The sequence below is a fragment of the Coturnix japonica genome, chromosome 4 (assembly GCF_001577835.2).
Source record: "Coturnix japonica isolate 7356 chromosome 4, Coturnix japonica 2.1, whole genome shotgun sequence".
NCBI classification, from domain to species: Eukaryota; Metazoa; Chordata; class Aves; order Galliformes; family Phasianidae; genus Coturnix; species Coturnix japonica.
Genome location: NC_029519.1, coordinates 34,125,749 through 34,364,876, shown reverse-complemented (window position 1 = coordinate 34,364,876; position 239,128 = coordinate 34,125,749). Strand labels below are relative to the sequence as shown.

General features: G+C 39.9%; 6 protein-coding genes and 3 long non-coding RNA genes across 17 annotated transcripts in view; 4 read left to right on the top strand and 5 right to left on the bottom strand.

Moving 5' to 3' along the window:
- The window catches only part of TET2 (tet methylcytosine dioxygenase 2), a 69,661-nt gene extending 62,154 nt beyond the window's left edge, over positions 1-7,507 (top strand). For both annotated transcript variants that reach the window (XM_015861428.2, XM_032444017.1), the window contains exons 9-10: positions 1,015-1,375; positions 2,622-7,507. In XM_015861428.2, the coding sequence (XP_015716914.1) occupies positions 1,015-1,375; positions 2,622-4,030 (1,770 nt within the window). In that variant the 3' untranslated portion in view covers positions 4,031-7,507. The remainder of the gene's footprint in view (positions 1-1,014; positions 1,376-2,621) is intronic.
- Positions 7,508-30,537: 23,030 nt separating this feature from the next.
- On the bottom strand, positions 30,538-63,695 carry PPA2 (inorganic pyrophosphatase 2). Its single transcript, XM_015861451.1, has 12 exons — positions 63,251-63,695; positions 61,028-61,092; positions 59,470-59,514; positions 51,820-51,873; positions 49,230-49,349; positions 47,801-47,887; positions 46,403-46,529; positions 39,130-39,257; positions 37,262-37,347; positions 35,729-35,798; positions 31,690-31,729; positions 30,538-30,713 (listed from the first exon to the last, which is right to left on the bottom strand). The coding sequence occupies exons 1-12, from the start codon at positions 63,663-63,665 to the stop codon at positions 30,679-30,681; spliced, it is 1,272 nt and encodes a 423-aa protein (XP_015716937.1). The 5' UTR covers positions 63,666-63,695; the 3' UTR covers positions 30,538-30,678.
- A 4,450-nt stretch (positions 63,696-68,145) lies between these two features.
- Positions 68,146-100,340, bottom strand: LOC107313296. 6 transcript variants are annotated; one of them, XR_004306936.1, is made up of 8 exons: positions 99,689-100,340; positions 99,238-99,308; positions 98,449-98,574; positions 96,672-96,817; positions 90,492-90,634; positions 89,061-89,179; positions 74,601-86,228; positions 68,146-73,419 (listed from the first exon to the last, which is right to left on the bottom strand). It is a non-coding gene; the product is annotated as an uncharacterized LOC107313296 (long non-coding RNA). The 6 variants fall into 6 exon arrangements; XR_004306935.1 differs by having other exon boundaries at positions 68,146-78,714; positions 78,851-86,228; XR_001554908.2 differs by having other exon boundaries at positions 68,146-79,544.
- ARHGEF38 (Rho guanine nucleotide exchange factor 38) lies at positions 72,043-105,607 on the top strand. Its single transcript, XM_015861422.1, has 14 exons — positions 72,043-72,299; positions 80,229-80,416; positions 82,871-82,994; positions 86,734-86,881; positions 89,892-89,909; positions 93,326-93,525; positions 94,040-94,173; positions 95,847-95,951; positions 97,020-97,142; positions 97,346-97,666; positions 99,252-99,392; positions 100,339-100,537; positions 100,685-100,941; positions 101,735-105,607. The coding sequence occupies exons 1-14, from the start codon at positions 72,116-72,118 to the stop codon at positions 101,918-101,920; spliced, it is 2,328 nt and encodes a 775-aa protein (XP_015716908.1). The 5' UTR covers positions 72,043-72,115; the 3' UTR covers positions 101,921-105,607.
- A 2,019-nt stretch (positions 105,608-107,626) lies between these two features.
- On the bottom strand, positions 107,627-119,796 carry INTS12 (integrator complex subunit 12). 3 transcript variants are annotated; one of them, XM_015861425.2, is made up of 7 exons: positions 119,585-119,796; positions 114,775-114,938; positions 113,595-113,747; positions 112,953-113,140; positions 110,437-110,596; positions 109,989-110,141; positions 107,627-108,569 (listed from the first exon to the last, which is right to left on the bottom strand). In XM_015861425.2, the coding sequence occupies exons 1-7, from the start codon at positions 119,709-119,711 to the stop codon at positions 107,985-107,987; spliced, it is 1,530 nt and encodes a 509-aa protein (XP_015716911.1). In that variant the 5' UTR covers positions 119,712-119,796; the 3' UTR covers positions 107,627-107,984. The 3 variants fall into 3 exon arrangements, with proteins under 3 accessions (XP_015716911.1, XP_015716912.1, XP_032300063.1); XM_015861426.2 differs by lacking the exon at positions 119,585-119,796 and adding an exon at positions 118,171-118,287; XM_032444172.1 differs by lacking the exon at positions 119,585-119,796 and adding an exon at positions 117,069-117,173.
- Positions 119,703-167,740, top strand: GSTCD (glutathione S-transferase C-terminal domain containing). Its single transcript, XM_015861427.2, has 12 exons — positions 119,703-119,774; positions 123,711-124,142; positions 125,925-126,386; positions 127,604-127,858; positions 128,563-128,656; positions 153,636-153,751; positions 153,953-153,997; positions 155,716-155,844; positions 159,226-159,359; positions 159,953-159,983; positions 162,940-163,009; positions 166,651-167,740. Exons 2-12 carry the CDS (start codon positions 123,732-123,734, stop codon positions 166,785-166,787), a joined length of 1,884 nt encoding a protein of 627 aa, XP_015716913.1. The 5' UTR covers positions 119,703-119,774; positions 123,711-123,731; the 3' UTR covers positions 166,788-167,740.
- An 11,765-nt stretch (positions 167,741-179,505) lies between these two features.
- On the top strand, positions 179,506-218,365 carry NPNT (nephronectin). The gene is given in 13 exon segments (XM_015861424.2): positions 179,506-179,612; positions 180,523-180,623; positions 187,747-187,797; positions 193,355-193,447; positions 199,117-199,239; positions 200,096-200,215; positions 203,257-203,391; positions 204,296-204,418; positions 206,290-206,652; positions 211,722-211,817; positions 212,189-212,287; positions 214,754-215,010; positions 216,442-218,365. Coding segments are annotated over 13 exon segments (1,728 nt in total). The 5' UTR covers positions 179,506-179,541; the 3' UTR covers positions 216,538-218,365.
- LOC116653338 lies at positions 199,434-204,298 on the bottom strand. Its single transcript, XR_004306939.1, has 2 exons — positions 204,115-204,298; positions 199,434-203,071 (listed from the first exon to the last, which is right to left on the bottom strand). It is a non-coding gene; the product is annotated as an uncharacterized LOC116653338 (long non-coding RNA).
- A 105-nt stretch (positions 218,366-218,470) lies between the features above and the next one.
- LOC107313297 lies at positions 218,471-226,576 on the bottom strand. The gene is made up of 3 exons (XR_004306938.1): positions 222,075-226,576; positions 220,186-220,329; positions 218,471-219,762 (listed from the first exon to the last, which is right to left on the bottom strand). It is a non-coding gene; the product is annotated as an uncharacterized LOC107313297 (long non-coding RNA).
- Positions 226,577-239,128: the final 12,552 nt, after the last annotated feature.

Genomic DNA, 239,128 nt, shown 5'->3' with positions numbered 1-239,128 from the left:
TTTTTTTTTTTTTTTTTTTTTTTTAGTAACTACTTTGGTTTATATCACTTACTACATTAAAATGAAAAAAAAAAAAAAAATAGTGTGGCCAGCAGGTTGAGGAAGGTGATCAGTGCATTTTCAGTGCATAGTGGGTGATTTCCGTTCCCTGCATACTCTTGCTGTGACCATACAGCCAGAGTAAACATGAGGAAAAAACGAACGTCAGGTCTGAATAGTCTTCACTGTTGTGATTTGAAGTAATTCACAGTGCAGCTCCTATTACCAAAGAGATTATCTGCTTTCTTTAAATGCCAACTAAATTCACCCTGTTTCCAGGGTCTGACTTAATTGAAAAGTCAACCACCAACAACAAAACATGTATTTTTAGCTGAGCTTTCTTCCTAAGATTGGCTGGTTCTGTTATTTTACTGCAGAGTACGTCTGTATCAGCATCTTTTTCTCCACTGAGATATTCCCAATACCCATTTTAGTTGGAGCTAACACAATAAGCATCCTGCAACACACACAGTGCTAACTTCCCCAGATCTTTATGCAGCAGTAGCATGACTTGCTGCTTTGCAAATCATCCTGAGGAGTCATGAAACACAATGGCAGCATGTTATATGCCCCACTACCTCTAATTAGGTACCTCGTTAACCTACTGCAGTCAAAAAATCTTCATCTGAGCACAGAGTTTTCACTGGTTTAACTCCCTGCCCACGTTGTTATGGACCACTCTGCTTGTTTCAGTTTAGGTTATACACCTCTATAACTGCTCCTCTCAGCACTGGTACAAGAAACATTGATATTTACACTTTGTGTTTCTATTTATGCTGTCCAATAGAGCAATGGAAAAAATGAAATTGCCGACCTCTTGTAATAATGTGTAAATTGCACAAAAAGAAAGCTTACAAGTAATTTGCCAGATGCTGATGCTGACAGTACCAGGGCAAGGTAAAACACACAGACTGGTATTTCAGGCAACTTCCAAGACTGGTTTGAGAGGGTTACTCTAACACTCCTGTCTGACAGGTTTGCACACTAACTAGAGAAGACAATCGTGAAATTGGCCAAACACCTGAAGATGAGCAGCTCCACGTGCTCCCCTTATACAAAGTCTCTGATGTGGATGAGTTTGGAAGCACCGAAGGCCAGGAGGAGAAGAAGAGGAATGGCAGCATCCAGGTCCTTACCTCCTTTCGTCGGAAAGTAAGGATGTTAGCAGAGCCGGTTAAGACGTGCCGGCAAAGGAAGCTAGAAGCAAAGAAAGCAGCTGCAGAAAAGCTTTCCTCCTTGGAGAATGGGTCTAGCAAAGCTGAAAGAGACAAGTCTGCTGCAGCACGCAACAAACAAAGCAACTGTGAGGCAGCAGGTCATGCAAAGCAGCTAGCAGGTAAGCACATGATTCTGTTCAGGGTATGAATCAACAGTGGTAAGCTTCCTAGAAATTACAACCATTTACAGTGAGCCTCAAGAAAAGCACACAAGCATTTTAAATAAAAAGTGAACCGAACTCTTGAATGTAAATATCAATATTGTATATTTATAAACGCTAGAATGCCAAATTGTGGTCAACTCTGGAGAATGAAAGAAAGAAAGAAAAAAAAAGACATACCAGAAATCCTTTATTGTTGGATACCCCTATAGAAGTCAGGTGCTTCTAAACCCTCCTTACCATCCAGTGTGTTGCAAAGTATCTTTAAACAACTACTGGTGCTAGAAGCCATGAAGAGAAGCGTGTGATGTTACTGCCAAAGAGCAACCTACACAACTCACTATCGCTGCTGTTAAAGAGAACCTCATACCTGGAGTGGATTCTAGCCTAACCTAACCGCTTTGCCAGTATTTGTATACTTTGCTTCAAGACTAAAAAAGCAGAGTGGGCGTTTTCATGGCAGACAAAACACACTTAACAATCACTGGCAGTTTTCATCACTAGATTTTAGAATGCTGGACAAAGGAGTTCATCACTATTGTTACAGCAAATTCCACCGAGAGGAATGAAGTGATAAATGCAAGGCTACCCAGAATGTCACTGAGATACCCATGAATAGAAGTCAGCTGCCGTGTGACTCAGGACAGAGTTTGAATCTTTAAATTATGCCACAGCACTTGAATGAATGATTTTTTTTCCTTCTGTCTTCAGTGAATCTCACTGGTCACTAAACCGTTATCACTGTCAGTGAATGTCACCATTGTTGTTTTTTACATGAAGCTGGAGACATATTTTTGAGACAGCTCTGTTAATGCAGATGTACAATTACTTATTTATTAATTCCTGGGGAAAAGAAGGTCACCTTGTGCGTGGCTGTTTGTGAGCACTTTGATGCTCCATTTCATGCACTACTTAAATGATGATTCAAACTCTTCAGACTTTGTGCATGTGACTCCGAACAGATTGCACGGTTCTCTTTTCTCCTTTACAATTAGCATCTGATCTCACTGGATGCATGCCAGAAAAGAAGTGTAGCCTTAGTATTTATTCAGCTTCTTAAGGCATGGTATTTGAGATATGAGTATTGATGTATCATATGATACATTTTTCTTAGAAATATCAGATATATTTATCGAGAAGAGTGTATAAAGTGTTCATTTAAAAAAAAAAAAAAAAAGCTTGTTTCTTCTTTTCACACCTACAGATCTTTTACGTCTTTCAGGACCAGCGACACAACAACAGCAGCAGCATCCACAGCGTACTCTCGCTAACAACCCTCAGTCAAATGCTATTAACACTTACTCGGGTTCAGGTTCTGCAAATCTGTATGTAAGGTTGCCTAATCCAGCCAATGCTTATCCAAGCTCTTCATACACTTCAGATCCCTATGGAGGATCTGGTCCCATGAACCTCTATGCCACCTCATCACAGCCTGCGGGGTCTTATTTGAATTCTTCCAGTCCCATGAACCCTTATTCTGGATCATTAAGTCAAAATAACCAATATCCACCCTATCAATGCAATGGGAACATACAGATGGACAACTGCCCCTCTTACTTGGGCTCTTACCCTTCCCAGCATCATCAGCACATGGACTTGTATAATTGTCAGAGCCAAGACCCTATGTCCAAACTAAGCCTACCACCCATTCAAACATTATACCAGCATAGGTTTGGGAATAACCAGAGTTTTGGTCCCAAGTACTTGAATTACGGAAACCAAAATACGCAAGTAGACTCTTTCAGTAATTGCACCATTAGACCAAATGTACACCACGTAGGGTCTTTTTCTTCTTACTCCACCCATGAGGCTGACGGTCATTTTATGGAAGTTGCCTCAAGGTTAAAATCTAATCTGAGTAATCCAAGCATGGACTATGCCTCCATGACTAAAACCACCGAACACCATCATGTGCACCCCCCTCCACATTTAGCACGTGACTACCATTCTGCTTCGAGTATGTTTAGCGGTCCTCCTAATTCATTGCATCTCCAGAATAAGGATAGCGAAATGATTTCGCATGCAGTAAATGGCTTGTCTAACACGATTCCAGGTCAGAACCACGATAGGACTACACCCCATGGTGGTTTAGATAAAACAGATGTGCTGAATCCTGAAAAAGCTGAGGATCCCGATGAAGTCTGGTCAGATAGTGAACAGAGCTTCCTGGATCCGGAAATTGGAGGAGTGGCAGTTGCTCCATCTCACGGGTCAATTCTCATAGAGTGTGCAAAACGTGAGCTCCACGCAACGACCCCCCTGAAAAACCCCAACAGGAACCATCCCACCAGAATATCCCTTGTCTTTTACCAGCACAAGAGCATGAACGAGCCAAAACATGGGCTGGCTCTGTGGGAAGCAAAGATGGCTGAGAAGGCAAGAGAGAAGGAGGAGGAATGTGAAAAATACGGTCCAGACTACGTGCCTCAGAAATCTTATGGCAAAAAAGCAAAGCGAGAGCCTGCTGAGCCACACGAACCCTCAGAACCAACGTACCTGCGCTTCATCAAGTCTCTTGCACAAAGGACACTGTCGGTCACCACGGACTCCACAGTAACTACATCTCCATATGCCTTTACACGGGTTACAGGGCCTTACAACAGATACATCTAACTTCACACCTTTGTTGGTTACCTCATCTGAAAAAAAAACAACCCGTCAAGTAGGGTAGTCATCCCTTAGGTTTTGGGGAAGGTGAGGGTGGAGAAGAAAACAGTGTTTTTATTAAACTCATCGGTGGAAAAGGCCTCGGCACACCAGCAAAAAGAGGTAATCCCACTAGCGCACTTATTTTCCACTGATTTTTAAGTGGTCACAGATGGCGTGTAGGAAACAAGACCAAAGCATCCTATGCAAAACCAGAAACAAAACAAAACAAAGCGTTTCATGATTTACATTTGAAAACACTGGCCCCATTGCTGAAAGAGATAATCTGCAAATGGAATTTTTCCTTCTTACAGTTCTGCACATCTGCGACCACTTTTAATGACATCGAGTTTGCGTAGTCATGGAACAGGAGCAAAAAAATTCCTATAGAAAAGAAAATAATACTGTAGTATTACGACTGCAGGAATCTTAAAATAACATCTGGTGCTGAATCTACGATGTACTGAAATACTGGAATGACGGCTTTTTAACACACAGTTTTTACTGTAACATTATTAGTCTCTTAATTTTATTTAATGAAGTAGATAACGTATAAAATGTAACAAATAGACAGCAAAACACTGAATTTGTTTGGATATTCTAAAAACCATGGTGCTATCCAAGAGAATGGTGTCTTTATTTTAACAGTCAAACAGTTAATGCCTTTATAACAATTAAAACGTCAATGATGTATTCAAACGTTCTTCAACAACAGGGAGGACCTTTTCATTCATGTATGTATTGAATTTACCTGGTGTTAAAATAAGCTTACTTTTTAATGTATGGGAATTACGAGGACCTCTGGATGTTGCTCATCCAGTCAAGTCCTGGAAAAGGACGATAAAATAGAGAGAGAGAGATGATATTTTTTTGTTTTTAAATAGTGTTTCAAAAGCACTTTGTCTACCTAAGCTTGGCAACTTGATCAATGCTGAGGTACTGAGACATTAAAAAAAAAAGAAAAGAAAAAAAAAAAAAAGAGTTTACTTTGATTTTAAAATGCAAAGATAATTTTTTTAAGATAAAATAAAATAAAAAAAAAGCTTTTTAAATACTTTTGTTTTAGCCATGCATCTGCTAGTGGGCTACATATTCATTTTTAATACAGTCAGTTATGGTAAAAATGGGGCTTACTGGATATAAGGGAATACTTCAGTACACAAAACACACGTTTTTCTGGTGCTCATCTCACACAGCTATACTGTAAACTGTTTTCTACAATTATTATGACAAGTTCATTGCTCAACTATGTACAGTTTTAAGGAAAGAATTTTATATTAACCACAGGTAATAATTAGCAGCATGCGACAGACTACAACTAGTTAGCTTGGGCTTCTGCTGTTTTTAAAGACCTGTACGCTCTTCAACTATTGAATGGCAGATTGCTTTTGTGTTGATAATTATGTACATTGTGGTGCAAGTCATTTCCCGGTGCAAGCGTCCTCTTTTCCAGGAAGATTGAACAGACCGATGCCTACACAAGATGAATGAAACAGGGTTAGTTCTGTGTGATTCCGTTGATTAAATAGAAAAAAAAATAGGCAGCTGGCTTGCTGTGGTGGTTTTAAATCATTAATTTCTATTAAAAAAAAAAAAAAAAAAAAAGCAGAAGAGTTGTATAGTAAATTAAATTGTAAACAAGACTTTTTTTAACGCAATGCTTTAGTATTTTAGTACTGTAAAAATATTAAATCTATATATATTTGGGTTTTGAGCTGAATTCACATCATGGTGCTACTCAGCCTGCTACAAATATATCATAATGTGAGCTAAAGTCCATTAAAAGGTTTGAGTGATGTTCCTACTTGTCATATACCTCAACACTAGTTTGGCAATAGGATATCGAACTGAGTGTGAAAGTTTATATATTGTACACCATCTTTTTCTCCCCCCCATAGCCTTTGAAAAAAAAAACAAAAAACACAAAACTAAACAAAAAAAAAAAAACCTCTCTCAATACTTGACATTTTTTGCAAGTATAACTTGAACTTCAGCTTATTTTTTCTTTTTTGGTTCTAAAAATTCAGGGATATTTCAGCTCATGTTCTCCTATGCCAACGCGTCACCTGTGTGTATGTAAAGCTGTCGTAGGTTTAAATATATTATTCTTGGGTTTTTTGTTTTCTCTTTTGTTCCGTTCCCTTTTACTTTTTCCTCCTTCGGGGATTTGATGCTTTTCCCTTTTGAATCCCTTTCTCTGATTTCTCTCATTCATGTATCAATGTAACTGAAACTAATTTTGTACATCTGTTAGCTCTTTTTTTTTTATCGCGGTGAAAGCGTTTAAGAGATTTAGAATGTTTTGCCTGTTTCAAATGAATAAACGAAAGTAGAATGCACTGAGCTGATTAAAGGGAAAAAACGTAAGGCAGGGGTTTGGCAAGTGACTGTTTGCTAGAGTTTTTCAAGTCACTCTCTAAAGAAGGCTTCTCAGATACTGTAATGAATGAAAGAGAGTATAAAAAGGTACAGTCTGTACAAGGGCTTCCCTAAACATGCAAACCTCCACGTCCCAGATATGTCTTGTGCAATATACTGTAAGATTAACTTTGGTTGACAGAAATTTTATCTAAGAGAATCACAAGCTAATAACGCAAGGAAATCAAAGGAGGCCTTTGGGTTTAATGGTCAAATATTTATTATGGCAGTTTTGCTCTTTTTTTTTTTTGTTTGTTTGTTTCTTTTAAATTCTCAGTCTGTGACTTTACTCACTGCATTGAAACAAAAGTTTCACCTTTTTTAAAGATTTTTTGTTTTTAAATGATGGTTACGTGTCAGATTAATTAAACCATGAATCTTCACCCGTGGGTGATTCTGTATTATTCATCCAATCCATAGCAGATGTTTGGTTAATAGGCCGTGCATCGTCATTTGCCAAACTGCTGGCAGCAAGAGCGGGGAGCTTAGCTAGCAAATCACTTCTGTATTGTAAATACCCAAACTGTAACTTTTGGTGTACAGAACCCTGCCTCAGTTGGAACGAATGACAGAGCGGAAGTAAAATTGCTTGTATAGGATTATCAGGTTGACTATAGCCATACTTGAAGATGCTTCTGAGTGGTGTCAACTTTACTTGAATGAATTTTTCATCTTGATTGACGCACAGTGGTATAAAGTTCACTTCTAAAGCTAGTGGTTAACTTGTGTAGGAAACTTTAGCAGTTTGACACTAAGGTAAATGAACTTCTGTGTGCATTTTCTATGCTTATGTTCTCTTTTTTTTTTAAGAAAAAAAAACAAAACAAAACGAAAACAACTTTAGTTTCATTCATTTTCATGAAATGTTTGGTATGTCTATAAAAAGAATCCGAGGATGGTTATAAATACTGTAAGTATTGTAATGTAATGCAGGTTATTTGAAAGCTGTTTATTATTATATCATTCCTGATAACGCTGAGATGTGGGTGTTTTTAATAAAATTTATATTTATTTAATGCACTCTAAGTCTGTCTTACAGAACCTTGTCTTTCCCTGCTGCTTTTATCAGATAACAACAGGAGCGTGCTCAGATGGAAAGCTCTGGTGCCAACCACAGCCCAGGAGCCCCACAGGGCACGGCAGCACTCACAGGGCTGGGGAAGCTGCCAGCCTGGAGAGATTAAAACTGCACTGTGGGTAACAAACTGCATACGTCAGCAGTTCAGGAATTGAACACACTGACCAATATATCGGGGCAAACCCTTTCCTGATTGCCAGCAGCAGCAGGCTCAAACCGCTCAGCAAAGCAGCATACACCACACTAGTTTAGCCACCTCCATCCTTCTGCGCCAAAAAGCTTAAATGAAATGCATCATTAGAGACCCTCAAACAGGAGACTTACTCCTAGTCATGCTTTGACTCGTGCCTGCTGGCCTCCCCCTCCTCACGTTTGTGGATGCAGAGGAACTTGGCACATTCACTGCTGGAATTTCCCTGCTGCTCCAATAACAGCCACAAACGCGCACCTGGCCAAGGGCAGAGGCAGGGCAAAGGAGTGTCAGGGGCTTTGCTGGGTGTGTTGGCAGACTCCTCCCTACCCTTTCTGCATTATTCAGTTTCAAATTACTCCAAAAAACAGCAGGATGCTCTAGAGGAAAGAACTAAGAAACAACAAAATGATATCCATTAACATCCATGTATAATCTGAGTCGAACTATCTAGAAAAATAGCAGAAGCAACTTGAAAGAGTATTTTAATTAACAGCAAAACCTATTGCACTTGTGGGCACCAGCTGCCTTTTAATATAAGCAGCTCTCCTCAGGGCCTGACAGATCTTGCTTCTGAGGTGCTGCTAACAGAGCAGCCCTCCCTGGTAAGCCAGCAGTGCACTCCTAACCAAGGCCGAGTCCAATCTGCAGGGCAGGGAACTTGGCGACTTGAACTCTGCGACAGCCATCACATGCCAGACTCACTGAAGCTTGCTGACAGTCTACCAACACCAAGTTTAAAGCTGGTAGTTATCACATCTCAGCAGTGATTTAATTGTCTGCTACCTAACTCACACAGTAACATTTTCTTCCAGAAGAACACGCATCTGTCAAATTCCTGCTACAGTCAACTTTTGTTCCCCAGCTCAGCTTATGTATTAAATGGGCCCCTTTACTTTAACCTGTAAATGATTCCCTAAGTTAGTTTAATTAGGGCAAATACTGTACTAGGAACGATTCTCACAGAACTTAAAGTCAGTTGGCTCTGTTTCACTTGCCTCACCTCTCACCTGCAAAAGGAGGAACTGCTACATATGAAGTCAGCTCAGAAAGCTCCGCTGATTAAAAAATAAAAAAACAATAAAAATCCTTTTGTTTAGAGGTAAGAAAGTGAGAAAGAGCTGGGAAGAGGTCTGTTAAATATCCACCGTTCTTCCTTTATAGAATCTTTATAGAATCACAAGGCTGGAAAGGACCTACAAGATCATCTAGTCCAACCGTCCCCCCTTTACCATACCTACAGTAAAACCACTAAACCATATCTCCTAGCTCCCTGGTCAGAGAAACTTGGGGCTTGAAGCTCAAAACCCCAGCTCTGCTCCTTTCAGATGTAGGAACAAAGCCTACAGTACCACTCTTATACCCAATAGAGCATTTTCCCCTTAGGTCAGTGCTTTGAGTGCTTACAACACTGACATTCAGGTCCTCTCTGCCTGAGCTAAGTCAGAGCATCACTTTGTAGGATGCAAAAGCCTTACAATGTCCTGGGGAACATACAGGCACATCATTCCCCTCCTCCCACATTCTAAAATACTTCAAACTACTCCATAACAGAGCAGGGTATGGGTTTAAACCTCAGCAAACATGCACTGCTGTTGAGGAGGCTGTGAGAGGGCTCCATTTTTGCCCTCAAGATCCAGCCAAACTCATCAAAGTGAGCCCACTCCATTTGCTGCATCTGGCATATTAAACACTCCATAGTATGTTACAGGAGGAAAACTATCACAGGGTAAGCACACATCCTTCTTATGTCACAGAGACATTGCATGCACTCATCAGTCACTGCTGAAAACCGAGCCCACTGTCAGGCAGTAACAGCTTGCAATTGTGCTTTCTTTTAGCTTCCACCACATTAGCAAGAGGAACCTCATCGGATTTTCAGGCGTAATCATCCCCCTCTTATTTCCTGCTCCTGTTGTGATTATTTGTAGAAATGACAGCACCATTATCTTCCTGTATGTAAGCCTTCATACAGACCACTTTGGTAAAGAGATTTAACTGGAGGGGATGGTTTAAAGTGCAGTCTGCTCTGAAAAGGGATGGGGAAAGTGGCATCCTGGGGCTCCCAGTCTACATCTCAATTATCGACGTATCTACCATGCCTCATTTAGAAGGAGGTGGCTCTTCCCCATCCCTCCTGCTCCAAACGCAGGCAGCAGTTTTCCTGTGAGCAGCCCATCTCCCCAGCTGCTCAGTCCAAGCTCCATTGACATTTGCACAGACATAAAGTCAGTCAGACGGCAGGAATTTGGGCCTAATTAATGGGAGCGAATGCTTTGCTATAAACAGAGGAAAAGTTGGCGTGGGGGCAGGTGACAGATGTCCAGCAAAGGGAAAATATCTATTAGCTGCTCCCTCCACTGCCGCCCCCAGCACATTTGTTTTGCATGACAGCTCTTCAGCCCCAGTTTAAAGCACCCAGACTATGTTCCATCTCTGTTGAAGAATCTCTGTGGCAGGATACTAAAAGGGCCCGTATAAGGAAGAATTTTAAAGCTTGTCTGCTCTGCAAGAATTTAAGTGTCTTGTTATTGGCAACCCCGAATAATCTCCCCTCCAAACGCTGCTGTGCTGTTAGCACTCCCCATACCAGAAGCATGCCTTCTGTCAGAGGGCTGCAGTTTGCAGGCATCTACCCTCCCAGCTTCCAGTTTCTTCAGATGAAAATAACTGCTCTTTTGCACCAAAGCACACAAATATCTCTGGTACAGGATGTAAAAAAGAGCAGTCCATTTCCACACTGATCCATGCTTCCAAGGTACCCTCAGGAAAGCTGCACAAGTTCCCCAGCTGGGCTGTTCCAGGCATGAAAGAGACTGAGACTGTCACACAACACAGACCAGCCCCACTGAAGACACCAACCTTTCTTCTGCCCAGAACCCCAGGAAGAAATACCAGCCAGTCCAACAGCAACACATCAGGAACTCACCTGCATCAGGACCACAACCACTATGAGGAGGTGTTCCTCTCCCACAGGACAACCAAAAGCACATGGAAAATGCTCTCCTGTTTCACATTTATATACATAATGTGCTGCGGAACTACTCACGTACATAACTAAGTACCCACATAGCTGATGTTTGAGCAGTTGAGAATATCAGAAGCCATTTTCTTCCTGGAAGAAGTCCACTGCCTGTCAGTACTCACCAGCTACACGTGGCTATTAGATTTTCCTGCAGGTAGATCTCCACAGCATAATTTATGAACTTTCACACAAGGAAAACCACTGCCCCCTTTCAGAAGAGGTTCCATGTTATACCCTGTGCTGATAAGAACAAACCAAAGATAAATGCTATTCGATGCCTGTCCGTTTGCCACTGAAGCGGGGACTAAGCAGCGAGCAGACACTGACTGAACCAAGGAAGGCCCTGCTGCTAGAAACATGCCAGACAGTATCTGATCAATCAGTTACAGATAAGGAAAGACGTTATACATTACATGTGACCCCTTGCCACCGAGACTGGAAGGATCTTCTGCCCACCAAAGTTGCAAACGTTTTCCAAAAAGACAACCAGGTTCCATTTGCGAAGTACAGTCACTGCTTTTAAACTACAGCAGACAGCGATGGAAGCCTTCAGTACAAAAGGTGGAGGATAGAGTCCAACAGATCCCCATGCTGGAGGAATGAGAGCACTCCTGCCACTCAATTTAAATTACAATAATATATTGGCTGGACCAGAGGACTACACCTAAGGGGAAGCATGACTTTGTAGTAAGCTCCACTGCCTGCTCTCATTTCTGCTTATGGATGTGATCTTAATGTTAAAGAGCACATGAAAGACAGAACTCAGTGACAGTGCTTGACCCCAGCCTCCCTCTTCACAGGCAGGCACCTTCCCTACTAGGCTCTCCCCTCCTCCAACTAAGCGTTAAAAGTGGCCAAAGCAAAGACGTGATGCTCATCGAAGCTCAGTTCTCTTTAACAATGAGCATATTCTGATCACAACTTGGGCACAGGAACACTGTTTTGGGGTCAGGTCACACTTCTTTATGAGCCAGGCAGTGGGAATCCTATTCTGAGCAATCCAGAGCAAGAATGAAAGCAAAATGCAGTTGTCTGTAGATGTCACAGAGATATATCACCTGCAGGGGCAAGTGAACAGAGAACACACAGACAGCAGTTACAGACTTGAGCATCTAACTCTGCTTAGAACCTGCTTAAGGTACCTTGTTTTGTTACCGAGTTTCTAGGTCACAGTTCCCTTGCACCAGTCTGCTCCAAACCAGACAGGAAGGTTGTAACAGCAAACACATCAACAGTTTAGGAGTTTGGATGCTGCAGTAACAGGGCCTGAAGTGAGTAGCTTGAACTGAAAGAGCTCAGTTGCTTTTTCCTGCTTCAGCCAACGTCCTTCTTTCCTGCTTTACTCATCCAGCCCTTATGAGATAAGCCCTGTTTGAACGCTTGGCTTTTCTGCTTCTTTCCGTTAGAGAACCTTTCCATTGCCAATGGAGTTTATAAAAGAAAAAAGGGAGGCAGAAAAGAAAGAGACAGCTTTCTATAAAACCTTGCAGTTCATCTAGCCCATCTCAAAGCAGGTACAGACAAGAATAGCTGCTCAGCGTGCATGGAAAATTGTTTTACTAAATGTGGAAGGAAAAGCATTGATTTAATCTCATGGACACGAGAAGTCAAAATTGCACAGTTGCCATTAGTGCTCTTGCTGCTGTGAAGTCTGAAAGGACTGGAATGGCCACTCAGAGGACAACAGAAAGGCAACGAAGGAAGCCAAAATTACTCTTCTGAATTTCCTCTCTCTGCTGCTGTAATTGGGCACCCCAAGGTATTCTCTTCTCAGCCACAATAGTGAGCAGTCAAATCTGTCGCTGCATACATAGTAGGCAGCAGAGAACTGACAACCAGGGCAACTTTTTCCATTGATTTTTCATAACATGATCAATAAAGTATTTCATTATGACCCACACAATCCTATTTGCATCATCAGAAGACAAGAAAGATGCTGTCATGTCTACAGCAGTTGTTGCTGTTTTTTAATAAAACCCCCAGAGATGTAACTCTGCTGACTGCTTTTTTCCCTCCCCCACTAGAGACCCATATAAAATGACTTTTTTCTTGATTCCAATCATATCACATCAGGTATTGGATGGCTAAAACAACAACAACAAAAACCTCGCGCTGGTCAGAAGTCAGTGCTTTCTGCTCCGAGACTCTCTCTCATCTGTCAGGGGTGAGGTAGTTTGAAGCGAAGATACTTAAATTCTTTTCCTTTAGTTCACTTCCTTGAGTGTGAAAAGCAAATCCCCACTCTTTTCATTCCCCCCGCACCATCACTAGGATCTGAGAGAGAAAGAGTGAAGCAGTATCTCAAAGTTAATAAAAAGTACGTGGCCACACATGCTACAAGGTTTTGGAGCAAGTTTTTCCAATTGCACAGCTTGAAACCTTTTAAAGCCACCTGATGATTAGAATATAGACACTCCAGCTTCTTTTAATGTCACCCATTAGCCATGCACCACTCAGCTAGCCACTTTGAAAGGCTGGAGTGCACACCAGCTGTAGATCAGACTACACAAACACCTACTTCAATACTTACTAAAATATCTCCTTTCCCACCCCCTCCCCTGCAGCAATTACAGATTTACAAACACATAGCGTGTTTACACAGTTTGTGAGTGCTTCCAAAATAGTCTACGGCACACCACAAAACCTGAAATATAGGTGTTATAGATACACTGAGGCAGTTTATGAGATGCACAGTTTTTCCTATAAGCAGAACCTTGCTGATGAGGCCCAGCTCAGAATACAAGAGCTATTTAACAGCGCTGCACTGAACCTCTCACCCTTCCATGATGCCACAACCCCTCAGAGTACAGAACAGCCATGGAGGTGTAAGAAATAATGACAAAAGTACTTCCAACTATTTGTTAGAAGTAATGCAGTAATCAAGCAATTTTGGCTGAACTCCAGCCTGGCCAAATGCACTTTTTACTCCAAGATGCACACAAGCTACACGAGATGGTGCTTCTTGTTGAGTAACTACTAACAATTGGAGTAAGGCATAGCCTGGTAAACTCTGAACATACCATACGAGACAGAGAAAAGACTGGCTGGAGAAAGGAGCGTGTTTTGTGACATTCAATCTCCTCCTTAAAAGAAGAAGAAGACAAAAAAAAACCCACAAAAAAACAAGTTGTGAATATCTGCATAATCCTGGCCTAATGCAGAAGGGGGAAAGAGGGAAGGCCAGAGAGGAGAGGGATTGCAACACTTCCTTGTTGCTGGTAGGATTTTACAGGCAATGGTTGCAACACTGAAGGAAGTCAGGTCAAGACAAAGGGATCAGGGTAATCTACTGAGGGCCAGGTTTCCCACTGGCAATGGAGGCCTCTACCTGATAGTCTCTGCAAGCAGGGACCTGAATGTAAACCCTACACGGAAAAAGCTACTGACAGAACATGCTCTTGGAACGGAGCACGGGCACTCAGGTGTCAAGTGAATTCACAGCAACACAGGAACATCCCACCTGATTTTGCAGCCACACAATCAATCACAACAATCACAAAAATCACAACAATGTGATTTTTGATCTTCTGAAAGTGTTGCGAACCACATCTATGGTCTCATCCTTCCTATCCCCGCCCACCCATCCAAACCTCTTCCTGTCTTCACAGCAACTCAGTTACCAGCTTGCCATGTCTAGGAAGAAAATTGTTGAAACCCGTATAGAAATTAACATAAATGTTATGGGAATAGAAGCTGGGAATAGAAATGGCCCCTCTGTCTTGTGAAGAGAAGCACAAAAAGAGGAACACTGAAGACCTTCACTTGTGCTGCCTGCAGAAGCAAGTGGATGAGCAACACATCAGTCAAGCCAGCTCCAAGTGCTCCCATGAGGGAGCCACACCCAAAGTGCTGGGTTTTCCATTTGATTTTAAGGCACCTTGGAAATTAGAAAGTAAGAAAGGAGCCGGGGATGACTAATTCCCTCAGGCTGGAAGACGGCACGATGACTGTATCACTAATAAAAACAAATTATAGCCAGGAAGTCTAGGGAAAGAGATACAGTGCTTTAACGTAACAAGCAAACAGGAGGTGAGGAAAGCCCAGAAGCAAATGCCAGTACACAGAAGTCACTCTCGCCCCTTTTACTGTCTTTTTCAATAAGACAGGTACAGCCGTGTAACCAAAAGAGACATCTTGTCAAACAGCCTGACTCACTCTGGTTACAGTCAGCATGCAAGTTTATCTATTTGGTTGGTAAACAGTAAGCTGTCTAACTAGCCTATGACCATCTAGTTCTTCCACCTGCCCCATGCCAGCCTTGCACATTAACAGGTTGGCCCCCACCGAGGTGCAGAGCCAGGCTACCTCAGAAAATAAGCACTCCTAAGGCTCCATCCAGCACAGCTTTGGAGCCTTGTCTTACTTGGAACTCTTACACTTCGAACACAGCTTGCTGCTTATCAGCTACAGGTAGAGGCTTCACACTGCAAAGTAAACACTTGCCAGCTCCACAGGAAAAAAGCAAAAGCTACAGGTTTCTTGCTTTGATGCACAAAAAGCTTTAGCAACACGAGTAAACAGAGAGGAATGTCAGTAACAGCCCATTAATAAACCAATTCACACTTCCTAGCTGGAACTCAGCCTCTTAAAATTAGTGAAGTCTAGTTGAAGCCTAAAACATTTCCAGATGCAGGCAGTTTCTCCTTCACTTAAAGTCTCAGATTTCTTTTTTAACCCAGGATAAAACAGTTTCGTTCTTCTCAACAAGGAGTTTTACCTACTTGCTAAGGACCCAAGCCATTAACCCAGTTTAGAAATCCAGCCCCCAGGCTCAACTGTACATCTGCATCCAAAATGTGTTAATTGTTGCACTAACACAACAGCCCCATCAATGGTATGTTATGAATCCAGACGATCTGTGAGCTGTGAGAGCATTTACTCGTAGCCTGAGAACTGTACAGTGCAGGAACAGGCAGCACACATCAAGACAATTCTGTTTCCACTAACACCACACAGGTCCTTTACTTTCTCATGGCATGTCTCAAGAACCCTATTTGCAGCCTTTACTTTCATTCTCCTGCCACATAAAAACGTAACACGCCCCATATCACATCTCATCTACGGCTCTGGTTATGGAACACCTTCAGGTTGGGAGCCAGGGACGTGAGATTAAAGACACCTTCCTCTCTCTCAGGTTATTTTATCACAGGTGGAGCACTCAAACAGCACGCACATTTATACCACAGGATGCAGCAGCACAACCCAGAGTGCTTTTTCCATTTTCAACTGGATTACTTTCATTTAGACATTTATTTTTAGTAGTACCACAGCAGCCACCTTTGAGATGGCCATGGAGAACTACAGTCCTGTTAAATCCTGCCTGATCAGTCATGCAACAGATAAACCAGCACATACTCTGAGCAGCAAACACAATGGGAGTGGAGGGGGAGGGAGGAAAAGGCAACAAAAAGACAGCTGTTAGTTTCCTCAAGCATACACTTAAACTCCTGCACTTTGAGATTTCTTGCCAGTTAAGTCTCTTAATGTTTTCCAGACCTGTTGGTAGTTCAGCCATCCCCTTCTTAATACCTTTACCTCAGCTGATCTGAGATCATTACAAACTCAGCAATGTATTCTAAATTACCTGACTTTCATTAAAAAAAAAGCACGAAATCAAACTTACCTCATTAACTTATATTTCCCTGAAGTCTGTTAAATCTACCTTCAAAAGAGTCCTTCTCTCCTTTGCCTTTGTTTTATAACCTAACATCAGAGACAGCTGGCCTCTGCAGCCCAACAGGGGCACTCTGGGAAGGGAAAGCCCTACACCTGTGGAAAGCAGCCCCCACCCTAATAGGAATTAGTGCCAGTCCCACCCACCCTGCTCAGCTGTGTGTGCCCTCAGCCAGTGTAACAGAGCAGGCCCTCAGGTGAATGCTCCACTACCAAGTGCAGCAGTATAGTACTGCACACCACATCAAAGCCTGAGTGGTGTCATTTGGATGACTCTGATTTCTACCTACAAACTGAAATACGGCGCCCTTAAAAAATTCTGTCTCGCAAGTGCACCAATTTACCTTAAAAAAAGTAGAAATGACAGAACCTGCTTTTGCATTCCTTCTGGCTAATTGGATAGAACTGGGTGGGGAGGAAGGGAACCCTTCCCACTGGTTTGGTTGCTTTCTTTGCAATGCTGTAATTTAGATTTTCTCTGACACCACAGAACCAGACCTTCCCTTGCTCAATAGCAAACTCCCATTTCTACAGTCCAGGCAGTTTCTGTAGCTCTGCAGCAGGCTGTCTGAGATTTCTGTCTTGGGCACAGAAGCATAATTAGGCTAATTATGAGAGAGAAAAGATAACAGATACAGAAGTTCTTTTCCCTAATCAGCTCTGGGTCAAAGCTCTACCTGTATCTAACAAGGAAATAATCTATTAATGAACCCACATCAGGAACCAGCATAGCCACAGCAGTGGAAACGTGGAAAGCTATAATTTGCAGCAATTGCAGTTTTGCTTTTTAGGGTGTGTGTGGGGGGGGGGGGGAAAGAAACCTTTGCACAGACTGAAATGATGACTGCCAGGTGCACTGAGAGCAGCCTGCAGTGCAGGTGGGACACGGGGTCTGGCGTTATGTTAGCTCCTTCAATTCTGTCCATTACAACTGTCAAAATTATACATGCATTGGGGGTGGGGAGGAAGCTAAGGCATATTCAATATGCACTCTGCTGCAGGGAAGGTTTTGGAAGAAAGTAATATAAAACGTACTTTTCCCCTGCAAAGGGGAACACACTGCTCTTGAGAACACTGTGGTGTTAATGCACCCTAAGGAACAATCTATTAATCCGTGCACCCAGGTTTTCTGCACAGCAGGACTACACAGAAACACTTAACAATTTTAGATTCAACATTTTGCAGCAGAAGCACCAGCTGTGTGTTAAGCAAGAAGGTTCCTCATGCAAAGTACAGGAAAGGGCTTGAAGCTTCAGATCCATGCCAAACAGCTCCATGCGTGGTGAGCTGCCCTGCGTCCCACTTTACTGTGATGAAGGCAGCATCTTTACTGCACAGCATGGCCAGAGGAAGTAACCGTTTCCTTGCCCTTCTGTGGCGGTTAGAGCACTCATTCAGAATGTGGGAATTAGACATAGCTCCCTGTCTATTTGCTGGGACCCAGATCCATTTGTTCCGCTTTACAGGGGTTGAATTTCCACTGAAACAGAAGGCCTGAAAACTCTAACATAGGTCAAACAGACCAGTGTGCTAAAGGACAGCTTAGAAAGCTGCCTGAACCGAGGGCAGCAGGGAGAGCAGCCTATGGTTCAGGTGAGGATGACATGCCATGCCACATTACCCTGAAAAGCATATTCTGAGTATGCCAATAGCAGAACAAGAGCATCTGGGAAATTGTGAAAAACAACAGTCTACACCATCAGATGGTTCAGTGCTTCAAATAGGGGGCCAGGAGAGACAGCAGCTCTTGTGTACCATAATCAGACTCACTGGAATGGTGCCCAAATGCACTGCTTCTCAACTGAGAAATAAATAAATCAAAGGACTACCTGCTCCTATTGGAAACCAAATGAACAATATCGAAGACTATGCTTTATGGCTGAGCAGCAACCCAGGATTGTAGCCTGAGAAACACTGATGTTATGAAGGTTCTTCAGCTACTGCCATCATTTTTAAAGACTTCATTTCCAAATGTAATGGGGAACAGCTATTTTCAAAGCAAAGCTCCTATCTTATATTAAGAAAAGTCTGACAACCTCACGTCAAAGACAGAGGTCAGAGCTGTTTTGTTCATGATCACATTTAACAGTTCAGGGTCAGATAATGAAAGCATTCAATGCAATGGAAGTATAAAATTCAGTTGTGGGAAGAGGGAGAACTAGCTTACACTCTAAACGGGATAAACCAGCTCACACAGGTTTACATGAAACACCCTAAATAACAATGGCAACACTGTGTGGCGAAGCACTGAACCATCAGAGCACGAGATCAAATTGCTGCTGGATAATCAGCAAGTCTATGAGACAGATGGTAGTTATCTTCAGAGAGCTGGTAGTCCCCTACTAATTCTTTAAGGTGCCTCATGCCCTTACATCCCAATTTTCTTTATAAACATTTGCACTGTGGAAAGGATGGTTGAGGGGTGGGACAAGCATGACAGAAAATCAAATCCCTTTTTAAACTGCATCTTTTTTTTGGCTATGGCTATCACGCTACTCTCCATGTATACAAGCTGGTGCGAAGCACTACTCTCCTGCCAACTCACTTCCTTTGGACTGATGTCTCCACTTCTCATATCATCTTCCAGATGTCCATCCCATGCAGTCAGCCAGCAGAAATGGCTTTAGCTGCTGTACACGTGAAAGTATACACATCACCCTGAAATTACTGTTGCTACATACAGAATTTGAACACAGTTACAGTGCATAGGCTTTCTGGTCTAAATAGATCTGGCAGTTCCACCTCAAAATCTTCATGTTCTTTTATTTCTGTAACGCAGTAACAATTCAGTCACAGCTCTGATCTCAAATTATTCTCAAAATGACACTGTAAAAGTCCATTTTTATTTATCCCAGCAATTACAGATCACAGCTTCCAGCTTTTGGGGTAGTTTGAAAGACACCAAAAACCTGGGCACTATCAGAGCTAAGGTTCTGTTGTTATGTGAAAGCAGGAAAAAAAAAGGGGGGGGGGGGGGGAAATAACTATTAACCTTAAAAATCTGAACATGAAAGGTCAGCGTTCTTTTTCAAGTAACATATGTTATTTCCTGCCTTTTTATTTGTGACTGAAATTATTCTTGTGTTGATAATGTAGGAGTCAGAAGGCAATCTGCACGCTTGCAACTACGTTGACCGCACAAAGCAGATTTTAATCTAAACAATAAGCATATTCAAGCCAGAAATAGATATGTTAGCCTCCCAGTAAAGGAAGCCTGCAGGATATTCTCAGAGCAAGGTTTTACAGGATTGGTTCCAGTGATAATGAAAACACTCCTTTATTATTCACAACAAAAAACACCAAATCAACCAACCAAAAAAAACCTAGCAATTGCAACCATGAAATGTGTGGAAGTCCTACCATTTATGTATGCCACCAGTTACTGGGGCTTTTTAAACTGGCTACAAGCCACATGCACAACGAAGCAGAGAACCCAAAATGTGTCTCTCTGCATACCCCTCTGTCGTTACTGCATTTCCCCTGCCCTGTTTCCTGAAGAACAGGCCACAATCATCTTTGGCCTTCTTTGGCCATTTCTGATCCTCTCCAATGCTGGCACGCCCTGACTATCTTTTCCTTTGTCTTCCCACGCTTCTTCAGAGCAGGCCCAGCAAGGTTATAGAAATGATGATCACAGGAGGTCAGATGAGGATGTAAGAGAAGGTGAGATCAGAAAAAAGAAGAGGCCAGAAATGACAAAAGAAGAGAAAGTCACAGGTCAAAGATGGTCAGACAACATGGGGAAAAGTGTTGTGGGTCAGAGAGGAGGTCAGAGAAGAGGTCAGCCCTATTAGTAAGAACTTTATTTGCCTAATTCAGTTAAGTATTTTTCAGTGCTGATAATTATTACAGAAAAAGCAATAAAATTTAAAGTAGCATTATTAGGCAGTCACTTGCATTGCAAGGGGGAGAAAGGTGAAAAGCATTCAGCTTTAAAAAGGAGAAATGTCTTCAAAGTAGGTCAGTTCCAAACATCAGCTCATTTGTGGCTCCTATAATTCACGAACCCTAACAAAGCACTTAGACTTCTGCAATTTTAATATTTCCATTTTTGATATTGTTAGCTAAAAATCTTGACAAGCCACTGTGCAGGTAATAAATTGAGAAGTTGAGGTTTGCTGTTGCAGGAAAAGCAGTGAGCACGGCTGTTCAACATGCTCAAGAGAAGATTATTTCCTATGACAGGTCAGAATGGAGGATTTTCTTGCTGTTGTTTAATACCTCCAACAGCTGAAAAAACAGCCGCTTAGTCTGAATGCTTCAAAATTCCCCAGTGGAGAAGTAACATTTGTTTTAGAGTTCAAGACGAAGAAGTTGCAAAGCTCTCAACCAACTTGTCCAGGATCTCTCAAACGTATATAATCCCACTACTCTTCTACCTTTTGAAAAAATAGCAGAGGAGGCATGTTATAACAGCACCATGAAATAACCTAGGCTGCTTTATGTATCTTCAGCACACGGTACTAAAGCCTTGGAATATTTCCAGAACAGCAGAGAAGTTTTACGTTGCCAGCAGTGCAGCCTCTCTTACCTCTTCTGCCTTTTGCCAGAAGCAGTCCAGGCCACCCTTGAAGTGGTAAAGCAACAGAGCCTGCCCTGCTGCCAGCACAGCCTCACCATCCACTCAGGACACCCTCTGCCTTGTAGAAGACGGATTCATTTATTTTGTATCTGCATTCTGGCCTCTAATACATAACTTTGCTCTTTCCTTAGTTAACTGAATGAACTGAAACAAGGCTGAAGTCCCAAATGACTCCATTCACATACTTTCTCCAGGAGTTGCTTCATCACCACATCCGACCATAGGCACCTCTCCCATTGTTTTCAGTGAAGCCAAAGGATTACAGCAACAGAACTAAATTAGCCACCTCCATGTCTGCTTTCCCTCCTCTACCTGTTTTGTCCAATTTCTTTTGGACTGCGTTTTGAGAAAGCAAATATTGGGTCTGATTCAGCACTTGTGCTGATAATGAGATAAGAAACGCCACCACTGGCTTGCTGTATCTTATCAGGAACAATTCCTTGTAGAGGCAGCATTCACGTATGGCACTGTAGAACAAGCAGGCTTGAGAGCGTAATTCACTGGCTTCCCTTCAGCTAGGTCAGGTTGTCCCAAACTATGATATGCAAAGTGATGTGTACTAAAACCAGTGCTGCCTACAGTTGTTTCTCTGGAGGAAATGGGGACAGTAGCTACTGCCCAGGCAACTGAATGCTTCTTTCTGAGACTGCTGCTGCCCCAGGCCCATCACCTCATTTCTGTGTGTGAAAAAGTCAATGCTGATGATGGAAATTAGTAACGTCCAAGCATTTACTCGCCTGCACTAGGATTCTTTGTGCTTTGTCCCCTAAGCTTGGGTTTTCACAGAACAAGGGTGTTTTGTGACACAAGAAGGGATTTCACTGTTCTCAGCATCCCAGTACAAGACACAGTGCCACAGACCCTACTGTGCCACATGACAGTGGGTGCCAGCAGTCCCTGCCTTTGCCTTCCCATGAGTAGTCTTACTGAAGTAATCGAATCACTGAGTCAGTGAGGATGTGAATATTATGACCATGCAGCTGTACTCAAGTCATCTGACTACCTCATAATGTTAACTAGAAAGCTGATCTGGATGAAACTGTAATTTCTCCTTATCTTACTCCCCTCCTCTCTTCCCTCACCTCCTGTAAGTCTCCTAGAGATCCAAATGGCTTATTTCCACTCAGGGTATTGAAACATCTGTCACAAACTGATAAGAAAGCAAACCTCAGAACATTCAACCAGGGGGAAAAAAGGGCAATGACAGTTAACTCCCATCTCCAGAACACATCCATAGGAAACAGCACACTTCCAGGAAGGCAGAGCTGACACACCACCACCACCACTTCCTCTTTCCTGTCCCCATTCCAGTGCATACAGTGAGAAGGAGAAGCTCTGTGGTTGCAGAAGAAGGCAAGAGAGCAAGTCAAGGAAGGAAAAGGAAAGGGAAGGAAGAGGACTATCAGAGAAGGCAGCTGCTTAGCTACCCTTGCTGAGTGCAGACAAAAGTGCAGGGCAGTGTGGTGGCCGCTTCTGCCCTTCTGCATGGGTTTTGGCCAAGCTCAAGCAGCACACAAGGAAGCTGCAGCCTTTTCTCTGTGCTGAACATCAGGCTCCTTATGTAGGTGTTTAACCAAGAGACACTCAAAGGTCACTAAAAGACTCAGTCTGCAATAAAGCTTGGAAGTCCTTATGATGTAAGTCCATCACTTGCCAGAACCACTAAATCACATATAGAAATCAACATCTGTATTAAGTCCTGGGGAACTGAGTTTTACAAAGCATGGCTGCACTTCAAATCTGGAATCTGCAGCGCAAGAGACAATTTCCCAACTATTTCAAGATGAAAAAAGAGAAATAAACTTAAACTTGTTTGCTTTGGACAACATTTTCATTTTGACTTAATTTTTACACTTGAGGGTATGGGGAGATACATATTTTAAGGTTTGAACTCATTCTCATTTGCCAGCATTGCCGAACCATGTTTTCCAGAAGAGTTACAAATGTGTTCACCTTCATGAATAAAATGTTGTCTGTTCTAACTCATTGTGAGGAATTAGACCAAGTCATTATGTAAAGGCCAAGAAAAACAAAAAGAACAAATCAGAAAACTATGGGAAAACCATGGGAAGCACACAACCAAATGTTAAATTCCTACAAATGTGGAAGTGCTCCTTCCGTTCTTCCTGACATTTCCAACTACTGTTTTCTTCTTGGGTCAGTGCCTGCACTGTACAGATCTTTTCTTGAACAGACACTGTAAGCAGGAAAATAACACAAGATGACTCAAGAGCTGGACGGCCTAAAAAGTGAATCAATCAAATGTTCTCATGCTCATCTTCCTTTCGGATTTGGCTGGTGCCTAGAATAAGGGGGAGAGTTGAGGCAACTACTGCATAACCCCTTTTCTAAGCATCACCACAGTCTGATCGTTTTCTCAGAATGAGAAACGAGCCACTGTGGTCCAAGTGTGTGTCACAGAGTTTTGCTGAGTGACACAGAAAAGCTGGTGGGCACATAAAATAAACATTTCATTTGCTCCCCTCCACAAGTATAAAATCAGTAGCAATGCACAAAGTAGAAAAAAGGGTCTCTCAGAAAATCTACTCGTGTCTTTCACTTCCATACAGCTTTGGAACAGCAGTTTCTGCCTTGTTTTCATCCACTTCAGCTCCTTAGCATGTATGGTCTCCTCTTGCCTTGCAGATGCACTGCAGCTCCAATACTCCCACCAACAAATCAGCACCCAGCAGAAATTAATATAAGTCCCCCACTGTCTGAACTGCCACCATCCCCAGCATCAGAAATATCAGGTCAACAAAGAGAAAACTGACTTCAGTCTCTATTACTGCCTGATCCCATGTGGCAGATCATTTTTTCTTCTGTTCCTTGGCTTTTCATTCTCAATTGCACGACCCGTCTGCTGTCTTCTTGTCTCAACAAAGAAGCAGAACTCCTCTGAGGGTAAGCCGTATTGAGTACAAAATGCACATGGGATGCAGAACTCCATCTCTGCAGAGATCACTTGCGGATGGATCACACCACGATGCTAACTCCCTGTCAGTCCTCTACAAGATCATCTGGAATGGGTCTAACTAGAATTAGCAAGTTTAAAAGGGAGAAAGGGGGGGAGGGGGGAAAAGAAAAATGGCCAATTGTTTGCCAACAAACAAACCGTAAGTGTGTCATTGAACTTCTCATTTCTCTGATCCTCAGATGGTTCTCTTTTTCAGATGGAAAGGGGAACTGTAAAAAGAAAGTCTTTTCTGATGCTAGTTTGGAAAGAGGATAAAAGATTTTCAGATGAACATCCAAGGTTTAAGGCTGTCACAAGGGGATTTCTTGAAGGCTGAATGCTCATGCAAAGTCTCAGCTTCATGTTCATGTCCTATCACTAGCTGTGACTCCGCTAGAAAAGGGAATCACCTGTTCATTACCATTCAATCCTGCACTGCAGTCCCAGTTCTGACACTGTCTATAAACAGACCATTTCCCCTGTCTGCAACACAGCTAAAGAGATGTCCCTCACTAACCGTCCATGCCACGCCTTGCTCGGTTACCACTTCCTCAAACCTGCTGACTTGAAACATCTGGTTATCCCTCCATCAGACATTTCAATCAAAATGTCCTTGGCTCACTTATTCAATCAGACCAATAAATCTTTGCAAGCCTGATCTGAGAGGTGAAAACCTCATGAGGCGTTTGCTACCATTATATGCCATACATCCACAGTCTCTGGGGAAATTCACTTCAACGCCTCATGTTACTTGTAAAATCTCTCTTCTAGAACTGCTGCTTAATTTAATGTAGCTAAATAGCACACTGTCGAAGGAAAACACACAGCATTTTCTAATCTCTTGACAGAAGAGAGAGAGTATGGAATAAAACCATGGAAATGCTTATCTTCCTATCCTTCCCTTTCAATGGTCTCAGGTCCAGCTGAAATGCCTCTTGAAACCCAATCCAGCCAGTACAGGACTCAACACAGCAACGAGAGCAAAACTTCCAATGAGGACAGATATGTCTGAACATGTTTGAAAAATGAAAAAGCAAGAGATCATTCAATTGATTATCACAGCTGTTTTTTGCTGATAATACCATAATCCTCTTAATATAGTTGTAATCAAGTTTAACTTGGCTCCACATCTTTAAATGTAAATATTCTGTGGCTGCTGGCATTAAACATGTTAACACTTAAGCATATGATTAAAACACCACATTTTTACTGAAACAAACATCATCAAATTGAATTAAAAACCAAATACCAGAATTCCTTATTAATGCAAAGCTACTAACAAATACGGTTTGTTATTGTGCCTGTACAAACAACTCAACTTAAATGGCTACAGTCCCATCACACAAATACTTTTAGTCACCCTGCTGACGGGTGCCTAAAGCATATGCCTACTTGAGAGGTCAGGATAATATGCCTCTAGCATATGCTTTCATCAGCATGACAGGATTGGAAGTAAACAGAAAGACTGGCCTCTATAGGTCTGTATTATACACACAGGTTTCTCCAGGTAACAACGAATTTTAACCTCCTACCCTTGGCACCGGGTACAAGGTGACAGTCCTCCATCAACGGCCTTAAGTGTTTTGCATTAATGCAGGGTAGGTCAGTAATCTCCAAATGCCAGCTCAAAACAGTTTGCAAAAACAATCAAGGAATATTAGTTTAACTCACAGAAGGGAGTAATTCTTCACAGTTTGGCTGCACATTAGAGAAATATATCTTGACTGGCCTCATTCATGGAAGCTCTAGGACTGAGCTGCCAGGACACAATAGGCAGTTTTTTGTCCAGTGAAAAGTCCTTCCTCAAGGTGAGTTGTGCTTTTATGTACTTCTCTCTCTTTTGTGAATACAAGGCTTAATTTTCTGGTGCTTAGACAAAAAAACATTAATATATAGCACTGTAGATTTAGTGTCCTAGTATACTATGTTTTTAATATTTAAGGTATGCTAATTCTATCTGTTAAACTTTAGTCCTGCTTAAGTAACTGTTTTGTGTCACAAACAGCCACCACCGCTCCAAATAATACACCATTTCATCAGACAATAGCACCATGCTATTATATCACACAGTCTGAGAGGTCAGGATAAGCCTCAGAGAAATTAATCTCTCCCACATGTAAGATACTGTCCCTGGTTAACCCACCAAGGTTTGGGCTCCTCAAGTTCCCTCAACAGCACAGCAGGAACAGCATTTAGTTCTTCTCCCACCTTTTCTCTGTATTTTCTACTTAGAGTATTATCTCTTCGAAATGCTACATGTATGTGAAGTACCGACTATAATCATCTCTGATCACAATTACCAGTTCTAGTAGATATAGAAAATGGTTATGGCTACTTTTTGTTACTCATATTCTGAAAAAGAGCATATTTTAAATCAAGAAAAATAGCCTCCTATTTTTATAAGGAAGTTTCTGAGTACTCCCTGTCTTTGGATGAGTCAGAAGCCTTCAGTACAACATTGCTTCAGAATGAAACCTTCAAAAATGAGGGTTTTTTTTAATAGGAAAAGTTGCAATTTAAAATTTACATGCAAGATTCAGAGAGCAAAAACTGATCATCATGGAAGAAGAATGAAAATGAGTCAGCTACTTCTATTCACTACGTAAGCAATCATCAGAAATAGTTTTTGCTGAACTTATTTTGATTAAATCTATATTTAGAAAGGGACCAGACTTTTAAAGTCAAAAGAAGAAAATGCTGAGGTTTTAAGAACTGTTGCACATACGTTCATTAACTGCTGCATTTAGCTCGATCTCTTCCTGGTAAAGAACACTTCACCCCTCCCCCCTCCCTTTGCTTTTTTCCCTTCTCTCAAAAAATAACTTTTGTTTTCACATGAGATCACAAGACCACTCAGTGAAAATATCACATGCAGTGTAACTTGCATACATTACACTTTCAGACCTTAAGCACATTGGTATGATTCAAATTAGCTGTACTACGTACGCAATAAAGAGCTTGCATGTCACAGAAACATCATTATGGTATTTTTAAGAATTGTGTCACTTCTTCCAAGAAGCATGAATTGAAAATAGACGTGTAAGGTTAATTTGCATTTCAGTTAGTGGTCCCACAAACTATTCCAGCTCAAGAAAGACTTAGCTGTCTAAGTCTGCACATCAAGAGAGCTACTTTTATAAAGCAGAATATCAGAATAGGAAAATAACAACTGTATATAATTTGCAGTTCTGATGAACTGTTCTGTTCCACAGAAACATGAAGCCCAAATTGTTTCTTGCATTAGCATAACAGATGCCATTTTCTCTTCCCCATTTGGGTCCCTCCATTCTGCTCTTGTTCTCTCACTTTCACTACCAACTATTACTTTTTCATGTGCATTTTACAATGAACCTTGCTTAGCTACTCTGCTCTTACCCCATCTGCTTTTCTCTTGCAAGATTCCCCTTCCACACACTCTCAGCGACAGAAACTTGCTTTGACTGGATTCCAGAACTCCTTGTCTGAATGCTTAGAAGCTTTGTGCTACCAACCTATGTGATTAGAGAGACATCTGTTAGTAATAAGGCTTCCTTGGTGTTTAAAGTTTTCAAGAAACTAATGCCCACAACATTACTGTAATATAAACAAATACCATCCCCCTTTATAGCCAGAGAGAGAAGTTTATGTGATTTATCTGAGACCTAAAGCCATCCAAATAAAACACTAGGAATTCTTAAATACTCGATTCCCAAATTATCACATTAAAGGTGTATGTAATCCAGTTAAAAAAAAACAGTAATGAGAGGTAAAAAGCAAGGTTCATTGAACAGCCCTGATAGTGGAACTCTGTCCTAACCTGATTGTGCCTTCTCTCTCACCTCAGCTCTCCAGAGAATGCAGGTTGCCAAATGCTGCTCTGCTAGATGTGATTTCTTACCATACAGCAGGATTTCTAAATAGCAAGCACTAACAGGATATTTTCACTTCGACTTTTAAACCAGCTTTGCCCCCAGGCCTCCTATGATTTAAAGTTAAAATGTTCAGAACTCCCAGGTGGTCACACATTACATTTTGAAATTGGCTTTTCTGTGCTCCAGACACACCACACATAGGCCATTAGAGGACTTAAAAGACCTGCTTAAGAATTGTGCCTAGCCTCCTACAGAATTCAGAAGACCAAGATGCCACTTTACACCTTGAACTTTCCCCACCACTGATGCTCTTTTCACTCTTAGGATAATTACACCATCAAACAACCCAGGCAGATGAGCCTGACCAGCAAAAACCACATCTTCATCAAGTCCTTCAGGAACTGTCAGCATAGCGAATCTTCTCACTGCAAACAAAGCGGAATATGCCCCACAATTTCCTAGGCATTGGTAGGAATTACTCTCAGTCTTGGAGGACTGTTAGGTCTGCGTTTGGTAAAAAATGTGACCACTTGGAGATTAAATTTTCCTATTCATTTTGCAGGTAGCATAAAGACTATGGTCTTTTCAAGCCCAAAAGATACACTAAGGAAAAGTGGTACCTGACGTTAATCTTCAAATTCCAACCCAGGTTTCTGACAATGGATAGATTTCTACTCTTTGACATATTCAAATTTTGAAATAGAAAATGTTCATTATAAAAATACACACAAAACTTCAGATGGTATAATGGGAGTAGATAGCAGACAGATACACAGGGTAGAAAAACCAGCTGTGTAACATCCTGATGTCCCCTGATATATGCAACAACAAAAGAGGTAATGCATCAATAAAAGGTAACTGCATTTACTCTCTTTGCCATGAAGGAGAAGCTGAAGAGACCATTCAGTTATCTACTAGCACACAAACCTGGGACCTTCAGGTTTGAACATATTTTCATTTCTGGAAAAAAAAACAACCCATATTTTCCAAGCAAGCATTAATACACATACAGAAGCAAACAACAGGAAGGAATATGATGGAACAAGCAAATCTTGCCATATTAAGCATATATATATAATTATATATATATTATATACTCTTATTCGCAGACGTTTTCTCTACAGCTACTTCAGAACATTTCATTACTGAATCCTACATCAGTAACATTTGGTACATTTCTGAGGTGAGGTTACACCTAACTGTATGTCCTCCTATTCCACTTGGGATAGAAGGAAAAATCTGAGAAAACATACATAAGCAGATGAAATAAGCATTTTATTGTTTTCCAATTGAAAGTACTGGACATTTCTGGCCATTTAAACTATTCATTTTCCCAAGCACTCTTTATTGTTAGTTTCTTGTACAAAGTCTAACCTGTTCTACAGATTTAATTCTGCTTAATTCCTCATCACATACCATCAATGCAGCTATAAATTGATGAGCACCACTAAAATTATTTATGGTAAGAAAATGAACTAACTTCTGATCTGTCACTGATAGTTCAGCATGGATAAGTTTGTAATCAATACCTGTTATTCACATGTGCAGTTTTTCATGTGATGTCTCAAAAATCAAAAGAAAACAGCAATGAGCAACACATGGGGAAAGTAATTTGATTTTCCACACTGCCCTGCATTGTCGAGCTGGCCCTAAGCACTTGGCAGGACAAGCCTCTTGGATATAACACCATATAGCTAAATACAGCAGCTGTTCTGCACTCTCGAAGAGCTCACCTGTAACCAGAATAATTCCATAGCGAAACGCAGAACATAAACCAAGACAGGACAACTTTTACTCAATTAAGGAGAAAAAAGAGGAAAAGAAAAAAGGCTGCTTTATCTGTAGGTACAGTGCTGCATGCTTAGAATTCTGAAGCATAACGAAGTATAATTAATTGGTACTGCAAAGGTACCTGTAAAAAAGGAAAAGTTCTTTGCATCTGAGATTCATGCTGCATTCCTCATACATCTTACACCTAAACCCCATATATTTAACAGTGCCATAGGCCAGACAGAACACTGCAAGTAAAAAAATACAGCAGATGTTTTCACTATGAAAAAACAAAGCTCAGTTCTATTAATCTTGTTCCACCGCACGCGGAACTATCATAAACCTCCGGGCACACACAATTCTAAAAATGGAAGCTTTCCATAAGGAAAGTCCTTCCTGTGTGATGAAACACAACGTATCAAAAACAGGATACAGTACACAGAGCACATGTGCATCCTTGTTTCAATTGTTACAGTATTCATTCGCCCTTCCTAGCTGAATTACTCAGTGCTGTTGTATTTGTTTTTTCTAAAAGCAAATCTTATCTGCCCATAAACGTGAAGCAAGCAGAGACAACTGGGCACAAAAATGAATACAACTCAGGAAACCATGCACAGTTGCATTTTAAAGAACATGGTAAACCGTTAAGCCTATTACATAAAGATTATTGTCTACTTGGAAAGGATTACCATCAGGGTGGCCAGACAAGCCCGATACCATTTAACACAGCCTTCTACACACCCATTGACTGGATTATTCCAAAATCTGGAGAGCAAAGTTGAAGCCAACTTATCCCCTATCTCATTTGACATTATATGTTATGAGTAGACCAGAACAATCCTGGAGGTCTAAGATTCAGAAACAAAGATGCAAACAAGCCCTCCTCTTCCCTTTCTCCACCCTTCACAAAGACAGACATAGAAAGGAAACGTTAATTTCACAATGTCAGAATTTATTTACATGATCAAAGGTTTACATAGTTTGAAAAGTTTTCTCAACAGGAATCCAACCATTAGTGCCTCTCTTCAAAAATGAGATGACTTAAGATTTGAAGATGTGGCTTCAGAACACTTCAATGATCACGTGGACAAAAGTACCAGGAATCAACTAAAACAAAAAATACACATCAAGAATGACATTAATTCTATACAACCAGCCTGACACAGTGAAAAAAGCAATACTCCGTTCTACCAATCATCTCCTCTCTCATGACAATACTTTTGGGCAAGCTCTATCCCTGGCCTATGTAAAGTTTGTCCTCAAAATATCCATTCACTTCAACAGTTTGCCCAAAATAATTTTGAAACAACTCTTAACATATTCACATGACCATCACTGGAAAAAAAGAAAATCAAAGATTATGCTCAGTTGTTTGTCAATGATATTAGATGCAACAATCCAGTAAGTAAAAGCTATTTATCGGCAAGCCATATAAGGGCAAATTGAATGCAACTTGCTTTCCCATGAGTACACAGATGTTACTTTGCAAACAGTTTGGAACTTGACTCAGGGCTAAGTTTCTCTTAGTGTTTCCTTCCATCTCAAAAAGTGCATGCCTTCTCTATAGCTCCTGCCAGGAGAATAATCTTTTTTTCTTAATAGTTAACAAAAATGAAAATCTAGGATTTGTTTTTATTTCTCGACTAAAAACACATGTTCTGTTAACATGAAAACTAGTCAAAAGCAAAGAGAATTCTGTCCTTAAAAATTACACTTGAGAAGTGTGGTTGTTTATCTGATTAGTTAGCTACTATGAAGAGCAACAAAAAAGTAAGGCAAAGCAACCTTTCTCTTTTAGAAAGGATAAATGTCATGCATCCGTCTTTCATGATCAAAGAGATGAAAAAATATTTAGTCTTCTCATCTTTTTACATGAACTATATTTTCATTCATCCTTAAAAGCAAGCTCCCACAAACAACTCTGAAATTCCTGTCCATGTTCTATTTAAGAGGACAAGCATCACAATCTGACAAAACCATATTTGTCACGCTCACATGGACAAAAACACCTTTTTCAACAGGTCAGAAAGTTAATTTTTAAAGCAAATGATTAATTATATGGTATTTGGGGAAAAGAATATACCTTCTGGGCAAACAGAATCTCCGCTCGCAGGCACTGGTGCCTAAAACAACAAAAAAACACTGTCAGCGTTTTGTTTGACAGATAACACACAAAGCTGTTTTACTGCTGAAGCCAAGAGGTACCAATAAATGACAGAACAGGCAAAATGATAAGTAACAGATTAATGCCATCTCTAACATGTATTTATCCTACTACACTGTCCTTGAAGATAACAGGATTTTCCATTTACATGCTACAGAAGAAAAATGCCTTTCCAATTTTGTTACCATACATCAGTACATTTCATAAGGTACATATAGGAGGTTATATGTATACACGCACACATACACAGTTCACATTACGGGCAGACAAACATTTTAAAATAAACATGTAATCATGCTCCTACATTTTGACAGAGAAGGAAGGAGTCAGTTCCGTGCAGAGTGACAAATTGTTTTAAAATATAGGTCTGTCACTCCAAGTCCATTTCGAAGCTGGATACACTCTTCAATCACGGTATTATGCAGCATGTCCTATCCTACTACTTAAGGGATGAAAGTAAAGCCAGTTTTAGCACCTTCCTCACAATAAGGATGCTGGCTACTCTTAAGGTAACAATCCTCCTCTTTCCATCATCCCTCAGCTCCTCACAAACGGGCAAGTTCTCCAGCTGTATAACTGATGTGGAAGAAACAGCATCTCAGCACAAGGAATACTGCAACATTCACTACCCCCCCACACAGGGAGTTGACAGGCTTTCCTGATTAGATCTAAATTATTCTAAACATATTAGTGAATACAATATCCAAACTCTTTTGGAAGTTTTTTAAATTATCAGGAAAAGTCAAATATTTTTCCCTGTAAGAAATTTTTCTGCATTTTAATCAAAAGATACCTTATCCAGCAAAGCTATCTTAGTTCATTTTCTCTCCAGCATTATAAAGGAGGAATTATGTGCTAAGTCTGAGAAACTGCACTACTAACTATATATAGATCGCCTTGGAGATTTTCCAACTTCAAAAGTCCTCAGCGGCTTCTTCTCAAAGCAAATGAGCAAGCGGTTCTCGGGATTAATGTTAAACAAAGGTTTGGCTGTCCCGGTCAGTTTTACAGATGGCAACACTTAAAAGCCTGAAATAAACAGTACAACTTAGAGCTAACACGTTCAGCTACAAAGCTCTGCTCCTCCTGGGTTTAGTTTTCAACACGCACTAACACTGAAGCTGAGAAAGATGAAACAATTTTCAGATGTGAAGAAACAGCAGAAATTTTCATCACCTGGAGTGTTACTACCCAAGTGGGTTTGTAGTTGCAGGGGGACAGTATAATTTTGGCTGGTTCAAACATTCTGTATGTTCCCACATGCACAGATCGTCTTCTGATCTCTTTGGAACTGACTGGACATGGCAACTTCAGCAGCTGCAGTCATTCCTAATTTGCCATCACTACAGATGGCAGCCCCCTGTCTGTAGAACTAGCTAAACAGAACAGAAATTCCCTAAATCCAAACCATTCTAGTCCCATATCTGTAAAATAATGGAAGGTCAAGTGACAGCAAAATAAATTCTAATGATTAGAATGAGATGATCTTGGGAACTACCCCATCAAATGTACACGATAACCTGATCACAGCACGATTTGGGAAGCACTTTTTAAGGATTTATTTTGTATCTGATTCTTATCTACAGTTCTCTTGCTCACAATAAATTAATAAATAAATAAGCAAATAAATAACCTGGTTTACAATAATACTGAGCATTGAAATTTCTTTTTTGTTTAACATTCAAAATATCTGACTTAAGGCAAATACCACCCATTCAGAAACTGCATACTTATATTCTGACTGCAGAGGCAGAAGTGTAGGGAACCAACTCTCACTGCAAAAGTAAGCTCAGAAATTTTGCAAAAACCAAAGTATGTTTCTTACTGTACTTGCAGATAAAATCTCTACCTCAACTTTTGCTCGTCTGCTTTTGTCCAGAAATTAATAAACAGGCATAAATCGGAAGGAAAAAGTATCTGCTTTCAGTTGCAAAAAACAAACAAAAAACACACTAAAAAAAAAAAAAAAAAAAAGCCAAAAAAAAAAAAAACCCAAACCAGACACAGGTGGCTTTCATTTTAAACTTCCACAGCCATTAAAATTCTGCAGCCAACACTCACGTACTTTCACTTTTGTGTGAAAGACATGAGTGCCTGACAACCAAAGTGGGCAATACAGTGGACCAGACAAAAGGATATCTGCTTAAAATGTGCAAGTCAGCTTCCCTGCTTGTATTCCGAGCTTGACTGTCCACCATTCTTACTTCAAGAGCATTTGTGCTTTTCTTAGTTACCACAGACTGGAAAATGCATGCAATAACAACAGCATTCAAAATAGCACCGCATCTATTTTCCCCATCTGAAAAGCAGAGAGAGATGGTAGCCTACAAAACCAATTAAAATGAACTCTAACTGAATGATGGAGTTTGTGATAACTTCAAGAAAACAACATTACTTAAAGAAAATAATGCCAGATGCAGAAAGGCAGGAAGTGATAACATTTGATAAAAGGGCAAGTGTTTAAAACAAGTAAGATGTTAGAATTTGACACAGAGGATCAGTTTTATAAACGAACCTTACTATTGCCTGCCTCCCCATCAAAAAGCAAAACAACAAAATACAAAACAAAACCAATAAAGACAAAATAAGACAGGAAAAAGAAGGATTTGGTGATTAATTAACCAGTGAATATTGCTGATTTGGACAGATAATTATTTCCTCCCTCAATTCAAAAGTACAAATAGCACAGAACTCAAGAGAAAAGGTCTGACACTGTTCAAACCAAGAGTACGTTTGAACTTGAAACCTGAGCTGCATTTCAATGCCCCCAAAACATGACCGTAAATTTCAAAATATACAAAAGGCAAATATTTTCTGACAGCTGTGACTGACATATCTTAAATGTCTGAACTCCAAAATCAATTTTTCTGACATTTAAAACTTAAAGTCCCATTAATCAAAACATGTACAAGTATTTGTATGTAAAGGTACTTTCGAGGAAATGTTGAAAGCACATGACACCAACAGGAAAAAGATTTGACACTTCTTTATGACTTAAACTGACTTTTCTGCACCTGATCATCTTGTTTGTTTATGACCAAAAGGCACTGAGAACAACATTCTTAGCAGAAATTGTGTTGGAATGTTACCTGCGCAGAAAACAGACATCCCATCCTTTAACATCTGAACTTCCACCACTGCTGCAACTACTAGGGCAAAACTCTGACTACACACAGCCTGAGACAGTTAGCTACCTAGAGCAGTTATGCATTTGAGCAAAACACTTGCCATGAGCACTGACACAGTCACAGCATATGCTAAATAATAATAATTTGTTTTAAAAGCAATAATTGGAGGTATTTTTCTCCATTTAAAGTCTGGAACTTTGTATAAATTCCAGCATTCAAACCAATATATTTTAAATTAGGAAAAATTCTCCTCCACTAGCATTTGCACATGAAAGCATCAAACCTGCAGGACATTTTCTTCGCCTGAACAGGAAACCTGCATGTTTTAATTTTATGTTAATATGCAAAATATGACAGGCATTCCTTACAAAACATTCAGAAAAGCACTCCCTTCTTTTACAGCAAAGCACTCAATTATGCAAGTAGACAGACAAAGGATCCCCTTAGCGATTAGGGACTACAGTCAGCTAGTCAATGAGCTCTAACACTGGGTGGTAACTCCTGGCAACGGGGGAGACAGAGAAGACAGCAGGCTAGATACAAATAGCAGTCCATCTTGCTATTCGGGATCAGAAGAAAAAAACAACACATCAGAACAGTAATGAACCTGCCAGAAAATACAACTGAAGCACTGCAATAGAAGTTTTCTGTTAAGATGCTTACACTTACCCACAACATTTGTGTGTCTCCTTTTAATTAATACCTTAATTTTTTATTTAATTAGGGACCACATCAGTGTAGGTATCTTACTTCAGTTTTGGAGCTCTGAGTTTTCTTTTTCTATTTATCACTTTTTTATAAGGGTGAAATAAAGTAACTATTGTCCTTACCGACTGCACAATTGACCGAGCCTCCTCCTCACTGCAACAAAAAGGGCTGCCACTCACTAGAGCATTTGTGCTGAAAAATAAAAATTCAAGAAATGTTTTAGCAATCAATAGAAAAGAGACAACACACAATTAGTACCTATGGGAAAAAAAAACAAAACAACAGAACATCTTCACATATAGAGCTCAGAAATGTATGGCTCATGAAATGAGGAAGCCAGAAATGCAAAGCAACAAGTAACACTAGAAGGGAATGAGAGTTTCTCTGAGTTTGGTTTTTTTTAGGCTATAAATTCTACACTAATATAAGCAGTACTCACACTTACTTCTGGCAGCTCACTTGGGTACAGTTCAGAGGACTGCAGTTAATAAACTAAATCCCCTTGAAAAGTCAACAGAGAAATTGGCATTTCTACAGGGAGCTGAATACCACCTAGATGGCTAGCAGTGATGGCATGAATTACCCCTTGTCTTTCGTGCTTTAAAGGATGGCCAAATTCTACAGCACCACACTCATATATTACAGTAAACTGCCTGCAGCATATAGCAAGGAGAAAGAATTTAAACAAAAAGCAGGTCAAAATTCTGCTTTTACGTAAAGCAGCAGGTATCAGTACTACCATAATGCAGACACAACTTCGGGGCCAACTATTTTTCAGACAAGTTTCTCTGCAGACTATGAATATGTATCTGTTCACGCCAGAAGTGAGTTTGGATATGAGTTTTTAGGTTGTTAAACAACAAATGGCACTAATTCTCAAAGCAGGACTGAGTTTTCAGTTATTTTTAAACTACATCAACAAAAAGCTCAAAGTGGCCCTGAAACAACCAGGACCCAAAGCCTGAATTTTACCTGTAATATTCTTGTAGTCCTACAGCAGAACCAACACATGTTAAATGCTCAGTCACTCAAAAGTCACATTTTGCCAACAAAGTATAAGAGGACATGGCCTCCCCCATAGCCTTTGCCCTCTGATTTAGCTAAAGGTAATCCACAGCCCTTGAAAAGCATAAGGCTAGATAGCTCTCTACTATTCAAGGCTACTGGTGCCAAAAATGCCAATGCAAGCCAGCTTGGAAAGCTTAATGAAGTTCACTTTAATTTTGATGAGGCCAACGGCTGGTAATGAGCAATCATGTGGCAGTTCAGAGAACAACTAAATAAAACTATTTATCCTAAGTTGCAAAAGAACATCACAGCAATGCAGCACAGAATGACAGAATAAATGGTGGCAAGATCTGCATGGGATTGTGAGAATCTCCCAAAATGACATCAAACACTCCAAGGCCATTATTAGTAAGTTTACATAATCTCTGTCACCTTGACATAACCAAAAAATTACTAGGGCCACTTACAGCCAGTTGACCATTATCATACAAGGTGCAATTAGTCTACGATAGTCAGTTATCAATCAAAATCACTAGTACTGCCGTCACTTCAAAGTAAAATCTAAGCAGTTGAGGCACAGTTGCCATATGCTGAATACCAACAGCCCTAGCACAACACAAAGAAGAAAGATGTGGCTGGCTACTTACCACTTAACAGTACCTCCATCCGTTTTTTTATGAAGCAAGGCTTTCCAGCATTCATGGGTTGATTTAATAACTTCAAAAGCAAAATCCTAGTTTACATCAAGGAAAATGTTATGATTTAAAAGGTTATTAAACAGGAAAGAAAAAAAAAGACATAGAACAAGTTTATTAAGACACAGTGGTTCATGTGTTATTTTAAGGGACCTCCTTTGTGGCCTCATTAAATTTCTGGGAAATGTAACAGCATTTTTTTTATTAAAAAAACCTGAGTTTCACTATCTGTCAAATACACTGGCAACATAGTCAGGATTTTTCCCTCAGTCTGCAGCCAGAAAACAGGAAAGCTGCATGAAAAAACAAAGTCAGCACTAGATGTTAAACAGACACCTACAGCTGTAGAAAATCATACCAGGTCCTAAACAGGACTAAGTGTGTGAGATATGACTCCTCTGTTATGTGTGCACATCAGGGTCAGAGTTAAGGTTTCCCCTCTAGTAGCAAAATCTGCATTTACTTCATTAATTGCTCAACCATACACTTAAGCATTTGCGACAAACAATGTAACGTTGTCAGCTGCTTAACAATTTTTGTTTGTTTAAAAAGAAAAGTAATATGAGGAGGGGAGGGGGGAATTAAAAAGCCTTAAAAAAAATAAAATTAAAAAGCCCCGTGTTCAGATGATGGTATCTAGACTGAGCAGCACAAATCTGCCAACAGAACACACATTTCCTAACAAGGAGTGACTTGGCAAAATGCCACTGGAACATTGTGAACTTCACCAGAGCTGCTGGAGCGCAGCCACGGCTGCCTCACCACATCCTGGGTCTCTAGAAATGCTTGAGAATTATTCAAGTGCTCCAAACCAGCTATGTCAGGGCATTTACTGCCTTGAGCCTGAACTCTGATGGCCTGACAGGGACATACCCCCATTAAACTGTCGCTACAGTAGAATTACAGAGCAGGAGAATTTGAAAGAGTAGCTCCTGGGAGAACAAGTGAGAGATCACGTTATCCATCCTTACAACTCTACATTTGATTGATTTAAAAGACAGCTTTAGTGCAGAGGGGAGTTGGAGCATCTCTTTAAACAGACAAAACACGCAAAGCTGCCTGTGCTGGTTAAAAGGCATTTTACAACTTTGATAGCACACTGCAAGCTGAACTAGCTGACATGTGAACATCATTCATTAGGAACCTGTGATTCTCCTCAAAAAAAGAAAAGTCTACAGAGTGTACAGTACATGATTTGAAAAGCATTTTTACTCAGATCACACGTGATTTCCTCTGAAAAAATCCAGGCACTTTTTTACAGCAAGGTCTGCTCCCGAGCCCATTCTCCTTCCAAACTCTGGTCATTTTCCTCAAAGGATGTCTAAAAAGCCTTTCATTTTTTTCTAGAAAAGGTAAAAATATTTTTTAGCCTTCAAGCCAAAAACAGCTCAACTGTTCATAGACAGAATTACCCAGAAAAAACCTATACCTTGAGCAAATACCGAATATGAGAAAATCTGCAACCTATTGTCTATCTTGAACTACATAGCCTTGAAAAATGTCAGGAACATTTATCAATCAAGACTGAAAAAATATCTGAAAAGACAATCTGTTCACTTCTCTGACAAGCAGAAGGAAAGAGCTGTGACAAGCACTACGAACCTACACATGTATGTGTAAATCATATCAGGGATGGGTCTGAATGGATGGGTATTTTCCCTGAATAAAGACAGTAAATATCACTTATTCCTATTTGAATACCTTCATTTAAACATTCTTTTTGTTAATGCTCCTTTCTCTTTCCAATTCCAACAATTCTAGAATGTATCAAAGAGGTCACAGCACAGAAAGATCCATCTTTAACTTTGGATTATCTTCACCTTGTCTTTAAATTCTCCATTAAAAGCGAACTGATTTTCTGGTTTACCATCAGGGACTTTATAACACCGGAACCAGTCAATCGTAGCCTCAAGGTAACCTGGTTTGTGCTTCCTGACATCATCAATATCTGCAGGTTTAAAACAAACAAACAAAAGAATAAAGAAAGAATACAGACCATTTTTTTACTCACAATTTCTTTTGCATTTTTTTTTATAAGGGCTCAAAGGATTGCTAAACCATTTGATTTAATTGAGTACTTTCAAAATTATTGGGGAACTCCATTACATCAGCTATCCATAGCCGATATTTTATGATTTTGGCATCACACTAAACAGGGAAACCGGTTTCCTCCTGCTCTTCCTTAATTAAGACCCAAAGGGACAAAGAATAGAAAGGCCATAGACATGAAATGAAGATGAAAATTCCGTATTTACAGGTTTTCATCTCAATAGGCATCCTCTTGCAAAATTCAGATCAAAACTGGCAAGATTTTAAATCAACACCTCAAAACAAAATAGTCTTGACTCCTCAAAAGTTACATTAAAGGCATCTCTTTTCTCATTAATTCCATATTAAGCACATTAGATACAAAAAGGTTATGTGCCAGGAGCACTAAACGCAAACTTTGCTGATAACCCCATGGTATCTGCAAACGGCGATAAACCAGTTCTACCTTTTCCCTCTGTAGCTCTACTACACAACAGTGTAAAAGGACACATAGAGCACGTCGTCTGTGGGGCACCCTCAGGAGGCAGAAATAACAGTCTCAGTGGGTACAGAGAGAAAAAGCACTTGTACAGCAATGCTGCTTGAGGGCCATAGTGCTATGCACTTTGTGATCTTAAACACTTCCTATTTCCTTCTGCACATATCCAATTTTACCTGGATGTCCTGGGAGGCTACCACCACTCCTGTCACTTGCAGTGAGGTGGTCTTCTCCCCTGTAAGTAATCCACTCTCTGGCAAATTAACTCTCTGACATCATGTTTAAATAGAAAAGCCTTCAGTGCTATGTTTATTCATTGTGATACAAGGAATTTGTCTCTTTTGGAACCCAAGCACTTTTTTTTTTTTTTTTGCTGGTGTAGCCCTCTTTGCATTTATTTCCCTCCTACAGTCACTTCTATTGGCAATGGGAGCTGACTTGTTATTGCTGTGTGTTGTATGAGTTCTCCATCTATTTCATAACCTCTCTGCCCAATCCATCTTCTATGGAGTTATTCTCTTTCTCTGGTGTTTTGCAAGTGACTTGCTCCCTTACTGCCCCTTCCTAGCATCTCAACATTCACCACGCTGCTTGGCTGCTTCATTCTCTTCTCTCATACATACATATCTCACTTGAAGACAGCTCCTGGCTCGCAGACACTGCTGCCTTACTCACTGTAACAGATTTCCAGACGTGCTCAGTCCACTGGATTACCAGCTAGTTGTGTTCTTTTTATCTACAAGTACTTAAATGTCTTCCTAGTCTAGTCTGTGAACCCAAGCAAGGACATATCTAAAGAGAACAGCGCAAGACTTTTCCCAGTCTCTTAGTACAGACCTCTCAATTCTCCACAGACTGCTGAGAGAGATGACATTAGACATCACTGTGAGACCAAACGTGCACAGGAACACATGTTAAATACCCATAGGCATCAGATAGACACCACTCCCAAATTCCTCTGGATCATACATTATCAAAAGAATGAAGTACAAAACCTTGAAGAACTCAAGGTACATTTTTGCTTCTGCACACACTTTAATAGAGCTACGTGTTTATGGACTTAGAGTAAAACACATTTTGAACTTGGCTGCTGGCCATGTGCCTGTAGAAGATTAGGGAGTTTCACTGGCAGAATCCCAGAGAGAAAGCAAGGGCACATAAGGCTGTGCTGGAGGAACGTCTTCTAAGCTAGAAAGCACATTTCAGAGTGCAAGAACCCTTTCAGAATTGTGAGACCAACAAAAAACAAATGATTTAGAAAAGAGTCACCTTGTTCAGAGACAAGATGCTTCATTCAGGCTTTAATAAAACAACAGCTCCAATTCAAGCCAGGCTCCAGAACACGATCCTGCTCTCTCTAAGCAAGTGAACATCCTTTCTCCCACCTTGACCCCTTGCGATCTCCTCTTGCAAGGTCTGAACTCATGTTTTCTATTACTTGCTGAAAAGACAGTAGATACTGTAAAGTCTACAAAGCAAACCAGGCTGCTGCAGCAAATTCCTTGACTCCCAATGGTGGATGAACTCCAGGTTTCTGTCTCCGGACACTGCTTAAATTCAAGTGTGCTTTCTCAGACTGCTTCTCCTTTTTCTTCTGGTTCCTCTTCCAATAAACCTCTCACCTAACTCTGCCCTCTCAGTTTTTCTTACTAGGTCATTTGCCACCCATTCCCACAAAAACTGTTCAACAAAAGTGCTTTACAGTTTACTAAGTGACACGTGAGCCCACTCCTATATGTCATTCCTTATTTATAGGCTTTGTTTATGTGTGTTTAAAGGACCCAAATAACAGAATAGGCATTGGAGCAGGCTTTCATTACCTCCTTAAAACAAGGACATTGACCTTCATAGACAGAATTGTCTCTGTGAATTTCATTTTCTCACTACTGGAAAATACCTGGCCTAGGTAAAACAAATCAGGCCCATAAATCGCTGTACCATCACACAGTCCCTTAACTACTGACCACGGTATATTGTGTTTCTGAGAAATTAAGAGGGATAGTGTTGCTTATATTTCCTTGGCTCCTTCCAAACTACTCTCCAACTCTGTCGACCCTTCCCATGTTTTTTTTAATCTTACCCTATTATGATTGCTAGCTACAGAGCACCAAATGGACCTTAAGCTGTTGACTGAAAGAAAATTGTATTATAATGGGAGCTGGTGGGAAAGCTGCAGAAGAAAATACAACTAAAAAAAAAATCAATCCTGTTGCTGTGGAGTCAGCGCACAGCACAAAATACAAGGGAAAGTGCAGCTCTCCCATCACTCAACAACTACATTTTTGGTTTATTAAAAGGCACCATAGACAAGCATAAAAAACAGCCTGTACCCCACTTTCTTTGAAATTCAACCAGCATCTCTGGGGCACCAAGTGGAAGCAGAGAACAATATCTTCAGTTAACAGAAGCAAAGTAAGGTAAAATGAAATATAATAATCTGTACAGAGATTAAGTACATCAATACCTATAGAAACAAGCTGCATATTATGAGAGAGATATAAACAAATAAGAGAAATGTCTTCTCCACAGCAGACCCTGATCCACTTTTACCTTTCCCACTCATAGCAAAGAAGGCTAAGCATGAATGGAAGCAGCAAATATGTACTTGGTCAAATGTAATTTCATCTCTGCAAGCAAGCCCTCAGCATGGCAGAAGACAGAAAGGTGAAGTTCCTGCAGGCACACTTTCGGCACATCCATCCACCAGGTACTACAGGGAGACTTCTTTATACTGTCTCATACAACCATAGGTCCCATTTTTCTGGGCACCAAAGTTAAGCAACAAGGGTTAAAAAAAAATGGCTAATCATGTTAAGGGCTGCAATTTAGCCTCAATAAGAAAAATCTTGAGAGGTTGGCACAAACTACTGCTGCTAGCTTACTGTCAAAGGAGTGAGCCAATGCAAATGCAGTTCTCAATTCTATCTGGCTTTACAAAACAGAGCAACAAAAGGATTTGTACAAAACTACCATGTTTAGTATGACAGATGCTGCTTCTTGTAAGCAAAGCTAAAACAACATGCTAGCAGCAAGCTTTCTAAACAAGGTCTGTAGGAAGACAGGACATATGTTTTTAATAACATCTTATAAACATTTAAAGGAAATAGCAGCTACATTCCATATAAAGGCATTTGGTGTATTTTGTGCAGCGTGGTGTGAGGGAGTAGGAGAGGGAGCCCTAGTACAGATAATTAATTCCTTTATATTTAATGCTTACACAAATCCACACCAAAGGTTTTCAGGGCCTCTGCTGATGCTCTGCATATAAATGCACTCATATGCAAGAGCATATAACAATATCTGGAACAAAGTGTGCAACATACTTTATTTTTGCCATTTCGGGTTTGATCATGTAAGCTCAAAAAGCCAATCTTGAGTTGTATATTGGGAAAGAAGCATGACAGTGTATCACAGTTAACAACATCACTACCAGCCAATGGCAGTACAACAAAGCTGCTAGAAATCACCAACTGCTGTTGAATGTATTTGGTAATCTTTCCACTAAGCAATAGTATATAATGGTTGCTAAAATCCCAGTCCAGTAAATCACTTCAGAAATGCCATCCAGAATTGGCCCAGTTCACCTTGGGCAGGTAACACAACCTCTTGAGAATCAGACCTCTCAAAAGTTCTTTCAAATACACTTCTTTTCCAACATGAAGATGCTGCATACATTCCATGCATACAGACCAAACAGGACTCATCCTTTCTAAGCCCAATCTTGTAAAAAAAAAAATCAGATATACATGTGAATTTCAATGAATAAATTCAATCCAAATTATGCAATGAGCAGACAGGCAGCCTTTCCAGTCCAAGAATCTGCTTCTTCTCTTGGCGGGTATGCTACATTAAAGAAAAAAGCCAGGTCTATTATACTGCCAAGATTTACTGTCTCAGGGCACAGAGTGCTTTTAGGCCCTCTCCCAGACCCTTGTCTGAAGTAACATTGTTGGTCTGTTAATAACCATCTGGTTAGCAATTGCTTGAGCAGAAATACAACACAGTGCTTTCCAGGTATCACAAAGACAGACCTTACTGAACCAGATAAATACCTGAACGTGTCCCAATATTAGACTAACCAAAGGTTTCTCACATAGCTGCATCTCATGTGCAGCATGTATCAGGAGATTGTCCTTGTGCCCACCCATATTAAGTCCTATAATAGCAAACAGATTACCTTCCAAAAGTTTGTCCAAAATGACACTAAGTCTCTGCTCTCTGCACTGATGACACAGCTCCCACTGCAGCAGGTGCTGAGCATTGCTTATCATTCCTGCGTACTGTCACTATAAAGAAGAGCTTTTTACTGCTCTGCATGAAACAGGGAGTTCTAGGCAGGGATTCCAATTTAAAACAGTATTTATCCATAAATGCCTGCAGGACAAAATACAGTGGAGAGCTATGAATAAACAATGAGGACCGCTCAGAAGTTGGGACTGCTCAGTTTTAAGTTCTGTGAAGTCTCAGAAAAATCAATTGCACTTATGAGAACGATCACAATCCCTGAAGGAAAATATGCAGACTACCTGGGGTATGCTTAAAGCAGCAAGTGGAGTTAACACACTACGTGGGCTCAGGATGGGGTTTACAAGTAATCACCACTCCAGTGCCTTAGAATTATCTTTTCCAAATGTTCACTGGGGGCTGTGCACATACTGAGCTGAAAGCAAATGTGATGATTCCCTGTTCAATTCAAAACGTTTAGCAAATGATACTAAAATGACCGGACAGACTAAGAAGGCAACACTTGGTCCCCTAGGAGGCCACTACTGTAACACAGTAGCACGTCAATTATTGAGGGAGGTATCAGTTTTATCCATAGCTGCTGTTCCTTTATGCAGAAATAATTAACATCTTCAGGAAAGGGAAAAAAACACATATAAAAGGACATTTTGTATTGCCTACTCCAACAGGTTTGTTTGTTTTTAGAACAAAGAAAGATTGCTGTTAAACACTGCAAGCCAGTCATGTTGTTTTTTTAAATACTGGACTGTAACCCCAACCCTGAAAGGAAATCATGTTAAACTCAATAAATATTTCTGCATGATCTGAACCTCAGAAGGGCAGCTGTTCTTGAAATCTTGCATCTATTCTTTGATAAGAAAGCATACACACAGCAATTACAGGCGAGGGATTGCATTTAAAAAAAAGACAAACTCTTACTCCCTTGCCAAACAACCCAAAGCTAACAGCCAACACAGACCAATCATAACCTGTAGAAAAACGAACACAGTACAACCAGCCTTGTGTTTTAGAACAAAGCTACTTAATCCAGTGGTGTCAACTCTCAGTTTTACTCCTACTTGCTGGGCCCCCTTTAAATTCCCTCATCCAGTTTCCTGATGAAACTCTCAGGCATTATTAAGGAAAAAAAATATAAAAGTAAATAGAATAAAGTACAGAAATAAAATGCTAATTATTTTTCTTTAAACTATCGACAATTACTATGAAGTAATTCATCTGCCCCATGATTTTAATCAGCATCAACACCAGAGTTTCCTTTTCCTTATTTCCTCTTCTCCCCTTTTTTCCCCACAAGTATTCTCCACCTCAAAGCAACCTGCAAGAAAACTGAGGATGAAGGGCCAGGCCAGTGATACAGTTACTTTATATTCAGAAACCAAGAAAAAGATTCAGTGGTTGAGAAACACAATTCCTCAAAATTTACTGGATACCCCTACTCATAGAGAAACGCCATTCTGTGCCTTGGTGAGACCTGCCAACAAAGAACAGGCTCTGACCATGAAGACTTAATGGTACATCTGATTTTTGATCTCTTAACAGCCATTCCAGACAAAGCTCACTTAGTTCTCATGAATCTCAGTACAACCGTGCTTGATAAAATGAAGCTCTGCTTATCCAGAGGACAGTTGCACCTTATCTGTGCCATAAAAGCCTAACTCCTTCTAGCTTTAATTTATTTATATCGTCTTCTTAAAAAAGAGAAGCAAAATGATGCCTCTCATTTTATTAAAATACTGCACACACATTTTATTTGTTGAGTTCCATTTGGAAGTCAGAAGCATGGTCATAAGGAGGAAGACTGCAAAGGATATTTCACCCTGCAAAGCTAATCCTCAACAAGGCCAACAGTAGGGTGATCTGCATCAGAAGTTCCCTTTCCAAATTTCCAAGCAAACAGGAGAAATCTTACTGTTCCTGTTAGGCAACAATCCCTAGTAGTACTGCAGTTACAAGTCACAAACATTGGAAATGCTTTGTCAACAAGGAAAACAGCAGTGTGCTATGCAATCTGAGTAACCACACTACACACTATTTTTAAGACTACACACTACACACTAATTTTAAGAGACCTCTTTCAGAATGAATTGCTCCTGAAGACTTCCTGCATAACAAGTCCTCTTGAAAATCCCCATCAACCTTTCCAAAAGTTCAGTATGAAAACATACATTCCTGCTTTGAAGGAAGCACTTAATTTAACCAACGAAAAAAGAAGATTTTTGTCTCTTGGCTGTCTGTATCTTCTTTTCCTGGGTGGCATAAGCTCAGGTACAACAGTTCAAGTTGCTGACGTAACTTGCATAAAGAAAGGTAAAAATGCTTACCATGGATTTTCTGGGCTTCCGGGTCATCCACACCAATGGCAATTATCTTCCAATCTGTCTCTCCTTGATCAAGAAGAGCTAAAGCACCCAAGACCTTCACTTGAACAACTTCACCAGAAGAGCGAACCTAGAACAGAACATAATACCAAAAATATGTGGAAAACACTTCCTGTAATCTCTCTTCTAACAAAATGGTTTAGTATCTGTTTGACTAGCAGCTAACATTGCAAGATAGAGCTTCAAACCCAGTACGCATAGGCCTTGTCCTACTCTTGCTTTCAATTCTCCAGCAAATATCTACTTGAGATAACACAAGCTAGAATACTTTTCTTCTCCTCTATCCCACCTTCCTCTCATCTTTGCCCGTCTGCAAGTTAAAAGCATCTGTCATGTATTTTCTAGCTCCTTTCTTCCCCTTAACTCCCTGCTTTGTCTACTCTTGATTTTCATCTGTCTCTTGTTGTTCCTTCCTCTAGACTCCAACATACATGCACACACAGACACACATTGTACACTTTCTTCCCCAAAAATATTAGCATAACTGTTTTTTTGCATTTTCCTTGGAACTTTCCTCCTACCAGATAACACTCCCTTATAACACTCTCTGGACCCCTTGAAATTCAGCTTCAGGTTCCCTTTCTCAAGTGAAATTACCTTTGCTGAGGTTACCAGTTAAATTTCTTCTTGCCTTAGGTAGCCCAAGAGATCCCTCTTTCAAACTCTTTTTTGTTATTATCCAGTCTTTGGTACCACAGCAAATTAATCCATTCTTTGCTGCCTCCAGATAAAGAGGATTTTATTTCAGTGTGTGAAGCCTTACCCTTGTACCTACTAATAGTGTTTGCTGAGCCTCTTTTTCATCCACTCACTCCATACCTTACAAATGCAACAAGTTCTTCTCCTCTAGAGAAGTGGGATCTGTTTCTGTTCCACCCATGAGAATACTCAAGCAACTCCTTTGTGGGTCCGACCCTGTAATCTTATTTGTGAGACACTGCCACATTTCCTCATCTTTCCCTATCTTAGCTTCAGCTTTAGTGCTGCTAGCCAGGGAAAAAGAAGGAAGTCCTCTCCTTCCTTCCTCAAAATCTTAACGCTCTTCTCCTCCATTCAATATTCTCTGTCCAGCCACAAAGCTCCAAGAGCTCCTATTTTATCCAGCACCTAAACTTCTCCAAATATTTCCCCACTTTCAAAATAAATAATAATAATAAAAAAAAAAAAGATCAGGAACAAACAATAACAAAACAAACACTGCTTTCTTATCTATTATCAGACCTATCAGACATATTTTAGTCATCCCAAGATTGACTACTATCACCTTCTCTTGTCTCCCACCTGTCGTTCTCTTTAAAAAGCTATAGCCAAAGCACGAAATTAAACTTGACAATGACAAACCTTTGAACCTATCTCACAAACATCAACAGGATCATTATCCCCACAGCATCCAGTATTGTTATCTGTATGGTTTGGATCTTCCCAGGTCTGTCAAAGGAATAAGAAGTGTGAGTTACCAACTGATCTGCTATTACTATTCATCTAATCACTAAATTACTGAGTGGTTATAAAAACACCAATTAAAAAGTCAGCTTGCTGAGAGCAGACTTACTCAATCAGAAAAAAATTAAATCAACCAACCAAAACTCTGAACCACCTGACTGACGATAAATAACACCAACAAATAGATCAACTATATTTAAGACAGAACAGACACTTCATGAAATAGCAGTGGTTAAGCTAGAAGACAATTGGATGCATAAGGATCCAAATGACCTTTTAAAGTCACTACAGAAAAGAAAACTACAATTATCTCCAGAGCTCTTATTGACAAGGTGGTAAAGGGAGCTAAATGCATTTCCTAGGGTCTGTTTTATCAGTCCAGTGTAACACACATAATTCAGGAGAATATTCAGATGTTTAATTTTAGTTTTGTACTAAAGCACAAACAAATTTCAAAATGTTGAATGGATTCTTTTTTTGTTCTTAGCAATACCTAACTGGAAACTACCTACTGAGACTGCTAACTGGGTAAGGACTTTATTGCTATGCTCCACCCCCTACATAGTATCTCCTCTTCAGGCATGAAATACATTAAGTACATTTTCAGGAGTAAATTTTTACTGCTTAATTATTTAAGTGCAATAAAAAGAAACTATCTTTTCTAGCTCCATCACATCCTTCAATGCTGGCTTAACTTCAATCTGCTATTATTCATTTCAGAGAAATGAAAAACAGTTGTTTAAAACTTTAATTATGACAAAAACTTCAGCCATTAGTTTTTGGCTTGTGTGTGTTCAAGTAGGCTCAAACACAGTTTTGAAAGTGCCACAATCAGTGAAGTCTTCCAGTTCAGAGCAAAGTTAGCGAAGGCAGTTGAGGTTTAATCTGAAGAAAGATAAGCCATCCTGTTCCTCTTTCTTAAAGATACTAAGAAATCCTCACTAATATTTATGCTGCCCTACATATTTCTAAATGAGTTGTTTTGTTTAAATGCCTTGCTTCAACAGGAAAGGGCTACTTGAGGAAGTATTCTTGACTGGCAAGCCATAATAATTCTGTAACTACAATTCACAAGTATAAACTGAAGATTCAGGATTTCTTGATCATTTAACTCCTTCCTGAAACCGAGCTCATATTTACACCCACACCCAAATTCCGACCAAAGTTTATGAGGACAATAAAGCCTTACATAAAAAAATCCTAATTTCCAAATAATCAAAAAGAAACATCCCTCTTGCAGCTGATCTGCATTCAGGCAGTACTCAAGATTTACAAGGTAATTTACAAAGAAGACAGAAAACTTTCACTATTATAACAAAAACGTTACCTGAGGGAGGGCACCATAATTCCATATATAACCCTTGTGTGGAAAGATATTTGCCACATATCGAGGCTTGCCTTTCTTTGTATCTTGTTTAATGGGATTCAATGGCTCCTCAGTGGCAATCTAAGCAGATCATGAAAGACAAAGAGAAAGAGAGAACTGTAAAAGAAAAAGCAATTCATTCAGTATCCAACCATTTAGCTCCATCCCAGAGCATGTGCTTGTGGTTTGAGGAATATTAAGGGTCTGATGGTCCCACTGTAAATCTCAAGGGTCATCTTCAAAAAGTTGTTTATTAAGGTTTTAAATAATGTTGGGAAGTATGCAAAGGAATTACTTCAAGAAGAGAAACGCATAAATTTATAAGGAGACTGTCACGATCAATCAAATACTGAAAAGAATTTGCTCTTTATTGTACAATTTCAGAGATACACATAGTGGAACAATTTCTTCAGACAACAATAGGGGGAATTGTTCCACCATCATCACACCCACCCCCCAGCCACTGCTCTCCTACTGCAGGCATCCCTTCTCTCCATCACTTCTAAGCAGACAAATGCTTTTTGGTAAGGACATGTTCTGTACAGGCACCACATGACAACTTCATGTTAGGTTTGGAACAAATTAAATCAGCATTAGAAGGCATTCTTACACTTGAAGTTGCACTCCTGGAAGGACTGAACAGATTATTACAGAACAGTTCAATACTGTCATAATCCTTATACAACCTCAAACATAAATCCAGCAGCCTATCACTTAATTCACTTGAACTGCCCTTCTGTCACTCCACATAACAACTACGCTAGCTTGACTCACCTGGACGTTGTCATACTTATTAAGGGCTTTGAGCATGTGCTGGTTCAGGCCACATACAGCTTGTATGCATGGGCACACAGGCCTTAGTTCATATCCATTTTTAAACATCCTTGTAATTTAACTAAAACACCAAAAGCAAAGTCATCCTAAAGGAATTCAACCTGTTTGAGCCACAGTGTCCTGTCAGTAATGTGCATTTATTCCACAAATAAGCCCTCCCACACTTATTTTCACACCTGATATCACTGCTTCTTGTCATAACTTAACAGGAAAGATGCGGAATTTGGGATTATCACAGAAGTGGAGCTCAGTTATGTTTTTTCTCAATATAAACTGAGGCAAAGAAGATTAAGTGACAACAACAGGCAGATGGCCAATACTGTCTTATAAACAGCACCTTCAGTAAAGTCAAGGGAAGGACAAGAGAAATGCAAGAAATGTAGCAATGCAATACATCCATTCTACTGCAAGGTTTAATTTCCTGCCATCTCCTTTCCAAGCAAGGGAACTTCAGCACAGAGACAGAAAAGGGCTGGTATTGTCACCTTACCACAGTCTGTTCAGAAGGACTTACAGGAGACAACAGCAAGGCAGGTCAACTATCTGCATTAACAAAGGAACTGCCAGGTATATTAAAATGTGTATATTATGTCTGGTATCCTATCAAGCCAGAAAACATCCAAATCCAGTACTTCAGAATCTATCGGGACAACAAACCTTTCTCCCCTCTACGTAACGTACCAAGAAAAGGGCAGGAAGAGCAAAACTGGAAAAGTGAACTGGGATTCCACAACAAATGTTTGTCTTATAATACAAACCAATTATCCTAAGTAATCCTACTTCTAGAATAATGACTCAGGTGATAAAGACAGTTCGAATGATATTCCAGCACCAGGGGAAAAGAGAAAAGGTTCTGAACTAAGAGGGTGTGGAGGTTCTTCGAGGTTATTTTCAGTAATCAAAATAGTTCATCAGCTCACCCACAAAATTTCTTGAAAGCATCTGGAAAACGTTTCCAAAACTAACTTAAATGTTCAGAAAGACAGAAAATACTCTTTTGAGATAATCTGTTTCACAAAAATCTACAGATGAAGCACTACTTAGCTTCTACATTGTAACAGCAGAGGAACAACTCACTCAACTCTAAAACAACTGCAGAGGGAGATACTTTGTATGAGTGAGGGCCTAAAGCATTTATCTTGTGAAAAGGGAACTTCCTTCTCACTTAGTTTGTGGCCTATCACACCATAGGAAGTGAGAGGAATTCAATCCTAGAATGGTTTGAGTTGAAAGGCGCCCTTAAAGGCCTCCTGGTACAATCACCCTGCAATGAACAGAGACACCTACAGCTCTATCAGGCTCTCAGAGTCCCTCCAGCCTGACCTTGGCTGCTTCCAGGGATGGAGCACCCACCAGATCTCTGGGTAAGTGCCTCAGATCCTCTGAACCTTCATGACTGAGTAGGACTAAGGCTAAGTGGTAAGACAGCATCCTGCAGCTCAGTGCTCTGGTGAGGTCTGCTGCAGGTATGAAGTATCCTGCAGTCAAACGGCTGTCAAGAAGGAGCACCTGCAGAAGGGGAACAGAATTCCAGCCTCAAGAGCTTTCTGTAATCACACTGGCAATGTCTGTATGCACAATTTCAAGTTAATATTTTAACAAAGAAAAATTAGATATAAAGAGCAATCCACACTGATTAAACTCTGAATACTGGAACCAACCACACTGTCATTACTTTCAGAAATACCTATATATTCAAGTAAATTTTCTTAATTACCTCCATTTTTGCATTTGTCCAACGAGGCACTTCTACAACCATATTAAACAGGACCTAAAACAAAAACAATTAAAGAACTGAAAATAGAACCCACTTAGCAATTAATATTTTTCAATAAAAGAAATTTTCTCCCATGTGTTTAGCTGCAATATACCAACAAATCTCACTGTAGCAGCTGCTTTTACTTAAGTACAATTTGTTTAGCTCCTCACGGTAATATTCAGCCTCTTCAGTTCATCCTTCACCTGTTCACCTGTGAGAATATGAATGAGTAATGGAAATACACAGTGCTTCTTGTTCCACTACCACTATTACTCTTCACACAATGCTCAATAAGCCCATAGAATGGTTCACCACAAGGCAGTATTTTGTCCACTAGTCAAAAAAACCTGAACATTTCTATAAGAAAGAGTCAGCTTCTTTCAAACACTGGAAAGGATAATGCATTCTCTCACAACCACCACAAGGACTTATTTCTTCAGGCCTTTTTTATGCCTTTTTTTTATTTTAATAGAAAAAACCTAGAAAACACCTAACAGCTACTGACACTTCTGACTGTCAGTTCAATCTATCTGAAGCAAGGCACAATGAATCCAAAAGCAATGGCAGTGAAAGGATGCAGATACCTCACTTCAGTGTAAGTCCTCTTCATAGTAGAAACAAAGTAAAAGTTAAAAGTTATAGGCTCCCCAGGGAGGTGGTTGAATCGCCATCCCTGGATGTGTTTAAGAGCCGTTTGGATGTGGTGCTCAGGGATATGATTTAGTGGAGTGTTTTTAGAGTTAGGGTACTGGTTAGGCCATGGTTGGACTTGATGATCTTCAAGGTCTTTTCCAACTTGGGTAATTCTATGACTCTATGATTAAAAATGAAAAGAACAACCAAAACCAAAAGACCTAAGAAAAGCTCTAACTGCTGTAAGGTTTCCCCTTCTGAGGCTATCAGAGTTAAACACAGAGTTAAAGAGAACAGATTATTAATCAACATGGGTAACTAGACCATGCCCATATTGTAATCAGTGGCATTTAAGTACATAATTATTAGGTCACAATCAAGCACACTGAACAAGAGGAAAAGGAAAAAGAATAAAGGAGAATGATGCTCTAGATCACTTCCATAATGCACACTTTACGTATATAAGCATAGATGTAACTGCAAAGCCCTCAAAGAGTTCAAAGACGTCAAGACTAAGGAAGCAGACGCAGAACAAAGGAATGTACATGCAGCAGCAGGTAAGGGCAAGGCTGGAAAACAGCCAAAGAAAGTTTGCACATCCATCTCAGAAACATCTGGAAAAAGAAATGCACAGCTTGGAAGCTGGTGCTGACAAGAAAGTGCCAGCAAGTGAAAGAACTGTTCCGACTGGCAACTACAGGCAGAAAGAAGACAAACTTCCCTTGCAGTTAAACACAGCATCTCATCCTCCATGAAAATCTTGTGCTGTGAAGAATGAGACCGCCTATTTTCCTCACCGCCTCAAGTACGACAACCTGTAAATGCCATCTGGAACTTTAACTGGTCCTCACCAGAACATTTCTCAGGACTAGATCACAGCTGGACCAAAGTGAACTGCAATTCTTCTCTCAAAAGGAATGACTTGGATTTGACTTGGCTTTAAGACCAGGCCCTCATAATTTGTGGTATCAGTCAAACCTGAATCGCCAGGTCTTAAACGTGACAGCTTGACAGATTAATTCATATACAAAAAACAAAACAAAAACCCAACCCCAGAAGTACTCTCACTAATACTACACTGCCACAAGCATTTACAAGAGATCAGTAGCTTCATGCAGAGCTTACCTTTAAAAATAAAGTTTTATTTATAGGGCAATTACATTTTCCACAGTGATGAAGCAGAATTCACCAGAGTGGAAAGAGCACATATTAGACAGTTTGACAGATGGAAAGAGAGAAGTATATTTCTCTAGGTTGCGTTTTTTGTTTTGTTTTAAGGCTGCTTCTCTTTTTCCCTCTGCTTTCCTACCGCCTTGTTTCCCTGCTTGCCTAAATGTCATCCAGGATTCCTTTTCCTTCACTCTTCCACACCAGGTATATGTTCCCTCCATCCACTACAATGCTCTCCCTCAAGTCCTTGCTGCAGAACACTCCTCACCCCAGCTGCAAACAGAAACATCTCAGGCATCACATGCCTCCACAGATTACCATCTGCATGTGCCATTTGGTGGTTAGCTTTGGCTGGTCAATGCATCTCATAATTGATATTTTTATCTTTCATCAGGAAAACCTCAGGAAAAACCCACATGAGCAATAGAAAGACTGCTCCAACAGCCCATGGCACACCTTCCAATGAGAGAAAAAGAAATGCCAGAAGTTAATTTCTCATGAAGCAAAAAACTATTGCTTCAGGAAGTTTAGCATTTAGTTGCCTTAACACGCCAGCAGTCAGCTGCTCTGCCTTTGAAAGCACTGCTTACCAAAGTCCAGATTTTATCTAGATTCAGAAGAAGGAAGAGAACTCAGAAGCCAGGGAAAGTGACCCTACAGAGCCCAGAGGGATGTTTAACCCAAGGTGTCACGGAGCTTGTTTGACTTTGGGTTAACGTGAACTTTGGACACACGTTTGTACTTCTACTCTATTATATCCAGAGGAGAGAAAGGGGGGAAAAAAAAAATCCATTTGCTCAACACAGAAAGGTCAAATGAATATTTCCCAATTCCTAAAACTGAGTACGAAAATCATCAGAAAATTACATCAGAAAAAGAAACCCACTAAAAAGAATCCTTTATTATCTAAGGACAGTCAAACTACGTCACATAGTAATTCACGTAGGATGTAAGTAAGTGTTTGCTTTAGCACGGTGTTTTCTTCAACAAGGCTTGGCAACTTACTGCATTCCATTCGAATTAAACTGTTTTTAATATAACAATCATTTCTACTTCCATTATTTAACAGAGACAATAGGAACAGGGTGGGCTTTTTTCATTTTGTTTCTTTAGCTTTTTAAGCACGAAGTTAACAAGATACAGAAATAATCTTCAGAATGCTCATACATGTGTTGAGAAAAGCAAGGAAAATACACACTGTTGTACTTTTGTAAATGGCAGGACACTTGTCTTCACAAATGACCAATGGGCAGAAATTACAGCTGGCTCTGGTTGTATAGACGCTTACAGAAGATGGCTCCTTTTGATCAAGGTTTGTTATAACAAATTTGAATATCACTGGTCAGCAGAAAAGAAATTAAGCACATTTCTGACACTATTTTTGCAACCCACCCTTCTGGATTCCCATTAATCATTCTCAGAAATGTTTTTTCCTCCTTGCCTAACTCTTGCCCCTCTTGCTCAACTATTTCATTTCTCAGTCTTCCTAAGTTCCTGTGTTGGTGTATTTGAGGGGCAGGGTTTGAGTAGGTACAGTTGTGCTCAAGGATTGCAACATGTCATGCCCAACTGAAGCAACAGCTTATTTGAAGAAGTGGAGCAACCCATGCAGAACAAGAGTGACAAAATGAGAAATATGAAGAAGAGAAACTCAGTATAATTATTATCTTTTTAATATGCTCCTTAAGGCCTGACTGCCATTCACCATCAGTACTGCATGAGGCAAGCTGAAGATTACCATTATGTTAGTCACTTTTATAGTAGAGTGCTTTAAGAAATACACCTGAAGTACTGAAGGCTGCACTTCAGGGCTACTGACCCTCTTCATGGAGAAACTCGGAGCTCATAAGACAGAGATAAGAAAAATATAGCCACAATTTTCATTTCTTTCTACCTGCTCATTTGCAGTCTTACAGGGATTCTCAGCAGCAGCTTGCACTTGTGGACTGAGCAGAATGAAAAGGATGAGCTGCAGTCCAGCACTAGAGGTATGAACAAAGGGTGGTGTTTTCAATAACAAGAGTTTATAAGAAGACAGAAAGAAAAACAAAGACAAAAAAAAGAAAAAAAAAAAAAGAAAAAGGAAAGTACAGACTGGCATGAAATACAACCAGAAATAAATGAAAAGGGGCTTGTTCATAAGGCTCCCTGTGTTATAAGCATTCCTGCTACAGCACTTGCTATGAGGCACCTGCCAATGAAAACAACAAACTAGATATCAGTAGCATCTGGAGACCAAATACTGAATCTAAAAGAGAAGTCAGCAGAACTTTCCCCAGACAAGTTAATAGAACACCTACCAAAAAAGGAACACGGAGCACATTGTAAATGTGCAGTGCCTTCAGGTTTTTCACAGTGTGCTTCCCTCATGTTACCGTGCAATGAGAACAGAGAACATCGTGGAAGAAATTTTATCCACAAATATATTAATAGTGATCAACTGGTTATCACATATTCACCTGCAGAACTACTCAGAATAGAAACTTGACAAAGATGCAAATAAAACCTCACATTTCAAGAAATCAGTTCTCTAAGTCAAGTCTGACACGCTGATGCTCTACCCCAATACATTTACTGGACAGATCAGAGAAGATTAATAAACACAGAAGTCATCTGCAAGAACACAAAGCAAAATTTGCAGCTACTGGAGAGATGCATAGAAAAAAGCCAGGCAACTTCACACATCAGGGTGAAACCTTCACAGATAATCTAGATTTTGGAACACACAACTCTATACACATGTAATGGACCCATTACAGCCCAAGTTACACACAACAAAAATGTGTCTAACATGACTAAAGAAGGTTAGGGAAGCTGTATTTAAAAGAGAACGTACAGGCAAAGTTTGCACCTGTATTATATTAGAAATAATTCCAGCTCTTCCCTGTTTAAAGAACATACTGGCATTACAGTAAGACAACTCTGACACCACAAATGGGAACTGTGCTCCAAGCATCATGCCCTCAATCAGATTACCTATTCAGACTGCATGACCACGGTGATGGCTTCTAGCATCTCATCCCACTGCCTAATCTATCAAAAGGTTTTGCCTGACAGAAGGAATTCAACTTAAGGCATGCCAGCCTTGTGTAAGCCACAGAACACAACAAAACCAAACCTGTCTTACTTCTTTCTGCTATTTTTCAACTGCTCCAGTGGGTGTCTGCAAGCTAGGAGTATAATTTCTGCATGCTTGGACAGATTAAGGCCAATGTTTTAAATAAACCTTGGTATTTAGGAACACCTGGGTCCTCTGAATGAGATAAGGTGAATACCAAAGACATATAAAACAGCAATGGATTAGAAACTCTTGCACTACAGCAAGGATGCAATGCTTCACATTAGTCTTGAAAAGAAAACTGTGACCTCTTCAAACCTTCCAGCCAGACTTGTAAGACTCTCTACTCAACAGTCCATCCCTGACAGTTTTGACTGTAACCACAGTGGGAACATCCATCCGTTCAGACACAAATGTGAAACTTCTGATGTTTTTCAGCAAGGTTTACTTGGGAAGAGTGGATTCCAAGTGCCTGCAATGCTAAAGACAAAGCAGAGGTTCAGACAGCAGGCTGGCAGCAGTTTTGGAACTGAAGCTGAATATGCTTTCTTCCAACATAGCTTCCCCATGAAAGTAACTCCTTTTTAGTCTCTGAACAGTCAAAAGATCAGCTGTCAACAGATGCAAAACTAAATTTAATAGAGATTTGGGAAGGTCTAAAACGTTGCAAGAAAGAAGGGTTCCTTAGATTTAATACACAACTATCGCAGCTTTTCCCTTCAAACTAGAAGCTGAGACTGCAGAACAGCTAACAGACTTAAAAGATGAGCATTCTTTTATCCCATAAACAGATTTCTATTTTTGAGACCTTCCCTGTGTAAGAAATACAAAGAGCAACTTAAAGTTAGAGGGACTGAGCAGACTCATGCAGAAATTCCATCTTTTTTCATTCTTAAATGTATTTGTTTATTAAGAGCACCCTGCAGGAGCATGAGTTTTAACTTTGTTCCTAGGAAAAACAGAACTGTTACCTTTGAATTCTGGCCAAATGCAGCAAGGATCAACTCAACACCCAATAACAAGAGTAGCCTCTGCACCTCTAGACCAAGCTATATAGTGCTAAAAAGGTCTCCAGAAAGCAGTACACAGCATTATATTGCTTAGTTTCTCTTTATACCCTGATTAAGTTATACTTTCCCTGATCACAAGCACGCAGAAATACATTTCTCCCGAGGCAAGGGTGACCTAGACTGCTGAAGATCCCAGTGTAAGACAGAATATTGCTTTCCTGAACACAAAAATTCATTTATTTTTTCTCTCCTCCTCAGCTCCCAAACATGGTGAAAACAGGTTTTCTAAATGATTTGCATTCTCCTCTTTCACCACCTAAGCAAAAACCAAACAGATTCGGGAAGCCTACAGACTACATGTTCATTTGTGTACTCACATGAGATGCCCAAAGACCGACATTTGCATTTGCCTTTACTCCTTTTCCACAGCTTTATGCAGCCACAGCCCAGAGTTCTCTCATAGTGAGAGTTAACTGAAGCAGCTCTAGAGTCTACACTGCCCCAGAAAATAAAAGCTGCTCAGCTTCACCAGTTGGTTGGTTGGTTGGTTTGTCTTGCCCATAGAGTGATCCAGAGACAGAAACAGGGAACCAGACATACAGTTTTAAATGAACTAACAAACTTCCCATCACACTGACAGAACTTAAACACTGTACAGAACAGGGGCTGCAGTTTTGCCACCAGCAGATAGTGCCACAGAGTTTAAGACCAATAACTAAGAATTCACATTGCAAGAAGGTCAAAAAAGGTTATTAGGACATACTTCTCCTCATCAACTTATCAGGCAGGTACAATCCTACATCTACCAAATAGCACCTAAATTGGCACCAAGCAGCAGGAAAGCCAGTAAGTGTAATGCAGCTTCAAGGTGGAAAAAATACATTGTGCAGGACTGTGTTGGGACTGATGTGTAGTACAGAGACAAGCATATACCGTGTTAGCTGTAAACCTATGTGAAGATATTTCAAACAGCTCTTTAACATTGGATGGATAGTTACAGTTACACAATATGACTGGTTAAACAGATACTGAGAATACAGAGGGGCACAGAGGAAAGAAGAAAGGACACTACAAACCACGTGGCTCTTTGTTTATTCTACTGAACTTTTTCCCCTGCCAAGAAAAGCACTGACTGAAATAAATAAATAAATAAATAAATAAATAAATGCTACTTTTTGGAAAAAGACACTTGCATAAACAACTCTGTTCCACAGGAAAAGCTTGAATAGACTTGCCATGTTTCTTTGGGCTTCTCTAAGGCTCAGCTTTAATGCTGGTTAATATTGAACCACTAGCAGATGTGATTTTCTCTCTTTGGGCTTACTAGATGAGCACAGAAAACGATACAACTTCAGGTGTAAAAAGCAGGAATAGTAATTTTAATTTCTGCCCTACATACTTAGAATCTCTTAAGCTTTGTGTATATACCAAAATTAACCCACGGTCAAAGCATCATGAATATTTCACTAATGGAGGATTTTAAATGCAAATGTATTTCCACAAAGAAAATATATCGACACTATAATAGTCATAATGAAACTTTGAGAGAGTGGTATAAAAGCGTTTGTCTTTGAGAATAAAAAGAAGTGAACATTAAATTCCTGTAAGTATTTTTCTCCTGAATGACTTGAACATATGTTAACTATATTCAGTAAAAGATTACTTTGCAGAACAGCAAAATGATGTGAAGGAGGAAAAAGAAAAGGAGGAGGAAGGAAAAGAAGAACTCAGCTGTACCTCATTTCCTGTAGTCTTTGACCTCTTTGCTGGAATCTCTTTATCCTATAAGGTTAAGGGCAAATAAAAAACATTAGAGAGCAATAATATATTCACATCGATACAGATTTTACTAGTTTTAAATGCAAATGAAACACTCTCTTTCATGTATAAAGGTATAAACAGTAGCTTTTAAAATAAGCTGTTGGTCCCATTTGATTGTGAAATATTCCCAATGTTAACAGAGCAAGATAAAAATATACATGGACATATCCACTTCCTCTCTGCTATGTAGAGATTTAAAGCAGCAGTTTAAGCATCAGTTGCTTAAGACACATCTTTCTGCTCACTTGAAAAGAACAAAAACCAAAATAAAAAACAATATGGGAAATAGGCCTGGAGTTATCCACCATAAAATTAAGTTCACAAAGCTTAGATTAGAGAAGGCACAGAACATAACATGCAAGTCCTAGCCTCCTCATTTTGAAAAGAGGGTAAAAATAACATAGACTTTCACAACAACTCTTTTCTGGTGCTTACGTCGTACAGGAAGCTCTTTCCTTGCTCATTCAGCCAAAATTAAAGGCTCTCTGCATTAATCAGTCATCACCGTACTATAATTTAACCCAGAGAAAACTCACAAACCATAATCCATCCCTCCAAACCTTAAATTCTGGAAGCAGGGACAGCAAGGCCTCTGAATAACATGCGGGTGAAAATGCCCCTTGATTTTATATTAATAGCACCCAGTCAACAGAGCATTTTAGTAATGACAGTTTAAATAATTCAGGAGATTGGTTCACTACTCAGACTGAGACTTCTGAACACACTACGGCTGTTGACTCATCTCACCAGTCACATCACCCATAGAGTCCCAGCAACAAATGAAGAAAACGGCCAAAACCTTCCCAACCTGTCTGTGTAACAAGTGTACCATAACAAGCAAACCTCAGTCCAAACCAAAGACTGTCAGTTCCCACTGGTGACATATAAAACAGGCGTTTCATTATTGCTATAATGAAACTCCAGGGAACGTGGCTAACAAGACGTGAAAGCGCTCAGCTGCACCTCACGCCTCGTAATTCTCTAAAGGTGCGATTACCACTTCTCTCTTGGGCATTATTGTTGGCTTCCAATTATAATCCTCCTTTGGGGAGTTAAAAATACACCAGAAGTCACATAAGTATGTGTTGTACATGTTCCACGGCACGGAAATGCACGTTTCAATGCAGACATAGAAAAAATCCCTTTTTTAAAATAACAATACAAAGTGAGTTCAAAAACCTGTGAACACAAACTTTAAGCACAGAGAATTACCACATGATACTGAGAGTACTGGTTCTCCCTACCCTCAGTCACCTGGAGACTTAAAAGGACAAGCAGCTTATTTACACAGTTATGAGGCTTCAGAACAAATTACTTCACTGAGAAAACGAGGTGGAGTTATCTTGTTTATATTACTTTTCAGACTGGATTAAAATGCCTCTTTTGGAGCTACAGACTCGTCTCTTAATTGCTTAAAAAATCCCTTTTAAATGTGCATTTATATCTAAAGAGTGCTCAAAGCAAATGTACATACCTCTTTGGATCCAGCAAAGAGTGGAATATCATGAAACGGGGAAATGTATTTACCATCTGCATTCTCTGAAAAAATAAAACAACGAAGGAACGTTATAAATCTAGATATAAATGCTGATAACGACTATGATGCATTATAAAAAGCTATGATATGACAACATATGCATCAATTAAATCTCTTCCTTAAGTTTAATTCCAAAGACTGAAAAAATTAGCTACTTGCAGGACAACGTATTTGATTCTTTGACAGTGACTTACTGGAATCAGAATTACTGCTTTAGTATTCAATACTACACTTTTTTGACTAGCTGGCAATACAAGCTATGGAAAGATGAGAAGATCCTTCCCTTGTCTTTTCCTTCCCTCCCTGGCAATACACAGCCATTAACAGAGGGAAAAAAAAGGTGCGGAATACCAAGGGAACCTCAGTTCCATGAGTGATCAGTGAATCTCCATGGGCTTCTAGTAGTATAGCCCTAATGACTTCACAGTTTTCCTAGTGAGCTAAATTTCACAATCACAAAGAGAAAACTCTTGGACATGCTGAATCCTGACAAAGAGAATATACAAGAGATGGTATAATCACTCAGGCCCTACATATGAAACACGGTACCTCAAATCCTGCAAGAATTGACATTACCTTAATGGAGGCCTAGTCTGCACCTCAGCCTTGTTTCCACTGTAGAAAGGAACAAAATTTACCAGAGTAAATGCTGAAATATTTCAAATCACTTGGGAAACTCTTCAACATACCTGAATGGGCCTGAGCCCAAACAGAAACAGAAACATATAATAATAAGTTTATGTGTAATACAAGGTATTAACACAAGGCATAAACTCAAGGAGTTCCTCCTTTGTAAGCAGTTCTCTTTATGGTAAATGGAAACACAGAAGTCTTTACTTAGCTTTGGATTTTACTTTGACCACCTCAACAAAGAGGAGTACATGCTTAGGTTGGAAGGGATGTTAAAGATTGTGTACCCTGTTGGGAGCAGGGCTGCCACCCACTAGATCAGAATGATCAAGAGTCCATCCAACCTGGCCTCAATCTCCTCCAGGGATGGGGCACACACAGCTCTGGGCAGCCTGTTGCAGCACCTCATTCCTCTGAGTAAATAATTTCTTCCTAACACATAACTCAAATTTCCCCTCTTTCAGTTTTAAGCCATTCCCTCTTATCCTATCAGTATCAAGCTGTGTAAAAATTCACTCCCTCTCCTGCTTGAGGAATATTAAGGTGCAATGAAGTCTCCCTGGAATCTTCTCCAAGCTCAACAACCCAAACTTTCTAGGCCTATCTTAGCAGGAGAGGTGCTCCAGCCTTTTGATCATCCTTGTGACCCTCCTCTGGACCTGCTTCAACAGCTCCACATAATTCTTGTAATGGGGGATCCCAGGCTCAGACACAGTACCCCAGATGGACCTCAGAAGGTCAGAGTAGAGTCAATCCACCTCCCTCATCCTGCTGGCAACTCTTGGAAGCCTCCCAGATCATCCTCCTAATTAAAGCAAAGTTTAGTGGCAGGCTGCTCGCTTCCACTGACTGATGTGACTCACAGCTCCTTGGGGACTGAGCACAAGAGTGCTGCCCACAGGGCACATGGTGACAGCAGACGTCAGACGTAACTCCTGAGAAGCTGACAAACCAAAGACGTACATAACAGCAAAGTGCTATATGGTCACCTCTGTTAGCGACTTGTGCAATGCTGAAGCTCCCACTGCATAATGAGAGGCCTCCTGGGGTCCTGCCCACGCTCTCCCAGTGCCACCTTGCTGCTGCTCAGGCTGCAGCCCCGTCATTTGGATGCCAGCCTCTCCACAGCATGACGTCTCCAGGAGGGCTGGCCTGGCCACAGCGTACGGGCACTACTCCCATAGAGCTGACACAGTGCTGACGCGAGGCCCCTTCGGCCAAGCCTATCCTTAGGCTCCCAAGTGCTCCATGTGCCCCAGCACCCCCCACACCGTTCGGGGAGCTTTTCAACACCCAGCCCGGAGGACTGTGTATTTCCTCTAAAAGGCAGATCTGCCGGGAAATCCCTCACTTTCCACGCACATCGCCCCCTCGGACAGGGGGCAGACCCGGAGGCGACCACTCCAGCGGCCCGAGTAGGCCACAGGGGCGCGGCAGGCCGCTGCTGCCTTTCCCCGCCGTGCCCCGTCCCGAGGAGGAGAAGGAGAAGGAGGAGGAGGAGGTTACCGGGCCCCGGGGGCTGCTACTTACTAAAGTAGAGGCGGTAATCGGGAGAGTTGGGCCTCCCCCGCTGCTCCGTGCCGTAGCGGGCCATGGCGCTGAGGTAGCGGCCCGGCGGCCACCCCCACCCCCGCGCCGCAAGCAGCCGCCCCAGCCCCGGCAGCGCACGCATGATGGCTGCGACCGCCTCCCTCCCCTTCCTGCGGCCGCCGGGCCTGCGCCGCACCGCGCCGGTCTCCTGCCCCCTGCCCCTTGTCCCGGCTGTCCCAATCGGTCCCTGCCGCCAGGCACGGCCCGTCACTGCAGACGGGGTGTTGCTGCGATAGGGCCCGCTGTCCTGCCGCACCGCTGGGCACGGAGAGCAGCGGTCCGTGCTGCCGCCTGTGGGGAGGCGCGGCTCTCGGCCCCGAGAGGCCCAAGATGGCGGTCTGCATCGAGGCAGCATTTGCCGCCGGACACAAAGTCTGCCCGTGTTTCTGTGTGGGTCCATGAGATGGCTGCTTGCCCCCAGCACTGCGAGAAGGGGACAGGAGGGAGGAAATAGGGGCATGGAAGGAGTGGTCCCATGGCAGGTTGTTCAGCCCCAGTGGAGGTGTGATGACTGCCATCCTGCCCGCTTTCTGGCAGTAAAGTGTTCTCAGCACACGGCTCCCACTCCTGAGCCAGGATAGCTGAGCAACTGGCACTGGTTCGCACAGATAGATAACACTTGTTATATTGAGCTTTGCTGACACATAAATTAGATTATCATCTGTATTTATGTGTTACCGGTTTTGTATTCCTCTGTGGGTGATGTTTCCTGCAGCATTGATGGCTTTGAATTTGGGTCCCTTTCCCTTCATCCTCAAGGAGAGTTACAGATGGATTTTATCCATGGATACAGGTGGCAGTTCTTGGGACGTTGCTTCTTCAAACGTTCCTGAGAAGGGACATTGCTGCTTGCGTTTCACCAATGGAGAAGCAGGTAGAACAGTTAGTGTCACTGCTGTCACCATTCAATCTCAAGCCAGTCATCTGTGGTGGTCAATATTAGTTTTGGATTTAAACTCTGATCTGAATTACATTGGAATATTTGTGCAGGATAAATGCAGATTCAATGATCCTGTTTGGTCCTTTCCAACTCAGAATATTCTTCTATGATTCATCTTATGTGTGCTGGTAGGTGCGTTTTTCATGACTGCGAGGGCTCTGATAAAAAGCTGTGATCTCCTTTCTTCTCTCTCTTTTTCTTTTCCATTTTTTTTTCTTGTGTGTGTGTGTTATTGCGTGCCACTGTTTGCTAAATTTGTCACAACAGGCTTATCTTCAGGAGAGCAGAGAGGGTCAAGGAGTAGAACAATTACCCATATCCACAGAAGCCGCTAAATAGTTGTTGATGTTTTACCGGAGGTGTTGGCATCTTTCTTCCTCGGGTTCACCAAATGCAAGGTTTTCCAGGGTAACCTTCACTCTTGGACACTTGGGGGTTGAAATTCATCGTGTAAGGTGTCTGTTTGAAGTTCTTTGTTTTGAGTTTGTAAGGAGGTGAGTCATCCATTTGTCATGTGGGGGAAAAAAAACAACTCAAAACAAAACCACAGTAGAGAATCTTCTCCATTATATATATATATATAATGGAGATATATATATATATATATATGTATACACACACACATATATATAAATCTGTTCTGCATTTTCTTAGAGTTGTCCTGCTGCTGAAACAGACAAGGTAAAAAAGCCAGACATATGCCATGAGCCCCACCTCCCACCCCTGCTTGGGTCTGGGGTATCTGGGCTTTGTCTGTGGAAGTTCAGAGCCATTGAAAAATCATTTACTGAGTGCACATGCAGTATTTTTACATTTACAATGTTGGCAGTTGGGTGTAGTGTTGTCCTAGGAAGAACCCAACATATTTATCGCTCTGTACAAGCTGAGAAGTAAAATACACAGCTGTGGTCAAGAATTGCTGTAAGATGCATGAATTCTGAGTGCAGAGTTCTCCTTTGTCATGTGAGGTCTTATCTGAACACTTGGAATTTATGAAATATAAATGAGTTTCTATGCAGGCTCTTTTTGGGTGAATAAAAAGATGCCATTCTGTTACTTTGCAATGGTGAAAGATATGGTAGAAAAACATGTGCAAGTCCTATTAACACTGCCAGAGCAGAGGACTTATTGTTTTAATACTCCAATGTATCAGAAATTATTCTAATACTACAGAAGTAATGATGAGTAAGCCCCAAACAGAACTGACAGTGTTTCTCAGTATTATACATTACATGACACACAAGGTGACGGAAGTATGCACAGATTTGGGTGATACTGCAGCTTCCTTACTTAACATTATTGAATCTTAGGAGCAAATTCATGTTTTGATCCTTGTATTCTCTAAAATTACTAAAGCTTTTACAGCTGAGGTCTTTCTTTCACTTGTCTTTATTCCCAAGCATTTCACATCCAAACCCTTAATATATTGGGTCAGCAAAAGGTATGTACAGGACTGATCCCATTCATTGACCTTGAAACACTGAAAGTCGGTGAAAATATTGCTATTTATTTCAACGGAGTTAGAAGCAGGTCCATAAGACTTAAGTAGGGTTTACATGGTACTTAGGTTTTATGCTTGCCCTCTCCACAGGGGTGAATCTCATTCCACCAGAATGCCACTGGTGTAAAGCAAAAACTCAGCAGCAATATAATCACCTAAGCCTGAAGGACACCCTTCCTTTAACAGTTTGTACTTGGCACTGTATGTTTACTTTATATATATATATTTATATATGTATCTGCATTATGATACTGTGCAAATGTTTTGATGGTGAAAATACCCTTCAAATTAAATGCAGAAAACATTTTTTTGTGTGTGTGTTATAAATAAATAGTGATTAAAAGAACAATTTCCCTTCCTCCCAAAAGAAAATGGTTTTCATCTTTTCAGCTAATAAGGCTTTGCAGTCTGTCATTAGCACCACAATGTGCTATTTCAGCGCGTTAGCTCTTGACCGGTGATTGCATCATTATCGTTAACTTTGCTGTAGCATAACTTCTATCTCCACTGTTATCAAACCATTAATTGGAAGGAATCAATTCCTGTCAGCCTTCTGCTTTGCTGCTCCCCACTGCAAAAGGGCAGTGCTCACGGGCAGCCGTCCCCCTTTCCAGCCTTCCTGGTGAGCACATACCTGCTTGCCCTTGCTTGTCGGTGCTCCCGTGTTGGGGCAGCACTGTTGCTCTCTGGTTCAGGTTGCACCAAGCGAGGCCAGCTGGAGCAGGTTAAAGACAGCTATGTCAAGCTGCTCTTTGACTGAAGCAGGTTAAGGAGCGTGAACTCCTTTACCTACTTGCAGGTCTTTGCAGTGACAGGCTCAAGCAGGAAGAGGAAGACAAGTGGTTGGAGTCAGTAACCTCTCATTGGCACAGCTGGATTTGGGAGAGGATGAGACCATTTGTGTTCTACATGCTGACAGACACCTACTGGCAGCAAGAGTCTACATCATCTAATTACAAGGGACAAATTGTGTGTTTCAGTAACCAGAAGTTTTATTATTTATTATATTTATTTATTACATTACTTTCCTAACAAAGAATCTGACTGTGACCCCCTCCCCCACCTTTTCTTTAATAGTGACCTGAGTAACCCTATTGCTTTAAAAAGATCAATCCTCGGTATTCATGGAAAACTCATTTTTAGTCTTAATATTCACTGTCAGGTATAGGGAAGTGTCAGGTTTACCCTTCTCTGTTGTTGATGTAAATTATTCCTACGGGCTGCTAGTTTGTTTTTATGTTGTTTTTTTCTAACCATGCTTTTAATTACTCTGCCTGTAGCGAAGCGTAGGATTCCCATGCCAGATTAACATGGCCATGAGTAGGCAGGGTGTCTCTTGGCAGTGGATGCTGCTGGCCAGACGGGCATGCCACCACTTTGCTGGACTTCTGCCTAGAATGTGGTGTCCTCGAGAGGTGAGGATCCATGGCTGTGTCAAGCTTTATCACAGAAGCCTGTTCCTTCGTTCCTGGACATCAGTGCGCTGTTGATTTCAAGCCCCACAAAGCAGAGATTTTTACTCTACTGGGAGTCCCACCAAAACTTGTTTGCAACTTGATTCTTTTTAAGACTCATACCTTTGTTACTCTAAAGCAACAGAAATGGACAGTCTTTCCTGTTTCGTTCATGGCTGTTCATATGCATAAAATAGAGAAACAGAAAAGAAAAATGGTTCTAATAAATCTAAAAACGCATTGTTTGGAAACATGAAGATTTAGTGCAAAGCTGCAAAATTTTACTCATTCAAAATAGGGGCATACAGTGAAAATTAAGCCTTTTCAGTGCACCCTTTCCCTCTCAGCTTTCAAATTGTCAGACACACGATTCTCAAAGGATTCCTCAAAAAATATTTTACCTTTGGTAATTCCTACCCTCCCTGTTTTACATTAAAACACAATGATGAAGATTCAGCCTCCTGTACTTTTATCTGCCTCTCGCATTTGCATGTGTTTCCCTCGTTAGCTTTGATATCACAGTGCCATCTACTTGATAGACAGAGTCAGATTATTTCCCTTAGCAAACTGCTGCACAGCTGTAACCCTGCAGAAATCCAGCATCTGCTCAGTTTGCTCTACAGTTCTCTCCTCCACCCCTCCGAGCTGGCCTGGCTCCATGCATATTTTGTGAACTAATAAAATGCTTTAGTGGAACAAAGGCAGATCCAACAGCACGCTGAGAGCAGGTCAAGCCCTGGTGACCCCTCTCCTTCCTGACAGGTGTTTCATTTGAAAGCCGTGTCCCTCTGTACACACAGAGCACTTCAGCCCCTTGGACGTATAAACTGGGGCAGCAGCTTTGTTGGGAGTCCGAAGGGTTTTGTGGCAGTCAAAGGAGCTTGGTTGCATAGCCTGGTAGATTGAGCTGTTCCCTGTTTAAAACACCCGCAGCCTGCTGTGAGCCCCGGAGGTGTATGCTTTATTAATTTCACTGACAAATATTTAGAGAAGAAACACTAGAGACGGCTAAAAGAAACGATCGCTGTGCACTCGCTTCCAAAGATCTGTTTCTCTACTGGAATCACCAGTCTGGCAAGATCAGCAGTCAGAGGCAAGGTGACACTGCCACACAAAATTATTTCCCACCTACAAGACAGGCTTTTTTCTTGCTCTACGCTATGGAAAAGTGTTTGAAGTTGGTTTTTTTTCCCTTTCCCCTATGTATATTTCAAAGTAGTTTTGATTCATTCATTCGAAAGATGAATGCGTAGTAGACTTCAGTTTTACCTATCCTTAAGTCTTCCTTTTTTATTGCTTTTATCCTCATCTGTCATTCTTTTCTTATCTTACAATTACAGCCCCAGACAGATAGGGTGAATGTTCTCGCAGCTTCCCAGTGCTCAAAGTCCTTGGTGGGCCTTTCACGTGAGTGCTCTTATCACCTCAACGTTTTGTCTCTCAAAGATATCTTTGCTCTGACTCATGCATACAAGCAGAGCAAGAAGAGGTACAGGCTTGCTTTTATCTGCACCTAGGTGTGTGTGTGGAGACTGGGGGCTAATAGAGACATCCGAGCCCATTGCTGATGCCTCCCACCCGTGGAGGGGGTGGGATGGCTCTCTGCAGCATTTCCTTGTACCATGCTGATCCTCTGCTACCCACTGGGTGTAATCATTTTACTGTGTGGAGACAAGAGCTAATTCCAAGGATGTGGGGAAGCAATGAGGAGCACCTGTGGACTCATGTCATTAAACATACTGATTAATCTACCGTTAATTACAGCGATGGCTCTCAGGCAGTATACGGGCCCAGAAGGGAAGGTGGCTACACCGTTTCCCATCCTGAATGATTTCTAATGTTGGCATTGAGCTACATTCATTTGCTGCAATTTCATGCTGGCTGGTGGGGGCACGGTGTGGTGTATTAGGAAGCTGTCTTTTCTTTTGGTGGCCACTGCGCTGAGCAGACTTGAGGTGTTGCCTGGTGTTATTGCCACGGAGCTGCAGCTGCAGTGCTTCCTTCCACTGGTAGGGAACAGCATGGTAATCAGCCCACAGCAGCGCATTGAGTATGTGCTCTGGGATACCAAGCTATAAAGAAATATTCAGGGACAGCTGTGAGGAACTACAACAAAACAAACAACTGTTTGCCTACTTAATGGCCATCAGTCTTGATAGCGTTCCTGCTTCGTTTATAGCTCAGGATGAAGATAAAGGTTAACGTTGATCGTACAACAATAACCTCTTGTATGCAATTGCTACAGTTGCTTGGGAACACAAAGCCAATATTTTACGTGATGACACCAGCACCTGTTCTGTCTCGTGAGTGGAGAGGTTCCATGTAAATATCCCGTATGTGAGTGCTAACATTCTCTGGCTTCCAGTTTGCTTAGGAGAATTAAATAAGCACAATACCCAGGGGTCAAAGAGATATTTGCAATGATTGTAAAACGAGCATTTTGTCCACACAGGTGCCAGATATTCCCTCTTAGAGTTCAGTAACTTTGATACAGCTCAGCCATCAGTTGTTACCGTGGCCAGAAGGGAACAGGAGCTGTTCACTCATTGAGAGCTGGTTGCTAGTGCTAGCTGAGTTCTTCACGTGCAGTTCTGACAGTGCTTTCTCAGCTGGTTTATTATAGTCCAGGTGAAGTACAGCAAACACTAGTAAGAGTCTATAGGGATTGCATCTGGTAGCCTATATATTAAACCTCACGCAGAACGTGACTTCAGACATGCTATTTTCAGCCTTTTCCATGCTAAGTGGCACAGAGGAGATATTTTGAGGCTTCAGAAAGGGCTGCATTTCTGCACTGTGTTGTACACTAGCTTTGGGCTCCCTGCTGCCCCAGAAATGCTGCTGTTGCCTGGACTCAGACCACTACAAGCTCAAAGGCAGGAGTAAACCACAGCCAGCTTTCCCTGCAGCCACTTCCTTGCTGAATGAACACAAACCTTGTCAGTCTGCGGGGCAGTGGTGGAGGAGAAGGAAGACACCTCTTGCATGTGGGCAGATTGCTGTCGTAATAAACACCTGAACAAACCATTATATCTTGGCTGGAACTCTTCATGTGTGGCAGAGAGCCTGCAAAGCCAAGAATTTAATAAAATTTGTTCCTCCACCTCCACCCAGCCAAAGTATATCCCTCAGTTTTCCCTAAAGCAATCTTAATTTAAGTAGATATAATAAAATCTCATAGAGATGATGAGATCTGTGCTTCCAGAAAAGCACAGCAGGGTAAAATCCCTGTGGGGGTAAACAACTTCTCTGGGCAGTGCCAGCTTTAACAACTACCTCCAGCTGCTCACATGTACCCCTGTGTCCCTCCTCCAACTGTTGGCAAAGCTGTGTGATGAACTAAACGGGAGAACAGATCCAGAAGGAAAACAGCCCAGGGGGAAGGCAGGGGGCTTTCAGCCACATCACCTCCTCCATCCAGCCTCAGATGCTCAGTTTGTGCCCTACCACCGATAATGAGAACAGGATTGCAGGGGGAAGCGGACACAAAGGGTGGTGACCGTTTAAACCAGTTTTGCCACCTTTGCTGAATGTCAAGGCATTGCTTGGATAAAAAGAAAACAAACAAACCTCAGGAAATCCCCAATGTAAGGAAATCGGGCAGCCAATTTCCCTCAACTCCCACCTTAATCTGTTTATTCCTTGCTGTGATGCTTGTCCCTGCTCCCTGGGAACCCTTCTTGCCCTCACTGCTGTCCTCATTAAGAACTGTTGTGGTCTGTCTTGCAACACACATGGGTTTCTTGGGGAGTAGCAAAGGGGAGAGGAGATGTAACACATGGGCTGCCTGCGTAGTGTGTCCCTTCTCTGTGCCAGCACAGAGACTCTTCCTGGTATCCTCTGCTTTAGTCCTCTGCCAGGTTGTGTTCAGACCGGACACTTTGTGCAGCACTGGCACTGCACTGCAATTTGGCATAGAGAATTGCATAATGGTTTCTTCATCTTTTCTTAATTCTGCAGGGTAGAAATGAGGGGCTTTGGTCAGGAGGCAGCGTCATAGTGATACAAGCTCTTTTTCGGATAAACACAAGTTGGGAGATGCATTGACACTGCTGCATTGTATCCCTGTGCTCATCACTTTGTCCCGCACAGTCCTTGGGGATGCAACATTACAACGTGGCAGCAGGGCAGCAATGAGCTGTGACCCACTGGGCATGTGGCCGCCTCACACAAGCAGGCTGCCCACGGGGCTCCTGATGCACTGCTTCCTAAAAGCAATGGGGCTGCGGGGCCGGTGTCACCACTGTGGCCATGATTGCTGCTGACGGCTGTTGGGGCTCTTGCCAGGATAAGTCGGGTCCAAGCTGAGATGCCAGCAGCTCCTGCTGTTTTGACATGAGTTTGATTAGACCGGCAAGACACAGCATCCCTAGGCAGTGCCAGAGTGCCAGGGGCCATTGCTAGCAAATAGGATAATAAGGTCTCTCCCAGGGACTGAGCCAGGGGTACTGCGAGCAGCTGTTTTGCTGCCATCAGAGCGCAGCAATTTGTCACAATAGCCCCTCCAGCTCCTCCACATGCCTCAGTGTCCCCTTGGTGTTCGCAGGCCTTTCTCCGCTCCGTGCCTGGGCTTCCACCAGTGTGTCTGTACAAAAGGAACACAGCGCTGGGTGGGATCAGAGTGGGCCGCACGCTATTTCTGACCTTGATGAAGGGTTGTGACCATCCTGCAGCCAAAGGAGCCAAGGAACGTCTCCCGAAGCAGGTAAAGGCAGTGGCTGCAGCTCGGGCTGCCTCTTAAACCTGCCCCGTAGGGCTCACACACACTCAGTAGGTGAAAGCAAACACAGCCTGGGGCGGCAGCTTCCCGGAGGTGGAGCCGCACCGGCACAGGTGGAAAGGCTGAGCCTTCCCCTGAGCCGTGAGCTGCGTGCCCAGGATCAGCCCCTCGTCCCCTGTCCCACGCCGGCATGGACATGGCGAGCACGGACGGCGTAGGGGGACGGAGGAAGAATTTGACCCTGCTGCGGCACAAGCTGTACATGGGGGAGAGGAGGAGGACGGAGCCCGTGGTGGAGAGCAGCGGGGCTGGGGAGCACGGTGCCTTGCGCAGGAGTCAGTCGGACAGGACGGAGTACGGCCAGAAGCTGCAAGGTACCAGGGAGGCGCGATGATCAGAAGCATCGAGGGCAGTTTTGTCTTTCAGTTGCAAATACCAGCATCTCTAATGCATTAATCTGTTGCTTAGATTGTCTGAGCCTGAGCTGAAATACATCCAAATGCATGCTTTGATGGATATGCTGCTTCCAATTATCCCTTTATGAAGAGCATTTCTTTTCAAATAACCAAGTTGTGCCCGGGCCAGGAATTGCCAAATTATGTCAGTACTGGGCCTGTCAATTGCAAATTAAATGCAACTCCACAAATAGAGGAAAAGCATGAAAGATGTACGTGGCTATTTCTGGGAGAGCTCTGAAACACAAGCTGATGCATTTCTGTGGGTTTTCAGGGTCTCGAACTACAGGATCTCATCACGAATGCAGGGTTTGAGTGTTATCACAATATAAACATTTATTACTAATAGTGATATAACTGCCTATGACAATCACTCTTGTGGCAGTAATCCTTTATGGGGAAGTAAAGTAGAAAAATACCTTAGGTTACTGTATTATGGTTTTGATGCATTTAATTAGGAAGCAATTTTCTTTCAGAGAGACAATAAAAGCAGAAAATAAAATAATAAACCAGAAAATAATAGGATTTATATAGGGGCTGTATATGCTGACAGCAACTGAGAGGTTCATTGATTACAGCGTTCCCTCCTCGTGACAACTAATCAATGGGGAGATGAAAGATGTTGGGTGAAGTCGGGCACAACTCTGGCAGAGGCGCTTGGGGGTGTTAGTGGGAATCAATGCGGCCGGGTGGCTGTGATCCCAGCACATGTGTGTGTGTGTGTCACTGGAACAACAGTTTTTCTCATGCAGTGGGCTGCCCAAGTCGGATCTGGTTGTAGAGTGGGATCCAGCCAAATGCATCAGCCCTTTCCTTCCCCCACAGTGTGCGCTCATTCCGGGAGTGTCTCTTGCTTGACGTCTGAAGCGAAGGAGGCAGGGAAGTCTTGGCTGGCATGGCAGTGTGTGAGGTTATGCTGATGGCCATGGGCCAGCAGGGTGGTAAATCCGGCTTTGCAGCTCCCACCTCCAGCTGAGGTTGCTGCGGCCACAGATGGCAGAGTGCCCACCCAGTGCTGGCTTGCTGTGCGTGCTTATGTCTGCAAAAGACAAATGCCGGTGGCTAACAGGGTACCTGCAGGCTTTGCATTTAATCAGAAGTTGCCTGTCCTCAGAGTAAAAGTACAAAGTGGGTAGGAATTCCTGTGAAGGGTATTTATATTAGTAGAAAGGCATGGAGCTGTGTGCAAAGGCCTGACCAGGATCTGGTTGTGGTGATCCAGATATGCCTGGATCTGATAAAGATCATAGGCCCCAGACCTAATCTGTTACCCACTGAGGCCAAGGAGGTACTCCTTGCATGTTCTTCATTTTTCTTATCAGTGCTTAAATACAATTAGTATTGAGGGAAGTGTTTTTCTTTGTAGAACAGTTTGAGTTGGAAGGGACCCTTAAGGGCCATGCGGTCCCACTCCCTGCACTGAACAGGGACTCCTACAGCTCCATCAGGTGCTCAGAGCCCCTCCAGCCTGACTTTGGCTCTCTCCCAGGCCAGGACATCCACCACGACTCTGGGCAACCTGTGCCAGTGCCTTGATGCCCTTAGTGTAAAACACTTCTTCCTTATGTCCAATCTAAATCTCCCCACTTTTAGCTTTAGTTTGAAAGCATTTCCTTTTGTCCTATCTCTAAACTTTTCAGCTCTCCTTCCTTGGTTAGAAAAGCAAACAGTTCTGTTGGTGATGCAAACACTGTTGCATATTGTCAGGTCTGGAGTCTCTGAAGGCTCTGAAATAGTAAATGTTTTGTTAAAAGATTCAAGTGATAATAGTTTGTACTTGTGTCCCCGAGTATGGGGAGTCAGGTATCTTTGCACCCCAGTGGACTTCCTGCAAGTTTTGTTCTTTTATGTGGAATCCAAACTGCTTTCTAAAAGAGGGTGGGGAAAGGGACCCACCATGCAGATAGCCATGGCAATAGAGGTGGCTTGCTCTGTATGTCTACAAACATAAGAACAATAATAGCATTGTCAAAGTGTAAGCGTTGTTTTGTGGTGTTGGTTTTGTTTGTTTGTTTGTTTGTTTGAAGTGTTTTTCACTTCAAAATGAAGAATTCATTAAAAAATGCAAGTAACCATTTTCAGGTTCATTATTATCCTAGATACATCTATTCAATACCTTCTCAGGTGTGAATTGATGTGCAGTGCCTCCGGGTTTCCTTTCTGTTGATAAAGGAAGCAAGGTGCAAAGTGACCATTATATTCTCCAAGAGCTTGACTAACCTGAATGAGCCCATTTCAGCTCATTCCATGAGATAACCAAGTGCCACCAGCTCCATTTTAGATAAGGAGAATCAAGGTGTTGCTTTCAAATGGCAGGTTGGTGAGACAGCCATGCAGCCACCTAGAGCTCAGCTTGCAGCTGTGTCCTGGGATGGGTCCAGGCACACCTTGGTCAAACTCTCCTCAGCATTCCCTCAGCTGGAAACGAGCATCATTTTCCTAAAGAGGGAATAAGGGGGTTAAGGAAGATAAATTCACTGGGACTTGAGGCAGAAATAATATGCAGGGTCATTTTAAGAGCTTAGATCCAGCTTCTGTGATATTTCTATGCAGTGCCCAGCTCTATGTTCACTATTTCTTGTAGTGCAGGATTTTCCCCTCTTTCTACTACCCTTAAGTGGCACAAGATAACATTTAGCAGCTGTTTTTAGAAGTATTACCATAACTGTTTGGCCGGTAGGTGCTGGTCTCCTACAGCTGAAAATCCATCAGTAGCAGGTGGGAAAGTAACAATATCAATATCTGTGTACTGCATTAATGCTGGGATCAATCTGTGAATTAACCTACAGCTGTCATCATCCCAGTGCAGTACCTATGTGCGTAGATGTACATATTGGCATGTACATGTTTGCAGAATCAGGGCAGACTGAGGTAGATGAATTGTGGGGATGGATGCCATCAGCTAGGAAGGACAGAACATAAGCACATGCCAAACTTGTGCTTGGTATGAAAAACAAGCTATTGAAAATGCTGGATTCCCAGAAAGAGTTGGAGATGAACATTCTATGACATACTAACTTCTTTCTAACTAGCTGGGAATGGGTCATCCGTGCTATCAAATGATTTGCACATGCATTAATTTCAGTGCATTGGTATTAGACACATTGGTGCAAATCACTCAGCTACCACAACCTGATGACCTGGCCTCTGTATCTCCTGCCAGCAGAAGGGATCCTCCATGTCCCTCCCCAGTTCCTTGTTTGCTTTGCTCTGTGTTTACTGATTAACTTTCTGTGTACTACAATGCAGGTGATTTCCTGTTGCAAAATGTATTGATCTTTGGAGTAGCCGGTTTGCTGAATGAAATACAGAAAGGAGGAAAAGTCTGGATTATTTCCTGATGTGCAAGAGATGGCTTGATGAAAATATGCCTCCATGTGCAAATTTGAACCCGGAGGATCTAATTCTTTTAACTTTCACCGTAATAAACCTGGAGGTATTTCTTGACCTTACTGCAGTGACAGCCAGGCTGGGATGTGATCGCATCTTCTCAGAGCAGAGTCCATTTTGTGCTGCTGTGTTTGCACAGCACTTAGCACAGTAAAGTCCTGCTGTGTGCTTCAGATCTGGAGGTGCCTGCGTCTCCAAGGGGAGCAGTTCAGATGCAGCCCTTCCTTGGTTCTCCCATTAGTAACATACTCACTCAATGCTACGAGTGCTGTGTATTTGTATCGTGTATGATGCTTTGGGAAGGTTTGTTTGTAGGTACTGGTGCTAACAATGAGGGCATTCTTCTGTCACCTGATGATAAGCTTTCTTCCCTTCCCCTGTGGTCACATGGGATCTCTCTGAAGTCCTGTCAGCAGATATATAATTAAAGCGAGATGCTGTCAAGGAATTGAAGAAAAAGCTTGCATGTTCAATGTAAATATTTTCTGCACTTTATGGAACAAGAATGATCAAAGACAGAATGACCTAATTGCACGTAAATCTCTGGCTTTATAAGCAAACCTGTTGCCCTGGAAGCCCATATGCCGTCATGGGGCATTTTGCATCTGTAACAGCCATGCAACAAACCTGCCCCTGAGCGTCAAACCTGCTCCCAAATAATGTTGCCAGCATATACATGTGTGGGGGGAAAAAAATGGCATTTTCTACAACCCTTTCCCAATCCTTTTTGTATTTCATTGCCTAAACTGCCTGTGTCTGACTTGCAAATCCAGCTGATAAAAGTGGTGTAGATTCCCGTGTACAGTCTCTGGGTTATCTGAGGGTACAGGCTATCTGAGGGCTTGCTTTCACAGAGAATAATTTTATCTATGGTGGCGTGAGGTTCAAGTTTCACTTGTGAAAATACAGTAATGCTGTAATTTATTTGCTGTTCCTTGATAACTTATGCCTCATGCCAGGCAAAATTCCCTCACCTGCACCACGTGAGTGCTGGGCTTACTTTGGAGTCCTCCAAATAGCACTTGAGCAAGAAAAAGGTCTCTCACTCCCCTTCATGCATTGATGTTGTTGTACTTGTTGCTATATTCCATGCCTCTACGTTCACTTCCAAATGAAAAGCATTAGATATGAAGAAACCTGTGTCCTGCCCCCCAAGGCAAACCTAATATCCACCCTGAGCATCTCACCTGGAGGAATGAGAGCTGGAGCAGACCTCCAGGAGCTGCTCTCTACAGGGGGGAAAGCCTGGGAAATTTGCACTCATCCATCTTTTAAACCTTCTCTGACTGCTTCTGTAGTCTGTCCATGTGCCTAGGAGATGCTGTATTTGTGCATTACTGGTCTCCCAGCTTTGCTGGGTTGTCTCCAGCTGAGGGATGATATTAGACTTCACACTTGCAAGAAACTGCTTCTGCTACACATGCAGCTCCTTTGTCTGCGGCATCGCTCACTGAGCTTCTCATGTCCTGTGAGTAGAGCTGTGCACTTCCATGGCTCAAAACCAAAGTCGTAAGCTCCCTCACCAATGCAATATCTTGCAGAAAGGCAGCTTCTGCAGACAACTGTCCTTGCAAAAAACAACTGCAAATGCTGCCTTCCACTTCACATTTTTATATCTACTAAAAGTACCAATTACCTTGGCACGTGTCTTAAGAAATACGTGTGTAATAAACCATTTGAGGGGGACAGTTCTTTTCTTTTACACCTGTCACTTCCAAGGATGAATGAGCTGAATTCTTACTATAATTGTTAATCCTCAGCAATGTCTCTTCTTGCTAATCCTCTCTCTGTACTGTTCCAGGGCTGGTTGACATTACCAGGTAGAAACAAGTCTGCCTGTATTTCAAATGTGCACTTGCTGTTTGTGCATTCATTCAACTTTCACTTACTCTGCAAGGATTTCAGCAGGCTACTAATGTTCTTAAACTGGTCAAAAGCAATCAGCTGAATGTAAAATCACAGGTTTGGGCTGTAATTATCATTTCAGTATCTTGCTCCTGCGTTCTACGGAGACAGACATGTCTAAAATGAAAATGTGAATGTGTTGAGTGAAAATGAAAAATTATATTACTTGTAACAAAAGGGTGCTTTTATTAAAAAAACGTGCTTTCCGTAAGGAAACAGCATCTACCTGCTATTTCTCACCATTATTTCTTCCTGTTGAGAACAGTTTTTATTTCCTGGCATTATTATCTATCATGCAACAAGGATAATAGCTGAGCCCTGACATAATTCCCGAATCAAATTTGATCAGGGTGATCTAATGGCATAAATAGAAAAAAAGCCAACCTCTCTGGGGATTGTGATTTTGAGCCTGAGGAGGGATACAATGCCTTTGTTTTGTTCCCGTAATGTTGTCTCTGCCACCACTATAAAAGATGGAGAAGTTCTTTTACAGAGCATCTTGTGTTCACCTTCAAATTCCATCTAATACTGTGGTGGTACTGCATATAAGACAATACATTTGTAACTAAGACCTTCCTCCTGAACTCTCACATTCAGTCACACACGTACAAACTATTTCACACCTGGTCTCAAGAGGAATGTTGGTTTTGGTGCAGGACTGGAGCTAAATCGTATTGTTTGTGTGGTTCCTCGCACATTTGTAATTGTGGTTACTACCTGCCATGTTAGCACATAAGCAGCAGGCAGGGAGGGCTCATTCCACAGCCCTAGCACACAATGGCTCAGAGGGAGCCATGAAGAAGTACTAGAACAGATTTCTGCTCTTCACACTGAAGTGAGCACTGAGTCCATTTCTTTCAGCACACTGTACCTTTGGGGGCTGAGGTCTGAAGTGAGGTGAATACTCACACAAGGCAGACACTCACACCAGCAGGGGTGAATTCTCTAGGGGAGAATTCAGCTTAAAATTCTTCCAAGGCCTTGGAGAGAGGAGATATCCTGCTCATTTCCATTCCAGTCCATTGTCTGTGTACAAACTCTAGGACAAAATGTTTATGCTTGTGTTATACAGAGATTTAAATGCTAAAATCTCAATGGTAGAAAGAAGATTTACATTACAGAAGGGAAGTACATTGAAATAGAAAATAGAAAAAAAATCTGGAGAAGCAGCTCACCCCAGCTTTGTTCAGGCTCCTTGTCCTCCCCGCTGCAAACTACCAGGACATAAGCAGAGGTGCAGTTCCCAATGCAGCTATTTAAATCAAACCGTGTTCACATCCATTTGACTAGGATTAATAACAAAACCATCCTTTCTGAATATAAGCTGTCAGCATCATTGTAGAAGGGCCCGAGGCCGATGATGCATTGCGTTTGTAAGATCTTACAACTCTCAGTGGAAGACAGCTCCAGGTCCTCTCTCCAGTAGATTGCCTGGCTTCCTCACAAGTCCAGCTCCAGTTTATCATCTGCAGCATTGACCTGCGTTGTATGGGTGAGCTGGGCTTTGCTTGGTGCTCACTTGAGTGCTCATGACCTCACCCTCAACGATCAATTCCAACAACAGCAATCTATTCAGTATCAGTTACCAGCTGGCAAGGCATCAGATCCTGCTTGCTCGTGGCTCATTATACGGTACGCTTCCTACAAGGAGCTGAAATCAAGGCATAACAGCCTGATCCTCAGCAGAGATTCCTGTCCTTTGCTGCTGAGCGAGAAAATCCGATGCTGTCAAGCCACGACCTGGGTAATGCGGAGATGAGCGCAGTAATGATCTGTCTGTCTTTGCTGGTACTCTGCACCATCTTGTGGCTGGCAGGAAAACGCCAGAATACCCTCTGAAATCTTCCACTTTTTCCCCCTGTGTTTTTCCTAACGAAAAATACAGACTGTCAGTGTACACTGACAAAATTCTGTGCCCTTTGTACAGCTGCCATGAGTGCCTGCAGGTTGCCTTCAGAACCAAACAAAGAGAAAGCCATCATTACAGATAAGTAGGTGGTGTGCACAGGTAGCATAGGTAAATTATCTGTCTATAGAAGATTCCTTTGCATTTCCATGTATTTGGAACAAATTAATCAGGTTAGGTTTTAAATGTGGAAAAGTAAGAATCTCATGACCCCAGTGATCCCTGTTGTCACAAGAAGTGTTTGCTATTGATCACTGGAGGTTTTTCCATAGTCCTGTAATTCCTTTTCCTTATTAAAAGAACTCTTTCAAAAGAATTACAGATTTCATCATCATCCATACCTGTAAACCCATGAACAGACCTCAGTAAATACATCGTACAAAACAATGGTTATTCCAGTGAAACCAGCAATAAACACAGCCTTTTCCTTCCACAGGAGCATGTTTTCACCCTTCACCAAATCTTAATAGACTTCAGCCCGAGGCTGTGGTTTTACAGGTCATCAGCTGTATTTGGATTTCAGCGTGACCAGGTTGATGCAGGATTGCGTTCAGTGGGGAAGTGTTTCAGGCAGTAGAGGAAGCATGGCCGGGACAATGAAATGATGATGTTCCTTACAGACCTCCCACAATTCTCTTTTAAAACAGAAAAAATGGCCCCACAGTCAGGCTCCACATCCCCCACCACCTTGCCACGGGAGGATGAAGAAACTACCAAACGCATGATGGCCAAGAGGGTAAAAATCATTGCAGAGCTCATGCAGACAGAGAGGGACTATATCAGTGACCTGGATCTCTGCATCAAGGAAGTGATTCAGCCTCTGAGAAACAAACAGGTAAGTGCCGAGGGCGGAGGACCAAAGATGACGCCAAGATCTGAATTCACCTACGCTCTGTTTGCAGATAATCTTAAGGCAAGCACAGATGGCAACCTGAAGGGTGGTGTGCTGCCTGGTGCAGGTCCAGAGCTGGCTTTACAGAAGGCGAATATGCCAGAACTGTAGTGAGGAGAGTGGGAAGTCAGATACACTTCTGACCCTTGGCATTGAGGTGCTTGCCCAGAGGGCAGCTTAGATGCTATATGCCTGCTCCCAGGCTTAGGCTACAGTGGCAGCTTCCCCTGTCCATTTTGCTGTGCCCATAACCACTGGCACATGCTCCAGCAGACCTTTACTAACACCTCTAAAAGCAGTAAAAAACAATAACAAGAAATATTTTCCATGGCAACAGCCTGGAATGGCATTAACCTTCCCATCAGGGTTAAGTTCCGTCTTAAAAATTACTTCAACCAGCTTCTCTGACAACGGTGGTGGAGAGACACCACGCATGACAGACAGCACAGTGAGCGCCGTGGAAATTTGCATTCCTCACAGAAAAGAGAAATTGAGGGAGGAAGGCTCATGAGCTACCTTACAGGCAAAAGATCTTATTAGGCCAATGATACTCAGTTTCCTTTTCAGCTGAGACTTCAAAGAGCACCTTTTCCTCAACAATATTTCAATTTCTAGAAAAATTGTGCAGTCTCAAGCTGGGAATAGAAGAGCTTGTCCAGAGAAAGACTTAAATTCGTGGGGCTTGCAATATAGCGTTCACAGAAGCTGCACAAATGATATCTGCTGCTAATACAGCATAGAAGTGATTTTAAAAAGACCGCAGGCCTGTGTTCTGTATGTATGATTCCTTACACAACTGGTCACAAAATAGTAGTACAGGGGACAAAGACTTTTTAAATGATGCAGACGCTGCCTCCTCAGAGAACTGTGGCCACTGAAACTCACATTGTTTAAACTCCTGCAGGACCATTGCTCTGTTTCCTAAAACTGTTAGTATTCGTTCCAATTCATTTTTGGAAGAGCTGGCTTCTGCTGGTTACTTAAGCAGTTCTTGACTCCTCTTTCCTCTCAGTTGTTCATCTGCTTTGGAGTGGTCTCTGCTGGTTCCTGACCAGTACACAGTGCTCAAACTCACTGAGATTGGTAACAAACATGCTGTATTCTTCTGCTCTTGTCCAGCCAACTGAAAACATATGTTTTCATTCTGTCCTTTGTCACCGTCTCCAGTCACAACATTGTTCCAAAAGCAATGTAGGCATTGTGCTGGAGTAGAGGTCAAAAGTCCAGTGACAGACGAATACAGAAGAAAAGCAGAGATTATAACTGTCCTAATGTAATAACCTCTGCAATTTTTGAAAGGCTTTCAAAATACTGTATGGTTTTAAGTCTACTTCTCAGATAAACTACTATATTTGAGAGTTTGTAGTGTGTTTAGAGAAGGATAACATTTAGAAAATTGACCTAGGAATGGATCTGATTTGTATTTCTAAATGGATAAAAAATGTTTTAGCTGTTTAATAATTATTAAAAATTAACTATGGTAGAACTGAAAGTGTATTGCTGATTCGGTTACAACAGTGTGCAATACGATCCTCCCAGCATCTGGAGAGCAAGTAAGCAGTTCTGTTTCTAATGGAGAGGGATGTTCAGTGGGTAGAGATATGGATGTCAAAATCAGTCTTGCCTTTGTTCTCAGTGTTAACACGTCACCACTGACTATCCCCTGTTGTCCCTGAATATTAACTACCATGCAGTTGCACAAGGGAGTGTGCTGTACGAAAAGCACGTGTCCTGAACATTTTTTGTTTAATATGAGTAAGGGAGACAATATGATATGGAGACAAATTTTTTGCTGATGTAAACTGAACCAGTTCACTGGAGCCAGTGCTGTGCTCCTGGTCTCCACCTTTGATTATATTAATACCCAGAATTTTAAAGTGTTAGTTTAAGTGGAAATTGTATGGTCTTGATTGCACTCTTCAGATTTACAGGACAACTAACTTAAAACGGTATCATCATTTGAAAGTCTTCGTACCTCATAGCTGGCACTGCAGCACAAAGGTCCTAGTTCATGTAGTGGCCTCTGTGAGCAACTGGAAAACAAGGAATCAGATCCACTGCCAACTATTCTTCTCAGTGGGAAAATAAACACTTTAAAGCCAGCTAAATAACTTTTCTTCATTCAGATGATAATATTTATTTCCTTCCCGGGTAAACACTTTCAGATTAGGAACCAGTAGTTGAAAATAATGCCCTTTGTTAACTGCGTCAACCAAATTCTACTGATCTGAAAACTGTATGCGTCCTGAAAGTCACAAGAAGGATGTTTATATTATGTATTGCAAAAATTGTGCTTCCTGGAGTGCTGAACACGAAGGCCACATTGAGAGAAGGTCTGTAAAATAGTGTCCTTCTTTATCCTTCCTCAGTAGCTGCTTAATATTTGTATTCCACTAGATCGCTCGCTTTGATGTGGATGGCTTGTTTAGCAACATCGAATCGGTCCATCAAACATCAGCCAAGCTGCTGTCACTGCTGGAAGAAGCCACAACAGATGTGGAGCCACCCATGCAACTAATCGGTATGTTTACTGTCCTCTTGAGTTCTACACAAAGCCACGTGAAAGAATAAACATAACACTCTCCTGTCCTATACCTTCATCAGACTAAAGTAGCACCACTCTCAGAGAGTAATGTGTTACAAGCTGTCCACAGTAATACAGGAAAAAGGAGATGTGAAACCTGTCTAGTGGCTCTGCTGTGCTCATGTCAGGCTTGATCATGGTGCTTGCTCCTCTGGATGTTGAGGGGAAGGAGAAAGGGAGAGAGTGGGCTTATCACAAATGAAAACTGCAATACTGAGTTATGCTATATAATGATAACATTATTTTCATCTAGTTCAATATCACCTACCTAGCTGCTTATGCTTAAACAACTTTTATATTGCATGTTCATACCTGTGCCATTTGAGAAATGCATTAAAAGTGGTTGGAATAATAAAAATGTCACCCAAAAAAACCTACCCAAACATCATAAACATATTTACTGGCAATATAATTAATGTAAAAGTTGAGTAAGTGTGATTAACAGAGACATGGTCAGTAGAAGAAAGAAAGCAGCCATCAGTATGGAGCTTGTGTGAATCTGTGTAGGAATGTCTGTAGGAATCATGACTATTTTTAGCAAAGAAATTTGCCCTGGATGTATCACAACAATCATATGTTCAGTAGCTCAGACCATAAATGTTGTAGCTGGGATCTATTCTCTTGACGTTCTGGCACACAGGGAGAGATTTAAGAAGTTTCCATTCATCAGCTCTTCTGTAATTGCTTATTCAATGCAGAGGTGGTAGGTGATCCAGCTTAAGAAATCAAGTAAGAAACCATAATTTGCTTGAGTGCAAAGTTAGCCAGTTTAGTTTAAAAAACTTTCAGCTATGATTCAGCGGTCAGAGGGGTTCTTTTTTCTTTACACTGACCATGTACCACAGGTAATGTGTTATAGAAAGAACCACCTTCTTGAAAAATAATGGGGTAAAAAAATTATAAGTTGCCATTTGGCAAGGGAACACAATATTAAAGCTTGGGAAAGGTATTAATCCTAGCGTGTCTCAATCTGGTTTGCCAAGGCAACAGCTTAACGTAGTTTGATGAAACTGTGTTGTTTGGCAGCATTTCAATAAAAGTGCATCATGATGAGTCATACCCTTAATAAGCAATGTTCTATTCTAACAGGAAGTGGCTTTCTCAACAGCAAGGAGAATCATTCTTTCAGTTTGGTGCCATATCCAGAAGTAAGGACAAATAATTTAATCAGTTCAGTACAGTGTTTTTCTCCGGAATCAGACAAAGGGCCATCAAAATGTATAGGATTTTGGAACAGAAGGTTGGCTAAATTATGGCAGGGAAAAAGTTGGAATGTAAGACAAGAGCAGTTCTTCTAAAGGCTGAGTGTAAAGCAGGGAGAATAACTGCATCATAGTAAACAGTAAGTTACTAGGTTTGTCACCTTCAAAAAAAGAGCAGAGTACAGTTGTCCCTCCAGAATCCTCCCTCATACTCATTGTAAAAGTTAATATTGGTCTATGGAAAAAGCAGGATGAGGAACTGTTTAGCACACCCATTGTATCCTGTTGTGTTTGTGGTATTTAAACATCTTCCACTGACACATCTTCCTTTGGAAGGAAGCCCAGTCATGGTGAGGCTGAGAACTGCTGTTTCATGAGTTAGAAACCAAAATTATGTAGTTGCTTATATTGATGTCTAATTTTAGTCTCCACATCTTAGGCTATGCCTACACTGACTAGCTGTAGTGCCCATAGATGCAGACTTGTATAACTGAACAGTTGGGCTTGGTATATACAAATTTCAAGAGGTCTTGTTTCAGACTGGCTTTAGCCCATTCTTAGCACATTCTTGCTCAGTGCTCAACTGATTCTTTATATACAACCCAGAACCAAAAAGAGTTCTAGGCTTAAGAATCCCAGCTGCTTTTAATAGATCCCAACCATGTAATTAGCACGTAATTTCTCTCATTATTTTATCATAAATGAAAGTATTTATCATTATGGCACATTACACCAATGAATGCTCATATTTTCCATACTGGAGCAGAGAACGACTATTTCCAGGCTCTAACATATGCTGAAGGGAAACCTAAGTCTACAGTTTGCATTTTTTTGCTGCAGAAAACATAATCTCTCTTAAGAGCTCCATGTATTACAGGCTGTGCTAAACACTTGGAGCTCTGCTTAAAGTTAATGATAAGTGTGACAGTTCAGCATCTCTGCCAAGGGCACAGGATCAGGATAAAGCTTGTTATGGTTTCCCCTTACACTGTTGGCAAATTAAGGCCCTGTGTAGAGTTTATGGGGAAGTCAGGATGCAGTGTGTGTTGTTAGCCATCAGCATTAGCATTTAGCACAAGACAGAGAAAACAGAGATGACAGCACCCAAAGAAGATGTAGCTTTAGGATGTGGGTGCTTTTCTGGCTGTGGCCTTACAGTAACTAAAATGAACTTCAGAATTCATAACTCGGTTGTTGTTGTTCCCTTGTTCGCACCTTGAAACCAACATGCATTAGACAGCCCAGTTAACCTTCACTGCTAGGGAAGAAACCCAGAGCTGTGTTACTGTGGTAACTGAATCATTTTTCACTTTAAGACAGAGCAGTTCAATGCAATGTATTATGAAACAGCTGACTTCGGTCAGGATGAAAGAGGCAGGATGCCTGACAGCTTCATGCTCACTCTGTGAATGAATAGAGCTCCCAATTAACGTGGTGCTCAGCTTTTAACTTTAATAATCATGGCTATAACTCAACAGGAGTGTTTATAAAACATCTGACTGGTTGCCACGTAGATGTAATTTTTCTGTAAATGCCTGAGACAGTAGTTTTCACCATTGCTATTGTTTATTATGTGCATTTCCAAGGATGCCGATCAGGATGCTGCTACATTATGGTGTGAGATTCTAATGAATATCTCAGCAAAAGAGATGAAGAGTTCTTTCTCTGCCAGGATAATATTTCTTATATACACAGTAAGCAGCACAGGGGTTACAAGATGAGAGAAACAGGCACCAAACTTAGATGGGAAATGGGTGCAGGACTATTTCAGTGCATCTAAAATTCCCAACTGTTTTTTGGGAAAAAAAAGAGAAGATCAGAAATGTAAATGCTTTCCTTTTTCATACCTAACAGAAATGGATGCAATCCACAGTGGTTTTAATTCAGTAGAGGAAAAGGTGGAGGTTGTTCCTCTGTCGTGTGAGGAAGATGCTCCACTCTAGGCCATAACAACTGCCATTTCAGGATGCTGCAAAACAGATAAACATGAAATGGCTAATGGGAGATGGAGTCATTATTCCTGTTATAACCCATTTAATTTCATATCCAGCTGAAAAAAAATAATAAAAAGGAGAATCAATATCTTTACGCTCATTCCTCCTGGCAGCCCACAAGGTCAACATGGTCCCTCCTTAGCATCGAAGCTCTCCTGTTTGGTTCTCACTGCAGGGGTGTTAAGGTGGGGCAGTGAAATAGGGGGACTGTATATGCAGGGGTGCAGGAGTAGAGATTTCATCCCTTTTCTCTGGAGAATTTTTGTGCTTTAACACTGGTATAATGGTGCCTGGCTGTGACAAAGATGAGCAGCTGAGAAATACATGTAATAAATAATGCACATAAACACACGAGATCATTTCTAAGGGAAGTAAAGTGGAAAGCAGCCTTTTTAGCTCACGGCTAATGTGGTGGAATAATAAAACTCCTTCTGAGATGCTGTTGTCTGGCTTGACATGCTTTGTTTTTCTCTTTAACAGGGGAAGTGTTCTTGCAGATTAAAGGCCCACTAGAAGACACATATAAAATCTACTGCTATCGCCACGATGATGCACACACCATGCTGGAATCCTATGAAAAGGATGAAGAACTGAAGCAGCATTTAAGACACTGTGTACAGTCCTTAAAGTAAGATCTTTTCAAATGATGATTTCCGTCCATAGTCAGTTGCCTGGCAGGGAACATTTTAAATGGATGCAGATGAAAGGTCCCCTGTAAATCCAGAGTTTTATGAGGCTTGCTGGAAGCTCTGGCTTATGCTGCTTTCATGAAAAGATGACAAGCCAGGGGCCATGATTAGATTTCTTTCTCTCTAAGATGGCCAAAAATAGCACAAGAAAGGTTTCTCATCCCTTAGCTTCAGTGCCCCATACTGGCAGAAGAAATGCTGCATCATATAATGGGCTGCTGGGAACAACTTGCCCAGCTCCTAGGAAACACGCTTGGCCCCATTTTCAGCAATTCTATTGCCTGGATTAAAATGGCACACAGTGAAGCTATTCACACATACTGGTGTTTCTGGACCCCTCTATAAGGCCCCAGAGATCTGCAGCTATACTCGACACCTCATGATGAGGGGATTTGAAAGTGGTGTATGTTGAAACAAGTTGTCAGATCCCACCAGTGGACGTTCATGTCACTCCCTCCAGCACCAGCCCCTGGGGGAAACGTACTGGGGATGCAGCAGAAAAATGGCTCTGTCTTTCCTCCAGCATGGCTTCCTCCTGCAACCTGAGAACCAGCTCACTTTCTGTATGAGGAGAGCTTCTCTTCACTTGCAAGCTCCCTTATTCCCTCACTTTCTCAAAAATCTTGCACATAGCTGTCAGGAGGGAGCATACCCCTGTCCTTCAGATCATAGGTCTCCCTCCAGCTCCAGAAAAGGCTGGTGCTGCACTCTTCCACGAGAAATGCAAAAGTATCACAAATAATAAATGGGGTGTACATCAGCAACAGGTATTTCAATTATACCCCAGCTAGTGATCAGTCAGCAGAGATGTGTTAGGAGATGGAAAGTATACCTGAATGAAATCTGGGGACAGTAGCAGAAGGAAACATCAACAAAATTAAAAGATAAATGTTTACTTTGAAGACAGGTTATACAGAAAATAAGACTTTGTACACCATGGCCAGATAGTAAATGTATAACCAAGTACATGTGCAGAGTACGGAGGCTTCAGCCACCTTGGAAGCTGAAAGAAATAGATTTTCATATAAACTCTGGCTTTCAGGCTAACGGATGGCCAGGTATCTCCCCTCAGGGGGTGTTTCAGTTGCTGAATCCTACAGTATTCTTTTCTGGCTAATCAAGAGAAGTTGTTCCTGTCATTCACTCATCCCTTCTGCTGAGGCAAGAGGATATGGGAGGACATAAACATAAAATATAGTGTCTGTGTATGTGCTGGGGTGGATGTTGCCACATGAATTCCAGAGGCAGTAGGAGATGCTTCTGTTCCATCATCGCGGGTGGGATTTTTGAAGAGAAAGGATATTTAATGCTGAACCATTACAGCCTTTGGTAGCAGGAAGCAACAAAACCTTCCTCAAAATGAAGCCTTATTTTCTTGTTCTTTTCTGATCGGCTTTCAAGCAGAAACCAAGGAAAAAATGCCATTTCACGTATACTATGTTGCACTTTTCTCCCAATGGCTAGAAATAGCAGCCAGTTAAAATATTAAGACTTGAAAGTGCACACTCAAATGCACAGTTGTGGTCACCTAAACCTTTTACTTCTGATGAGAGAGCACTCGTCCTAGGAAGAAAATTATGTAGGAATTTTAACAAATAAGTTACAGGCTGTTTTATGTCGTGAGATATAATATATAGGGGACAGTGATTATTATTCTGGAAAACTGTCTACTTTTTACATCATTTCCTTTTTCCTTGGGTAGAATACTATTACACTGAAAATAAAAATAAAAATAAAATAAAATAAAATAAAATAAAATAAAATAAAATAAAATAAAATAAAATAAAATAGGTCAAACAAAAGCTTTCAGTTCCTCAGCTGAGTAATATCTGCCTTGTGAAAAACAACTTCTGTATCACGAGGAATTTGCAAGTAGCCCTCTGCACATCTGTACAGACAAATCAGATTTAATTAGCCACGGTTAGATTCTTACGCCTCCTGCTGACTAAAGGGGAGAAATTCCATCCCAAAATGTAGGTGTCTGCCTTGGAGACATGTGCAAATCCAAATTATGTAGAAAGCCATGTTTCAGCAGTGATTATGCAAAAAGGGGGATGTTGTTTGCTAGCTTAGCCAAAGAAATGCAGCTGGTAAAAATGAAAGGATGCTGGCAACTACCTGCTGTGCTTTCAGTCTGAAGTATCTTGGTCAACTGTTACAGGGGCAGAGGGACGTCAGAAGTACTCAAAGAGCTGATGGTGCAGAAGCAATGAAAATGCCAGCTTCCAGATGCTCCTCTGGAAGACAAGGAGACAGAAGTGCAGGTGGTCAGAAAGCAGAGGCTGACTGATGATAGGATGTCAGCACTCAGTACTAGAAGAGCCTCATGCAGAGGTGGAGGGACGTTGTGCTTCCCTTGCATTTGAGTGAAATTCTCCAAGCTTAATCATATCATGAGGAAAATATTCTGTGTGCACGTTTGCATATTTCCAAAAAACAGCTGTACTTTCCTTCTGCTTTCTGTATGTATATCAACAGTATCCTACTCTGAAGAGGTTTCAGTTGATAAACAGCCTCCCAAAAAGTGGAACAACTTATTTGATTCTCTATCCTAAAAGTCTAAAATGCATTCATTTCCATGTAAAAATAATGTAGGAATGACATTTTATTTTGATCTCTGTGCTAAGGGTTTGATGTTGCTAGCACAGTGACTCAAGCTTCCTTCTCTAACAGAGTTAGGAGAAGGCTGGGTTTTATCGTGAAGTCCAGGTTCCTGACAATCCTGTCTCATTTGGGGCTGTCCTCTCAAAAAGATGTAGGGCCAGATTCATTGGTACCCTCTGGCTGTTTTGTGCAGTTGTGCTGACACACAGCAGCCATAAACCTAAGTTAACTGGCCAGTTACAGCTGCTCTGTGTCACCAGAGTGTATCTGAGAATCTGGCCCATGATCTGTATAAGTCCTTTTAGGAGGAAGCTAATATATATTTCCGTTCCTTTTCTTTTGCAGAAAGATGTACGAGGAAGAGTAAGTACTACGTCTTTTTTATGTGTAAAATAATCTTTAAAATATCTTTTGATTACCTTAAGTATGCTTAAAACTGTACATGTGGAAATTTTAAGAACACTAAGCAATATCTGTAGAATGCACAGACTTCTCCAGGATATATGTGATAAAACACTCTCAGTTTTAATTTCTCTAAGCCTGTCTGGTTTTCTGATTACTAACTGCACTGGCTTTGCAATGTCTTTCAAAACTTGTGGTTTATGAAGCTACTTAATTTGGAATGCAATTCATTCAGAGCCCTTTACTACCACCTTGTTGTCTAGTAAATGTGCTTAGAGAGCTCTGAGCTCTTCAACAGTGCTTGTCAACAGCACAGTGTCAAGTCTGAAAATCCAGGCACTCTTCAATTGCTCTGCATTATGCATCTGTAGGCCTGCTCAGTACACACCAGGCTGACAGGTAAAGCTATTTCTAAGGTAAGGGCACTTTTGGTCACCCTAAATATATGAGAAATCAATCTTTCTGAGGAGCTTCCCTCTGACAGTGGGTGGAGGAACATCAGAAAAGAACAAATGTATGGCAACACCTTGCCAGAACACTCACCCAGCCTCAGATATCTTCTGGTTAAGGGACTTCTGTGCCAAATGTGACATCTTTGAAAAGCTTTAAGGGAGAGTTTATCACAGCTGAGGTTTTGGACATCCAGTAGGTCTGGATCCTTGAAACACAACACTTCCTGATCTTACCTGCAAGGAGCAGTCAGAGAAGGGGTTAGCTGAACCAAAGAAAGTGATTACAACCCAGACAGAAATGTTAAGAGAAAAGAGGAGCAGGTGTGCTTTATGTGGGTAGGAGAGAAACATATGTGAAATCAGAGAATTAGTCAGTTAGACATCATAAATAAGGTCAGTGTAAAATAGACTTCAAATGATTTACATGTTGAAATCCTAGGTTGGGCTTCTCAAGATTCATTCTGTGATTGAAAGTAGTTTATTTGCATTGGTTTTGATAAAGGAGATTCTCTAGTCCTTTTTAAAAAGGGGTGAAGGTCCTAGGAGGAACACCAAATACCCAGACTAACAGTAAGAACACATAAGAGAGAAATGCGTGTAGAAATAACACAAGACTGGCTGCTCTGCCTCGCACTACCCTCCTGGAAGTTAATATCCAGCTTTCTCCTTCAGTTTATAGTGGAGTGTAGGATACAGCACACTTCCTGAGCTGAAAGTGGCTCTTGTAAAGCTGCACAAGGACTGATGTTCAGCTGAGGAACTCTCCCTGTGCTTGGCTACCTTTCATGGCACGGTGGCATTTGTGTTCCCCCTGCGTGATATGACACCTTTCTCAGCCCTACGATACCAAACTGGCTGTCATGTTCACCACAGGACTTACCTGCTAGACAGCAAAAGTGTATGAAACTAAACCCTGGGTCCCCCCTCTTTGGATAGCTCACCATCATGTATTTCTTTATACTGGTGGGACTCCTTCTGCATCTGTGAGCTTGCTTTGTTGTGAGGAGGGAGGCAGGGTATGCCATGAAGCTCACTGCAGCTAAGCCAGCTGCGTGCTCTGCAGAGCTACACTGAGAATCTGCGATGAGATTAGTGCAGCTACTTATACCCTAGAATACTTGCTAAATACATGATAGGATGGGGGAGAAGCGGAAGCAGCACTGCAAATGAATTATCAACTTAATTCTCCGCACAATGGATGTCACAAGCCTGTTTTGGTCGCGTGGCAGGGCTGCGTCCTGCCTGGCTGCTGAGTGTGTTGCTCACTGGGCCCACTGGAAACGGGACTCTTCCAGGGGGAGTGGAGATCAGCAGATAATCTCGCTGGGGAGAATTAGAGGAGCTGAACTTGTGGCATTTGGTGCCCCAGGGAGTCATTATCTTACAGCAAACCTACTATCTCTCAAACCATATTGCTAGACTGTGTCATGCAGATACGTGAACAGAGGGCTGTTTATCACTTGGGCAGCTGTCCAAAGTGCAACTATATAAAGAGAAGATACTTGAAGATTTTTCTATTCATGAGGCAGCTTTTACAGATTTGCATTCAAGAGGCTTTTTAGAGAAAACAATAACAATTTAGGATTTTTTTCATTATTGCTGCCAGAAGCTGAAAGAAGGGAAAATAGCTCTATATATTTAATGTAGGATACGGGGGAAATGAGGGGGATTGAAATGATAAGAAGGTTTGGGGACATCAAGAAGCTTTAAAAAGCATCTACTGTTAATTTTTTTTTCATGCAGAACTTTTTGCAGATAATGCCTGTGCAAGAGAGATGGTTTAAATATGCAGATGTCTCTTCTCAAAGGCATTCAAATTGTTAATTAGTCAGCAGTAGGGATTGGCTCTTGTACTTTTCATACATACAAAAGTGGGAATGAAAGCCTGTTTCTTTCTCTTCTGCTCTTTCTGCTCACAAAACAATAGATGTCAGCCTGCAAAGCTGAGTGGATGTTCTCTGGTTTTTGTACTTCCCTTCTATGTTGTATTATCCTGCCTTTCCTCATTCGGAAATCCTTCTTTGACTAGCATTAGCTTTTGCACAGTTATTGTCATGCCAGCTCCTTCCCTCCAAGACAGCTTTTCTAGGCATGCAAATGGAAGCCTTGCTCTGCTCTACTGTCCTTTACACTGTCCCCATCAGCTTGTTCACTGTTCCAATGGGGGGGTCTGTGAGTCTGGGGTAGTTCACAGGAGTGCTTGTGGTGCTGCAGCATTCCCTGGTTTGCTCAGAGAGAATGCTAGGATGAGGACATACAATAACTCCTCTGTCCTGTTGCCAGAGCCTCAGCAGTGTGATGTCATCTGCTGGGAGCCAGCACAGGAAAACAGCAGGTAAAGGATAGCAAAGTTTATACTGACAAATTGAGAGGTGTTGCGAGAAGGGATGCAGCAGTGAGCAGGCATTTCAATTGCTCACAGCATGGAGATGTTGCAATTCTAAGGCTCAGGGGCCAGAGCAGGATGTAATAGCCTCGCTTGCTTGCATCTCTCAAACTTCCTGTTATTTGGTCTTCCACCTACATCTACCCTCTTGGGTGTCGTGCTATGCAAGTTGCACCACACGCACCACTCAGACTGAGTGGGCCAGTTTCAGAGTCGATGTCTAAGCAATAGTCTGGCAAATTGCTGAAAACACAGAAAACTCAGACCTGGTGTGTATTTCTCATGGAGGGGGTGGGAGGATGGTTTCATTTGCAACAGCCCGTGTTTCCTGACAGATGTATCTTATTTTTTGACTTAAGTGGTGATTGCACTTCTATGACTCAGTGCAAAGCACTGCTCTGGTTTTGATATTTTCTGTAGTTGAAAGCTTCATTGAAGGATATAAAAGTCAGCAGCTTCAATGACTAGACAGAAATATAAGAACTTTCTGTCTTCAAGGAGTTTCTCCTTATGTGACTTTTTCTTGGTATAAATTATAGAGGAAAGCCAAATCTAATGGACATGGGATCCCTGATGATCAAGCCGGTACAGCGGGTAATGAAATATCCCTTGTTACTCTGTGAACTGTTGAATTCAACTCCTGCTTCTCACCCTGACCACAAAGCACTACAAGAAGCCCTTTCTGCTATGAAAAATATTAATGTGAACATCAATGAACTTAAAAGGAGGAAAGATTTAGGTAAGGAAAAAAAAACAGTGAATTTTTCTGTTGGTTTGGGCTGGCAGTTACAAGAGAGGTTTCAACTCAAGTCATAATGCCACAACAGTTTTTGCTGGTATTACTTATGTTGTGCAATATGCTGGGTTTCAACAAAATAACAGATGCCTTAATGTCACTTGTCCTCAGCCAGCTGTTACCTGACAAAGGACATAGATTCCTGAAACATGAAAGTGGTAAAATAATACGTGTCATACTCATGTTCATCATCAGTAATGCAGCTACAAACACCAATAATAATTAAGGTGCACTGATAGTGCTGCTTCCTATAGACTTGCTACATTGAAGCCTTGCTTTGCTATTCTCAAAGCTAGCATTGATAACAGGGTTTTCATAATCTCAAGCATTTTGACACAAGATTACAGCAAGTGACATCAAAGTGTCTGATCTCAGATGGTTTCGTATTTGTACCCTCATCCCCAAGAAAAGCCCCAAGGATACCGATTATTAGTGTCATGAAATTCTCTGTCTGCAGTGCTGAAGTATAAGAGGAATGATGATGATGAAACCCTTAAAGAAAAGTTTTCTCGACTGAACATTCACTCCATTAGCAAGAAATCCAAGAGGGTCACCAGCCATCTGAAAATACTGACAGGGGGAGAACCTCAGGTACTTAACTCACCCAACTGCAGATTTGCATTGACAGCTTCAGTGCTGCTTTTGCACTGGCATTTCTAAAAACATTTTAGAAATACAGAGTGTGGTGTTGCTTTTTTCCTGCATCATTTATAAAGTCATTTTCTGAGTGTCACATAAGACAGGAACGATCTTTGTGATTGAAATAGAAAACAAGATAATGTATTCTTTATCCTTTCCTCTTTTATCTAAGAGTTTCTCAAGCTTGTGATCTTCAGTGGAGAGGAAGTGACCGGTATTTTTGTGAAAGTCAGCCTCAGCTCTTTGTGGTTGGACTGGCAATAGTTATTGTTGAGCTGTGAACATGTTCTGAATGTCTTACTGTCCATCCCAACAATTCGGTTCCGAGTCCTCTAAGGAAGATCAATAATACAGCCAATTAATAAAGATCATGGGGTTTGCCTCCAGATGCCCAAGACCATCAAAACTACCAGAGGCAAAGAAGTCTGTGATAAATCCAGTGGGTGTTAGGTGGGCAAAACCAAAATGCTCCTTTGTAATTCCAAGGCTGCAGTTCAAAACCTACCAGGATAAACATTTTCAGAAAAGCTTCAGTCTGAATCTCCAAGAAAATCAATTATAACTGACCTTGAAAAATGATATCTCTCTGCACAAGACTACTGGTTATACAAGGTCATTTGCCTTTCTAGATGTGACTTTACAAGATCTGTGCCATTTTTTCCTGTTTTGTTATTTACCAGTGGTTTCCCCCTTTCTCTGACGCAAACTACCCACATTTACTTTTTCCTGCTCATTTATTTGCACAGTGGAAATTTCTGTGTTTTTGCTGGTTTAATCACCAAACCCCATGGCAGACTGGAACACTGACAAGGCTATAAATACAAAGAGAAATGTAGAATTAAATGGGATTAAGAGAAGAGGTGAACATATATATATCTTAGAAGTTTCATTTTCTATTTTTTTAATTGAGCTTAAAATATTTGAGGATCATTTTAGACTCAGGATATAAGTTATAGATTCAGCCCTCTCTCCTGCTTAATTAAAGAAAGTGTTCAGTTCACAGCTCTGAAACGTACTGTGACCCTTACAGCAAAACCCCTGAAAAACAGGCTTGAGATTTCTCAAATTCCTTAACTAAAAGGTAGGCAGAAATAAAAGTATTTTCAAGGTTTCTACAGACAGCATTAAAAAAAAAAAAGTAAAAGCAGCCTGTTTCCAGCTGCTGAGGTTACAAGCTGAAGAGCAGACGTTGCTCTAGAGGTAACAGCTCCACCTACAGCCTGCCTGGGAGAAATCTCTGCGTTACACGCATAAATGAGCACCGAGGGAAACAATGCCGTGGCACAAAAGTCTATCCTATTTTATATCGTATTTTCATCATTGTTTCCCTAAATGCAGAAAAAAATGTACAAAAAAGTGTGAGTTCAATTGATACATGAAGATGTGCTTATAATAAAGCAATACCCTGCTTCCACAAGGTCTGGCAGAAGTTAAAATCTCTGTCATGTTGTCCAGTGCCTTTGACTTTTCTTGGATTCAGATCAGAGTTTGGGAGAAGTAGGGACCAATCTGTTCTGTTTTCAAAGGGAGGAGTTGAGGGAAGGTTTGGGGTTTTTCCAGCAGAGCTCAAGGGATTTCTCTCATTATCCAAGACTCCAAAATAACAGTGAAAACATCTGATTTAGGTGAAAGATCAGATATTCGATAAAGAAGAAAAGTTGTTTCGAAGCCTAGAGAAGACTGTGAAATCATGTGTGAAGAACATTTCATTAACCTCACAGCATCTACAGGTGAGTGCATGCTTTTATGTATTCTGTGGCCAGAAACCATGTCCATAACGAGTTTAACACACAGTTCTGCCACTGTTTAGGCAACACCAAATCGTTTATAAGCAGATGTTTACATCGCAATATTAAATAAATAGGCTGTGCTTCTGCTGCATTACTGTGCCCATGACAAAGAAGTCATGAAACCCACACACCTGCCTTTTTCTCCTTATACTACCAGGTTCTGTGGAGACCCATGGGAGCAGAGCAGATAAAGAAGTGCTGTGGTGGTTCAGTTACTAATTTTAATCACTGTGTGAAGCCACCATATAGGCCATGTAGGCAGTGGAACACCAACAACTACTCAGTAAAAATGGCAAAAAATGAGTTGCAGCCATATCAATTAGTGTCCTAAACTATATGTTTTGGACATAAGGACAACTTCCTTCATCTTCTTAATACACTGTGGTGAGGGCTAGCCTTAAAAGGACAGAGTGCTCAAGAGCTCTAAGTGTATTTTAATCCAACTCTCAGATGTAGGTTGGCTGGTGACTTATCAGGCTTTTTCCCTCTCATAGGCGACTTGTCAACTTTGTAGATGCTACAAAGCATCTGTATGCCCGAGCTGGGCAGGTAGGCAAGATCAATAGCCAGCTGACCAGAGCTTACCACAAACACACCTCCCACAATCTCCACTTCATTAAGATTAACATTCACAGTACGTGAAATATGTATTAGTTTTACCTTGTCCTCCAAAATAGGCCCTTGAGAGTGCATGGGGCTTGAGCTGGCTTGCTGAGGACTAGTTAATCTCCAGTGGGACACTCATTAGATGGGGACACAACTTTTTTCAGCTGAACATCAACAACATTATTCTTCAACAGTTTGAACTGAAAACAGGCAAAACAAAGGAAAATATTTTCACAATGAATAATCTCACAATGTCTTTAAACTGCACAGAAAAAGCAAATAGTTATGAGAGATGTAAAATATTTCTGATTCCATCAATATTATTGCTGTATCTGCATGAGTGGGTTCAGCACATTATATAAATCATAATCCATTTCATCTTCCAACCATCTTTTCATTTAGGATTCCATACATCTGGCTGCACAGAATATAATTGGGCTTCAGGAAATCTTGCAAGACAAAGGAGACGAGGCTAACAAACTCTCAAAGAAAATGAGCAACCCTACAAATCTGTGTGAAGACCTTGTAAGTTTAGAAATCCAGTGGAAAGATGAATGTTTCTTCAGACAAACTGCTATAGGAAATAAGAACATTTAGTTCTTCTTAATACTTCAGGCTGAAAGATCGCTAACAGATTGCTTGACGGGCTGCAATCAGGCTTAACCTGTTACCGTGTCTGAAGAACTGCACGAATAAGTAACATGTAGGTCTGTTTTATACCTTTCCAGATGGCTAAACTAGACAAGGTTGTTCTGACTCCTCTCTCAGCACTACAAGCCTTGTTTTCAGGCCCACAGAAGCTCATCCAGAAGCGCTATGACAAACTGTTGGACTACAACAGCTACCTCCAGAGGTCAACAGGAGAAGAGCTTGATCTAGCAAAGAAAGACTATGAGGCTTTAAATGCACAGCTAGTGGAAGAACTTCAGGTATTCAACAGAGCAGCCAAAAAGATTGTGTTGAACTGTCTGTATTGCTTCATTACCCTCCTCGGAAGTATTATGTCTGCAGCACTTCAATCACATTCTGCTGTGGTGGTGCCTGTTCCAGTAAGTACATTATAAATAGGCATAAGTTCTGTTTACCTCTCTTTTTTTTCTTTCAGTATGACTTGGGTAGGGATGTGTAGGACACATACCTAAAAGCTACTGTGATTTTAATTGTTCTGCTGAGCACAATCAATTTTTTTTTTCTTTCCTTGCAAGTTCAGCAAAAGTTAAGTTCTCAGCTTGAGTTTTGTCAGTCTTGGACCTTTTGCTGAAAATGACCATAACACAGCTGCTCCAGCAACAGCAATGGTGAGACAGGAAGGCAACATGGAGGCAGGTCTTAGCATTTTAGCCTTGGTTTCTTTGGATCAGACCTGAACAGCCTAGAAGACACAGGAAGAGAAATTCTAGGAAAGTGCATGAACTCTCCTGCTAGTGTTAGACCTGCAGAGTCATGCAAAAGCCTGCAGGAGTAAGGCTTAGGACATCTGATGAAGTAATGTCTACAAATAACAAGTTGCTTTTAAATCCAGATATGCTGCAGAAGCTCCTGCATGGCAGGACTAGTCATTAAGGTTTACTCCTGTCTGAGTTTTAGAAAGTTAAAATGATTCCTCTTATGCAGTCACAGTCATTAAGGATGCCTATTGGAGCTAAGAGAAGTGCATCAGTTCTTCCAGCCTATTCAACTCTTTCTGTGCACTGTAAGCATTACCTCAAGATTATGGAACTATTATTAATTTGTGCGAAAATTACACACAGTTTCACTTTTGTTGTATTTTCCCCTGGAGGACTTGCACCCTGAGAAACGGAGCTATGACAATACCTCCAAATCCACTCACCTGAACCGGAGCCATATTTAGGCAATAAACTGGACAAGATTCTGCACAAGAAACAGTGCAGTGAGGCCCTTCTGGAGTATCCCTTTCCACCAAGGGCTGACTTCAGAGTCAGAAGGGGCTGAAAAACTGAGAAAAGCAAGGTCAGGATCAAAACAGAGCTGCATTGTTCAAACAGAATATAAAGGCTTTTTCTGCATGAAGAGATTGAATCCCTATAATTTGACCATTATATATTTTAGAATATACTCCATCAAGCATTGTTTTCTATGATGTTTTTCCTAAAAAAATAGCCTGCCCTCCCCCCCCCCCCCCCTTGTTTTTCCTGTTTACATCAGCAAATTTATTTGGTGTTAGGCATATACCAAAAGCACTTACCCACTGCCTCAGAGTGCCAGCTTATCCATGTGTCTTTAACCTGGTATCAGCACACAATTTCACAAACACACAGCTGTGGGGTAAGCCTTGCAGCACGTGGGCCACTCTGATGCACATTTACATCTGAAAGCAGGTGGCTCAGTACCATCAATGCAAAGCTGCTCATTTACATTTTTGTCGATGTTTAGAATATATTTTTTTTAATGATTCAGCTTAAATCACTATGTCTTGCAAATCTAACAGTAATCATTTGTTACTTTTCTTAATCAGATCTTTGTCTTGTGCCTAGCACACCACAGGCTCTGCAGGAAACAGCGGTACCTTGTCAGATTTCTGATGCCTAGCATTGAGCCCATTAAGCCAAACCTGCTGTCTCAAACCTCGTTACTGTTTTGTTCATGAGATCTAACCTACCTTTATGTTTGCAGCTGTCTTCCTCAAGCATCTGTGAAGTGCAGCATCAGTTGATGGAGGAGATTCACAAGCTGAATTTTGTAAAAGAAAACAGCAGTTCAACCTTCATTGAAAGAAAATTGAGCTTGGAAAAAAAGAAACCTGTCCCCACTCCAGTGAGTATCGTACATCTGAACTATGTGAAGCATCTTTTTATTATCACTTTTTAGACAAATCCATGTTTATACCATTTAGAGGTCTGGGGCTTGGTCCCTTCACTGGGAATCTGAGTTGTGTTACTGGAACTAAACTGTTCCATTGACCAGCAATTTCTAAAGACTTTTCACATTCTTTTTCTGTTGTTATCTTGGAAATCCACTTGAAATCACCTCTGATTCTATGTATGTTAAAGCTGTTCTCAGTCCTATAAGATGTTTACAGAGTGCTTAGGGAGTCTAGTTGACACTATCACCTTACAGAAGCCAAGGAAGTTGCAGGATTCATTTTTGCATCAGAGAGGCAGGTACCCGTGCTCTTGTTACCATGGTGTATTGAAGTCACAGTGATATACAGCCCCTCCCTCTCTGCCCTCTAACCAAACTATGCTTCCAGCAGTTCATAGCACCTTGCCCATATATAGCAAGGGAATTCTGTACAGAAAGCAGACCATTCTGTTTCTACTCATTTTCTACCCTAGTGCTTTGCCATGCAAGTTGCTGTAGCACACCTCTGATATTTTTTATTACACTTTTTGTGACTTCACACAGGAATTTAAAGATCCTTGTTCTGGAAAAATAGTTAAAGCAGTGACAGTTCACATACAGAACACAGGATCATGAGAACAAAGTAATGGCTAATGGGTACTTAATTAGTTATACTCTGATATATCTTTCAAGATCTGCCTGTTATTGGTCAGCTATTAGTATAGCAGTTGGACAGGCCCTTTCTGCACATGCAAAGGAGATTTGCTTACACACAGTTGTGTAACTAACTCCTTTATCTGCATGCAGAAGTATAGTCAGTTGCCACATACAGTATGAACACCGATTCCTTCTATACATCTGTGCTGCTCAACAAACATCCATGACATTTTTCCTACTAAACAATTTTTCCTCTTCTCAGCTCGAATCCCCACGTCAAACAGAAGACCACAGGTCCAAGCTGCTGTCTACATACAGCGCAGAACAGCTGTATCAAGCTAAGCGCAAGTGCAATGCCACGCAGGAATTTGATATTGATCTGCATGAAGGAGAAGTGGTGGCTGTTGTGGAGCAAAAGGATCCTTTCCAAAGTACTAGCAGATGGCTCGTTGACACAGGAAGTTAGTTCTCTTCACAAACATCCCAATAACAACTTCCTATTGATTTCTTTTCATTCTGGCCCCATCTGTTTGCTTATATCGTACTGACAGCTGCATAAAATGGTTTAACCACATTCTGTTATTTTGTCTTTTTACTCTGATATCCAGTCTTCAAGGGATACGTGTATTCCTCCTTCCTGAAGCCTTTTAATCCAGCCAAAGCGCAGAAGGATGTAGCGGAGAACAACTTCTGTGATGATGATTTTGATAATATCAGCCTCTTTGTCTCTTCACGGCCCTCCTCTGACAGCAGCTCAAGTTCAGGGCAAAAGAAGAGTGACAGCGACTCATCTCTTCACCCCTGTGAAAATCTCACAACTAATGGCACAGGGGCTGGAGGTTCTCAGGATACGGATGATCATCATGTAAGTAAGATACCTGCTGTGACCGTCTTCTTATTTTTCTCATCTCAAATCTACAGTTATAATGGTTGTAATTTGAATAGTTCCTTTTTGCACTGGAAAATACTTGTGCTCATCTGTCAGAATGAAACGGGGAATTTGCTATCCTCTGTCCTTTGGCTTTTTTAAATAGCTATGAAGTGGTAAAAGGTGATCAGTTTAATTGCAAATCTTAGTCTTTTCTCACAGAAAACACACCTTTGCATTACACCACCACATGTACAATGTCTCACAGTTCTCATTTGAGCTGCTTGTGGATTTTTCCACTTACCTTTACAAAGGCAGCTGTAGCAAAGATGATCAGCAAGGCACAGAAGTGCCCAGAATTTTTGCCATCTTTAGATCAGGTCACTGCAGATAGGATCTCTGGCAAATGAGAAGATGATTTGAGAGATCCATCCTAACAGCTGCCATACTTAAGAGTAGATTTAGACGAGGTGTTTCTCTCCTTTGAAACCTTGTAAATTCTCCAGCCAATTCAAGGCTGCACTGTGTAAGCTGAAAACTTCAGCACAGTGCTCCTTTGATGAGTTTGGTTTGTTTCTTCCTATGTAGAATTCCTCAGACCCTTCAGTTTTACTTATTATTTTGGCCCCATTCTTTATACACTGTAAGCAATTACAGACCATGAAATTATGTACATATGTGTTATTAGATATACTATATATATAGAACTCACGCTAACACACAATGGCCGGGTAAGATGTGCCTACATTTCTGAATGCAGATTGTGTATTTTGTGGCTTTCCTTTTTCAGACCTTCTATGCCGTTTATGCATTCCAAGCAAGAAATGATCAGGAACTCAGTCTTCAGGAGTACCAGAAGGTTAGGATACTTCGGTTTTCTGACCTGAGTGGCAATAAAGAATGGTGGCTAGCAGAAGCCAAAGGTCAGAAAGGATATGTACCATCTAATTATCTCGGAAAGATGACATACGCTTAGGAACTAAAGGTCCATTCAGCCAGTTTCTATGAAACAGATGATGATAATCTATTACGGTTTGCAGAAAGCAAGGCAAACCTACAAGTGATTGACAGAAGCCATGGCAGCTGGTACAGTGCACACATGATATTGAGGACCTCTGTTTTCCAAAAGCCATCACCTTGTCAAGATCTCAGGGAGGAATCATCTAATGGGAAGACCAATTCTGATTAACACCCCAAAGGGCTTGCTCTTCCTATTACCCCATAATTTTCGCTTTTATCAAAGTGCCCTACATCCAAATTCAACCTACAACCCACACATCACAGCTGAAGTTACTTATTGGCATTTTTCCCCCCCACAATATTTAAGATGAAGAGAGCCAGCCTTGAAAAAGGACAAATTCAGCCTTCAGGGATTTTGCAGTTCAGGCTGAATTGTTCATCAAGGTAGAGATTTAAGAACACAAACATCTCCAAACTCAAGCTTTTGGGTTGTCTATCTTTATCTCCAGCCATTTTTGTAAAGAATCTTTTTTTCTCATTGGTGAATATTAGAGAGGGAAAATTAAAAAGGTTTAATTCCTGTAGGAAGCATTTCAGTTTAAACCATACTGACATTGTTGGCATCAGTAGCTGGACTCAGAGATGAAGGTATATTTAGATAAATGTAGAAATGGAATGAGAAGATAAAAGGGAAGAAGAAACATGTATTTATATATCATATCAAATATATATCATATTTATGAAATAAAGAGGTTATTTTCAAGAAAATAAATTTCATAACTACTTCAAAAGGTAAGAAAGAGTTTGCAGCAATATAAATGTGCCACTGGTTTAAAATGACTTTTCTCCACACCAGCTGCTTTTTAGTGCATGATTTGGTAGTCAGAACAACTGTGTTACTAGACTTAGGAAATTTATTAAGATTTTTTTATTAAGATTTGGAAAAAAAAAGTCAAGCAGTTCTAAGAATATTTACTGTCTATCTGATTCTTTAGGTCAGATACAGAGATCAAACTATCAAGGGAATACACTAAGATTTAAGATGTATCAACATTCATCTTCCCAAAAAGAAAAAAAAATTAAACCATTCTCATACTGAAAGCACCTTGACATTAAACAATGAAGAAAATACTGATAAGCTGATTTACTGTTTGCAAAACTTGGATTTAAAAGCCCTGTAATTTGCTGAAGTATCTAAACAGCTGTGAGGGTTATTTTAACAAGATAAAATAGTTCACAGCATATCCTCAGTGAGCATGGAAAACAAAAAAAATTCCAAGGAAAATGTGATTTTCAAGTAGTTCACTTCAAGTTTCACTGACTGTAACTTAGGTTGCTGCCCTACACTAGGCTGGAGTGCAATCTAATACATCTTTAATGTTATCATTGATAACAGCATGTTCATAACAATTTATCACAGGACAGAAATGCCCCAGTCCTCTAGCAATAAGTGAGGACCTTCTTACACTAAGTACTGCAAAAAGAAAACAAAACATCAACCTAAAAGTCTAAGCCTGAAACAGTGAAAGAATCTCCTTGTAGAAATTTTCAGTACAGCTTCATAATTGTTTACTACTGACTGACTAATAAAATGACAAATTGATTGNGGGGGGGGGGGGGGCAGGAGGGTGTTGCTGATCAAAGGTGAGCATATACAGAAATTGTTCTAAAGCTGTTGTGTCACTTTCTACTTCTTGTAGCTGAAGCATAAGGTATGAAGGTAAAACGATCCAAAACCTAGAGTGTAGCAAGATATATACAGTCTGCAAAGAAAGGATGAGAGTTACAATACAAGCAATAGTTTTTGCTGCACAAATGGATCCACTTTCATTTTCTTTAGAGCCCTGTATTCATATTTAAGAGAATGTTTGAGTTTTGCTCAGAAGATGTAGTAGATAAACGGTGGATCAGAGCTGAGATCCTGAAATTTGTGCCAGATTAAAGTTACATGATAGAGAAACTTCACTGGAGTTCACTGGGATGGACATCTAGGAATCAGGATATGGAACTCAGAACTATTGCAATCCAATGACCAGTAAGAACAGATATGTACAAGGTTACTTGTACATAATCTTATGCACTTACATCTTGCTGTTTCTTAGCAAGCAAAAAGACATTCATCCATAGATGAAGTGTTTTTTTTTTCCTTTTAAAAGAAAAGTCTACATTTAGTTAAATGAAGAAAATAAAGTGAAGGAGGGATATGAAGGGGAGGGGCACATAACCTTGGATGAATGAATTGTATGGATTACTATCAATTTTACCCTACTGATATCGCATTGCTTTGGCACTTTAAGATTATGGGGAAGATGTACACAAGAAGCTTTTCAGCATGCCTTACATATTAGAGTATATCTGGAGATGTTCTATACTTTGCAGTAGTGGATACAGTTTTAGAAATGACTGAATTGTATTTAATAGTGCTTACACGACCGCATTAAGTCAAGAAACGTTGTATATTTCAGACAGGGAAATTAAGTAAGGACAAGAAGCAGAAAAAAGATTTCTGGAGTATTAGTTCTCAGAACTCAGCTTGAGTCATCCGGAAGGCTCTGATTTTGAGTGTTATGTTCATTCGCCATGAAAAATCAGGCTCTGTGAAGGTGTCTCTAAGCAAGTTCAAATGCTGCTTTCCAAAGTGCTCAGTAGGGATCCTGAAGTAACAGTAACACTGTTTCTTCAAATATATGTGGAATTCCAGAACTTCTAGGAGGATTCTAATAAGCTATGAAATCCCACTTGATAGTTAGCACCCGTAAAAATGTTATATTGCAGGCTTATTTATGAAACTTCTTCATACATATTTAAAATCTTTACAGTATTTTGGGATTCACTAAAAATGAGCAGGTGTTCCAGTGGATTGGCTTATTTAACCACCTCAGAAATCCAAAGTCTTGTATATTAAGATTTGATATCACAGCTGTCTCACAATCTTTTGTTTAAAACAAATAAAAATCCAACTTCAATTATTGCAAAACCAAGAGATGCTCTTTGAATTAAAGCCTTCCTACTTGCTCAGATGCATTTTTGTTTAGGTCCTGTTGTCAGCACTACAAATTCTGAGCTAGGTTAGGCCTCCAGACATTCTTAAAAGCTGTGTAACATTTTTGCAGCTGACTCTATAATATAAAGTTACAGTATTCAGAATTCTCTTGTTCTAATCAGTGACAAAACTGATTATTTTGACTGAAGCAGGAACAGGCTGCAGTTTAATCCTGCATATTCTCATATATGCTTTAGTTACTTGAACCATTGCAACAGTAAGCATGTACCTTCAGGACTTAGTCTGTTCAAAGTGAAGTATTTCTCCCTTAATGGATGTATTTTTAAGTGTTGACACTGGTCACCTGCAACCCTGCAGACATTCAAGCCAACAAACAACATGGTGTCTCTTGTTTGATCTTTGACAGCTGTGTTGCCTTCCCTCTTAATCAATAACTTAATCCAGATTTACTTTTTGAAAACAAAAACACACCGAAGAATTCTTCCCTTCCTTCGGATTGAGTAATTATGTCCTTCAAATACTAGAATATACCTCTGTTGTCATGTTAAGATAGATTATAAAAATGCCACCTCTGGACTAGACCTGCAAAAGAAAACCATCAACCTTGCACCTGTAACTCCTCCTACAATAATGTTTGTTCAGAAATGGTGAAAATAATCTTTCAGAATAATGTAATAATAAAAAAATTATTTTTCTAAGGCTGTTGGCTTTTTGCTTTTTAATTATATTATATATAATATTTAATTATATTTTTAAAAAAAAAGGGGGGGGAACCTATTCCAGAAGCAAAGAGCTACATACGCTACCCAAGATCTGCCTCTTGTCAACTACAAAAAGCATCACTACAAAATTAGCAAAGCATAGGAAATGGATAGTTGCATCAAATAACACACCACCTTTTCAGCATACATCTTAGCTTCCCTATTAACAAATTAAAACATGCTCAGTATTGATAGCATATGATGAGTTTAAAAATACACTTCAAGTTTACAAATATTATGTTAGAACTGTTCTTTTCCTGTTATGTCTATGATTACAACCATTATTTACTTCCATGTCCAGCTGAGGTTTAGTCTCAAGTGGTAACAGGAAAAAAACCTGTTACTGAAGTAGATTACAGAACTGTGTTAGATGCCAGCATCTTTCCTGTTAGACTCCAATACCACCAGCACCCCCTACTCCAGCCATAAGCATTCATGCAAAAGAAGTAAAAAAGAAGTAAGGAGGAAGCACATTTTCATACTGACTTATAAAATGGGTAAGAAAAGTCAAGAAGCTATACTTACAGTAGATCACAGAGCAATACAGCTTAAGGATAAAAGCCACAGGACTGTCTTCCAGTCATTTTTTTCCTAAATATGAAGTATACTTTCACAATTCAGAAGACCTTCCATCCCTTCTGCCTTACATTAAGTTCTTCAAGTACAGGCACAAATTCAGTTGAACAATGCTGTAGAACAGATTCCTCGCCTGAAAATACAGTTAATTCCATGCTAACTTCAAAGCAGAAAGTAATTGTTCCCTTCAATCTACTCTGGCTTTCAGCAGTGCCTATTTTACATATTCAAGCTAGACAGTTGATTTAAAAAGTCCAGGTGTATGTTATAAATCCTTACTGATATAATACTTCAGAGAATCACAATCCTAACTGACAATTTTATACCAATAGAAGGAGACTTGATATTTCATTTCAGAAGCTGGGAAAATTGCAACAGAAAAAAAAAAAAAATATTAATTGCAGCTCCACTGCAAATAGAGTGGACCTGAGGTGCTTCTGGGATACAGGTAAGCTTGAACACAGCTAACATCCAGATGCAGCTCTGCCTTCTAACAGCTTCTCTTCTGCCATAATCCTGCAGCAGCTGCTTCCTTTGCTCCTGGAACTGAGACATTAAATGACAACACAAGGCAGAGACAGAAACAGCAGTTCCCATTAAAGGTGTGTGGAACATTCAATGTAACAAAGTTTTCCTACTCAGAGCTTAAATTTTTTAAGAAATCAAAATACAAATGCTCATTTTCACAGAGGACTAAAGGAATACATTCAGATCTCAAAATCATCTTCTGTATTCTAAAGCCTACACTATTAGAAATATTTTTACGTACTTTAACACAACATGCTTCTATTGCTATTTTAGGTACTTGCAAATACACAAATGAACTAGTAGAAAGGAAAAAGAAAGTCTGTGAGCTGGGAAAAACAGTTAAAGAGACTAAACCCCATTGTCCAAGATAGGTTGGCTAGCATGCAACACTTCTAAACTTCATAGCATGAAGTACCTAGGAGATCAAAATGTTTCATGTGCACCAGGAGGGGAGCCAACACCTTGCTACCTAAAACAATTTAATTCATGTTCTATTAGTTTCCCTTCCGCATCAAAACAAAATAGTTCAATGACATTATATACCGTTAAAACATATGATGGACAATTATGCATTCAAAATACAACAGGACAATCCTAAGTTTCTTTACAGATTGAAAATACCACTAATGGCTTGCTTCCACTCTTCACAGGTTAGGGGTCATTTCTACTCTTCCCTCAGAGAAGAGCTACAAAATGACAAAGAAACTTCTTAGTGCAAAAGAACAAAATAGGTCACTTAGAGTTCTCACATGTGTTGTGCAATCTGCAGAGAACTCCATTAACTGCCCAACACAGACAACTTGATGAAGCATGTTAAGCATCAGAAACCTGGATGAAAGAAAGTGGCAGTGACTTCCCAGATTATTAATACTTTTATTCGCAATGCTGAATGATGACAGCTTAAGTTCAATTTGTGCCCACAAATTGTATTCTTAAATACATCAGAATTCCCAATGCTTACAATTTTACATTCCATTGCTTTGAGCTAAAAACCAACAACATATAATAGGGAATATTCCTCTAACAACAACCTCAGTTTTCAGATTTATAACATCAGAAGGAATGCTAAGATTACCTCTTACCTCCTGTATAGCATAGGTTTGGGCTTCCCTAATTACTGGTTCAGTCCAGTAACTCGTGGATTTTTTAATATAAAAGATAAATGCTGCTGTTTTGCAGATCACAGCCAACAAGATCAGCAAACAGCTGCACTACTTCTTGAGTTTCTTTTGAGCAGCCTTCTTCTTGACCATTTGTAGCCTCTTCATTGCATTGAGCTGAGATTCCTGAGAAGTTGGGCCTTTCAGGGAGGCAGACTGATTACCCGCATCTGCTGTAGTTTTGCTTGTGTTACCCCCACTGCTACCTGCAGTCCCACTGTTGCCATTCCCACTGCTCACCTGGCTGCTGGTGCTTGGTGCAGTGCTGCTGGGACTAGGAAGGCCTACTTTGCTAACATTGTCGCTACTTACCGAACGACTAAGAGTGGTTTTTCCCAATGTCAGAGGTGGAGGAGGTTTCAGCTGAACAGGGCTTGTGCTATTGTTAGCAGAAGCTATTTTTGACCCTAGTCCCGTTTTGGAAGCTGCCAACCCTGACAGACCCACAGGTTTCTGGTTATTTGAAGCTGCTGCAGGTTTCCCACTGGCATTCTGTGCTGTTGATCCCAGTTTGGCAGTTGATGGATTGGCAGAGGAGTTTCTGGCTGCAAAAGCAGCCCATCCTGTAAGGCCACTTGTGGTTGCTGAAGAGGAAACACTTGTACTGGCTGAGTTCCCCGAAACTGCTGCTGAGGGCTAAAAAAAAATAAATCATTCTTGTTATAGCAGCATTTATTTGTATAATACATCATAGCAGGATGAGATTGAGCCTCTGTTTTAGTTCTTTATCCAGAAACACACAGTAGACAATATTTCATCCCTGGTCACTGTAGTTAAAAAAAGCAGTAACAAGAAAAGAAAAGGATGCAGGTGCCAATAACTTTAAATTTCCCAGCCAAATAAAACCAATACCTTTTTTTCTACACAGGCTATTATATAGCAATGAGATCCCCCCATAAATTTTTAAAACTGGTTTTACTGAAATAACTACTGTGCAGACCTGTGAAGTATAAACACAGGAGACAAGCCGGTATTTTTTATTGTTTGCCATTAACTGGTGTCACAAGATAACAGATATTGAGATTAAAAAAAAAAAAAAAGCAACAGAAAAACAACAGCTCCCTAGTAATTAAACACTGCATTTTATTGCATTCTTTTGGTTAAAGTATAAGAATCAAAATTTTCCTTTACCCATCTTTGTTCTTAGCAGCCTATACCCCACCACACAGTTTTAAAGAAACTGAGTCATCAGACTTCTTTCCTCTAGTCTTTCCATTCAGGCACCACAAAAGACAAATGTTCTCCAGACAAAGCTTCCATTGAATGCAAGACACTGTATACATTACCTGCAGCTCCCAAACCTCAACCAATCCCCAGTTTTCAGCTGGGGATAATACAGATGTTGACTTATTAAAACCAGACTCATACTAGTTTACGGCCATGGTGAAAAAAAGCCATCATGTCATTCAGAGCAGTTTCCACCTAAGCAGCACAACTGCAAATTTACATCTGAGAACATAAATGATTGCTTTGACTCTGCGTTACAGGTGAGTTCCTTCAGTAAGCATCACTGTTCAAATTCTTTGTCATTTAGTATACTGTTTCTGGTTTATCATCCTAACCAACTTGCAACAACAGGTATGAAAAAACAACACTTGGTAAAGAAGTAGAAAGCTAATATATGTTGTCTCAAGTTTCTAAATTAGACCCTACAGAATCAGCTGTATTTCCCTACTGCCATGAGGAGAAGACTAACTACCAAAATATATGTACATTACTTGGCCACAGAGAATAAATATTATCTTTTATAGTGTTCTGAGGACCTGTATAAAATCCTGCCTGTATAAAATAACGTTAAGAAAAATTCTTAGAGTAAATTCTGTTCTGTCCCTCTTAACATAAAAATACTGAATGTTTCAGGGACTTACAACTGAATAGAGGTATTGCCCCCCATACTCTTTTGATGCTAATGCAAAACCACTATGCTGTATTACCATTCAGTATAAATAGTACAGCAGACCACATTCATTCATTGTGCTTGTGAGAAAATGTGTCTAAAAAAGAGATATACAGTAAAATGTAAACTTCTTTTCTAGAAAATTTATAGTACTTTACCTTCACTTCTGTTCTCTTGAATGCTAGAAAAGTTGTTTGGGTCTCAGGTTTCAATTTAATTTCAGATTTCTTGATCAATGGATCCTTCACAGCTGGTTCAACTGAAACCACGGCTGGAGCTGGTTTTTGAGGTGGTTTTTGTGTCTTCTGAGCCTGAGTGGTAGAAAAACAAAACAAAACTAGTTAGAGATCCTACAATTCTGCTTTAAGAAAGCATGAGCATTATCATATTGCAGTCTAGCCTTTACAATTTGAAACTGAAAAGTACTGAGAAATAAAGCAGTAATAAGTTGCAGGTGTGGAGGCCACATCAAATATGGTACAGGTGATAAGGAGCGAGAAAAATGGCTCTCCAACATTCTACCAAAGATTTCTGTAACTCATAGTAAGAAATAACCTGCTCTATTTCAATAGTGCTCATACTAGACAAAAAAAACCTGGCTCCTACCATTCTCTTCATCTGTCTGGTACAGCGGGCACAGTACCATACAAGTCGAGGATCATTCACTTCCTTGTCTGTCACCTGAGGTTTATGGCAATCCTGGTGGTAGAGATTATGGCACTCCTGACACTCTACTAGCTGATTCCCAGAAATAACGGTCATTTGTCTGCAGAGCAAATAGTTAAGAACAGATTATTGGAAAAAGCACTTCAAGGATAATCCAAATGCTGTAAATTTTGCAAAGCTTAAGATAAAAAATAAAAATATTTTTGCTTTCATGAATATTTTCTACCTGTAGCAGATGAGCTATGCTGATATTTCTTCCTAATATCTTAAACTATGAATTGTTAGATTTTCATGGGAGAACCTAAATTTAAAAACTTCAATATTATGAAACAGGCATACATGATGCTTCCTGTACTTCTGTTTGATTTTTATATTACAGTAGCATCCAAAGAGCTAGCCTACATTTGGATAATTTTGTTGCAAGTTACAAAGCAATGCAGTTCAAGAACAGATAATTTTGCACTGACGAGTATGTAAGAGTGCTTTCTTCTGATGGATGATTCAAAAGCATCACCATCCCAACTCTATACTAACTTACTGATGTTTTATTAGCTATCCTTTTGGTTCCTACAAACAGACACTTGGAATTCGAGATAATACCAAAATCTTGAAAAGATGGAACACAGAGGATTAACTGTGAAGCTCTGTTTTGAAGCAAATACACAAGCTGGTAAGGACTTAATTCTGCTGTGGGACTCTGGTGAAAGTGATCGTGCTGTATGAGTGACAAATTAGTGATGTACACATGACTGTGAATGTGTCTAAATTAGCCAAATATCAGTTTCCTGATGATTTCTTTTTTTCAGATGACAAATCAGGCTATTTAATTGCTAAGCTGCTTTGGCTCATAAGCCTGAAGAGCAGGTACCCAGGTAACCATGGAAACTCTATTTGTAGATGGGTACAGAAAGGTAATATCTTATTTCTCTATAAGAAGAAAAAGTAGTCTGAAAGTATTGTCCGCACGGACACTAGAACATTTTCTAAGGAATATTTCTCTTTCAAATGGGCTACCTGAAAAAACAAAAGACTTCTAAAATTCTACCACCCCTTTAGAGATGCAGGAAATTTCAAAAGCCATTTTGCTTATTATTCCTAAATAAATGGGGTAAAAATGAAGCAGTGATGCTTTAACCCTATGTCTCAAGCAAGAAGACTCACTATTTTAAAGTTCCAAAGACAACTGCAGACTAATTTGAAAAAAAAACAACAAAACACTCAACTCTTCATTCCCAGAATCAAGTTAAACCAGTCTCATTTTTAAACAATTTGATGAATGAAAAGCAAACTTAATGATCTCTTAATTTCAGAAAACAAACAAGTATTCCTAAAAAATAGGGTCATTCTTTCAGGAATGGGCTTTAATTTTTTGTCAGGGTTTACTATCAGCTGCAAACTACAAATAGTATTACTTCTTCATATGACTGAGGATCCTTGTAACTGTTGAGTCCTGTCTTTCTAAGACCTAAAATTATTGAAGAGATTGAGGTTATATTAGCACTCTCTTTGTGCCTAGTTTGTCCCAGCAGAACAGAATCAGAAATAGATTACATAGATAACAATAGATAACAAATGTTAGTATTTCAACTTAAGATACCCAGCCCCAGGAAGGGACCTTAGGTTGGCAGCTGAGCAGTAAGTAGTGGAATGCAGTACTAACAAATATGTTGGATTTAGAAAACCTGAAACATAAATGTTCTGAAAAACAATCCATCTAACTTAAGTTGGAAACTGAGAACCAGAAGGCATTGGTACCAGCGGGATTCATGTACAATGAAAACAAACACCAAGTCTTGTGAGACTGCTAACATCCTCTAATGAGTTTCCTCCTGATATGCTTCTTCCTCTCTTTAGCATCACTTTAATAAGAGCTATTTTATAATTACTGCTGTAGGAAAATTGAAAGATTTATTTCTTCAGGTGTTTGAACTGTTCCTCCTTTTTTAGTGTCTATAACAAAAAGTTAAACATTTGAGCTAACACATGGGAATAATGACATGAAATCTCATCATTCTACACTTAGCTAACAGTATAATTAGCTGCAACAATGGGAATTCCTCCATGAACTAGAGACACCTCAAAAACGTGCTTTCTCATTTGGCTTAAGCTGAGCTAGAATACAATAATTCTAAGAGTCCAGCTAGTAAATGCCAGTTCCACCTTCCTCCCTGCCTATGTTCTTGTAGCCATGCATACATGAGAATAAGTATGCTCACTGAGCTGACTGAAACCTATACCTGCTCTTTCCTGAAGAAGAGCCATTTTTATTCACTGAAGGCTCCATTTTCAAACAACTATTCTTATTTGTGAAGAATGCTTACATATATCACTAATCTTGTATTTGTACTTAAGTAATTTCCAGAATACAACCTGCAGGGTAGAATTAACTGAATGCTACGTGAGCAAAAACCAACCAAAAGTAAATATATTATTGCAATGAAACACTGTTGATTTACCTGCAAACGACACAGGCCAAACCCATTTCCATAGCAAAGTCATCAGCACTGGTCTCCTCAAAGCTCGACAAATCAGGCATGGATAAATCTTTACTTGTCTGAACTGTAATAGGAGAAGAACGAGTCTCTTGCTTCTCAAGTCTGGGCTTCTTTGGTACATCAGCTCCTTCAGCAGCATCCCCTTTCATCTATAGGGAAAGAGTATGAAAAAGCAGAAAGCTGATTGACCTTACTAAAATGAAAAAATTACTACAACACTTAAGATGGAAGTATAAAAATGTATATTTACAAAGCATACACGCAGCATATTTTCCTTTGATACATCTACTCCAAAATATTCATTAATTAGAAACTCAAGTCCACTTTTTATGCTTCACTACAAAAATCTTGATAAAGCGTTGGAGAAACCCACATTTCAGGCTGCTACATTTTAATAACTTGTCAGTGTATTTAAAGTATTTATGAAATAATTTTAACTAGACCTTTACTGGATTGCCTAAACAACATGATTTGACAAGGCAGATTGTAGGCTATGCACTATTAGCAAGAGTTACACAGACTACATGGGAAGAGAGCTTTTACTAAAACAGCTTCTAATTTGTTAGCCAGATTACATCAATACAGAACAAAAATTAGACTCACTTTATCAGCAGACCTCTTTTCTGTTTCTTTTTTCACCTTTTCTGATGTGGTAGGCTTGCCATTGTTGTTACCAGAAGGCAAACTAGAAGAGGCTTTAGGATCTTGCTTACTGGAAACAGGTTTGGTAACACATACTTTTGGTTGCTCTACTTCCTAAAAACAGGGAAAAAAAAATGAACTATCAAAATCAATCCCTATCTCCTGTTTTGCAGTTAGATCACAGTTTAGGCAAACAAAATGTCACACAACACTTTTCAACTGTACATACATTCTTCTAAATATTTCTTATGTCCTTTTATATCCAGAAATCACTGGGCTTAAACTACAGTTATTAAAATCTCCCTTAACACTCATCTCCCAGATAAAAAGATTTATGCTAAAAGTAAGTTGACATGTGCTGTTGCTGGACATCAATACATCGTTCCTTTATGGAGGCAAGTCTTAATCTCAGTTCACATTCACCTACCAGTTTAATAATTTGGATCTCAAAAGAAACTGATAGATCTTATTAGTGATGCATTAGCATCAGCAATGTATAATAAAAAAAAACCAAGAGATCAATCATAGCATTGTGAGCATTGTGCACGAGAAAGATATCCCTCCAACATGGTTGGAAGTGGCTAATTCCCTGCTGTGTACTGAGATGAGCCCTGAGCTTCAAGTCAGCCCCATCAACTTTCCCAATTTCCTGTTGCATGCAGACAGTGACAACTTGCCAAGATGCTACAGCAATCAGCTTCCCAAGCCTCTCTGTGGTATTATTCAGTTCTGACAAAAAGCTCCTGAAAGTCATAACACCTGTGTTATTACAGAGAATTGTAGTTTAGGTTTCAGGGTGTTAACATAGAAAAGAATTAGACTGTGTAGTACAAGCATCATGTATGCCACAGGAGCAATACTGTCTTTTTGATAATTTAAGAAGTACCTGTAGAAGGAAAATATTAACATGTGTGAATACAGACCATCATCAGAACATACCTGGCTGACTTGTCAACATCCTAAGGGAGAAAACTACCTCATTAATTATTTGGCAATACAAAGCAGTACTAAAACGCACCCACTTGATTGTTTTCATATGCTAATCTCAGATTCAAATATTCTGTCTAGCAAAATGAACTAGGAATAGTCGGGTCTGTAAAGGCATGTAAAAATGTTATCCTGTGTTATCTAATACTAGTACCTTCTGAGATGGACGATAACTTGAATCAGCTCCTCTGGCCAAAGACTCATCAAGAAGTGCTTTCAGCTTTTCTGCAGAATCCTTACTCTTGGAACGCAAGAAGCCCAGGGCTTTCAGAAAAATAGGATCAAGCTCCATGTTCACCGCAGCAGCCATAGTGGTGTCTTTGTAGGAAGACAAACAAAACCAACCGACACAAAACAAAAAGGAAGAACTTTATATTTATGAAGCCTCAGTCAAACAGTGTGTAGTTAACTAGATTGCAAAATATTTTTTGTAAGATAAAGTCACATTGAAACATAGCAAAGGTAGTATGTGAATTAATTATTAGAAGACAACTGTGAACTTGTGAGCAGAAGAACTTGAATTTGGCTTTGCATCTGAAGGGATAGCAAATTTGTTCTTTGGAACAAAGCTGTACAGAAACTAAACTCATTGTTCTTACATAAATGGAACAAGCATTCCACATTCTTGATAATCCAGCAATATAGAATATAAACTCTATTAATTGTAAACTTCAACAAGAGCACCTACCACCCTAATACTTATTTAGATTGGCACATGATTTTTAACACATTGATCATCTAAGAGCAAAGAAAAATATGATCAGAAAACCCACTTCTTGATAATTCTGTGAATAGCTCCATGCAATGTACAGAAGAGATACCACACAGCTAGTCCACAATACTTTTGATTCCATAAAAGTACATTGTTGATTTTTAAATTTAGTTGAAATAGTGAGAAAAGTCTCTCTCTCTCTCTCTCTTCTTTGGCTTTTGAAAACCACGAGATAAGCATACTAGATGTCTAAGTTTTAAATGGATAAATCTGAATGTATTAAACTGAGATAGTTTTTTTTTAATTATTTGTAATTGTTTTTTATAAACTAGACTGTAATTGAAAAAGTTTCAAACAAATGTAAGAAAATATATATATAAAAGTATAAATATATATAAATAAAAGTATTTATATATATATAAAAATATATTATTTTATATATATTTATATATATCTCTGTGTGTACACACACACACACGCATATATATATATACTTCATATATATTTGTCTGTAGAATATATATATATTCTTCAGACAAAACCCTATATATATATAGGCTGAAGCCTCCAGGGTTTTGTCTGAAGAATTTCTTCTGTTATTCAAGGCAATGAACTTTTACCTCTCTGGCCAACACAGCAGCAGCAGTAGCCTGCTCCCTCAATGCCTGCCTAGAAGTCTCCAGGAGCCTTTATCTCATGCTGGGCTTTCACGAGACACCAGAGAATCTCTCTACTGAGATCATCAAGGAGTTCAACGTACTGTAGGCTTCATAGGGATTTCATCAATGGAGCCAGCAGAGAGTTAAGAAACCTCTTCAAGAGCTCATTCCCTATTCCTTAATCCACCTGTTAAATCAAATGATTTATCCAGTGGCCGCAGAACTCGTTCTACAAAGTACTATACATCAGTAACTGTTTTACTGCTGATCACATAGACTACCTCAGAGTGAGCCCCATCCAGACAATTCCCTCTAACATTTACAGAAAGTGAATTCAATGTGTGTGGAAAATCCACTTTTTTTTTTTTTTTTTTTTTTTAATAAATGCATTTATCTGCATTAAAAATTCTGGCTGTCCTTGAGCTCTTTGGTTAAGTTAACATTGCTTTGTTCTGTGAATTTGGCTTCCAAGCTTGAGTGCAATGTAACCTTAAATGCAGAATGCTACACCCTCCATCATATAAAAAACAGTAGGGCCAAGACACTAGTCACAGGAACTTGGAATAATTCTTAATTCCCTCTTAAAGACAAAGGAACAACAAACAGAAATCCTTTAAGTTCTTTTCTGAGGAATCTTCTGGGAATACATGCAAGTGCATGAAAAGAATAGGTAGCTTCAGCAGTCTTTAGCAAACAATTCAGCGTGGTTATAGAGTTTAGAAAACAAGTGTAAGCCTGCTCAATCCATTTCTCTCTTCAGGAAGATAACACTTCCCCAGTTTATTATGAGCTCTAGCTTTTTAAAGGCAACTACGATAAAGTAATTGTTAGATTCAGACACATTTAGCAGCTTTCTGTATGTTTGTTCTTTCGCTTGCATGTGAAATTGCGGCAGTTCTTTCTGTTCTCACAGGTAAATTGTAATAATGTCACAGACTACAGCAACCATTAACAGAAAGAAAATAAATACATGAAGAGAGGGACTTATTTTTGTCCTTTAGAACCTCCATTCCCTAACAACTGTGACAGTGGAAGATTTCAAGTATTTACCAATACTGCCCATTCCAGATGACTCACATTTAATGCAGGTCTTGATGAAACAGATCAAGGAAAGCAGGAAAAGCTTCTATTTTCAGTTTTTACTTTCGTATCATACTGAGGATTTGATTCATGACAACAATTTCACAGTTATCGCCTGTGAGGAATATTTCAAAACTCAGGCACTTTAGCAGTCCCGACAACTGTATTAATCAGAACAACTGTATTCATCAGTTCTTATTTATGTGACAACTTGATGTGAAATTCAAAGAATTCCAGGAGACCTGAGTAAATTCTTCCATTATAATTACTAACGTGACTATCCATAACTTTATATTCTATCCTACAACATATTTTATACCATAATTTCCAATCAATAATTCAATCTATCACAGTAACTTGCTTATCTAACATTTCTACATTACCCTATCACCTTCTATTTTCTGCTTTCTATCACTCATAAACAACATAGTATCCAACAACCAGAATACCATGGTTTTGGCTGGGATATAGTTAATTTTCTTCACGGTGACTCACCACGTCCTGTGTTTTTGATTATTTTCAAAATGGAAATAGTACTGACAAGTGATGCTTTAGCTGTTGATGAGCAGTGCTGTGCAGAGCTGAGGACATCTCAGCTCCTGATGCTGCCCTGCCTGGAGGGGGCTGGAGGAGTACAGGGAGCTGTGAGGGGACAGAACCAGGACTGCTGGCCCAGACCAGCCAGAGGGATGGCTCGTACCATATGGTATCCTGCTCAGCAATGAAAACTGGGAGACAAGAAGAGGAAGAGCAGATGACATTCTGAGAGATGGAGTTTGCCTTCCCAAGAAACTGTTATGTGTGATGACCTCTGCTTTCCTGGAAGTGACTGAACATCTGCTGCCCAGGAAGGCTGTGGATGCCCCTGTCCCTGCAGGTGTTCAAGGCCAGGTTGGATGGCCCTGGACAACCTGATCTAGTAAATGTGTATGTTTGGTGGCCCTGCCAGGCAGGGGGGTTGGAACTACATGATCCTTGAGGTCCCTTCCAACCCAGGCCATTCTGTGATTCTGTGATCTGCCTGCCAATGGGAAGTAGCAAAGGAATTTCTTGTTGTTTGCACATGCAGATTTTGCTTTACCGAGTAAACCATACTAACCATAAAAGAGAAGTTCTCATACTTCTAAGTTTCTTATTTTCTCCCCCATCCAACATGCAGAGAGCAAACAAGTGGCTACGTGGTGCTGAGCTGCCTGCTGCATTACACCACAATACACTGGCATTTTGTTTCTAAGAGACCTCCTGCTCAAAGCAAAAAGAAAAAAATCAGCTATGAATTCAGACAAGATTTCCGAGGACACCATCCAGATGGACCTTCAAAACATACACAGACAGGGATCTCACTGTCTCCTTTCACTTCTTTATTCCAAATTGGATCCTCCCTTTTCAGATTGTGCTTTCACATAAAAGGAAATACAGGCTTCATTTTATCAATAATCTCCTGTTAGATACAGAAAGGCGTCTATTTAGGACACAGCAAGACCCTCCTCAGATGATATTCTCCACTCCTCCCCTCAACTTCAGAGCTAGTTATTTTGCCATAAAGGATAATCCAGTTGACCAGACATGACTGACCCTTGGTAGATTCCCAAGCTGGTTATCCCCAGTCAACACGTGCTCCTGCCCATGCTGTGCTGGCTCCCTTCATAACCTTCCCATGGATGCAAGGAGGGAGGCTAACCAGTCTGCACTTCCCTGGATAGTCCTTCCTGCCTCTTTTGAGGAGGGATATGTAAGACATGTAGTCTGCCTTTTTCTAGCCCCCAGTGATTTCTCCCAGCCTCATGACTTCTCATAGACAAAAGCAAGGGGCTTCACAATGGTACACCAGAACACAGTCCATCCAGGTCAATGGATTACCAGGCAATCAACCCATGCTTCAGCCCTCTTCTGCATCTTCTCCTTGTTGCAGAAACAGAGGGCTCACTGATGAGCTCTGAGGGAAACTAATTGTCTTAGAATCAGTGGAAACAGTTATTTTCCTTCACAGTACCTGATATGATGCTATGTTTTAGCTTTAGAGGGAGCTGGAAGGGGACAGAACCAGAACAGCCGACCTCAAATGACCCAAATGGATATTCCACAGCAGGCAAGTTTGAAAAAGGTGGGAGTTCTTCAGGCTTGCTGCTGCTGCTTGGAAACTAGCACAGCATCGATTGGTACGTGGTGAGCAATTTGTTTGTGCATTGCTTGTTTTTTTACATACATATATATATACACACACAGTCTTATATACGTACTTATAGTTGTAACTATTATCCTTTTATCTTTCCTCCCCCTCACCTCACCCCCAGCCCACCTCCTCCTCACACCACAGCTGCCTGTTTAACTGAGCCCTGTTCCCGTTGTACCACATATTAACTCACACCGGGGCCACCCGCCGGCCCCACTCAGACAGCGGGTACGGCCGCTTCCAGCTCCGCCGTGGGAGGACACACAGGCGCCCACAACGCCCACCCTCAGGGCCGGGGACGACACCGCGACACCCCCCGAAGCTCCCGCCACGCTCTCACCTGAGGAGAGACGGTAATACCCGCCGCTCAGAGCCCTCAGCCGGTACACAGCCCCCGTTCCGGCTCGCTCCGCGGGCGGGAGGGCGGAGCGCTGCGCGGCTGGGGCGGAGCCGGGCGGGACGCGCATGGGCACACGGTAAGAGGCGGAGCCGGGGAGGAAGCGGCCGGGACGTATCGTGCGCGGGGTCGGGTAAGTGGTGAGGAGCGACCGAGGGAGGGAGAAATGGATCTCGATCGATCAGCGCTGGTGGAGACCGGGCGCTGTTTATCGGCCCGCGCGGCGGTGGGCGGGGCGGGAGGTGTGTGAGGGAGAGCGCGGGATCGGCGGCCTTGGGGGTTCGCCCCTCGGTGCTGCTTCCTCACACGGGCTCACACCGAAGGCAAACCGTGTTATTTATCTTTAAGTGATGTTGCAAAACCTGTGGTGTTCATTATTTATGTTCAGCTGATTTCTCCCTTCCCTTCTTTTAGCAGTGGTTACTATTAATAAGGCCAGTGTAGGATAGAAACCCTCACAGAATGCAGGCTAAGCAGAGAAGGACGAGTGCCAGGAAAGGTGTTGTGATTAAATGGGTGCACAATGTTTTTGTTAGTTCCATTCTTTATTATCACAGAACAGCAGCGTTTGGAGGAGACCTCAAGAGACCATCAAGTCCAACCCTCTGCTAAGTAGGTTCCCTACAATAAACTGCACAGATTGGTGTCCAGACAGGTCTTGAATATCTCTGTGGAAGGAAACAAGCTGTCAGGAGGAAATTTTTAAAGCAAAATATGGAAGAGGAGTGTGATGTGGCAGTGTGAGAGTACAGCTCTCTGAAGTGAGAGAAGGCCATGAGTATATTCTCACAAGAAATAATTTAAGGAAACACAAGTCATCTATAGACTGGTCCCAGATAGCTTTATTTTGCTTTATGTCCTGTGGGAGGCTAATATTAATACAGTTGAGCCAAATCTTGCTGCACTGACTGGATTTCAGAAGCAGGTGGTGTGTCATTTGTTCACTGTCTGTCTGAGAATGGAGAAGACAATTTCCTAGATAAGTGTTTGGAGTAGTCAGTGAATGATCTTTTTGTGACAAAGAGGTTTGTGATGTCTAGTAAGAGATTAGTATTTCTTATGTGTTTACTCCATGTGTTGCGAGCTCTGCGGTTGTGGTGAAACCAAGTCTAGACTTGACTTATTCAGGTTGCCATTTGGCTTTTGAAATTACATAGCTGTGAACAAAGTTAACTTAATTGCTACTTTTTGGCCATCTGAAATATCTTATGTGGAAAAAAAAAAAAAGTATATTGTGTAGCTGGAGAAAAAGCAGCAAGTTAAATGGGGCTTTAAGGAATGGATAGATGGAAGAAGAGGGTGGCTATTGTCATTTATACCTAGGACTGATCTGGCAAAGTGGAAGGAAAAACAAATCAGGCTGATAAAATGTTTGCGAGTCCAGCTGTGAGTCTGGGAATAGAATAAGTGATAAAATCCCCATGGTATATGCTCAGGACTAAACAGGGGCAAAAAAAATCCTGGCATTTCTTTCTGGAGGCAGCTCATCTTCTAAGTTAGAAAAAGAAACACAGTAATATGACAGGATAAGTTGAGTGATTCTCTGTGTTTAATAGTATGAATGAAATGTCTGCGGCTCTTCTGTACACTTAAGCTGGTGAATAGGTAGGATTTGACTGTGATGATGATACAGTAAGTACAAAGTACTCATTACATCAGTGAGGATCACTTTACACGCTGTTTCCATCTCTTTCAGGAAACCTCGTGCTGACACAGAATAGAAAGTTGCCCAAGGAAGCTCTTACTGCTGTTGCTTCCTTATTTCTCACTGTACTGATCAACTTCAAACCTCTTCCAGGTGCAGTCTTAGGAGAGTTTGCATTAGTGCAAAGAGAGTTTAATCATTATACATTCCTATCTTGTTTTGAGAGGGAATACCCCCCTCCTTAGAAAAGTACAATTCTCAGTGCTTCAGCACTGTAATATTCAAAAGCCGCTGTTTTCAAGTGGGTAAAATGCAGTGGAGATTTAGATGTGAGTGTTAGAAGGAGAGGGAAGAGCAAATCTGAGCAAAGTGACAAGTAAATCTTAACCCTCATAACATCCATGGGCAAAGCTTAAAAAAATAACACCATAAGGATGTACAATTTAACATCTTTATTTGGACTTCTCTGGAATTTAGATGCAAGTTCCTTAGTGACTGTAAAGGAGACAGCCTCAGCAGAAGTAAATAACATTATGGGTTAAGGTAAGAGGGCTCCGTGCATATTCTCCTTCTCTGCCAATGTCACAAGGCTGTCAAGAGAAAGGAGTATGAGGGTCTGGACAGGATACATTTATCCTGCTTCAGCAAGGTTCACCAGTGTTGGTGTGTGTGCTTTGTGTGGCTTCTGGATGTTAGAGTTTTGTAGCTGAGAATAAGAACGGTTGAATTTGTCTGGCCAAATCTCAAGCTAAATTTTGAACTCCAAGGAGGCGGATGGATTAATAGGATGGTGTCAGCTGTGGCATTTATAGGGTTGAGTACGGAGCAGACCAATAACCAACAAGTCATTATTTCCAATCAGTTGCTGTCTCTGGGACAGACTGACAGTTGCTATCTATTACTCATCGCTACTGGAAAGAAGTCATTTTGTTCAGTGGGTTGGAGTAAGATTCACACCGACAGTGTTAACCCATTCATCTACCAGTTTTCAAAGCAGAACATCTTTAATCAGTAGGCTGATGAGTTGTACCTCTATTTTTGCATCTTCCTAGAAGTTCTGTAGGAAAGGATTTGAGATTAAGAAATTATATATATGGATGGAACAGAGAAAACTAACTCCTCTCTCATTTTTCCCTCAATTACTTTTACTAAACTGTTTTTTCCACATTTGTAGTTCTGATATTGTATCCATCTTGATTTGTATGTTTATCCCAGCAAAACAGCCTTTAGGAAAGTATGTTATGTACTTTCATGTACTTTATCTTTGAGTGGCAGCTATATTAATTAAGGAAAAGCAAGAGGATGTTTATGTTTAAGCGCTCTTGTTTTGAGACAATCGTGAACAGAACAGTTGAAAAATATTTCTATCTAACAGTCATTGTGATTCTCATTTAATGTCAGGTGGGCTTGATTTGATTTTTCTGCTGCCTGTCTTTGAGCAATTGGTTTGTCCCAGTGACTGATGATATAAAATAGTACATTTGATGTACATCTCTATATATGAAATATAAGAACTTTTTGCTGCGTATTGCTATTGTGTCCCTGCAACCGTATAGAGAAGTTATTAATCTAGATAGTTATTTGAAAGATTTTGTCCCAGTGTCACTTGTGTTCTACATATATACATGTAAAATCTGTATAAATAACCATACTGCATATCTGAGCAGCATTCAGAGCTCTTTCTCATATTATAATACAGCTTTGTTCTATATGATTGTTTTAAGAGTGCCATCTAGTGCCCATTGCTTTTCAGTAGGAATTGTGATTTTTAAGTTAACAGAGAATGTTATGAGGCGGTGATGCAGAAAAGCTGTTGCATTATTGGTTTTTATTACCCTAGTATGGAATGGCTTAATTAAAACAAACAAGCAAACAAAAAACAACACGAACTTTCAACAAAGTGTAAGGAAAAATAGTTAAAAAATTTAACATAATGACATTCATTTCATCTACATCACTCTTGTATTTCATTCCTTTAAAACAGTGTCTCTGTGCATGTATGTGCTTTAACAGAGAGGCAAATGTATGCATGATAAAACTGTTTTAGGTGCTCAGGAACATGTTTTTTTTAATATTTTATGATGAATGTATGATTATAGGAGGTTACTGATTAAAAATGAGCCTTGTTATAAAATGTCGAAACACTTAAAAGTTTAAAAGAACATCTTTTCTTCTTTTGAAATGTTTTACTTAGTGTCAGAAATCAATTCCTTGTCAGTGAAGTGTATGTGAAGTGACAGGCTGTATGTGAAACGTTTGCCTCTCAAGGTCCTGCAGTCTGCTTGTTCAGGCAGGATGCCTTTAATAGTATCTTATTTTACAATCAGTTTTAGCAGATAATGGAACAACTGCTGTTTCAAACCCTCTGTTTTGTTCTCAATTCTGTATTCTTTTATGACTGTTGTGTTCTAATTTCTATTTCAGGAACTTCAGCTCGGGAGGAAGATGAAAGATACCGTCCCTGAAGAACATTTGTATTTGGGTTTTTCTCATCAGTATCAAGATAGTATCTTTCCTCTTCACACGTCTATTTCACTCTTTTTGTTATCCTACTGTGACTGCAAATCATTCAACATTTTCTTAGTGCCGACTAATGAAAATGCAAATGATCAGTTTGTGACGAAAAACCTCCTTGGAGATCTTGAGGTCCATTTAATCTCCAAAGATCAGCTTCCTATGGTTGTGCAGAGCTGCTGTTTACCTGCTGTTGTCATGAAAGATGGCAAGTTTTGTCGAGCTGGGCTTTCTGTTGTCTTAAGATATATAATACAGAAAACATTTGAGGCAGATCCATCCAAAAAGAATGTTTTGGAACTTCTGGGCTTTAAGAAGACCTGCTTAAAAGCCTGTGCAGAAGTGAGTGCATCTCTTTCTCTTACTTAAATAAATGGGATTTTAAATAAGAATGGAGTACTCTGATGTAAACTCTTAATATTGATATTTACCATGTGGAGAAATATCTGTATTTTATCATAAGGCAAAAACTGTTCTTTTTGAGGATATAACTTCAGCAGCACAAAAAGAACCTTAAAATTCAAAAACTAGGTCAGATCTTTGCTTCACTTTTGGCAGTACAGTCTCAGTGGGTTATTGCTGTGTCTGCTCCAGTTTTAAGTTAATTAAAAAGCACCTACTAACTAGCTAACATTAGTTAATTTTTTCACAGAACGCCACTTTCTCTGTGTGCTGAAATGTAATATCTGAAGGTGGGGTGTTATTATGTGCAGTCATGGATGTGGCTATTGCAGCAAATACAGCATCTTCAAGCGCGTCATTAGGACCTAATCCTATATGATTTGTACATGACTAATTTAGTCTGAAGAATCTGAAATCTGATGAGAAATAAGTGAGGGACACTACTGGGTTTGTGGAGAATACAGGAATCAAGTCATAATCTTGCAAAGTTTGCAATAGATTTTTTGAATATACTTACATGTTACTATTAATATAGGCATTTCAGAATTTAAACTAGTAAAGCACTTTCCAAAGTTTTGCCCAGGATGTGGCCTTTGTCACAGCCCTACAAATGTAAACCTGTTCACAACAGTCACTGCCATATTTGCCTTCTTATGCTTAATTTACACCTTATGAATAACCGTGTTTCAGATCTGTCACAGCTAATGCCTGTCTTCATCCCCTTTCTGATACTGATTTGTGAAGGGACATTGCATATATACAAGCTTATCTTCAATCAATCCATATAGATAATTAATTACGTGCCTTTAGATTATTCTGAACTTGAAATACATGCTCTGATAGTTTGCTACTTAAAGATATGAAAGGTAACTGGTCTGCCAGGAAACCAGTAAAAATTAATCCCTGTGTAGCAGAGGTCCTTAACTGAAGACCAAATGAAGTTTTACTGGAATGATTTGGGCATTGTAAATGGTTGTCCAAAGAAATGAAATTATCCCTGGAAGATGTTTCTTGGTAAACTAATATAATGTATTTTTATTAACTAATTCTGAATGATGGTAATTATAGCTTTTACAGTGTGCACCTATGTCAATACTGAGTGTTTCCTTGGAGAACAAGGGAAATTGGATTTAAATGCACAATGTTTGTTCGGGAAAAGCTAGAAAGAGCAAACTAAAGATTTTAACAACTGTTATTTAAAAGTAAATAAAAAGGTTATTGAATATTGAGTTTAGTGTACAGTACTGGCATGCTGTGCTGACTGTATCTGTGAATTCAGTAGCATTCTCAGGGAAAACAGGGTAGAAGACTGCAGTTGATTTGATATCACATCCTAAAGTAAATAATAGAGAACAAGAATGACGTGAAAAGTTATTGCTTGGTTACACTAAAGTTTCTTAATGTTGCATGCTAAGAAAAAAAGAAGAGAACTAATCCAAAGCATTTCTGTACAGTAGATGCTTTTTGTCAGTTACGCAGCCAGCCAAATCTTATGCCAATAAAAGGGAGTAAAACCACACTGTATTGGATAACACGTCATCCTGTTACATATATAAACTTCTTAACTCAGCTATCGCAAAAGTAATACAGAATATTTGAGCTCCTAAGGTTATCAAAGGATGTTGTTGCTAACTTTGGCTGAAGCTTCCTTGTTTAAAGTAGACAAAAAGGTACCTTGGATTTTATTTTGTGTTGTATTTATTAGATAAATGTATTTGACAGGTTAGCCAGTGGACCAGACTCTGTGAGATCAGCATACCTCTGGCTGTTGAAGGATTTTTGACGGCATCTCCTGAGCACTGTCAGACTATTCCTGCTGACATTTTACAGCTTGAAAGAAAACTTGGAGAGCCTGTCCGAGTCCATAACGATGACAAAATTCGAAGGCAAAAGCTTCAACAACAGAAGGCAGGTGCCAAGGCTGCAGTATCTGTGCTTGAGAAAGAAGCAACTGAAGAAGGGAAAACAGTGGAGGTACATGGACATCCACTTCCAAGTTTGGAACTGAGTGTAGCTCTCTCTAAGCTACATGTCCAAGAGGTATCACATGCAGTCAACAGAGAAGCCCCTCTCATCAGGAGAACAAAAACATCTGACCTTCCGCCTTTAGACCACGTTTTTGCAGAGGGGCTTTATTTTACCTTGGCAGATATAGTGCTTTTACCATGCATCCATCAGTTCCTGGTAAGACACCAAGTTCTGCAAAAATTAAGCTATCTAGATGTACTTTTGTAAGAACTGGAAAATGGTGAAATGTGTTCATTTAAAATATGTTAAAATGTGAGCGTAACTGTACAATTACAAAACAGATTGATGAGATCAACAGCATTTATTTCAAATAGTACTTAATAAACATTCTTGCTACTCAAATATAATGCTGAAATACTTTGGCAGGAAGTTGGCCAGAAAATTCCTGCATGAGAATATTTAAAATGGACACTTGTAGGACATTACAATGTGCATGAAACAAAAGTAGGTAAGTGTGGACCTATTTCAGTTTTGGATACTGGGAGGGCAAAAGAAAAAATGTGTTATTTTCCTTTTTGTTGTTCTTTTACTATATCAGTATTATCTGAACTGAAATTCTTTTCACCTAAGGCTTGAAACTGTTACTTTGTGTTGACATAGAATGCTCTTTTAGGGAGGAGATCAAATTAAAGAGATTTGGAGACTAAAGTGGCTTTTCAGAGATGTAAATGTTTGAGTTTCCTCGCTGTATCAGAGCTAAAGAGATACTTGGGTATTGTATAAAAAATATAATAGCTTATATGACTGGTGTATAGTTTCTTGAGATTTTTTTATGGAAGATTTTTCTTCGTTTACAAATATTTCCATTTAAAACAGTGTGGGAGGATTTCTGATCTGCTCATACCTCTGTATGTTAATATTCTTAGCCTCTGCTCTTGTTTTCTTCTGGTTCCTAGAAACGATTCCTTCAGTGGGGACAAAACATTCCTGTGTAGACAACCCTGTCTTATTCTGTCTCAAATGGATGTTTTTATTACCAAGTCCTCTCATGAAGTAAGCCGGTTTCTTTGCACATCAGTAGATAAAAGATGGATGTGTAATGCAGTATTGTACCTTCATATCAGCAAACTTTTTATTTGTTTGTGCAGCACTGCTGTTATTTTGTTAGGTCATTTTAAATAAAGCTTTGTATTCTCCTCTATGTGAGGTCTGATCACTTTGACCAAGCTCAGAAGAGAGGTGTTATGTCTGGAGAGCCAACTTTTTTGGCTTATGCTTCAGCCCCTCAAACCTCAGTAAAACTTTTTTTTGTTGTTCATAGTATTTTTGCTGCTAAACTGTTTTCCACAGCTACGTACAGCTAATGCCTTCTCCATGTTGCTCATGGGAAGAAATTGACAGTAGCAAGTTACCTTTCCATTTTGTGTTTCTAGGTTTACAGCAAAAAGCAAGGCAAAGATCTGGTAAACTTGCCTCTGATCTCCAGTTGGTATCGAAGAGTTCAGCAAGTACCTGGAGTGAAGAAAGCAGCTGATAAATGCAATATGCAGCTTCTCCAGCTTCCGGAGTTGATACCTACACCAGAGGACCACCTAGAAGACTTCTTTCCAGTTCCTAATGACTGTGAAGAGGAGCATGAAGACAGTCAATTTATAGGTGGTCCAAGGCCAACTATGACTAAATTAATGGTAATTTTTTTAATCAGCTGTCTCAGTTATCTTAATCTGTCTTAAGTATACTTATTTTGAGACAGCTGACATTTATTACAATCGCAGAATCAAAGCCTGTGATAGCCTTAAATTATCTAATACATTTTTTCTGTCTTCTGTCTGATGTGCATTGACTTAGAAGGGTTTCTATCCTTTTTGTTCAGTTAGCAGCATCTGGTTGTTCAGGGATAGAGTAAATGTGCTATGAAAGCCCAGTAAATAACATATAGTAACCAAAGTAACCTTTTGTTTTATTTATTGTATTTATATTCCTCTTCTAAAGGTACTTATAAAAAAATAATACAAATAACATTCTATGTTTAGCTTTAGTATTCTGTTTTTATTGTTGTTACTTCCATAGATCTTTGAATATCTGAGACACTAGTGAGTTTTGTTAAAGAAAACGCTTTCTTGTGTTCCATGGCTTTCTATATTTTATTTTACTTTATTGTATCCAGGTTATCAGCCTCTTTTAAATAGAATGGACATGGCTTTCTTGGGAAAATGGCAGAAATATGTAGTTTAAACTCCATGAAAAGTAGAGTCACCTGCCTGTTAAGTTTCATTTGAGCTGAAAGCTATGCAGTGTGATCTGATGCTATTAAATTTGGTGGGAATTTTACTACTAACTTCAGTGGATTAAAGATTGGGTCCCCTCACTTTTTTTTTTTTCTTTCACATAGGAGAGGGGTATTGAAGCAAAGTTTTCTCCTCATCCTTGCCCTGACTGGACCATAGACTGGACCAACTTGCCAGCAGCAGTTAATCCTGGAGAAGGTAAGGATTTTTAATGTACTCAAAGCACCTTTCTTGGTGATGCTACTTGACTGCATCATAGGTAAAGATGTCACTTGAATGTATTTCAAAGCAGTGTTAAATAGGTAAGTCCAATTTTAATTTTTTTTAGAGGGGTCAGAGATTTGTTCTTATGTAGCAAAAACATAAATGAAGTGGTTTGAATGTAATTTCTGATAACTGGTTATCTCAGCTCATTTGAGGATGTTAAGAGATTCAGTTCCTCTGGCATGTTGATTTGAGAATTGACACCACAATATTTATGACCAGATGAAGACAGAACACTTTAATAAAATCTTTTTAGGCCAACATTTAATGAATTCTGAATGTGGACAGATGGAAATTTCTGCTGTCATTATATAGTTCACTGACAGAGCCCCAGACTTGATGATATGTCTGCAGAAGAGTTATTTGTCAGAGCCATATCCTATTTAAAAGCATCAATAACATCCTAAGCTAGTGAGACACACTTCCTTTTAGAAGTGGAATCTTTGCATTCCATGATTGTTCCACAGAGCTATTGCTTGCATTTTCTTTATGGTACTCATTATTTGCACACTAGGGTGGTTTTTTTTTTTTTCATTTTTTTTTGTTTTGTTTTTAAACCAACTGTCCAACATAACTTAGGGTTACTGTAACACAAATCTTTTTCTGGAAGAAAGAATAATGAATGACAGATACTTGGCTGACACTTTGTTGCCCTGGAATTGTTACAATATATCTCACAAAGACAAGGGTGATTTCCTTCATTGCCAATAATAAATCTGCTAAATAAAAATTTACTGGGATTTGGATGTCAAAATGTTTTTTATAGCTGGACAACCATTGATCTTGGGATCCTATTTATATAAATTCTTTTTCAAAGCAGTTGGTTTGTCCTCTGAGGTAAGTTCTCAAGGACTCTCAGTGCGTTTACTGTTCATTGTGAGTGTTTTGCAAATACTGAGTGCTGTGTCAATAACTTGCTACTCTGCATACTCGCTCTCTAATTAGAGTAGAATAGAATGTTCTCAAATTTTATAGGACATTTTATATGAAATTTGCATTAGAATTATAGGAAGTTTTAGGAAGAAAAATAAGCAGATGAATTTGTTTTCTTTCTGTGATACGTAACATGCTTCCTCCTCCTGCCCCTTTCTTTCCCCCTGTCAGTAATACAAAAATAGTCTGGCTTAGGAGCTGCAGTTGCTTCATCTAGTATTAAATTAGCATAATCAAAACAAGTTTCCTTTTGATGCTAGTTTTTCGGGTTTGAGCCATTTCATTGTTCAGTGTGATCCCTGGTCTTGATTTTCAGTGTGCATAACTTGTGAGTTAAGGATTTGGCTATTTTTGTGCCTATACTTGAGATAAAACCTGTTGTCTTTGAAGACTAAATATGCAAGTATGTGTCATCCTATCTGTAAAATTCCCTTACCTATTTGCTAGGATGTTGCTTTGTGAAATGTTTTCTCAAGCCCCCAGATGCTCCCCAGCTCTCCTTATGCCACCCAGTAACACTTCCTTCTTCTTCTGGACAGGACCTGAATGCTAATCAGGTACTAAATGGCATTGTACTCTGTTTCTTCAGTCCAGTAAGACTCTTGAAATTCATCAGTTTGTACATTTTGAGGCTCGAAAGACGCTATGATCATGTATACCTGTTGGTATTTGATACAGCAGTGTTAGTGGTATACCAGACAACAGTCCTGGAAGATCAATGTTAATTTTGTTTCCAGAACTGACACGAGGATACTGCAATTTGATGTGACCTTTCAATCAGTGAGATACAGTGACTTTGTAACTCAGCACAAAAACAAAACAAAACACAACGACAACTTTTGAAAATGTTTCAGACTTTATAATATACAAAATTAGTGTTAATGATGAGAAAGGAGAAATATCCATGAGCTATGATGAGGTACTCCATTTTGATCCATCAACCATTGAAGAAGGTAGCTTCCCACAGAATTCCCTGTATTTTGGGTTAAGTGTTGGTTTCTTGGGTTTCATACCAAATGACTCCATAATGGTTCTCTAATTTCACTTTGATCAGAGAATACTGATGTTTTAGTAATAGCTGACTTTTAATTGAAGGAAAACAGGATTCAATGATGTAATTATCTTTTAGCTGATTTCAGTTTTTGACATTGGGTCCATATTAAAATTGTCTGTAATTGCTAACAAAACTTGCTACCATTAACTTGTGTAATAAATGCTTTATTATATTCAGAGCTGATTGATTTGAAATTGTAAGCAAGATTGATTAAATATATCCAAATTTCTTCTTGGATTATTTTGTGAAGGTAGGCCATGGTTATTTTGTTTTGTTTTGTATTAATATTAACTTTGGACTATTTTAGTTTTGAAAGATGCTTTCTATGACATGAATATGTGATGCTTAAAAGTCAAAGCTGTTTTAAAGAGTCTGATATTTTACTCAAATTCTCGCTAATCAAGAGGTGCAAATTCTGTGTTTTATTTTAAATGTTAAAATACGGTGTTTCTAAAATGAGCTCCAGGAAGTTATTCTATAAAACAAAAAGAGTTAGAAGAAAAACTTTAAAGTTTCCTATTTCCCTTCCAAGCATGTCAGAACTTTTTGAAAGACTTTGAAGATGTAAATTTTTAGTATTTTTTAGCCTACTTTAGTATCTCAAGCATCCTGAAGCAGGAACTCATCCTTCTTCATCTGATTTTTCCATATCAGACAGCTCTTTGTCTGCAAGCCATATGGGTAACAATCTAAGTGAAGCTCAGCTGAAGCTGATTCTCATTAACCTCTCCTTACAGCTATAGTTCAGCTGCACTTGTTTAAAAGCTTATAGTACATTTATGATTGCGCTGCATTTTGCAATTCAAGATCTGGAAAACCTGAGATGGCAATGGAGCCGTGTTGCTTCATGTTCTTAACAAATAGTTGAGAAATGAATAATTTCCAATAGCAAAGAGATGTTGGCTTGAATATAAGCAACATTTGAGGTTTTAAGTATATGAAAAGGAAGTTTATTGCTGCAATTTAGTTCTTTTACATGGCTTATCTTCAAAACAGTGTTCCTTCAAAACTTCAGATTTCATGTGGCTTATTTTTAACACTTTTCGACTGCTCTAGGATGTAGCATTGCATGGTTGACCCAAATCCAGTTTTGATGGGAGTTTGAATTAAATTATTATTTTTTTAATCTAAAAATCAGTATCTTTGTATTTATTTGGAATCTCTAAGTTACCAGTGCTACAAAGCCATGCAATTTGTCCATCACAATCATGGAATGGCTTAGGCTGAAGGGGACCTTAAAGATAAAAAAAAAAATAAATCCAGGACATATGGTTAGTTTGATCCAGAAAAACGTTCTCTTCTAAGACACAACATGTAGAAACTCACTGCTTTTAATGGTCAGTAAGGTGTACTTAGGAGTTACTCTGTGTACATGGTAAAGCTTTGTCTATATAACACAATGGTGGCACACTGCTTCCTCCTCTTTGTCAGGAAAACGCATGCATTAACTGTTTGGTGGTTTTACTGGTATTTTTTTGAGTCCTGTTTTTTCTTGAAGATTGTTCTGTAAGTTTTCTCCTTTAACTTAAATCCCTGCAATATCTGTATTAGTGTGAAACCATTGTACAGCTTGTATCCTTCCTGTGTCATCCACTTGCTATACATGAGAGTATTAGGATTCATAATTTATGGATTAGCATAGCTATGAAGCATAATTGACAAAAGAGTTTAAAGTTACTTTTTTCTCCCATTTCTCTGCCGTGTTTTTGTAGCTCACTTACATTGTTTTCTGCACATGGTAGCCGGGGGAAAGCTGAATTTGAAGTTTAACAGTCCAGCTGTAAAGTGAGCGTGACTGATGTATTTCTGCTACAAAGCCTTAAACAGTCCTTTCAAGTGAACGTATCAGGAGGCCTCTGCAGCATCATTTTTGACTCTTACTTTCCTTAAAGCCTAGCACTGATCTGTGCAAGCTTGTCTGTCAAGACAAAAATGCGTACCGGTTGAGTTGAAGTGTGTCTGTGTGTGTGTGTGTAACTTGTAGACATTACTGGCCACAGGAGGGCAGCAAAATCTGTTTGGATCCCAAATTGTAACTGCATGAATGGAGCTGTGCCCTGCAACCAAGGAGTCACCCAAGTGAAAATTAACAGGTCTGAGAACTGCCACGTGAAAAGTGCCTGATTCCTAAGTTCAGGATGACCAGCTAGAAAAAAGTGTTTTAAAAGGCTTTTATCTTCAAATTAGATTTGACAAAACATTTGTTGTATTGCTGGACCAAAAAGCATTAAGTGCAGAGCGCTGTCTGATTTGCTTGATGTCGTGTAAACAGATTGCAGAATACTGCCTGGTTTTGTGAATGTTTTTTGTGAAGGGTTACAGAGAGGAGAAGCTGATAGGCTCAACATCTTTGGGAATTTTATGTTGTGTTGTTGTTTGTGTGACTAAGGAGAATGTATATTTTCTGTGTTAGATACCAAAAAGTTTTATATGTCTTTATGTTTTATAGATTACGTGATCTCTATTATAATGGTCTTCAGAGATCCTATTAGATATTTGTAGATGGCAGAGACCTGCAATAGTTTGCTGCTCAATCTTCTGTCTTTGAAGTCAGAAACAGAGAATCAGGATGGGTGCTGTCATTTATAGTATTAGGCATTTTTAATAATGTTTGTAGTTCTCTTATTATGGGACTTTAAAGGAAATTTTAAGAATTTTTTCTGTATGGAATGAGCAATTCTAGCTTGTCTGTGTTGTAATGAGCAACCAGTACTTCCACCTGTTTTCTTCTGAGATCTAACTTAAGCATGTCTTGTGAATGTGCATATCAGATGACTGAGTTGTATGGAGTAATTTGAAAGTTGAAAGGAAATTTCATTGCAGTCTGCAGAGAGAACTGGTAAATGCCAAAGCCTATTCTGAGGCCTTGTATGGATTTAGACCTCCTAATCTTCTGGCTATTCTGATAATATCAGGCGCAGCTCTGCTGCAAATTCAGGACCTTGCTGTGTTTCCATTATTTATGTAAGCTAAATGGAATAATTGAATTAAGTGTCAAACTCCACAGCAGAGTTGATGAACTATAAACTTCTCTTTGTTAGTAAATGGTTATAGCGTGAGAAGTTGTGAGAGGTTAACTTTATTCATCAGCTGTTTAATAAGATTAACACACCAAGTTGCTAGATAACTGCTGTTCAAGAGTCTGTTCTTGACTTGGAGCTATTTTAATCCCTCCTTGCTATATGTATTAGTGAAGTATTCAATACTGAGGATAATGTAGCACTGATGCTGACTAGTTATTATAGCATGTCTAAACAGAAATCTTTATGCAGCAGTCTGTATCATTTGAACTTAAGATAGCTGATAGACTTGTGGTGTTTTTTAGATTTCCTAGATCAGAGTAAAAGAACTTAAACATCAGAGAGCAATTTGAAAAGTTGTTAGACCATCACAACTTTTTAAAAATAAAATCTTATTTTGCTGAGGTCTGCATTATATTCATGATACTCTATTAAATATTAAGAAAATGAAATATCCCGAATGAGTTATTTCTGAGGCTATTAATTGTTTCCAGCGTTTGTGGTTGGCTGATTTTTAGGTCAATTAACAATGTGGTCACAATAAATAAAAATGAGATTTATTTTGTAATTATTAAGCTAGGCGTTTTTTTTTTTCAGAAATGCAGTCAAACAATATGAATGACTTTGCAGTTTAAAAGTAGTATGTGCTAGGGATGGAGGTGGAGGAATGCTTCACTGCAGTACAGAAATTGTTACTATTGAGGTATTGTCAAGTTATGTGCTGCTTTAGTGGATTTCTGTGAGCTCTCCATTGACATGTTATGATGAGTTTATGGATCACAACACATTTTATTGTGGCAATATGATACCCTTGTGTATGTGAAACATAGTTTGAAACTAATGTTTCTGGCAGAAGCAGTGTCACATGCTGTCTTAAAGTTAATGGTAGTACAAGTGGCTGGACATACCTTCATTTACCCAGTTTTTATCTGTTGTCAAATTCAGGCACAGATTTTGTTTCCAGTCCATAAATCATTTCTGACAACATATGAGATAAGAAGGAATTTTTCTGTCTGTTGAAGTTACTTATTGTTTCCACCTGTACTTTCTGTCCGTGTTAAGAACCATGAAGACATTGCTTGATCTGGATACAGTCCCACTTTGAATAAGGTCAGGAGTTTATTTTAGCTCTTGGCCACAAGTTGTACCTGAGGAGGTTTAGATTAGACATAAGAAAAAACTTTTTTGCTCAGAGAGTGGTCAGGTGCTGGAATGGCTGCCCAGGGAGGTGGTGGAGTCGCCATCCCTGGCAGTGTTCAAGAGGTGTCTGGATGAGGAGCTACGAGATCTGGTTTAGTGGCTTGTGGGAGCAATGGGAGTGGGAGGATGGTTGGACTAGATTATCTTGTAGGTCCTTTCCAACTCTGTGATTCTATGATTCTGTTCCTGAAAGTGGGGTTCTTGGGCTACAGTTAAAGTACACTTAAATCAGCAATTTTGAGGAAAACAGCTCTGCTATATGTTAAGGGAAAAAAATTACCTAAACTTAATAGAGGATTTTGTTGTGAGTGATTCATAATCTCTTCTCAGTAGTTTGATACTTTCTAAGATTTAATTACATGAAGGAAAGGCCAGACTACTGTATGCTTGGTGTTTTAGTGAAGGTGGTATTAATTATTTTGTACTTGAAATGCATCTTCTCCAGATGGTCTGGAATATCTTCTGACAAGTTAATTTTTGGCGCATGTCTCATGTCAAATTTCTGGCCTCTTACCATAACAATATCAAAAGGAATTTGCATCCTTTAAAAACTTTAGAAGTTTTGAAAAGCAAAAGCAAGTGGAAATTCAGTTCTTTGTAGAGTTATCTTGCAAGTGTAGGAAAAATGGAAAATAATCCTTATATTAAAATCAGTCAAATCTAATCTAAAAAAATAAAGCCTTTTTCCTTGCTGTTGTGGAATGTGAACTTAAAAATAAATAAATAAGTGTTAAAAGGATTTATTTCAGTTTGTCACCAAGTTTTTGGTCTTTGTGTTTGTGCTTCGGTTGCACATGTAAGTATAGCAAGTAGAAAAGCTGAGACAGCATTCACTTACTAGTTACATGAAGAAGTCCTTAACTGGAATTTACTAATGTGACTCACTGTTGAAATACTCTTAATTCTGCTTAAATGCTTCTCAGTATCCCACTTGCAGATCTTTACTGTGTACAAGAAATATGAAGTGAAGCATATATAGACCCATCTACCAAAGACTAGAATGTCCTTTAGTGATATGGACTTATAACTGTTCTGGGCACTTTGATAAATGAATAGTAAACTGGACAGTGTTTTCACCTCAGCTCTTCTTGTTGCACTGCAGTCCTTCCTTTATTAGGAAGGGTGTGCTGAAAAATACAAAAACGAACTCTTAAATTTCTTAGTGTTATACAGACTCTCCTTGCTAGCCTAGACTTTGTGCTTGATGTTTTGAAGGCTGAACTGAAAGTCAGCTAAGTCTGTAAATGATTCTAGGCTGCTTTTATGACATTCAGGGTATGAAAACTTTCTTTTCTATCCTTCATCATCTAAAGACATTGCTATTCCTATCATTTGGTGCAAGTGCAGTGGGACATAATTAAACAGTATATTGAGGAAAGATGGCAGGTGCATTTTATATAAGAAGGAAGCAACTTTGATAATACTTACAACCATGCCCCCTATTTCATTTGTGTTTTATAGTGATATTGGGAATATTTTGCTTGAAATGTTATCTTTTTATCTGTCTGCATCATACTTATGTTTCTGTGTCACTGATAGAATTTATTATAATAATTGTATATTTTATTCCATCTCAAATGCTCAACTTTCTCGTTCTCTGTAAGTCCCCTGTTTGTTGTTGTGCCATGAATCTTGAAGGCATTACTTGGACGCGTCTTCTTTTGGTAAGTGCACTACAACACACTTTCAGTTTATTTTGCTGCAGAACAAACCACGGAAATAAGTATGAGAAACTGCCTTATTCTCATGTCACCATGGCTGTTATCATGGGTGCTTTTGGTGTGACTTCCTTCACTTGCAGTTTGTGAATACTTTGCTGTCTTGAGCTTTCTAATTGTCTTGGACATCTGTTGGACTGCAGAGTACTGAAGCCAGGGACTTCTCTGTTGTTTGTGTTCATGTACTCCTTAAAATTCTCAACAGAAGCAATGGTTTCATTGCCAGATCTCTTTGTAGTACAAATCTAATCTGAATTAGACATTGGCATACTACTGTAACTGTTACAAATTAGCACATGATTTGGAATTTTTGTTTAAGTTTGTCTGTGCTAGCTCTGAAGAGACACTTGAATTTTGACTTGACTTAAGAGATCAGTGCCATAGATAGGAAGCATTTATTCTAGATTAAAGCTTTTCAGCACAAGCTAATTGTCCAAAAACAAACAAACAAACAAAATACCCAACCCCACAAAAAAACCCTGCGTTTTGAGCCCCCAGAGTAATAACAGATTAATGTTTTGCAATAAGAGGAAGCTGCACTTTTTGTCTGGTTCTAGAAGTTCTCAAAAATAATTTAAGAACTTGTTTAGCTGCCACATGATCTATAATCCTCTCTAGTGCTTAATTTTATATATGCCCCTAATTATAGACCTTGTGCCTCAAGAGCTTGCTGTCTGGAGATTGTCCAACTTTCTTCCTAGGAGGATCTGACTCCATAACTTCTTCTGTATACTGCCCGGCACTTAGATTTCACTTGGATCATTTCCTATAGAAGAAAATATGATGATTTAGAACATGGCAGAGTTAATGGGCATCTCAGTCCTAATATCCCGTCCTTCTTCACTTGACAGTCTGAAAGGATGTATAGCCAGTTCATTTTACACATCTCACTACCATCAAATTTATTTCCCACAAACTATGAAAACCTTTTGAAATTAAGTCTTAACTAACATAGAAGCAATGTTGTGTTTTGATCTTAATTCAGTTATATGACTATCTTTGAAATAACTTAGCTGAGATAGCTCTATCTTTGATAACTGTAAACTATCGAAGCTAAGATCATACTAAGGGTTACATGTTTGCTTTTTGTTTAGTTGGTTGTTTTCTTTTTGTTTATTTTTTTATACCAGGTGTGTATGTTATAGCAGCAAGTCTTCATTCTGTTTTATCCAGGCAGGTGCAGTTGTTTCTAAGACAACATGCATATATTAATTTAAAATAATTGCTTGGATATGCATTTTTACCAATACTTACTTCTGGCTTTCGCTTCTCTTGAAAATCTCAATTAGATTAGATTTGACCTAGCACTTGTTTGTGATTTCTATGGGAGTAAGAGGAAGAGATGATGGAAGAAAACAAGATATTATTTACCATGCAAGCATAAAACAATAGGAAAGTCCTATGGAGGGTCTTGTAGCCAGGGATTCTAGAGGTTTTTTTTCCTAAGCAACTTCCAGAATCAAGATAAAGGGTTAGGAAAGACTGCTTAGCCTTGAACAGCTTACAGCTTACTTACTTGCAGCTGATTTGGCCCTGTAAGTGAACCATAAAGTAGCTCCCCAGCTTTATGGTTTTGTACCAATTCTGAAACTATTTGCATTCAATGGTGGTTTCTGTATTGGACTGAAAATAAGTAAAAATAAATGTTGCTGTGCTTATATTGTAGAATATAATGTAGAAGCTAATCTCAAATTTTACACCTAGATCCTGTAATTTCAGCCTGAATAGCTTACGGTGGTTTTTATTTTGAAGACATTTCATTTTTTAATCAATATAAATGGAATTTTATTTTCTTTGTGACACACTTTGTCTGTGAAAATCAGTCTTCTAACTCTTTGTCCTGTAGTTTTCCTGAGATCTGTAGAACTGCTTCTTTCTTTCTTGCAATGACTGATCTTCACTGATGTTGAGACTTTCAAAAGGAAGTATGGCATTTCTGATTTACACTGTCAAAAATGAATATTCATTGGTGTCCTGGTTCAAAATCAAGCAAGTTAAATATCTTGCAACAAATCTGTAATGCTGTAAATCAGTTAGTTTGGGTCCTCTGTGTAAACATTTGTTAGCGGCGCTAGTTTTTGAGAGAAGGATGTGCATTTTGAAGTAACATACAGTGTATGTGGATGTTTGATGCTTTCTTAAGTTAGCCACTGATCCTAGTGATTTTATTTAATGATATAAGTTTAGGCAGCAAAGATCTTTTTTTGAGCATCCCGTTGCTAGCCCACTTCTAGACTCATTCTTTATAATTCAGGTTTCTCCTGTGAAAATGTGTTTCAGATTTATGCAAAGTAATTACAATTGGCAGGTCATTAATAGGTTTTGAGGAAATTTAACAACAGAAATAAGTGTTTGTTTACATGATTTCTTATAGTTCATCTGCTCTACTATATGACAACCAATACAAATCAGTAATATAACCATTATGCTAACTTTGTTGTTGTTCCTATCTTCTCTAATGTATACGAACCCAATCTATTGCTGTACAATTTTTGTGAAGCAATTTGAGTGTGAAACATTCCATAGTCCCTCCCTACATTCCCAGTCTTTTTTTGGGAAGTTTATTTATTTATTTATTTATTTATTTATTTATTTATTTATTTATTTTTAAAGGTTGGAAATGATTTCTTACTTAAATTTTGTTTTTCTTGAAAAATAAAGCAAAAGCAATTTTAAGCTAACAGAACAATTCTTAATCCTGAGTTGTATGCTGCTTTAAAAACATCTGCCAAGTGTTTTACTTTCCATCTTATCTACAGCACGTATTTGACATTCCTCCTCTTTTGCTTGTTACCAAATGCTTTGGCCTAGCTGTGATCCCACTTGATGGATTTAATTAATTTTGGATAAGTAAAATGCAGAAAATAAATCATATCTTCAAGAAAGATTTATTTTTTTAGAGCGTTTTAAATCCAAGCTGCTTTGTAACCAAAGGTTAGGTTATGCTCTTCCTATATTTGCATCCTCCATTTTTTTTTTCTTTGATTATGGCTAATGCATCTTTTACTTCACTCTGTATTTTAACTGTGATTTAAGGATCATATCTAGGGTTACATCCTACTTGTCAGGAGCAAAGTAGACTACATGGCAGAGAATGTTGAAATCATATTTGAGCCTTAATATCAGAAAAATTTACTTAAAAATCAGCTTGTAGGCATTGTAATGGCAGATGGTGGAGCTGAAAAGCACTGCAGTGACTTTCCTCAAAACACACTGGTTGTGCATTATCTGGCTTTGTGCTAAATTCAGACCACACGGGTCAATGTAAATGTGTGCATTCATATTTTCGTTGTCAGAAAAATGAGCAGATTTTGTACTATATTTTTCCCTGAGGATTATGTAAGTTCATGTCTTCACCAAGTGTCAGGTCCTGCATTTTGGCTGCAACAACTCCAGGCTTAGGGCAGGGGGGCTGGAAAGGTGCAAAGAGGAAAAGAATCTGTGGGTGTGAGTCAGTGCTTGGCTGAATATGATCCAGCAGTGTGCCCAGGTGGCCAAGAAGGCCAGTGGCAACCTGTCTTGCATTAGAAATAGGAGAACCCAGTAGGAGCAGGGAGGTGATTGTCCAGAGTGTCCAGAGAAGGGCAGTGAAGCTGGTGAAGGATCTGAGCACAAATCTTATGAGGAGCGACTGAGGAGGCTAGGACTATTGAGTCTGGAGAAGAGGGGGCTCAAGAGAGACTATATAGCTCTCTACAACTGTCTAAAAGGAGATTGTGGTAAGGCAGGGGTAGGACAAGAGGGAATGGCCTCAAGTTGCACCGGGGGGTTCAGGAATTTCTTCTCAAAGAGTGGTCAGGCATTGGAACAGACTACCTAGGGAAGTGGTGGAGTCACTGTCACTGGAGATGCTTAAGTAAAGACATGGTACTTGGGGACATGGTTTAGTGGGCAATGTTGGCGATAGGTAGAAGGTTGGACTAGGTGATCTTAGGGGTTTTTTCTAACCTCAGTGAGTCTATGGACTCTTAACAGTAGCAGCTCCTAATGGTGTTCAGTCAAGAGTTGCTACTCTGGGATAGAAACAAAGCCAATCACATAAATGTTAAGGTTCTCACTCTATTTAACATGTTCTTTCAGTTTTGTATCAAAAAAACACTGTATAGTAGTGTTCTGTATTATCTGAATCTCCCAACTGACTTAACCTCTGTATGTGTCAGAAATGGGAAAAAGCCCTTTTTTTTTTTTTTTCATTTACTTTTCTGAGGCATTTTCAATAATAATTCATTAAGTAAAAACCGAACACATCGTGAACACAGAACAATTTTGTGGAGAAATCCTCCCTGTTGGATTATAATCTGTAGTGCATTCTTAAGACATGCAGCTGTTTGAAAGTGTATTTCATTATTGTGTTTTTAACAAATGGTAACGAATAGCTTATGGCAATAAAATGCACACTTACTGCCTTTTCTTCCTTCCTTTCTTAACTGGAGGGAGAGAGGGTGGGAAGGCAGTGAAGGGATAATGGCAGTAACAGATTACTTTACATGGAGTATCTTGAACTTTACTGCACATTAGAAAGATAAGATGAAGTCACAAAATCAGGTTGTAAGGCTGGTTTTAGAACTTTACTTTGCTTTTTAAAGGACTGTAGTTATTCTCAGTTCCTTTAAAAGAGGAAATTGTGCCTTCCTGCATGTAGATTTCAATTAAAATTAGAGACTACAATAATAGAATTGTCTGAGTGATTATTATGAAAAGCATTTAAAATGATTTTTTCCTGTGTTAGATAGTAACTATTTTAATTGGGTCATCAAAGTAACAATCACTTAAAATTTTTCTTTAATGTGTATTTTCCCAGAGATAAAGATGTTCTTGGAGATGGGATGAAAAGTTCAGGAAAAAAACAGTCAAGAGATTAAATAGGTCCTATTTATAGCGGTACAAACAAGTTGTTTAAATTAGACTAATAAGCATTTTTTAGGTTTTCCCTCTGTAATTCCATCTAGTAATCGCTGGCCCCTAACATGCTGCACTGCACTCTGCTGAAGTTCTGTTGTCTTTGGTGTATTCCATTTGAAAATACTTTTCTTTGATCTGGAGTTGGGACTTAGAGTAGCTTTTTGCTCTTAATATTGTTGACTGCATTCCGATCCCAGTTTTACAGCGGGTTGATTATGCGCGTTATGTATTTATCTCATGTTATTTTAATCGCATTTCTTACTAAGGCAGATGTTTTGGTGAACCTGCCTTCCGGCACTTAGATATGTGTTTTCTTTATAAATTTTTGAAGGCAGATGTAGCCTTAGCTTGGTTTGTTGGTTGGTTCACTGAAGTTTCATCTGATTACTTTCTACTGGAAAAGAGTTCTTTATTTCTGCTGGCTTCAATACTGAAGTATTTATGGAAATTCAGCGAGCTGTTTGAATGACTTCAGTCCATACGATCCAGTTTTTCTCTCTCCTTAAAGATGCTTGTCTCATTTTGTTAAAATAGAATAAAGTAATTAAAATGTATCAGAAGACAGAGGGAAGAAAAACACAGGTGTCTTTACTTTTTACAAAGAAGCAATGTTGACGAGAGAGAGTGGGAAAACACTGTCATAGATTTTCTTCTCTAAATAATTTAATATGGAGTTTCCATGCTGGATATAGGTTCTTGTGTGACCTTACTGTTTACATACAAGGCCTTAAATACGGTAGTAGTTTAGACATTGTGTCTGTTTACTGTACAAAGTTAAGCTGAGAGTACTGTTGTTTGTCCAGCAGCCAGCTGGTCAGTTGCTACATAAGGGCCAAATGAGTCATGTCATTGTTTCCTAGGGCTTTTTAAATGCAAGGCCTAGGGGATTCTAATAGACTACTGAGCTGGTGCCCGCTGTTTCATTAACTTTTTTTCTATTTAAATTACGCTTTCTGTTTCAAAGGTGGTTGAAGGGATTTATGCATTATTCCCGGCTATTTGCTTTCATAAGCTAGAAAGAATAATACAGAAGGCCACCCTGCAAAAAGCAGCTTACTGCACAAGTAAAAGGAGGTTTTTTGTTATTGGAATCATTTGTTGGGCAGGAAATGCCTATTGCAAATATTCTTTGCCTTGGAAGCTTAAGTTTTGCTACTTCTTTTGGATTTTAGGAAAGTGAATCAACCTGTGACAGTCCTTGAAACTGGAGTTATATTTATTTCTTATTAATGTCAGTAGGGAAAGACTATTTTTTTGTTCCTTTTTCAATGGCATTATATTTATGTTACAGAACTGTATACCTGTTTAGCTTTTCAGTAGTGTTTCTTACTGTGATCTTACAGTGGATCATCTGGAGTTAAAATTTTTTCTATCTGTAGGCAACTAAACATGGCTTGAATTGATAGACCCACATTGTCTCTGTTTAACTTCTATTTTGCATGTGCTCTGTGCTAATGTTTGCACTATATAGCATAAGGCTCTTCTGTTTTATTAGAGAGGTGTTTTTTCCTTATGGGTTGGCCTTCAAAAATGCATTAAAATGTGTTTCATACCATTGTATTCTTTTAAATTTAATGCAAAATGTTACTGTCTGTGTGTTTCTATTTTATTTATTTATTTATTTATTTTTGACAGGATGGTTTAACTTCACAATCCTTCTCATAAAGTTTGCAGTAAATGGTATTTGTCGCTAATGAACTGTTGTTGTTCAGCCAAGTGGTCTGGATTTGCATAGTTGTAGAGATGCAATACAGAGTTCCTCAAGAGAAGAGCCAACAGTTCTGAAGTAATGTGCTGCTTCTGATCCAAATTGGTTACCCAAAGTACCATTAAAATATCAAAAGACTAACAGTGTTGTGGTGTATTAAACTACTTGAGAAACTGTACTGCTGGCATTCAGTAACAATAATTAGTTANGCATCTCCATCTGCTTTTGGATTACTCGTTTGTGCTCATCATATGAGAAAACAATGGAGGGAAAAGACTGGAAAGAGAAGTTCAAATTTTAACGCTAATGGTCAGCATTTACAGACTGGTAACCTGGCAAAAGCAGATACTGCTGTTAGACATCAGATATTCAAATTGTGCTTATCCAAATCTGTTGATCCACTTTAAAAGTGTGTAGATAGTATATTAGTTAGCTAGGTAGTCAAAGGATTTAGTGGAGTTTATTGTCTAACCTGAAGTTCATTTAGTTTTTTTTCCCAAAACTTGGCTAAGAAAAATGAATTTAAAAATAAAAGTGTGAAATGGAAAGAAAATAGCTGAGTGGTCAAACAGTTAATATTCCTGAATTAAAACCTTATGATGGAATATTCTAATTCTTATATTTCCTATGAACTCTTGAATGTTTTTTTAGCCCTTTTAACTTACATAAACCACATGAATACCAGAGGCATTCATATTATGCAGTAAAATGGATTGAATTTAGTAAAATTTTCATAAATTCCAGGTTTATGTAGGATCAAGCTTCAAGTGCCATGATAACTCCAGTGTAGACAATGCAAAAATACACATTTGACCTTTCCTCATGTAACTAAAATGGCCTCATTTAGAATGCAGATCCAATCATTTTGAAATGATGTGGTTACTTGTTTATTAAAATGTCAATGAATTAGAAGTTGGTCATCAAACCCTTTGCAGCATAGGAAGTTCCTTTTCATCAGGATAAGTGTTTAGGAGGGATTCCTATAGACATTAACCTTTGTACAGTAAGCAGACATGATGTGTAAAGTTAAACTGTAATTAATAGTTTTTGTCCAATAGCTGTCTGTTCAGAAGTGCTTGTTCCATAGAGGCCAGATGAATCACGTCTGTTTCCTAAACCAGTTTTTTCCTGTTTCTGATTAATTAATGCAGACTTTCTTTTAATGGCAGGCCAATCAGACAGAAGAGTCTTCCAGATACTTGATTTTTTTGTTTGCTTATTTAGAAGTTGTTCTAATAATTAGGGAGACAATGCATATCAGAAGTTGTGTGTAGGTCTGCACTTTACCTACTTGAGATTCACTACTCCTTAAGTGGCACAATCATTTTGTCTTACTTTTTCTTTCTTGAACAGTTTGAGATATTCAACATAAGGAGCTCAGAAAGGGAAATCCACTGCGTTCCTGCCCACCTTATGTTATGCATAGGCTGCTGCTTAACATGCAAGAGTTGGTTCCCTGGAGGCAAGGTCCTCTGCTTAACAGCTGTGAGTGTGAGTGGCAGGTGGGGGCTTCTGGCCTTTCTTCTGACCTCATCCAGGCTGTCTCTGCATTCCGCTGGGGAAGGAGGTCTCCTGTTTCTGCGAGAGGCAGCCTCTCTTAGCCCCTGGCAGCCTCTCTTAGCCCCTAATGAGCACTGAATTCAGTAGGAATTAGCCGTCCCTCTTTCTCAGCAAGACAGTAGCTGCAAATCAGGATATTAAGATTACAAAAGATAATGAAACAAACAAACAAAAAATAGTATCCTTATTGGACAATGATGATTTAGTATGAAGAAATTTTGCAGAAAATGAGCAGTCCCATCTCATAAAACCGGGTGTTGCTGATATTTGATATTATATTGTGTTAGGTAAAACAGCACTACTTTTGAGGTCAGAGACCTTTTCCCACTCTTAAGCACAGCAGGGATTGTATTTCCATTTCCTTTATTTTCCCCTGAAAGAGGGAGGTTTGTACTGATGTGCTTTCCTCCTTGTCATATTTCTTAAGCAAATACTTTGCTGCAAGGGATAAGTGAGTGTAGACATAAGGAGTGGAAAGTGAAGGCAAAAGAGCTGACTGCTGAGGGGCAGTAAGGTAATGGAAAAGGAGCAAGAGAGGAGTTGCAGTGATGGCAGGAGAAGTGTGTCAACAAGAGGTACTGTTGAATGTTAGCAGGTGAATTTAAGATACCTGAAAAGGTGAAGGGTTAAGGAAACAAAAGTTTATGAAAAATTGGTAAGAGGAAACCATTTTCTGGGAGTGATACTCAGAAACATGTACAATGGAAGAAGGGGAAAGTGGAATTTTAAGTATGGAAAGAGCAAATAGAACAAACATAAGAAGTGTAGCTAGTACTAATAACCTGAATGTTAAATGCTGCATGTAGGATGCATGGAATTGATACACAGGTAATTGTTTCACTGTTTATTCCTGTTACTGTTAATTTATATTCTAATCATCAAAATGTTTGTCTTCCTTCAGCTTCAGATTTTGCTGCTGTCATGCATCACACTGGGTAGCTTTGTAACTTCTGCAGCATGAAAGAAAGGAGTTCTTAAAATAAAACAACAAAATGACCAAAAAAACCCAAACAAAATGTCTTTTTATCTACTATTTCTGCTCATAAGGGCTGATAATTTCAAAGCATACTACCAAATTCTTGAATTTTATTTTATTTTTTTCCATGAGTGAAACATTTACACAGCACTGTTTCTAGACTTGTCACATGTTAGTTTATGCTTAAGAACAGCAAAAGAAAAATTTGAATATATTCAGTTCTAAGTTAGCGTTTAGCTAACTAGAGTGAATTCACCTGAGCTGGAAGGAAAGCATGCTGTTTATAAATTGCTAAATAGGGTGTAATTAACTGCACATGTTTTGTACACTTAAAAAAAGCATTTCACCATTAAGTATGATAACCTTGGAAGCATACCTTCTAGCAAACACATCCTTTTTGCAAGATTGGCGACTTCTGTAATGCAGAATGTTTAGCCTGTGGTTGAAATTGAAAAAGGAATGAACAGTTGAATGTGCTGCTTGTAAAAAAGACTGGTGATTTGTTTTTACTATAGGTTGCTTTACACCACAGGCTTTGAATTTTCTCCTTAAAAGGAAGAAATAATTAAGGGCTTAAGAAAGAGGTTGAATAAATAAAGAGCTAGGCATCCTTCAATGTTACTTTTGATTATTTTATCACAGACTTTTAACATTTACTTGCTTTAAGTAAAGCACTGAAGTGCATTTTGAATGTGAACATCTTGTAGCAATTTAGCATAATATTTAGCATAATATTTGAAATATTTTCATTTTTGGTTTTAAACAAAAATTAGCACATGTATCCTAAATGTATGTGTACTTTTTTCATCATTGGTTACTTTTATTTGCTTGAACATCTCCCTGTAGTCTATGGGTCTCCCTTTTAAAAGTTGTTTTTTTTTTGTTTTTTTTTTTTTTCATAGAACATAAGCTGATTAAAAACTAATATCATTTTCCATATTAAAAGAAAAAAGTGCTGTAGAGGGATTATGACTATATTAGAACTGTTGTTAAGTATAAAAGAGCATGTTCAATTTAGAGTAACCACTGCACACCAAACTGTACAGATTATGTGTTTTGTTAATTTTTATGCTTTTGGTTGTAAGATCCTACAAATCTTTGGCAAATGAGAAGGGAGATGGGCACAGTCTTGATAGGAAAGGTACAACCCAGGGTTGCATATTTTCCTTCTAACCATACTTCAATAGATTTAAATTTGAATGTCATACAAATCTATCTGCCATCTTGTTTGCTGTGACACTCACTCTGAGCAAGGGATCTAGCAATCTTACTGCCTGTACCTGTTCTTAGACTTATCACCTACATGAGGTTGGATGGGACCTCAAAATGTTACCCAGTTGTGTAATCCAGCAAGGTCAGTTTGGGTACTGAATAAGTGAAGGTAAGGGAGAAAGGCTAAGGAAAAAAGAGAGAGGAGTGTAAGAGAAGCAACCTATGGGAGAAAGAAAAAAGAGAAAAAGAAGTAGAGGAAGGGTAAATGCCATGTCATTTTTTCTCACAGTTCTGTAGTGGCAAATGTGTTTGGCATCTTCCTTAAAATCCCTTGATCATATAATATTGTTTGCTTTCATTTTGAATTATAATTCCTTAGCCTCTGGGATTCTGGAAAAATAGCTTTGAGACTTTGAATCTCAAGGCTTCGGAATGAGTAAATGAATGAATGGAGCATATGGTCAGTTGGCTTAAATGTGCAGGAGCTCACAATTCTAAAACTAACCTCGTGTTTTGGAAGAGGGAATGATACATAATTTTTCTAATCCATGCTGTTGACAATGTTATGATATGGAAAACATCAGAGGTAAGCGTGATTCTAACAGATACTCATTAATAATTTGGGGATACATCTAAAGGCTTCAAAATCTAGTATAAAATATATGGTTCAGAAGGTGTAAATCATGAATCAAGTGTCTGAAAATGAAGTTAGCTATTTGTGTCTGGGTTACTTTTTGGTAAAAAATCAGAATATAAATTTTACTGTATAAATTGGTTAAAAACAAAGAAACAAACAAAAAATACACAAAGAAAAAAACCCCACATGGAACAAACTAAGTACACATTGGAAGTACAGCATAGCTGTGTTCATTCAGAGGCAGCCCAGTGTTAATTTTCATTTCTTTTTAAGGGTTGATCTGTTGGTCTTTATTTTTTTAAAGGGTGACATTCTCATGGTGTTTAAATTCTATACAAAAAGGGAAGCAGGCTCAATTCCTGCTTAAGTTGCCAAAGGTCAGTTTTCTTATCTGTCTGACCTTTTTAGACTACACTAAGATGAAGTGTGTGAGATGAAGTTATATTTTTATGCCTAAAATGATAAAACTGTTTTGCAAAGCTTGCCTTAATAAAGAACAGGTTAGTTAGTAAGATAGGAGGAAGGGACTCCCATCTTAAAACTGATAAAATGTTCTTGTGGAATTCAGTTGCCTTTCCTGTTCTTTTTTTTTTTTGTTATTGCCCTATAGTTTAAACATTATATAAACTACTCTTTTTTGCATTCTGTTCTCATACTTCCTTGTCTGTAGCTAAAATGTCACCACATTCGATCATAAAAGGCTGTATACAGTGGAAAAATGGTGAATACTTTGAGATTGTAATTTCTGGCTTTGTATATTGACTAAAAGCTCATTCTATACTTTCACCAGGACAGTATATAGTCTTTATTCACAAAAGAAAGCAATAGCTTTCTTCAAAATTGGGTTATTGTTGTGATGCTAAGCTATGTTATGTTGGAATAGCTAAGACACAAATTAACAATGAAAATATCTGGTGATCTGATAGGGAAAGTTGAATGGACAGCATGCTGAGACTGCTTAATGGCAGTTCTCTTCCTTTACTGATACTGAAGATATCAGCTTTTAGAAATGCATGAGGCTGTAGAATTAGCAAATGTACCTATTGTATCTTTTTAAAAGTAAGTGTCAGCATGTCTTGTTACCAACTAGTGAAGGCGTGCAGCTCATAAAGTGTGTTTCCAAACTTCATAGATCCAGAATATGTTCTGATAAACATCCATTCAGGGGACAAGAATAAAAAGCATTCCTGACAACTGACTCCTGATTCTTTCTGTTGATAATAACACACTGCAGGTAGTGGGGTATCTTTCTATCTGCTTGAAACAGGCATGTTGTAGAATTAGTTATTTTAGAAAACCCTTCGTAGTAAAAATAGAGGAAAATGAGGTTTTCCTTCGTTGCAACCTGATCTGTCAAACATTGTTTTCCCTGGATCATTGAGTTCATAGTTTATTTTTCCAAGAGTTAATGGAGAGGGAGTTGAAAAATGGAGGTGAGTTATGGAAAACAGTAACAAAAGGGCTGGTTGTCAGTGAATGTTGCTAGTTTTTATTATTGGTTCACTCTCTTTTGCTCATGTATGTGATTTGAAAAACAAACAAACTAACAAAAGTCCTAGGATGTTCCCTGATAGTATTAATGCATTAAAATTCTGGTGCAGAAGGACGGAAATGTGCAACCGGAGCAAGATTTTTTCAGGTTTTTTATTATTATATAATATATATAATATATATAATATATATAATATATATACAATACACTATATTTTTTATATTATATGCATTGTATATATATAATATTTTTTATTTTTTATATATATATATATATATATATATATATATATATAATATAATGTATTGTTTGTTCCAACTCAGTTACTTTTGAAATTAAATCAATGGGAAAACTGTTTTAAGAAGAAATGAAGTTCAGCCAATGCAGGAAGCCCATACTGAAAAAGCATGAGACACTGGAATATTTCTAGCGTACCTGCATTAACTTATGTCCACATTATATTTCTTTAAAATAAAATACACATACCTAATGTGTGGTAAGAGAGACCAGAATAACAATTTCCAGATATTTACATTTGGAAAAGTAAATGTTGATACTAACCACAAGGTACCTGACTGAGCACATGGTTTAGTCTTTAAATAACTAAGATGAATGAAGTATGGTAGGAGGCACTAGAATGGCTGCCCAGGGAGGCGGTGGAGTCACTGTCCCTAGCAGTGTTCAAGAGGCTTCCGGATGAGGAGCTACGAGATCTGGTTTAGTGGCTTGTGGTAGCAATGGTAATGGGAGGACGGTTGGACTGGATGATCTTGTAGGTCCTTTGCAACCTTGTGATTCTATGATTCTATGGTAGAATGTGCTGTATCTCTGGCAATTAAAAAAGTAATGATAACACATCTTGAGTCATCTATGTAGAGGAGTTAAGAAGCAGGTGATTGCTCACCACGAATGGTGTGAAACTTAAGCTTTACTAGCATGTTATATTGAAAATCTTTCAACAAGAATTGTTACAAATCAGCTATGAGCTCCTTTTGACTGTACGTTAGGGATCTTTTAATACTAGCTCCAGAATCAGAGAAAAGGATGGCTTATTTTATGCACTGGTGATAAAAGTAATAAACTACCTATTCTGAAATTCTTTGAAGCTGCTCTGAGTTAAATGTTTCTATTTACTTTTCAGCAAGAGGGATTTGGAAAAGTCACCTATTGTGGATATTAATTTTGTTGGATTATTGAAGGGAACTGACGCAGTGGAAAACAAAAACAGTGGGACTTTTTCTTTGAGAATACACCTGATGTTTTCTTTGTTACAGTGAAGTTAGTTGTTGTCTTTGCTAATTATATTTCTTGCAAGATTTGGCAGGGCTCTTTTTAATAAGGTATTCTTATTTCTGGCTAGTAAGAATGTTCATTTATAAATGTTAGCTGAACTGGCATTCTTCATCTGTTTGAATTCAGCTTTTTCCAGGGGCTGTAAGGAAACCATTCTGAGTGTACTAACTAGGTAAGTATGGTACATAATAAGCGAAAATAATAATAATAATAATAATAATAATAATAATAATAATAATAATAATAGCTATGAGAAAGCCCAGCAAGCTCCCTCAAATCAGACAAGCAGAAAACCCTCTTGCCCCCCAGGAGAAACAAAAAATAATGTAGCAGGAGATACCCTTCATCTTGATGATGATACAGGAACTGAGTATAAAGAAACAATTAGAATGTGCTGAATTGTCAATAGAAACCACTGGAAGAAAAATAACCTTAGTTTCAGAAAACCTTTCTTGGATTAGCATAAAAAATAAAACTGTCTCTCACGGCTTTTGCTTTATAGTTGCTGAGCATTTTGGTGATATTAAGATCAAGTCTCCTTAATCAGTGTAGCAGTATGTGTGCTCTATCTTCATCTGAGAAGCAGCCTTTTACATTATCATTTGGTTAACTGAGGATTGTGGGAAACCTACTTAAAGATAATGTGCTAAAGCAGAAGTATGTAACATTATAAAATTGTAGAATGTATGTATTGTGTGCCTGTGTCCTTGTTTTGGTAGCTGCTTGCTACATTATTCTGTGTAATGTACAAGATACAAGATGAAGTAGGGACAGGGCCTTACAGGTTGCATTTGGATTTTCCTGCAGGGAACTTTAATGGCTTTTCAGGTTTTACTCATGAAATAGTGAAGCATCATTTGAGGACTGATGGATTATATGAACTTGAGCACTGACAAAAAGTGACACAGAAACGGAGGGGTACTTGCTGGCTGAAAAATGACATTTCTGTGTGCAAGAATGCAAAAGCTGTAAGTGCCATAGAAAGTTTAAAGTCCTGCTTGACAAGGACTGAATTAGCAGTAATGTTAGATTTACGAATTCAAATTAAATATTTTCATTTCAACCGTTAGTCAGAAATGGAAGTAAATCTTTCTAAGACTGTATGGCAATATGTCAACTGAGTTCTTGCAATGGGAACAAAGCACTTCTTAATGGTTTTTCAGTGTATTGTAGGAAAAGGTCACGTTCTTCAAGGTTTTGCCTTGTCAGGATGAACTATCAAGGTACCATATCTCATTATTCTTGAAGACAATGCTAAGCATTATTTATAATGACAAGGGTTGAGAAATGCACTGTGAGATGTAGTATTTTTAGACATAGAAGTTGTAGTTGAATTTAATGTCTGTTTTCTGTAGTGAAGGACGAGCACACACACCATGCTAACATTCCCTACAGGCTATGTCATGGCTTGCTCACTTTCTGTAATTCTAGCTACCACACAACAAACACAGAGGTAGAGTAGACAAAAGGCCTATTGATTTGAGCTTGGTTTTCTCTCTTTTAAGGGAATGTGTGCAACTTATTTTCTTCACAGTAAGGATTAAACCTTGTTGGTAACTGTGAAGAGTTGCATTTTAGAAAATTTTTAAAGGCTATCAATTGATATATGTCTGAAAGTATTTCTTATTAACTTACTGGTTGTCTAACTGAAGACTAATTGCTGATGAGACCTGTTAGCTTTTGTTTTGATTTTTGTGGCTAGGATCTACTTGCTGACTTTGCACAGAATGAGAATTCAGTGGGTTTCTCAGTAGGTATACTCAATACTGATAAATCCCAGACATGTCAGGAAAACCTTAGGACTGGGGGATAAAAACAGAATTTGGATAAGGCAATTAAGAGCATTTTTGAGCAGGGATTTATGTGCTGTTTGGTACTTGGCAGGTGTGGTCTGTCTTTCAGTCTGCCACAAGAAAACAGCTCAGAGTAGTTGTGCTAATATGTGCTGAGAGGTGGGGACTAATAACAAAGCTGTCTGCCTGGTTGCTCTCAAAATCAAGAAGATTTAAAGTTGAAAGCAGGTATAAGACCACAATACAAAAGTTGCCAGGGAAAAATGCATTTACAAAGAAGCCCATTAAATGAATTGCAGAGATAACTTGAGTTCAGAGTTGAATTTTAAAACCCTTGTACCAAGTAGATTTGCGTCTTTATATTGTGAATGATCTTTAAGTACTTGCCTTGCTAGCGGCTATGTGGTAAATACTTAAGAGAATACTTGTGAGAAACCAATGCTTGTATAAATAAGTTCAGCATCTATGAAGGGGTGATTTTTTAGATATAGCATTTTGTGTATGTGTTAATATCACAATACCTGCCTGTGACACCTGATAGGTTCAGACTCACAAGCTGGGTTTCTTGCTTTGGTATGCTACAGACCTTGATGTTGCATATGCTGAAATGCTGCTTCTTCCATTGGGTTCAGTTAAAACTGGAGGTGTTTCAAAAAGAGTTGTGAAAATTGGAAGCAGGCAAGAGTGTCATTCACATAGGAGTTTGGCATATGAGGAATTACAGTTTACAATATGGTCTATAATAAAGTTTTTCCAAGGTTTTCCTCTCAGATGAAAGAAATGATTTGTTAAAATGTTATTATTTTGCATAATGTGGCAAAGGATTCATATCCCTACTCCTTACATACCTTCTTGTCAATAGAATGTTTTATTTTCTAGGACTCACCTTTATAGCATAATTGGAAATGCATCAATGGTTTTAATGATATAAAATGTACTATTTTATGTTGGCAAAAGGATGTAATATGTTGTAATACATGTTAGAGGTTATGTCCACTCTCTTAATATCTGTTGAGTATTGGTACACATTTTAGTATGACAGTGTGGTAATTACCTAAGTACAACCTTTCAAAACAAGATGCATAAGGATACTGTATACATTCGTGTTGTCAGCAACTACTGTGAATAGGTTTGAGCCTTGTTTCTGACTGATTTGCAGGTTTATCAGACTATTCTCACTTGTTCCTAAGGACACATTAATAGCAACAGCTGTAGGGTTTTGTGAAGGCAGAGAGAAAGCTCTATCAAATATTTGTAAATATAGCTGAAAGTGAATTTGGATGCCCAAGTGCTCTAGACATTTTTTAGTTTCAGCCACAAATTTCAGATATTCTGTGCTTTGCTATTAACCATTTGAAGCAACCCATGTTGAGAACTGCTCATCACTGTTCAGATATTTTCTCTGCTATCCCCAGGAAAGATGTCTAGAGATCGAGCTCTGAGGAAACAGCAGCAGTTGAATAATTTGGTAGCAGCAGTGAGAAAACTTGCTAAGCCAGGAGATGTGATTGTGGATTTCTGCAGTGGAGGGGTAAGGTGTATTTTGTTGCAGTTTCTTTGGGTTTTCATCTTTGTAGTTGTACATGAATGCTGCTGCAAGGTGAAAGTACATATGCTGAACTGCTAATTGCTTTTGGACATTCTGTCAATGGTTAGGGGATACTCAGCATGAAATGACTCGCTAACATTGAAAAGTGACTCACAGATTTACTGTTTGTTTTTGTTTCCACAGGGTCACGTTGGAATTGTTCTTGCTTACATGATGCCGTCATGTCAGGTAAATTCTAAATATAAAGTACAGATGGTGTGAGCTTTTGTTCTCTAATAAGCATATTTAAAAAGATGTGCTGCTAGGGAGAATAATCTTGAAGACAAAACAGTTACTTTTTAGGAAGGCTTATGGTCTATAAAGCAATATTTCATTAGTACCTGTATTTATCACATTGTATTAGTGGGGGAGAAGCATACATGCCATTGCTGAAAAGGGAAGCTTAGAATAGAAGTTCCTCTTCAGAAAAAGAAGAGAAAAACAAACAAAAAATCAAATGTACTTCAGAGTACACGTATGTAATTGGATGTGCATTACAGAGCAAAATAACTAAACACAGTTCATGGATGATGTTACTGTTTTCTAACAATGCCTGTAAGTTTGGGTTACAAAGTTTATATGGAGATGAAGCCCTTGTAATGAGAGGGATGTCTGGCAGTGCATCTGCATCTCCCCCCCCCNCCCCCCCCCTTTTTTTTTCTTTTTTTTCCCCTCAAGGAAGAAAGCATAAGTGTAATGTGATAGCATTGTTGCTATTAGAAATCTTACGGAGGTTATTGCACTTTGTACTTGTATACATGTACTACGCTCAGTCTGAATTGAATTCTGCTCAATTGAGGTGGTGATTGAAGAGGATTTTTTCTTGGCTTATTTATTTTTTTTTAGAAGAAGCGTTTCATACATGAATACAATCTTCTTGTAACTTTTGCCGTTGTAATGTTGCGTTGTAGAAATGAGGGCAAAAAGAAGAAACAAGTTGTGTTTTTTTTTTTCCAACACTGAACACTGAATTGGAGATGTTTTCATTCTCTTCTCCAACTCTCCTTTTTTTGGAGAAATTACTGTGTGAGATAGAATTCAATGAAAGGAGCAAGAGGCTGCTTTCTTCTTCAGCTGTGTTGCTAGGTATGTTTCTGGCCATGGCTTGGGCAGGACTATGGCTGTGCACCAACAGAAGTGGTCCCACAGGAAGGAGATGAAGAACTCAGTGAATGCAAGGTTTCACTCACACCTCTCACTGAGTTGAGTAGCGAGCAGCCTCATGAAATGACATAAAGAACAGAAACGGTTACTTATGTTACGTATGTTTGTTTTTCTCTTCTGTCTCATCTGGTTACTTTGACTTGCCTTTAAAAAAAAAAAAAAAAAAAAAAAGGTTTTTAGGGTATTTTAACCCTTCAGAGACAGCATTTTGAGTATAAACATTTTTCACTGCTGTTGGAGAGCAATACAAAATTGTTTGGAAACATTTGCATTGGAGGTCACTGTTGGTCACTGATGTGTATCTACCCAAATGATTCTTTTCACTGATTAGGAAGAAAGTGGTTCTTTAGTTTCAAAACAAACATGATGCCAAAGTCGAGAAGCCAGCAGCAGAGCTAAGCCATCCAGTCCTGCTGATGTGACCCAGACTTCCATCAAAAATAACTCTGCAAAAAAATTCTTTATGTCAGAGATTTGAAACATGAAAAATCCTAGTGTAGTTGCAAGTATGTAAGGTGCGTTCTTGAGAAAAGGAAGTTCTAGTTGGAGGGGAAATATATAAAAATATTTGCTAACTGATTGATATTGGTTGATCTTAGATACTTTTCATTGTAATGTCACCTGCTAATGTTCTGTAGATCATATAAGTAACTTAGAGGAGTTTTCTCAACTAAACTACAAAGCCTTGCTCCTTGATTTCTCAGTCTTATTTTGCCTTACTGTTTCGTATGTGTGAAATCTAGGTGGTGCTCATAGAAAATAAGGAGTTGTCTCTCTTGCGTGCTAAGGACAGAAGTGATGAACTAGGTTTAAACAACATTTCATTTATCCAAGCAAATTTGGACTATTTTAATGGCACTTTCAACATTGGGGTAAGTGTTTGTAGCTTTTTAACTTCGGGACATTAATTTCAGTATCTGGTTAATTATTCTTAAAACAATTACAGTATTTGAGAAAAGAAAATTTTATATTCATTCAATCATTTCTGATGTAATGAGAAGAATCCTTGTTATTTTAACCTATGTTAGGTAGGGTTTATATTTTTTATTAGTTGCAAACTGACATCACTTTGGTCATTATGAGTGAAGAAGGAAGACCTGAGAGCGGCCTTTCAGTATCTAAAGGGGTGCTGAAAGAAGGAAGGTGACAGACTCCTTAGCAGAATCTGTTGTGACAGGACAAAGGAAAATGGTTTCAAACTAAAAGAGGGGAGATTTAGACTGGACATGAGGAAGAAGTTTTTTATGCTAAGGGTGGTGAGGCACTGGCACAGGTTGCCCAGAGAGGTGATGGATGCTCTGTCCCTGGAGACAACCAAGGTCAGGCTGGAGGGGCTGTAAGTTCCGTGATGGAGCTGTAGATGTCCCTGTTCATTGCAGGGCAGTTGGACCAGGTGGCCTTTAGGAATCCATTCCAACTCAAAAGGTCCTATAATTTTATGGTTGTAGTACTGATTCAGAGTGTCTGCATTAGACCCTGAAAGGAAATTCCTCTCCAGAATTCTGCAGTGCTAGTGAAGATTAAGGCATAATGCTGTAAAGATTCGTCTCTTATGGTCTTGTTCTCTGTTAATAGAATATGAACTTTTGCAGCAAGTTCCTATCTTTGGATGCAAGTCTGACTGTTCCTTAAACTATCCATCCAGGGATGTTCTTTGGCTACATCTTAAAATATTTAATGCTGAAGGTTTATGGCACATACTTCCTCCAGATCTGCTTAACTATTTCGTTTGTTTGATCAAGGAAACGAAGCATAGTGCAGGAAAAGGGGGAAGACAAATTATTTTAGCACAGACTTTCCAACTGCAATTTTCCAATTGTCTAGCTTTGTTTTATGTGCTACACTGTTGTTTAGATCTCATTTAATGAATCAAGGATCTGTTTAAAATATATATATATAAATCAGAATCTCATGAATAGTTTAGTGATTGGTGAGTTTGAAATATATTATAGATGGTCAGTGAAGTTTGCCTCCAGTTTTGTGATCATGGGAGTTTTAGATCTTTTTTTGCTCTCTCTTTTTTTTTTTTTTTTAAGGTTAATAGTAAGTTAACCATCTACGTGAAGTTTTCATTTAATTAAAAGATGTTATATTTTCCCTTAAATCAAGTCACAAGTTTAAGTATTTAAATAGATGTTAGGAGAAAATGGCTCAAATTCTTCACTTCCAGGCCTGTGATTTCAGTGTACTTAGCTTGATTCTCTTGATTATGTGTTTGACAAACAAACCTGAAACTTCCTCTTTTTGGAGACCTGAATCAATCTAAACTACAGAATTAGTTTGTCTCATATAATGATTTGTTCTTCTGGATGTGCTCACTTTTCCTTTGCATCTGTATGTAAGCTTTTCATAGCAGTAGCAGTAGCAGTAGGTAAATTATGTGAAGTTTAGCTACCTTTGAATCCTTGTCACAAATGCTGGTCTGTTACGAAAATTACAGTGTAATGATGCATAGATGCATAGATTTGTACAAAGTTTGACAAGGTGTCATTCCTAAATTGATCTTCTGAGACTTGCAAAGGTGATCTCTCATTGAATGATTTCACTCCTGTCAGTGCAATAGTACAGCACAAGCATGAGAGCGGACATGACAAAAAATTCATGGATTATAGTGAAATTTAAAGACATAGACTTAAGTTCATTTTTTCTTCATATCACTGCTTCTGGTATTAATTTAAAACGTGTATATGTATCTTTAGATACTACAAAATGAAAAACTGTATTATTTGGCTATTTTCTTAAGCGTTATGTGTGAGGAGTTCAAAAGCAGGTTTAGAAGAACTTATCAAACAATTCTCTCTTGCTCTATTGGAACCTCACAGAACAAGTGCAAGTCAATGGTCTCACACTGCATTAAGTCAGGGGTCACTTTGTGTTCCCTTCTCCACAAACGTATGAATTTGTGAACAAAATGCATTATCTGCATTTGTCTGCATTCTCTTTGTTTCCGGTACCATGTTTGTTATATAGGATGTCCTAAAAAAAAACAAACAACCTTTGCCTTGAATTTTGATCTCTAGAGGTCCCTTCCAACCCCTACAATTCTGTGATTCTGTGAATTTTATTTATGATTTTTTTACTTAACTAAGTTGATTCTGAGGAACCCAAAGAAGAAACCAATTGGCTTTATGTCCACTTAGGCTCAAGAAAAATACTGGTTTCATGGTTGTTATTTATTTACCCAACACAGGTTCCTTCCCAAAACATTCAAGCAAAGCAGAAGTCTTTGGATAAATGTAAAAGTAACTATTCTATGGTAATCTAATAGCTGCATTATGAAGAATTGTTCTGATCTTAAACCAGTTTCATTTTTGTTGTTAAATTCATAAAAACAGAAACAAAAAATAATTGAATTTACTGCATTTATTAATTTGAAAGTTCTCCTTGAGACAAGAGCATTTGTTACCATCTGTATGCAGTTATAGTTCAGCTCACGATTAATGGTCTGCTCAGCTTAGCTTACATCAAGCAGCCAGCAAACAAAAAAGTCTTTGTTACAATCCACATCTGAAAGCAAAGTTTTTATCTTCCAGTTGCTGTACCTTGAAAAACAGCTTTGAACCTTGAAACGTGAGCTTTGCAGTTCTAAACGTTTTTCCTAAATTTACTGTGAAATAAAAGCATAGAAAACAATGCAGCTTTACAAATCTGAACCACTGTATAAAGTAGCAGGCACAATTTTCAATTAAGGGAATGGCAGACTGTTTCCTCCAGAGCTGAGAGACCATAGAAGCAGGTCAAGTGGGGCCCATTGTTGATTTTTGTTTGATGTTTGGGATTGTCTGGTATCCAATAAGATACAAATGGGAATGAGGGTTTTGTTTTGTTTTGTTTTATACTGTATTTCTAAATACTTTTTGCTTGAAAAAAGTTTTTTTTACTAATCTCCATAGTAGTTTCGTTTAGTATTTTTCTGGAACCTTGTTTTCCTTTGTGGTGATACGGCAGCGCAGTGTACCCATGCATGCATTTATATTAAGACTACTTCTGGAACATTTGTTTAGTGTTGGTGGCTCCCTTGGACCTCAGTTGGTCATAAAGTTTCCTCTGAATAAATGCAGAACAGAGAAATGAAAAGCCAAGAAATTAAGGATCAGGCCTCAGCCTTTGGCCAAACAGCTTTCATTGCTAAACACTCTTTAGATATTTAAGTAACTCAACCAAAATATGCAACAGGGTTGTATGTAGGATATTGTTGTGAAGAATTTGCTTATTCCTGTTGTGGGTTTGTTTGTTTGTTTTCAACATTGTAGGTGGCTCTACATGCATGTGGTGTGGCAACAGACATGGTGATTGAACACTGCATCAAGGCTCGGGCAGCCTTTGTCATCTCCCCTTGTTGCTATGGCTTCATTCAGAATACCATGAAGTTTAAATATCCCAGAAGGTAAACTAGGGCTAACAAGATAAACTTTAAAATACCAATTTAAATGCTAAAAGAGTGAAGAATTAGTCAACAAACACAAACTCAGTGTAGTTCACATCAAACCTTTCTTGAGCTATATTTTAGAGCTTACTTTTAAGAAATAAGGGAGAGAAAAAAGATTATAAAACATACCAAATTGTCCATATTACTACATGGCTCATATTCTGTGTGGCACTTTTTTTTCCTCACTCAGTTCCATCTTAGAAACAACTTACTTTAGTGATACACAGAAAATATATGCATGTCTAGAGGTTGTATACCTGTATAATACCTAGTAGGTGAAATTGAAAAACCTATTAAACCCGTGTTAGCATTTTTAATAGTTTAAAGGGGGGATTCCTATGAATGATTCAATGGAAGAGAAAAAGACATCAAATGTGCTTTTCCTTTATTAGTAAATGAAGTGTCTTGATGTCTAGTTTTTTTGAATGTCTTTTGGTTTGCTACAGATAGTACTGTTCTGTTTAAAATGTGGTCTGGTATGTAAGGATTGCTTTTATATTTCAACTTGGCATTTTAAGATGTTAATTGAATTAATCTCTTTCTTTTCTCAGTCATCGGTTCAAGGAAATTTTATCCTACAAGGTATGTAAAATAAACAGCTGTGTGTTGTGAATGGAGGGTGTGTTGTGCCATTCCTTGCACTTCACTGGGTCTTATCAAATGAAATATGAGTATTTATCTTTTAACTGAGAAGGAATGCACGTGTTAGTGCAGATGTCACTGTGTTGCCTTCTTTCCACCATCCATTTTTTAAGTTTCCATAATTTTTTTTTTTTTTTTTTGCAGAAAAGATCTTTTTATTTTCATCATAAGTGTAGGAGAGCCATTCCTAAGCCAATCCTAAGATACTTACTTCAACACATATCAGTTAAAAATTACAGGATAGCAGTTTACTTTTCTAGTCTTAAATACTAATGTTTATACTCTAGAAATTTGCAATTTTTTTTAGGTACAATTGTTACTTTTATATAAATTTTGGTAAAATTAGATTTCTCCCTATAATTTATGTCTAAAAGATTTCATAAAATGAGCAGGAAGAGATAATTCTCTTCATTGAGAATTTTGTGCAGTATTAACACTTTATTCAAAATTATTTTTAAAAGATCCAAATGTGTTTTGATCCTGGAGAGCCAAGGTCTATGTGGATGTGGTTTATGAGAAAAGTGGGAGAAAGAAGCAATGAAGTATACAGGTCTGACAGAATGAAGATAACAGGAATAAAATAGGACAAGAGCAGTGCAGTAGTCAGGAGACGACTGGTACCGATTCATTAAGCTTTGTCCAGTGTGTTTGAACTTAGTGATGAACAACCAGGAATGTGAAGGTTAGATGCACTTAATGTGGTATGGAAAGAGAATATTTCCATTCAAGTGAAGCAAGAATATATAGAAATTTATTAACATTAATTTTTCACATCCTAGGCTAAGAGTCTCAGTGTTTCAAAAAGCCAGTGAATAGTGAATTTTGGAGATGCAGAATAGTCTTCTATTACAAAAGCATGTGGGGAAGATGTTATTTTTAATCTCCAAATGTACTCTGGGACACTGAGCATACTGAGAATGCTGCATATTGCAGGTAGATTGTCCTTTTTGATCCTGCAGTAAGAGAACATACGAAAAAGAACAACTGAAAACTTCAGCCAGCTGACACAGGGAGGTTCAGTTTTTATAATCTTTGTGATGGTCCAATCTAAGTATGTTTCACTGACTTTCACATAAATAAATTCCCATAGTTTGAAGTGATAAAAGAAAAGTGCATAGTGAGATTTGAATCTGTTATTAGTTTTTTCCATTGATTAACATTCCCTCAGCACACTTACATCTCTTTAACGCACAATCAAGAAAAATTCAGGTTTGAGATTAGAAAATATTTGCTCACATATTGCTAATAGTCAACCTATGGTAACGTAAGAAATCAAGGAAGCCTAGGATGGGATAGTGTGTGTAATATTATTGAAATTCTGATTTATTTATTTATTTTTAATGATTTTCTGCTCTTTTATTCCCTTGAATCTATTCATATCTGGATATTTAAATCACATGTTTTATCACCACTTTAGAAATTTCAGCATCGTTTTTTGTGATGCAGAACTGCATAGAGGCCAAGGACAATGCTAAAAAAATATTTCTGTTCTTAATAATGCAAGAGTTTGTACAAATGATCTAGGCTGCATGGTGCCTCAAGTAATCCTAGTTATAAATAACTTTTGTTATACAGCTAGCTGTATGCATTTTTATATATTTCATATTAATAAACTGCTACAGGATGCTGGCTAGTAGCCAAAGCTACCATGTGCTAGCCAGACATTGTCTGTGTCACCCCCCTCCAGTTCCCATTTGAAATTTATTTCTCTTATCTCCCATTTTAGTGAGATCTAAAAAGACATCCAGAAGTCTGGCAGTACCAAAACGTTTTTGATGAGATCATTATGCTGTAATTCATTTGTTTGCAGTTGCAAAGGTTATGGTAGCTCTAGATGTCTACCATGATGTGTTTTTTTTTTTAAACTCAATTTGTCAAGATGCTCTCCCTGTAGTAGAAATGGGAAGTAAGAGTGAATGACTTTGGACGTACAGCTTTGAAAACTTGATAGGCATTTTTGTGGGCATTCTAAAAAGCAAGATAACGGCTTCTGTATGCACAAAGTTTGTGCAGTTTATTTTGGTCATCCTAGTTACTTCAGAAATGCTTTTTTCCTCATTTTTAACCAACAGAAGATGTCACAGTTTACTAGTTCTGTCACAGGAAGGAGATGTGGTCATAAGTTAGACTTTAACTTCAAGGCTCATCTCTTGTAGGAAGCTAAGGCACTGGAGTCAGTCCAGATTTACTGGTTAAGTGGCAAGTCTTTTATTCTTTCTCTCTTGCCAAGCCCCTCATTTTCTTCCCAAGCTGCTTATCACTGTTCCCTCTCCTAAGAACAGCCACATTGCCTGTGGCTCTCTTTTGTTTTTTTTTTTTCCTTCCTCTGTTTCCCCAGTACTCACATCTGGGTTAAGCATTTTCAATCCTTCTGTACTATAGAAATAGCCATATTTAAACTGAACTATCTGAGCAAAACATATTGAGTCCTAACCATGTTATAGCATGTTTTCATTTTGGTTGCACATTTGTTGTGGAGCTGTGAGCTGAAAACCCTTGTGTGCATTTGCTATAGTAGGGAACTGCTTCCATTACACTGTATGATACTGTATGATAAAGTAAAATATGAGTTTAAAGGCAGGCAAGAAAAATGTACACTTGTGTAGAAATCTGCTTACAGTTGCACTTGATTTTTCAATTCTTTTTATAACCCAAAGTTATATCAAAATTAAGATTTGCACATCATTTTTTATTTTTTTTATTTTTGAAACATGTTTTTCTATGTGGTAGTGTTTTTTAATACATCTGAATAGTAACTTAGAATCACAGAGTCACAGAATAGCTTGGGTTCGAAGGGACATTAAAATCATCTAGTTCCAACCCCAGTTAGATTTCTCTTACTGTATTTGAAAGAAAGAAATGCTACTGAACCAAACATCTTTACTTTTCCTTTTAGGAGCACATGATCCTTTGTAGGTTTGCAGATCAGACAGCTGTTCATCTTCCACCTGAACGAAAGCTGATAGGTATGAATTTCTACAGCTGTTACTTAAACTATTTCAGTAAAGTCCTTATATTGCTATCTAAAGGAATAAACAGTGCTGTGAAATCTGGGTTTCTTCACATTTTTCTCCTTGCTATTCTGAACTATCGTATTAGAACTTTTTTTTTTTTTTTGTGCTCAATTATCAGTATGAGCTAGAAGGTTTGCATTTTACTTCATTCTTTTTTCTTGCCTCTTCACATTTTTCCCACCTATGAAAGAGAGTGTGGTTTTTGTAAACTTTACTGAAATCCTTCGATTGCCAGTCCATATTACATTAAAAGCACTGGCTATTTGTAGTAGTAAGTTGCAGTGCGAACCCTTTATGCTGCTTGTAATTGCTGGTAATAACTTGTTTTGCTCATCCCAATATTAAATTTAGAATAATCTGAAGATTTTCTGGGATTGTATTTAAATGGTGAAGAGTAATTTTAATTTGACGACTCTGATCAGAACAGAATTTGGCTTGCCCCTTATCTGGGGTACCAGCTTTCCTATTGTGAGAAAGCTTATGATATAGCTTCAGCAGCAAATGACTCGCTTTTCACCTTTCAGTATTCAGTTCTGTTTCAAATTTCTACATTATTGCAATTTTGAGTAAGAGTACCTGTCTTCTTTTGGGTTATTTCCATGCAATTAGTGGTGAAAGCAATCTCATCCCCATAATTTCAGTTCATAGCTTAAGTGTTTTCTGTGATAAAGGAATGAGTAAAGGTGGTCATAATCCCATTACTCACATAGACAGCAAAGTATATAGCACAGTATTTAATAATCAGAAACACTGAAGTTCATATTACACATAACTGTACGTCTCATTTATCACATCTCCCCTCAGTCGTCCTTTCCCCAGACTGAACAGACCCAGGTTATTCAGCCTTTTCGTCATACAAGAGATGCTCCAGGCCCTTTGTCATCTTTGTGGTCCTTGAAGGGACTCCTCCTAGGAGATCCCTATCTTTTTTGAACCAGTGAGCCCAGAATTGAACACAGTAGTCTAAATGTGGCCTCACAAGGATGGAGCAGAGGGGAAAGATGCCGTCCCTCGACCTGCTGGCCACAGTCTTTTTAATGCATGCCAGAATACCATTGACTTCCTTGGCCACAAGGGCACATTGTTGACTCATGTCCAACCTGTTGTCCAGCAGGACACCTAGCTACAGAAATAGGAAGTAATACAGGTACCTGAGATGACAGTATATTATAACTTGTCTTCTCTTCTGCTATCATCATAGTATTTGTGAGCGGAAAAAAAATCAACATTCAGTTATTGTGTAGCACCAGACATTTTCTCCTGCTGTTTGCCAGGTGGACTGAAAATTGGAAAAAGACTCAACATCTTTTAAAGATCATAACATTTGCCTTTTCTTCCTCTGAAAATGCAGTTTTGTTTTTTTTTTCTTTTAATCACAAACATAACTTGTGTGTTCTTTCTCTTGACAAAAATCAAACACAAATCATTTTTCCCCCTCCCAAGCAGGAAATGTCATTGTTTTTTATGTTTTAGAGAATGGTTGTTGTTTTATTTTTCCCCTTAAGGTTCCAAGTAACACTACTCAGTTTAGTTGAAGACCATTTCCATTCCATTTTCCTTTTTCAGCTGTGAAACCTGATGTTATGGGAATCTTTTTGGGTTAATTTGTCTTGTTTGCAAGATTGACTCAGATTAGTGTTGCAGCCATTGTGAGAGTTTGTTTGTTAATGTGCAGCGCATAATCAGATACTGAGAAACCTTTGCAGATTTCATTTAATGCAAATATTTCTGAACAACTGAAGGCTTTTTACTTTCAGTTGTAAATGATAATGACTCATTCAACTTTTAAGGGTAGTATTGTAAAATGTATTTCAGCAATTATGCCACCTCAGTAAAATGTCTTAATTTTGTTTAATTACCTATAAGCCCCCAAATAAGCTGTACACGAAGTACAGCATTCTGACTATGACCGTCATGACTAAAAAAAGGAGAGTAGTCAAAGGAATTACCATTAATTTCTGTATTATCTGTCAATATTAAAAAAATAACATCACACAAACTGAAGTTGAACTCACTCACTCTACAAGCAGTGATTCCCTCTTAAATGAAGTTCTTTGTGTTTTTGCTGGACAAGTCTGTTTTACCCGTTATCCCTGGTAGTGGGACCTGTGTAAGTGTAAGAATACTCAGTGGTCTCACGAGCATCACTACAATCCACCTAATTTATTCATTTTTATCACAGAACTGACCCATTTATTTCTTACTGTCTTACTGGTTTCTCTGATGATCTCAGTGCCCAACTGTGGCATTCTCAACTCCCCCTTAATATGTGAACTCTGAATAATTATGATACTGCTCTCAGTGGAAGTTGTGTTCTATATGCCATTTTGTTCAACTAATTGCAGAAAATAATTTTCTATGGAACGGTTGTAGGAGAATAGTGCCCCAACAAGCAATTTGGAGATCAGTCCAGACTGGATGCATAAACTGATAATTTCTCTCTGCTACATATAAATCCATATGGAACTAGGTTGGAAAGATCTTTTTCAGGCCTGAGATATTAGCATGTCTCTAAGTTGTTTGATATTCAGTTAGTTACCCTGACAAATTGAAGGCCTCCACCGGAACAGAGTCAAAATATCATTATCTTGATGAAGTCAAAATAGTGAACTCAGTTGAGAAGGAGAAAATACTTCTGGCCATCAGCTCACTGTGGAAAGAGAGGAAAGACTGGACTAAACATCGTATTGAAGTATGATGTGCACCAGCTGTCCTGAAATGCAAAGACACTAGGGGACATGTTCATGCCAACTACCTTAAGCTTGTACAGATGTTTACCAGGTGCAACCAAATTCCGTATATATTGAAGGCAGATAAATAGGCAAGTAGAAGAGTAGTTTAGAATACCTGACTTATTCAGTTCATCACCAGGACATATGAATTCTCCTTATGAGTCCTCATCTCAGTCCAAAAATACATATAAAATTGTGCAGTTCTTTCAAGAAAGAGAAAAGAGACAGTAATGTTGGCTTTGAGAATGGCTTGGTGACTGCATCAGCCAGTTCCCTCAGGACTCTGGGATGCATCTCATCAGGACCTGTAGATTTGTGGTTATTCAGGTTCCTTGGGTACTCACAAATCTGATCTGTACTCACAGACTCTTCAGATCAACTACACTGGATAACTATTCAGTATTTTCTTCTTTTCTGTAACCAAAGATTTTCAGATTTTAGATGAAACTGCTGCAGGAAAACAACTGTGGTTATAAAGGACTAAGGATTCAGCAATTCAGGAGCTGAGGGATAAACTAGCTGTTTTCTTCCCGTGGCTTTTACTTTAATGCACATATTCTTCTGCAAGTTTTGGGAATACTTAAAAATAGTTGTGCCTATTATACTTCTCCATATGTACAGAGTTAAGAATCCTTCTCAAGAACATTGGTAAATGAAGGTTACAAGATGCAGATGTGATTTAGTACTATTAATGCCTGTCTATTTGAAGTAAAACAGATTAAGACAGATTTTAAAGCAGATTTGGCACTTGTCTTTTTTTAGATGACTTACTGATGTTTCCTCTTAAAATTGAAGTGCATATTTCTGATAATGCTTGCATATTTTTAGACTTTCTGTGCTCTCCTTTGCTCTTTTTTTCAGGAAAGCAGTGTATGGGGCTTGTGGATCTCGATCGAGCATGGGCTGCGGAAGGGAGTAACTACTCTGTTCAAGTCACATCTATGGAGCCAGAGAGCTGTTCTCCAAAGAACAATATGTTTGTAGGCACCCCAGTTTAGACTATGAAACTTGCACTTGATTTGAAGTTGATCATAAATCTTCAACATGTAAAAGCATCCAGCAAATACAAGCATAGTTGGGAACCAGACATTGTGCATCTTGAACCCATTGTGTTCGGAAAAGGAAGCAGCATGAGAAGTTTTCGAAAGTGAACTGCATGCAGAGCATTGCAAATTGTACTTGTAGTGTGTCATTAGGCAACTTTTGGTTCTCATAGTGAGAAACTTCTCTAACAATGGTCTGTGGAATGGTATCCATCTGCAGAAGCTTAGAAACGAAAGGGGAAGAAGGCTTAGAAGGGAAGGTCATTTCCTTTACAATAAAGCTGTCTTGGCTGCTTCAAAATTGCATTCATGTTCAGAACTTCATTTGTGCTCACGGGCAGAGCAGTTATCAGCCAGTCATGCAATTCACTAGAGGGAACAGATTTATGATGTTAGTGATGAAAACTGTGCAACAGGTGTTGGCTAGATTTTGCTGAAGAATGCCATGCTATTTCATTAACATTCTCAATACAAATTCGTCAGAATGCTTTCAGCATCATTCTGCATATACTGTATTCCAACTTAATCCTTTTAAAATGGTGTAAAATTTTTATGTTTGGATATTGCACAAAAATTCTGTACCTGGTCATTGGAAATTGTGTGTGTGTAGCTAAAGAAAGCAAACCTCTATTTCTCCACTGACTGGATTATAGGAGCTAACAGTGATGTCGGTGAATGGTTACTTCACTGCCACCTCTGCTAATTGAAATGGATTGCTTTCCATTTGAAAGAGACTTGCTGTCAGATACGATTTTTATAAGAAGCTTTTGTGTCCATATACTTCACCTTCATTTATTTTTATATTCGGTTTAAATTTGGAAGAAGTTGCAGTTGTGGAACTATTTGAAAAGCTCAACCATAAACGTGTTACCATTAAATGAAAATAAATGTGTTTGGATTAGTATGCAGTTTTCTGCCCTACTTTAAAACTGTCTGTTCACACTGTTGCAGTGAAAAGAGCTCATGACAAGATATTTCTTGTATGTTTGCGGTTTTCAACCATTTCCAAATTCTGGCATGGTTTAGTTCAAATATATCTGAAGTTTAATCAGCACATGTGGGAAACAGAATTACAAACTGCAACAGGTATTAGAGGAAAAAAAGCATCCCAATATATTTTATTCTTTATGAAAGCACTCTCTAAGAGATCTAATTATTTGTTTTAATATGAAGATTGAAGGAAGCTGCACTCCTATTTGGAAGCACAAAGGTAAGCAAATAGGTATTAATTCATACCTTCACTGTGAATTCTTGAAGATAATGTAGTGGTTTTCTCTGCAGTTTTTTATAGTTACAAGAGAAGGTAGGGTTTGGAAGATTGCGTAGGTAGTAGGTAGTAAAACATACAGCAATATCAGTTGCCTTTGCAGTTTTTGCTCAGAGATACATTTGCCAAAGGGAACTGTTTTTAAGTTAGAACGATGTCAGATATGAACATTATTCACGTTAATCTATTTGAATCTCCAGATTGTATGTCTGGAGTGAGGAAATTTCTCCATTACCTTTTTATGATGATGAATAATATTATGATTCTATGCATATGGTAAAACTGAAACCAAATTTATTTTTTTGTTTGTAGCAATTCCCCTGATAAGCCTTGTGGAAGGAAAAGTATTTAGGTTAGTTTTATAACAAATAATTCCGGTCATTTCCGAGTGAACCAAACAGTTTTAAAACTTCATAGGTGTCAAGCATTGTATTTCTTAACTAGTAACTCAAAATTATTTTACTGAACCATTTGAGTTTCTTACGTGTTTTTTCAGATGTGCTACTTGAACACTTTGGCTTTTGCAAAGTAAGTGGTACTATTGGAGATTTCCTGGTTAACTGGTCAAATAATCAGCGATTCTAGAGATAAAATTATTGACTAATGGTAAGCTGTTTCCTCTTTAGACTGTTTCAGTTTACTGAGCTGATTTTTCATGAGTTCATCTCAGCTCCGTCAGCTGAGATGGAGCCCTTGGAACAGGCCTAATCAATACATTTGCACTAATAATGAAGACAACAATTTTAGCGCTTGCCATTTTTAAGATAAATATTTCATAATCATAGGGAAACTTGAACTTGTTATGTGAACTGAAATGTAACTTGAATTATTCTTTTTTGTTGGTCATTCATCCTCAAGTGAAGAAGTTCCATTGAATTTTAAGAATTAGAATGGCTCTTATGCAAGTACCTGTGGGTTGGAATCATCGCTGCACTGGAGGAGGCAAGCTCTCTGCTATGCTGATTACAATACGTTTTCAACTCTGACTTTAGTGTATATGGCATCTGACTTTTTAATTAGTTTAGTTGCAGGCTAGTTGCAGAGGGATTAGTAATAGATAAAACATACAAAAGAAAAGGCATTTTCATTTCTTGGATGTGTTCCCTTCATCGTCAGAAACCAAGATCTAATTTTGGAAAGTGTTCTTAATATTTCTGAGCATTTTATCCACCATAAACGTTAATTTACATTAAAACATTTACACTTTTTTTTTTTTTCTAGTCATGAGTAATTATTTTATCTTTCTATTAACATATCATTATATGATACAATATACTCTCTCCTAGTTGGTGCTAGTAGTAGGTAGGTGCTAGTAGTAGGTGCTAGTTTTTTGACAAGGAATTTATGAAGATACGGTAAGTTACTATGAATCGTTGTCAATATCACTAGTATTTAGAGCTCAAACACCTTCAAATTTTGTTGTTTGTTACAATTGTACAATCAAACATTGTAACCCTCAGTTAAATTAGATTTGATCAGGTGTAACTGTCCAATAATGGATGCAAGAGGCAAAGGAAAGTCTGTTTCATTTATTTCATTAAAGCAATAATGAGGAAAAGGCTTATTTAGGTGAAACAATGTAAGAGTTTATTCATCTCTGCCATGTAACAGTCTTGATGACCAGATTTTGATGTGTTTCCTGGTGTTGCTGTTTTTCTTACGCTACTGTTTTGGAGACAACAAAAGTTATGTCAAAGACCTCAGCATGATTCCTATGACAGATGTATCAGGCAGCAGTTTTTGAATCGTTTGGGACTGATGTGCCAGAACAGATGGTCCTAAAATAAGGCTGCAGGTAAGGAAAGGGAGAGAGAAATCTTCTGGTTCTATACCTTGTGTTTGCAGTTGACAGCTGTTTACTAAGGATGCTACAGAGTTAAATGGAAGTAAGCCATGTCAGGATGGAAGTCTTCCAAGACTTCTTGTTCTGTGATTTTCCAGGAATGGAAGTGGGGGTGACCTACCTCTAATTCCTCATGTTGCACTTCTTGCTTTAGTAGTTGCCTTTCTGAAGCCACTGGGGAATCCCTTCTGATTCGCTACCTATTAAGGAGGAGTCTCATGAAGGTTTCAGACAGTTCTCTCCATACTTTCAGATGCGTCCTATCCAGTCCTTTGTGCTTGTTTAGCTCAGAGAATGGTTTTCAAGAGGGAGAAACAAGTTGGATCTATGATATGATGGGAAATGTTAAATCTGGAGGAAATTAAGTTATCTGACATATGAAATAAACATGAACAAGACTAGAACTCACTTTTAATTTACTCATTCAAAAATAATAATAATAAAAAATCCACAGAGTAACTACATTACTGAAAAAGTCTGATTCTTATCAGATGTTTTAGCCTAATACTTTCAATACAGCCAGTATACTTTCAGTGTAAGCAGAGGAGTGGTGCAAATGCAGATGGTTGAGTTGAATGGGCGGTAGTTATCTGAGATAGTCCATCTGTGCAACTCAGTCCTTCTAGCAAATTTGTTTTGCTCCCCATCCCAGCATGTTTAAAGAGATTTTTATCTGTGTTTTTTCCTGGATTGAGGACCATTTCTGTTTTACCTGTGGCTGTTTGAACTAATCTAAGAGCTTCTCCTGTTTTTGTTTTGATTTGTTTTTGCGATAAGCTGACCTACTCCTTGGCCTCATTGACTGTATAAAAATACATATTACAAGACATGCAAGAGCCAAGAAAATCGCGTAGGTGATTTTAACAGCTTGTACACAAAGAATCCTATTGTTTTGCAAAGAAAATACAAGACTGGTGTACAGGAATAATGTAATCAACTTAGAGCTTTGCACAAAACTCTAGGGGTACCAGTAAGTTTGTAAGTGTCTGGGTATGCATTTTTATCATGTGTGTGTTTCTCTGTGGCATCTCTATTCAGCCAGTGGAATTCCCCATCACAAACTCTCACCAAGCCAAGATTTCAAGATTTAAATCAGGCTTCTAAATAGAGCTTTTTAAAAAAGAAAACAAAATGGATAATGAAGTTATCTGTATTTAAAATAGAAAATAGTGAAGGATCGTAGTGGATAGAATCCTCCTGTTTTAGAGCCTAGGCCAACAACTTTGAGCCACCTGCAGCTCCTTGAAAGTGGAGTTGCTCTTTTCTTTGAGGTCTCTGGTCTGGGCTAGTATTGGCAACCAGAACAATTAGAGTTCTGAACTGCTATTCTAAATCCCTAATGCCACCATTTAACTAAGTGACCGACTTAAAATTAACTTTTATTCAGTCTTGCCCTTCATCTAATAAGAGGCTATTGAATTGCTCAGCTTCTAGTTATTATGGTTTTTCACTAGCTAATATTGTTTTTCATGTACTTTGGCGTAAACTGTAGGTTTATTTCATGAATAGATAACCTGATCTCATACTCATGCTGTGTTAACAGTTCCTGAGCTATGATGCATATATATTACTGCGGCTCAATATAAGCTTGGATGACATGAACAGATACCTTCTGGTCTGTTGCTCTGACATTGCTCTTTTAAACAAAATCACATAAAATATAGACAATTCAGGTTGTCTAAGAGGCCAGAAGATGAAGTAGTTATATGTACTTTTGTGCCCTGCTTTTGCATGCTTTCAATTAGATTTGTGGAAATAGCTAATGTTTGGCACCATGAAGGTTGTTTTTATTCATTTGGCATGTTACCATTCAAATACCCATTTAGTGTGGTCACCAACTGTAGAAATAGTTAAACAATACTGTAAATGGACATGTTCTCTTTGTTGGGATGATTGCTGACACACTGAATTCTTTTCATTAAGTAATTTAACCGCAGCCATCTCTTTACTTTGGAAAAGACAGAGGAAAAAAGCTCTCGCAAATATATTTTTCTCTCGGTTTTCATATTTGCAGTGCTTGTATAGGGAGATATAATTAGAATTTCAGGATAAATTACCCAAGGTATTGGATGAAAATCAAGACTCAGATAAACATTTAATTTCTCTTCTTTTTTTTTTGCATTTGACCATTACACACAAGCAGTTGGTTATAAATTGATGCCTCGTCCTTGTTTGAACGTTTCATATTCAAAGTAGGAATCTGGAAAAGAAAAAAAGAATTAAGTGATTTAAGCAATTATGTAATTTGAAACCTTCAGTTAGTTTATGGATCTCTTTTACAATTGGATTACTTTTATATGCTCTGTCATAAATACCAAAAAGCCCTCTAAAATAAAACATGTTCCAGCTGAATAATCTTTACTGAGACAGTTTCCAATTGCAGCTTTTAGCTCCAAATAATCTTAAAGTAGCAGGGTATCTGTACAGGATTAGTATACACAATAGCTGCTGCTACAAGAATAAATACTATTGGCATGTATGCTGCCATTCTGGAGGGCATAAATCTTCTAATTGATTCTGTGTTAGCACCTACCTTGCTTGAAAGAAGTGACAGCATTCAAGTTCTGAGAGTAACAGCCTCACTCTGTGTGTTCTTACTCAGAATTTGCTTTTATTTGCTGGTATGCTTGGAAATTACTACTAAGCTTAGTTTTAAACTTCCAAAGGGTAGTCAGTTTTGTTGGCATTCCTCAAGATTAGCTGCATGTCTTTTTCATCTGTTAACCATGAGGATATATGTGCAAAAATTGCTATATTTAATACCTGCTTCCAGGTACAGAGAAGAGTCTATGCAGTGCAGAAAGACCAAATTCAATTGCTTTCTGTTCCGACGTGTTTTGAATGCGTTCCTTTTTCCTTCTGTGATCACTGCTTTTAGTTTCATTGAAAGTACGAACTGAGTGCTATGCAAGCTTGCCAGTTTAATTTTCTGATGGCATTCTTTAACTTCACTCAAGGGAAAAAGGACAGCTTGTTTATCTGTAGTTGCCCCTGCCTTTGAGAGCCGACAGTCCGTGAGTTTGAAGGTGCACTGTTGCACTACTCAGACCACTGCAAACTATTTTTCAGTAGTTTATACTGTAATTCTTGAAAGAAGGTAGAGCTGTTTATAGACACTTTACTGTCTGTCTTTCAGCTCTAATACCTCTTCTGCTAGACCAAGCTCAGTTATCTGTCAGAGTTATGCGCGGATTAGAAGTAAAAAGACAAGAACAAAATGTACTTTCTTGAATGTGTCAGCAAGCAACCTTTATCTCTTTGTTCTAGTTCACAGAACAGTTCATTAATTCCTTTATTAATTCTTTTATTAATTCTCTTACCTCTTGTATTCTGCTATTTAAAGCTCTGTAGCCTTCAGTTTCCCTCTGAAATTGGATTTTTTATTTGTCCTACAATATTTTGTCATTGCCTGCACAGCAGTTTTGAAAACTGTTGCTAGATTTGCTCCAGTCTCTTTCTTAGACTTTCCTTCTCCTTTCATGAAGGCAGTCACAATTGGTTTTCTGTTCTGGAACTTTTCATACTTTTGCTATTGCAGAGTTTCTTCAAATCCTAATGAAAAAACTTCTAGTCTGGAGTTCCCAGTCCATCTCAGACAGAGCTACTGTGGTTTTCTCCCTTAAGAAAATTTCAGTTAAGGAGCATGCTCACTTATTTAAGACTGTTGAGGTTCGTATCTAACCGTGTATTAAATACTGATCTCAAAGTTATTGTTTCCTCTTAAAAAGTATCCATAAAAACCTGTAGAAATGTTAAAGTGTTATTTGGAGGGAGTAACTGGTTTTGAATATAAAGCTTTAAGAAGAATATTGTCAAAGTAAGATTGAGTGCGACTGCGTTGTTTGAGCAGACTGTAGAAGAATCAGAAACTGTTTACCAGACCTGTAGATAACCCTGAAACTCCTTAATTTCCTTTCTTACTGAGCACTTAAGCCTCACTTAAATCTTCTCCATCCTCTTGCCACTCATACTGTATTCTGAAGACGTGAATTTAATGGACTTTAAAAAGTCTTTTAAATGCCACAAATAAACTCTGTAATGCTCAAAGGCTCACAAGCAACTACGTATGCGATAAATATCATACCAGCCCTGTGCTGTGTGCAACTGTTACCAGACTATATTTCTATGGGATCTGTTTCGCTTTTGACTTGAAGCCTACAGAAAACTTAGTGATATACGTTGTTAGTTTCACTGAGGTCAGTAGGGGGTATTAAATTTTACAGAATCTGAGGACCTGACCTAGGATTATCCCAGTCCATTACCATTATATTTGTTAGAGTATGTAATATTGGACTATTTATCTTATGTTGGGGATGGATTCTGCCCTTTTCCACTGCAGTTGGGTTCTAGGGTTCTTAAAGCTACTTCATTTCTGAGAAGATTCCATCTATTTCTCTCTTGTTTCCTCTAATATCACAGAGCCTGCTGGTTTTTCTCTGGTACCTCTGATATTTGATGGCACAGCTCTTCAGCATCAGCACCCCTCCTGCAGGGAAGAAGACCACCTTTTCCCAGCTTCAAGGCACACCCTACAGCCTGGGTTTCCAGGGCTGCATTTACTATCTGAAACTCTGTTTGGGTTGAAGGCTCAACAGTGGCAGGGACAGCTGCTCCAACAGCTGATGGGGAATGTGTTGAATACATTTCCTGTGTTTTGAAAGGTGTCTCCCTAGCAATTAGTAATGTCAGCTGAATTAAAAAATGACAGCCCAAATGAGAGCAGGCCAAATTGGAATAAGCATAGGTAATACACCACAGGGTTGTACTGCAGTTGAAGCAGTTCTTTATCATTTCTCTCTGGAAAGGCAATGTCAGGCAGTGTATCTATATTAATATGAATCTGCAAGTTTTTTTTTTGTTTGTTTGTTTTTTGTTTTCACCCCTAATTGTGGCAATTAATCCATGGCATGGAGGAAAAACCAAGTTACAAACACTGCTATAGTCAAGGCTGATTTCTTAGCCTACTGTAAATTGTTTTCTTCTGGTTCTGCAATTACTTGTGTTTTTCTTGTCATAAGTGTATTTCATGAGCAGAATCAGTTGAATCCATGCTGTGCCAGATTAATTTCATTTGCTTCTTTTGACAAAAGACACTTCTGATTACTTCTCAGACTGATTTATGATCTTACATGATAGAACTCAAGCAGTCCAAAAAGTCATAGCTTGCAGTCTGGGCATATGAAGGTTGAGCAGAAAGAGAAAGCTGCCATGGAGTCCAGGTAATATACAAAAGAACCTCCTAATTAAAGGTAGTTCACGTTAGAACTGAGTTTGGGAACGTCTTCATGGAGATCTCAATATTGCATTTTTCTTTTGCTAAAGTTACAGCAGTAAGTGTGAGGTTAAGTTTGGATTCAGCTCACATCCTTGTGGTTTCTGGATTCTTAGCAGCTTTTTTTTTTTTTTATTGTGATGTTCTGTATAACATATGTGACTCTGTTCCTGTTTTGTTTTCTATATATTTTCTCTTAGTTACAGATAGTAATTTGATGATGTGATTTTTGCTTTTTCTTTAAGAGTCTGTCATCAGCCTTTAATATTGTTGAATGGAAGGTTGTTATGCACTTGGTGCCCATGAAAAAGACAGTAAACTGTTGATTATGAGCATTCCATAGTATATATTTTCTTACCATGTAAGTAATATTTTTATTAACTGCTAATCATCCTAAATGGTTTGCTTGTGTCTCAGTTCTCATCCCTCATGCTGACCACTAGCTGTGCATGCATGTAGCCTAGGAAGGGGTTGTATTATTGTATTATGGGAACAGTAGAATCTTAAACGGATGAAAATCCATGTTACAGAAGCATGACTGTCAGGCTGCTTAGGAAACAGCCCTGCATCCTTTTCAGTGAACTCAGCTGGTTTGTTGTGACAGCTTTGCCAAAGGCTGACTGAACTACAGCAATGAATGGGAGCTAACTGGCTGAACCAACCTGGAGCAGACAGCAACGATGCTAATGTATTGTTGGAGGCATTTTTTTCAGTGCTGACTGCACAAAATAGCGTGTCAGTCATTTATTCAGCAGATGCCCAAAGCTTTCTCTATTCTTTCTCCTTTTTAGATGGTGTCAGAGGCCGTATGTGTGGTTTTTCTGCTCAATCTGCAGACATTAATAATTGTTTCACTCAGACATAAGGACCCATCTCAGTTCTGACTCTTTGCCAGTCTGTAAAATGTGCTTTGGTGCTGAGTATTCTGCTGTCTTATCCACAAAATATTTCTCAAGCCCGTGTTCTTTAATAGTTGCATCACCTTCATTGCTGGTGTTACTGAGAGCTGTAGGATACACAAGGCTTCCAGCAGTGCAGGCAGTTTGCCATCATTTTCTGAAGCTGACTGTGCTGTCCCTCACTGTTCAGATGAACACGTCCCCTATGTCAGTCGCAGATTTTTCTGCATTCAAAGATTATGTCTCAAGTAGAACTAATCTCTAATAGGGTAATGTTAAGGTTGGGGGATACTTCTCATCTTCAGTGCAAAACGTCTTGGAACAAAAATTGATCAAGTGGCCATATGTTCAAAAGATCAACATATATAGACTGGAAAAGAGAATATTAGAGAATAATAGAGAAATACTGCATGGAAAGAGTATTTCCATCTTTGAATTGAAAGAGTGTTGCCTGATTCACCTGAATACAGGATTTTATTAATAACTGTAATGTATTTTAAGATCCAGAGAAGGAAGTTAATATTAAAATGAGTTAACTAATGCCAATAAAAGTTACTTGGTAGTAGATTGCCCAAGGCAGCATCTGTTACTCTCGTGATTATTTAATTCACAGCTACCTGTAACAAATGAAGGTAAAATTTGAGTCTTATTCTATGCAATTTGTTATATTTACTGTATGATAGTACTTACTATATCTACCAGTATTTGCCATTTAAAAATATCAATTACTGGTACTTTTACATATTCCTCCATGTTTCTGCTCTGTAGCTGCTAATTTGCAGTGAAAATCGTGGTCCATGTTGGACTCAACAACTCTCTGTCTTTGAAAGAGACTTCTTGGACACTTGTTCCTTTGTCCATGATCCTCCACTTCATCTGCCTGGTATGTGCTAGTCGTCTGTCTGAGTGCTTGATGCATTCCTATGGGGCATTTATTACTAATGTCTTGCTGAACCATCACATCAGCCAGCCCTGTGACTTTAACATTTGTGATGCTTTCATGCTGCTTTGTTAAATGTAAGATGTGAGAGCATTTCTCTTACTATTTCCGCAATTTCTCAGTCTCCTATATATCAGTTTGTTACACAACCTCACAGCACTGGAGTAGGGAAGACAGCTTTGTACGCTGTTAATTTGTGAGAGATTTGATTCCTATGCTTTCTCACTCAGTGTCCTGAATATGAGAAACTACCCTGTTAAGAAAACTCCATTTAGATCAATAAATCATTGCCAAAACAAATGAATTCATGGCTGGATGTCCAGTGCTGCTGATGGGTATGGATGTGCAATATGTGATCTTCCACTGACTGGTTAATTGTTTTTTCAGAGTGGTGTTCCAAAAGCAGCAAAAGTTAACTGAAAGCAGACAATCCTAATTGAAGTAGGCACCATGTCTGACCAGCACAGTTATTGAGACACAAGAATGCCAAAGAGGCTGAGGAGGAAATCTTAAATACTGAGTGCAGCCTGGACAGATTAAATCATTTTACTACCATCTGTGAGTATACTTGATTTTTAAAAGGAGCACGTGCTTTAAAGTTGCTCTATACTTACGTACCACTATGGGGAGTAATGTGAATGGGTTTGACTTTACCACACGTCCTTCTGGACACTGGAAGGAAAGTGTCAGGTTGCCCTCGACCTTTATTCACAAAGAAGTTGAAATGTTGCTTTTGGCACCTCTCCTGAATTTGGCCACAATGTAATTTGCGGATATTTTCCTTCTGCGTGTTGGAGAGATATAGCCGGATGCTGGTAACAGAGAGAAATCCCTGTGGTTATCTTAAGTAGGACTTCTCCCTTTTTGCCCGTAAAATCTTGACAACAAATGAATCCTGCAAGGGCTGTGGGCTGATCCCTCATCACGTATCTGAGTGGGGAAAAAATATAATCAGTCATGAGTTGGAAATCAGCTCTGTTTCAGCAAGAATCTAATCTAAGCCAGATGCTCCCGTCTTTCCCAAATGCTACCGCGTTATTGCATTGGTTATCAGCTTCCACTGATGTGAATGGAGGGAATGACATTTGGTCTTTGGTGCAGTTTACATGTCTAGCTCAGTCCTCCACAGGGTTTGCTGTCTCAGCATAGGTAACAAATATCTTGCAGAATTATGAGCTTTTTATGATTTTATTTCATCTGTCTGGGTGGTGTTGGGTTGAGACTGTGGACGGGAGGCTTAGCACAGGGAAACTGGGGTCCTGAATAGATAGTGAAAGAGTGAAGGGTTTTCTGCTGAAGATTTCAGTAAGTGCTCGGAGAGGTGTGTAGTTGAATAAAACTCACTAGCTCAGTTCATACCTTGTGCAAAATATCTTTACTACTGTCATAACCACAGTGTAGCTTGAATATCTGTTTAGTGTTATAAAGGTGCAAAATGCTCTGAGCAGAGCTATCAGCTCAAATCGTATTTTAGGAAGCTGGCATCTAAGCGTTCCCTGAAGGGTTTGGCTTTGTGTTAGGTGTAAACTGGAAGGTCTTTGTTTTCTGGATCTAAGCTGTGTGACTCTTGTAGCAACAGCTGATGAGATTAGCTGTGATCAAAACCAGTGCTATAATTTAATCCGAGCTGTTGGCCCATCTGTCTGTAATCAGAGAACTGTGAGCAGCTCTGACCCTAAATTGGTGGCAAGTTGTTATTTAGTGTCCCTCAAAATGTCCCTATGGCAGTAGTTCATAGAAACTAAGCAGACACGGTGCTTTTAGTGCTTTAATGTGGAACAGAGCTGGAGTCCCTGTTGGTAGTGGTAGTGATGCACAGGTCCTGCTTGACCCTCTGGTTTCTTTGTCTGGCTGGGGCCAGGGACACACGCTGACATCTGAGAGCTATTAAAGGAGACTTTGAGCCAGAACGAAGCAAACAAGGAAAAACTTGTAATCTTGTTGAAAAGCATTATCCTGGAAGAACTGCGTTTGGCAAAAGAAGGCTGATTCTTAATTCTCTTATCTATACCTGTGGACTCTGCACGTAATAGCGGGCGGCTGTGGGACCTAATGGAATAACAGCTTGTTCACAAGATCAAAGCTCTGCCTGTACCCACCTCTGGTGCCCGTCGTTCTCCCCGTTTCGTGTCCCAGTCCTGCGATGAGGGGCCTCGCTCCCCCCGCTCCTTTGCAAGGTAGGTGTGCAACGCGACCGAGGGGACGAGGCGGAGCTGAGGGTCGGCCCCGCCGCCAGGTGCCCCTCAGCGGGAGGCGGGCGGCCCGCCCTCGGGCGCCCCTAATGGCTGCGGGCGGCACGGCCGCACCCCGGCAGCACCTCCTCCGCCCGGCAGCGGGGCGGGCGGGCAGCGCAGAGGGGCTCACCGCCTCCGCTGCCGCTCCGGAGCTCTCGCGGCGCACACCCAGCACCCTCAGCATCTCGGCCCGCCTCTAGCACCGTCGTTCCCCGGCAGCGGCCGGCTCGCTTCACTGGGGCGCCCCGCCGGCCATGGAGCTCTCGGTGCGGCTGCTGCTGGCCTCCTGCCTCTCCCTGGGGGCGGCCGGAGAGTTTGACAGAAGGTAGGGCCGGCTGCAAGGGGCAGCTCCTAGCGGGGGGTAACGCGGGAGGGAAGAGGGACGGGCCGTGCTCCATGAGGGCTTCGGCCGGGGTGCGGAATGGCGCCGGGGGGCAACTCGGCGGCCCCAGGGACCGTCTCCTCAGCCAGGCGAGGTGCCCCGGAGCCGGCGGCCGCAGGACGGTGCCCACGGGCTCGGGGGATGAGTACGGGCACCGCATCGCCCTGCCCTGCCCGGGGCCGTGCCCCTGCTCGGCTCCGGGGCGTCAGCGCCGTCACGGCTGTAGAAAGTTGGTCGCTGTTAGAAGGGTTCTGTGAGGATTAAACGCGAAGCGCTTCACGTGCCGTGAAAATAAAATAAGTTTATTGACGCCTGGAGGCACTAGAAACAGAATACGGTGAACTGCAACTCAAGTTTTAACATGAAGCCGGGTGAGAGCGACTGCGGGGCGAGGAGAGCAGAGCAAGAGGAGAGCCCCTGCCCGGGGCCGGAGCGGCAGGTGGGGCGCAATTTATTTTTCTCCACTCCCTTCAGGTTTCGGTGAGAAAATCTGGTGACATATCGCCAAACAATTCAATGCTGAAATTCCCGATGGTGGTTTATTGCGTGCTATAGATAATTTCACAAGTCTGAAGCAATTTAATGGGGACCTGTGAGTGGCAGCAGCGAGCACGTTTGCGAAACGTGTCGGTTGTTTCAGGTTGTACGGCGTTAACGCCAATTATCTTCTGCCTAAAGCTATGTCCGGCATCTGAACAACACGCTGTATTCATAACAGAAATATCATAGGCTCAAGTCAGAGCCCTTTACCAGGAGTGTGGTGTTTATTAGTTTTGTTGTTGTTAAGACGGAATGATTTTAGTTAGTTACTCCCAAAGCGTTTCACCAGCTGTCTTTGAACTGTCTCATTCAGGTGGCCCAGACAAATAATCTCCTCAGCAGGACTGTGCCGGTTTGGAAGCAGAATTGACTGCTGCTGGGGATGGGCCCGTATGGCCTGGGGACAGTGCCAACGTGAGTATCATTGCTGCTGGGGCTTCTAGTCACTTGTAGGAGAGGCTTGTACGTGCACTTAGCCATCTGCACACAGTCGTATAATGGACGGCCAAGGCTTTTGCACGTGTGAGTCCGACTTAAAAGTATGTTGTCAGGTCAAAATCCAGCCTTTTATTAACAGTTCTGTAAATTGTTTCAATCAAGAAGAGTAAACTTCGTGTAAGGCAATGAGAATCTGTGAATTTCTGTTTTGTTTCCACTTCATTTCATTCCTAATAACCTGTCATAACACTGCAGTGTCACGTTACAGGCAGTGCAGGCCGGAATATTTATATATGGGAAAGAGATCTAAATAATTGACATCTCATTTTAAAAGCCAATAGATATATTCAATTTGATACTAAAGATCAAGCATTCTTACAGTAACCTCAAACTAAGGGTGGATAAACCAGCCTGACAGCATCCTTTTATTGGGTCGCACGTGAAGAGAAACATCTCTAAGATAATTTTCTTATAATATGCTAGAGTCCTACTCTAACATGCTATTTAGAATCCCTTATAATGGCAGGATAACCAAATAGAGAAGCCTTCATCATTAAGGGCATCTTCTAAAAGTACTCTATGGTAGCAGGTAGGGCGGTGTAGAAGTTTAGGTTGTTAGGAATCACGGACTTGATTCAGGGAGCACTGGCTCACATGTTCACACACACACAGTTCACACATGAGTGATTTCTCCAAAGTCTTTGCAGGACTGAACCTATAAATAGTGCTCCTTGCTTTTTTTAAAATTAAGATGCAAATGACTAGGTTATTTTCTGCCAAGCCACTTTTAAAGCAAAACAGGTGTTGAATACTGTTAGATGCATAGGCTGCAGGACAGCGACACAGACAGGCAGCAGGAAGAAGGAAAGGCAAAAGATAGAAGTAGCATTGGCAGTGCAACTGTACGCTCTCAGCAAAGGTTTTGTTCAAATCTGTGAATGGCAACACTGGCTTCTTCCATCCTAAGCATGTTAAAAGCCTGCAGTGTTTAATAGGTATATAAGATGACTGGTGAAAAAGCTATGTAAAGTGCTTTTGGAACATAACACGCCTGCTACTGTTATCAGATGAGAAGATCTCAGATTGGTATCTCTGAGCCTGGATCATGAATCATTCTGAGTTTTAAGGCTGTAGCTGGTAACGGAAGTAATGTTTTCCCTGAGATGAATGTTTATAGAGAAGGAAGAATAATGTGAAGTAGTTGATTGCATCTACTCCAGAGGTGATAGAATCTATGTCTGTCTTTTGAACTTGTATTTGGAAACTGTTAAGCATTTAAATGTTTGAGGCTATGGACGTTTAACTGACAAGTATCAATAATTTGCACTGAAATAAAAGAGATCTCACTGTGGCTTTTCACTTAGACAAGTCTCCTCCTGTTTGATGGCCATAAATTTAAGCTTACATTTAGCTGGAAGTCGGCTACAGATATACTTGCCCTTTCAATTCTCTCTCCCCAACTCTGATTTGGGGTTGCTGTTTTCAGAGTCTTGGGAGATGGCAACAGTGTGAAGTAATACTAGCAAAAAAGTCATAACTAAAGGTAAAATATATATATATATATATTGTACAGAGGGTTTTCTCATCTTTCTTACTCTGGATTTTGTCAGTAAGATCATTTATAGCAATTTGCCATCTTCTTCAGATACCAGAAATCTTCTTTACTTAATGCTGAATCTAAGTGGATTCTCTTCTCCACCTACTGTTGAAGTACGTGATTCGCTCCTCCAGGGAGTGCAGGGATCAATTCTATATGGTCATCTCCAGTAGTCGTGATTATAATAGACCAGGTTATAAAAGGAATATGGTTCTCACTTAAGTGTAGAAATATTGTTCCCTTCTTTTCTTTGCTTTTAAAGACTACTGAGAATTTAGAAAAGCCTCAAGTGTGTGGGTGAAGACCTTGCTTAAAACCTTAGCAGTTAATTCTAGCTCTGAAACAGGAGCCAAACTCTGAGAAAAGTAAAGCAAGGAAGTCTGTTCCACTTGTGGGTGGTGAAAATTCCAGTCGTATCACAGAGTGGGAGATTACACCAGACGAAAGTGAATCTTTCTAGTGCTGGCAGCCAAATAGAAAATCTCTAGTAAGCTCTCCACCTTGGGAATGTGGCATTCAACATGAAGGATTAACCTCACACGGAAGGCAGCATTCCTGGCCTCAACTGAAGCCCTGAGCTTTTTACTGTATGAAAGGGTATATCTGAAAAGGTTCCAAAAATTCAAGTATGCTATAGGGAAAGGCAAGCCTCTTAATCCTGTCCCCAGAATGAGCGGCATAAATGTTAACTTTCCTTTACTAGATGTATGTTTTCTTTGCCATTTCTAGAATAAATTGTATTTATGTAATGAAAACAAGTATAGAATCAGACTTAAAACCATGTTGTGAGACCCTGTTTACTGTAGGTTCAAAAATGAAGTGGTCCATATTCAGACAACAGTGCTGAGCTTTTTATTAATGGACATCAACGGCTGTTCTCAAGCCAAGTGGTCTGAATCATCTTTGCTATGCCTGCAAGTGCTACAGCACATTTGCACTCTCACCTGTTTACTCACGCATAACTTGCTGTATATACACCAATCGCCTTTGAGTTTCTCTTACTGACAGCAAATGTGAGTGCCATGCTGGAGACAGAGAATAGCAAGAATACAGGCTCTGATACATGAGAGAGCTGCAACATAGAGTTACCAGAAGGAAGCTGTGATAAGCCACAGGCAAGTAGCTCCAAATGTACTCAGATATATTTCCTACTGAAGTTGTGCTAGTTGCTCCACCAAACACATGTGGGCCAGTCTCCTGCCCAAGCCTATTGAGGAAAGAACGTGGCAGCTTAAGACAGCTGTGTGGTTTAAGGTAATGTCAGCTTTAGAAGGGCAGGAGTGTGGCCCAGCTGACAAGTAGTAACTCATTAAGCCATAGCAGTGAAGTGCCTGTGATTCATCATCCATCTATAAAGATGCACCTGGAAACTGAACCACGTTAGCTAGATTTGCTTTTCCAAAGTGTGGAGTGATTCCTTTTTATGTCCCATTGCCTGACTTAGGGGTATCCAGCACAACTGTGCTTAGTGCTGCTCAGTCACACAAAAGTCAGCATAACTCAGCTGTCCTTTTGACAGTGTGCAGGAAGGAGTCAAAATCTGAACCCTCCTTTAATTTATTCTCTAAAATATCTTCTGCCTTCTGTGAATGAATTATACCAATCGGGACTTCTACATGTGCTTCCTTACATGTACATCTGAAATCTGACCTTGTAGAAATAAGGCTTTCTTGCATTTTTGTGTGTTATTGTTGTGCACATGGCAAAACTGTAAAGCAGAGCAAAAGTGAAGGTAGAAGGTTTTATCTGAAGTTCTTTCTTCACTGTAAATGACTTTGAATTTCCATGGCAAAGCTTTTTTTTGGTGAGAACAGATATGGACAGTACATTCATAATTGCTTTTGTGTTGCAAGGCAGCTGCATCTGTGGTACTGTGTTATCCTAACCCAGAACCCATTTGAAGTATACAGATGGATAGGGGAAAACCAAGTTGGGACATGTAGTATTGCATGCATCTTGCACAAACGTACTTTACTCACATACCAGTTGAAAAAAAAAATGCCTTCACACAGCTGTGAATATACACATACATGTATTGGGCTCTGGAACATGGTGAGCATATCTGGAGATTAAAATATGCAATAGTAGAAGCACTGATTTCTGAGGTGACTCGATAGTGGCCTTTCAGTATCTAAAGGAGAGCTACAGGAAAGAAAGGGATAGACTCTTTAGCTGGATCTATGAGAGTAAGGAGAGATGACTTAAAGCTTAAAGAGCGTAGACTTAGGCTGGATGTCAGGAAGAAGTCTTTCACAATGAGGATGGTGAGTCACTGGTACAGGTTGCTCAGAGATGCAGTTGATGCCCCATCCCTGGAGACTCTCATGGTGAGACTGGATCAGGCTCTGGGCAACCTGATCTAGCTGTGGTGTCCCTGGTCATTGCAGGGGAGTTGGACTAAATGGCCTTTAAAGATCTCTTCCAACTTAAGGTTTCTGTGCCTATGGTTCTATGATATATGTGAGAAGTAATGCGATGCTATTTATTCTTCACAATGAAAGTGGAAGTTCTCCTTCCAGCAAGCCATACTAAGGGCTATTTTAAACTTAGTTGTTCTTTATTTGTGGACGTTTTTGCCACTGATCCATCTGGGTACCTTGAAAGGCATCCTTAGGACTATTCTACCTGCCTTGCTATAGCTGGCTTGCAAAAAGCTCTGTTGTTGTTTTAAAGCTATTAAAATGATTTCCAAATGTATGTGCCTGTCATGAACAAAATACACCTGCTTTATACTTGGCTGCATGCCTGTTTGTAGTTCATTTGTATGCTAGTTATATGTAGTCAAGCTACACTAAAGATGTGGGCTGCTTTTTGCTTCATAATTTCACTTGCAATTTAACAGCCAAGAACTAAACCTGTTTTATTAAATAAGAGCTGGCAGAAAGAGATACCACTAATTTAATGTAGATTATAAAAATTGAGCAAGATTTCTTAAGAGAAGCAATAGCAAAGTGCTTGAATTCTCATTCTAGGTTACGGTTTGGACAACTCCTTTGCTAGAGGCAATAGCAAGTGTGGTTTTGCTGCATTCCCATGTACAAAATACCAAGTTTGAATCCACGGCTTCTGTAAACTGATGCTGGCCTACTGTCAGGTCCTCTGTTGGCATGAGCTTGCATGGTTAGTGAAGTCAACAGGGCTAATCCTGAGGGTTTGTCTAGTGGACAGAAAGCTTTGTCCAACATGTTTAAGGGGAGTAAAATTTCACTGAAAATGAATTGAACAAGCTTTGCTTTTGTTTGATTATTTCATTTCTGAATTCTCCTTAAATGTTAACAAAATTAATGAAGTCTATCTTGAGAAGGGACTGTGAAGATGAGTGCACCCTTTTAGAGCACCTATCTATTGCAGCTCAGTCTGGTTATTGCCTTGTGCTGAGATTTGACTGTTCTGCCTATGGAAGAAAATCAGAATAAGTCAGCAAAGGCTTTCATTTTTTCCTACCACCTTACAGTAAATCCACACCAGCTAGCATTAAAAGCTTAGGGACAGAACAGTCAAGAAGCTTAACAGTAATCCATTAGTAAAAGTAGAAGTCAGGCAATCCGTTTACACCTCATTTAAACATTGCACCAAAAAAAGTCAATTGGAAGATGTCAGACGAGCATTAAGATTTAGTCCAACCTAGTAAAACGCATGCTATTGCAGGAAGCTCTTAGGTGACCTGCAGTAAAGAGGGGGGGAGCTTGTGCAAGCTGAAATGGCAGATGCAGATATAACCAAATGCTTTGCTTGAAATTGTGCATGCTGCTGCCTTTTACAAGTGCTATGGAGAAACCCGTACTGTATATGCTGCTGCTTCTGTCTTAATGTGTGTCTATGCTGTGTGATTTATTTACAGAGATGCATGCTGGTGGGCTGGGAAGAGGTGGTTGTGCTCTCATTGATGCCTGGATGATTTTGTGTAACCAACAGTAATGTTGATGGGAGTTCACCCACACAAATCGTGTCATACATCAATGGAAGAAGAGGCTGTGTGTCTTAGGACTTGTGTTTGTTGCGCATCACGATGCTTTAAGTGGAAATGGCAATTCTGTATAGTCAAAGATGCACAAATCTTTAGTGAAATAAAACCATAATTTGGTCAGTAATGCCCCTTGGCAGCATTGGCTTCCACGAGGTTGACCCCATGGCAGAAACCTCATTAACATCAACACAAGTTTTGTTACTAAATTTGTGGTTGCGGCGACACAGTCTATATATTAATGCATTGCGTCAGCAGTGTTTAGTGAATATCCACATGCAGTGGATTTTATAAAATGACCAATAATTTTGTGCATCTTTAAATTTCTATTCTGTGAAAAATACCAATACAGAATTGCGATACTTAGTTAATTTTGCCATGCAGTTTAAAAAATAAATAAATGAGGTTTTGCTATTTTTATTCAGTCAGTGTTGTAGGGATTTCTTCATTTTAGAACCTTTATGGTTCTAAAGCAGTTCTAGCTTTGCTATGTTAAAGATACAGTATCCTTTTTTACTCCTCCATTACATCTTTTCTGCATAGAATAACAGCTCTGCAGTCCACTTTGTCCCCAGGAAATGTCACCAGTATGTTCTGATCATATTGTCAGTTTGAATATGGAGCTTCCTTCAAAGCCCAACAACAGCAACCTCCCTCCATTAAGGGGCTTGCTGGTTAAAACAGATCTAAATCAATAGAAGTGACAGTCAGAGCAAACCCTTAAACATTGGTCATATATTACTTAAAATACAAAGAGCTACTGCTACCTTCTAAAACATGGTTGTGTAGACTGACAAGATGTGTGTATAATATTCAATTTTATTGGCAAATAAATCATTTTAATGTGAACCTGAAATGTAGATCTGTTTCCATCTTATTTAATTTTTGTATTATATTTAGTTTCATATGGTAGTAAGAGCTGAAAAGGTCTCTAAGTGTTAACTCCAGCTTAGACGATCAAAATTGAAACATCATAAAAATGTATATGCCAGTGTATGCATTGGTTGCAGATGTTCATATGCTTTAAAATGAGTGATATTAGTTACTCTCAAATTAACATCCTGCTGCAAACCTTTTACGTTTATTTTATGTTATGCAGCATTAGCGATACATACACATATATTTAAATGAAAGGATACTGTCTCTTTAAGAAAAGCATTTGTGTTCTGTTGATGGAAACGTGGGATCTAAACCATGAAACACGAGAATTTGTGCAATATTGTATGGCAAAGTAGCTCCTTGGTTGAATAAGAATAGCATCACGTCATGATATTTAATTACTCTTATGTATCAGACTGTGTTTGTTAAATCTCATAATGCGATGCAGATGGAAGGTGTTTCTATTTTTAAATGTGTGCCAGAACTTATTTCTTTATTTCAGAAAAGCTCTGACTGTTGAATGTGTGTAAGTCTCCAGGAATGTAACAAGTTGATAAAAGCCCCAGACAAGTCCATCCTCCTTACAGGGGAGGGGGAAAAAGAAAGCAAAAAGCTGGAATTTCTTTTTTCTTTTTATTTTTTGGATATTTGTTTTACAGCTTTCTACGTCTTAAGGCAGAGAATAGCCAGCCTAAGGTGCCAGCCCAAAGGTTAGCCCAACATATTTCTTGAAATAATTTTGGAAACATTATGGCTTGGAGTTGTGGCCTCTAAGTCACTAATTGTACATAAAAGCTATAATACGTGGCAAGAAGATGTAGATGTTCTTTTCTTTTTCCCTTTTAAATATTTTTGAAGCATCTGATTTGGGGAGCATGGAGAGGGTGGGAGGGGGAAGAAAACAAGGCTGTCTCATCCCAGTCTCCTATCTGATGACATGCATCTTATCTCCTACCCCACTGCACTTTTTCCTTTTTTCCTTTCTCTTTTCTTCTTTATTTTACTGTCAAGCCCTAAGTCATAGTTTTGCTTTTCTATAAGTTGTTTATAATCCCAGCGTCACATTTACGAGCTGTCAGGGAGGCCTGAATTTGCTCTCACAGTATAGAATTTTGCAGCAGGAGGCTGGTTTGGGATGGTTGAAGCTCTTACATCCCCCCTTTGCCTGCTTTGCACCTCCTCTACAGCTTGTCCTTCTTACAGCAGGGAAATGCTGCAGCCCCCAGCCTACAGCAGTGCTAGTTTAGATTAGTACTCAGGGCTGTAGACTTCTGCTTGAGAAGTGGTATGTCTTGTTTACTTATCCAGGTGGTGGGAGCACCAGTCTTTAGAAAGGGAGAAAAGCCATCAGCTGTGCATTAAAGTTGGCTTTGTTACTGCGATATAGAAGTTACTGCACTGAAGCCACTGGGTGTTACTATAACCGAGTTAGTGGTAGGGCCACATTTCTTTTCTGCCACCATGTGTGGTGACACTCCTGCTTGCCTGGAATTTGGTAGAAACACAGGAAGATCTGTATAACAAACCTGTATTTGAGGTGATAAAGCACTGTTCTTTAAGGAATTGTCATGAGGCAAACATGAAAAACATGACAAGAGAATACTGTTCTCTATGCGTTGTGTTAGACCAAATTCCCACCACTTTTTAAACAGCTCTAAAGCACGTAGGTATTATAGGTATATATCTCAGTGAGTTTATAAGTGTTGTTCTGACCAGCAAGGCATTCATGAACTGCAGTCTGGATTTCCATATGCAGTTGAGAAACACATTTGAGTGTCCTTGTATGTGATGGAGCAAAGAAGAAAGATGTAACTTTGAAAGAGCTGCAGTGATTTGAGTTAAAAGTAGCTCATACTTTGGGGGAATATCTATATCTAAACAGCTGTGTTAGTGAGATATGCTTATTTTACTGAACGTTTGAATCACAGACATTGCTGCCTGTACCTGTGGAAGAAGCAGGTGGAATTACAAAGACTAAATAGAAGTAGACATGGACTGAAGGAAAAGATGTACAGGACTTAAGATTGAGGTTATGGTCTGCTGGTGCCACAGGAAAGGGGGAGACACCTTCAGGTGAAGGAGAAAGCACAGAAAAAAGCTTTCTATCACCAAGATGCAAATCTTGCTTTTAAGTTGGCACTGTGGGAGCATAAATAGTGATCTTAGGATTGGAAGTCTTTTGTGGGTTCATCATTGTAAGAGTTAAGAGTTTGTGAAGATGAATTGTACGTAATAATCTATGGGCTGATGCGTAAACTACTTCCTGTGTTTGGGCAAAATGAACGTTAAGGAATTGGGATTTGCGTTGGGGTCAGGATAAAAAAGAGGCTATGTGCTACTTGGAAATAGATGAGCAAGGCAGATGGTCAATATGGATTATGGAAGACATAGCTCAAAGTGTTGGAAAAGCAGATGAGAATTAGATTGGTAGAGAAGTTCAGGATTTTTCATTGCTGGTCATTAATAAGGAAGAGGGGTTAGTAGGAGTCAAGTAGTGCAACTGTCTCGTTAGGACTCCACCAAGCAGCACTTGGTAATGGAGTTAATAAGTTGTTAACGTTCTAGGGAGCTGAGTGCAGGGGGAAAATAAAGGTGGAAAAACAAATGACAGCAACGCCTCCCACCACCAACACTGTAGACCCATAATGAATCAATTGAATGTATGCTTCATTTATGTACTTAAGCAGCAATTAAAAAATCATAATTCAGAATGATTCAGTCACGCTCAGATGCACCAGCTGTTCCTGGTGTCTGAGAGGATGGGTGGCTTTGAGCGTTTACGCAAGTGTAACACATGCTGAGGGCATATGCATTTCACCAGGAATTCTTTCTCCCACACTCGATATAAAAACCCACAAAAACAACTCTAGACCCAATTCACTCGCTCATGTTTCAGTTCTCTATTGTTTTTACAGGATTTAATTTGTCCTGAGTTTTACTTGAAGCTTAAAATGCAGTATTTATCATCTTATTTTGGAAGAAAAGGTAGTTCTTGCCGACTTTCAAAATAGGTACTCTGTTAGATTTCTGGCTAAATGAAAGACTTAAAAGATACTTCCTTGCCTCCCATTCAAGTCAATTGGAACTGAGACAAAGCAAGTCTTTGTGTCAGCCCCAAAAATAATTTAAAATGAAAAGATTGAATTGAGGCGGTCATGAAACCGGTGTTTATTTTTTGGTATCTCCTGAATGAACTGGGCAACAAAGTGAAGCAGAGTTTAGTTGTGGTTTATGGCCTAGATAAATAAACAACAGTTGCCTAATGATGAAGATAGCTGTGCTAAGGAGTTTTTTCAGTCCCAGCTCATGTGACTGTCCCATGAGAATGCCAGTTGAAATGCTTTCAGAGAAGGCTACTTGGCAAGGGGCAAGCTTGTTTAAGCAAGGACAGGATGGGGCTTTGAACAACGTGGTGTAGTGGGGGGTAACTGCATATAGCAGGGGGGTTGGAACTAGATGGTCTTGAAGGACTCTTCCAAACCAAACCATGATTCTATGATACAACTTAACTTTTTTATTCAAAGTTACTTTTTAAAGACTTCTGTAAAGGAGCAATTGTGAGGCAGTGTAAACCTGCCCACCCCTCTGGGCCTAGGGAAGCTGGTAGAGGTGTAGTGCAAAAGGCAGCGTAGATGTAGCCAGTGTAACCCCAGCCAGCTGTACAGACTTGGCTGAATGTAGTTTACAGCCGAAGCTCTGAGCGCAATGGTTAGGTTTATGGGAAGTCATGTAAATAGCTTGGTGACAGTGACAGATTCCATGTAGGAAATGCTGTGTGAAGTTTGGAGGTGTTGGTTGAGTTACATGCCTTGCAAAGCTCGCTGCAAAATGCTTTTCCCTTTTATATGGAAATTCTTTTGCTGTAATATGGAACTAAAATTGAATAGAATGTTTTATTGAAGTTGTGCAACATTCAGGTAGCTATGGCATACAGAATACATTCTAATAAAAGAGATTTCTTCAATTATCCTGTTTGGCAGTAAAAGCTGGTTTCCAAATACCTGTTTATGTGCAGAAAGCATTTTGTAATGTCTTTGGCTTTATGGATAGTGCTTAGGCAATCATTAGGAGTAGGGATTTTTAAGCTGTGGGATGCTGAGGCACTGATGTCTCCTTTAACTGAGACTTTTAAAAACACGAGAGATTTAAGTGCACTTCTTAGTTTTATCTTCAGAGTAAGAGATAGTCTAGATCAGGACTCATCCATCTGTGTGTCATACAGGACATCAAATATTGCAGATAATCCTATGGGGCTAAGCTGGTTAACATATGTTAGACTAGCTGATCTGCTGAGGATGCCACAGATCCCATCACCCATGTCTTCTATCTGTAATTAGTTGTTCTGTGTAATTTGCTTTAGATGTTTTATTCACGCTAATGAAGAATTTTTGTCCTACTTGGCTGACTGAGAGAATTAAAAGGAACTTGTGGAAAGAAATAAAGTCTGATTCCTCTTGACAAAGATATTGGATCTTCTGAATTAGATACACTTTTCCATTTCTAAATTGTGAAAGGCTTTTTGTCTTCAACTCTAAGATCTTCTTTTTGCAATCTGAGCTGCTGCTAATGTATGCTTCATGCATTTGAGGAGAGAAAGGCATTTTAGTGTCAGCTAAACTAAAGTTGTGGTAGATTCACTCAGGGAAGTTTGCCACTTCATTCCAAGCCGATACCTGGCTGGTGGTGCTTTGTGTGCTTCTGGTAAGTTAGTGTTGTCTAATTGGGTCCTGCTTTACAGTATGGATTTTCTTTGAAGATCAGCTGAAATTTTATGGAAACTTTTGCAAACATATTCATAGTTATTTCTGTTTCTAGTATGGATTAATTGCATCTCTTTCTTTTTCTTCCCAATGGCTTTAAAGTCATGAGGCTGGTCTTCATTTTCCATCATCACCTCTAGGTAAACTAGAGCTTGTGATGTCAAGAAGACAAGAAATATAGAGTCTAAATTAGCTCTTAAAATAGAGCATGTGTCTTTGTGACTGTAACGATTAAAAAAGCAGTAATTGTTTCCATCTGCAATGCTCTAGAATTATTTTGTGATATCCCAGTGCTCCTCTGACTCTTCTGCCCATTACACAAGGACATACATTGAAACTTACCTACCAGTACTTCACTGAACTACTGCAGCTGCTTCTGCAGAAACAGAAACTGCATTGGCTAGCTGGTGAATCCTGTTTCTTTGTTTCTGGACGGTATTTATAGGAAAGATGCATCTTGCATTAACTAAAACCACCCCTCTCTGTTGCTCTTTAGCAAATTCCCAAAGACAGAATTGAAAGAGATGCAGCAATGTTAGGAAGATCCGCCAAGGGCAGTACTACAGATAGAAAACAAAGTCTTAAGTTCTCTGGGGATTGCAGGATGCATATGTCTAGTTTTTAAACAAAAAAATGCCCTGAGAGTAGAGAGCAAATGCAGTCCCAGCACTGGACCAAACTCATTCCATTTGAACTGTTGCTTCTTGTGGGAACTGCTGATCCTGGATGCTTTGAATCTTAAGGAAAAGACTCTGGATCATTAGAGATGTATTTGCAAAGTTCTTTCACAGCTGCAACTAATCTCATTCTTGTTTTAATTTTGTTTAATTCAGCCCCGTTGAGCAGCCTGGCTGGAATGCAAGCTAGTGCCTTCTGACAGATCTCTGTTCAAATAGATCCTTAATACATACAATTTTATAATATAGACTGTTGTCAGATCAATGAATATTACAGCTGCATCCAGTTAGTGACTTTGCAAATTGCAAATGATACTGATAGTTTAGAAAATTGAAGTCAGGGTAAATAGTAAATACTAATTACAGAGTGTTTGAGTTATGCCACCCTCCGTTTTCTTTCTAATTTGTGCCTGCCTAAATAGTAAGCTCACCAGAATGTTACATCTGCATTCTGTCACAGAATGAGAAAAGCTGGGGCATATTCCAGTTTACCAAATGTAATGACATGAACTACAGTGCACGAATACAGAGCAAGTGTAGGCATTGTGTGTGCAAGCTGATGAGCTACTAGAAGAGCCTAATACACCAGAAACAGCACAACCTCCTGTTGTACCAGAATAGAATATCAGTGAGTCCCACACATACTGGGGTGGCAATCAATTTTGAAAGTGCATTTGTTGTTTAAACAGTGGTATTTGAGACATACAGCGATGCTTAAGGGAGGAAAATAAGCGGTACTATTTTTGTTAGGTTGTTGCCATTTGTTTTAAAGTAATGCACTGTCAGTCATGACCGGAACCAAAGAATAATGAGTGCTCTTCTATTTGCAGCTATATGCCAACCAGGATGCAAACACGGTGAATGCATTGGGCCAAACAAGTGCAAGTGCCACCCAGGATATACTGGAAAAACGTGCAACCAAGGTAAGAAAGTGAAGTCCAAGAAAGAGAATTTGTTTGTGAAATCACAGAAATATTGTTGACCCTTGCGAATGCTGCGTATGTTGCCTGCAGGCATAGGATAACAAACTCACATACCGTGTCTGTTACTGCTGTAGCTTTTCTGAAACTGGGACTGACATCTGTAGAGAAAATGGCATCTGCAGTGGGATGATACAAGGAAAACAATTGCTTTTGTTCAGGTGAAATGAAGGAGATTAGCATGAAGTATGTATCCATGGGCTGTCCTCTATCTGAATCTAGTAATTTAAATTTCATGGTCAGGACTGTTATTTCATAACGCCACAATTCTCAGGTTCAGATAGTGAAATAGTATTTCTTCAATTAAAAATGATTTCTTAAATACTTTATCTTTTTTTCTTGTTTCTAATCCTGACGTAGGCAGCTTAGTGATAAGCTGTACTGTGTAAATAAGAGTTGAAAAGATGAAGATGCATTATCATCCTGGTTCATTGTGGGTTGTATTAGTCAGATATCCACACATGGTATTGGTGACAGAGCTGCTGTGGCAGATGTCCATGAGGCTTCTGAGATGCCTGCTGACAGTGATGTCCCAGACATCCATCAATCAGATCAAGTCACTACAGCCTATATCAATTCTACCTCATATGGCTGTTCCTGGAGTCAGAATATGCTAATTCCATGTTAGGTTGAGACCCAAGTATGAGCTGTCATTGAAGAGTCTGCTTTTGCTGGGAGGATATCTGAATGTATGGCTGGGAAGGGGGCTACAGGAATGCCCAACCCCACCCCCAGTGTAGACAACTGGATGGATTAGAACCGTCGGCATCCCATGAAGCCCACTTATGTACAGAATAAATGTGACCAGTGTTACTGTACTTTAAAATAGCAGCTATTCTGTTCACTCCAGGGGCTATCTTTTTCTTTTCTGTTCTAGAGTAATAATTAGTAATAACGAAGTAATGGTATAGGCAGAAGAAATGTTGGAATTCCCCTGTGGAGATGGAAGTCTTTCTAGGATATGTGAATGGTGCTGGGCTATGAAATGTGAGTGCTGATAAAGAGGCTTTCCATCTCATCTGTTCGTGGTCCTCAAAGATAAAGCCATGTTCCAGGGATCAGTTCAAGAGAATGACAGAGCCTCACAGCAGAACTGTTGCACTGTGACTGTGTGAGGATGCCTGAAGGCCGGTCCTTTTCCAGTGGCACTGCAATGACTGTGCCTGTCACAGAATGGCCTGGGTTGGAAGGGACCTCAAGGATCATCAATCTCCAACTCCCCCACCACAGGCAGAGCCACCAACCTCCACATTTAGTTCTAGACCAGGCTTTCTTATTATGTTGCTATCACCAGCAGCCAAATTGCAGTAACTCTGCACAAATCTTGTAACTTCAGTGTTTCCCTTCTCGCTTTCTAATCCCAAGTTAACAGCCATAAGCAGTGAAGGGGGGGAAAAAAAAGAACATTCTGAAAGAAAATGCCTTGTGCCAGCTCTCTGGTTTGTAGCAGTAAGAATGAAACTAAAGCTTCTTTCAAAACATTTTCAACAGTAATTTGGTACCAACTCTTCATTAAGACGTATCTTCATAGACAAATGTGAATAGCTGTAAACTTGCCATTTTTGCAAGTGTACAAATGTTACTTTGTGTGACTGGGAAAGGTTGTCTTCATGTGAAGAATATAAAGCATCTTTTTTGCATATTGCAAAGATTTGCTCATCTCGTATTTTATTGTGCCTTCTTCCCACCATCTGAAGATGAGCAACTGTATTCAAGTCCACCTGGTCAGAGCAGTGAAGCACATCTATTCCGCCCCCTGGAGCATCGTTCAAGAAATGCACCTTCAAGGGGTGAGGTGGTACCTGTATTTCAGGCGGCCTGCTCCTTCTACCTGCACGGCTTGAAATGATAGTAAATCTCTTGCAAAGGGACTGGAGACTAATGGACCAATGGCTGTGATGCACAGGCTGAACTTGCAGTGTCGTTAGCATGCAGAGCAAATAACTGATTGTATTCCCTTGATACCATGCGTCTGCATTCTAAAACGTCTCGACTCTCCGCCACACTCAGTGCTGTAACCTGCTTTTGTTTCTTTCCTCTGCTCATCCTTCAGGATCTGCACTTCTTCATTTATTTCTAAGCCTCTTTGTGAACTCAGAACAGTGGGAATTGCTTATTGGGTCAGGTAGAGGCAGAAGTTGGAACTTGCTGGGAATGAAAGCTTGAACTACTTTGTTATAGTATGAGTTATTGTTAAATCTTTGACTTTGTGTTGGGTCACTGGTATTCTGTTATCTCAGTCTGAGTAAACTTGGTATTGAATACCCGATGTGTTTCCTGGTTCAGGTTGGCTAGTAGGCAGAAAAAGGCAGAATGGATTTGGGTTCTGGATCCTTCTGCAGAAGCTAATTAAAAGAAACTAGCAGAGTGCACTGTGTCCTCCTAGGAAGTTGCGCTTATGTACTCACCAGCTGTTTACGGGCTGGTTCAGTCCTGTTCTGTGACTAGAAGGGCAGGGGAACCCACAGACCCCGCTGCTGCTGGATGTGCCCCAAAGTTGGTCCAAGATCAAGTGTGAGGCTGTGCAATGGTCAAAGAAGCCCCCCAGCTTTGCCAGCATAGCTCTGTTGTCATTTCCTTGCATTCACATTTTAACTTTTTTTCTTAAAAATTAAATACTTGCACTTAGCAGCTTTGCTTCTGTTATGGAGCTCCTTTTCATAGTGCCTAAAGCTTTCAGCCTGCTTTCATTTGTGCTACTGCGTTCTGTTACTTTGAAAGTAAGAATAGTGGTTTTGCACTGTGTAATTGTAGTAACTGCAGTAACATGTCAGTATAAGCAGTTCAGCAGCAAAACTTCAACTGTGGGACAACACATGGAGATTCCTGCAAAGAAATTAAAGGGATTTCTAAAGACCAATGCTATGAAAAGGATTAACATTTTAAATTCCAATGTGAGAATTTAGTCCATGCGTTTAATACATTTTAGTTTATCTCTTATAAAGAGGAAACTACTGTTGTTTTCTCTTTCCCTCTTTTGATGCACTTGTTCTGAGATGTCTTTATAGATGTTGTTTGAAGTAAGCAGTTGATATCTTTGGGTAAGTAACTTGACCTTTTCAAACCAGCACATGTTCAAGAGGTATGTTGCTATAGCCGATGTTTTTTATGACTGCTGACATGAGCCTGAACCTGTTCTTGAAAAGACCAGTCCTTACTTACAGAACAAGAAACCCATCTGAAGCAGATAGAGTATATTAATAGCAGGAATGTTTCACTGCTCCCCCTATGTGCAGTGTATCCGGATTCTTCAGTGAGAAGCATGCTGTTGCAGATGGTGGGAATGTGGGGGTAGGAAAAAGGAGCCGTCAACATATTCACACAGGCCTTTCTAAAGAACTTGAAAGACCTGCCAGTAATTATCCAATATTCCTGTTAGGAAACTGTGTGTGCTGGCTGTGTGGTTTCCAGGTACGTGCCTGCGTTGCTGCAAAGAAGTAAAAGACAAGTTGCACTTCAGGGAAAATAAGAGGGGCTGGGCTGAGTGCTTTAATACAACCTGCTTGGAATGTGGCTTTGCTTTTAAGTAGTCAGGCTGTTTTCCTGAACTCTGGCATTTCTTCTGACTTCATAAGGTTAAACACATCTTTCTTTCAATAGCTGATGTGGAAGGCTGAACTGGAAACCCATGACACGCGAGTTTTAGCTTTAAGTGGAGCTACGCTAACAGCTTATTTCTGATGCCTTCTGACCTGAGCTTTCTGTTATGGCAGCCAAGGTTAAAAAAATCAGACTGTTTAAAGGCACGGGCATTTTATTCACAGCCATGTGTTTTTAGACCTGAATCAAAGGGGTCAAAAGCATTTATTTACAGGCAGAAATAGAATGCAGACAACAAATAATTTAGTCAAAATTTTGCAAACAAAGCCTGTATGATGTAATATCCCAGTACAGTTGATCACAGCTGTCTTTTCAGGTTGGGTTATTGTCAGGAGTGTTTCTGTCAACACCTGAGCTTTCATTTCTGTACCAGGAGTATTTCATACCAAATGGTGGTGTGCTATTCAGAGTCCTGTGGGACTCCAGATATTTAAGGGTCACAGTGTAATCTATATGTTTTGGAAGGCAGCAGATTTTAAAGTGATGACAGTCATTAATAGGTGTGTCTTTCAACTTTGGTCTGCGTAGTAGTTCTGGAAGCAGCTGTGAGAGACTGTTCTTAAGGGTAACAGCTATGGAAGTTTTGGAAGTGTAAGCAAGATGCTATAGATACTATAGATGCAACTATACTATCTATCAGGAACTACCTTTGGTGCCTAGAGAACTTTGCTTCCCCAAATATTTGCCAGTTAATAATTAAGCATTCTTATGCTTTTTTTTTTTTTTAATAAAAAATTCAGAGTAATTCTCCTCCCCTACCATCATCATCTGCTGCTTTTCCATTTGACCTGTGCCTGTATTTCATCAATAGATGGAAGTCTTAGCTGAAGATTTGACTTCCTTTCTGCTGTGAAACCCAACTTCCTCTTGTTTTCTTTATAGCTCAGACCTAGTCTAATACGGACCTGTAGTCCATAAAGTAATCAATGAATTACTGACTTCATTCTAACTAGAGGTTTATTCGTCTTTCTGTTTAACTCTAAACTTATGCGTTTAGTCTGTAAAAGCACGTGTGTCTTTCTCAGCTGGTGCCTTATGAAGTGGTGACTCCATTTGTGTGTCTACCAATTGCTGGGAGCACCAAAGCTTACCTTTCTGGTGAGCTGATTAAGGAGGAACACTTGATGTGAATGTGTTTAAAAGTAGAGATGGCTGTTTGCAAAGTTCCTGGAAATATCAGTTGCTGTTATCGTAACAGCACTCCAGTGGCTTTGTGCAATACTGGAGTCATTAGTTAAGTGCTTGCTGGCTGGATTTGTGACTGTATTTATTGTGTTCACCTGCGTTGTCATCTTTAGGCATGGATGCACAAATAACGAGGTTCTGTAGTGAATTATTCTGGTCTACCTGATCACATCAACATGTCTTTCTGGAAGAGAGCTGTAAAGGAATTTCTGACTCCGTCTTTTCTTGTGGGCTTAATATTTTCAGTTAATGTCATGAGTTCTGTGTTATAAATCTGAAATAATATCCTTTAGCAATTGTCCTTGAAAAATATCACTGGTATCACAGGTACTTTTTTCAGCATTGCCTGGATGATAAAAAAACACATTTTTTCCCCAAGTTTTAAGGAGATTCTCATCACCTTTTCTTCCTTCTGCTGCAGCTTACTTTGAAGCATGACAGTGAATCGCCAGATTGCTTTCAAACGCACTCCAGTAGTGAATGCAGAGTGATTGATATGTGCTTCTTCTCTTCTCCAGAGTTCTGATCTGGGCAGCCTGAGCTTATTCGTTTGCTAATGAAATTTCTGTCTGTGCTTAATTTAGTGATAGTACTTTGTTTCTCAGTCACTGTCTTCTGAAAAGGTATCTAAGAAGAGTAATAACTCCACGTGGCAGGAGGACAGAACATGCTTTGTAGAGTTTGTTCTGGACATTTGCTGGTCTGCTTCTACAAAGCTAATTGCCTTATTTTTCCTTCTTTCTCAAGGAACCTGTTTTAGTAGGTTTTTCACTCATCGTTGCTATGTTTTCTTTTCCCATCCCCTTCCCTTGTACTCTTTGTTCCAGATCTGAACGAGTGTGGACTGAAGCCCCGGCCATGCAAACACCGGTGCATGAACACGTCTACGCAGCTACAAGTGCTACACGTCTGAACGGCTACATGCTTCTGCCAGGACGGAACATGCTCCAGTACGCAGGCATTGGATTGTTTCTTTTTTCATCTCTCCTCCAAAGCCCCTGCTTGGGTTTCCCCAGGAAACTTTGCTGAAATTAAGTTGTGCCCCATGCTGGAAGATTAATTTTGCTGGAAATTGGGCACTTGTACAAAGGAGTCTGAGCTGCTTTTTTTTTTTTTTTTTTTTTTTTTTTTTTTTTTTTTTTTCCCCTAATGAAATTAGTCTCAGCAAACCAGGAGCAAATAGTTTAATTTTATTAGTTTTATTACAAGCTTTCCCAGAAGCATTCTCCAGTGCAGTAAATCACTGTTAATTGGCCTTCAGGGACAAGTGCTTGCCGTTTTCATTGCAGCAAGACACCTGCAGCTCTGCTGTATTACATCCTTATAAATGTAAAATCATTAAAGCTGCAGATGTTGGTTGTCTGACTGGTATAAAATCGTACTGTCATCTCTCTGGAGATCAGGTTCCTACTTGTTCTCATAAAAGTGGATATTTTGAGTGTCTGGAGAGAGAGAAGGGAAATGACCTTTAATTAAAGATACTCCTATTTTAAAATGTCGATAATGTCCAGGATGTGTTATAGGATGTATTGGAATTTATTTTCTTCATGAGGGCTGTATTCCATTCCACTACTTGCTACAGTTGTAGTGCTTTTCCCCCCCGTTATGGTCATTTTTGTTTTCTGTTGTTGTTTCTTTTAACCACGTGCGTTTGCTCTTTAAAGCCTGAATGACTACCTGTGAAATTCTACAGGTTTTCTTTACTTCTGTCATAACTATACTGTGTCTCAATTCCCCAGAGATTACAGTGATCTTCAGTTTCTGGTCGGTGTCATTATCTACATGTGTTCTGTTATTTGTCCCTAGGTGCCCTTTCTTGCTCCATGGCAAACTGTCAGTATGGCTGTGATGTGCTGAAAGGGGAAGTGCGCTGTCGCTGTCCTTCTCCAGGCCTGCAGCTGGGGCCTGATGGGAGAACCTGCATAGGTAAGTGATCAGTTGCAGATTTAATATTTAATATATACTTTTCACCGTTACCATGAATGCACTTAAAAAGTTCATCAGGTGTATTTAGAATGCAATATACGTGTAGTTTCAAAAGGTGATGGAGATGCATTGCTCAGCTATTCTCAAGTGGTCTACATCAGAGATCCCTACTGCTTTCCTCCAGTCTTGCAGATTTCACTGGCTATCTACTTAATGCCTGTGTGAGCTGATTGGCATCCAAGCCCCAGCCCTCACCACTCTCTCCTGTTCCTGGGTGATTTTAAAGTGTTGCTAACAGAACCTCTAAAGTGTGTCTGCATGAAGAAGGAATGGGGAGGGCAGCTGTCTCACATACCTTTCTAGAGCAAAGTGATGCCCAGGACCAGAGATTAGAGGGATAATTTGTGCACATCTTTGAGATTTCCCAGAGGCAAAGTAAAGGTCTCCGCACACTCCCAGTATTAATAGGATTTAGGCTCCCATCTTTCTTGTGTAATTGTTGAAATCAACTCAGGAATTCAGACTGTGTGAAAATGAAATGTACTGTTCTCACGTTACTGAACGTGGAAAAGGTGCTCGTGGTTAATCAGACTGGATTGTACCACACATGACTATGGTCTAAAGAACAGTGTGACATGTGATTTCATTAGTCATTAACTATACATCCTGTGTGGATATGATGCTCCAGTGATTTTATTATTTATATCTATGCAGTGCTGCAGTTCCACAGCCTGTAGCAACCCTGCAGACTGGCAGTAAAGGAATAGAAGAGTGTGAATGCCCTAATAATCCAGTTAGGTGCCTGGGCTGTTCTCAGGGGAGGTGGTTCTTAAACTGACTTACCCATGTTGACCAAGAAGTTTGCAGCAGAACATGTCTGCATGTCTATGCATACAGAAGAGAAAAATGACCATTATCACATGCTGAAGAAACTGCAATTAGTGTCACAGCAGACATCATGGCAGATAGTTATCTTTAAGGTGAAGAACCGTGTGTTTCAGTGTGTGTTGTGCTAAACCAGTAAACACCTGCAAGAATCAAAGTTATTTGTAGCTAGAACTTAGTCTTTTCCTGATGTGTGCTCAAGCCCTTCAGTGCTTGTCAGCTCCAGGGAGTGTGCAGATACTGCTGCAGTGAAGATGCAGAAGAATAACAGTGTAGATGGTAGTAAGAAAATTGAAGTGTGCACTGACTGCAGCTCATGAGATCCCAGTTTGAATAGAGTTTGAAAGACAGCTGGGAATTTAATGCTTATTTTTAGCACAGGTTTAAATTCCTCTGGACATTATTCTATTCTTAGTTTAACCCATGGAGATCATTCTCTCGTTAAAATGTTCCTCCCAGCCAACTGGTGAAGAGCAACCTAACAGTTCAGCTAGGAAGGCAATTCATTGCAAACAGGTAACAAAGAGGTAAAAAAGAATTCAGCAAAGTATTCATTGAAAATAGGAACTGACTAATTAATGGCTCTCAATAAATCTGCTCCCAGCTCTTTGGATTGGGTTTGTATACACTTCAGCTTTAGAATGTCTGTAGCTATGTGAGGACTGAAAATCATAATTATTTTCATTGCAAAAGGAGGCTTATTAGATGTTGTTCTTGTGGATTGATTAACAATATAGCCCTGTCAACTTAAAAAACAAACAAACAAAAAACTATTTTACAATCAGCATCAAAGTTGGTTACTTGGTTTGGTGATGCGGCCTTACTCACAGCAGGACAGAAGCAAGCCTCCTGGTTGTAATCCTGCTTCTGTATTGAACTTTGTTTTGCAGTCCTGAAACTTGCAGCTGAAGTGTTCCTTTTCAGAAAAAAAAATTGCACAGAGAGCAAAATCTCGCTTTCCCATAGTCTGAGAGCCTGATAGAGGTGCAGAGCAAAGGCTTGAACTGTGCCCTGCAGATAACCAGCAAACGTCAGAAGTGGTGTGCGTCAGAGGCAGCCGTGCGCAGGAGGTCCCTACCTCAGAAAAGTATTAGGGTTCAAGTACTAAGAAGACTTCAGCTCGGTTTCTAAGGGCTATAGAACGAGTGGTAGTGAGAGCAGCTTTTGAGTCTCAGCCTGCCCTCCTGCTGAGAGCCCTGCACGCTGTGAGGGCAGGCTCTGTTGGCATCTGCCTGAAGTACGTAGTGTGAAGCGGCAGCTTTGGGGTGCTGAGAGACTTCAGATGCTGGATGAACATCACACATCTTCACAGAGCTCTGTCCTTACCTAGATGTTGCTTGATGAGACTCCAGGTGCTGCCGGCAGAGCAAATATAAGCCATGAATCTCAGCACTTTTAATATCTGAAGGTCGCCTTACACACACCTCCATGGAAGAGTGGTCAGCTACAGTGCAGGGTAAGAACTGCGAAGTGACAGGCAGTGTTTGGCCTGTAGTGACCAAGTGGTAGCTGACCCAGAAACATTGCACCTTTGGCCTTAGCTTGAACTCCTTGTTGAAAGCAAGTCCTGCGCAGATGAGGGTTTCTGATAAGCTCACCAAGCAGGCCATGGATTAGGGATGCTTGAGATCCTTATAAAAGCAAGCAACTTTTTATCACATGATGATGTATTTGGAGTAGCTACATATGGCTTGTGCTACAGGAACAATGTGTCAGGCATGTTTGAAAAAATAATTACTGGGGTATTTTTTGTTATTGTTCCTCACCTATATCCAAGTGCTGTCTTAGTAACCATGCAGGGCTTAATGGGAGAAAAGTCATACAAGTCGCATGACTTAGCTTTCCTTCAGCCAAACACCATTACAGTTTTAAGGATGAATATTTTGAGGCCATTCTCTTATCACTCCCCGTACTTGGGAAGGCTTCTGGCATGGGAACCATAAGAATCCAGGCACATGGTTAGGAGCTGAACTGTAGAGAGACAGACAGAAGTGCTCAGGTGTTACTGCTGGCAGACCAGCTTGCATTCACAATAACATTTTCAGAAGTACTTTGGTTATACTTCAGCTTTCACAATGTGAAAACAGTTTCACGTGGGTTGTATAGATTGCATTTTACCTGTTACTATGTGTAATGCAGTTCCTCTGTTTCCACAGATATTGATGAATGTGCTACAGGGAGAGTTATCTGCCCGCGATTTAGGCACTGCGTCAATACTTTTGGAAGCTACATGTGCAGGTGTCATAAAGGCTTCGATTTAATGTATATCGGAGGCAAATACCAATGCCACGGTAATACTAACATATTTCTTATGAGCATGTAACTGAGGTGCATTTTATGAACTTGAATTAATGATTTGAAGAGGAACATTTGCTTATGGCTGAAAAATAGAAGTAGGTTATTGTAGGTTGCTCTGCATCTGTATTTTAGGGAAGGGTGAGTAATAGAACTAACTAGACTGAATGTGGAACTGGAAGCGTATGTTTGACTCCCATTTTAACTGGTTCTCCTGTGAAAGGTAGTGGGAGAGCAGTGGTGGTGCTCCAGGAATTCCTTTATAGAACCTTTGTCCCCAAAGATTTCAGTGAGCAGAGACAGTTGTGGGTTTGGAGCAGCATGTCAGCTTTGGCTGTGTCTGAGCTGTCACGCAGTTGTGGTCCATTGCATGCCCCCAAGATCCAAGAAAAGAACATGTGGCTGAGGTACACCCCTGCTCCTGCCATGCCAGGCTGCAGAGCTATCCTTACCCTGGAGACAGGGTAACATAGATGCTCCTGGATCCCACTGTCTTAATTTCCCATTGCCTCAGCCAATGGATGATCCTTCTACTTTAAAAAAAACAACCATCCAATCACCTGGAAATAATGAGGCACTGCTTTATGTTGTAATATAGTTTTAGAGAGAAGTCTTTGTGCAGAGCCCTAAACATATAAACATCATATATATAGCTTCCATCTAGGTACAATAGGTACAATAAAGATGAAGTGTTTTATGAAACAAAGTAATTTCAGTACCTGGGTGTTTACGAACGTGGATATTCCTGAAGTCACCACATTAACTTGTAACTTTTTTCATTTCAGTTCTCTTGAATTTCTTGAAATTTCTGTTTTCCATGATGGTTCTGCTGTTCATGTTTTTGCACTTCATGAAGGAAGTGAGGTTTCTTTTCATTTTTGATGTAACTTTCCATTGCAGATATAGACGAATGTTCCCTTGGCCAGCATCAGTGCGGTAGTTATTCACGATGTTACAATACACCAGGATCCTACAAATGCAAATGTAAAGAAGGTTACAGAGACAATGGAACAAACTGCATACGTATGTAACTCTCCTTTTCAAAAAGAAGTCCTGAAAGTAAATGTGTGCATGAATCTTACGTTGTACATTTTCAGGTATTACGCTATCAGGCTTGGTTCATCTCTGCTATTTTTAAAAGGTAATGAAAGTCCAGGGAATGCAGTCAGAGCTTTGAGTCTTGGTGTGCTTTGATAAAAATACCTCTCTCCCAGACACTTTCATAATTAGAAAGATATTCATCTCACCCTATTCAGAGCTTCATTCTAGAAGTTGTTTCACAATGAGGACAAGTGAATAAGTGGGGTAAGTCTGGTCAGACGGTACATATTACTCATATGCTGTTGTTACATGCACTCTGCAGCGTGCCCCATGTCAGCAGTTTACCATGTCCGCTGCCCAGATGTTAGCAGAGCTGAGAGAGGATTTCTCTGGAACAATTTCCCTGTTGGAGGATTCATGTTTGTGTTAGGAGAAGCAGTCATCCCTCTTGGTACAGAATAGGCCATTGGAGCTCCTTAACATGTGATGTCTCTCAGGGCTGCACAGCTCTGTCTGCATGATTGTTTTGAGGACCTTGTGTTCACATGTGGGTTCTGGTTGTCAGTCACTCACCTGCCTTTCTAAAGAGCACTGCAAACCTGTTTCCTTTGGCTTTAGTCGTTGTGGTTATGTGCTCTCACTATGGTGATCTTTCACAACATGAATGTTAACATTTATACATGGACACACATGACATGGGACGTAGTCCTGTAATATATTTGATATTTTAATGCACCACAAGGTGAAAACAGCAGGCTATTCAAGAGAATAGTAGTAAGCAGACAGAAAACCTTTTAACCTGCTATCTTCAATCAGTTCATTGTTTAACAAACAGTAACTTAGTTTTAGCTCTGTGTTATACTTCAAACACTTGTATGTCCACAAAATAAGTGAGTAGAATTCTTGATGGGGCTTCTAAGATCTCCAGTGAGATGGAAAGGTTTATCAACAAAGACTAAAACATAAATAACAAAACAGATCATGGATTTCATGTCTACAGAAACTCTCCTTATGATATAAACCTAAAATGTATTACCCTTTATTTATGAAGTATTGGGGAAGGTGGTAGGCAGTGTCACTGTGTTATAGGTGGAGCTCAGTTCATCTTTTCCTTTTTGTGGAGGATTAAAAAAAAGCAAAACCACCATTCACTTATTTTCCTGGTGCTCAGCAAAGAAGGATTTAAAAGAAAGCCAGTTGGCTTCTGTTCATTGCCTGTAAAGCGATAAACAGTTGTAGATGAGGAGGAGTGTTTAAAAGAAGTGGAAAGAGCTGAGAAGTATTTTCTTAAACCAAAGGTACCTGCCCTTCTGTGACTGAAAGGGTTGTAACGCTGTAGTGTTACTAAACTTCCCTCTGTTCCTGAGTAAAAACTTGTGGTTTTACAGCTTAAGATATACCTTCATGTCCGTGCTAATTTACTAACAGCTCATTTGGGTGAATTTTGATGACTGAAAGAGAGCAGATGCTTGGGAAGAGGTAGGCACTGTGTGCTTTTGGTCATGCTAAATCATCTCTAATCCACTGTAATGAGAAGTCCTGATAATCCAGTAGTGTTGATACTAAGGTGTGTGACTAGTTAGTGGAAACAGTCAGAAGAGGTATTAATTCAACTGACTCTTCATGTCAATGAATTATATTCTGAAGTTTCTGGAACGAGGAGTCCATTTTGCTCCCATCTTTATTTTCTTTGCAGTTACTCCTAACATTATGATCGAACCATCTGGTTCATATCACATATTCAAGGGCACAGTTTGCTTCCTACAGAAGGCACTGGTATAACCAATAGGATTCGTCATGCTGGATGACAAGACAACCCCTCAGACCACCATGTGTACTTGCTTTTGTTACAGAAAGGCCGGTGACCAGACCAACAGCTCGACCCACACCTGGGCCAACAACTCGAACCACATCAAGGCCAACAGCTCGACCCACACCTGCGCCAACAACTCGAACCACATCAAGGCCAACAACTCGACCCACGCCAAAGCCAACCACTAGGTATGTACCAGTGACAACAAGGCCAGTGACAAAGCCTCCACCTCCAACGCCACCTCTGCCTACAACGTTGAGACCTACACTGCCACCACAAAGAACTTCTCCGATAACCACCACACATCCTTTGCTTGTTCCTGCTGAAACTACATCTTCCCAAGGAGCTGCAGATGATAACAGGATACAGATAGATCCTCAGAAACCCCGAGGGGATGTGTTCAGTAAGTCGATTTACTTACCCTTTGGTTTATCATAGTTGTAGAAACCATTCAGTGTACTGTTTTGGAATGTCTTATCAATGAGAACAAAGGTATGGAAGTGAAAATGGTCATGTGCTAAAGCTGCCTAAATAACTGCTTTTATGACCTAACAAAAATATGTGGAAGAAATCCTGGATTAATTCAACCAAAAGTTACAATTTTTCTTTCTGAAATTATTATTGAGCATAATATCCTGTACAAGGACTTAGCCTAGTTACGTTTTCAGAAGAAAATTTTGGAGGGAGAAAGGAAGCTGTGTGCCTTCAATTTCAAAGTAGGCTTCTTGGTCTTCAGAAACCTCTCTCTCTCTCTTATTTTACTTGATTTATTAGCCTCAATTTCAATTAGATTGTATTATAGTGTGTTATCTTGTATTCTGAGATCATAGTTAGTCAAATAAGTTTTCATCCTTAAATTGTTGCCTCTGCTTTGTTTGTTTCCTGGAGCCCAGCTCCAATCTTCCTACTCCTTTCCCTTTTTCCCTTCCCATTTTTGGGGGGCCAGGGAGCCCATGCACTGCAGAGTTGCGCACATCTGCCAGGAAGCATCAACACCCAATTTTATCTTTAGTTCTGCTGCAGGTTATAGTGATGAGGAGGGTGTGTTGGCTCAGCCTTTTTCCTTCAGTGTGACGTATGATAAAGCTGCTGAACAATGTAGGAGGAGGAGGAAGTTTGCTGTCCTGCGACAGGTGTACAAGCAATGTGGGAGTTTTTGCTTTGGCATCTATGCAGTAACTTCAGGGGATGTTTTCTCTTAGATCATTGAAGAATGATTTATTTTCTTCCTCATAAAAAATGGTTTGTTTTCCATCTTCACAGTTTGTCTGCTCTGGACATCATTTAAAATGGAAAACAAAAATGACTTGGAATTTGGGAATATATATCGTGGTACTGCTCGGTTTTCTTTTGACTTTTTTTCAGGTTAATTTTAAACAAGCCACATAATACATTCAGTTAAAACTGAAGCATATTTTTATGTAAGACTTTAAAAAGAAATACACTAAGGACTCCAACACTTAATGTAATGGGAAACATGCCTTTCTGTAAAGAAGTTTTTCCTGATATCCAACCTAAACTTCCCCTGGCACAACTTGAGACCATTTCCCCTCACCCTGTCACCAGTGAGAAGAGACCAGCCCTGCTCTCGCTGTCAGCACCTTTCAGGTATTGGAAGAGAGCAATAAGGTCTCCCCTCAGCCTCCTCTTCCCCAGACTAAACAGCCCCAGTTCCTTCAGTCTCTCCTCCTAGGGCACAATCCTCAAGCCCTTCACAAGCCTTATTGCCTTTCTCTGGACCTGCTCCAGCACCTCCATGCCCTTTCTGTACTGAGGTGCTACAGAGATGCCTGATATACGTGTGTGTGTGATGTGTATACCTGAAATACTCTAGGTGTGCTCTAGAGGATAGGAGTTAGTGCTGCTGTTCACCCCACTCATAGCTGCTTTGCAGGTGCCGCTGAGGTGGGTGTTCCTTCCCAGCTGACTTGTGTCCAAAGGGATTTAATTAGCAAGCACACAAAAGCATTTGTTTACGATTTGAAACCTACAGAAAATAGTTCTGTTCTTGGAGAAGGTGCCTTTGACACAGCAGCATGACAGTACCCGCTGCTTTGCTCAGCCATCTGACTGGGCAGTACTTCCATTGGATGGTCCATGGCCAAAGGGTGGGTAATGCACTGAGCACTGATAGAGGCCTCATGCTGTAGGCCAACTACTGCAAATATAGTGGCATTCTACAGCAGGAAATGTGTTTACAGAAGCGCACTTGCTTTCTGCAAGCATTTCTCAATTTGTAATTTTTTTATTATTTATCATTTTCCTGATCTTGCTCCTGGTGACACGTTCACACTTTTCTCCCTTTGTTATTACTTGTCCTGCCATCTCACGCTGAGCAAACCTCTCCTCAGCTTTCACTTCAGAGCTGCTCAGCTTGAAGTCAGCTGGGGCTCAGTGAAGTTGATCTGTTCGGCGGTCGCAGAGAGCACAGAGCGTGCTGTTGATAATGTTCTTTAAATACCTTTGCAGTTTTTGACAGGTATCAGGTTGTTGCATTTCCCTCGATGCTTTCTCCCTTTTCTAAACATGCCCGTAATGGCTCCAGGGATCTGCTTTTCTGCTTCTCCACAGAACAAAAAAAAAATGAGTGTTTTTTAAAATGGAATTCCTACACTTGGCCTTTGAACCACTCAGTCAGATGCAGACAGTGGAATCTGGCACCAAGGATAATCTTCTCCTGATATGGGTATGGGGGGAATGGAAATGAGGGAGGAATGCAGTGATGGCTTTAATGTTTAACTGTTTCACTACAAACTGTGGTGAAGGAACCTCTCCTGTTTACTCAGATGGATGAAGTCTGACGGATAGAATATACTTCTCGTTAAGAGTAGGAATTTCTGCTGCCACTGGGATCTGGGTGACAGGTCTTAAAAACGTAAGCTTATAGACAGAGCTTAACACACTGCTGGGTATCAGCATTAAAAGGCAGCTGAGCAAGTTTCCTTCTTAGTCCTTAATGGAGCTGAAAAGACTGGAACTTGGAGTCATTTCTCATAATAGCTATTAACAAGATTTTAAGATAGGATTCTTTCTGTTGCCCCTTCCAATGACTAAAATGTCCTCAGTGTAATAAATACAGCTTTGTGATCCTTGGAACCATGGAAGTAAGGGAAGTGCTACAAGTAAAGATTTGGATTTGGTCATTCCATGATATCAGTAGTGTCATTTTACAGTAGCATTTAATTTACCTTCACTGTTCCGACAGCTATTAATATGCATTTGTCTTAATATTTAAGCATTTGAGATGGCCTCTTTGTTCCTGTTTGTACTTTGGAGCTAAACCCTAAGATTGAGGAGCCTTAGGCACTGCACCTTAAGCACTGCATCCATCTCCCAGCTAGTTTAACCACAAGGCTGATATACAAGCTTTTGAAACAAGTTGTTTTAGCTGCGTTTCCCTCAGCCTGAATTGTTACTTTCCAGTGCTTCTACTTCCATAGGAAGTGCACTGCTTTCAAAAAAGAATCTTCTGGAAATACATGTAATAAGATGTTTGATTTAGGTCAAAGTCACGAGCTTTACGACCACCTGAGAAATGTGAGAGTAGACTTTGGAGTGGTTGCTCATCTGCACCATCGCTGAGAAGGGCAGAACAGTCCACCAGCACCATTCCTGAAGTAATTCTTACTGCAGAACTGGGATCTGCAGATTCAGGCCATGCAGCCAGGACACTGGGGGTATCTTTTTAGCCTGGGATAAATCGAAGTCTTCCCTGAGGGAAAAGAGGATGTACACTTCTCCAAATGCCTGTGGAGTCTGGCTGACCTTTGGGCTGTCCTTTCTCTTAGCTGCTTTCTGCCAGTTCTGTGTGAGACCTCATCACTTCGGGGGATTTTTGGTAGTGGAATTTAACAGCTCTTAATCATAGCAACTATTCAGGCTGAAAAGTTTTTTACTTGGTTTGTTTTGACCATGAGTGGGAAGTTGGGTCATGATCATTGTGTGGAATGGAAATGCATAAGCGTGCAGTGCTCCTTGTAAGGCAGAACACGGTACTATTAGTAGTAGTAACAATTATTTTAATAGGAAGCTGCACTCCGTATTTTGCTTTGGTTTTGTGCCACCAAAGCAATGATTGGGCTGTAATTAAAATAGAGTGATGTGGACACACCATCTCTCACACTCTCAAGCTCGGTAATCGACAAGTAAATGAAAAAGGCCCTACTTGTTTCCCCAGGGATTACAGAGCTGAAAAGAAACCAGTCCTGAACCAAATGTTCCCCCCCCATCCATGCATCCACAAAAGATTCCAGCTAATTAACGTGGAGGATATGGCATTGTTGATGTATTGGCTCACTCAGAGCTCACAAAATTCTCCAAGAAGCCAAGTTTATATTTAACGAGCTTTATCAAACGGTTGAAGTTAAGTGAAAAGCAAAGCACACTTGACATGCTATATATATAAAAAGTACATAGAAGGGGCCTGGAAAAATACTTGCCAAATACTTGCTTCCACAATCACCACTCCACATCCACATTGTTGTGGCACAATGAAGGGCACACATGGAGCACACAGAGAGTCCAGCATCGCTTGCGGTAACTCTTGTCTTGTATCAAGTGCACATTCCTCTCATCAGGTGTGAGAACTGAGTGGGCTGTTTGAAAGCCCTACAGTGTGCTTCTCTAGGGGCCCATAACAGCGCTGGGAGAGGACTTGAAGGGAATGGTTTGAAGAGTTTTGTTTCTAACTGTTATTTTTTGTAAACCTTTAATTATTGGCAAGTAATAGAAACTTTAATTTGGAGAGTTGTAAGAGTTGTAAGAATGAGTGTAAGAAATAAGCACATTTCATACAGCCTTTAAGCTTATTTATATGCTACAGCTCTTGTAGAGCATCTTGCTTTTAAAATAATTTGCATTGGATTGATTATTTTGTGTAAATAGTGTAAAAAGCACGGAGCCACTGCATTGGTTTAAGGATGCTCTGTCTTCTGGATTTGGAGTTCTTGCAAAGTGCAGAAGAGTCTTTGATTTGATTTGTGGGTTAAGGTGGATGGGATGGCTCCTTCTTTTGTGTGGAGCCTCTTCCAAATACCAGTGCCCTGTGCTGAAGTTGTCCTATAAAGCGTCTGTGGAAGGTGAGTGGATTGGAAACCTTGAAAAGAGGCTTTCATGTGGCTGTATGTTAGTGAGAAACTGCTGTCTTTGGAAGGACATTTGGAGAGGAATCGAGAGGAATCATGTACTTCAAGGTTAGAGATTTCTTTTTTTTCTTGATTGAAAAAGCAGCTTTCATTAGAAGAGCCTTTAGCAGCTCTGCAGTCACCTTCTACAGAGCTCAGATAAACGTTACAACATAAATCACCGAGGCATAAAGTTTATGAATGTGCGTCGACTGTAATTAAATAGATTGAATTCTCCGAGAGAAGCACAACGCCCAGAGCTGCTCTCTGGTTTTATTTTTTATTATAGATAAGGAAGTGGGTCACTGTCTTTATCTCATTCATTTCTGAAAACCTACTTTTCTCACAGTTCCACGCCAGCCCGGGGTGAGCAATAACCTGTTTGAAATACTTGAAATTGAACGTGGGATTACTGCTGATGAATTTGAAGCCAATGATGACCCAGGTAACGATCACATCTCCTGTTTGGGGCCCAGGGTTTAGGATTGTTTGAGGTTTCTTGTGCTTGTATACAATTTACAGGACTTCTCGACCTTATGCCTCCTGTTTAGGCTATGTTTTGTATAAAGAAATCAACTACCTAACTGAGCCTTAATAATTTGTTAGGAGAAGGAACTAAGCACAGATAGCACAAATTGTTAGTAATAATAATTGCATCCCTTTTTAGTTTTAGTATTTTTGCAGCTTCTTTTTCTAGTGCTCCTTCTGCTGCACTTTTATTATCTTATTTCTATGCCTGCATCAGCCACAACAGCTTTAGTTCCCCAACCCAAAGACTTAAATCATTCCTTTTTGCATTCTGGCTGTTCTGTGTAGGCACGCTGCTACACAGCTGTAATTTCGACAGCGGCCTGTGTGGATGGATCAAGGACAAGGATGATGGTTTGCACTGGGAGCCGGTTAGAGATGCATCAGGTAAGACACAAGCATACGATCCTATCTTGTAGTTGAAGAGCTGCCTGGTCTCGAGGTCGATGACAGTTCTTGAATTATGACAGATTTACACAGATTCTGTATCACGCTAGTTGTGGTGTGTATTTATTTCAGACCCACACCTCTTCTGTGTATAAAATCAAATCTCAAGATTCCAACGTGAAAGGTCATTCATGTTTTTGTAATAGCTGGTGTCTTTGTAAGAGAAATGACTCAAAAAGAGGAGTAAGTGTGTTCAGTAAAAGATTATACACAGCAGAAGATCACCCAGAGGGTGGTGACACACTGGAACAGGTTGCCCAAGGAGGTTGTGGATGCCCCATCCCTGGAGGCATTCAAGGCCAGGCTGGATGTGGCACATAGCAGGGGGCTGAAATTAGATGATCACTGTGCTCCTTTTCAGCTCAGGCCATTCTATGACTCTGTGATTATGTGTCTTAAAAGAATCAGGACAAAAACGTGAACTAGAGAACAACTTTTACTTAAGGAGAAACAGTTTATTTTTCAACCAACCATGCAAATGTAATGATTTCCATGTTACCCGTAAAATTAGAAAGTGCTGCAAATAGTCTGTTCTGCTGTTACTTACGATGCTTTTGTTTTAACGTGATCTGTTTCACTTTATGAAATTCAATGCTAAGTTATGGAGAGCTGTGTATAGGAAGACCATCAAGTAATTGGAAGGAAGGAAAGTCAGGCTGCCAGTGCACAGTGATTTCTGAGAACAGGGAAGGCTGGGTAAGAAAACGTGACCCTGAAGCAGTGCAGAGCAGGAGGCTCGTGCAGGACAGGAGGAAGCCGACAGCCGCAGCCCTGGGGATTAGACACACAGCCTTGGCTGCCTGTAACCATGGGAATACCTCATACCCAGAAGAGAAAGAGCAGCCTTTGAAGTACACAATGTTGGCATTATGTGAGCGGATGGAGGCTGCGGAAAGAAAGTGCTCTCAGGCGGTAAAATGCTGTAGGTGGTAAAATGCAGAGGGAGGATGAGGGCACTGAGAGCCACCTTCCTTACATACCACCTTGTCAGAGATGTCCGTGCTTACATTTGCTGCTGTGGCACCCCTTTTAGGCTGTTAGTTATCTATACTTAAAGAAATGTTGCTAATATGCATTAAATTCCAGAACTATGATTGTGAACTAGCTTTTCTTTTTTCCTTTTTAAAACTTCTCTTGTGTTGAGTTCCAGTCGGGGACAGTCTCAGCTTTCTGTTTCCTGTGTACGCTCTGCTGCTGTTGACACAACCTGTTAAAACCAGTCCCCTGAAGTCACCCCCCCCTGCTCCCTCCTGGCTGGAATACCTCATTTCAGAGGTTTATTTTCACAGCTTGTGCCCGAGTGTTTGCTTTCACCTTTCAAAGTTTGATATTTATTGGCATTTTGAAAGGTGCCATGTTGAAGCTGTACGAGCTTATCTTGAATGCAGAAAATGTTGCTTTGAAAGGACCTTCACCTGCAGGGGCATGCCTAGAGATAGGCTGGCTTTGTGCCCACCTAAAGCTGTTTCCTATTGATTGGATTCAGTCACTGTAACTATCTGAAACAGGTAACGAGTCAGATCGGTTCCTTCATAGTGATGTAACTGTATGGACAACAAACAAGTGCAGTTATTTGGAGTCTCTCTGGTTGAGTAGAAACATGGCAGAAATTGAACTGTAAAACAGTATTGTGTTCTATAGGGAAGCAGAATGGTACATCAACAATATTTAAAAATAATAGTAATAAAAAAGAAAAATCAAGATTTCTACATCATAGGTTTCACTTGGGAAGCCTGAATGGCACTATATCAACAGCTCTTAAGGTAAATCTGCTCTTATATAACTAGTGATTCTCAGGTTCAGAGCAAGAGAATCTCTCTCTTTCATACTTCTTTACTCTCATTTTCTCTCTCTATGCTCTTCTTCCTCCCTTCTTGCTGTCTTATTCTCCTCCTCCTCTTTCTTCTCTCCCTTCTCTTTTCCCTCTTTTCTTATTCTCCTCTTTTATTCTCACTTTCCTCTTCTGCCTTTTCGCTCTTCCTACTCTGTTTTCTCTGTTCCCTCTTTTCTCTTTCATTCCCTCCCTTCCTTTTCCACTCATCCCTCATCAGCACGGTAGCTTTCATATCAATGGGAATTTAAAACCAACCTGGTCACATGAGGGATATCTTAAATGAACAAATATGTGATCTTCATTTTTAGAAGATACACTATTTGCTTTGTAGAAAAGCAATAGGAAATACCTAACCTGGTACCCAATGTAAGCAGAGGACCAGCACTGTAACTCTTACCATGTGGGAGGGAGATGTGGCAGCTCCAGTGCCTGTTCCAGCTGTAATATGCTTTACTGAAGACTTGCTGGACCTTGTGGAGCCCTGTTTTATTTCTTTCACAGTGCTTTATGCATTTGGTCCTGACATTTTAAGAAGTAGAATGGTAATGAAGGAATGGCTTTTTGTTTTGCAGGGGGACGATATCTCACCATCTCGGAACCCAAAGGCACAGGTGGAAAAGCAGCACATCTTATTCTGCCGCTGGGTCACATGGCTCAAGCTGAGGACTTGTGCCTGTCGTTCAGACATAAGGTGCCTGGGCTGCATTCGGGTGCCCTCCAAGTCTTTGTGAGGAGAAGTGGTGCTCATGGACCAGCTGTGTGGGGAAGGAACGGCGGCCACGGCTGGAGGCAGACACACATAACTCTGCGAGGACGGGGCATCAAGAGTGTGAGTACAACTGCATGGCCTGTAGTTTTTTATCCCATGAAGGTCTGAAGGCACTTGGTTCAAGATGCTTTTTGAAATACAGCACCATTGGGATAGGAATAGTCATCCCTTGTGGATTAACAGCTGGTTAAAGAGGGCAGGGGGAGTGCAGACAGTCAGTTCTGACAGTGCAGGTTGCTCACCTGCGCAGCCACCAGTGATTTTGCTTTTCAGCTGAACTGCTGCTGATCTGGATAAGGAGGTAAATCTAAGATGCCAGTAACACAAAATTGTTTCATGTGATCAAAAGCAGTTGTTTTAAAGTACTATGGGGCATCTTTTAGTATCTAAAGAGCTTAGAAACACTGGCTGATTAGAATAATGCATCAAAAGGTCAGCAACGTCTTCAGGCTGTGCTTTCTTTGAAGGTACATTCTGCTTCAGATCAGAAGAAAGGGTTTGGATGTTTTAAGGGTGGAACAGGCTACAACACTCACACACAATATAATGGTCCTAAAATCAAGGCTGAAATAAGTGTGTATTACTACCACATTTTCATTTTTCTAAGTTAATGATTTATAGAGACCCCCACACTTGTAAACAAGAGCAGCAGTTCACTTTGCACCATCCCTGCTGCAACAACAACTATCAGTGCGGTGCACAACCCCTGTCTGAGTTCTGGACAGGGCAGTGCTGCTCTGCAGCTCCTCATGCAACCCGGGAACTTTTCCAGCTGGTGGGGGCAGCCTGGGCTGCTGACCTGAACCCTTTGTGTCATTCAGCAGAGAAATCAGGAAATAACTAGAAATATGTCTCTATTTAAAAAACAAAAGCAACCAACTGCTGGTGCTTTTGGGGCGCCTGCTGAAAACTTAAGGAGAATATAAATGAAGGCCAGAGTCCTTCATCACACTTCCTAATGGATGAGCTTTGTGTTTTTCACCACTGTGAGTTCTAGAATTCTAGCTCCTGTAAGTCATAGTGAAATACAGAATGAGTGTTTGTAGTTCCAACTATGCTTGGCATTTGGACTAAGTCAGTGTTCAAGTGTTCTAGGAATGGAAGGCTCCTCTATTAGACAACATATTTTTTTGTTAGAACAGACAGGATTTGATGTTTGCTGTGAGGAACAACAAGAATAGTGCAGAACAGAGCTAGAGAACGCACCACAGAACCTCACGTGGAAATTCTTACCTTGGCAGTGACATCCAAAGCAAAGCTTCCACCAACACCTTGATTTGTGTCATAACTGTCCTGAGGTGCTGGCACTTCATGGGGATCCTGCCAAAGAGAGGATCAGAGAAACAAGAATTCTAAGCAGAATCAATAGGCTTGAGTCAGTAAAGATTGGCTGAGCTGTCTGATGCATTTACATTCTTACTATTATGCAGTTGCACTCCTAACCAAAGATTCTTTCATCTTATTTTGGCATATTTCTGTTTGTTTTCCCAGGTTATTTTCAAAGGGGAGAAAGGGGAAGGAAGAACTGGGGACATTGGACTGGATGATGTGATGTTGAGAAGAGGACGCTGCTCTGAAGGGCATTAGCAAAGACAGTGGAGTAGCACAGCCAACTCCTCCAGCCCTTCTCATGCTTTTCTTACCGAGCTTTGAAACAGAACTGCATGAAAAAAAGGAAAAACAGATGGAGAACGACAACTTCTTAGTGGTCTGCTAAGTGCAATCTCGCTGCAACTTCAGTTGAAAACGTGAAGAGCTCCTTCTGCAATTCAGGAACTCAAAATCAGAGCTGGTTGTTTCTGTTAATCTCTGCCTCTAAATCACGTTTTGTATCTAGTAACTTTATTCCCCGTTAAAGTCCAAGTACTCACCCAAAGAGCACTTGTGAAAAAGGGAGAATTAATTACAAACAGTATGAAATCTCTGGCTTGGAAAGTCTTAGTATTAACAGATGTTCATTATCTCCCCATAGTGCTACTCTTCTGTTAATTAGGTTTGATAGACAGTGGGATTGATCTCGCTTCAGAGCCATCTGAAGCCCGGACCTGAACTCTGGATCTCTGCCGCTGACCTTTGAAGAAGGGTTGCTCCTTTCATTATTAAACAGCATTTATTTTGGTCTTGCATCTGTATCAAAAAGCAGTTACATAGAGTAGGCACTGCACCCTGTATAATTGCTACTGCTGTGTTTTGTGTATATGTGTATGGTTATTAATGTATTTATGTTTTTAATATTTACAGACTCTAGTTGCAAGATAATTGGCAGTCTGTGCTTTCTTATTGCACAGGAGAGGAGCTCAGTACGCTGCGGGATCCCGCTGGTCGTACCAAGACGTAGGTTACAAAGTCAGCTAATGGTGCTCACTGAAAAGTGCCGGTGCAGTTTTCACGTAGTAATACGCTGAAGGCAAAAGACCAAATCCTTACCTGATGTAAACTGGCACCTGCTGATGCTGCACAGCTCTGCCTTTGGCTCAGGAGCCAACCCTCAGTCCTGCCAGCAGCTCCTGGGCAGACGGTGAGGTTCTGCCCGCCAAAGCACAAGGAACGTTCCCTTCCATACAGGGCACGAGCCAACGTGTAAGATAAAGAGGGCAGCTGCGTTACTGCTGTACAAACAATTCAGACCGTGAAATGCCTTGAGTCACCTTTGTGTAATGTCCATATTCTACCCAAGTGTTCTGTATATAATAAACATCAAACTGTTTAGAACTAGACCAAATATTAGCTCTCGCTGGCGCTAAATATTTATCAGAACTTTGGACTAATTTTCTTAGTTTTGTATCATGCACGTGCTCTGCAGGTTCCCAGGGAGCCCTTCATTTGGTTTAGGATTCTTAGACGATGAACGTCATCATTGCTGTAAGAAGTCTGAATTTGACAATAGTATCACTGCAGGAAATGACAACAGATGGGTAAAGTGTTCCTAGAGGCACAGCCTTAAAGCTTAAAAAATATATATGTAGCAAAAACAGGTCTCAGATCTTTTAAATACTTACATAAAGTGTAAAACAAGTGTCAGCTTCGCATCTCGTTACAGAATTATCATTAAGACAAAGTCAAACCCTGCAGTGAGCCTGCAGCTGTGAGAGGCCATATTCCAAATGGCTGTTACTGCCAAAGCACCCTTTTAAGAATACTCTTCCACGTTGTCCCTTCAGACGCCATCAGCACTGTACGTACAGCAGCACATCTGACCAAACAGGTGGAGATTCTCCTGCACAAACATATCAGCAAACGTTCTGGAATGGAAGCAAACCACCTATTTGTAAAAATTCTGGCAACCACTTTGCTTCAATTCTGATTGTGAGCTGTCTTCTCTTCTGTTACTTCGCAGTACATCAGAAATACTTGTGAATAGTGGAAAAGACTTGTCGTTATTTTAAAGTATTCAGTAAAGAAGGCTCTTACTGGATGCTTATGGAAATGTCTTGTTTTCATTTCTGGATCAAGAGACTCATCATTGCAATGGAATGAACCAAGAGATGAGAATTCATGCTAAATGTAGTTAAATATGTAGCTACTGTCAGTGCATTTAACTATGTAAGAGTGGTATATATATATTGAGTTTTGCCCACAAAATGGCAACTTAGAAGTGAGCCTTAGAACCCCACGTTTGACTGAATTTAGATGGTAAAGAGAAGGAAGTACTGGGATGACAACAGGAGGAGTTGGTGTCTTTGTGTTTATGAATTATTTTAGGTACTTCATAATCAAACAAGTACCACCGTAAAGCGCTGTGACCACTGACAGTGTAACACTGGGACAGCCCTTGAGAGCCTGGCACTGGAAACCCCAAAATACACATATATGTATGTATGTATATGGTAGGATGTAAAACAGGAGTAAATCCACACACACACACATATATATATAGCACAGCCCAAATTATCAGAGCTTTCCCGGCAGGTTAAAATACACTCACCTGCTGCTTTATGCCAACGTCCTGCAGTTGTATGACTTCAGTTTTTCCACAGCAGGGAAAAGACATAAAACCAAACCCATCGTGGATGAGCAATGTGCATTGGGGTAAAAGAAATAGCAGACATTGCAGTGATTGATAGGATCCCATTAGGTTGCCATTTTTCCCCCAAGAAATACCCAGCTTTGCTCCAGAGTTCCAGATGGATTTAATGCAGACACCTGCTTGATACACATGGGTATCGTGTAGCTGTAACCCTCGTTTTCTTAAAAACATGACAAGCAAGAAAGCAAAGTAGACCTGCACTGTCTGGGTGAAAATAAATCATTCTCTGTTCTCATGTTACTTAACAGTACCTGTTAAGGATCAACCGACTCCTTCTTTGCTTTTAGTAATATTTAACCTCATTCTTTGGTATTTTTGTTCCTTTACTCTTTTTCCCCGTAGTTCTGCCATTCCGGGATTCCCCACACCCCAGGACCAAATCTCCACTGCTATCAAACCGCTCTTCTGGAGGTAACGCCCCCGCTAACCACATCCTGAGAGCAGAAGGGACATGCCTGAGGTGTGCATTGCACCCAGTGGGCTGAGGTCAGTATTAAGCAGTTGAGAAAGCAAGCCAGGTACCTATCCAGCACATAGAATAAGGGTGCCCCCCTCAGTGTGGCACAGCCAAATCCTGCTTTCCTTTGTACAACAGATACTATGGCCGTTTTCCAGTAATTTTTGTTATCCTTCTGTTTTATGACTTCTTATGTTCTCTGTTGAGGCCAGGAATCCTTCACATTCTTCTCCCAGTTTTTTTCCTCACCATGCACTTCAGCAGCCCAACGTTTCACTTCTGACTTTCATCCAGAAACCTTTTGCTTCGGTTTACATTTGGCAAACTCCTGTGAAGACAAGGTACAGCTTGTACCCAGACTGACTGACTGCGCTGCATTCACATGCAATGCCAGTCCTGAAGTTTGGGACTGCCACAGACATGGGATTGCAATGACACACGGGTTGCTCTAACCCTAACCCTCCCCTATGTATGCAACAGCTCCCGGCAAACACAAAACCAGCTGCCAAAATCTAGAGCCAGGGCAGGCTGCATTGAAATGCCTTGAAGTAGGATGGCCTCACATCCTAAGGATGCTTGGATCCAAAACCCCTATCTCACGTCTCATACCTACCAAGGGTTGCAGCTGCTGTCCCTTGCACCTGCTTATACCCCTGGGGGAAAGCACTGCTGCTGACCATGGCTACGGCCCTCAGATCCTACAAGCTGGTGAAGTCAACAGGTGGACAGACAGCTTTGCTTCTGACTGTACCTGCAGGACACTCCTGGCCCAGGCAGCGGTGTGACGTGGTCACCTCTCCATCAGCACCTCGTCAGCCTGCCCCTCCTGGGGGGCTCCCAGCCTTGAAACACATCCTCGTCAGGTCCTCCATCACACCGCAGCTCCACAGCTGTCCTGCCAGAAAAGGAAACACTGCTGACTTTTAAGTGTGTTTTTATGTGGATTTACTCCCTGGCGAGCACAGCATTAAACATGCAGCACAACTGAAAGAGATAAGCAGCCCAAATAATGTCTTGATATGTGATCAGGAACAGATCAAAGGCAACATCCAAACTTAGAGGGGAAAAAGCTGGTTAACTTAAAAGAACAAGTCTCTATTTTTTTTTTGCACCAGCTAATGTTGGAATTTACACAGTGGATCATAATATCAGCATATAATGATGCCAAGCACAAGTTAAGCCTTCTCTTTTTGCAGCTCTCCCATCTAAATAACCAAGAGCAGCACAGTGAAACACATTGTCACGTCCCTGCCTTCAAGTGCAAGAGTGGGAGCTCCTCTTTTGTAAGCTCACAGAAGTTGTGCTCTCTTCAACATGACTGTAAGGGCTGAAGCACCTCTTATGTGAAGGGTTGAGGGATTTGTTTAGCTCAGAGGAGGCTCCGTGGTGATCTCATTGCAGCCTTCCAGTACTGGAAGGGAGCTTACAAGCAGGAGGGAGAGTGATATTTAACACAGTCTTATAGTGATGGAGCAAGTGGGAATGGCTTTAAACTACAAGAGGGAAGACTGAGGTTAGATGCTATAAGGAAATTCTTTACTCAGAGGGCAGTGAGGTGCTGGCACTGCTGCCCAGAGCTGTGGGTGCCCCATCCCTGGAGGTGCCCAAGGTTGGATGGGCCCTGGGCAGCCTGAGCTGGAGGGGGCACCCAGCCCACAGCACGGTTTGCAGCTGGGGGGACTTTAAGTTCCCCTCCAACCTGCGGCATTCTGTGATTCTACATCAAATACACATGATTCACATTATGATCTAGGGGATCCTTTCAGTCACTGCACCTCATTGTATAAACAGGACTCTAAAACATTAAACCCGCTCACTAATATTAAACCCAACAGTTCTGTGGTGTACAACAATTTACATAGAAACCAGACACCTTTATTGCACAGTTAGAGCTGTTATTAAACTGTGAGCAATTCAGTCGCCCTCCTGTCATATGCCACCAGTTTTATCCTGCTTACACAAAAGATATTTTAATTGGCTGAGCTCCATCACTGAAGGCTGACTGCTCTAAAGCGAGTGACATTTAATTACCCATGAGGAGCAGGAGGCCGTTTTGTGGGGTGTTGTGAAATCTCAGCATTCTGGCAGCTCAGTTGCATGTCAGCACACTCACGTGCTCACTGCGATGCTCGCTGTGAGCTCCTCTGCCAGCTTTTATCAGAGTAGATTAATTTGTTTTCCAAATGAAGACACGCAAATGGGGCTTGAAAAAACATTTCATTAATACCAAAATAAAACAGGTAGAAAAGGTACATAGTGTATCAAAGGATGCCTTCATCATTAAATGGCCTTTGATTGACTTGAGTGGGTGGTTAAAGGGCTAGACAGAAATGGTCTGCTTGGCCACAGAGCTTCAGGCTCTTGACAGAGTCATTACCTTCTGCTCCTCCATCCCTGCCCACAGCCCCTCCTACTCTAAAGAGCAGGTCCAGCATCACAGCAACCACATGGATGAGGTAAGAAATGCATCTGCACCACCAGGACACCAGGGTAAGACAGGGTGTTCGTGGGGTCTCACTTCTCAGCACTCTGCAGTTTTGCTGCAGAACTCCCAACCTGGCCCACACTGACATTGAAAGCCCTTGAGCAGCCCCTAACAGCAATTTTATAGGCATAGTGCCTAAATGCAGGCAGCCTTACCTGAAAGGTACAACCTCCTGAGCTTCCTCTGGTTCCTGAATTCTGTCTGCAAATTCAGAACTGGAATTTTCCTTCATCTTGCCCACAGTGTCTGAGCTTTGGAGCTGGATGCTCTTCCTGCAGGACACGAGATGAGAGTACAGCTCCCCATCTTCTGCATGGACAGATGTTCCTCCTTTCTCTTCCCCTGATCTTTTCCTCCTCCTCCACTGACTCTCCAAGTTCTTCAGCTGCACTTGTGTCTCACGCTCCCAGTTTGTTTCAGAGCCCCAAACTTCCCTTGTTCTTCCAGCTCCGTGCTGCTGCGATCTCAAGCTTTTGATGAAAAACAGACCATCACGGCCTTCATCCTCAGCTGCACGCTTTCAAATTTAGCCCCCCATCTGCTGGGAAGATTCAGGTTAAATGTATAGCACAGCATCTGGCAGTGCTGGTAGATCCTGCCCAAAACATAATAAAGTTTCTTTGCCTTAGGACCTGCTGAACCCAAAGACTGTTTTCTCTGGCACCAGAGGCCAATTTACTTGAGATAAATATTAAGCAATCAGGAATGTTTTACTTGAGGAACAACGAATTCAGAACTCTTTCCTGCAGCTGTAGTCACAGCCCCTTTGCCTGCAACACCAAGCTAATTAAAAATAATAATAATAATAATAATAATAATAATAAATAAATAAATCTGGGGTATTTTCTCAGTAGCCATAAAGCAGCTGGGCACTCTGTCTGCCACACATCTACATCATTACCTCATCTATGCTTCTTGACTAAGGCCTTCCAAAGTCAGACTAGCCCGCTGTCAAAAGAAGAACAATAAGTTCTTCCCTACGCAGCCCTTATTTTACCCCTGCTCTCCTTGGGCAGCAGCTCATGCCCGGCAAGGCACCACCTTTCAGTTCCTGCCCTAAGGCTCTGTCACATCTTGGAAATGTCCAAGCCCTGTATGTTTGTTGCAACTTAGACCTTCCGCATACTAAAAAAAGAGAGATTTGTAACTCTTCCAATGTTTCAACAAGCAGAAAGAATGAGCCAGAACAAGCACTGCTGCCCATCCGTGACATTGCGACATTTATCGCACCTGAAAAATAAAATTACTTAAAATGAGCGAGGGGCACCAGCACATCCATTCCAATAATCACGCTGTTCATCTCAGGAGATGGCAGACAAGTTGAGTTTGTGACTTGTCTGGTAACTCTAATGAGAGCGCTAAGTCCATGTAAGCTTAGTTAAAAGTGTCCAGAGACAGAGCAGCCAGCTGTTCCCTCTGCCCTGTTCTCATTCCCTGGTTGAAAACCCAGAGCAACATTTTTCTAACAATATGTAAAGGAAAACAAAGATTAAAATTAGGGCAAATATCTCCATCCAGTGATGTTGCTTTCTAAACCCTCACAAAACTCCTCAGTAAGCAAGGTCAGACCACATCTATCTTCTGTTCCCAAACACAATTTATTTCTGCTTGCTCGTGGTCCCTGCTTGGTGCAAAGCACACCCAAGCAATCAACCTTTTACTCCCAGCTCCTGACCCCATTCCTTTCTCCCATCATCTTGCATTCCCGGCTCTTTGCTGCCTGATGCAAGAGATGAGGCAATGGCATCACACCATCATGCAAAAGAAATCGCCTCCTGCCATGTCTGCTATCTGCCAGAGCTGGCTGTCCTCTTCTGCTCAGCTGCTGATGTGCACAGCTACACTTGCAGGGCCACAAGGTGCAGAGCTCCAGAGACTCGGAAACAACTACAAATATTAGTGTATGTGAGGGCAGGGAGAGCAGACTTGCTCTGGCAGGCAGCAAACATGGTGAGATACAGTTTCTCCTTTGTAAAGGCTTGATTCCATTAGATATGCATTCAAAAATTGCTTGAGAAGAATCCAGGGCCTCGAGTCCTCCTTGGCCCCACCATTTTTGGTGATGTACTGTTGTGTCTAAGGAACAGAAACCTCCTGTGGCCGTTTTACCCCAGCTTACAGGTGCAACATCTCAGCAGGTTGTCAGGCTCCCTTCATTCTAACAAAAGCCTCCAGTCTCCTGCTGTTTTACAAGGGTTCAGAGAAACAAAACGTGAGCTGGTTAAACATTACGCAGTGTACACACTCGCCCCACTCTAAGCCAAAATCACAAAGTCTGCACAGCCTGGTAGCTCATCCTGCCAGCTTCCTCCACAACAGTCTGCTCCGTTGCTTTGCCTCACCTCAGGCGTGTATCTGTGTGCATGCTCATACCATCCTCTGGCATGAGGAGGCTCCAAGGTGAGCTGGGCACCTGCAGAAGAACCCAATGTACATGAGCAGCACAGGGCTCACGCCTGAGGATCCTTCCCAGTGTTCAGCCAGAATTTTCCTTCAGCTTGAAACTCATTCTCCTAAAGACCACCCAAAATGTCTCTATACGGTTCATGTCACACCGTAATTGTCTGTCCAGACTTAATTCTTTTGATCTTCCTGGGTCAATCAAGTATGTCTGTTCCCAAGCCATTTTTTTATACTGTGCCATACTGAACCACAAACTATCTTATCTTAGCTGCCATACAGACAGATAGATGCCTATTCAGAGGAATCCCACTTGTTATGACATTTGCTAAAAACAGACAAAAACCCCAAAGAAATGTTTTAATCTCTTTTTAGGACATGTTTCATCTGAATATTCCTTATCGGGAAACAGTGCTCTATTAGAAACTACTTTAAGTTGCAGCTACCTTCTAACAGTGGTACAGCGTGAAGCAGGGATTCACCCGCACAAATTCAGTACAGCCCACTGACAGCACTTACAGTACAGCTCTCTTCAACCATCATTACAAAAATGTCTGTCTCCAGAATAAAAGTCCTATTTCAGGACTGGCCAAGGCTCACTCACATATGCAGGACAGCCACTCTTTTTGCTCATGGTCTAGTGGGAATATTCTTAAGGGCCTCAAGTTTGCTGTGTGATACCTAGAGAAATGTGACAGCCAACTTACCAAATGCTAAAATGTCACTCTTCAGAATGAAGATTCAGGATTTGATTTCAGCTGGTTACTGTTCTTGCTCTCCCCTGATCCTGAAAAGCAGTGACACTGTAAACCCGAGATACCTTTGGCTTGAGATACTCGAGAACAGAAATCAGCATTACAGGAGCTGTTGTCAGCAGAACAGCACTGTCACATCCACCTCCTCTAGGAAGGGTTAAGTGCTGAGAACTGAAAAGAAAGGACAAAGGCAGAGAGAGGAAAGGAAGCCAAAAAAACCCCACAGCAACCAGAACAAAAGGAGAAAAGCCACGGACCACTAACCCTCCCACCCCAAACAACAAAAATAGATCCATGTGTCATAACGTTCTTCCTCAGAATATCTTCCCTAAGAATTATTTTTCACTTAAAAATGAATCTATCTTTAACAATAACAACGGTGTTTATCTTTGTTATCACATTGCCGGTGAAAACACAGGGCCAGTTTGAATACTCAATCTGCTCTCCAAACGGATCTTTTAAGTTTTCACAGTGGTTGGCCCAAAATGTGTATTTGCCCTGATAAAGTGCAACAACATATTTAGTGGAGATTTAACTACCATCCATTTGACTTGGCAAAAATGTGGAGTCTCATAGTAGAAACTGTGTATAATTCAGTAATTACATACTCCTTAAAATGTCTTTATTATTCAATTAATTTCATAAGGAAAGAGAAGCAGTTGACAGAAATAACCTGTTAAGCTCAAAGCAGAGAACTCATACCTTTAGTCAGACTGATACGTGCAGGAAGAGAGATGCAAATTTACCCTGCTGCTCTGTATCTGTATTCCGCTTTCTGGAAATATCTGTTAATGTTTTCAGATTACCGACAGACTTCTGACATTGTTCTTCTTACAAATGCACCTCCAGGATCCATCCACTGCACAGTAGCTATAGAGCTTCTGTGTCACTCTCCAAAGTTTCAGCAGCTACATTTGGTCCAGCTGCTGCCATCTGTACTACGAAGATAGAACCAACTAATTAAGTCTAGTTAGCTCTGAATCCTGCCCTCAATGTGTCCAACAAACCTTCAGTTATGGAAAACTTTGCCCATTTTCATTTTCAGCAACAGTGTGCATTATTGAAACTTGGCAGAGACGCTGACATCTAAATACGCTTCTGAGTTTTGACTGCTTCACTGTATTTCCTGAATGCTTTATGCTGGCAGTTTTCCCCCCCTGAATCACACAGCTCATCCACGTCAGAACAAATTCAGTGCCCATTAATTTCCATTTGTCTGTTCACACGGTTATTCAGCACCTCCAGCAGATAAGGGCAACATAATGGCAAGGTCTCAGGGTGCGAACGTGATATAACGGAGAAGGTTGCACCACCTTTCCTCTGCAGTGTGCGCATTCAGCAGCCTTCTGGCTAGAGCATAAAATAGATAAAATAGAATATAAAAATTATAAAGCAGATGTGTTCTTCTAGTCTTGAAAGAGTTCTTTCCTGAGCTCCACTTCTTCACCACCCACTTTAAAAGTATAAACTGAAAAACAATTAAAGGGTTTTCTAGTGTGAGGTAACTGGATCTCTCACAGGAAAGCTCTCCGTTTGTATAAAGCTATTGCAATCTGTCTCTCAGCCAAATTAAACTCAGTTCTGCTTTAACAGTAATTCTGATTTATGATGCTTCCTTATTACAATCAGAGTGGGCGTATTTTTCCACAAAGCAGCACTGGCACAGCCACAGAGGAAATGTACTTATCATCACACTTCCACCCTTACACCTGATTAAAGCAGCTGTGTCAATCCGTGGTTTTCACTTCTGGGATATGAGGTGGGCAGCACGAGCTTTCACACAGCCAGACACCACTTGGCACTGCAGCTGCTTGCCAGTGGGAAGCTCTGTGTGCCTGCTGGGAGAGGCTACTGATCTAGCCCAATATCTGAACAATATCTAACTTCTGCAAGAGAGGTTCTTAATTAAAAATAGCTAAAACCAGACAAAAGGCAAGAAAGGCTGTCAGTATTCGTGTACAGTTTGATCTTTGAATATATGAGCTCATAGTGGACCTGCCACTCAAACAACATGCGAGCTCTCAGTCCTCCTGAATGTGCACTGCCTGTAACACACAATAGACAGCTTCCCTCCTTACCTCACACATTTACTCTGCTCAACAGTAGCACCTTCTCATCCCCTAACTACTGTCAGAAGGTGAGCGGCTTCTGGAATTAACTTTTAATGTTCTTGGATTACCAAAGAACTGCCCAATTGACCTCTGGCATAGTTCTTTTAAAAAGCACACCTCCAGGGTTCCTTCTGTAGCACGTCAATAAGAAAGGGTTAAAACTTTGGGCACTTGATGATCGTGAGTGAAATCTTCCTCCCAGAAATCCTAAGCACTGTTAGATGAAAGAGAAAGAGATCTGCTTTGTCTCTACCTGTCCTGGCTGGGGCAGCAACCTTCTGTTGCATCCATGATTCCCAGTCAGTATCTCTGTGACAGCCACAGCTGTAAGCTACAGCAATTATGTTTATATTGTTAGGTAGTGTAACAAACAGGTAAGCGTATAGTTCTGGATCTCCACAGAAACAACAGGATGATTTAAGCAGAGATGCTGTGTTTCTCTGCTTACAAAACCTACCAACGGAGTAGTAAGCAGAGTAGATAGATAGTCCTCATACTTAACTGCAGGACATACTAAGGTCCAGGTTTATCCCAGAAAAACATAATACATGACAGTTAGCAGAACAGAAGTAAATTCATTGAAGGCTTTTCAAATATTAAACACCTTGCAACTGCATGTTATATAATGAATGTAATGTATTTATTGTTCTAACTACAACAGCGACCCTAAAAAACAACTGCAGTTGGATCTCACCTGAACACAAAACAAGACACATCCATCTCCCAGATGCTTTTTTCATGAGTGCACTCAGGAGTACAGTAGAAAAAACCCACGAAGCTTTGATTAAGCCAATTGAGCAGTCTCGACCCAGTGGCAGAGGCAAGAATAAAATTCAGTCTCTCCAAAACTCTTGTTCATGTTGTCTCTCTAGTTACAAGAGAAGGAGGTGAAGTTTAGCATCTTCAGCTCAGCACAGCTTGAAAAATAGGATTCTCACAGATCACTCAAACATCATTTCATAGTACACGAGGACACTTCAACATTGCTCCTTAATATCCAGTCTAGTATAGTTTCATGCTCAGAAAACTCTGCCAAAATCATCGTATCGAATGACAAACTTACTTCAACCCACCGACTTGCACTAAAATACATCCTCTGAAATACACTTGAGAAATGTCATAAATGCAGGTACCCAAAACCTGCAGAAATAACAACCCCAGGGAACAAAACAACAAAAAAAAGGAGATAGCAACAGAGGAACTGACTGCAGGAGCAGCAGCATATCAGAGCAACGACAGAAAATCACATCCTAACAACGTACAGAAGTCATGCTGAACATACGTGACTGCTATTCTATTAAAGAGCAGGAAAGAGAGAAAACAGTCACTGGAGCACACTGCCAAGTTTTGTCCTACAGTTCAGTCTTAAGTTTCTAGAAAAAAAAGCCACCAATGTTATTTACTACCAGCTTCAGAGACTCATTGCCTAGTGCTCCTATAGGGGCAGCCTGGATTCAAACAGTCTTTTCTTACAAATTTTTAATTACCATGAATACCAACCAGTAAGAGACACAAGGAAGGAGATATACCCAGAAAAATCCCAAAGACAGTAAGGGAAACAGCAGGATCTGAAAGCTGGATAGAAAGAAAACCCTAGGCCTGATAAAATAACAAAATGCTGCCATTTGTAATACACCTAATAAATGGTAAATGAAAATGGAGACACAGTATCTGAGAGAAAGGATCTGCTACATTATAACAAATAAACTGCTTATTTCTCAGAATATCCAAATTGCTTATTTCTCAGAATATCCACATATGGAATGTGCTACAGTACCACTGCCAATTAAAATCACTGTCCACACAGGCACAAGCATGTATCTGATAGCCTTTTCTTTTGCATGAAACGTGCTGCAAAGCATACTTTGAATGGTTTCTGAGAACGTAGGCTGTTGGCTCGCTGAAGGAAAAGCATGCCTCATTCACGCATGGCTGTGCCCAAGATTTCACAAAGAGGCCGTATCTGCCTGTAGGTCTCTACAAAGCAAACATCAGCTTCAGTAAAGGCAGTAAACACATGAATACCTCTTAAACAAATAATTACACTACCCCAGTGCTGGGAGAACGGATGCATTCCAGACTTACACTCAGTTGAGAGTTTCTGGTATCAAATTTGTTCAGCAACACTTGAAGTTAATCCCTTTGTTCTCATTACATCGGAAGTTGCGCCTATACGTTCTCAATAGTTAGACAGATCCCTACAGTCTAACTGTTACAAGACTTCTGAATACTGAAGAAAGATTTCAATCAACTTATTTATTCAATAATTGGTAAATATATGCAGATATCTTCCACACTGACTGTACACTCTGAATGCCTACATAAACGTTTCATTTGACCTTCTAGGTTCTGGGTTCTCTCTTAGCCCTTCCTTCCCTCTAAATGAGTCTGAAGTTCTCACTCTCCCAAGAATATCTGCCAGCAAAACCTGCCAGCACTGTCAATATTCTCCAACCCTACTGATACATCAAGAAGCCCACAGGGAGCTCTGGATCTTTTAGAGTAAACTACTCTTCTTAATTAAGCATAATTTTGTATAATGAACCTGCAAAGAAAGCATTAATTTACCTTGCTATCTCAGATTTCCCCTGAGAAAAGCCCTACAGTTCAGACGATGCCCAAGTCTATCAGTATGAATCATCACAACTTAATAATGCAGCCTGCAAGTACAAAGAGTTTCCCACACACTCACTCTAATCAGAACAAATGCTGCGATACACAGCATGTAATCCCAACCTTAAGCAAAAGCAAACCCTGTCAGAAGACAGATTGGCTCTAGAGAATATCATCATGACTGAGACTCTGAAGGCATCTCCAGAAAGACGTCTTCCTCCAATAAACATATTAACTTTTGTCTCTGCTGAAATGCTTCTTTGTTCTTGATTCTTGACTAATCAGCCATGAGTTCTGGATAACTGTATATTGTTCTCTGACAAAGTAATTTGGCACAGTAGCATCATGAGCTAACTATATATATAATGTACACTGTAGTGAACTGTGATTCCAAAAAGCACAGGAATTACTTCTGATCCGGCCAGTATTCACTCTTAACAGCTGCCATTTGTACAGGTGAGAGCACCTTCTGGCAGGATTGTGGTATAAGGCTGGCTGCTTTTAGAGCAGACTGTCATCTACAACCATCCTACTACAAAGCAGGGGTAGCTCTGCCTGGAAAAGTACAGAAATAGAGAACCTTACATACTACTGCCTGGTCTGGTAAGGACACCAGTATAGCAGAGATCAGCAGGTTCATGCTCTTCAGTTTGTTCAAGACATAGATTTCCAGTTTTGAGAAGGTAATCCTGGAGAAATGCAAGAAATATGAAGGTCAGATTCTCCTTCCTTCCTTCTCCTGCATGAGAGCTTCCGATCTGGTTTCAGACAACCTGCCATTTATAGTTAATTGTTATGTCATTACGTTTGGAAGTATGTACGTGTCAAAAAATATATCAGTTACCGCTTGGAGTAATAGATAGCGCAGTGCAGCGCACACACTTTCTAAAAGTATCATTTCTCCTTTCAGGACCACACACACACCTGGGAAGACACATGAGGCAGATAAAGAGAGAGCATGTATTATATGAAAACTGGGTTCTTACAGGACTGGCCTGAGAAGGAACCACAGCTGGGGCTGAGCACTCTGAACGATAATTCCTTTCTAAATCTCACAATTTTGACTCATTCTCTGACAAATCTGGATATAACATCTGTTATACTTTATTTCCTTTCTTCTTCATACTCATTTGTTTTCAGTGCTATGAGCTTTCCAAGCTTTTAATCATCTTGGTGAAAACAAAATAATTTCAACTTCCTTAATACTTCTCTTTTTAAAGGTAAAATAAAAAACAGCTTTTGCTCCAAGTAAGTTTTTCTTCTTAAATATTTCAAAGCATTCAACTTAATTTATATTTTTGGAGAGCCGTATATAACCAAAGGTTATGAACCTCACTTGCAGTGAGACTTTACAGTCTCTTCGATAGAGCTTGTGCTAAGCCAGACTGGAGATGAGGGAGGATGATAACTTACTGTTTTGCACTCTAACTGGGGACTGACAGGCAGGTTTTCAACATCAGCCAAAAAATAATCAGCAATTACAAATTGTACAGTGTGACGAAGACCATGCTGTGCACATATGGACTGCTCTGGCTGCACACCACCTCCTCACCAAGAGCTAATGAGATAATTTTTTTCCTTGGAAGCTATGCTACTGCTAAAGCCAAAAGCAAAGACAGCCTCCGCACAAGCAGTACCTCCCACAGAGTAGGCCCCTGAAACAAAACATTATCTATCCATAGACTGCAGCTCAGCAACTAAAGCTAAGAGGGGCTCCTCCTCTCTCTGACAGTAACTGCTCACAAGTGGGACTTGTTATCTGAATGAGAGCAGTTGCAGGGCTTGTGTGAAAACTACTGAGGCTGTTTACATCCCTTCAACACATCTCTGATGGGTGGCCTTTCTCTGTTTCCTTTTTGATTGTTTCTGCTCCCTCTTCTTTCTGTCGAAGTACCACTATCATTATTATTATCTGGTATTTCTTAACCTGACTAAGACTCCCAGCAACAGGAGGTATTCTTAATTTTGATTTAATAATGCAAAATAACAACACAACAGAAAGCCTTCAGGTCTCTGACTGGATTCAGGCAAAGCCTGATGTTTGATCATACCTGAAATTTTTTTAAGCCAGATCCGAATAAAGTATTTAAGGTACTTAAGGCATATGCCTAACTTAAGCTAGGAGTCACGACATTATCTCTAACCTATGGAGCCTCTAATCATCTGCATAAGTATTTTGCTGAATCAGTAAAACAGTGTGGGGAAAGCTTCATGCCTGCTAATATGTGAAGTTGTTAAGATTTCCTGTTAAAAGGCACTCCCTTGAAAATGAAATCTGAAACAGGCAGCAGAGACTTGAAAAGGATTTTGCAGCCTAAGATGCAGGAAACACTTTTTTTTCTTCCCCCACATCAGCTAAGAAAAAGCAGTAATGACAATCTGGGCAATGAATGACCTGTTCTATTTATGTTTGTTCTATTGCACTGGCAGAATGGGTGGCCTGCAAAACAAGTTAACAATTAATACTAGAAGGATGGCTCTGCCAGCATTTCCCACTGTAACCATTTACAAACAAGCTCTATGTAAATCCTGATCTTTGTGAGGATGAATTTTCCAAGCTCAAATCCTACATTTTTTATGTGTTTAGCACCAAGTGTGAAGGCCAGATTTTCTTGAATCTGGGTCCCATTTAACTTCAGCTTCAGGTTTTCACAAGACCTATGTGTAATTAACTGCTGATTTCTAAAAATTGGCTACGTTACAACAAGCAGCTGATGTTGTACAAAGAAAACTTTACTTAACCCTGCTCATACCAAGCAGCTCAATGAAAGCCAGCAAGGTTTTGCACAAAAGAGCAATAGATCATTGCTATAATAATATGTGAGGATGTTTCGCATCCAACAATCGAGGCTTTGCAACATGACAAAAAAGAATATTACAGCAACTGAACAGATGTACAATGGCCCCGGATCCTCATAACAGGCAAAGGGATGAAGCCTGTTTGGCTGGACTATCATTTCTCCTTCTGCATATTGATGTATGCCTCTTTCCTCCCTGGATGCATGCTCATAATATAATGCACAAGAATGCAAAACACACTATTAATACACACTTATGCACATATTTCTGTTTGTGCCTAGACCCAAAGGCAAACAAGTTTGAGGACTAAGCAACAGGAAAATTTCCATTGGCCAAAACAGTAAAGTTCCTTTCTGTAAGCGTCATGGTGACCAGTCCATCATCATCAGAATGCAGTATTTATTCAGCCTTAAGTACTTAACCCTCAGCAAGTTTGATGAGCACATAAAACCTGTTCTACTGCAAGCTTATCAGGATTCATTCATATGGAAGGGTACCACATAGAACAGATGAAACAGAACAGGAAGAAACATTAATTAATTGAGAAGAGATCAAGGAACTTTTTTTGTTGTTTGTTTGTTTGTCTTCTGGTATTTATCATATAAACACCAGAAACAATGGAAATCTTCAGGTTCAGTACATTAGGTTCCCAAACAAACATACGATTAGATTACTAGCTACTGTGACTGCTCATTGTGCAACTTTTATGTGTAGCACACACAGAAGGGCTGCTTGACTTCTATTACTGTCTGTTCTTTTTTTTCCTTTACTTCACAAAAAAGCCCCAGCCATCTTGTCATTGCCACAATGGGACGTGACAGTTAAAGCCACTGTCTCAGGGTGTGATAACCCAAGAGCAGCCCCAGTCCATGAGGGATGCTGGTGCTTCTGTAACAAGAAGAGTGCAAGAGGCAGTAGTTTGACGCACAGCCCTATGTGCCTGTTATTCTACCTTGTCAGGAAAGAATAATTAGAGAATAACTCCCTGTTGCCTTCAACTCTCTCTTGCCACCCCCACTGGTCCCCATCCATCATCATGAAGACTTCTCTTGGTGATTCATTATGAGGAGGCTGCCTTTCCAGGGGAGGCACTGAGAGGAATTTTCCATTTCTCTCTCCCTTCCCTTTGCATGGCAGCAATCTCCTTTCATTACAAGCCTGGGATGCTAATGTCAGTGGCTTCGGGCATGTGCTAATAAGGAGCAAGCAATTTCCAGCAGCAGGTCACACAATGAGAGCATTAAAAACTCTTCGAGAAAGAAAATCTCTCACATGTTTCCAGCAGGGAAGGTGAGCAAAAACTAAGAGCCCGTGAAAAGTTAAATTAAATCCTGGAGGGTGAGCGGGCAGGCCTGCAATGCGTCACTATCAGGCAGGGTGAAAGAGCACAAGGAAGCCTGGGCAAATACTGCTTACTTATGAGGACTTCAAGAAGAAATGCAGAGCAAACATACATACGCACATAGAGCATCAAGAGGCACAAGGCACTCCAAAAGCAGAGAGAACAGTCTGAACAACTGATACATCACACTTGCATTACAACAGCAATGGCTTCTAACTGTTCTAACTGTTTTGTCTTTCAAAAGTAACTGGAACTTCTGACGGTGCAATTTCTCTCTGCATGAAATTGGCAAGAGCACCTACACACTTTGGTAAAGCCCTCGCATTTATGTATATATAAATCTTAAATTCTGCTTGAAGTACTTACATATGCAGATACTGCAAAGGAGGAATTTTCTTATTCCAATTCTTCCTGGCTATTCTAGCTGGGTTCAGGAGATCCTATAAAAAGATCTATGAGTTTTTAGGAGCCTCACCAATTTAAAGATAGCTGTTTGATAACTGTATTGCTGTAAACAATAGTAAACTAAATCCTTCACATTCATTCGTTAGGTACCTACCATAAATGCAGTATCTTTCCAGATCTGGGGCAGAAGCTTCTCAACTCCTGAAGATCTACAGCTGCAGAACTCTGAACTGGTCCTACACTGAGGACATGTAATATTGGAGAGATTCACCAAGTCCTTTCTAACACACTGCAATTGATGTCACCTATATCGTTGAGGATAGAGAAATATTGTCTGTAAGAACAACTTCCCTTGAAATAAAGGATTAAAATCAGAGATAGCAGCTCATTCAGGTTTCAAGGGGACTGAGAAAAACTGAATTTTGGGTGGGTAAATCAAACTAATCAATGCAATAGCCAGAAATTTAACTATTTTGAGGATGATGAATATTGTATGCTCAATAAAATTATGCTTCAGAGTCTCCAGGACTGAAAAATTATTTAAAACAGTAATTTGAATTCCATATCATAAGATAGACTATGCTGCTCTTGTGCTCACCAGTGTCCTTCCAAACAAGATAAAGTCCTCTCCAAGGATAAGACTGGCATGAAGCATAGCTCTGACTTGTTTTGAGTCAGTCTGCTGTGAAAATACCAAATGAAAAAAGATTAACTTGTCTGTTAGAACATGCCACAAATACCCATAGTATGTATATACTCAATTTGTGTAAGAACATTGACAGTCTGAAACTATGGAAAACTGAGTAGGACATCATCTGCTAATTTATCTAAAATGATGACTACTAGCAAAGGCTAAATATCACGCAATTGACTGTATGACATGTATTTCAAGAAGTGTGGTCTAGATTTATCTCTGTAATCACAGATGATTTGTTCTTTCCACATAGATCTGAAGTTGAGGACAAAGCAGACAGGACAGGACAAGAGATCTATCCATGACTGATGCTTCCCAGTGTGTGATATTTTAGCATAACATATAAACCTGCCAGCAAGTTTAGTCTTCTCACTACTAAGCCCTCATACTGGCCTCAGTGACTGTATCTCCCCACTGAGAAGCTGTAAGAAAACAAAAGCAAAAAGAATCTGTTTTTTCAGTACTGCTGAGGTAGTGGTTTTATGCCTTAATTAATAAACCATAGAAGGACATGAAAGAGCTATGCAAACTGACCTGCTTTCCCTCTTCTAAACGTAACTTCCCTGCACAAAATTTACGTGAATTGCTAAAAGAACTGAAAATAGTAATAGAAACATTTGTATTATCTTTCAGATCTCTGCTTTATAAAGGAAGCTATGATTTTATCATTGATATTCTAGGGCTGTAAAGCTTGTTGTTAGGTAGTTTTACAAAATGGTTCCAATTTTGAGAAACATTAAATAAAAATATCAGTCTGACAATTGATCAGACTGTATTATTCCCCAATTGCACAAGAGTATTTTGTATACACTAGCTGGATATAAATCAAGTGTAGTGATCTTCATAATACAAAGGCTCTTTCATGAATACTGCTATCTACCAGCAATATTCATGAGTGCATGAATAGCTACTACAGTGTAGTAGGGGGGTGTTGACACATATTCATTAGTAATACTTACTAGGAAAAGGATAGTTTACAAAATTAACAGATGATAAAAATAAATTCTTACTATCTTTGGCCTCCCAGTGAAACAGCTTAGTTCCCAGGAAAGTTATTCTAAGTTTCTGCGTTGTCATGGTACCCTCACATTCTAATTGGTCATGGTACTCACTGTATTTCTTTGTCCCACATTGAGTAACATTAGGAAGCATTATTAGCCCATTTTTATCAGGGGAATGAGTCACTCAGATTACCTAAGACATCAAAAGTTTATATCTAGGCACACATTAATAGCCCAACAACACAAATTACTGCCATGTTCACTCAATCTCTCTCTCAAGAAAAGGAAATAAATTATTCGATATACCTGTTCTGTACTCACAGGACTTTACTTCCTTGGCCAGCTCAGCTGGAAGAGCTGGTATCACCAGGTGCTATGATTCTTGGAGAATCTAACTAAATGCAATCTTGGAGAAAGCTTCACAAGAACTAATTACAAATTGATCTAATGGTAGCAATACTCTTGATTTTTTTTTTCAACCAGTTTCTCTTTAGACTCTGTGCAATACTGGTACATTTAATGCAGATAAAACAAGACAGCCACAGTGCAATATTGAAATATGCTCAATACAATGATGATAGTATGGGATGTATTTTTGAACCAAACTTCACAGAATACAGATGCTGTTGTCACAGAATGTTGTGGACCACTGTCCAACAGGTATTTAGTGGGACTGCTTAAAAAGAACTACCAGTAGCAATCTTTAAATTTCATGGTTACTTGAAAGGCAGATGAAACACTACTTCCAAAACAGAACAAGTTTTCTGGCATCATGTCCTTACCGAGACCAGAAATTTAAAAGAATGACAATACTAGCATTATAGCTTGGGATTCAAACAAAAAGGGAAGTCTACAGGTTAGCTAGCTGAATACACAAATCTGGTGCTTGCTCAGCCAGTACAGATCAAGTTTCACTACCTGCTTTGGAAATAAACACGTTTCTGGGAGGAATAATAGTTCTTTCAGTCAATCTTTGCAAATTGGACCACGACAAGTAATCAAAAACAGCATGATGACTAATTACAGTAATTAAGTTTCCAACATAACAGTGAGAGAGAACAGTATGACTCTTAGCAAATAAAAGATAACTAGAAATAGGAGTCATTAAAAATGGCCACCCTTATTCCCAGATCAAAAAAGCAAAATACGAACACTGACAAAGCCAAATACATAATTTTCATCTTAAAAGTATTGCAAAGTAATAAACATAAATTAAATCTCCAGCATGGATATTCTGGACATCATCAATGCCCTGCAAATAGGAACAGCAAGTACATCTCAGGCCACAAAACTAAAAAAGCTCTCACACACTACCTTTCTGAAATGCTATTTAAGCTGTGTGTGATGCAGCTCTGGATTCCAACTAAGAGATATTCCAATACCCATCTTCCTTAGCTGAATCGAGAAGCAAGAGAAGCCCCACTAACTGACTGTAACATAGAACTATCTCATAAGAACCTGATCACAGGCACTCTTAAAGCACATTCTTAGGAAGACAACACAGGTGGGAGAAGTCAAGTCCTCACACGGAAGGAAACACTCATAAAGAAGGGACAGCAGACCTAAAAAATTAGTAAATACTCAACTACAACCAGAAGGTCACAGAAAAAAACAACACTGCACCATTTTATATTATTCCCGCACAATACAATGATAGGTTAAAGCCTGGAAAAAGACACAAGAAAAGGATGTTGATTATAATTAACCCTTTGCCCATCCCAACAAATCAGTTAGCTCATCACCCTTGTATAAATAATTTAGGAGATCAGAAAAAGAAATCACTTAAGTAAAAGAATACGTACCAGCATGTGCCTAGATGCTGTGGTTATAATTTTTGTGTCAGAAATATTGGAAAGACTGTCTACCAAATACCCTCTATTGGCAACAGGGAGAATATAACTCTAAAAAGGTAAACATGCTCAGATTTAAAAATAACAATTATCTACTTTAAAAAGAACAAAAAACAATGAGACAGAAACAAAGTTTAATAACATTCTCAAAGGACATTCTAGTTGAATAGCAATTATTTAGTTGTTTGCAAGGATCAATAGATGCAAGATTGAGAAAGGAGGGTTTAATCTCCTTCGCTGTCTTGTCCCCAGATGTGCATCTGAACACTATGGGAATCTGGCTGCCCTGGCAGGGAGCTATAGGCAAAGGGACTGGGGCAGTTTCAGCATGTTTTTAAAACAGCAGGACAAAAAAAGTTTGGGAAAGGCAGCATTTTCCAGTCCAAACAGTGGGAAATATTTAGCTGGAATATTTTTCTTCCAGCAGCAGAAAAACCAGCTCAGAGAAGTGGTAGTTGTTTGCTCCTACTACATCTCCCTGACATATAGCTCCAGCTTAAAACAAAGAATGAGCACTGCATTGCTGGACAAATAATGGTACCAGAAATATACATGATAAAATAACCTGGCCTCCAGAGATCTCTCAAGAGCGCTATGAAACCTGACAACTGCTTGTTCCGACAGAGTACTGCCAAAACTGGCAGAATAACAGAGTAGAAGCGCTTTGACACTCATTTCTTAAACTGCACAACCACCACAAAACCAAGATAAATGATCTAATGAGAAACTACCACAAAACTCAAGAATTTCCCTTTTCTAGGGATAAGGAGTTTAAAGTCAATTTTGTGACCAAGCATCTGTCTAACCTAATTGAATCCAGACATCCTATTTATAGGCACAGTTTCAAAAATGCTGACTAAAGTAGTATGTAAAGCTGTACCAGCAACTGGCAGTTCTGTAACTGTTAGCAACAGAGCTTTCCAGGTAGTTCTACTTACGTGGGAAAAGTCAGTGTTGTTTAGCAGTTCTTGACATTTCCTGCTTTTTTACACACCTCTCTCACACTTCTCATGAAAAATACATATAAAGATCACTTTATAACATAAACTCTCGCTTAATCGCAGCTTTTAAGTTCTGTGTCAAAAATATATCCATACACAAATGGTATACGTGAGACTTGAAACTTAGCTAAACTCAAAGCTAAAACTGAACAGTATTATGGATGAAATCTATAACATTAAATATTTTAATAATAAAAATATATGTATTAGTCAAAATGGAAGCGCTGAATCTGCCCAA

Coding starts and splice junctions, on each gene's coding strand:
- PPA2 (XM_015861451.1), bottom strand. CDS start 63,665: ATGCTGCCTCGATGCAGACCGCCATCTTGGGCCTCTCGGGGCCGAGAG. Junction 49,350..51,819: donor GGACAAATGCAAAAATGGAG/GTAATTAAGAAA, acceptor TGATCTGCTTAG/ATTGCCACTGAGGAGCCATT. Junction 47,888..49,229: donor ATTATGGTGCCCTCCCTCAG/GTAACGTTTTTG, acceptor TTCCTTTGACAG/ACCTGGGAAGATCCAAACCA.
- ARHGEF38 (XM_015861422.1), top strand. CDS start 72,116: ATGGACATGGCGAGCACGGACGGCGTAGGGGGACGGAGGAAGAATTTG. Junction 82,995..86,733: donor GCCACCCATGCAACTAATCG/GTATGTTTACTG, acceptor TCTCTTTAACAG/GGGAAGTGTTCTTGCAGATT. Junction 94,174..95,846: donor TGACAGGGGGAGAACCTCAG/GTACTTAACTCA, acceptor CATCTGATTTAG/GTGAAAGATCAGATATTCGA.
- INTS12 (XM_015861425.2), bottom strand. CDS start 119,711: ATGCGCGTCCCGCCCGGCTCCGCCCCAGCCGCGCAGCGCTCCGCCCTC. Junction 113,748..114,774: donor GTTATCGTCCATCTCAGAAG/GTACTAGTATTA, acceptor CCCTGTTTTTAG/GAAGTAGAGCAACCAAAAGT. Junction 108,570..109,988: donor TCAAGAGAACAGAAGTGAAG/GTAAAGTACTAT, acceptor ATTTTTTTTTAG/CCCTCAGCAGCAGTTTCGGG.
- GSTCD (XM_015861427.2), top strand. CDS start 123,732: ATGAAAGATACCGTCCCTGAAGAACATTTGTATTTGGGTTTTTCTCAT. Junction 126,387..127,603: donor CATGCATCCATCAGTTCCTG/GTAAGACACCAA, acceptor TTGTGTTTCTAG/GTTTACAGCAAAAAGCAAGG. Junction 159,360..159,952: donor AAGTTTAAATATCCCAGAAG/GTAAACTAGGGC, acceptor TTCTTTTCTCAG/TCATCGGTTCAAGGAAATTT.